This window comes from Mesoplodon densirostris, chromosome 13, assembly GCF_025265405.1.
Source record: "Mesoplodon densirostris isolate mMesDen1 chromosome 13, mMesDen1 primary haplotype, whole genome shotgun sequence".
Taxonomy (NCBI): Eukaryota; Metazoa; Chordata; class Mammalia; order Artiodactyla; family Ziphiidae; genus Mesoplodon; species Mesoplodon densirostris.
In genome coordinates, this window is record NC_082673.1 from 66,137,093 (window position 1) to 66,360,935 (window position 223,843).

The window sequence follows — 223,843 nt, forward strand, 5'->3', positions numbered from 1 at the left end:
CTACCCCAAAGAATTTTTTGTTTCACTTCATCTCTTGTAAAGCAATGATCCAAAGTAATGATAGTTATATTCACCATTCTGCTACCGATTATCAAAAAGGAAACAATCTTAAATGGTATGTAAATGTTAAAAATGAGTATTTTATTTCATAGTACTGTATATGAAAGCAAATCAAAAATTGCTCATAGAAATAACTTTTAATAGCTCAAAAGCAAATATGAGAAAATGGAAAGCAAGTTATTATGAAAATATTTTGAAATGGAACAAAAATAGCTGAATCGAAAATATGTAATAGCAATTCAAGATACTGAAGAGTCTAGATTTAAAATAATAATGCTGAGAACTCCCCCACCACCTCTAGGGTTTTTTTGACATTTTAGAAATTATCTTATAGTTTGCATCTAGAACACTGATACCTTTCAAATAAACCAACTTTGTGTATATTTTGACTCACATCATTGATTTATGCAAACTAGGAACACATTCTTTAAAAATCTTGCACCCTTTCGTGCTCAATGTTGGAAATTCAATAGAAGATTACTGTTACATGACTGCTGGGTGAGTAAAGTACTAATTAGGATTACCATAAGCTTCTCTTGTATAGGATTAAAGAAGACCGAAGTAAATTATTTATGTAATCGCTTTGCTCTGGCATCACAAGTGTATCATTTGGTTGTGCAGTGCAAAGCCAGGGCCTGGGTTTTCTGGGGATTGGTAATTGGATATGGGACATTTCATAACTTGAAAAAAGACTCCATCCAACTCAAGAGAATTGTGACAGCTGCTCAGTAGCTGATGTTGGAAATGATCCAATGAGTGTGTGTGTGTTTTAACCCTTCTTGTAAATGGCTATCTCATGTTACTCAGTGACTCCATAAAAACCCCTCATATTTACCATTAGAAACCACACAAAAGTCATTGGATGAATCTTCCAAGAAAACTAAGAGGTGCAATCAGGCAATTTGAACTGTGGTCTCATCTATTATACTGAATTATCAGGTAAGGCTGACTCTTCTGCCTCAGTTTCCTCATCTGCTCAGTAGATCTGATAATGCTGACCTGGAAAGAATGAAAATAATTTTTAAAACTAAATATTATTAGTAGGATAATTATAAAAAGCAATCTGTGTAATCAGAAAAAGCAATATGGATTCACGTTACTCCTAGGAAAAACTAAAAATATGTAATTATTTACTATTTGTCTTCTAGATTTATTTAGATACATGAATTACACTTGTGTGGAAAATAGCTGCTTTTATTTTTCAGGAATTTTTAAATAATATTAATTGCCTTGAGAATACCTACAAAAATAAAGACCAGCATAACTTGATCAGAATAGAAAAAAAATCACTATAATGGAACTTAGCAGGGTGAGTTGAAATTATCGTTTTACCCTCGTTTTACTATGACACAAACTGTATCCCACTTACCCTTTGATCTTCGGTGTGAAACAGTAAATTCTTGACATGTTCTTTTAAATGAATTAATAAATAAACAGCAATAGGGAAAACCTGTTTATTCCAGACTTCGAATTTATTTGGTTATTCTGATTATCAGCCACCAGGGGGCATTTGAAGCCTGTATGTTGATCCTCTCTGGGGCTCACTGAAATGTGTTCTCATTTCAACAGGCCCAAAAGCAGGCCAGTCAGCTTTTTCAAGATGAAAGTGTAATTGAATTAAAGCTTAATATGAGACCTCAGAATGTGCTTCTGGTATAAATTAAAATGAAGCTACACTGAGATAATATTTTACTGGGATAAGAATAATAATAATGTAGATATTATTTTACTGGGATCATTTTCTGAAGCCAATTTAGTAATTCAGGCAGCAAATTGATTTAAATAGCATACACCAAAACTGAAATGATTCTATTTCAGCTATTTTATTAAAAAAGAAGCACAGTATGTACATTAATAAATAAAATAATTTCCAGTATATTTTCCGTCATGCTCCTCTCTCAGAAAGCCCTTTTAAAAGGTAATAATATTCATATTTTCCTTTTTCTTACTATGTAACTTTGTTTAAAAATATACATATGTGCATAAATAGAGCATTATATAGTTCCAAACCCTGTGGACATTCAATGAACGTTGGCATATGATGACAGTGGTGAAGAAAGCCAACAAATGAAGGCAGGCAGAATCTGCACTCATGGTGCAATGTTGCTCATAAAATAGTTTTGAGTACAGCAGCTGGTACTTACCACATCTATAAATGCTTTGGCTTTGTGCCTGGGATCACCAGAATTAAGTGATAATAAATGCCTTTCATTTACTTTATACCTTCGTATTCTAAAATTATTTGTGGAGGGCACAGCTTTGAGAATTTATCCTTCCTAGGCAGCTAGTTATATCAAAGTTGGGCTTTGGCAGAGTAAGAGGCACTAAATAGAGTAATTGAAATAGAGATGTCCATTAAACCACAGCCTGTGTGACTGGGTGATTTAGGTAGTGATACACATCGTGTGATTTAGGGAGTGTTCAGTGTGGCTCGTACAGTATGTAAGTGAGTGCTCTGGTCTTCTCAGTTCTACCACTATTGTGCTTAAAGACTTCATTAGTCACTTAAATGTTCTACGTGCAGTTGCCTATCAATAACACATCTCCTTTCCGCTAGGGATGCTGGGAGTATAATAAAGTATGGGAATTATGGGCACTCCTCTTCGGAGGTGTGACATAAAGTCAAAGTTATGGTAAAGGACTTTACAAGTCCTTATATATATGCTGTACTTTTCTCTGTGTAATGGTGCTCATAAAACAGTTTTGTGTATGGAATCTCTCTCATATTTTACCCCATCCATAAACATCAGGCTTTCAGCAGACGTATTTCATGAAAAAGCACTGAGGCTTTCACTGATCAGCTGCATTTCCTATGTTCCTGATACAATTCTTTCACTCTACAGAGACTTTGTAGAGACCCCGTCAGTTAATGACCCCGTTATCATTATTATCCATCACTCCCTTCATGTTCACTCTTCCCTCCCTACCCGCTTAAATTTGATGGTTTATCATTAGAACTCCTATACAATTACCCTGAACTTCTCTCTTCTTTTTTTCTAATCTCACACACAGTCGTGCTTAAACCTAGTTACCCTGAGTGCTTCCTGGCTGCGTGCACCTGATCACCTGAACTCTGTTGAGGAAAATCACACAATCCTTCTTACAAGTTCCACTCTAAAATAACAACATTCTCAAAAACAACTGGCATGAACTTTTCACAAATGTTAATGTCAAGAAAGAATGAAAGACTAAAAAAAAAAAAAAAAAAAGACACAACGGTCAGGAACCATTCTATGTTAAAAGAGAATGAAGATCCATTAGTATTTAAAGTAATGTGTAAATAAAACTATTAAGAACATTATTAGGGTAATTGGAGAATTTTAAACATGAACTGTGGCACTGTTAAAATTCCTGAATGTTACATGTGTATTCAAGTAGAATGACCTTGTTCCATGGTGAAGCATTTAGGGGTGAAGTGTCACATTGTAACTAACTTTCCAATGGTTCAACAACAGAAATGTATATATACTTAATATGGAGAGAGAGAAAGAACGTGTGAATCTAACAGGAGGATGTAAATGCTAATTTTAGATAGGTTTGGAATTTTTCAAAGTAAAATTTTGAAAAGAAGAAATGATCACAAATCTCAATGAACACTTTTCACTGCTTAAGAACTCTCCTACGCTTTTCTAGTATTGAATATATACACTTTCCACTCCCCTGAAATGCTTATTTCACACTCCTCCCCTGTACTAACAACACTGCCTTATGCTTTATCAAGGGACAGCTGCAATCAGACGAGAACCCAGCATTACCAAAACTACCAGCCTTCCCGAATCTGTACCCACACATCCAGCCTTTCCTCTGCCTGTGCTCTGTGCTTCTCTCTCTTTCTCAGTGATTGCCCTCCTGTGGTTGTCCCCCTCTTCCGTCAGAAGTTTCTCTCTAGCAGCACAGTCACTTAGCGCAGTAGTGTCCCTCTTTTATAAAAACCATGTCTTGATCACAGATCTCCCTCAAGGAACCGCCCCATTTCTCTGCTCCCATTCAAAGCAAGGAAGGCGGCATCACTGAATTGTCTCTAGGTACTGTCTCCACTTCTTCACCTGCCACTCATTTACTCATGGAAATTACATTCCTGTGAAACTATTCATGTCAAGGTCAAGAGAGACTTACTACCTTAATCAACCTCTTGGCAGCACCGTAACAAGTGACCACTCTCCTTCCTTAGACACATTCTTTCCTTGATTTCTGGGCTACAAAACTGACTTTCCGCCTAACTCACAGCTGCTTTGTCTTGTTGGCTGACTTCAGCTAGACCTCTAATTGTTAGAGTTCTTCAAAACCTAATCACGTGATTTCGTTTTTTCTCTATCTGCACTCTCTCCCTAAATCAAGTGTTCTTAGCTGTTTTTGTGTTACTTTAGCAGTAAAGTGAAGCCTATGAATTCTCTCCCAGAATAATATATTTAAATGCACAAAATAAAATTCTTAGAATTATGCAGGAAAACTATACTAAAATATAATTATAAGATATTTCCAAATAAATGCATGATATTCTTCTTTATTAATGCAAAAATAAGGCAATGTATTTCAAACACAAGTAAGCTTCATGTCTTATTATTTTAAAATATCAGTGTAAAGGCTTATTCAAGTTATTTATTACCTTGTATAAGAACATTAAATTGTGAGATGGTATTCAACAGGACAACATATATACATCATCTATACATGGTATGTTGGACATTCCATCAATTTCAATTTTTTGTTTTAATGGTTGCAAGTATTGAAACTCTTGATTGGTTAAGATATATATATTTTTGCAAATGGAGTTAAAGCTTCTTTACCTTACTTTGCAAGGTCAAAACTCTTGTCTCAAAGAACACCAGAATTCTCAAAGGCTTTTTGTGTTTAATAAGATTTGGTTCTAAGATCAAAGGTCATAAGCTAGGACAAAATCTTTTTTTTTTTAATTAATTAATTAATTAATTATTGGCTGTGCTGGGTCTTCGTTTCTGTGCAAGGGCTTTCTCTAGTTGCGGCGAGCGAGGGGCACTCTTCATCGCGGTACGCGGGCCTCTCACCGTCACGGCCTCTCCTGTTGCAGAGCACAGGCTCCAGACGCGCAGGCTCAGTAGTTGTGGCTCACGGGCCTAGTTGCTCCGTGGCATGTGGGATCTTCCCAGACCAGGGCTCGAACCCGTGTCCCCTGCATTGGCAGGCAGATCCTCAACCACTGTGCCACCAGGGAAGCCCCAAAATCTTTGATAGAGTTTATATCAGGAAGAAAAGTGTTATAGATCTGTGGTTCAGCTTTAATACCATCAAGATAGAAGTAACTTCTGAAGGAGTCCTCAGTAGTTCCTAGGTGTCCATAGATTTCTTTTTTTAGAAAAATTGATAGCCATCTCAGGGTAAAGCACCTTCTCCAGCATTTCAGTTTGGAAAGATGTCAGTCTCTGTTCTGGTCTTCCCAATCAGCTGCTAATCCTGGAGAGCTTACAATTTTTTTTTTTTTTGCGGTACGCGGGCTTCTCACTGTTGTGGCCTCTCCCGTTGCGGAGCACAGGCTCCGGACGCGCAGGCTCAGCGGCCATGGCTCACGGGCCTAACTGCTCTGCGGCACGTGGGATCTTCCCGGACCGGGGCACGAACCCGTGTCCCCTGCATCGGCAGGCGGACTCTGAACCACTGCACCACCAGGGAAGCCCCTACAATTTTTTATTTTAAAGTAGAAACCATAGTGGGCTTGAAATGAATGCTTTATCTCATTCATATGATTAAAAAATAACTGCCAGGTGAGTCAGCACAAGGATAAATCATTCTTTTTGAGGTATTGAGTGTGGAATTTCTTTTCTTTCAGAAAAACTAAAGCAACTGTCTTTAATTCAAACAAGCACTTAGGTATCGTTCTCTGGGAAAGCCAGTGAACTATTTGGTAATAGTCCTCTTATTGACACTTTTAAAAATGCAATGATTCAGAGGAATTATCAGAGGATAATGTTGATGACTTTTCTGAAGGTTGGCAAAGCTTCTCCCAAGATTAGAAGAAAAGTTTTAATTCCTGGTGAATGTCTGTGTAAAAAAACAAGAAGTGATGACATCATGAGGTGTTTCCTATTCCATTAAGGTAACAATACCAGATATATTACCAAGCATTGCTGGGACCAGTCATGTAAGGAGTATAATGCTTTTTTTCCAGTTGAAGTTTTGTTTGAAAAAATAATTTTAAAAAAATAGAGCAATAAAATAACTTTTCACCATTTCCAACATGTCAACAGCCTTGATAGTTTCCAAAGAAACTCACAAAATAAGAACTCTTCCAGGTGCATACTCAAGGGGAATGGTGAGGCTGTTAATGCCTCCATTGCTTGTTTCAAAATGTTAAGATATTTCCATAATTCTACAACGTATCAAAACATTTGACATTAGAACCTTTCCTAGATTTCTGTTGGTTTGAAAGCTTGGGAGCTAACCAGGTGTAATTTGAAACTGGCCCCCATACATGGAGGGCAAGGAGAGACTGAAAAAAGAGGCAGATGACTCCAGATTGGTAGGTGGAAGGTTTAATAAATAAGGGAACTTACATGTGAGGCTTATCTTGGGTGGCTTCAGGACAAGTAGATTTCTGCACCTGCCTCCCCTCACCCCACTTTTTTTTTTGTTGTTGTTGTTGTTGTTTTTTGTTGTTGTTGTTGTTTTTTGGTGCGGAGCATAGGCTCCGGACGCGCAGGCTCAGCAGCCATGGCTCATGGGCCCAGCCGCTCCGCGGCATGTGGGATCTTCCCGGGCCAGGGCACGAACCCGTGTCCCCTGCATCGGCAGGCGGACTCTCAACCACTGCGCCACCAGGGAAGCCCCCTCACCCCACTTTTTTGGGGTTTTTTTTGCATTACACAGACCTCTCACTGCTGCGGCCCCTCCTGTTGCGGAGCACAGGCTCCGGATGCGCAGGCCCAGCCGCCACGGCCCACAGGCCCAGCCACTCCGCGGCATGCAGGATCCTCCTGGACCGGGGCACGAACCCGCATCCCCTGCATTGGCAGGCGGACCCTCAACCACTGCGCCACCAGGGAAGCCCCCACCCCCATTTTTTACAGTGTATATGGAGGCCTTAACGGGGTTCAGTCACATATTCAGTCCAGATGGTCTCAACAACACCTTACTTTTCAAGGCTACATCCTTGAAAACGGCTCCCACTGTGGGAACAGTGGGCAGAATATATATTCCAAGGACAGGGGTGGGGGTGAGGAGCCTCTGATTGCTTGGGTCCATCTTGAGGGTCAACCAATGGTCATATTCTTGATTCATTGACCTCTTCCAACAATTTCTCTTCTGTTCCAGTCCAAAAACCAACTTGAACATTTTCAGTGCACATGGTTGAACTAAAGTCTCTCTTTAGTTAATAGGATGTTAAAGAAAAGAATTTTGTTAAATGGCAAGTCCAAGTTTGGGGAGTATCCTAGCTCTTTGTCTTTAGATTTTCTTGCATGAAAAAGCCTGCTGTTTGCAAGAATTTTTAAAAATAAAAACACTGTGTTGGCACAAACCATAAAAGAACTAATCGATAAACTGGACTTCATTCAAATTTAAAATTTCTGCCCTGCAAAAGACACTGTCAAGAGAATGAAAAGTTAAGCCACAGACTGGGAGAAAATATTTGCAAAAAAATATTTCCAGTAAAGGATTATAATCCAAAATATACAGGGAACCCCTAAAATTCCACAATAAGAAAACAAACAACCTGATTTTAAAATGGGCCAAAAACCTTAACAGACACCCCACCAGAGATCTATAGATGGCAAATAACACATGAAAAGATGATCTACATCATGTGTCATCAGGGAAATGCAGATGAAGACAATAATGACATACCATTACATACCTGTTAGAATGGCCAAAATCCAGAACACTGACAATCCCAAATGCTGGCGAAGGTGTGGAGCAACAACAGGAGCCCTCACTCCCTGCTGGTAGGAATGCAAAATGGTACAGACACTGTGGAAGATAGTTTGATGGTTTCTTACAAAACTAAACATACTCTTACCACATGATCCAGCAATCACACTCCTTGGTATTTAGCCAAGGAGAAGAAAATTATATTCTTATAAAAATCTGCACACAAGGGCTTCCCTGGTGGTGCAGTGGCTAAGAATCCGCCTGCCAATGCAGGGGACACGGGTTCAAGCCCTGGTCCGGGAAGATCCCACATGCTGCGGAACAACTAAGCCCGTGAGCCACAACTACTGAGCCTGTGCTCTAGAGCCCGTGAGCCACAACTACTGAAACCCACATGCCTAGAGCCCGAGCTCCGCAACAAGAGAAGCCACCGCAATGAGAAGCCCGCGCACCACAACAAAGAGTAGCCCCCACTCGCCGCAACTAGAGAAAGCCTGTGCACAGCAATGAAGACCCAACACAGCCAAAAATAAATAAATAAATTAATTAATTAATTTTAAAAACTTGCACCCAATATTTACAGCAACTTTATTCATAACTGTCAAAACTTGGAAGCAACCATGATGTCCTTCAGTAGGTGAATGGATAAATAAACCATGGTACATCCAGACAACAGAAGATTATTCGGTGCTCAAAAGAAATGAGCTATCAAGCCATGAAAAGACATAGAAGAAACTTAAATCCATATTACTAAGTGAGAGAAACCAATCTGAAAAGACTGAATACTGTATGGTTCAAACTAAATGATACTCTGGAAACGGCAAAACTATAGAGACAGTAAAATGATCAGTGGTTGTCACGGATTTGGGGGAGGGAGGGATGAATAGGAGTGCAGAGGATTTTGAGGGCAGTGAAACTACTCTGTATGAAACTTTAGTGGTGGATACATGTCATTATAAATGTGTCCAAACCCATAGAATGTACAAGGGTGAACCCTGAACTGTGGACTTCAGGTGATAATGTATCAATGTAGATTCATCAGTTGTAACAAATGTACCACTCTGATGGGGAATGTTGATAACCGGGCGGGGGAGGTTTTGCATATGGAGGGACAGTGGGTATATGGGAAACTTCTGTAACTTCCATTCTATTTTATGAACATGGGAAACTTCTGTACCTTCCATTCTATTTTGTGAACTTAAAACTACTCTAAAAATAGTCTATTAAAAAATAACACCACTGTAGCCTTTGTGTACCATCACATTAACTAATGCACAAGTGTCTGAGACAGGAAGAGTGTAGTCATGTGTGGTCTTATTGTGGGTCTAATAATTCCCTTAAGTAGCGATGAGCGTAAATGATGTTTTAAGATACCTCCAACAACTGTAATATCATATGAAAATATCTATGCTTTCCTTGGGTGATACTGATGTTGCAGATACTGAATAACAATACTGTGGTTTGTTGTCTACATTAATAATTAAAGGGAATGGAAATTTTCACTTAGAGGAAAGTGAAAATAAAGCTGTAGTTTTTTCCCATCTAAGTTCATGAACATCTGCCCTCAGGGATCTCAGCCATTTTTGTGCTTTTAAATTCTATCTATATGCTGATGAATAACTCCCACATTTGTTCATTTACTCAACATTTACACTTGGTTTGTAAGAATAGTTAGCATTTGTTGAGAGCTTACGATATGCTAGGAACTATTCTAAACATTTTACACTTACTAAGTCATTTACTTCTCAAAACAACACTATCAGGTAAGTTCTGTTATTCTCATTTTACATAAAAATGTTCAATAGCTTGTCCAAGGTTTCCCAGCTACTGAGTGGCAGAGTGAAGAATGGAGCCCAGGCACTCTGCCTCCCAAACCCGTACTCTTAGCCTCTAAGCAACCCTTCTCCTCATTGGCACCTTGTGCTTAAGTTGGGCAAATCAGGAGTATGGACCTTCTACCCCAGAACAGAACCTCCTCCAGCCTTACCACATCATAGTAAGTGGCACCACCATCCACCAGGCATTAACACCCAAAACCTAGAGCATCCCAGGCTTCCCTTACCCCATGAATCCATTCCAAAAGTTAATAGCAGTGCTATCTCCAACCCATATCCAGGAATCTGCCCATTTTTTAACAATTCCAGTACTGCCGTTCTAGTTCCATCTTCACTATCTCTAGTCCAGACCACCACAATAGCATCCTAAACTGATCTTATTTCCATTCTTGTCTCCAATTTAAGCCCTTAACATGTAGCAGCAACAGTGCATTTTCTGAAACATGAATCTGTCAAGTCACCCACCTCCACTTAAAGTTGGACAACTCCTTACTTGAGTCCTAAAAGCTTTTCTGATTTGCCCCTGCCTCTCTCTCCAAACTCATCTCGTGCTACCTTCCCCCCAATTTGCTATCACCAATTACACTGGATTTTTGTTCCTTCCCAGTGTTTTTTTTCTCACTCAACCTTATTTGCCATTTATTTTAAAAGGGAGGAAATAGGACAAATTACAAACCATCAGCACTTACTTGATCAGGAAATACTGTGGAATGTTTCATAATATAAAGTCAAGATTAACAGCTTTTTGTCTACTTTGAAGCATTTGTTTATTACCCTTTGGCAAAAGCTCAAAGGAGGCTGACTTGTTCTCAATTCTGTACTAGAAAAAGTTTTCTCAGCTAGGATTACCCTGCCATGTAGATAGTTATTTGAGGAAGCGAGGCTTAATAACTTTGTGTCTAAAAAAACCTGGGGGTCAATATAGCTTCCATATGTAAATTTATGTAGGGTTTTGGAAAAAAGAAGAATTACCAAGTGATTCAGCCCTCTGAGAACATTGCTACCTTATTAAATCATTTTACCCAGTGCTGCGTTCCTGAAAATGGTCTGTCTCATTTTCCAGGGCTTTTAAACAAGTTATACTTGTAAAAAGTTTATTTGTTTCTTTCAACTCATATATAATAGAAAAAAAAAAAAAGCATGCACAAGAAACTTTTGAGCCACGATACAGGGCTAATTTCTACTATCAGTCCATGTAGCTAGGTACCAATGTGGCTCATTCACTATTACTAATGCTATATTTTTCCAAAATTTGTTCAAGAAAAAGGTACTTGTACTGCTTGCTACAACTATCTAGAGTTCTTCTTTTACATGCCTTTTAATCAAATATCGCATAGTGGTTACAATGTCAGATCTTTTCCATCCTGCCAAGTAACGAAATATGAAAATAAGAGAAATAAAGAGAAGAGAATACAAAACCTCCCCTCTCTCCCTCTAAAAGCATGATTTACTGATAAAAATGTTTTCTTAATTAGAATTTTTCGGGGTTGCAAACAACCATAACTGACTGGCAAACTACAGAACTATGGAAATTTATAGGAAGAATATCTAAACCTTACATTATCACTGGGAAACCTGGCAAATCAAAATGTGGAAAACAGGCAGGAACTAAGGCATTTTCTAGGACTGCAAGGAAAGAACCTCTGAAAGAGTGCTTGTGTGAACAATCTGGTCAGGTCACTTCCAAGGAAATAAACAAACTCCAGCATTCACGCTCTCTCTGTTCCTCTGCTTGAGATTCAAGTTCCAGGGAGAATCTGATTGGCCTACTCTAGGTCACCTCCCCCAACACCACACACACACACTCCTTGACTCAATAGACTATATCTAGTGGGGAAGAGATCACTCCACAAAGGAGAAATTGGGATGATCTAAAAAAGGGAGAAATAAGAGTGTCCCCCCCACAAATAACAACTGCCTACTTCAAACAATGGACACAAAAATTCCCAAGGCAGCAATAACCAAAACCAAACCCACAGGCTTGCTCGAGAACAGAGGTTTATTCTATCAGTAGGTTTTAGAGCCTCTTTACCCCTTAACATCTTTCTAGTTTCCTGACTTTTTATCTGAGAATGCTGCTGCTGACAGTGTCATCTTAGTATAGGAAAGCAATTTTAAAGTCTAGTGAGTAAAGCCGCTAGCTTTCCCAAAGCTGCCTACTCACTTGCTGGTACCTGCACATTTCAAGTAGCTGGAGAAAAAAATGCTACCATTCTCATTGATTGCACTTCAATTCAAGACCACCACCCTTGGCTCCCTGTAGTGACTTTATTTTTCCCTGGGCTATTGATTTTCCAACTCTTCTAGCTTATCTTGGCAGGCAGCCTCTAAAATGATCCCCAGTTATCCCTATTCTTTCAGGAATCCACTCCAATCAGGATTTCACCCCCACCACTTTACTAAAACCACTCTTATCAGTTTCTAATAAGCTCCACATTGTTCAATCCAAAGGTGATTCTCCGTGCTCTTCTTGCTTGACATGGCAGGAACAATTGATGGTTATTACTTCTTCCTCCTTAAAATACTTCTCTACTTGGCTTCCCACAATGCTCTCAAGTGATTTTTCTGCTGCCTCTATGATCACTCCTCCCCAGTCAGCTTTGCTTGTTTTTCCTCATCTTTCCCATTACTAAATATTGGAGTTTCCCAAGGCTCAGGCTTCTGATGTTTTCATGTTTCCATCTATGTTCTACTCTCTAGGTGATTGCATTTGGTCTCACTGTTTTTAAAATGTATGCTCATCATTCTCAGATTGATATCTCCAACCTGGATTTCCCCCCGAACTTCAGATTCAAAACCAAACTTGCTATTTTCCATCTCACTTGATGTCTAATAGGTCTTAAACTTGATATGTCCAACATGAGCTCTTGATACACTCACCCAAACCCACCCCTTCAACATTCTTCCCCTGCAGTTAACGGCCCCCGTACTTCTGGGTGTTGAGGCCCAAACCCTTGCAGTCATGTTAGACTCCTTTTTTTCCTCTTACCCTCCATACTCCTTGTCAGCAAATCCTGTTAACTCAGCTGTCAAATATATCCATAATCTGACCACTTCCCACTACCAACACTGTTCCCCCCATCCTGGTCCAAGTGACCAATATTCTTGCCTAGATCATTTGCACTAGCCATTTAATTGATCTTGCTGCGTTAGCCCTTGCCCCAGTGCAACAAAATAGCAGTGGTGTTTCTTTGAAACCATAAGTTAAAGCATGTCACATTTCAGCTCAATATTCTACAGTGAATTCCCATCTCACTCAGAGTCAAATCCGTGATCCTCCATGACCTGCCCCTCTTCTCAGTACTTCTCTGACCTCACATCTTATAGCGGCTAGCTTGTTCTGGCCACTCCGCCACTCTGGTTTTCCTGCCCCTTACACACCAGACGCACTCCCTCCTCACTCATTGGCATTTGTTCTCCCAGTTGCCTAGAATGCTCTTCTCCCAGATGTCCACGTGGCTAAGCTACTCACTTCAGACCTTCAGAACTTTACTGAAAATTCACTTTCTCCATGACAACTTCCTGTTCATCCTATCTAAAACTCCATCACACCCTACACACACACATACACACACTATTCTTCCCTGCTTTATTTTTTTCTCTCTAGCATGTATTACTTCCTAACATGCTGTATATTTTACTCATTTATTTTGTTTATTGTCTGCTTCCACTAAAAATATAATTTCCATGAGAACAGAGATTTTTTTTAAATTACTGCCATATTCTTAATGCCTAGTATACTGAATAATTGTTGAAGGCAAACTATTGTTTTGTAGGTACTTCATTTTGTTCACCATCTCTCACAATTAGGTGCAGATTCAAAATCAGGCTCCAGCACACAGCTCATTGTCTAAGTCAGTGAATTCCTTATTCTTTCTAGTTCTGCAAGAGTTATCACTTTTTCTTATTATGTTTAAATTGAAGGATCAACAAGTTAAAAACCTGTGTTTTTTTCATCATAAGGGCAGGCAGGACCATCTATATAATTGTGAGATCCCAAACAAAATGAAAATAGAGATTCCCCCTCATTCAAAAAGTATTAAGGATTTCAGGATGGTGACAGCAGAGAACTAAACCAAACATGCGGCCCTATGAGACTGCACAAGTCATATTCCCATGATGCTGGCCCTATAGGCAGGTTTTTGTTAGAGCTAGATTTTTTTCAAACTTACAAAAGAAGCACACAGTTTGGTAGTTAGGATTCTCTTTTCATGTTTCCCCATGTCCATGTTCCATGACAAGTCTGTATTACAAAGGTTTAAAGATTCTAAAGATGAATACAATTTCAATCATTAGTCATGTAAGCTACGTAACCACTTTTTGTGGTTCCAAGTTGATGTTTTAGTTATACAGATTTCCAACTAGTTATAATTATTTATTGTCACTTATGTTAATTTAAGATTAAAAAATCTCACTGCTGTATTTTTCAGGACATTGATTTATCATATAAATACACACTATTTATAATAGAAATGTTAAAGATCCTCATTCATTCAAGAAGAATTGAGTAAAAATCTATAAATGTAAATTACAGTGCTTGGCTCTTTAAGAAATTTATGTATTACATGACAGAAAAGCAGGCTATTTGTTGAAATATCAGTTTTCCTAAAGCCAATTAGCCAAACGATCAATTTCTTGAATGACTAATTTGCAAAGTTTGCTAAATTAAATGAATGCAGTTTAACATAAATATTTAGCAGCTTGAACAAGACTATTTGATTTTGGTTACTGATAGTGAAATATATAGAAAAACTATACACACATTTTTTATATTACAATATGTGATGTTCATAATGTCATATTATATATGGATATGTATATATATTATGTGCATATATAAACGTATGTTTGTATATATATTTGTACATACGTACATATATAGCTAACTTGTTACAAGACTAGATGTACAGGAAGTAAAACTATCTGGAAGGGACCATTTTAATCTAGAAGGGACCGTGTGGTTAGTACAAGTTAAGTAGAAAAATGAAATAAAACACAATAGGAATAACCACTTTATATATTATGCCATTTGCTGGTGGATGCCATTTGCTGGTGGATATACTTGAAGAATTTTGTGAAACAATCTTAAAAATATTAAAAGTTTGGCAAAACAGAAATCAACATAAAAAGGTCCCTAATTGGGCTTCCTTGGTGGCGCAGTGGTTGAGAGTCCGCCTGCCGATGCAGGGGACATGGGGTCGTGCCCCGGTCTGGGAAGATTCCACATGCCGCGGAGCGGCTGGGCCCGTGAGCCATGGCCGCTTAGCCTGCGCGTCCGGAGCCTGTGCTCCGCAACGGGAGAGGCCACAACAGTGAGAGGCCCACGTACCGCAAAAAAAAAAAAAAAAGCTCCCTAATCACTTTATTGATATATCCAAAACTTAAGAAAAGTTTTCCTTTTTGTTATAAACAATACAGATCCTTTCTTTAAAGAAAGTCTACCTATTTCAATGATTCCTGATTAGAAATCACAACTTCAGTATATGTCTGTGACAAGATTTTTCACCTACTTATTTCATAATACTTTTGAATGACATTTTCTACTTTTTTAATACTAAAAGAATCGTAAATATTCTTTTTAGTATCATTTAGCTTATGTCTTATATTCTATTTAAATTTATAAATTTAAAAGCATGTGCAAAAATCAGGATTTTGAATAAAATTGCATTCACTTTTTAGTGAAGTCATCTAAAATTTAATTTAGATTAATTTAATTTTAATTTGAAAGCCCCAGAAATAAATCAAAATTAACCAAACAATTCCATATAGAAATTCCCACATTAATTTTTTTTGGTTACTGATATTGAAATATATACTTCTACATATTTCACAGCTAATAACCTAAAGTGAATATTTTTGTTAAAGCTGCTTATTATTGCTCTACAACATTGCCATCTTTAAATTTAGTAAATTTGGCAAATAATTAGCAAATTGGCATTCAATTAGCTGATTTTCTGCTAATTGGTCTGCTTCTAGATAGCAGAGTTTGGGAAGCATGAAAAAAATCCCTGCAGGTATACCAATTTCCAAAAGAAGATGGAAGAGAAAAATATTAGAAGTGACTGGAGAAGCAGGAAGAAACCCAAGGCTATTAGGAGGAATGGAATTTCAAGAAAGATGTCGACAGTGTCACATGCTACAGAGAGTTCCAAAAGAAGTAAGAAAGGTCAGGGTACCTTTGCTGGCACTGCTTTCAGTAGAGTGGTGACAGTCCGTTTGCACAAAATTATAAGACGACTATAATTAACTAAATCTAACAAAAAAAATTTAACCCCAATGAGGTAGATAAAACTTCTGAAGAGCAAGGACTTTATTTCACTGATTTTAAGTTCTCTCTTCTATTTCTTCTCTCTTCCCGCCCAACTAGAGTTGTCAGACTTAGTAAATAAAAATACAGAATGCCGAATTAAATACGAATTTCAGATAAATAATGAATAGTTTTTAGTATAAGGATGTCCTAAGCATTGCAAGCCTTCGCCAGAAGTCTGCCGAGTAGGGGCCAGTGGCGGGCATAAGAGCCCTGGCTCTAGAGTCACTCTGCTTGAGCCCTCGCTGTACACTTAGGTATACGGCCTCGGGCAAGTTCCTTAACCTTCGGCTCAGTCTACGGCTTGTAACGATGGCGATCATAATAATAGTAATAGTCCTTTTGGAACTATTGTGGGTTGAAGTCTCTAAGGCGCGTGTTTGGGGACGTGCCCAGAGACCAATAAACCTTAGTATGATTGTCAATAAAAGGGAGAGCACGAACTTAAATGAATGGGAAGGGGGAAACTGTGTGGGGTTTGCGTATTAGGTGGACTTTGAGGCTCACCTGGGGATGATTAATAACCAAGGCAGACCGGCAGAGGAAAGTGTACAGGTCCAGAAATGGCCGGGGGCGGGGGGGGGGAGGGAAGAAGACGAGAGAATGGAAGGCCGGGAGGAAGGAAGGGGGTGAGAGGAGGGGAAGGACGGGAGGGAGGGCAGAAAAGGCGAGACTGTCGGCAAACTTGCCTGTTGACCTCTCTTGCCAAGAAAAAGTGGGGCTCTTACACCTGCGGAGGCAGCCGTGGGGCGTTAGCAACCAACTCTGAGTGTGGAGGTTCGATGGTTACTGACGGGCCGGGGCCGGCTGCGTTCCCGGGTGAAGGGGGCGTGCGTCTGCGCGTAAAGCCCGGGGGCGCCTGGGCGGGCGGGGGCGGGGCGGCCCTGGGGCGGCCGAGTCCGCCTGCGCGCGTGGGACGCGGCGGGCGCGCTAGCCAGCAGAGCCGGGGCGCTGGCGGCGGCTGCGAGCGAGCGGCGGGCGTAGGCTCTGCGGAACTGGCGCGGCGATGGGACACCTGTGGCTCTGGGGGACGTGGGGCCTCTGGGGGCTGCTCCTGTGCGTCGCAGACCCCCGCACAGGTAACCCAGTTGGGGTGCCAGGGAGGCAAGCCGGAGAGGTCCCTGTAGACACAACCCCCGCTGCCGGGGTCGCGGGAGAGGCGGCACCGTCTGGCACTGGCCCTGGGACGAGGCTGAGCGTGCGGCGATCTTGCCATTCATCTCTTGCCACGAGGGTTGCTGCTTGAATTATGGAACCTCAGCCCCTCCATCCCTGGTGACTCAGTTGAAAAAGAGAAGGGAATTTGGCTGGGGCTTGGGGACGCAACCCAACTGCTCCCTTTTCTCACTCTTCTTGGGTCCCTTCCCCACTGAAAGGAGGACAGGGTCTCCCAGTAAGATAGGAATGGGTCTTTGTGGCGGGTGTCAGTCATTTCCAAGGGCAGCTGCCCAGGGCCTTCAAAGTAATACCCAAGAGAGGGCTGGGAAGAGACTGATAAGATAAGAAATTGGAGTTGTGCGTGGAGATAACGGGGAGGATGAACCTGAGATAGGAGAGGAACAGCGCTTCTACGAGATAGGATCCAGCTCCCGCGCTGGAGTTTCCTACTCTTGGCTGTGGGCTGCTCGAAGTTACAAATGTGCCTGGAGCATGAGCAGCCTTGGAGCTCTTGGCAAAGACAGACCCAAAGCGCAGAGTCGTTGGGTCTGGGGGGTAGTCATCTTTATGCTGGAGAGCTTCTGCTCTTGTAGGTGAAGTCCACACTAAACTTTTCTCAGGCAGAAATGAACTCAATCATAATTTCTTTACCTTTTTCTCATTCATCCGTTTCAAACAAGTTAGGTGGCTTTTCTTTGTGTTCCCACTTAAATTTTTCCACCTATCCTGAGAATTTGTTACTGGATCTAGTAATTACCAGATCTGTACAGTTTAAGCAGAAAATAAATCCTTTTAGCCATGATGTAACTTTGAGTTATTTTGAAGCTTTAATTTCAGTTCCCCAAAGAAGCTGCTCACTCACCCCTGTGTTTGCAGAGGCGCCTCTTTGTCTAGGAGTCTGTCTTTCCCATAGTTGGTCCAGTCTAGCTAACTCACGTTTGCTCTCCCAGATGCAGCAGGAACACCCTTCTTTCAAGAAGCAGTGTGGATGAAATGCCCCTTCTTAGTCACGTGGCCCCTGTGCTCTCTTCTGTCACTCTGGGCTGCCTAAGCTGAGCCTTTGGAAAGTTGGGACTGTCACACATTTTTAAATGCCCAGGAACCTAACACTGTTTGTTGAATGAATTAGTGACCTTTACATTAAGAACTCACTATCATCAGAAGGCTAAAAAGGTCCCAGAAGTGATCTTCCCTGAAGTCTTACTCTGTCACAGAAAACAATTACTTCTTAAAACACAACATTCCTTTTTTGTACCTAGACTATTCTTTCAATTTACCTGGCTTTGCATTTCTTATGGGCTTTCATAATGACCTATTTCTCCACAGAGCTATTTCTGCAGCGTTGTCTGCTGCTGTGTGGGCTGATAGCTGTAGTTACGGAACTGCAGCTAGCAGAGCACTACATGAAATTAAGGGTCTAATAAATGTTTTATAATATGATAGGTAAGAGTGATGAAAATGATCATGTATTATTCCTCTTCTTTGTAGCATGTGAGACAGTGCTTTGCATAAAGCCAATGAGTATTAACTAAGTTAATGACTGAACTCCCTGTCAAGTCACTGGTTAGTAATAGAACCAAAAATAAAACCTAGGTGTATTTACTTTCTGTCCTATAATCTCCATGATGTTTTTCTTACACCATTGTTATTTGTGGTATACAATTTGATGCTTGAAATGAAGTACTTGATGCTTTTACTTCTATTGTACTTTAATATCTTTCAGATGGCTCTAAAATAATTCCCAAAGTCACAGAAATAATACCTAAATATGGCAGCATAAATGGAGCAACAAGGCTGACTATCAAAGGAGAAGGTATTGTTGCCTTTTTTTTTCATCAAGGTTGAGGTGTTTCAAAGGCTGTTTCACATTTAGAGATTTACGGTTTTTTTTAAAAATCCACTAGAGTTGCTTCTCCATTTGGCCACAGTAGTGAAACTCTATCCTCTTTGACACCTAACAAAACCCCCGAAAGTCTCTATCAACCTGACCATCTGAATTTGTATCATAATTACTTGCTGAACTCCAAGGTCTGGACTATAATGATTGAATTGAAAGAAACATCTTTAACCCAACTCTGCAGTTACTTACTTTGTTCTTCATGGGTCTAATAACATTTATCTTTATATTAAATATAACATTTTGGGGGGTTCTGGGAGTAGGATGTTAGTAGGAGGGTATGATAGAGAAGTAGAATGGTAATGAACGGAGAAAGACAATTGAAAGCAAAGCTTTGGATCCCTTCTTTTGCCGCCCAATCCTTATCATATGCTTCTTCAAAACATGGGTTATGTATAACTCTCCTTCCCTCATCTTAGGATGAAAACAAAGTAGGCAATTAGGGAATATATTTAATAAGCAACTGTTCCTAGGATTAAATAAAAATATGTGGTTCTTTTAGCCATTAGGCCTTTACGATCTAAATGATAATAGAATTCAGATGCTTACAAATTTTTGAAGGATGGGAAAGAAAAATTTTTTAAGAATATTAATAAAAACTATTATTTAGTCTTTAAAATAAGAAGAAGAGTAAGAAGTTTTTGGAATCAGAAAATTGACAAAGCAAGATATTTAATAATTCTGTCATATGTATTGAAATGTCTTTCAATACTTCTAAGTAAAATTTCTGTAGAATTTAATCTCGATGATATACTTGAAATGGTTTGTGCCTCTAAATTGTGAACAATATATTTTGGATTAAAGTGTGTTTTTGTTTTTTTAGAGTTAGACACCTGGAGACAATGTGTTTGTCAAAGACTTTTTTAAATGTTTTTATCCATAACTCCCTTATATTGTATATTGCTGTTAACATTTGGTTAGATAGTGTGTTTGAAAGCTACTGTGTTTCTAACAGCGATTTAAATGCCATGAGACAAATGCCCAAAACAAACAAACAAACAAACAAAAACAATAAAATTGCTCAGCTATTTCCTTCTGCCTCAAGACCTGCACTTTTTCTGATCCAGAAACCATGGCTTGAGTTTAGGTACATAAACTCAGAGCATCCCTAGTTAGAAATAGGAAAAAACAAAACAAACCATTCCATTCTTAAGGAATTTTGGAAGAACATCCTTATTAACCTAGCTATAACCTTTGCTCTTTGGTAGACTTTCTGAGGCTCAGGAGTAATCCTCTTACTTAGGAAGCACAAAGTGTCACAGTGAATTTCTAGTTTTCCCATCAGTTTGTATTTCTGGATGCTTTTGGCAAAGAACTATAGAATAGTTAAATCCTATTTGAATTGCAGATACCTGCACCCCACCCTGATGTGTCTTCCCTTTCCTTGCTTTAACCACACACTATAGGGGACTGAAATTGTGATACCTTATGTCTTTCTAAGAGGCTGAGTCTAAATACTGTTTGGGGGGCCCATGATATATACAGAATGTGTGTAAAGTAATGATAATGAATTTACAAAACACACCAGACCTCTAAAGCTACATGAATGTGGTACTTGAACAAAGTTTATTTGCAGGAACTACATTCACATCATCCATCAGTGCTGTGTCTGACCCATACCCATGTTTAGAATTGAATACAGAGATAATTTATTAATCACAGAAGAACACTTTCTAAATGGAATTGTAAATGCTAGATCACCTAAATGGTGGTCCCCTATGACTTTAAAATTTTTTATTTTTGTAAAGGCCACAATGAAAAAGTAAAATAAATATTTGACACGAGTTCTCTGAAATTCCACCCTCTGAAAGATCTATTGTTAATGTTTTCGTGTATTCAAAGGACTTTTGTCTATTTTCACATCTAATGAAACTTCACAGGCAAAAATTTGCTACTGCATTACTTTGTTCTAAAGGCTATCTTCAGGAGCCAAAGGTAAAACTTTACAATTATGTAAATATTATGTATTATGTATAATTTTACAATTATGCTGCCCAAGTAAAAGCGTTTTGAGGGCTTCCCTGGTGGCGCAGTGGTTGAGAGTCCACCTGCCGATGCAGGGGACACGGGTTCGTGCCCCGGTCTGGGAAGATCTCACATGCCGCGGAGCGGCTGGGCCCGTGAGCCATGGCCACTGAGCCTGCGCGTCCGGAGCCTGTGCTCCGCAACGGGAGAGGCCACAACAGTGAGAGGCCCGCGTACCGCAAAAAAAAAAAAAAAAAAAAAAGCGTTTTGAGCAGTGGCATGACCGTGGAAATCATTGTATTTCCTTCTAAGATGACTGATTGGATGAAGAGTGTTATCATTTTGATAAGTTCTGGAGTGTTTCTAACTTTATTGTGTTTATTACTTTATATTCATACCTTGTATTTCTCAATTGTCTTCTTTGATATTTATCTTTGTTAAAAAAATCTGTGAGCCAGAAGGAATAACTTTTTACTTTTGGTTCTTTTTTTCTAGCTATTTCCCTACTGCAATGTCTAGCACATATATTGTTGTTTAACTGAAGTGGTGAGTTATGTAATTTTTGGAATATTATGGAAAGCATATAGACTTTAGTTGGGTCCAACTGGCTTTCAGCTCCAACTTTGCCACTCCCACTAGGGGACTGGGACAAGTTTCTTCTCTAAGCCTTAGCTTCCTCATCAGTGAAATGGGATATTAATTCCTACCTGTTGGGTCTATTGTGAATATTGAAAAGGATGATATATCTAAGGCACCTATACATAATATCTGCTCCATAATTTAGAGCTATTTTATATTTATTATTCTTTTGCATTTATCTTATATGGATGGTTTCATTCTTTAGAAGTTATGCTCCGTCACACTGCACCATTTTTTCCCATTGTTTTGAATGTTACAGCTTTTAAGTAGGTTTATACACTCTCAACCCTGCTTTTTTTTTTTTTTTTTTTTTTTTTTTTTTTTTTTTTTTAACCAGAGAAACCCAAAACAGCCTGCATTGTACATGGCAACTGCTGGCTTTGACAACACATGCATTTTTTGTGATAGCAGCACAGGCTGCTATCAGGAGACCCAGGTTTGGGTGCCTGGCGTATTCTGTCTCCAGTTGTTCTGCAAAAGGAAAAAAATACATCAACATGTCAGGAATTTCCATTTGAAGCCTCAACCTTTTCTGTTTCCAGGGTACACCCACCCCTTCCTGTAATCTTCGTGCTTTGGAGTACTTCCAGAGTTATCTTCTTTATACCCAATTATTTATTTAGAATTATACTTTTAAATTAAAATTATTTTTTAAAGGTGATTCCTTTCTATTGCTTTTTAACTCTTTGGAGCTAGCTACAAAATTAGAAATATTTCTGTAGTTTTTTTTTCACTAAAATTTATAATGAGAATATTTACAAATCTTATTGATTTGGTTCATATTTTCCTATATATTTTACTCCCAGGAAATATATATATATGGCATATATGTCACATATACATGAGACACATATATGTGTGTGTATATATACATACATACACATATAATATTAAAACAACTCCTAAGCTAAAAACAATATATATCATCTTTTTTTTTTTTTTTTTTCTGTACGCGGGCGTCTCACTGCTGTGGCCTCTCCCGCCGCGGAGCACAGGCAACGGACGTGCAGGCCCAGCGGCCATGGCTCACGGGCCCAGCCGCTCCGCGGCATGTGGGATCTTCCCGGACCGGAGCACGAACCTGCGTCCCCTGCATCGGCAGGCGGACTCTCAACCACTGCACCACCAGGGAAGCCTGGTGTTATTATTATTATTATTTTTCTTAGGAATGCTGAAGAACAGATCTGCGTTACCATATCACTGATGTTACATATGCCTAATAGGAAAACACATGTATCACTTCCTGAGCCACGCTACAAGTAAAACTTTCTATTCTTTAGTTAGTTGCCAGCAGCCCTTCTGTGTATTCCAAACTCAACGTGAACGCCAAAGATAAGCAGAAATTGGCAAAAGGAAAGAGTGGTTTTACAAATAGCTTGCTTTTCTGTGTTTTCATGTATCTTTTCACAATTCCATTTCAGCAGTAACTGCCTTCCTATATTCAAAACTGCAAACTCAATGCAAATATGTTTCACGTGTTAAATTGATATGTTTGTACTTTAGCCTATGCTGGATGAGTCCTGTTCCGTTAAGTTTTAAGCTAGAATAAGAGAGCAGTGTTTATTAAAATCCCTATCTTTTGTTGAGTTTCTGCTTACTTCTTCTATGTATAAAGAATAGGAGAGGAGCTAAGAACATAGGGTCTGGAGGAAGTTATGTTGGATAACTGGAAATAGCTTTGTAATGTGCATTTTTAAATATTATTTTTCTCTGAGTATCACAAGGGTGCCAAGCTGGCATCTACAACCTGGGTTTGAATCCTGGCCACCCACTTATTTGTTCAGTGTTATTTTTTAAAAACGGTATTAATACTGACTAATAATAACTATTTTGTGACTTATTATATTTTAAGGATATATATTAATTGAGCTCTTAACCTGTGAGCCAGGTACCACTTTAAGTACTATATATAAATTCTCATTTAGTCTTCCTGATAATTCCTGCTAAGTAGATTATTATGGTTATTTTCCTGGTGAGCAGACTAAGACTGAAAGAGTTTATGTCTAAAACTAATGCTCAAGTTCATACAGCAAGGAATTCACTGGAGCTGGGATTCCAACCCAGGATGTCAGGGTCCAAATGCCCTTTCTTATAAACAACACTGTCACCTAACATGCAGTGTTAACCAGAGCTGTGGCACAGGGCTATGGCATTTGATGAACATTTGGCATAGCAAAGCCCTACTTCCAGTCCTGTGTTAAACCAGGCAGTATTCATGTTGTCTCATAGACCTTTGTAAAACACTGAAAATGTTCAGTAATTTAAAAAGCCACACCACAAACCTTTGGCAACCCCAATTCAGCCACTTTAACTAGTAAAGGTTAATGTGAGTACATATTGTAGTGGTGATTGTTTTGTTGAAACATACTTGAAAACTACTGACAATTTAAGGTAAATACCTAATATTTATTTTTTCCTAACATTAATAATATAAATACGTAGGATTTAAAGAGTTTAGTGTACCTCTCTGGGTTAACCTGTTTTTCCTACTGATTTTATTATTGTACTGTGGGACAATGTGATCTGTAGCTAATTAAGTTATGACAGTTACATAGCTTATACATTTACACTAATGACATAGATGCAGATCTTTTAGTGTAAAAGAAAATGTTTCATAATTTCAAAAATATTTTAGTCATCAATACGGCTATACTGGTTTCTTAATCTTAAGGATTTGTGATATTGAGAGAAAAATAATATGTAAAAATGCACATATATTTAGAACTCAGAATTTAGGAATTTTAGATTTTGAAGTAATCTGGGCAAAACATGTTTATTTACTAATTTGACTTTATTTAAAAAATATGTTATAACTTAGACAACTTTGTAGATTCACTGTGCACACTAGAATAGTATTAAGTACCTTTTAAACATTTTTATTAGAATACTTAATTTTAGATTTAATCAATAGAACATTATCCGATTATCTTACTCATAGGTTTTATTTCTTGGATTTATTTCAGAATTGAATGTGGTTTCAGCAATATAAAATACTTTAAAAATTATTTTATTGAAGTATAGCTGATTTACAATGTTGTGTTAATTTCTGCTGTGCAGCAGAGTGATGCAGTTATACATATATATGTATATATACATTGTTTTTCATATTCTTTTCCATTATGGTTTATCACAGCATATTGAATATAGTTCCCTGTGTTGTATGGTAGGAACTTGTTGTTAAAATACTTTTTTTTTTTTTTTTCGGTACGCGGGCCTCTCACTGTTGGGGCCTCTCCCGTTGCGGAGCACGGGCTCCGGACGCGCAGGCTCAGCGGCCATGGCTCACGGGCCCAGCCGCTCCGCGGCATGTGGGATCTTCCCAGACCGGGGCACGAACCCGTGTCCCCTGCATCGGCAGGCGGACTCTCAACCACTGCGCCACCAGGGAAGCCCTAAAATACTTTTATGTGGCATAAAAATAATTGATGTTTACTTCCAAATCTAGTTTGAATTTTCATATATTTATAGTAAGATTAAAATAATCTTCTCTGTTTCACATCATCCATTTCTCAGTTTCTGTTGGATCATACCCATCAGCATGCAAACATACCTTTTCATCCATCTGGAAAAAAAACAAAAGCAAAATCAACTGTCCCCTTGGTCCACACCCCCCCCCCACTTCAGCTACCCCATTTCTCTGCTTCCCTTTACAGTAAAACTCTTTTAAAGGTTACCAGTATTTGTACTCTTTACTTATTATCCTCCATCTTCTCTTGAACCCATGCCAAGCAGTCATTTATACATTGCTCACTGAAACAGCATCTTCACCCCTGCCCCCAGTCTATTCTCACCCTGCCCCATTCTGTTTTTGGAGCAGCAGCTTGTGAATCTTGAAAAGTATATGTTAGATAATACCACTTCTCTGTTTTAAAGCCTCCAATGTTTCCACACACATAAAAACAATCTAAACGCCTCCATTTCTAATCTCATCTCCTACTGTTTCTCCTGACTCATACTAATGCAACCACACTTGTTAAGTCTTGAATCCACAAACATGCTCCCACCACCGGGACTTGGGACACCCTGTTCTAACTAAAATGTACTTCCCATAGATAGTCTCATGGCTTACTCCTTCTGAAAAGCTTCCATGACCATCTATGACAAGTGCCTTCTTGGCCTCACCTCTGATATCATAAATGTTGCAAAGTATTCCCTGGGCTCTTAATTTACTTTCAATGTCAGCCTCCCTGGTAGGCAGAGCTGTGAGGAGTATACATGGTCAGTAACTTTATAAGGAGGAAAAGGTGGTCCAAGGTAAAGATATACATCAGCTCCTGGGCTGTGGCAGATCACTTGACTAGTACAAGATTGAAAAATCAGAAATAAGTAAGTCTTGGAAAGAGACCGGTGAATGCACTCACAGGAGAGTATCCCCAACAGAGGAAATGGAACAACTAGGTCGATTGGATAACTTGTTCAGGAGCTTCTCTCCTTGGCTGCCTGAGTGCTTGTGCAATGGGCCTCTGAACAGAGGGCCATTGGTGAAGGCTGTGCATGGACCAACACCAGGGACTCCCTTTCACCAACACTAAGCTACCTACCGCTGTTTCTGAATACCTGTTCTGTCAGTAGCAGAGACCAACACTGAGCTCTCAATGGGGACTATCCCTCAAGAAGTACACCCAGCCACTCAGTGACAAGTCGACTGCATCACTCTCCTTTCCTCATTGACAAGCAGAGATTCACTGTTTCTGGAACTGACACTATTCCAGATGTGGGTTTTGCCTTCTCTTTCCACCATGCCTCTGCCAGCCTCATCTTCTGAGAGCATATAGAGTCTGAATTACCACCATGAGATGACATAAAACAGGGCCTCAGAACAAGGAACATATTTTATAGTGAAAAAGTAGTGATAATGGGCACATGACCATGAACCCTGCATCACCCTGAAACATGGCCTCATAGAATGATGGAACAGCCTACGAAAGGCAAGACTAAGAACCCAGCTTGGGAACAACATCCTGTGGAGTGGGATGCTGTGCTCCATCACGTGCCATATGCACTGAGCCAATGGCAGATCCACACTTGTTTCCCAACAGATGGAATACATGGAGCTGGGAGTGAAGGGTTACTCCCTGTCATTATCACTCCCAATGATCCAAAAATTGAATCTGTGCTTTCTGTCCTTGCAATTTTAGGTTCTGCTGGATTCTGGGTCTGAGTTTCCAGATCGAGAATGCTTCTGCCAGGGGTCCCAATATGTGTTCCACTGAACTGAAACTACCACTTGACCGATCAGTTTGAATTGAGCAAACATAAGTAGTAGACTGGTAGAGATCGTCCATTCTGATGGTTGTGAAGAGGGAGGGTTGCTTTCACCTAATGCAGATGAGGAGCAGTATGTCTGGAATTCACGGTATTCCTGGAGCATCTCTTGGCCTCCATGTGCAGTGATAACTGTGAATAGGCATAGGTGGCAACCACAACCAGACATGGGCAAGGCAACTTTGGGCTCAGATCCTCAGGACCAAGGTTAGCAACACTCCATTAGCTGAAGTGCTGGCTAATGGTTAGGGAAATTACAATGGGTGATAGAGAGGGGACATGCATATTAATTATAGCCTCAAGACCAGTTGTATTAACTGTGGCCTGTTGCATGTCCCACTAACCCTCTTGTATTAAATCTTTAGCAGAGCTCTTAGGTGGCCACTGCCTGTAGACCTGACAATGGATTGTACTTAAAAGTAGGGCCTGAGCATATCTGTATGGTACAAGGAATCAAGTGTATCAGATGCCTTTCCTACTCAGCCTCACATCCTGGTTCCCACCTCTTATTCTAGCCACAGAAGTGGCAGAAAGTTCCCCATGTACTTTGACTCAATCTGTGCTTCCAGCTCTAGCCTCCAGGTCCCACAGCATGTCTTTGTCCCAGGGCTTCTTTGATGCGGTGACTTGAGACGTTGGAACCCAGATGGCATATACCTATGTGCAGCCTGAAAGTGCAGGAAAAGCCATTTCCCCCATGGGGAACTGTCACCTAATGGGACAGGATTTGATGAATAAATGCTTCTTCCCATTGATTCTTTGCTTCTGAGAGGCAGTCTATATTTTCCTTAAAAGTCTTTTCCAGCAAGATTGAACCCTAGCTGTTTTCAGTGGTGTCCAAGTTTTGTTCTTCAGGTTTTCTTCTCTCTTGTCCCTAAGGGATCACCACCCAAATAAACTATCTACTTGCAAGTCCTTACCTCAGATTTTGCTTTATAGGTACTCAAGGTAAGGACCCCATGTCTTATAAAATCGTGTTCCCTTTGTCTCCTCTTTCTGTGCCCTTTAGCCTGCTGTTTGCATAGTAGTTATCTCCACTAGACATAGCATCTGGTGGTATATATTTGTATATTGTCTGTTTCTCCACCCCTCCCCACCCTGTTACTGGGATATAAGCCATTTGATTACAATGCAGTTAACAACCTGACAAATAATAGGTTCTCAAGCATTGCTTTTATGAATAAATTAATTAAAGGCTAATTTTCATGTTTCCAAAGAGGATTACAATCATAGGGGTGAATATGAAATAGATTAACTGCTTATTTAACAGTACTATTTCTTATTATTTATTAAATAATTCAATACGAAATAAGTGTTGGATCTTTGGAAACAGAGTTCCATTAATAATAATTGTGTGCTTTCATTCTTACAGGTTTTGCTCAAGCAAACCAGTTTAACTATGGAGTTGATAATGCTGAGTTGGGAAACTGTGTGCAATTAGTTTCTTCTTTCCGATCAATTTCTTGTGATGTAGAAAAAGATTCAAGTCATTCAACTCAAATTACATGCTATACTAGGTATGTTTTAAAGTATCTTTAATAAAATCATTTTCATCATATCAGAACCACAGTTATGCATATCAGTATTATAATAGTTTTATCACTCTGGCTATTACAATAATGTTTTTCTGATTATCAGCTATATTTTTTCAGCTATTATTTTTGATTTCATGATGTTTAGACTATTTTATACCTTTATTATATTCACATATTGGCATGATCAAAATATATTCTATATCCTTTCCCAGGTTATTAGAGCTATTATCATTATTGATCTTTTTTAGAAGATAAATGGCCACTATTAAATTGTGATGATGCTCTTCAAAATATCAAATTTATGCCTTACTGTCCAGTTTGATTAATTTTGTTCAGAATCTTGACATAGTCATTAAGATTAAAGATGATCATTTTGTAGACTGACATTTCAAGTTCTTTACTATCAGCTCAAATTGATGTTTGTTATTAGCAACTTAGGAGAAAAAATTAATCATTTTAAATGCCAACTTTCAATACTGAGACAGGTAGCCCATATTTCAGAGGATTCCATCCACATTAGGCTGTTTTTCAGCTTACTTAGAGAGAAACATTATTAAAACTTTTTAAAAAGTAAAGCATAAAATAATTGCACCAAGATGATATGTTACTATTTTAAATTATTATTATTACATTTGTTTTCCTTTTCAATAAGCACCAATGCATTAGTCAGAATAAGCATTTGCTTGAGGTCTATAATGTTAGAATTTGCAGTACAGAGTTCAGGATGGAGATCATCTTCTTTCCATAATATAAAATTGAATTTAATTGTACAACAATTAGAATTTAAGGCACTTTTTTTTCAAAAATGACATGTACATTAATGCTATACATTAAATAACAGAGTTTTGCATTCCTTATGTGTTCTTCATTTGCTTTCCAGAGCAATGCCAGAAGGTTCCTACACTATTAGAGTCAGTGTGGATGGGGTTCCTATTGCAGAAAATAATATCTGCAAAGGTCACATCAACAGCTGGGCCTGCAGCTTCCATGTACGTGGCATCTCCTCTCTAACTTACGTATAATTGATCGTACGCTTTCTTTCTTGCGGAACTGGGTTTTTATTTTTTAATTTTACAGATTGTTATCTATTTCCACATTAAATAATTTACTAGCATGTAGCTAAGTTTAATTTCACCCACTGTTAATTATCTTCTATAGTAATGGAAGCTCTTTTATCATTTCATGTTTACCTTTTTAAATTAATTTTATTAATGAATTAAACTTGTATACTTCCAAACTATTTTCTTATTCATACTATTTTTTCTCTTTCTCCATTTCTGCTCTTAGTTTGAGTTTCCTTTTTCTGTTTTCATCAGACTCACCTTCATTTTAAATAGAGACATAACTCTTTTCCCTTTCTTTGTACTTTCTAATGCAATGAGATAAGATGTGACTGCATGTAGCACAGAGCCATTCAAAATTTAGTTACCCTAAATATAGGTGTTCACTATAATATATTTTCTTCTAAGGACCATCCCATATATTTTAAAAAATTGTATTTATGCTTTAAGTTGTCAATTACCGAGTGCTGTAATGTTCCAATATAAGAGGAAATGCTGAGGAAATTAGTTACGACTTCTGTCCTCAAGAAGCGTCTACGATTCCCAAATATATTGCCAAATATGAATCCCAAATATCTCTGGCTCCCTTCTCTCTCCTTAAATGTGGAACCATCTTTTGTTTCCTAGAATAAAATGCCAAAATGTCTCCAAAGCAACCTAAATTCAACAAATCTCAAACTGGACTTCTCGTATTCCTCCTTAACCCTACTTTTTGTCTGGTATTTCTCACACATCTCAAGCTAGAAACCTGTTACATCCTTGGTTTCTCCCTTTCCTTCATCTTCAGCCCCAAACCATGATGATCCTACCCTGCAGATTAGCTCTAAAGTTCATCGTCCCCTTATCTTCTTTCCTGACATGGCCTTGGTTTTGATTCTGGCCTTGTCATTTCTCAGCCATTATCGCTGTAGCCTGTTGGTCTCTCTGTCCTTCTTCATTATACTGTTCACATACAACATTCAAGGCCATGCACGTTATTATTCCTTTCCCATGTTCTAAAGAAGAAACATATTATTTCTAATGTATGATCAAATAATGTTTTATATGATTTGTTGTGATATTTCTAATAATAGGCTTCTTAATTAGAAATATATTTATTGCTATTTCTGAATAGTTAAACTATCAATATTATCTATTTATTGATAATTCTTACAATGGAAGATGAGAATTTAGCACCTATATTCTTATATCTATTAACTTGTACTGTGTAACACAACTCGCAAGCTTAGCTTCAAGCAGCAGTCATTTATATTGCTTATGTAGCCACGGGTCAGCTGTGTGGTTCTTCTGTTCTGGGCAGAGGTAGACTGATCTCTGTTGGGCTTGCTTGTGTGTCTGTGGTGCATTAGGTAGGAGGCTTTGCTGCTCTTGGCTAGGTGCTTTCACATTTGGGAGGCCTCAGCTGGAACAACTGAGCTGATTAGGCTTTGTTCTGTATAGTGTCTGTACCCTCCAAAAGTAGCCCAGAGTTATTCATATGATGGAGGCAGGGATCCCTCAGGAGAGCAGAAGTATGCAGGGAGCCTTTAGCCCTAGGCTCAGAAATGTCACGCTCTTTGAACCACATTCTAATGGCTGAAACAAGTTCCAAGGCCAGTCCATATTCAAGCCTCCATCTCTTGATGGGAAGAGCTGCAAAGACATTGCAGGTGAGGATACAGGGAGAGGAAAATTATAGCCATGTTTGAGATGAAAATGCTACCCCTTCCCACCTCCAACACACACAGATATCCTCCCACTCCTTCTCTCAATTAGATTTGCCCCAGTTTTGGTTAGATCAATATTCATAACATGATTATGTCTGTATAAGTAATATTCATAGCTGAAACAAGTATTGTGCTGTGACTACATTTCTCTCTTACACAGTATTTTGTTTTGCTTGGAGTTAATAACTGGGTTTTTATGTGTGTGTAGGTATTTGCCTAGTTTTCTGTGTATCAAACTCTGCACCAGAAATATGATATTTTTTCAAGGTATTTAAATCATTAGGTAATTTATCAAATCATCTTTGCCTAAAAGACATCACTCCTGAATTCTGTGCTCCTGCTCCAGTCTGGGCAGCCTGTTCTCTAGATGTGCTGCACAGCAGTCAATCATCATGGGGTCTCCCTTCACCAGCTTTCTGGGGACTTTCTGCCTCTCTCCCTCATGTCACTACTTGCTCCCTAAATCTTATGTCTTCCTTTTTCTTGATTTACTATTCCCTCATATTAGTGGAGAAAAGTGTACTTAGAAAATAAACTCCTTCTACTAATAGGTTAAAATAAAATCCTTCCAATACTAAAACTTCCATGCTACTCTCACATTTGGTTGACAGTTTAGTTGGGTATAGAACTCTAGTTTGGAATTTTGAAATCATATCTCCATTGTTTCTTGGTCCTGTGTCTTAAACAACCCATGGTGAAGGATCATCTTTTTAAAAATTTCCAGTCTGTTGTGGCTAAATATTATGTAAAATACAATAAAAATGTCACAGCAATGTCCAGTTGTTTTAAACGTCTCTAAGTGCTTATGCTTACTTTTTGTTCTTATCAGGACCAATAACTTTTGCACACGTTTATTGGGTTGTTTAAAACCCTTTACAAAATTGCATACTTGTAGCATCTAATTCTCATACTATTTTCTGATTTTATCTTTAATACTTTTTATCATTATCCTTGACTGCTATTATTCAGACTAATTATTCTTAATTTTCAGAACCTTCTCCCTCATTTTCTATTTTCTATAAAATAACTTGCTCTGCCATCTTCATTGATTCTTTTCTTTGTAGATGGTGTATTAAATTGAAAATCTGTTTCTAATCTAGCTCCTCAAATAATAATAGTAACTAATATGTTGTTTAATATGCACTCTTCAATTATTTTTTGCCACAGATGTAATTTATATGAGTACATTGTGGCGTAGAGAGATTGATTTACACACAACTTGGTAGTTCCTCTAGCTTTTCCCTTACTACCTCTAAAAATGATATTTTGCCCAAAGTCCATTTGACTAGGTATTATATTACTTATTAGTTTTACATAGATTCTCCATTAACCATTTCTGAAGTGTGAAAGAATGAGTCTGAAGTCATTCTTAGCCTCAAATTTCAAAATTTATCTCTTCTTGGAAGTCTGAAAGAAATCTGTCCTTTTACTTTAAGTATCTGGGCATCTTTCTTTTAGGTTATTCCTGAATAAGAATGGGGGGGTAGACAGCTGACATTTAGTGAGAGTCTACTTTGTGTTAGGTTATTTTGCTTATATAATTTTTGTATTCATGTAGAGGCCATCTTTTTCGCCACCAGCAACCTTCCTCCTCCAAAAAACTTCAGTTATTCTTTAAAAATACAGCCCATGTTTCTGTCCTCTTCTGTTTTTCTGAGGTACCCTTATGTTTGTGCAGATGGACTATTCTTGATCTATTTCTAGCTTGTTTTTCTCCTACATTATTTGTTTTTAGGCATAGATGTTGGTCTGCTTGTATCCCAGTTATTGAGGAAACTTAGTCTATCAGCTCTGCTTTTTGCCTGTTCAGAATTAATTTTGTTTTTCAAATTTCCCTTTTGTGGTAATTATTTCTCATTTTGTCTTTTAAAAAGAAGTTGGCATATGTTTACTTGAATAATAATAACCAATGTGTCAGGTGGTGTTCTAAGTATTTTTTGTATAATAACTCTAGAAAATTATCGTTAGCTTAGTTACTAAAGCTTACTCTGATGAACTCTTTCCAAGTTTTGCTTCTATGTTTTTGAAAAATGCTTTGTTATTTTTTCTTTATAATCTTAACCCAAAGTAGGCTTTCTTTAATTCTATTCCACCAAATTCTTAAAAATCTTTACCAGAGAGCCTTATTACTGTGGTTTGACTTACACTGATAACAAAAGGATGATTGAATTTTAAAATTCCAAGTAGAAACACTTTGAAATGAAAGAGGATTTTTAGGGGGTAAGGAAAAGATTTTGAATAATCAGAGTAATATTCTGAACTTTATTTCTCATATATAAAAGGAATATTTTGACAGTCATATTATGGATATTGTTCAAATATAAATAATGTAATAAGCAGAGATATTTCATAAAACTAGGAACAAAATAGAGATGACTGCTTATCAACAATATTATTTTACAGGCAAAAAGTTTCAGAACCCCAACAATAAGGAGCATCACACCTTTATCTGGAACTCCAGGTCTGTTATATGACGGCTGAAATATCTTGTTTGTTTATAATAGTTAATTAATTTTTAGTACATAAAATTATTATGATACCTAAAAATTTATAAATAGCATTTTCTGATTATAAAACAACTAAAAAAAATTTTAATGCTTTTTAATAGCTGCATCTGAATCTATTATAATGTATTAAACTTTCCCTCTTATTGAACATTAGTTTGCTTCCAGTGTTTATTATAATAGCTATAGTTATACCAGTTTATAATTCCAACAGGAATATATGAAAATGCCTTTTTCTATAACCTTAACAATTCTAGGCACTCATTTTATTTCAAGAATTTATGTGAAAAATTCTACTCCTATACCTTCTCCTAGGGCACTGGCCCTGGCTCCACCTGCTCCAAGCCCAGTGGACACTGGGTGCTGGAAGGCAGGCCTTTTCTCCTTTTCTTTTTTTTTTTTAAAAAGAATTTATGTGAAGAATATAGTTGTTTTTTTAAAAATTTTTCCAGTTCTTTGATTTATGTAATTAATTTTGTATTTATTAACCATGTGTATTTCTTCTTTTTATAAATTATTGGTTCATCTCCCTTTTTAAGGCTAGTCATTTTTTTCATATTAAGTTGCAGGAATTCTTTGCATTTTAAGAATATTAACCATATATACATCATATAGATAGGAAATATTTTTTGAATTTATTATTTGCTTTTAAAATTTATTAGTGATGTTTCTGTCATTCAGACACTTAATTTTTATTATCAAATCTATAGATCTTAACCTTTGTTATTTCTCCCTTTATTTTTATGCTGTAGAAGATCCCACCATCCCGATTATACAAATATTATATAAATTTTCACTTATTTTTCAAGAGTTTGTATGGTTTTATTGTTTATATTTAATTTTTATTTCACGTAGAATTTATTTCATTTTTTGGCATAAGGTAGGGATCTTATTTACATTTTTTCAAATCACCCATGACCCAAGCAATATTTATTGAATAATTCATCCTATCTTCCACGAAACACCTCTTTAAGCTATAAATACTTATAGATATCTCTTTAATACTATAATTATTTGTTCATGGTTTATTGTATTAGAACTTTTAGAACGATGCTAAACAATAGTAGTGAACACAAGATGTAAGCGTCTGGATGCTTGCTTTATTGGGAAAACCTCTAAAGTTTTAATATTAAGTGTATGGGTATATGGATAGATAATCTTACACAGAGCTTTTTCTTTGGTTTGTTTTTAGGTACACTAATAACAATTCAAGGCAGAATTTTCACTGATGTCTATGGAAGTAATATAGCACTAAGCTCAAATGGGAGAAATGTTAGGATTTTAAGGTAAGTTTTTGATGTGGAAACATATTCTTATAATTCATAAATGAGACATGATATCCCATGAATAATGGGTCCAATGATATTAAAAACCACTACAATGTGATGGGATTAACTAGTGTTTTTCAGCCATATTAGAGGAAGAAAAATAAGACTGTTGCCATGATTCATTGACATAGAAGCAATGGCCAGTATACCTTTCTCTTTTAGTATGACATAATTGCTTATTTTTCTATGATGGATTTTATTTATAGAAGGTACGTGGAAGCAAGTCCAATAGTAATTAAGCTAAAGTCACAGAACTTCATCACTGGAGAATTTTGTTACTTAATCTAACTGCCTCATTTTGTACATATTAAACAAATGCCTTGGAAGCCTGGAAGTCCATCACCTAGTCAAGGTCAGGAGGAGAACACAAGTCTCCTAACAGGCAATTTGGCACTTTTTCTACTACATGTCATGTATGGGACAGTGCTGAAACTAAAAACTGTCAATAATTTATTAACAGGCTAGGATTTGAATCCTGGTTCCTCCATATACTAACTGTGGACCAGATGGTAACATTGGCTGGTTACCTGACATCAAAAAATACTAGTTTCCACCTTTTGGGTAGGAAACTAGCACTGTCACTAGAGTTATCTTCCTCTAGCATAGGTGGGGTTATCTCAGTCCTGCCTTGAAAGACTGAAAGTCCTGTTCATTTCCTACAGAATCAGTATCAGAGCTTTCAAGATGCTTCATGCTTACTGAATACATATGTAAAATGAATAAATGGATAAATAATAACTCAGCACACATACACGTACATATGAATATATAATTTTGTAAAACATGCAATTTGAAAGGTTTTACTAAATGAAATAAAGATAATTTATCTGGCATTCTGTGGGGTAGAACTCTCAGTTAAATCACATTTGCATGAATCTATAATCTAGAAATATTCATGTTGATCTTAAAAGAACTACTAAAATAGAGAAACAAATATTTAACATTTTATATGGACAGTTTAGTATAAATAAAGATTTTGTCTATTTCCATATAGTTGAGTGTTATGAATGTCTTTTTTTTGAGTTTTTATTTATTTATTTTTTTATTAGTTTCTGCTTTATAACAAAGTGAATCAGTCATACATATATATCTGTTCCCCCATCCCTTCCCTCTTGCATCTCCCTCCCTCCCACCCTCCCTATCCCACCCCTCCAGGCGGTCACAAAGCACCAATCTGATCTCCCTGTGCTATGCGGCTGCTTCCCACTATCTATCTACCTTACATTTGGTACTGTATATATGTCCATGCCTCTCTTTCGCTTTGTCACAGCTTACCCTTCCCCCTCCCCATATCCTCAAGTCCATATGAATGTCTTTTTTTAAAATTGAAGTATAGTTGATTGACAATGTGTTAATTTCTGCTATACAGCAAAGTGACTCAGTTATACATATATATACATTCTTTTTTTATATTCTTTTCATTATGGTTTATCCCAGGACATTGAATATAGTTCCCTGTTACACAGTAGGACCTTGTTGTTCATCCATTCTATATGTAGTAGTTTGCATCTACTAACCCCGAACTCCCAGTGCATCCCTTCCCCACACCCCCTAGTGTTATGAATGTCTTATATTCCAATTCTTAATTTGGGTTCTCTAAGTCATCCTTTCCCTAATGATGGCAGAAAATAGAAAGTTTAACTTTCAAAGTGATTCCTTTTCTTTCTCCACTGTAGTTGAAATTTACTTCTGTTTAATACAAAGGAATGGATAAAAATTATTTCATGACATCACAGCATCACAGTCAGAAGAGACCTCAGAGGGCAGGCTACCCAGCCCCTATACTCTGGTAACCCTGAGATAGTATAGATAAATAGAAAAAAATTCACACACCTATTAATAGGAGGCACAAAGGTTTTAGAGCTGCATTTACCTCATTTCTACCACATTCATTGTGACACTGGGGCCCTCAAGGCATTTCACTGTGCCTGAATTCTGTTACCAGGAAACAATGGGCTGAGTCCTGGGCAGGACGTCGGGAGACCCAAGTGCTCAAGCTGCTTTTGCTTCTCACAAGTCTTGTCAGTTTGGCCCAATCTCCAAATTCAGACCAGGTACAAATGATCGAGGACATGCAAATGACTGAAGGACCTAGTGCCTATTAAGGCACTTTTGGTCTAAAAGATCAGATGAGAAAAATAGTTAAATATATGTATTTAAGGCCAAATAGGTTAGTATTACCATAGAAAGGCAAACCCAGACCACTTTGGGAATTATGGGGTGCGGTTCAGAGCACACATTGGAGCAGGACTGTCTGGGTTTGAATTCCTGTTCTGTCCCTTACTGGCTGCAGGCTTGGGCAAACTACTTAACTTCCCTGCCTCAGTCTCTTCATCTGTGAAATGGAAGGGTAATAGTTACTAACCCATAAGGTCGTTGCAAGGACTAAATGTGGTAAGTGCCTATAAATGTTTGCTGCTAAATTTATTATTTAGTTGCAGTGAGGCAAGAAGTTAGAAAGAGAATATGAATTCATAAATCTCTAAAATGGTTACAGTAATTCAGTTTACTTCTTTACAACCTAATGTAATGATCAAATGAAAGAATTTGTGTGTATATTAAAAAGTTCAAAGTTCTCTGCAAATAGAAGTCTCTATTTTTTATAGTTGAGGTTTGTATCTGGCCTTATTTTGAGTATGGGATTTGCTGTCCCAGAAGCTGGGGGTTTGTTCTGATGGTGCAAAGAATGTGATAGCAGTCAGTTACCTGCAAGCCTCCGATCTCCTTGGGTTCTATCAGCCTTAAAGCAATGGGTCGACCTAGTCAGCTGGGGAAATGTGAAGGCAGATTTTCCTCTCAGCTTCTAATCCTTCTCAGCTTCTTGTTCCCATTTCATTGACACTGATGCTGTTAGACATCCTCTTCATCCAGTTACTTTGTGGGACCTCTGTTGTGGGCCTTGTTTAATTCTTATAGTATGAAACTTAACTAGAAAATTATATTTTGTATTTGAATTAATTGAACTTCAGGTGGAAGAGTCCCCATTATCTACATTTTCTATTCCCATAGTATTTATCACTTCCTAACACACCAAATATATTATTATTATCATGTTTATTGTCATTTTCCCCAAGTTAGAATGTCAGTTCTATAAGGGCAGGGATCTTTGTTCTGTTCACTGATGTGTTCCAGTACCTAGAGCAAAAACTGTAACATAATAAGTGGTCAATAGATGTTTGTTGAGTGAATGAATGATGGATAATAATAAGTGATTGGGAAAAAAATATAAGGTAACAGTAAACTTGGTGGGAGGAGAGCATTTTGAAATGATGTATTAAAGACAACTTGATCATTTCCAATAAAATATTTATACAGAGTTTATATTGGAGGAATGCCCTGTGAACTTCTCATACCACAATCTGATAATTTGTAAGTAATTCAAATAATTTTCTTTAGAAAAATAAATAGTAGATACAAACATACTAGATTTAAATAATTTCTAGCAGTATTGCATAGCTGAATGCTTTATAACAGTATAGATTGTAATATTTTTATAGTAAATTAGCAATCATTTATATAGTTAGATGTAACCTGATATCTACTATCTCCAGTATGGTATGATATGAACTGCTTTTAGATTATTTTGAGAAAGATGTTTTGAGAAATACCTTTATCAAATAATTGTTTCATTTGGTAATGTTTTAAATTCTTTAAAAAGAGTATCAATGGGGATAACCAAATTAATTACAAAATATTTAATTTTCACATGAAGTTTTATTCAAATAACTTCAACCAAGACTGGGAAGTATTTTCATTTTACAAAAATTTCTGTTGTAGCAACAGTTTCTATCCTGATATATATTCTGAAATTCATAAGATGTTTTTAAGGGAAACACAATATTTTAAAACTTCAGTGTCAATATAAACTTTGAAATTAACATATGTATTTTATTAGGTATGGTCTAAAACTAGATCACCCAAATGGAGACGTGGGTTCTATGATTTGTAAGATGACTGGAACTTACATTGGTAAGTGTCAGTCATCATTCTTCATTGTTCTCAGAAATGCCTGACTATTTCCTTGTTTTGTATTCTCTTAGACCTCTCCTGTGGCCTCATCCCTTTTTTTTTAAATTAACATTTCCTCTTTACCTTGGCTTCTTTTCAGTGTCATGTAAGCATGTATGAATTACCTTTTTCTAAGGTTGACATTGAAGTAAGCTTCTTCAAGTTTCTTTTTTCTTTTCTTCTGTCATCCAGATGATTCCATTACTAATTTACCTGTAGCTTTACTTTTACTCTGTTTTTTTCTCCTTGCTCTATGTACTTCAGACTCATAAACCTTTTAGTTATTGGATGAGCTTTACTCCTTCTGTCTCAGGACCTTTGCAAACTTCCCATCCTGAGAGTTTCAGATGAAATGTCACGTCTTCAAAAAAGCCTGATCCCCAGCCTTACATTATCAAAGTTCGTTCTCCTTTTGCTTGATAGCTTTATCACAGTTTTTAGTTCTCTGTGTCATTGCTTTGGACTGACTGTATCCTCCACTTGGCAGTGTGCTCTTTGAGACGAGCAAACTGTGTGCCCACCCTGCATCTCTCAACCTGTAGCTGAGTGTCTGACCCAATTAAATAGCTGTTAAATGAATGAAAGAAAATTAAGGGCAATATGGTTACATATATATTCTTTTCTTTCATTCATTATTGTATTTTGTCAGGTTTTCCTGGTTATAACCTTGAGACATACTATTTTGTATATCTTAAAGCACTAGGTACTTTAAGATATTTCAGTTTTCATTTCTTTGAGGATTAGTAGACAGTTGCATAATTACACTGCTAATTTTATATTTCTTTTCTTTGTTTTAAATCGGCCTTATAATACATAGTTATTGTTCTCCTGTGATTGAGAATTTAATTGATTGCGTATATTAATTAATTCCAGGTCATCACAATGTCAGCTTCATCTTGGATAGTGATTATGGAAGGTAAGTCATTTTGTAAATAACAATTTTCATAATTAATTCAACTGGGTAAATAAAATAAAAGTGTACATTTACTTTGTGCTATATAGATCCCTAGATCCTAAAAATTAATCACTTTCTTCCCCCAAATTAACATTTAAGGGATCTGTAACTCCTGTTCACTCATAATTTGTGCCTCAGACATGGCCTTCCAATTGTTGGGAAATCTAGCATTACCTAAAACAATAAATAAAAAAATCTTTGATTATGATATTATAAAGTGTTATTTTATATTTTATAGTCCTTCGTATTTAATTAAAATTGTTTTGATAGCTAAGTAATTAAATTTTGATTTGAACTAATGTAAGAATAAATAAAACCTCATGGTTAATATTACCTGATAATGGTTTTCTCTTAAAGTATCAGGACAAACGGAGTTGTGAAAGATGGTAGTTGTAGCTTTTAATTGTTCATTTTAACACCAATGTTAATAACTTACATTTATGATTTTTAGTAAAACTAGAACTTATTTCCAGATATCCTACATCCTAATTTCAGTCAGAAAGACCATCACACGCTTACAGAAATATCAGAATATGCAAGTCTCAACACATGTTGCAAATGTCATATTATAGATAATAATAATGAATATTTAGTAGCAGGCATGGTGTTAAGCACTTTACATATATTATCTAGTTTAATACTCCCAAAGAACCTATAAACTGAATGTTATAATCCACCCCGTATTGCACACTGGGAAAATGAGGCTTAGGAACATTAAATAATTTGCCCACGGATATTCAGCCGGTAGGAAGCAGAGCTAGAATGTGAACCCATGCAGTCTGACTCCAGGGCCTAAGCCTTTTATTCCAGTGCTCTGCCATGACTGATGGAGGGTTTCAGTCACAGAACCACATCTCATCAGTATTTCACATCCTGACTCAGGATTCTCTAACATGGTGGGATCACCCCACTCCTGGAGTATTTGCAAATGTGGGGGGGTAGCATTTGTTGGCTGTCCCACTAACTATAGCATGCTAATGGCCTTTTATGGGCAGGACCATGATGTGCCAAACCTAAATGAATTGTTCTTCCCAAAATGTCATAGCATCTCCCACTGGGAAAATGAGCTGGTTGATAGAAATCCAAATAAGTCACAAGATTTAGCCATCCAGTACTAATATGTCAGTATTAGACCAATGATAAAATAGGTCTATTGATTTCTTTTTGGTCTCTGAAGAGAGACTCAGTGCTTAGAAGTTTGGAAAGAGTGGCAATATTGTAATCAGAGTAGATGTTATTCCTGTTCATTGTTTACAGACTGCAAGAGAAGGGTGAGATTTGGTCCCTGCATGTATGGAAATGCAGTTGAGTCGGTGAAACCAAATCCATTATCACTGTATTTAGACATGAGCTAGTTCTAGACACCTAGAGGCAATATGTTTATTACCAAGTTATAAACCTGGGCTGGACACTGTTTTTTTTAAATTGTGGATCCCCAAAGCACAGGGACTGTATTTTCTTTTTAAAAAACATTTTTATTATTATTTTTTGGGCTGTGCCACGCAGCTTGCAGGATCTTAGTTCCCCGACCAGGGATCGACCCCAGGCCCTGGCAGTGAAAGCACCAAGTCCTAACCACTGGACCGCCAGAGAATTCCCACTGGACACTTCATTATAGAATAATATATACTGCACTAAAACCATGAAGAATATTATAATTCAAGATAAGCCAGAGTGGATGATATATAAATGGTGCTAAGATTTACCTTTATGATTTACATGGGGCAAATGACACAGTCCCATGACTTAACTGTGATTTGCTGCAAGGACATGGCCTACTTACATATAATTTGATAAGATATGACAATAAGATTTTATTGAAAATACTAGAAAAATATGTCAGAAGCAACAATTACTCAGTTTTAAATTATTTCATGAACTATATATGGTTCTTTTATGCTCTCAATGTCATTCTTCCTAAGGTGAAAAAGTGAATTCTTAGTCCTGAGTCTGTATGGAAGGTACTAATTGCCAAATCCATCATATGTCTCTCAGAGAAATAATTACCCAAAAATAGAACATTTGAGTGATCAAGCTTGAATGTGATTAATAAGTATACATAAGTCAATATGTGGCATTAACATGCCCTCAATTTTCAATTTTAAAAAGTCAGAAAATTTGCACATATATAGGCAAAAATATTGCATAAAATTGTTAATTCTGTGATCTTGACTTATAATCATTTTTTTCTTTTTTAAGCCAATGGATTTCCTTTTGTATTAGTGTCTCAGAATTTAAGAAATTGTGTTCTTATATAAAACAATCTTATGAATTTAAGATAACTGTTAAAAATATGACATTTACTACTTAAGAGCCTAGTTTTAAGATTACATGGCATTTAAAAAATTGTCATTTTATAAGTTATAAAATCCATATTTTACAAATTTCAGGAGTATTCCTGAATATCAGACGAACCAATTAGACACTATTGTGGCACCCATTCTGTATTTCTTTTTTTTTTTTTTGAAGTTTAGTTGATTTACAATGTTGTGTGCATTCTGTATTTCCTTTAATAACCAACCTTCTCTCTTCTATTACCCCAAGTTCAAACAACAGCTGTTCCAAACTGATAAGGTTTAGATGAGGCTCGCTTAATTGAGAAATGACTAGTCATTATCAATGAATTAGTGAAAGTCACCGCAGTGTCATACCAAATAATTTACATTCAAATTTTATTTCAGGAGGCAATTTTCCCACCAACTTAAAAAGCAGAGTTAATTTTTCAGATGCAGGATCTGACCACAGACAACATTGTCGGAACTGGCATCGTTTCAGATCTTTGAGAAATCAACTGAAAAGCTTATAACATAAAAATATAAAATCTAGTATGAACTTCTTAAATAACTAATTTAGCATTAAATATTTTCAGGGACTCTTTAGCTTTGCCAATGCAAATTATAATGCCTGTGTTAGACTTATAGGGTGTTAACTCTTGGTCTCCACCACAAGATTTGCATTATCCTTTTAGATTCCAGTTCATTGTGTTATAATTATGATGAATGGGTTTAGGGTCTAATATTAGAATTTCTTAACTTTTCTAATTATGAATTTAATTGAGGTAATTAAGAGAACAGCATTTAATTTTACGATCAGATTCCTTCCTTTCCTAACCCTCTAGACTATGGAAGTGCAAGTATGTATCTATCAAAAATATGAATAGGTTCTGTGTTTATTAAGGGTGACTTAGCTCTGGTGGACTGTTGTGAACTTGCTTTCATCCGTTTGTATTCTCATGTAAGTTAGTGGCAAGAGAGGAGAACTGTGTAATACCCAGGGCTCTGGACTCAAGCTGCCTGGGTTCAAATTCTATTTCTGCTACTTACTGTCTTCGTGATCTTGACTAAGATAAAAATTCTCTGAGTTTTACCTACCTCATGGGATATAAAATTAAAAATTTAATAGCATAATACATTAAAAGCTTAAAAAATCTTAGCTTAAAAGCTTAAAAATCTTAGCATACCTGATAAGTGTTCAATAATGTTAGTTATTCTGACAGTAGATGGGTTATAAGAGCATAGAGCACGCTGGGGTGGTCATCAGTAGAGCCCAGCTTTTATGAAAGGCAGTCCTCCTGTCTGTTTATTTTTTATGTTAATATAAATTCTTACTTTATTGAAGTATAATTTGCATATAATAAAATGTACGTATTTTAAGTGTGCAGTTCAGTGAGTTCTGACAAATGTGTCTTCATGTATTTGTATATTTGTGTAATCAATAACTAAATCAGGATGTAGAACATTTTTATCCTCCTGAAAAGTTCTTTCCTGCTCCTTTGTAAATTATGATATGATTTCTATCACTAAAGTTAAAAAAAAAAAAAAAAGAAACAGTTTCCTAAAATAAAGGTCATTTTTAAAGCAAGGATTTTTACTTTTTTTAAACAGGAGTTTACCACAAAAAATGGCATATTTTGTTTCTTCTCTCAATAAAATTTCAATGTTTCAAACATATGCAGGTATGTGACCTTTCTGTATGTGGGGTGGGGGGCGGGAGAAGAGATATTTCATCAAATCAAATACAACAGTGACTGTAAAGTGTACTATATTATGTTATGTAATTCTAAGAAAGGAAACACACCTAAGATGAGGAGTGAAATAGGAAGTCCTGACATTAAGCTACGATCCCGAAAACTACATTTCTGGTGTAAGGTTGATTGAGAAAGACACTTATCACGCTAAAAGAGACAGCAGGGAAACTTGTGCATCTCAACTTGGGCTGTTGATCAAGGGAGGAAAAAAAAATCTCTGCTGTCAATTTAAACCACAAACCAGCACTCTCTGAGATTTATGCTGTCAGTGTGGTCCAGAAGAATCCTCAAGCAGATCCTAATTTATTTTAATTTAAAGAGGTCTCAGGTTGGTAATGCCCCTAGGAGAGTGTCAGAAGCAAACACAAACCCTTCTGGAAGAATTGTACTTCCTTCCAGGTCTGGGATGATTCAGATTTCAATGTTCAAATGTGAAAAAAATGTATGTCTTGGAATCAATCAAATGTGATCTATCCTGGCTTTTTCTAGAAACTTATTTAATGTGAAACTCCTATGTAAAAATACATAGAACGTTGATAGATTGAACTAATAAGGATAAATTTTAATAAGAACCTACCATATGTCATGCACTGGGCTATTTTACCAATATACCTAAGACTTTTGTATATAAAGCCACAAGAATTCCAATCATAGTTAATATATTAGTATATGAAAAAAATATAAATATAAGAGGTTGGCCCATAAATATAAGGAAGATTCATTCTTCAAGAGCATAGAGAAGAGGCTGTTCTCTATGCCTTCCTGTTTTCTTTTGGAACCAAACATCTATGCTCAGCCCAGGTTTTCCTTGTTCTCTAGATCCTTCTGTTACAGTGTCTCTTTAGTACTAGTTACCACTAACACCTGGTCCCCAGAAGGTGTAGGTCTCTGTGAAAGCCATGTTTATAGTCCTCTTTGCAGGATTGCATCAGAGACAAAATAATGAAACACCTGATACTTTCATTTGGTAATCCAGTACCTTCACTGTGTTATGCACTATGGCTAGGTAATTTGGAAAATTGGTAAAAATCAAACATTTGTGTTTATGTGCAATATTCATGATATTGTATTTCTTGTCCTTCCCCTCCCCCTCCCAGAGGTCACTACGATTTCACCTTCACAAGGAAGCATTCAAGGTGGCACCATGCTAACAATAAGTGGACGGTTCTTTGATGAGACAGATTTCCCAGTCAGAGTTTTTGTTGGAGGTAATTTTCATGATTTTTAATAAAAGAACCAGTCCTTCCTTTTCTTTAATAAAATCTAAGAAGAATAACAGTCTTTTCTTAATTAATGCTTAATGTAAAAGCTGTGTATTTTCAGATGGGCATTTGGTTCTGGGACTTGATGCTTTTCCCACTGCAATTCTCCAGTGAGGACCACTCCTTGTAGCCTTATTTGACCAGGATTTGGGCTTTGAGGTCAGCACCGAAGGGCACTGCATGGCAGCATCATGGCTGCCATCAACAAATTCCTCACCACACTTAGCGACACACGTACCCTCTATTTAATAGACTCTTAAATTACCTTTTTGAACTGTTATTATTTCTTAATGGGTTAGGTAATTATGGGAAAATTTAAAGTGGTATTTAGGGATACTCTCCTCATCCCCTTGTCATATACGGTGCCTTATCTGGACATCAGTAATTATAGATGATATTGGCCTTAGAAAGAGCATCAATTAATGTGTTATATGTTCACAGCTGCACATCAGGCTTGATTCTCTGGCTATGCATCACTTTTATATGTCTGGTCCAAATCTGTTCAGAGGTAGGGTGCTAGGCAGCTCAAATAGGAAGTTGGGGATGAATGTAATAGTGGGGGTCTTCCCACTCAGTTATAATGACCTTACCTACCTTGAGGCGCAGGAGACAGGATATCTGCCCACGCACCTGGCACGTAATTTTTCTGATAGAGCCCGCTGCTTAGGTACTTTCTACTTTTAAGGAATCTGCTAATGAGCCAGCCAAAATGTGATTTCAAGAAAAGAAATTCATAGAAAGCAACCTCATGTAACATTCATATAATGTCTTTCCTATCTCCATGAATCCTCGCTGGCCACCTGCATAGGCCAAAAGCTTTTAAACTTTCATATAATATGTTATTCTGATCAGATACTATATTTTAAATATTAGAAGCAGGGACATAAAATATTTTTAATATATTAATATGTTTTACGATCTGATATAATGATACAGCTGATATGCAAAGATAACATGTTAAATTTTTTAATATTTCATTGCCATTAATGTTACAGCCAGATTTGAGCTTTTGAATCCTCAATAATTTCTTGAAAATAATGATTGGTTTTTGTATCTTTCCTTTGCTCCAAACAAAATGGGTTAAGTTAGTTTAATATACTGTTAAAATGTACTGTTTTCTAGGTCAATGATCTTGCATTCACAAAGCATTCAAAATAGTGAAAGGTTGTGCTGAAGTATACATTTTCCAGGCCACCAAACAAAATGTGGCAAAGATACTTTCTTCCATTTCCCTTGCTTCACTGTTCATGGGTTATTTCCATTTCAGTAAATAGTTAATGAGGGCTGACCTTACATGAGGCACTGTGCGGAATACATGGGGGTCTAAAATGTACACTCTTACTGAAGTCTAATTGTGCTTATGTATAACAACTGTTATTTAGAACCTTGTCTGTTTTGGTTTCCATCTGTCTGTGAAAACACCACTTACAAGTTATTATTCCTTTTGTTTTCATTTGAAAAAGTTGGACAAAACCACCATTAACCACCACAAAACCACCATTAAAGATTTCATGGAGAATACGTAAAGGAAATTAAGACCCTTCAACTTTGCCTCTTGCTTTTGCAACTTAGCTTTAATTGAGAAGGCACTCCGAGATAGGCTGATGTGATTTGCATTCAGAAGCTCTGTAGTAATAGTTCTGCCCTTGCTTCTCTGTAGGTCAAGCCTGTGATATTTTGAATGTCACAGAAAATAGCATATGTTGCAAGACACCCCCTAAACCTGATATTCTCAGAGCTGTATATCCAGGTAAGTCAACAAAAGGGAGAAGGACCATTTCTATATTTGCATAGGAGGAATATTATTATTGACAGATATCTTTCGTGTCTTAGTCCGTTTAGGCTGTTATAACAGAATACCATAGACTGGGTAGCTTATAAACAACATTGATTTCTCACAGTTCTGGAGGATAGGAGTCAAAGGTCAGAGCACTGGCAGATTGGGGATCTGGTGAGGACCTGCAATCTCACAGATGAGGCCTTCTCAGGGCTAGGGAGAAGAGACCTCTGTGGGGTCTCTTTCATAAGGGCACTTATCCTATTTATTAGACCCTACCTCCTAATACCATCACATTGGGCATTAGGTTTCAACATCTGAGTTTTGAGGGGACCCAAACATTCAGCCTGTAACACAGTAACAAAAAATATTATTTGAATTTTTTAGAATTTGTAGTGAGAATTATAATAAATTTCCTTCTAGTTTTTTTCTTTATACTTTCTGGATTAGGAAATTTTTCTATTAATATAGCTGCATCAAGGCTGCACCAGTGGAGGTAAACCTGGCCTAAATTACTCAGATACCCTGTGAAAACTCTATTGATAGAGTATGAGGGTGCCTTTATTTCAGATCAAATGATTATTACTAAATTTTGGTACAGGCTACATGGAAAATTTTAAAATGCTTTATTCCTGGTTAAAAAATAAATGTCAGAGGTTAAATCCTTATTTGTCTAGAATGATTTAGGCATGATCACAACGATGAGAGAAACGGAACACAAAATTCTTTTCAGATTTTCACCTGTGACCAGTGAAAGTGCACCTGATGGCCTTGATATCTGCAACTAGACCACCTTGATGCTGTGCTTGTGTGTGCGTGGATTCTGTATCTCATCCTGTGCACTCAGTGAAATCAGTTTATAATTGTGTCATTGATTGGTATTTGAAGCCAAATAAATTCATTTGATTAACCTCTTAAATGTCCTTGTTTTGAATGATATTTAAAAATTGACCAGTTTAAGAGGAGAATTTTGATATTTATAATTGATTACTTTAAAGAAAGTTGTATATACCAGAGCATGCTGCTGCTATAAAACGTTGAAGTGCTCAAGCTTTTCTCTCACCAGACTCAGGGGAAGAGTAGTAGCCATTATTTTCCAGATTCAGGCACTCCAGACAAGCCTAAGGCTGCTGAACCAAGGCCTGAGCCTGATTGTTGTTGTATTTTAAAGAAGCAAAATAAAAAGTGAGACTGCTCATTATGATTAGGAAAAAATTACACTGGCAAGTGTAAGTTCACTTTAATGAGAATGTTCTCTCTCTGATTCTGTCCAAGAAGGAGGAGAAATCCTAGAGCAAAAGTAATGTTAAAAAGAAGAAAAACAAATACTGACAGAAATGTTAAGGCCAACAGTGTCTGTTCTTTGAGGCATTAATTGAGTAACTTTTATTAGAGAGAATGATCAGGGTGAAGATTTTGTAATCAAATGGTCTGAATCTTGAAGTTTTGAGTCTTGACTATATAAAGCAACATCAGTCATATCAAAAATCATAATTATTATATTATTACTATCTTATGTAAAGCATTCTCTAAGTACCAGGTATTTTACATATGTATGATATCTAATCCCCATAGTAGGCATGCCGATCATAATATTACTCTCATTTTACATATGTAGAATCTGAGGGACAGATATGTGAAATAATAAATTGCAGACTGTCTTAACAGCAGTCTATCCTCTGGGTACAGATACACGTAGAGATACGTGTAATTGTTTTGTTTACACACATGCTGTAAAAATGTGAATAGAAATAGAATACCTATAATCACTACCCAAGTAAAAGACATTGAGATACCACATGAAAATTCTGATGAAAGCCTTCTTTTATTTTGTTATGTTCAGGTGGGAGAGGCCTAAAGCTTGAGGTATGGAATAGTAGCCGTCCAGTACATCTTGAAGAGATACTCGAATACAATGAAAAAACTCCAGGGTACATGGGTGCCAGTTGGGTAGATTCAGCTTCCTATCTTTGGCCTATGGGACAAGATACATTTGTTGCACGCTTCAGTGGATTTTTGGTGGCTCCAGATTCTGATGTTTATAGATTCTACATCAGAGGTGATGACCGTTATGCTATTTATTTCAGCCAGACTGGACTTCCTGAAGATAAGGTAGGGAAGCCACAGAATACTACTTGATATTATAGAAACAATATGATAACCTTTATACATATCCCATTTATTCTACACAAAAACCAATGAATATATTAACGAATTTATGTGGTGGGTTCTTGGCTATTTTAACACATGTGGTATGAACCATAAAGTTGTTAGAAAACCCATTGCCTGAAAGAAACTGCTTTACCATACCTAAATTTTCTCTAACAACAACAACAAAAAACATACGTTTGCTTTAAAACTGAAGATTATTTTTATTGTGAAAGAATTACGGTCACACATAGGAAATTTGGAGAAGAGTACAAGTATTTCACTATCCTGCTAGATCTGTTTCACTATTACTTGGTCATGAGATTAAAGTCTACTATCTCCTTTTGTCTGTATTTTGTTTCTTACATAAATAGGATCATACATCCAATTTTATAGTCATTTTTGTCATGTATTAGTATTTTCACATATTATTAAATAATTTATATAACACCATTTTTGATGACTGAATAGTATGCTATTGCATGAGTTTACTACCTTTCCCCATACTGATAAGTTTTTAACTTACTTCTGATTTTTTATGACCACAAATCGTACTCAATTGAACATTTGTGTTCAATAAATTATTCTGTATTTTATGTTATTTCTTTAGGTCAGTTTCACAAATGTGAAACTAATGAATCAAATCATAAGAACATTTTATGAATCACTATATATACGGCAAGGTTGTCTCCCAAACTGGATGAACAAGTTTAAATTCCTGCCTATAACACATGAATTCCAATTTTACTGTAGCTTTTCAGCATGTTTCCTTTAAAGACAGTATAGTCATTTCTAATGGGAAGCCCAAAGTCTTCTCTTTCTAGTATGCAGACCCAATTAGTAATCTTTGGCATCTTTCAGACCTCCTTTTAATGATCTCATTTGGATTAAGTCCCTCAAAGTTCTCAGCAGAACAAAAGAATATTTTATTTAACAGTAACAGCCTCCTCCCTGTATGGATCTTTAAATTTCCCATTTGCAGTTCTAATTGTGGAAAAGCTATGTTCTGTGTGAGTTCATGGAATAGTGGAGTTGATGTTAGTTAAGGATGGAAGGGGTGAAGTGAGGTTTAATAATTTTTTAAAATCCATTTCATCATGAAAAACAGATATTAGAAGAAAAATGTGAAATATTTTCACATTTTTCTGTTCATAAAAGTTCTAAGACTGACAGAAAAAATAAATGATAAATAAATGCTGAAAAGGCTTATTAATAAGTCCTTTTCTCCCTCTCTCTCTCTCTCTCTCTGTCTCTCTCTGTCTTTTTGGGATAAGGTGAGGATTGCCTATCATTCTTCCAATGCCAACAGTTATTTTTCCAGCCCAACACAAAGATCAGATGACATTCATCTTCAAAAAGGAAAAGAGTAAGGTTTTTTTCTTTTCTTTAAATTATTGTGTAATATTTAAAAACTATAATTTTATATATAAAAATATTTTCAATTTTATTGGTAGAAGTGATACTAGTTTATTGGTTTAATTTATAATTGGTCATTCTCTATAATTTGTTAAGCTTTGTTTCTGTATTTTCAAGCATACTGGCATTCAGCTAATCAGGAAAATTTGAAATCTAAATTATTCCTGTTGCAGAAATTACAATTTTGTGAAATTTACTTAATCCTGCTTTAGTTTCTTATTAGGACCTTTCAGTCAATCCAGCCATCTAATTTCTCTTCTCCTATTTTCTCTATTGCTAGAGAAAAATCACAAAAACCACATGGATTTGTACCATAATTAATATATATTTAATATTTTCTTGATTTATTCCAGACCCTGGACCAGGTACTAGAAGTTTAATACAAAGGATATTAAAATATATTCCCTGCCCTTAAGGAGTACTTATTTAGTGCTAAAAGGTCAATTCCAGGGAGAAAATGAGGATATTATTCAAATAGCTAATAATCCCATTCAAAAAGTCAATTCAGGATTCCTAGAAAACAGGAAGGTAAAAGATGATATATGCAAAATAGCTAAGTTACATGGAGAACATCAAAAGTTTCATTGAAATTTTCTTCCATTTACCATTTGTATCTGTTAGGTTTTGCTACGTAAGAAACCATTCCCCCAAATTTAGTAGCTTAAAGCAACCCAGTTTTGTGATTAGCTAGGTAGTTCTTTTGATCCTGACTATTTAGTTGGAGGTTAATGGTCCAGGATGGCCTCATTCACATATCAGGAGCCTCAGCTGTCCTGATGGGAACTGAGATATCTGGGATGTCTCACTCCACATGGTCCCTCATTTTCAAGGCTAGCCCAGGCTTGTCACAGTGTCCCAGCAGTTAAGAGGGCAATTCCTAATGCACAGGTACTTTTTAAATTCTGCATGTGTCATATTTGCTAATATCCAATTGGCCAAAGCAAATGGCCAAACTTAGATTCAGTGGGTGAAGAAATACACTTCACTTCTTGATGGGAGGAGTTGGTTTTTTTTTTTTCCATTTACCATGTCACCTTTCCAGATATTGATTAGATTATGCTCATAGGCAGCACCATGAAGATGTGATGGAGCTGGACAGAGAGGGTTGAGATCAATGGTACCTGAGAGAAATCACACTAAGTGTTCTCACTAAAATCTTAGGAATAATAAGCTTTCCATTCTTTTTCTCCTCCTCCTTCTACTATCACTTCTTTCTAAACTTAACCATTTTCCTTTTTAACCAAGTTCACTGGGCCAATTCAGAGTAAATGGAGTATCTCGTTAATACCTATTGCTATTAAGTGTCAATACACCTTCAGGCTTTGCCTTGACCTTGGAAAATGAGTTCAATTTACCTGCTTGGCAAGAGCACAGAGCTTGCATGAAGGTGACTTGTAATACATCTTGCCCCTGGTATCTGTGCTTCTTCAAACTACCTTGAAATTTACACTGGCACTTATAATGATGGTTGTGTATTCTGAAATGAGGCCACGCAGCCTGGTTTGCACAGTGGTCCCTGGGACCTTTCCAAAGGTAGCTTGTCTTGCCAGTTCATTTTACTCAAATAATATAGCCTTATCTCTAAGTGCATATCACTTTGGTCACCCCCTTTCTACTTTGAATCCTACCTCAGTGACTAACTTTTAAATAAATTTTCAGTCTTTAAGTTCTCTTAGTCTCTGTTATTCATATGATCAAACAGAACAATAATATATATTTTATAGGATTTTGTGAATATTAAATATAATAATGTCTGTGAAGTGCTTAGTGTCTAGCACATAGAAAGTGCCTTAAAATATCTTTAAGCTGCCAGTAAGGATACAGAATTTAATGGTTCTTCTCCGAATCCTGCTCCCTAATTAGTATTGCCCACATTGATTTGACAGAGCTGGCAAACAGGTTCTCAGGGCAGCCAAAAGCGTGAGGTAATCCTCCAGTATCAGTTCTATGGGGGAAATGACCTAGAGCCCCAGCATCCTTGCCAGATGGGAGGTAATAAATACCCCTCATTTACAGTCTTACATGAACTGTGGATACTTATTCTCCATTTACAAGAGTATCTGTTGAATGATGTGAGGCAATTTAAAGGAACTCCTAGCTGGCCTCTCCAACGATGGGAGCAGTGGTTACACTGACAGAGGTTTAGGTAGGGAAGCAGTAGCTTTTCACTCACCTGTAACAGCTGATTAGTGAACACCTTATCCTGGATAGGCATTTGGATGATGGGCACGGGGCCTCAGGAATCAAGAATTCCAAACTTAAGGTGTGAATCTCATCCAGCTTATTAGAGGGCCATCATCAATCTAATCAGTAAAAGTTTCCTGCGGCAGTGTGTTGTTTCCCAAGTTACAAGTGGAGGCAATATTTAAGGAACTTAGAGTAAGAACTTTCATCGGTGACACATACAACCACTCAGATACAAGTCTAAGTCTGCCTGACATTTCCTTACACACGTTTAAGTATTTAACCTCTGTGCGTCCTCTGTTTTATGTCAGGAAGTTTATGTTATAACCTACAATGTAATTTTGTTTTAAGATCCTTGAAGATAGGGGATAGGATCTTTTTCAATAAATATTTATTGACAAAACTGAATGAATTCATCGTTCTCTTTATCTCTAATGCAGATATCTTACATAATTCATTTTCTTTTAGCAAACTGCTATGAAACTTAATATTTTAATAGTTAAAATCAGGGATACTACAATATAAATCATTTAACAAGCAGGTGTTTTATATCATATTGAAATTTTATTCATTGAAAGAAAAATTCATGACAAGTGCTCTGGAGAAAAAGTTACATTCTTTAGTTACACTATTTTCCAGATATTACATTGAAATCTTGCTGCAGGAGTACAGACTAAGTGCTTTTGTGGATGTTGGACTGTACCAGTATAGAAATGTCTATACTGAACAACAAACAGAAGATGCAGTGAATGAAGAACAAGTGATCAAATCCCAGTCGACAATTGTCCAGGAAGTACAGGTTTGCTATGATTATAGATCCACTTTGTAAAAAGTAAATGCTCAAATATAGGAGCTCTATTTGGTTATTAATTTTACTAGGTAATACTGTTTTGGGGGAAAACAGTCATGGAAAATTACTGAATTGTCCCTTGGAATATCTGTAATTATAAACCAAAGAGTCTGTTATTTGATGACTTACACATTAAAATAGTTTATCATTTGCAACAAGATAGGGCAATGTAGAGGCATTGAATAGCTGACTTATGATGCTTTTAAAATGTATTTTTCCATATAGTAAGTATATGCTTTTTAAAATTGGGAAATAGGTTATAACATTGGAAAATTGGGAAACAACTAATGCAACCAATGAAGTGCAGAAGATCATGGTAACCGGCCCATGTGTGGAAGCTAATTTCTGTTCACTTTACCAATATAGATTAATCTATAACATGGAAAAAACTGGTAAGTTGTAAATAATAAGGGAGATTTTATTACTCTTCATGTATAGACAAAATTATAAAAAGGTATTTGCTCTAGTCAAATTCTACTGTCTGGAAAATATAGTTTTAATAGTATGCTAGACAAAGAAGCAAAAAAATATATTATGAAGAAAAAACTCTTCAGACTGGGATAGAAAATGATATCAGTAAAAACAGCTTTCAGATATATACTATTATTTTCTTCTATAAGGATCATGATAAATGTATATCTAAACACACATAAGGAGTTTATGTATCTGTGACTCACAGGTGTAAGTTAATAGGTATTAAGTTCATCATTATAGAGATAGACATTTCAGTTTCTCAAAGACCTATGAGACACTAATTTATCTGTTAATGAAGATATTGCATTTCTATATTTTATTAAAAACCCTGAAAAAATAATTTTGCTATTTCTGTTAATTGTTTCAATGAGTAAATATTGAAGAGTGCTTGCTGTTTGCCAAATACAATGCTTATTACTCTGGGAATATTAAAACAATAAAATATGAGCCCTATCCTCAATAGATCACAATCCAATTAAGTAGTCAATATTATTGAACTTGAATCAATTTCAAAATGTAATTTCATTAAGTGATAACTGATGGTACAGACTATAGGTACTTTAAAAAATTCAAATATGAGACATCAGTGCTGGCTGTAATAGTGCAGAGATTTCAACTCTTTTTTTTTAATTAAAACCCCTAATCATTTGACTTTAATTTTTTGTTAATTCATTGAAAAGTCTGGCTACCTGCTGATGCTTCTGACTTCATACTGCAATCAGCCTTGAATGACCTCTGGTCTATAAAACCGGATACAGTTCAAGTAATAAGAACACAAAATCCTCAGAGCTATGTTTACATGGTAACCTTTATATCAACTAGAGGTAAGCATGTATTTCATTTTGCAATTCTGTAAAGTTTTTTGTAGGAAACAAGTTTGTATCCTGCACAACTCCACTGAAAAAGGTAAAAGCTCCATAAAATGACAGGGGAAAGTAAATACATTCATAGCCTTGATCACCTTCAGGAGAAACAGAAATAAATGGTTAATTTTTTTCTATTGTAATTTAAACTTTAGTTGTACTTCAAGGAGTGTACAACTCCAATGCATGAGATATACACGCTATATACTACAAATACACTATCAGTGTAGTAGCCTACTTTACATTTAGCAAAAATTAGTGAAGGTATTATTTCTGGAAATGAAATTTAAGTGAATCAGTATTTCTCAGGAGACACTAGTCTGGCTAGATCTTGTTTGATAAAAGGATTCTCTGGTCAAATCCCCATGGGAAACACTGTATACCACAGCTTCTCCTTGAAGGTTGATAGAGCTCATTATAGAATATTAAAATCCCCAAGGACTCCGGCAATGAGCAACAAACAAAAACAACAATAAAAACAAAAAACAAAAAAACAAAAAAAGCAGTGCACCTGTATTTAATACAGCATTTTCCAAAATTATTTGACCTCTTTATCCTTTTCAAGTAATGGCTATTAACTTCTTATTACATTTTCAAGTCTTACAATTTTTTTCTTTTAATTTTTTCCTATTTTTCTTCTGCAAGTTTTATAGTTTAAAAAAATTTTTTTTTAATTTTATTTATTTTTGGCTGCGTTGGGTCTTTGTTGCTGCGCGTGGGCTTTCTCTAGTTGCGATGAGTGGGGGCTACTCTTCGTTGCGGTGCATGGGCTTCTCATTGCGGTGGCTTCTCCTGTTGCAGAGCACAGGCTCCAGGTGCATGGGCTTCAGCGGTTGTGGCTCGCGGGCTCCACAGCTCAGGCTCAATAGATGGCACATTGGCTCAGTTGCTCTGCAGCATGTGGGATCTTCCCGGACCAGGGCTCAAACCCGTGTCCCCTGCGTTGGCAGGCGGATTCTTAACCACTGCACCACCAGGGAAGCCCTCAAGTCTTACAATTTCAAGTGTCACATTTTCAAGTCTTAAAGCCAAGTTTAGCAACCGATTTGGGTATTTGGGATATTTAGCTTATGAAATAGGTCCCTGAATATGTGTTTCCTTTCTTTGCACAGTCACTATTTTCCAATTCATATAAGTAAACTTTTACTTCAGTGTTTATGTCTCATTTTATGAAGTTGTTAATTTGATTGTTGCGGGCCTCCCTGGTGGCGCAAGTGGTTGAGAGTCCGCCTGCCGATGCAGGGGATACGGGTTCGTGCCCCGGTCTGGGAGGATCCCATATGCCGCGGAGCGGCTGGGCCCGTGAGCCATGGCCGCTGAGCCTGCGCGTCCGGAGCCTGCGCGTCCGGAGCCTGTGCTCCGCAACGGGGGAGGCCACAACAGTGAGAGGCCCGCATACCGCAAAAAAAAAAAAAAAAAAAAAAATTAAAAAAAAAAAAAAAAAGAATTCTGTTTAACATGAATTGAAGTTCTAAAAATTTCCCAAAGGTTAGATTGTCAAAATGCTCTCTAAATGAAGATATGGTTATCTTTGTTCTCTCAGAAGCATATTTTTAGATCAGAGAAAAATTTTAAGACTTCAACAGAAACCTTAAGAAATATGGTAACAGAATCATGACTGGGCAAATTCTAGGACTTTACCCAACAGAGAAAGTCAGCAGGATTCCACTGTTAAAGCATCCTCCCAAAGAAGAGAGACATGTGAGGACAAGGCCTTATTCCTTTCAGTGAGATTGTATAAACAATGTTTGCAGGCATGGGGCTATTTCCTGGAATTCATCTTTGTACTCCATTTGTAACTAAAGAAAATAGCAATTTCCCAGGCTAGCCCTTTATACTAAGATGATGGTACTGGAACAAAACTTAAAGAACTTTTGGAATATTTTATTGCCCATTGATTTTTACCTCATGATCCCAATGCCAACTTTTGTTTATCTTACAAAACTTCCTTTTACGCTACAAAAACAGAACCTTAAATATATAGCACTTTATCTGCTGTTTTGCTGTTTCTACTATGGCTAAATCTCAGATTTAAGGATCTGCATCTTCTCCATTTATCCTTTTTTTGTGATAATACAATTCTAAATAAAAGCAGTTTTGTTACATCTGAGTTTCTATTATGGATGTATTGGTATTTAATTAATTAACTTCTTCAAATTCTGTTTGGTACTTCATTGCAGGAGACTTCGATCTGCTCAGTTATGAAGTATTTGAAGGGAACAATGTCACACTGGCTATTACAGAACAAACCAAAGGAAAACCCAGTTTGGACACATTCACGCTGAATTGGGATGGGATCACTTCTACGCCTCTTATGCCGCAGTCATCAGAAGCTGAAGTATGCTCTGTGTTAGTTTTTTAAACAGAAAGCCACTTAAGCATCAGCCTTCTATAAAAGCACATTTTAAGGAGTAGTAATACATCTCCTCCTTGGCATGGTGGGTTGGAGCCAACTCATAGTGAGTGGAGAAGGGAGGAAATATCACAATGACAGAGGGAGTGAAAGGGGAGTTCTTGGATCTGTGCCAGCAGGATCCAGGTATCTGCATATGGGGCAGCTGCTCATGAGGAATGTTTGCTTGTGAGTTACTGCATTTCTGTACAGTAATGCAGTAATTACTGCATTACCTGTACAATGAGTTTGAGTTAATATTTGTTTGATGACTGAAGATTGTGAACTATTTCAAGTCCTTAATTCTAAATATCTGTGCTTTATCAGAGAAATATGGTATGGGAATTATAGACCTCATACATGTGTGCCAGTTCCTATATAATCCAGAATTATTATTTCTTAAATAATAGTAAAAGATTACACTATATGTATCTCTTCTTTTGAGAAACAATGCATTGGAGTATATATTTTTTCCAGTTAATTTTGCATTAATTGGGAAAACTATTTATTTGGAATCTGTTTAATTAGGTGCTAATTCATTTAGGTTTGCCTCATTGCTGTCTTTAAAAAACTACTAAACCAATATGCCTGCCTTATGTAATAACTAAATACGCTAAGATCAGCCAGTTGGATATAACTATTGTCATTCTAAAATAAAAGTCTTGAAACAGTCATTGGATACTGAAATTATCACATATTAACTTGAAATTATTTAGGAAATGACCTCATAATTATGGCTAACATGGGAATTATGAAATTATTTTTTAATTAATTAGTAGAATTAGTAGTTAAATTAGTAATGTTCTAACTCTTCATAAAGAAGTTACTAAAGCCCATATTGTTAATTTAGTTTCAGGCAGCAGTGGAAGAAATGGTTAGCGCTAAGTGTCCACCGCAAATTGCAAATTTTGAAGAAGGATTTGTTGTGAAATACTTCAGAGGTTATGAAACTGATTTTAACCTGGTATGGAATATTTAATGAACTGTGAAATGGACCAGATAAGAAATCATATAAATGTTTGGAATTTTGTCATTTTTTGAATTAGCATTAATTCCTTTCACATTTAAAGTCAAGTTGCAAGTATAATTTTCTCGTACATTTATTGGTAAGGTCTGTTCTAGCATCTTCCTGCATTATAAAATGACTCATTTGTAAAAACACACATGAATTTTCTTAATCAAGAGAAAGTAGGCAAGATGGGTAAATGTGAGATCTATAGGGTTTTTTGTTTGTTTTCTTCATTTAGATGCAGAGTATATTCTTTTTCCTCATTGGCTTCAGAGAATACCATTTGTAATAGAGCGTTATATAGTAAATTGCTTCCCTTGCTTCTGGTCAGTTAGTACAATGCCTAGTCATTATTTACTTCTTGATGAAATACAAAGATTTTTCTTTGATGTACAATAAATTTAAAATATAATTAACTTCCTAATTCTTATTTTGAAGACTTGAGGAAGCCAGATATTCACCATTTCCAAATGAATACCATAGGAATAAGAAATATATAGGCTAGTTATTCAATTCAGATCAATACCCCAGAAATGAGTCCTTAAAAATATATATCATGTCATGCTTTATGCAAACAGATTTATTATTGAAGAAAAGGGAAAATCATTTAATGGGCTACGTTTTCAACCTGTTTCAATAAATATACATGTATTTGGGTTCTCCTATCCTGAATGTAGTACTTGCAGCCAAGACAATTGAACAAGTAGTTTACATCATACTCCTTTCGTACTTCATCTCCCATCATCATCATCATCACAACGCACATTCTTGGCTACACTTTACCTTGACTCTTTGAGTTTCCCAGCACCACTCTCTCATGTCCCCACTTCTCTGCACATACTTTACACTCTCTCTGATGCCCCTTGGCTCCCTTTCCCTTTTAAATTACTCCTGTTTATTCTTAAAGGCAATTCATTTGTTACTTCTCCGAGTCATCTTTTTTGATGCTTTTATGTGAGTTAGATGCCTCCTTTCAGCCTTGGTTTTATAATCCTGGGTTCCTTTGTCCCAAACTGGTAGGCTCCTGTGTGTAGGGATAGGGTTCTTCAATATTTGAACCCTGAAGATTAAACAAAAAAACAAGCAAATGAACAAACAAGTAAAAATGTGGCATGGAATGAACACAAAAAATCATTTGTGGAAGGAGTTAATAAATATCCTTAAGGAGTTCATAATATAAGGGGAAAGAGAGGACTTGGGAAATAGTCAAATACAGGTACAAGGGATTATATGAGTATGTATCTAAATGAGTGTTATAGGATGAGAGCCTTAGACTTTCAAAGAAGAGAGAAAACATTTCAAGTTAAAGCAGTTTGGGAAGCAGTGGGATCTGAGTTGAAACTTGAATGACTTAGGTGAGGATGTTGGGGAGTAAAGCAGGGCAATAAATCATGTTTTCATTTGAAATATTATTGTTTCTGTAGGAGCATATTAAAAGAGGGCAAAAGACAGCTGAAACTGATGCTTACTGTGGTCGTTATTCCCTGAAAAACCCAGCTGTTCTTTTTGACTCAGCAGATGTTAAACCAAACAGACTACCATATGGAGACATTTTATTATTTCCTTATAATCAGGTAAGCTCAACAAAATGATATGCTAATTAAATTTGTAAAATACCTTGGTAATAAAATTTCATGAGATTTTAAGACAAGGAAAATTGCTTGTCATGTGAAGTCACATCACGTTGGACAGGCACCATGCTTCAATTCTGTGCTTGTGATTTCCTCGTCTGTTGATTCTCAAAAAAAGAAATTTAAAAAATACATAGTACCGTGCACCTGTATTCTGCTTTATCTTATAATTTCAGAAAAAAATTATTTGCACACAAATGTAAATGCTAAAACAATTTAAAATATATAATCTCCTCATTATTCCTTCATTAATTAAGAAGAAACAAAAATAGATAACTGTCATAGAGTGATCTTGGGTATCCAGTCATGGAAAAGTAAAGGAAGATCACGAGCAGAGGAGATGGCAGTTTTAGGATAGGTATCTAAGACTAGCAATATAGTAGATTTACCCTTTCTCTTGTTTTAAAATTCTCAACTTGTAACACATGTTCTAAAGTTCTAAATATTTCTGGCATTTTTAAGGAGTTGTAGACCATTAAAATTAGTATTTAATAACTATTGTATGGTGACATCTCTAAATGTTCAGCTGCATTCACATCCTAGTTAATCTACCTGAATGTTTCTCTGTCTTCTCTATGTGTAATGGAGTTTTAAATTCATTGAAGAGTTTAGTTAGAACTGGCCTTAATCCTTATATAGCTCTATGACTAGAGGGAGTTTTTAAGGAAATCATATCTAAGAAAACAATAAAAGAATTAATTATTAATTGTAAGGTCACATCAACTCCTTCCTCTTCTATAAAATCTTCCCCAATTCTTCTGCATCTCATTGTCTGAAATTAATCATTCCTTCCTCTGTGTTCTGATACATTTTGTATAAAAAATGCTCAATAGATATTTATTGGATTGGATTGACTTCATTTGAATTGCTACAAAACAATTTAATGGTAAGATATTGTTACTGATTTTTTTTAATATTTTCTGTTTAGTTATGTTTAGCATACAAAGGATTCTTGGCAAATTATATTGGTCTAAAATTTCAATACCAAGACACAAGCAAGATTACTAGAAGCACTGATACACAATTTACATATAACTTTGCATATGGAAACAAGTAAGTTACACTATGAATCTGAAAATTTTTAATTATAGTATGTAAACTATGAAGGTAAATCTGTTTGTTTGTTTGTTTGTTTTTGAGAAATCATGTGCACCATGGATCTAACTGCAATTTTTTCTGCCTTCTACATAAGCTTCCTAACAGAGACAGTTGTGCCAAAAATAAATCTATAGATTATGAAAATAAAAGTTGGTCTAGTGTCATCATCACCCATGACCATTTAAAAGACAAAACAGTGGTAAACTTTAGAATTTAAATTATATATTATTAAATCTATAATGTTTCTAGTTACTGAAGGAAGGTAGAAAGAAACTGCCTTAGCGCAAGATTATCATTAGACTTTGATCACTGAAAAACAAAATGAATGTGTAAATGGAGAAAATAAAATATTTTGATGAACATACCAAAGTTAAGGGAGAAAAGATATTCTTAAATACTTGGTTTGGTTGCCAAAAGTTAGACACATAAAAATGCAGATAGAGGGGCCTCCCTGGTGGCGCAAGTGGTTGAGAGTCCGCCTGCCGATGCAGGGGATACGGGTTCGTGCCCCGGTCTGGGAGGATCCCATATGCCGCGGAGCGGCTGGGCCCGTGAGCCATGGCCGCTGAGCCTGCGCGTCCGGAGCCTGTGCTCCGCAATGGGGGAGGCCACAACAGTGAGAGGCCCGCATACCGCAAAAAAAAAAAAATGCAGATAGAGAAATATAATGCGAGAAACTACATGAGTCTAGAGAAAGCTGTTTAATGACTGTGATTGTCATAACCTCAAGCCAATTTAGTTCTGCAAAATGATTTTTGGTTTTCATTAATTATTATATCTTCTGAAATTTGTCAATCTTGACTTTGAATTTTCATATACAATACACACAAAAATTTTACTTACAATAAAACAATGACGACACATGCACACACATACAACTTTTCTATTTTAAAAAGTATTCCTCATAAATTTTAAAGTCATGCTTACTGAAGTGTAATTTACATAATGTCATAATTTACTCTAAGTGCATAATTCAGTAAGCATGACAAATGTATACAGTTATGTAATCATTACCCCAGTAAAAGATATAGAACATTTCCTCTCCACAATTTTAGAAAGTTTTTTTTCATGTAAAGTTTATGTCATAAAATACCCATGGTATGATTTCCATGTCTTCAAAAATATTTCCAATACATTTCTTTTGTGTTTTTTTTCTGTCATAGCCACGTAAAAAATCTTCTCTATCCTGTATCAATCTATATAGTTTTCATTGTACTTTAATACATATCATTTAAGTTGCTGCCATTCTGTAATATATAGAGAGGACTTTTCTATTCTCATCATAGGAGTGGGATTATGAACACTCAGAACTGCCATGTATGGAGCAAGTGTGAGGCAGAGTCAGTGCCTCGGCTTAACTATTCAGACAGAAGGGAAGAGAAAATGATCCAAAGTTAGAAATAGAACCAAATGATAACCATAAACAAAACAAAACAAAGACAAGAAATAACAGGTAAGATGATGAGGGAGATTAGAATAACTAGATAGAAAGAAAAGGCAGTTTTTTTCTTTTCTGGCTGCACTGCACGGCTTGTGGGATGTTAGTTCCCCAACCAGGGATCGAACCCATGCTCTCTGCAGTGGAAGTACGAGTCCTAACCACTAGACCACCAGGGAATTCCTGAAAAGGTGGTGTTGATGGGGGAGTTCGCTTCTGGATGAAAATTCTGGATGAAGAAACTACTTCCAACTCTGCAATTTCAAGCTTCCTGCTTTCTTGATCATCCCAACACTATTTTCAAAATGCAGGGACCAGCTTTCATTCCATACCTTTAGAAATGTGTATACTCCAAAACTCATAGAAATATGTTGGACTATAAGGGGAATCTTATTTGTTAAAGGTTTAAAAAACTTTTCAGATGGATCCCTCATGAGTTGGGGGAAAGGGGTAAAGTGGGGAGACAACCAGAGTTGGGGCCTGTAGATGCTCCCTCGGAGCTAGGTCCCTGAATTCCATCAGGAGAAAACAAGATGTGCCCACTGGGTCAGTGACAGAAGCAGTGACAGGCGATGGAACAGACAGGTGGGTGGGAGCACACAGAGCCTGTTGGAACTGTGGGACCTGGACGTGGGTATCCTTAGATACATCCCCCTCCTGTGCCCCCAGCCCAGCTTTTTAACCTGAAATTTTTAAAGAAGTTTTGCCAGTGCTTATGGCTTTCTCCCTGAAGAAGTGTAATGACCTTTTGTTAAGGGAAGAAGGGAAGTTAGAGTCTTCAGCTTTCAAAATAAAATATTGTATTTGATGCATATCCCTCTGGCATCATATCCTGAGCATGTGTCCCTAATGCCCTTCAGATTTTCTGATCAGTTGATAAAGTGAGGGCAACTGGGAGCCGATGTTAAATATAGGTGTAGAATCTCTAACCACGAGGTAGGTAGCCATAGTTAAAATGTAGATACCCAAGAGATGTTTGTCAAAGAGAATATATTTAAGAAGAGTCTTTCAAAGAATTCTTCAGGACACATGAAAATTCTCCCACTGAATATTCCTTAGATTGTTGGAATAAGCATTAAAAGATACTTATTTGTGTTTTACCCCACGAATAAGATCTAGCCATGCTTCCATAGGATATAAAGAAAAAATTTTTTTACATACAGAGACAGAAAATTCATCAGATACTGAAGTTTGGTAAACTTGCAGTGGACTTCAAAGGACAGAGAGCTGAGTGAGCTCTGTGTATGAAGTGGACAGTGTTTGCACGAACTATAAGAAGCTGCTCTCTGAGAAAGTTGCAGGACACTCTTGGGTTTTGTTTTCTAACAAAAACTTAAGAAGTCAAAACCGATTCCCCACCCACCGCCAATGAAAGAAAAGTAATCTTCCTGAATGAATGCTTTAAAAAAATGTCCTTTTCCTGACAGTTCAGATTTCACCCTCCAGTGGCATCTGATTAAACAGTGTATGGCTCCTGTGTTTGCACTTTTGGCATGTTTTATACATTTGATCCATCTTTGTTTTCCACAGAAGATGAAGAGGAAGATAGGCAGAAAGAGAGAGAAGCAGAGACAGAGAAAGAGACAGAGGAGTATTGAAGAAAGTGTTGATTCCCCCTCCCCATGCATAAATAGATCTTTTGAGGCTATTGCACAGTTTAATCCAATATATAAAATGGGATCGAAGTTAGCTCCTGGAATGAATGAAGTGAGTGGGAACAATTCTGCAATTCCCTAGGGTAATTGTTGACTCAGAAGAGGCCACAACTACTCTCTGTTGACCATCACATAAGAAGAAACAATGCCAGGGGTTAAGACAGTCCTCTCCATGTTAATAGGCAAGGAGCATGGAAAGTCTATGCACAGAATGAACATATCCCACTGCCCCATACCCAGTTTGATTCAAATCGGGTAATCCCGTGATGGATCATTATGAAGTGAAAGTCCTTCTTGAAGGGACATCCCTACATGCCCAAATTGAACAATGGAATCACAATTTTAATTTTGATCACCACCACCTGTATGCATTTCATTCTTCTACTGCAACAGGATTTTGGAAGATTTTACAGATCTCAATTCTTCCATGTTAGTCAAACCATCACTTACCATATCACTAAGTAGGTCCTTCCTTTAGTCTGCAGTTTTTCTGCTGTGCTGTAATTTGAAGATGCTCTACATTTGATGGAGTTAATGGGCTTCCGTTACCCTAAATGCTACAAGATCTTTCAACAAGAATATCATGATTTTTAAAAGAGGGTGATTCTCTGATTAAAGACTATTACCAATCAACACAGCATAAGCTCTCCTAGCTGGTATTTCTAGACCTGCTTTTATGTAGGTCAGACAGTCTACTTAGATCAATTAGGTGTGTTAGCATTAGTTTATTTTCAGTACATTGTTAGTGTCAAAAAGCATTGTTCTATAACCCTCCAGAACCAGTGATGTTTGTAGTTGTAAATCAAGCTTCAAAATCCCAGAAGTAAAATCTGGTTTTCCTTTGGAAAATGGAATTATCTAGCCACAAAAGCACTATGTGCTTTTTAAGTTTTGATATCATTTGTAGTCTCCATTTCTCTTAAAAAGGGTCCTGCTCAGTGTACCATTTTTTCTAAGTAGTTTTAGAACTTTGGAATCATATAATTAGTAGTAGAAGTCTACTTAGAGGCCCCCAATACTTTTTAATTTAAGGAGCACTTTAACTTAATGTACTTATGCATATAATTTTCTAAAATGATGTCAGTCTAAGCTTTGGTGCACTAGAGGTGGATCCCATGATGAGTTTGTAAACCATGAAGTTTCAAAATGAGAATAGAATGTGCCCAAACTCGTCAGTTAATCAGTACAGTGGTAGCTGATGCAAAGATTATTGTTGAACTGTATTTAGTTATTTGAATGGCAGTATTTATCTCTTTATTGCAAACTCCTGTAACCAAATTGCTTATGTAATTTATGAGATTCCAATGCAGTTAATATTTAATGGAAACTCTGAATCTAAAGTATACGTTTAGAAGGCACTCTGCAACCATTTGAATCTATAAATAACTTTAGCACCTTTTGTCCCTTAGTTATAGGGGACAATGCAACTCCCCTGAGCTCTTCCAGAAGTATTATCAAGCTCCAGTTTTGCTTCTTAGTATTGGACTGAAATTGCTGCTCTGTCCCTGGCACCACTAAAATGGTTTGCTTCATTCTTGTGTCTTGTTTCTATATGCTTTCCACCAAGGTGCATGCTCCTTAGTTTACTTACCTGTCACTACAGAATGTTATTTTACATTCCTATGTCTACTGCCAAGGTTACAAATAAAAGGAAACCTATCTTTTGGATACAACATTAAATCTTTCACTGCTAATGTAAAGTTTCTGCTTGCTGTCCCTTGTGGCTGTTTTTTTTGTGCTAATAAAGCTTGCTTATGGTCTTCATGTGGGAAAAGAAAAACTGTTACTGTTTAAGATTTTAATGCTTTTTATAATGTATTTGTTTACATTGAACATTATAACTGATCTATACACCTAATTAAACAACCGTATTTCAGCTGGACCTACACTTGTATAGACCTTCTGGATCTCATACAAACCAAATACACTGGGACCAGTTTTTCTCTTCAGAGGATTAGTTTGCAGAAAGCATCAGAATCACAGTCTTTCTATGTGGATATTGTATACATTGGACAGACATCTACAATTGAAGCATTGGATGGTATATTGTATTATTTCATATCTAAAATCTAAACCTTATAAACCTACTTTGTACTAAAATCTTATTGTGGACGTTATTTATATTCTGTAGGTTAGGTAGAAACATTAATCTCTAAATATTGTTATTCTTTCATCTCAGTAATGCTATGGTTTAAATCATATATTTTTTTAATGAATAAGACCAAGTGATTATTCTAAAGATAAATGCATCCATAATGTAAACTTTGTCATTAAAGCAGGAATTAGTTTTATAGTCCTGGATTCTGTTTACAGGTAAACTGTGGCAAACATTCTAATTTTGCCTTGTTTGATTTTTGAGAAATCATCTACCAAGATAGAGATCTGTTCCTGAAAGGCAACTATTGTCGTTGACGTCTGTCTAGTAAGAATGAGCTGAAACTTTCCATGGACTTTATTGTGATAATTAGTAAAACTGTAAATGAAAACTTTATTTCTCAGAGTTTTAGTATTTTTTCTAGTTATGTTAATAGACTCATATATGTGAGATATGCTAATAAAATAATAAAAATTAAACTGCAGTCTTTTTAAAAATCAGCCTAACTCCAAACAGTCTCCTTAATAAGTGACTGTTACCATATTTCAGAGGAGTTTTGGAATCCTTTCCTTTGGAACAGCTTTCAAGTGCAAGGTCATGATTCACCTGGCTAAAAACTAAATGTTACTGTACTTTGAGTCACTCTTTTTGAATCCACTGTCACCAGACTTACATTGTGATTGGTGGGGCACATAAGACAGCTGATTTGTGCTGAGATAAAGGTTGTAGTTCCTTAAGCAACATTCATTTAGCACTTACCATGTGGCAGGCAATGTGTCTAGTACCAAAGAAAGAGCAGAGGACCAGGCAGTCCTGGTCCTGCCCTCATGGAGCACACATCGTAGTGAGCACCACGTTTAGGGACCTACAACAGAGCAACACTAACTGGCCCACAGAAGGCTGCATAGAACCCAGAGCTTGGTGGCTTTTCAGTATTTTGTTTTACCCACTGAGGCTCATATATCAAAAGACTTTAAAGCTTTATATTCTAGAAGTGAAGGTTTGCCAAGTTTCACAAACTACTTTCCTTAAGGTCTTCTTTCTAAAATTTGATTTTAAACAGCTTATTCCATGATACATGGATATTATTTGATGCTTTTCTTTTTAGCAGCACAAGCTATGCAATTTTATCTCCCATTTACTTTGTTTATTTATGTTCTCTAGAAATGCCAGAGAGAAGACTTCCAGCATTAGCAAATAAAGGAATATTTTTAAAGCACTTTCAGGTGAATCAGACCAAAATTAATGGATCAAGTATGACCAACCAATATTCTGTCACCATGACATCATGTAATTGCAGTTATAATATACCCATGATGGCTGTGAGCTTTGGGCAGGTAAGCTTAGAATTTTATGAGCAGCTATTTTCAACTTATGAAACATTAGCCTTGACCTAGTAAACTTAAAACATCTTTTTTTTATGAAGAACTAACACACAGATTAGACATCTTTTCATAGAAGAAGACAGTTATTCTAAGGATAAAAGGAAGATTTAGAGGCTTGTTGAACTTGAGCATGAAAATTCACTTTAAACATTAAAAATTTTTTAATGAAATATATTGATGGGGAAAAAAGCAGGAGGAAATAGCCTTAAGAATCAGCTAGTCAGATTTAAGTAGTTTTCTCTGTTGAGGTAAAAGAAAAATTTGTGGGCTCTCTCAATAAAGATCTTTGAACAGAGGTTACTGAAAGAAAATTTGAGATTCTGCATATGTTTTAAAATTGTTTCTGTTATAAACACCATTTATTTTTATTTGTATCAAAATTGATACAAGGGGAAAGAGATGGTTTTCCATAATTCCAAAAGGATCTGGACAGTATTTTGTACTGTTTGGGTATAAGATCTGTATTAAATGTTACAATTATGAGGAGTATTCTTACATTTAATTTTTTACAAAAATATACAATTAGTTAATATAATTTCCTACAACAAACCAAAACCAAATATAATAAGTTCAAGATTAAAAGTTAAATAATAATTAAATATTATAATTTGAGTCTCACAGAGAACTTTGTGTTAACAGTTTTATGATTAAAAAGACTGAAAAACTGTAAGTGTTCCACAAAAATTGCTTTTACCCTATCCAGGCCCAATGTTTTAGTCTTAGTATATTCAAGATAAATGTCTTGCAAATGTTTTTCAGTCTCTTAGCTCTCTAACAAAATATAATAACAAAATTTAATAACGTATGTGCACATATGTTAAATGTCCAGATTCATGAATTGTTTTAAAAACTGTAACTTTGAGATAATTGTAGATTTATGTGCAGTTGTAAGAAATAATACATAAATATTCCCATACCCTTCACCCACTGTCCCCCAATGGTAACATTTATAACTATAGCATAATAGCACAGCCAGAAAATTGACATTGATACAATTTACCAAACTTATTCAGATGTTACCAGTTCTACATGCTTTCATTTGTGTGTGCCTGAGTATGTGTAGTTCTGTACAATTTTTATTGCACGTGTAGATTCAGCTGACCACCACAGAACAGTTCCATCACAAGGATCCCTCATGATACCCTTTTATGTAGCCACACCCTCCTCCCTCCCTTCTGCACAGTCTTATGTCTGGCAACCACTAATGTCTCTATAATTTTGGTATTTGACAATGTTGTGGAAAAGGAATCAGACTTTATATAATCATACTAGCATTTAGCCTTTTGAGATTGGCTTTTTTCACTCAGCATAATTCCCTTGAGACCCCTCCAAGTTGTTGTATGTATCAATAGTTTGTTCATTTTTGTTACTGAGTAACATTTAATGGGATGGATGCACCATAGTCTATTAACCACTTACCCCTTGAAGGACATCTGAGTTGTTTCCAGGTTTTGGGTGTTATGAATAAAGCTGCTATGAACATTTATCTATAGGTTTCCATGTGATGTAAGTTTTCAGTTTCTGGGTTAATTGCCCATCAGTGTAATTATGGGTTCATATGGTAAGCACATGTACAGTTTTGTAAGAAACTATCATACTCTTTACCAAAGTGGCTGCACCATTTTATATTCCCACCAGCAATGTATGAGTGATCCAGTGTCTGCACAAATTTGCCAGCATTTGGCATTATCACTATTTTTTATTCCAACCATTCTGATGGGTTATATACTGTTAGCTGATTTTGGTGTTAATTTGCATTTCCTAGTGGCTAATAATGTTGAACACCCATATATCCTCTTCTGTGATATCTGTTCATGCCTTTTGCCCATTTTCTAATTGGACTATTTTCCTATTATTGAGTTTTTAAAGCTCTTTATATATCCTAGGTATAAGTCCTTTGTCAGGTATGTGGTTTGCATATATTTTCTCCCAGTCTGTACCTTGCCTTTTCATCATCTTCATAAGGTCTCTCATAGAACAACACTCTTAATGAGATCCAGTTTATCAAGTTTTTCCTTTTATGAATGGTGCTTTTGGTTTCAAGTCAAAGAACTCTACTCTTATCCCTAAATCCTGAATATTTTTCTATTTTTGTCCTGAAAGTTTTATAGTTATACATTTTACATTTAAGGCCATGGTCCATTCTGAGTTAACTTTTGTATAAGACATGAAGTTTTAGGTCCAGGTTCATTTGTTTGCCTATCCCTCCGGTTGCTCTGGCACCATTTATTGAAAAAATTATCCTTCCTCTGTTGAATTACTTTTGTGTCTTTATCAAAAGTCAGTTGGGCATATTTGTGTGGATATATTTCTGGATTCTCTATTCTGTCCCATTGCTCTATGTGTCCATCCTTCCACCAATACCACACCCTTCTGATCACAGTAGCTATGTAGTGAGCCTTAACATTGGGAAGAGTGATTCCTTTCACTTTACTCTTCTTGTGAAAAATTGTTTTAGCTATTCTAGGTCCTGTGTCTTTCCATATAAAATTTGAAATAGGCTTGTTTATGTCTACAAAAATCTTGCTGGTAATTCGATAAGAATTGCATTTAAACCTATAGATTGCATATAAACCTATAGAGAGAATTGATACCTTTACCATGTTGAGTCTTCCAATCTATGAACACAGTATGTCTCTCCATTTATTTAGGTCTTCTTTGCTTTTTTTTTTGTCCAATGTATTTTGGTCTTCTTTGATTACATCTTGCATTTTGCAATTTTGAAATTTCAGGTCAGATTCAGTACATTTTGTTAGATTTGTATGTAAGTATTTCATTTTCTTTGAAGCCGTTGTAATGGGTCTTGTATTAATTTCAGTTTCCGCATGCTTGTTATTTATACATAAAAATGTGATTGGTTTTTGTGTATTGATCTTGTATCCTGCAATCTTGCTAAAGTCCATGAATTTTTACAAAGTAAATGCACTCATGTAATCACTACCCAGATCAAGATAAAGACAATCATTAGACTACCCCCCCAAAGCTTTCTTTATGCCTTTTCCTTGTCATGAGATTACTTACCCCATAACCTTAGATAACCACTATTTTGACTTCTACTACCATTAATTAGTTTTGCTTGTTTTTACTTTTTTAAAAAATAAATATTAAAAAATATTTATTAAATAGGAAAATATTTATTTATTTATTTATTTATTTCCCTTATTTTTTTGGCTGCATTGGGTCTTAGTTGCAGCACGCTGGATCTTTGTTGAGGCAAGCAGGATCTTTTGTTACAGCACGAGGTCTCTTCATTGTGGCACTCAGGCTTCTCTCTAGTTTCGGTGCGTGGATTTCTCTCTAGTTGTGGCGCGAGGGCTCCAGGGCACGTGAGCTCTGTAGCTTGTGGCTCGCAGGCTTTCTCTTTGAAGCACATGAGCTCAATGGTTGTGGCGTGTGGGTTTAGTTGCCCCGTGTCATGTGGGATCCTAGTTCCCCGACTGAGATGCAACCTGCATCCCCTGCATTGGAAGGCGGATTCTTTACCACTGGACCACCAGGGAAGTCCCTGTTTTTACTCTTCATATCAATGGATAATACAGTGTGTACTCTTTTGCATCTTCTTTTATTTGATAATGTGAGATTCATGTTGTTGCGTATAGCTAGCTATGGTTCGTTCTTTTTCATTGCTATACAATATTCCATGGTATTAATATACAACAATTTATCCTTTCTATTGATGGGCTTTTGCACTATTTCCAGTTTGGGGTTATTATAAATAAAGCTGCTCTGAACATTCTCGCGTATGTCTTTTGGCACTTACGTTCACTCCTTTATGCGGGCAATAGAGCTTATAATTTTATTTTATTTATTTATTTTATTTATTTAAAAAAAATACTTACTTATTTGCTGCACCTGGTCTTAGTTGCTGCACATGGGATCTTTGTTGCCGGGTGCAGGATCTTTCATTGGGCATGTGGTATCTAGTCTCCTGACTAGGGATCGAACCCAGGCCCCCTGCATTGAGAGCGCAGAGTCTTAACTGCTGGACCACCAGGGAAGTCCCCTAGAGCTTATAATTTTAAATTCCACAAAATTAGCAGGGATCAGAAGCAGGAGAATATCATCTTCACTCTTAGAGTTACAATCTATGAATTTTTATTGCACGTTTCTTCTGTCAGTTGACTGACACTCAACATTAGACAGGTATTTCCTGAGTCTGGATCAGTCACTGTATTGATCATATACTTCCTTTTATTGTTAGTTAAGTTTTCAAGCTTCCATATGTTATTTCTCCAAAAAGGTGTTTAACTTTTTGATAGCCAAGACCGTATCTCATGTTTCTTTGCTTCCCATTGTGATTAGCATTGTACCTTGAACAGAATGCCTGCTCAATAAATATTTGTTCCTTGAGCGATGGTAGGTGCACTCTGAATTAATGAGGTATTACTGTGGTTCCAGCTGATTGCTGCACAGATGACAGAGTTGACTTGGGCCTCATTATCGCAGCTATATAGATATGGCCTGTGTTGATTTATGTGACTCTCCTTAACGTTCTGAGGAGTCCTGAATACCTGAGGCTCATTTATGTCATGTCACAGGATTGTATGCCGGTGAAATAGAAATCTGGTTAGCCATTGTTATGTTTAATCATTTTATCAATATTTATTTTGGAAACTAGAAAATCACAAATGAGACAGAGAATGAGTCTGTTTACAGAGGAAATAATTGGCCGGGGGAGTCAAAGATTCGTATTCAAAGAGTTCAAGCAGCATCTCCACCTCTAAGTGGCAGCTTTGACATTCACGCTTACGGACATGTTCTCAAAGGTATATGAAAAAAGTTCATAACTTTGGTCTATGTATCAGTTGGACTGTACTGATCTAGACAACCGTCATAAACATTTTGGTGTATTTCTTTTTAATATTATTTCTCTATGTAATTTATAGAGCTGAGATTATGTCAGTAATGTAAAACTAAATTGTTCAGAAAAATGACATTTTCTTCGTCACCTCACCAGATATACCAGGTTAAATTCCCAAAAGTTAGTTTCTCTTTTCCATCCATAGCTTACTGGTTATCTATAAAGTTAACTGATTTTTTTTTAAAAAGTATTTGAGCCAAGGCTCAATGTCTGAGCTACATTATTCATGTAATTTTTGTTTCTCAGAAATATATAAATGTGTTGCCTAAGTAATATGCAGATTTCATTTTTTCTGTATTTGGAGGAGGACAGTTGGTTTACAAGTGATAAAACACATTTCACGTATGTTAAGGGTGGCCATAGGTTTGTGGATTTTTCACTCCCGCTGTTTGCCATCCTTCCGCGAGTGCAGGTATTCCCACTGCTGTGTCAGCTGCAGATCTGCAGTTTGCTCTCCAGAGTCTAGAAGAAGTGGGACAAGTCTCAGTTACACGAGAGGGAAGCTGTGCTGGATACTCATGGCACGTCAAGTGGAGAAGCCCATGTGGAAAGCAGAATCTGCTGCAGGTTCCCTTACTTCGCCTGGTTTCTGTTTTCTTCTATGTGTTCGTTGCTTATTTGCACCCTGCCTCATTCCAAAAAGAACTGGAGACTGTGTGTATTTTAAAAATGCAAGCTATAGCCTAAACAGTAATAAAAGGAAACTGAGAAGAAGGTTGTTGTAAATTAAGTTGACCAGGCATTCTCTTTCGTGGAGAATAGTTGTTGGTGCTTTATTCCTGATCCCCTGTGGGGGAATATACCGGTTAGAAGACCTTTGACAGGGGCATGAGGGGCACAGGCAGGGGCAGTCTCAGAACTAAATCTGGGTATACGTAAGAGGGGCCAAGCATAACCAGCGTCACTGTCATTTAATTCTACCACTGTGCACTAGAGTTGTGTTCTAGGACCTTGGATACTTTTCTGGTTTCAAAGATGACCTTTTCAAGTTCATAACAGAGCCACACCTTAAGAGCTCATCTAATTACTTTTGCTTAGAGTGTGGTTGGGGGCAGGGAGGGAAGTCAGGCTCAGAATATGTGACAGAGAAGGGTCTAGAAGAGACTGGGGGCTCAGATATCAAACATCAAAAATATGATGCTTTGTAGTGATGATGAGAGTGTGAGATGCACTCTCATCCTCATGCACTGTTGGTGAGACAGTAAATTAGTATGAGCTTTTGGAAGGATAATTTAATTGTATCTGAATATAGATACCTTATGATTCAGCAGTCTCAGCTGTGTTACTCGCTTCTACTGAAATAATAATACAAACATGAAATGAAATAGGCACAAAGTTAGTCACTGCAGCATTATTTGTAATAGTAAAAAACCTAGAAATCTAAATTCCCATCAATAGAAAAATGGTTGTTAAAATTATGCAAACGGTGGAAATAAATACAGAACTCTACTTATAAAACCATTTTGGAAAAAACAGAGGCGCTGGGGGACAGGAGATTCAAAAAAATGTATATAAACAATAAACATAGAATATAATGTACCATACATAGATTGTATGGATGTCATAAAGATATGGGGGTTATTTTAAGAAAACACGTGGCCAGAAACTAGAATAAGAAAATCCTGCAACTGAGACAGCTCTAGTGACTGATCTCCTCTTGGTCCTCTGCTGGTGCCTGAACACCTACTCCCTTCATTCTTTCCTGACCAGTCTCCTCTGCTTTATTCATCATTTCTGCTCCTGGTTACTTTGGTTCCCACAGGCCCAGCATGGAGACTCCTGTCTCTTTGCTGGACCCTGTATGCATCTGAAGGCTACCATATTGGCAGCACGATTTTGAAATGACCAAATTATACGTATTGATCTGATTTGGTTTCATTTTTACCACTGGCAGAAAATATAACTCCATGAGTGGATGAAAAACCAAGAGTAGTTTTAGTAGAGGCCAAAAATGCTAAAGGGGAAAAGTTGACTCGGGTGGAAAGAGGACTACAGTTTTCAATTATTTAAGAATCATTTATCAAAATGGTCATATTCAGAAAGAGCATAGAATATTTTGAAAAAATCAAATTAAGTAAATTCATGTTCCTTACACATATTTTATCCTAAATATTCAAGTTAATATCAATATCAAGTTAATTTTAGTCATTTAATTCAAGTTGTAATTGATGCAATATATGATACTGCAATGATGTTATCAGTTTTTTTCTTGGGTAGATTATCATTTTTGAAGAGGCTTCTTTTTCAAAAATGTGATTAAATGGCTTTGAATTGTTTTCATCCTTTGGCTTTTCACTTTTAGCCATGCTTAAACTTAAAAAGAAAAACTACTGTGATCATATTTATTATAACCTTTCTAGTAAAATAATCTCGTCTAAAAATAGATCAATGATTCCAACATTTTTGGAGAAAAGGCTAACATGATGGTTACAAGGATAAAGGAAGGTGGCTTATTCAGACAGCGCATGCTGGGAGACCTACTTCGTACACCCAACAAACAGCCACAGGTATTTTTGAAAGTTTCCTCGTGATGTAATTTTAAATGTATAACTATTTTGTAATACATTAAAGACCTGGTAAAACAGAAGAGATGACATCTTTATTTTTCATGTGACTATTTGTTAACAGATGATCAACTCAATGATATTATTTTGTGACTTTGGGGAAAATTATCTTCCTTATGATAAAAGATTTTAAGCTCTACTGTTAGTATTTGAAAATATATTCTTTCATTTAATCTTTATAGTAACTCTGTAAAGTAATTATTAATGTTACCACTCACTGATGAGGAAATTAAATTGTATGGAGTTTAGGTGACTTTCCCAAGAGCAACCTTTATTTTTCTTCATAGCACTTATCACCCCCAGGGCATAATGTGCATTTTCTTTTTTTGGTAAGTTTATAGCCTTATGCAAGGCTCTCTGTCCTACCTCCACTAGAATATAAGTTCAGTAACAGCAGGGTTGTCATCTGTTTTGTTAAATGTGCTTGATACATTTACAACTGTGCCTGACGAATAATGGACACACTCACTGAATGAATCAATGAAGTGTCAAAACAGAAAAAGTATAGATAGAATAGACTAATTTTTGGAAACCAACAAACCAGCAAACAAGCAAATTTCCATTACTTTTTCTAAATCCTATGCATAGTCTATTTCACCATGCTACCCTTGTTACCTCTGTGTTTCTTTATTTGAAGGTTGAAGTCTATGTTAATGAAATCCCAGCTAAATGTTCAGGTGACTGTGGGTTTACATGGGATCCCACAACTACTCCTCAAGTCTGGGCCATAAGCCCTTCCCAAGGTAATCTCTTGCTTTTGAACTTGGAGTATGGGGTGGAAGACAATTGGCAAAAATGTAAACTGATAATGATTTTTTTATATTCTAACTAAGGCAAGCAGACAGTCCTACATAGTGAAAAAAAATCTATCAGATCAGAAAGCTATGGAAAGATCATTAATTATCTTTGCAAAAAATATCACTGTTGAAATTGGACTCACTAGTATTCTGCTTCTCCAGTTTCACCAACTTCTAGGAGATATAGTACTAAAAGGCCAATAACAAGAGAGCTGCTATTTAGTAAAAGAAAATAATTAGGTCCTAGATTTGAGAATAAGAGATAGAAAAATTATTGCCGAGAACTCAGTCTAGGGGGACACATTGTAAAATACCTTCATAGTATGTGATTGCTTTAAAAAAAAAAAACACCAGATTATATTATGTCTGAACTCCCAAGGATTGAAATAAACAGCATGACCAAGGATTGTAAGGTGTGGCTTTTTTCCAGTCAGAAAGGTAAGCTCAGATACTATAATCATATATTTAGTCTTGTTGACTAGTAGGAAAATTCACCTGCTAATTATAAATCAGCAAACAAAAAGAAAAAACCCATTGAAATCTTTAAAATAAGACAACTTTGTGTTGAAAGAATATATTCTTCAGACTTTTTTATAATTATAGTTCTCTCTAAGCACCATGCTCAGTGTTAGGCCCCTACGAACTTCCCCAGAGGCAATCACAATAATTAATTTTGTGTGTATTTTTCCATGCCATTTTAAATACCTTTTGTGTATAACACACATATGGTAATTTTGCCAGTTCTTTTTTTTTTTTTTTTTCTTTTTGCGGTATGCGGGCCTCTCACTGTTGTGGCCTCTCCCGCTGCGGAGCACAGGCTCCGGATGCACAGGCCCAGCGGCCATGGCTCACGGGCCCAGCCGCTCCGCGGCATATGGGATCCTCCCAGATCGGGGCACGAACCCGTATCCCCCGCATCGGCAGGCGGACTCTCAACCACTGCGCCACCAGGGAGGCCCTGCCAGTTCTTTAAGTTTACAAATGAGCTATTACATTGTAAATATCATTTGCATCTTTTGTCATTCAGCATTCATTTTGAGAAATATTTATATGGTTTTATGTATATCTAATTCATCACTAAAATACTTCATGGATACACCAATTTATTTGTTCTTCTATTGATGGACATTTACATCATTTACAAGTTTTTTGTTTTCACACATGACTGTATTGAGCTTTCTTGTACAAATCTACTATAACATACATGCTAGAGCTTCTTTAGGGTTTATACCTACATGTGGATTAATGGGTATATGTGTATTCAGTTCATTAGGTGACCAAATTGCTCCCCAAAGTGGCTGTGCCTCCAGTGGGTATGAGAGCACCATATTCCCCACATCTTTGCCAACACTTCATATTATGAGTTTCTAATTTTGGTCAATCTGATGAGTGTAAGAAGTTATCTCATCATTGCTTTAATGTTGTCTATTCCCTGATTAGTAATGCACAGGAATATCTTCTTGTATGTTTCTTGGACATTTAAATTATTTCTTCTTCTGCAAATTGCTTGTTAACATCTTTTATCCACTTATCAGATTGTCTTTTTTCTATCAACTTGCACTGTATATTGTATGTTATGTTTGCTGATTCTTTGCACACATCTTCTCCCAGTATTTCACTTATGATTTTTTTTAGTATCTTGTTCATGGAAAAGTTTAAATCACTGATTTATTTTAATTTATATATCTTTTCCTTTATGGATAACCATGGCTTTTTGTATCTTATTTAAGAAATCCATCTCTACATTAACGTCATTAAGGTATTCGGTTATGTTTCTTCTAAAATTTTGAAGTTTTGTTTTTCATCCTTAGCTATTTAAATCCATTTATAATCTGTGTTGTGTGTGATGTTATATGAGTCGGGTGACCGTGTCATTTATTGATCAAATCTGGATACCTTTAAGAGTGAATGGAGAACATTCAGTATAGGATGCTGGGCCAGCAAGTATAAACCTGGAATAGCCCAGGCATTTTAGGATGGGTATCATCCCAGATAAAGTAATCATATCCTATTTCAAATGGAAAGTGTCTACTACCCTTATTGTACAGTTTATTCTTTTCTCAGGAGTTTGTGATGGCGGTTCTGTCCTAGTCTAAGTTACTATATGGAAATGTCTGTTTAATTTCTTTGTCATAAGAATCATTTTCCTTTCCTTACAACATTCTATACTTAGTCAGATAATTCTTTCCACTAATCTCTATAAACACACAGATTCAAAACACGAAGCACTGTGCAGTAATTCAATGGAAAAAAAGTACCATTGCTAAATAAATGTCTTTTTTCCCTGCTTGCTTATAGGCTTATTGTTTATATCTTTTAGAAGATAGTCTCACTTTTCTCTGAGAAATACCTGATTTCATAACAACAGATTCTATGTTTTTTCATTTTAATATTGTTATTTAAATTTATCCTTTTCAGGGTCCTATGAAGAAAGCACAATTCTAACCGTATCAGGCTCTGGATTTTCTCCTAGTTCAACTGTATCGGTCTCAGTTGGACCAGCAGGTTGCTCTCTTCTTTCTGTGAATGGTAGATTCTTTTAAAATCATTATTTTTGAGTCTAATTGTTTTTCTCTAAGAGAACGTAGAATCAAAGAGCAGTGTTATAATACTGATTTTCCTATAGAGTACCTTTGGGGTTATGAAATTGGCAAACTGCTCTGGATAAATACCTTATCTTTTTAATCTTTGATTATGACTACAGACTAATTCTTTCACTGTGGTACAGTGTCTTTATCCCATAACAGTTGATTTTTGTTCTTTTCCCTCATAAAGTGATTACATGAAATCTTTCCTTCTTTGGTATGTCTCTGGGACACAAAAATACATGAATTGCAGCTCTGATATTGCATGGTCCCCTCTGCCCATGCTTTGAAAATGCCTCATTAGTCATAGCAAGAGGACATAGCCATCTTCCTGGACTTCTAGTCCAAACTTCATAGTCCTCTATGTATTAATGTAGAATTTAAGGATCATATTTTCTATTTATGGAAAAGTGAGGACCATAATTATCTGTCTCCCTAAAAATTCTCTTTCACAATCCTAGGTATTTTTATTAATTTTAATAAGTTGGAATTACATAAGCAAATTCACCTTCCATATCATTTTAGTTGTTTTTTTTTTGCGGTACGTGGGCCTGTCACTGTTGTGGCCTCTCCCGTTGCAGAGCACAGGCTCCGGACGCGCAGGCTCAGGGGCCATGGCTCATGGCCCCAGCCGCTCCACGGCATGTGGGATCTTCCCGGACCGGGGCACGAACCCGTGTCCCCTGCATTGGCAGGCGGACTCTCAACCACTGTGCCACCAGGGAAGCACTAAGTTGTTTTAAATTTACATCTTCTATGCATTCTTGAGATCTAATAGTCAGTATTGCACCTGTATTATAAGTGCACCTATGTTGTTCTAAATGAAGTGAAGAATGTTTTTCACTTAGTTTTTATCAGTTTTCTTGTTGAAACCTAATATTTTACTCAGTTTGGGACATAAACAATATATTGGACCAAAGTTTTTAGAATTATTCATATAAATGATCGTATAGGTTATGATTTAAAATTCTTCTTATAGTAACTTTTTTCCCACAGTGTAGTACTCAGGAGCAAATTGTTTACTCCACTTTCATTATTATTTTACCTTACTCTTTTCTAGCCCTGTCTGATTCGTAATATGAGGTAGTTCGTAAAGGTTGTCCTCCCATTAATATATGAGTAGTATTCCTTAGATATATTTCTTGGAATATAAAAATGAATGCCACTGTTTATATTTGCAAATATAAAATTTCAGTAATTTTATCTAACAAAAGCATTTCTTGACCATTTTCTTCTTCTTTTATCACAAGAAAATGAGATCAACTGCCAGATTCTGAATGGAAGTGCTGGACATTTCCCAGTTGCTGTGTCCATAGCTGATGTTGGACTAGCACAGAATACAGAGGAGGAGGAATTACATTTCATTTATCAGAGTCAGATCTCACACATCTGGCCTGCTTCTGGAAGCCTAGCAGGTAATAGTTAATTGTTCCAAACAAAGAAAATTGCATATATTTCCATCATTTCATTGAACTGTTTCTAGAACAGGGTGAAGGGAGAGGACTCCAAAGCTTCCTCATATAGAACAAAGGAGACTCCTCTTTTAGAAGGCACAGTGGCTCAGTGGATGACTAATTCTTTTCTTATGCAGCATAAGTCAGGGTGACTGCTTCTACTTACATCTTAGGTTATTGAATTAATATCATCAATTATTACATGTGTCTATAACAAGCTCATTAATTATGTCAAGATAAGATTTATTAGTTATTATTCTGCTTACCAGCTGCTCCATTTATAATCACAGTCCCAGTGGAGCTACTAGACCCAGAAAAAGTTCCAGAAACAAATCAGGGAAAGGGATGCTGACGCAGAAGATGGAAAGAAAATAACACGTTTTTCCTGTCCTGCTTCATTTCCTTTGTGTTTTGTTTGTTTGTTTGTTTGACCATGCTTAATTGTGGATTTTGTGCTTTGGCCTTGATCTTTTTGGTGTGTTCTGTTTTTATACTTTATGTTATTTTTATTTTGTTGGGATTTTTTCTTAGTTTTTCTTTTACTTAAAGGTATTAAAATTTGGGATTTTGTATAAGTCTTAATTCACTCTCATTTCCCACTGTTTGAGTAAATAGAAATAGCATAATTTCTCTTTAGGATGAAGACACAAAAACAAATATTAGTTGCAAATCTGTGTTATTTCATTAAATCACTTAGCCCAGCCCCTTTACGGCTCCAGACTCCAGAGCTCAGACTCGGGTATATGGTGATGATTCTATATATCTCGAGGCTTGTCCTTGATCTATTTGCCAACCTGTCTCTTGGATGATTAGATAATTCTTGAATGATGTTAGATGACTGCCAAAGTGTCTTTTTGTTATAGTTAATCTAATGTGTTTTTGTTGTCTGATTTTGTGTTTTTACTTATGAAGGTGGTACTCTTCTGACTCTATCTGGATTTGGCTTTAATGAAAATTCAAAGGTATTAGTCGGAAATGAAACCTGCAATGTAATTGAAGGGAATTTGAATAAGATAACCTGCAGAACACCAAAAGTAAGGCATCTGATTTCAGTCATTTTTCTTCTATGTCTGAAATTGTATGAATTAAGGAACATCTCAGTAAAGGGTTAAACAAATGCCTTATTTACCCAGCAAGCGCAGAGTTTCAGTTATGCTCTTTAACAGTTATTTCTTCAACATTTTTTGCTGAGATCCAAATACCAAATATTATCTTCCACATTCTAGATACTTAACATCATTAAGGAAGACATACATATAAACCAATGTTAAATAGTGTGTTCCATTTGAAACGATAGAAGTAAACACAAAATGAAGATAAAATACAGCGGGGAGAGGGTGTCAGGAAGAGTTTCATGGACAAGTTGATGTCCTTTCAGAAGTGGAAGGATGATGAATGGGAGTTGACAAGGTAAATCCAAGGATGAAAAAAATATAGCAGTAATAAATAGTCTAAAAAATTCAGGGAAGCCATTCTAGACATTTTGGGGGTTTTTAAAGGAATATATATTTTAAATATGTTAACGTTTCAGTTTGTTGGCAAAACACACACAGTGTAAAGTTTCCCATGGAATATTACATCTCAGGACCAGTCATTGTTCTTTATTTTTTAAAATAGTGTTTAAATTTAAGCCAAGACTCTGTTTTACTTACTATGTGCAAAAGGAGTGAATTCCGTCACTAATATTTAAAAATGTAGTAGATTAAGGGTGGGAATTATTATGTAGTTGATGTAGGAAAAGTGAATTTGAGCATGTGTTGGACTGAATGGTGGAGAAGAGAATCTGGGGGATATAGTAAATTAAATCTTTGTTTAAATTATGTCATTCAATTAAACACTGAGTGTGCACTAAGTACTAGATGCTAGGAAAACGATTTTTCCTAATTGGGAATTGTATAGGTGCTGTATTGGTGAAAGCACTAAATATTTTTCTTAGGTTTTAGTCTTGGATTCTGGAGCTATGTCAGCAAAGTTTATAATAATGTCATTTGTCCATGAAGAGGAACAAAAATTACATTCAAGCCTATTTTAAGAGCAAAAGGCTCAAAACTTTAAGTATTGTATGCTTTATTAATTAGAGAATCACTTGTCCAGGGACTTACCTGGTGGCGCAGTGGTTAAGAATCCACCTGCGAATGTAGGGGACACGGGTTCAAGCCCTGGTCTGCGAAGAACCCACATGCTGTGGAGCAACTAAGCCCACGTGCCACAACTACTGAGCCTGTGCTCTAGAGCCTGCAAGCCACAACTACTGAAGCCTGTACTCCTAGAACCCGTGCTCCACAACAAGAGAAGCCACCGCAATGAGAAGCCCGTGCACCGCAACAGAGAGTAGCCCCCCCCCTTGCTGCAACTAGAGAAAGCCTGCACGCAGCAAGGAAGACCCAATGCAGCCATAAGTAGATAAATAAATAAATAAATTTATTAAAAAGAGAGAGAGAGAGAGAGAGACTCACTTGTTCAGAACATCTGAACTATATTGCAGAACCCTGGGAAATCCGATACTATAGATGCATTTGAATTGATCATAAATACCCACAAAACCACTATATCATATAGCTTTATCTAAAGAATTCAAACATGCAACCTACATTTGACACCACAACTTTCTAAATATCTGATAGTTAACTCTGATTCATGACTTTGAAAGAAAAACATCTTTGGAAGTTTATTTTGAATAATTCTGTTTGTTTTTAGCCATTTAATCTCAACATTTAATATTTTCTAATTGTTTTATTTTTTTCCTCTTATTTCAGAGAATTGAGGGTACAGTTGATATATCAGTTATTACCAGTGGATTTCAAGCCATGGCAAAGAATGCTTATAGCTATAATTGTTTACAGACTCCAGTTATAACTGATTTTAGTCCCAAAGTACGGACAATACTGGGTAAGAAATTCTTCAATAAGATTAATCATTTGATATATATGTATGTGTATACCATTTCTAAAAAAGCTTTTGAAGCAGTTTCTCTGCGGTTGTGTTTCTTAAAGCAAAACCTGTCACAGGTTTTCTTTTCTAACCATAAATTGGTCTGTTTATTATATCACTTTGAACATGTGCAATAATAAGAAAAATATAATTTTTAAAGTTCTTTGCCATATTTTTCCCTGTTAAACAATTAAACATGAATTTTATCTCCATGTGGCAGCTATCAACTCTTTCATTGATTTTCTTTTACCTCTGAAAGTGTTAGGATTTCCTAAATCCATTGAAACGTAAGAGATGAGTTGGTTGACTTAATATTCAAATTTTGTACTAGATAATACATTGACTCTTTTTGTAAAACTTTTCTTTTAAAATAATAGGAGAAGTTAATTTAACAATTAAGGGTTATAACTTTGGAAATGAACTCACACAAAATGTGGAGGTCTACGTTGGAGGAAAATCCTGCCAGGTCCTTCACTGGAACTTCACAGATATTAGATGCCTTTTGCCCAAGCTGTCTCCTGGAAAACATGATATCTGTGTAGAAGTCAGAAACTGGGGTTTTGCATCAACAAGGTATGGTAATGACCATAAACTTTGACAGAGTTGTGGAACACATGGTACTAATATATTGAGATAGGAAGAGAAATAGTCATTAACCTTATAATTTTCAGTTGCTCTCTTCACCTTTCTACAATTCCTTTTGCAAAAGATTCTGAAAATATCTCATAACATGCAGTATGATACTTAGGTTTGAGACCAATACCATTCAGATTAGGTTGTAAGATTTCTCTGCAGAACTAGGTTTATGTATATGTCACATGACTTTCATTCATTCTGGAAATACTTATCAAGAAGTTACTGGGGGGAAGGCACTTTCTCAGTGCTGGATTTATAGTGGGGAATAAGAGGGATGTGTCCCCCACCTTAATGATGCCCAAACTTTTGTTGGGGAGGCAGATTTCAAACAGATGATTTCATCAATAAGTGGATTATAAATGAGAAAAAGGCTATGGATAAGAGGTCCCAGGTGCTACAAGAACATATAATAGAGCTAATTTTTCCTGAGGGACTGGGGACTGGAAAGAGTTCTCTGAGAAGGTGACAAGTAAGCCAAGAAACGGGTGGGAGCTGCCAGGTGAAGGAGAGGGTGGAGAGAATCCTCCTCCAGCTCTAACTTTCCTTTAAATAGGTGTTTAGTATTTTCTTCCCTGAAGCTGCTTGTCAACTGGTAAAATTTTAGTTCTGGCATAAGGAGGTTACTGGTTCAGAGTACTTAGAAAAAGAGAAAACTGGAATTTAGGGATTTAAAAAAAGGCAAGTAAAACTGATGTCAGAGTAGAAGGAGAGATCATTGTAGAAGAGTCTTGTGGGAGGTGAAGAAAGAAGAGCAACAGTAAACATAAACCTCAGCACTACATCCCCTCTTAGATTCACAGGGCAGAGCTCACATGGTTCTAGAAGAGCTGTTGACTTGTGCTTTGGCTTGATGATATAATGGGCAGAATTGACAGCATACAAAACTGGGTACTTGGGTGGTGGTTCAGAAACTACCAATTCAGTTATGATGAGGAAGTTAGATAAAAATTAACACAAAGACTCATTTGAGGGCTTCCCTGGTGGCACAGTGGTTGGGAGTCCGCCTGCCGATGCAGGGGGCGCGGGTTCGTGCCCCAGTCCGGGAGGATCCCACATGCCACGGAGCGGCTGGGCCCATGAGCCATGGCCGCTGAGCCTGTGCGTCCGGAGCCTGTGCTCCACAACAGGAGAGGCCACGACAGTGAGAGGCCCGTGTACAGCAAAAAAAAAAAAAAAAAGACTCATTTGAGTTATGGTGGGAGCTGGGATGTGGAAGTCAACTCTATATGTCAGGTCAGAAAAGCACTGCACATTTTGATGGCCTCCTAGCAGATACATTGTAATGAAGCAAAATAAATTTAAAACCCTCTCATTGAAATAGTGGGAAGGGAGATCATGACAAGTTTTCAACAAATATAGAATGATAAATTCAAATTAATTGCACAAAACTTTACTTATATTAAATGTATGGAGTTTCATTACTATTCTTTTTTATAGATAATGCTGCCTGTATGGGTTTTTTGGGGGGGTTGGTTTTTTTATGCCTTTATGTTTTATTCTAATAACTAGATAAAATATTTTAAAGGATTTCATGTATTTCTTGTGACCTCAGTTCTCATAACCATATTTTTCCCATAGTATTTTAAGTTCTTCCATCTCAAATTCTCCTGCCATGGGATTTTCAGAAATGTTATTTTCATATTTAGGGAAACAACTGTTATATATATATATGATCCAACCAAATTGAGGTTATGATAATTATCAGATTATCTAGTTTGAGAAAGTAATGTTTTATTAAATATTCAAGTACTTCCTCTTAAATGAATCAGGTCCTAAGAAGAGTTTAACAACATGACCCCATGGAATGCTCATTGAAATACCTCTTAATTTTTCTTTTACAGAGACAAATTAAATGCTTCTATACAGTATATTTTGCAAGTGACCAACATGTTTCCACAGAAGGGCTCCTTATATGGTGGAACTGAAATCACTATAATGGGTTTGGGATTCAGCACAATACTAGCTGAGAACACTGTGCTTTTGGGTAAGAGTTTCATCCTCACAAGAGGGCTGTTATCATTTTTCTCATCTTAAATGATGTGCTGTAGGTGCTGTGTTATTACACAAATACTCTCAGTCATGGAAGCTTTGTTTTTCTATTAGCATGTAAAAGGTTAAGTGTATTTGGCTAGGCGGTAAAAATAAACTAAACAACAGCTTCTGATTTCAATAAATAATTACCAAATATTTAATGTGTATAGAACACTTTAAAAAAGGAGAGGTCTCTGTTCTAAAACTAGTCAGTACTCAAACATGATTACTATCAGAAAAAAGTACCAAAGATCTTACTATGTAATGGGGAGCTTTTGTAGGGCCTTGACTATTGACTAATTATACTTCGTCTCTGTATTTCACAAAAACTATTTGAGAAAATGTTTTTTCCCCCATCTTTTTTCTTTCTAGGGTCCTTCCCTTGCAATGTGACAGCATCATCAGAAAATGTCATAAAATGTATTGTTCATTCAACAGGGAAAGTATTCAGGATTACCAACAGTGGGGAAGATTCAGGTATCAGACAACATTTATCTGCTGTAAATAATGGAGACATGTTACCTTGGAATTAATTTGATTTTTACTTATAATACTTCAAAGTATTCAGAGAATAATTATTGTTATTTCTTTGTATAAGTTGTTAATAGTTTGTCTAGAATTTATCCACTTGACAGAGGGGGCCACATATAGAATGAATCAGCAAGCAGTAGACTTGAGTCTAGAAGGCTAGGCTTAAGGTTTCCAAGTTCAGGAATTGCCACTTGGTTTTACTGCAGTATAGAACCCCCTGAATTACTATAGTTTGTTTTCCATTATGGGTTTCTAAATAAATATTCAGATAGAAATTATATAGATTTTTGCGTGCCTCAATGCCTGAGAAAATTTTTGTGTTTAAAGAGTTGATCAGAGGGCTTCCCTGGTGGAGCAGTGGTTGAGAGTCCACCTGCCGATGCAGGGGACACGGGTTTGTGCCCCGGTCCGGGAACATCCCACATGCCGCGGAGCGGCTGGGCCCGTGAGCCATGGCCTCTGAGCCTGCGCGTCCGGAGCCTGTGCTCCGCAGCAGGAGAGGCCACAACAGTGAGAGGCCCGCGTACCGCAAAAAAAAAAAAAAAAAAAAGAATTGATCAGAGCTTTTAAAAATATTCCATGTGACATTTCTGAACAACTTGTTTATTGACTCTGATTTTTTTCAAATTGCCTCTCGGTCATCAGTTTTGGAGTTGTGTGGTTTATCTTTTCCTTAGCTTCTCATTATGTTACTTTCCATTATTTCTGTTTATTTTTATTATGTGTTTAAAGAAGACATGTAAAAGTTTTACAGTGTTAATTAAAAAGTTTTTTCACTCGTGGCTGTATAAAAGGGCAATATTTTCAAAGATAATTATTAAGAATTATTACTCCTTTTCCTTTTTTCTTTAAAAATACGACTCAATTCTTGCTCCCAGTACACGGATTAGGTTATGCCTGGTCACCATCAGTCTTAAATGTGTCTGTGGGAGACACAGTGACATGGCATTGGCAAGCACATCCATATCTCAGGGGAATAGGATATAGAGTTTTCTCTGTCTCCAGTCCTGGAAGTGTAATTTATGATGGCAAAGGATTTACCAATAGAAGAGAAAAATCTGCATCAGGTATGTTTCTGCTTCATTGCATTTTGCATCATGCTTCTTTTTCCCAGATATAATAAAAAGAAATTTGTTTAGATTTAAAATACTTTTGCATAAATAATATATACAAATACACAAAATGATTTAGCTGGCATTTTATTGCTATAGTAAAAATATTACAAATTTATAAAATATTCTAAATGAATGTCAGCAAGGTATTTTATACATCAGAGATGAGTTCTGATATCAGAAATATCTCTATTCATTCTGCAATAATCAACCAGAAAAATATATTGAAACAAGCAAAATACAAAGAAAATTGAAGTACGTGTTTTAATCATACCAATCTGATAGCAAGTATGAACTTCTGTTGATTGGAATCAGCTTTAAAATCAGTCTTTCTTCTAGGACAGCTTAGCGTACAGTGTGCCTTTTAGACTGCCTGTTTTGTTCTACACATGTAGCAGTTTGAACTTTTTACTCATGAACACAAACTGTTTTTCATTGCATGTTGAGTTTTTCTTTAAGATTCTGTGAATTATGCCAGATTTAACATGGTTTCTCTAGAAAAATTAATGCTGGATCTTGCCTTCCTAGAATGTAATTTCATTATACAGGACAGCTCTTTTATAGACATTTTATAGTTGTTTTATAGTCATTTCCTTACTACTTCCTGTTGAAATATCACATGCATGAAAAATAAGAAACCTGTCATCTGCATGCACGTTTGAATGATTATTTCAAGTTTCTTTTCAAAGATGCATTAATTGCTTGTATTTATTATGTACCATCTCATTTTATGGTAGGTTCATTTTCTTACCAATTTACTTCACCTGGAATCCATTATTATAGCAGCGGGTATGTTGATGAGGCCCACTCCATTTTTCTCCAAGGAGTCATTCAAGTTTTACCAGCTGAAACCAGGCACATTCCCCTGCACCTGTTTGTGGGTGGCACTGAAGCCACATATGCTCAGGGTAAGAAGGTTAAAGGTAGAAACCCTGTCACTTCGGTGATCTAGGGTACATGCACCCTTTCTGGAGTAGGAGGCAGATGACTGGGGCTAACTGTCTCTCACTAGCCGCATGACCCTGAATAAGTTGGGACTGCTCTGAGGCTAGAATTTATTCTATAAAATAAGGGGATCATGTTAATGTTGTCCTGTCAGTCTCCCAGAATCCTTATGTGCCTCAAATGAGATGTTAATGTGAAAAGTTCTGATACTCTTTAAGTGCCTGAAAATATATTAAAATGTGAGATGATGTTGTTTTATTTTCCCTATAGGGTCTGGCCTTAGACAAATTGAAAAATAAATTAATTTCATATTCACTCTTTACTGTATCATCTTTGTCCAGGTCTTTCTTTTAACTTTGTACTGCCTGGGTCTCCTCTTGTCATTTGGGAAAAAAAGACTTACCAGAATATAAACCACCATCATCAAAATTAGAGTAATGCAGTCTGAAAACAATTCTTGTTTTAGAATTTTATCCGTGACTTACAGGCAATTCTTTTGTCTGAAGGAGGACCTGTGAATTTGCGCTTGGGAAGCTCTGTGACAGGCTGCCTAGCAACGGAACCCCTGTGTGGCCTGAACAGTACCGGGTTTGCACATTCAGATAGATTGCTCTTTGAGCTTTCAAGTTGTTTTTCACCATCTATAAGCAACATTAGTCCATCCATTGGAACACTAAATGAATTGATAACAATTACTGGACGTGGCTTCAGTAATCGCACATGTGCTAATAAGGTAAGAATATAAAGATCTCCTTTTTACTTCTGTATACACAATAAAAGGAAGATGTTTCATCCATAACCTCATAGTTTAATTTATGACAGCTTAATTGTGATATAATTCACACACCATACAACTCACCCATTTAATGTGCACAATTCAGAAGCTTTTGGTATGTTCGTAGACTTATGCATCCATCACCACAGTCAATTTTAGAACATTTTCTTTACCCCCAAAAGGAACCCCACAGTCCTTAGATATTACCCCCAACCCCTCCGTACTTCCTGGCCCTAAACAACCACTAATTTTTCTGTCTCTGTGGATTTGCCTATTGTGAATATTCTTATAAATAGAATCACACAATATGTGGTCATTTGTGACTAGCTGTATTCACTAAGCATAATGTTTTCAAGGTTCATCCATGATGTACCATGTAGCAGTACTTCATTTCCTTTTATGACTGAATAATATTCCACTGCATAGTGTATACATTTTATTTATCCATTCGTTAGTTCATGGACATTTAGGTTGTTTTCACCTTTTTGGCTATTATCAATAATGTAACTATGAACATTTGTGAATGATCATAATTTAGTTTAAGATTAATCCAAGATATGCCTTAATCAGCCCCCAAATTAATTTCATGAAAAAAAAGTTTGCACATGATCAATTTTTAAAAATTGATTGATTGATTGATTTTTTGGCTGCATTGGGTCTTTGTTGCTGTGCACGGGCTTTCTCTAGTTGAGGAGAGCAGGGGCTACTCTTCGTTGTGGTGCACGGGCTTCTCATTGCGGTGGCCTCCCTTGTTGTGGAGCATGGGCTCTAGGCGTGCGGGCTTCAGTAGTTGTGGCTCAAGGGCTCTAGAGCTCAGGCTCAGTAGTTGTGGCACGCGGGCTTAGTTGCTCCGCGGCATGTGGGATCTTCCTGGACCAGGGCTCGAACCCATGTCCCTTGCATTGGCAGGCAGATTCTTAACCACTGCGCCACCAGGGAAGTCCCCACTTTTTTAAATTTAGTTGTTGCTAATACAAAATTTAAGTTCACACTAGAGTAATGTATTGACTTGTTTTTCATATTCATTTTATTTTCAGGTTACAATTGGTAGCTATCCCTGTGTTGTAGAAGAAAGTAGTAATGATTCCATTGTGTGTCATATTGACCCTCAAAACTCAATGGATGTTGGCATCAGGGAAATTGTCACAGTAACTGTCTACAATCTGGGCACTGCTATCAACACACTGTCCAGTGAATTTGATAGGCGATTTGTACTTTTGCCAAACATCGACATGGTATTACCAAATGCAGGGTCAACTACAGGAATGACAAAAGTGACCATAAAAGGCTCTGGATTTGCAGTTTCTTCTGCTGATGTACAAGTCCTTATGGGTCATTTTCCATGCGAAGTTCTGTCAGTGAATTATACAGCCATTGAATGTGAAACATCTCCTGCTCCCCAGCAGCTTGTGAAGGTAAATCTTCTGATCCACGGAGTGCCTGCCCTGTGTCAAGGGAACTGCAGCTTTTCATACTTAGAAAGCGTCACTGCTTTTGTAACAGGAATCTCCCCAAGCACCATCAAAGGACCTGTAGAAGTTCTTATTGAAGGAGAAGGCTTTGGCACTATCTTGGAGGACATTTCTGTTTTCATTGGAAACCAACAGTTCAGAGCAATCGATGTTAATGAAAATAACATCACTGTTCTTGTGACTCCTCTTCCGGCTGGAATTTATTCTCTTAGTGTTGTGGTGGGAACGAAAGGCTTAGCTCTGGGAAACCTTACTGTCAGCAGCCCCCCAGTAGCATCTGTCACACCAACTTCTGGAAGCATTGGTGGTGGCACTACTTTGATGATCACTGGAAATGGCTTCTATCCAGGCAACACCACAGTCACTGTTGGGGATGAACCTTGCCAAATTATTTCTGTCAATTCCAGTGAAGTCTACTGCCGTACCCCAGCAGGGACAGCTGGAAGGGTCAGTGTAAAGATCTCTGTGAATGCAGTCGCTTATCCACCTCTGTCATTTACGTATGCCTTGGAAGATACTCCACTTCTCAGAGGAGTTATCCCAAGTACAGGTACGCCAATACCTGCTTTTTTGGTGTCTTGGTATAATATGATCAGTAATATTTACTAGCATAGAATTGGAATAATGTTTACAAATGATTTTTAGGATATGTTTTTAGACAAACCCTCTTAATCAATACATGGGATTTGAGTTCTGTGTAGTCTCTATTGTGAGATTATTTTTTGCACATTCTTGGGATAAAATTTTTGGCCAAATTCCCATTTCTGTTTTAAAACAAAATCTCCATTAACTTCACGTAAATTTCAAAACGAGGAAGAAATAGATGGATACCTGTAGACTAAAATTGGTCATTAATTTATGTCATTAATGTTAATATGACAGGAAATACCTGTTAAAATTCATAAGTAGTTCATCTTATTAACACTGAGAATTTTTTAGGTATCTTGTTTCCAGGAAACTACAATTGATTATTAACACAACAGAATTCTTTTTAAGGGAGTAATTGGCCCATTCAGGTGGAAAAAATATTATAAAATAGGATTTACTTAATTATTTAGTATGACTTGTTCTTCTGAGCTAAGAATAGATTGAGATGTCTTCCTGATCCTTTGTCATTATGTTATGCTGTTTCTGATCATCTTCAAGCTATTGGAATGCTTATCATCCATGTAATGATTTCTGAAGAGGCAGCTATAGTCTAATGGAGGAGAACATGGCCTTAATACCTGGATTCACACCTTGGTTCTTCTACTTTCCAGTGGTGAAACTTTGGACGAGTTTCTTAAAATATCAGCTTCCTTACACATGCAGATACCTTCCTCATAAGGTTAAAAAAATCTCATTCATATAATGCAACTTAAAAGTTTCCTTTAATAAAGAACTTATTAAATGTTGGCCTTTTAAAAAAAAGTCTTTGTTAATTTACAGTGCCAGGAAATGTATCAGGTTTGGGTAAGATATATTCTGTGCCTTCAAGAAGTTTGCTATTGAAATTTTCTTTTAGACATCAAGTTTTCTCATTTAGAATTTTAAAAAGCAAATATTAACAGTAGCAATGGCATACTTCCTCCCATATATTTGTAATCATTACAAATGAAGAGCTAGATATTGGCATATGTTCCTTATTTCCATGAACCATTTATGTCTCATCTCTCTTTGAATGTATCTTTCAAAACAATGTATCTGAAGATAAATGAGACTTGTAGACAAGTGAGAACTGAGCTATTGGGTTGGCCAAAAAGTGCCTTCGGTTTTTAAGTAAAAATAAAAAGCACGTTTTTCATTTTCACCAAGAACTTTATTGAACAACGTATTCACCCTTTTGTTCCAACTACTTTTGCCATTTTTCAGGCAACTCGTAATTCCATCTTCCCAAAACTTTTTATCTTTTTGAGCAAAGAACTGGTCCAGGTGCCTTTTACAGTCTTTCAGGGAATTGAAATTTTTTCCATTAAGAGAATTTTGTAAAGATAGAAATAAATGGAAATCCAAAGGTGCAATGTCTGGTGAATATGGCAGATGAATCAGAACTTCCCAGCCAAGCTTTAAGTTTTTGCCTGGTCATCAAAGAAACATTCGGCCTTGCGTTATCCTGATGGAAAATTATGTTTTCTGTTGACTAACTCTGGATGCTTTACATTGAGTGCTGCTTTCACTTGGGCTAATTGGGAGCAGTACTTGTTGGAATTAATCATTTGGTTTTCCAGAAGGAGCTCATAATAGAGGACTCCCTTCCATTCCAACCATATACACAACATCACCTTCTTTGGATGAAGACCGGCCTTTGGTGTGGTTGGTGTTGGTACATTTCGCTTGCCCCACGATCTCTTCTGTTTCACATTATTATACAGTATCCACTTTTCATTGCCCATCACAATTTGTTTTAAAAACAGAACATTTTTGTGACGTTTCAGTAGACAACTGCATGCGCAAATATGGTCAAAAAGGTTTTCTTCGCTTAAGTGGAACCCAAACATCAAAGCAATGAACATAACCAAGCTGGTGCAAATGATTTTCAACACTTGATTTGGATATTTTGAGTATGTCGGCTGTCTCCTGGATGGTATAATGTTGATCTCAATTAGTTTCTCAATTTGATCGCTATCAACTTCAACTGGTCTCCCCCACCGTGGAGCGTAGTCCAGCGAGAAATCTCCAACACAAAACTTCGCAAACCACTTTTGACATGTTTTATCAGTCACAGCACCTTCTCCATGTAGTGCACAAATCTTTTTCTTGCGTTTCAGTTGGCATTTTTACCTTTCTTGAAATAATAAAGCATAATATGCCAAAAATGTTGCTTTTTTCTTCCATCTTCAATATTAAAATGGCTACACAAAAATTCACCAATTTTGATGTCTTTTTTTAAATGCACGCTGATATGACAGCTGTCACATACAGTCTAACAAAATTGTTTCAAATGAAGTTAAAGACAACTAAGTGCTACTAGAGCCATCTTATGGAAAAAAACGAACGAACCTTTTGGCCAACCCAATATTTTATTTACTGAAGAGGCAAGGTATACATTCACACTTAGAACACTTCCATATGAAAGGTGAAAATACCAGAGAAGATTAAAAACTTAAGACTTGAAAACATTTTTAAATCTTGTATCTTAAAACTATTCCTAACATGAAAGATCTCATTAATATCTATGGTCTTTAAAATGGCAACTTACATTTCAGTGACACTTACTATGGTCAATTATGTGGTTATTTTTACTGTTACTACTTGAATTAAAAGCAAACTACTACGTGGTGACCCTGCATTTGTAACAAGTTATGTTGATTAATAACTATTCACTTATTATTTAGGTACATAGGTCTGCGTTTGGATGCCCTGTGAAAAATTCCATGTGTGTAATGCCCTCAGTGCTTTTTGTCAAAAGAAGGGAGGAAGGGAACAGAAGGATTGAAATACTTTATTCTATGTACATTTATTCAAGGCATTAACATCAACATTCATCTATAAGTCTTTAATTCCTTGTTTCTGTATTTACTATCTTATACCTAATTATTTATATATCATAATTTGTTTATCAAGTCATATATATTGAAAATATTTGAATTAAGAAAAATAGTCCATTCATCAGAAGAGTTGCAAATATCAGGAAAGTACCAAAAGTTTTAAAAAGTAAACCTCATCCCTAAATATGCTCTAACCCACCACCCACTGCTCAGGCATTCATTCATTCCTCAGACATTCTAGATCTCTCTTTTCCATTAGCTTGAATTATTAGTAACTTACAACTTTCATCTGTAGAATGGACAGATGTGCTGGAAAATAATGAACATTGAGAGAAATATCTTATAATCAAGATACCATAGACTGCAATGAAATTATAGCCAAAATGTATATGACATGACATGTACTGTTGGAATTTATATTAGTTTTAAAATACTGGATATTATTTTGTTTATGTAAGTAAATGGGTATATCTTTAAATGCATGTGCAAGTATTGGAATTTAGATATATATTTGTATTTATATGGTTTGCTTTTTGTTTTTAAGGTCCTCCAGGGACTGAAATTCAGATCAATGGGTCAAATTTTGGTATTGATATCTTGGAAATTTCAGTGACGATAAATAACATTCAGTGTAATGTGACCATGGTCAATGATACTGTCTTGCAATGCATTGCTGGAGATCATGCTGGTGGCACTTTTCCTGTTATGATGCATCATAAGACAAAAGGCTCTGCTGTGTCCACAGTCGTATTTGAGTACCCACTTACTATTCACAATATTCATCCAAGCCAAGGTAGGCATGAATGTACCAGAACCTAGAAATATTTATATTGTTTCAGTAAACACTTATTTAGAAAGAAACATATTCTTCAAACCCTGCTAAAATGTGTAGTTCCTATAACACACTAAAATATTTTTGTTTATGCATCAAATTAATAAGCATGCAAGGGTATCAATCATTTCAAAATATTTGTTTAATGCCTGTATTTCTCTTGTGCTATATAATTTATTTAAAATTTAATACTATTGAAAATGTCCAGGTTATATTTGGAAATTGTTTTTAAATCATGTTTAGATATCACTGGCCTATAATTATGTCTATCTAAATAAGTTTTTTTTTTCTGTTTGAAAATTATTTTAGTGGTGAAAAACCTTAAGCATAACCAATGTGCTTTTAACTAAAATGGTAACTTTACATTTGTGTTTTGACTACTCAAATTCTTTGTGACATTTCTTTTAAATAAAATTTTAGTTCCTAGACGTAGTTTAAATAAATGACCAGATGTGACATTTACTCAGTGAAGGTTTTAAAAAACTACAATCAAAAGAGATTCTGTTGCACTAATATAATATAATATAAATAATTTCAGTTCTACGAATCTTTTCATTTAATGAAACTTGCTTCCATTTCAGGTGTTAAAATGAAGTTAAATATATGTACAGAGGAGGTTTTCTTTTCATTAACTTTGTCTTTCCCTTTTATATGTCTTCACTAGGGAGCTTCGGTGGTGGTCAAACCATGACTGTGACAGGCACTGGGTTTAATCCACAGAATTCAGTTGTATTAGTGTGTGGCTCCAAATGTGCAGTCGACAGACTGAAATCTAATTACACAACATTATTATGTGAAATTCCACCTAATAATGGTAAGTAGTCAGAAAAAAGAATGGAAGTCTTTGAGAACTGTTTAATTTTATGGAGATCAGTCTGAATTTCTTTTTTCAATTTTTTGTGTTCATTTGGGGCAATTGAATCACCTTTATGAATTTCCTGATTTTAAGCAATTTCTGCAGAATTTTGTTTTCTAGGCTTATAATATTTTCCAAGATTCATGACATTTGGGTTAGACTGAATTGTTTTTAGTAAATTTCCGTTTTTCAGCTTATCACATAAAGAGCATGCCAAATGGAGAACATGTTTTTAGTCCCTATTGGAGTATTAACTTTTCCTTAAAGTGGGGATAGTATAATGGTTATGAGGGTGAACTCCGGTAATTCGTTGCCAAGATTCAAATGCAAGCTGTGTCTTTGGGCAAGTTATTCAAGCTTTCTGTGTCTTAGTTTCCTCTTCTGTAAAATGAAAATGATCACATTAGCCTACTTATTGTGAGGCTTGATAAGTTAATGTATGTGAAGTGGATAGAATGGTATCTGAAACATGATATGTGATTTGCTATTATTATTACTCTTATTTATTTTTACTTAGTGGTTAAAAGCCTGGGCTCTAAGGAGCCCCTGAATTTGTTTTGCCACTAACTGTCACCTCAGCTAAGTAACTTAACTCTTCTCTGTTTCAGTTTGTCCATCTATTGAATGGAGACATTAACCCTAGTTCAGTGGGTTACTGTGTAGTTCAAGTATCTGGTATTTTAAGTACACAACAGATTTTAATTATCTAACAAAATTTAAGAAGAACTAAAGAGAATAATATAGATGAATAAAGGATATGGTTTATGTACAAACATTTTTTAAAACATTAACAAAATTTGATGAAGCTTTTCTAAACATTTTTGCTTCTTCTGACTTAAAGAATACTGAAGAAAATGTAACATTTTTGTGACTGGGCTTACTTATCATTTCAACATCAGAGTTTGTATTCTGATTTTTTTTAAAGCAGTAATGCTATAAAGATTTGTCAAGGTTTGTTTACCTTAACAATAGCTCTGCTTCTTTTTTCAGCGTTTCTGTATTGAGTTTTTGTAGCTTTTCTGTCTGTTACCTAGCTTTCAGCTGTCAGCATGCTTGCTATTAGCGGTTCTTCCTTCCTTCCTCTCTAATTTGCAGTGTTGAATCCTCTAGCACTGGAAAACCAAACAGGCAGGTTTGTAGAATTGTCTACAATAAGAGGCTCTGAGGGAGGGTCTAAGGGTTTTCCCCTGTTGATAACGTGCATGAATTTTGTGATGTGTTTGACTATTGCTAGAGATCTTTATTGCTTCACATAGAAAGTGACTTGGGGAAAAAGAAGATGTTATTAAAAATATTTGGGGCTTTTGGACATGAATAAGGGCCTGATGGCAGAATCGAACTCAGTTTGATTCCTCTTATCATAGGCAGGGGACCCAAGCAAGCCTGTGAAGTGAGTGTGGTCAATGGGAAGAATTCATCTCAGTCCACGACTCCTTTTATATACAACATGTCAATGACTCCACTCATCACTGAAATAGCTCCCAGGAGAGGCAGTACAGCAGGGGGCACCAGACTTACAGTCCTGGGATCAGGCTTCAGGTATTGTCTTCACATGCATATACATCAGTGCATCTTTCCGGACTCCAGCCGTTAGGCCTGCTTTCTCGTGCGCCAGGACAGTGTTTGAATATAGTCATGTAAAGTCTACCCACCTGCTCAAAAGCCACACTACATTTACTGACTACATACTCTGTGTCAGGAACCTTTCTACCCCATAGAAACTTCCTGCCTTACCTTCTTAGGTATTGTTTAATACCATTTTATGGCTAAAAGACTAAACTTAGAGAGGCTAAATAACTTTCCCCAGATCTTAGTAAGTAACATCCCAAGTATAAATCACCTTCCTATTATGCTTTCCCCAGAATCTCATCTCCAACCATCATCTGCTTCATTGGCTCAATGAAACATCTCTTCATCCATTTCACTGTAACTGTTTAGGTTCCTTCTTCATAAACATATTCATTATTTTGGCTCAAATTTTATGTACTGCCCTATCATCATCCTTCAAGTACAGAAGTTTGACTTCAAAACCCCAGATCATTTAAATCATAGCGGGCAATGTTAATTCCTCAAGTACCTGTAACTACCTTGGACTTGCATTTTTACATGGAGATTAAATTCCAAAGTCTGTGAATGTGACAAAAAATGTCACATAGGCAAGATAATCTCTGGAAGTGTCTTACATAAGTGCCTGCTTGGAGACCAATGAAGAATTTCTCAATAATTTGAATCCAAGCAGTTTTTCTCCAGCACTGCAATACTTGCTAGTTTGTAGTTTTATTTCCTGATCTCTTAATCTCTTTGTTTACTTTTTTCTCAACAAATATTTTGAAGTTTTACTACTGAAAAAAAGTGTCAGTCTGCACTTTGATAGCTCATAGGTAAGATCATTATTTTTACAATAATGCATATGAATAATAGGGTTTGACAATGTGACCTAGAAATTTGAGAAAAATGTCAATGTTTTGTTTTCTTTTTTTTACTTTACAGTGAAAATATACAGGATATTCTTGTTACCATAGCTGAAGCCAAATGTGATGTTGAGTATTCCAACAAGACATATATCATCTGCATGACAAATGCCCACACTCCTTCAGGGTGGGCTCCAGTGCATGTCAACATCAGAAGCATCGGCATGGCCAAACTGGTAACAGTGCTGTTGGATAGAGTAGTCTCAGCAATAGAAAAACTAGCCTAACGGGAGGTGAAGTAATTGGTAACGGAGTTGTTGGGGTTTTTTCTGGCTGTGTTGGGTCTTTGTTGCTGTGCATGGGCTTTCTCTAGTTGTGGCAAGCGGGGGCTACTCTCCTTTGTGGCACGCAGGCTTCTCACTGTGGTGGCTTCTCTTGTTGTGGAGCACAGGCTCTAGGCACGCAGGCTTCAGTAGTTGTGGCACGTGGGCTCAGTAGTTGTGGCTCGCGGGCTCTAGAGCTCAGGCTCAGTAGTTGTGGTGCACGGGTTCAGTTGCTCCACGCCTTGTGGGATCTTCCTGGTTCAGAGATTGAACCCCTGTCCCCTGCATTGGCAGGCGGATCCTTAACCACTGCACCACCAGAGAAGTCCCATTCATGGACTTTTTACTTTGTTAATGTCTCCAAAAAATAACTAAGATGTGACTATAATAAATTTAAAGTAGGTTATTTTTTTTTTTGCTTGTTACTAAAATTTTATTATTTCATATTTCTAAGTATTCTGGATTGCAGGGTAATTGGTAAAAGCTTTTTTTAGTTTTTTATTATTGTGAAATTAATCAACAGGCAGCTCTAACATATTTAAAGTAGGTTATACTTAATGAAAATGTTCATTGTTTTAGATTTCTTCATTTTGAGGAATTAAATGAAGAATTGTGATAAAACCTCTAAATTTAAAAGTCTCTCATTTCTATTACAGGATAACGTGGACTTCCTATATGTTGATGCTTGGTCCTCCAACTTCTCGTGGGGGGGAGCATCGCCCCCAGAGGAAGGCTCACTAGTTGTTATTACAAAAGGACAGACAATTTTGCTGGATCAAAATACCCCTATCCTGAAAATGTTGCTTATTCAGGGTAAATTTCTGAAAATCTGTTTATTAGACTCTGCCTGTGAAATGGTTCTGTGAAGTTAATTTAATCAGAATTCATGATTATGAACATCCATAGTTGTATCATGTCTTGAATACAGAGTGTAGTACTGAGTTCTTTAAATTGAGTATTATAATCCATTTGTGGTTATGAAATTTTTTATTGCATTGCAACCAGAATCTTTTAATGAAATAGAATAGAAAATATCTGAGTGTACTGCATCTTTTATATGGGTAAGCATCTTTTTTTTTTTTAATTTTTTTAATTAACAAATTTAATCAGTTATACATATACATATGTTCCCATATCCCCTCCCTTTGGCGTCTCCCTCCCACCCTCCCTATCCCACCCCTCCAGGCGGTCACAAAGCACCGAGCTGATCTCCCTGTGCTATGCGGCTGCTTCCCACTAGCTATCTACCTTACGTTTGGTAGTGTATATATGTCCATGCCGCTCTTTCGCTTTGTCACAGCTTACCCTTCCCCCTCCCCATATCCTCAAGTCCATTCTCTAGTGGATCTGTGTCTTTATTCCTGTCTTACCCCTATGTTCTTCATGACATTTTTTTTTTTGTGCTTTAAATTTTTTTATTGTCATCATGCTTTTTTTTTGGTAATGGTTTATTGAGATATAATTCACATACCATACATTTCACCCATTTAAAATAAAATTCAACGGCTTTAGTATGTTTACAGAGTTGTGCAACCATCACCCACCAGTTTTAGAACACGTTCATCACCCCCAAAAGAAACCCCATACCCTTTGGCTATCGCCCCCAATTGCCCTGTCCCCCCAGTCCCTGAGAACCACTAATCTACCTTCTGACTCTATAGACTTGCTTATACTGAACTCTCCGTATAAGTGGAATCACACAATATTTATCCTTTTGTTTTCAAGGTTCTTTCATGTTGTAGCATGTGTCAGAACTTCCTTAATTTTATTTTTTTTATTTTTTTTTATTTTACAAATTTAATCAGTTATACATATACATATGTTCCCATATCCCCTCCCTTTTGTGTCTCCCTCCCACCCTCCCTATCCCACCCCTCCAGGCGGTCACAAAGCACCGAGCTGATCTCCCTGTGCTATGCGGCTGCTTCCCACTATCTATCTACCTTACGTTTGGTAGTGTATATATGTCCATGCCGCTCTTTCGCTTTGTCACAGCTTACCCTTCCCCCTCCCCATATCCTCAAGTCCATTCTCTAGTGGATCTGTGTCTTTATTCCTGTCTTACCCCTATGTTCTTCATGACATTTTTTTCCCTTAAATTCCATATATATGTGTCAGCATACAGTATTTGTCTTTCTCTTTCTGACTTACTTCACTCTGTATGACAGACTCTAGGTCCATCCACCTCATTACAAATAGCTCAATTTCGTTTCTTTTTATGGCTGAGTAATATTCCATTGTATATATGTGCCACATCTTCTTTATCCATTCATCCGATGATGGACACTTAGGTTGTTTCCATCTCCGGGCTATTGGAAATAGGGCTGCTATGAACATTTTGGTACATGACTCTTTTTGAATTATGGTTTTCTCAGGGTATATGCCCAGTAGTGGGATTGCTGGGTCATATGGTAGTTCTATTTGTAGTTTTTTAAGGAACCTCCATACCGTTCTCCATAGTGGCTGTACCAATTCACATTCCCACCAACAGTGCAAGAGTGTTCCCTTTTTTCCACACCCTCTCCAGCATTTATTGTTTCTAGATTTTTTGATGATGGCCATTCTGACTGGTGTGAGATGATATCTCATTGTAGTTTTGATTTGCATTTCTCTAATGAGTAAAGATGTTGAGCATCCTTTCATGTGTTTGTTGGCAGTCTGTATATCTTCTGTGGAGAAATGTCTATTTAGGTCTTATGCCCATTTTTGGATTGGGTTGTTTGTTTTTTTGTTATTGAGCTGCATGAGCTGCTTATAAATTTTGGAGATTAATCCTTTGTCAGTTGCTTCATTGGCAAATATTTTCTCCCATTCTGAGGGTTGTCTTTTGGTCTTGTTTATGGTTTCCTTTGCTGTGCAAAAGCTTTGAAGTTTCATTAGGTCCCATGTGTTTATTTTTGTCTTTATTTCCATTTCTCTGGGAGGTGGGTCAAAAAGGATCTTGCTGTGATTTATGTCATAGAGTGTTCTGCCTATGTTTTCCTCTAAGAGTTTGATAGTGTCTGGCCTTACATTTAGGTCTTTAATCCATTTTGAGCTTATTTTTGTGTATGGTGTTAGGGAGTGATCTAATCTCATACGTTTACATGTCCCTGTCCAGTTTTCCCAGCACCACTTATTGAAGGGACTGTCCTTTCTCCACTGTACATTCCTGCCTCCTTTATCAAAGATAAGGTGACCATATGTGCGTGGGTTTATCTCTGGGCTTTCTATCCTGTTCCATTGATCTATCTTTCTGTTTTTGTGCCACTACCACTTTTAAAATCAAGTGTTTCATGAAACTTTTGGTTCAATAACTGTGTGTGTGTGTGTGTGTGTGTGTGTGTATGCCAGTGCACATGGAGTGGATTACAACAGTAAAAAGGTATTTCCCATTTATAAAAACACTAGTATAGTGGGTCCTAGGGGTTATAAAAATCATAGAGATTTGTTAAATTCTATACTAAATGACCCCCCTGACTCCTCTTGGATGCCAGGTTGTGATTTAACCTTTGCCTGTGAACCTGTTTTCAACTGTTACCCGAAGTTCTCTCTGCTTCTTAATATCCTAATTTTAATACAGCAAGCTAAATAACCAGAACTGTGACAATTGTGTGTAAAAGAAACAATAATTGGAGAGAGTAAAACACTTGAGGCTTTAGTATATAAGCTTTGCCATAATGGTTTTAGCTGTTCATAGGGCTTTGCATTTTGTTTTTTTTAACTTCTGGGACAACAGCAGTGTTTCAGTTACTTGAAGTTATTAACTATTGAACCTTTGGACAGGTAAAGTTTCACTGTCCACAAATTTACATCAGTCTCTTAAAAAATGTATCTCAGCACATTCTTTAATAATGCTAATCAGGCTATAGCTGTTGCTAGTGCAAATTAGTGGATAAAAGTTCAGACCTAATGTTGGCATTACAATAGTGTATAAAAAGTGTTTTACTTTTATTTTAATTTTTTGTTCTTAATTTATATTTTGAGATCCTGTGTTTGTAGAACTAGAATTCATGTAGCTGCACTATTTAATAGCATTTAAAATAACAAATGATCAAGGGGGAATAATCTGCCCTGGGGTTTGATTTTCTAGCAGCTCCTTAGGTCTTGTTTGAAGTTTTTTTTTTTTTTTTTGCGATATGTGGGCCTCTCACTGTTGTGGCCTCTCCCATTGCGGAGCACAGGCTCCGGATGCACAGGCTCAGCGGCCATGGCTCACGGGCCCAGCCACTCCACGTCATGTGGGATCTTCCCGGACTGGGGCACGAACCCGTGTCCCCTGCATCGACAGGCGGACTCTCAACCACTGCGCCACCAGGGAAGCCCTTGTAATAATCTGCTCTGGGGTTTGATTTTCTAGCAGCTCCCTGGGTCTTGTCTGAAGTTTTTATACTTCATGTTGCCAAAGAGCTGAAGTAAAGTGACATGCATAGTGACAGCAGATAGGAATAAGAAATTAAATTTTAGTGTATAATTTAATAAATAGCTTTTAATAAGACTATTCCTTGTGATATATTTCAAAATTGTATGGTTTTTAGGTGGAACTCTAATGTTTGATGAAGCTGACATTGAACTTCAGGCAGAAAATATTCTAATTACAGATGGAGGCGTTCTTCAGGTATACGAGAGAACTTGATCTGTATTCATTGCTAACCTCTCTCTTTTTAAAATATTATGTGTAAAAAATATATATATTATGTGTAAAATGGACAGTTAATTATGCTAAACTCTCACTAGTTTATCTTTGTGTAGGTCTCTGTTCTTAGCATAAAATCTTTTTTCTGGATTTTAAAAGTTCCCTAGAATATTTTTGTGCTTTTAATGGGAAGATAAAGCATATTTTCATAGAGCAGAATTTTAAATAGAGCAGAAAAAAAAATTAGCTCTGAGATGTGGCTAAAGTCAATCAGTATACTTTCCAAAGGTCTGGCATAGTATATTTGGCTGACTGGAAAATGTAAGGTTTATCTTTTGGAGGAAAGATACTGAGAATGGAACAGTTGATTCTCAAAAGAGAGGGAAGAAAAGAAAAGAATTTCCTTTTGAATGATTAGAGTTGTGGATAATGAGTTTTACTTTCTGAATGATGCTTGTGAAATCCCTTGCAGATTGGGACGGAAGCCTCCCCATTTCAACACAAGGCGGTCATTACCTTGCATGGGCACCTGCGATCTCCTGAGCTCCCGGTATATGGGGCCAAGACACTGGCTGTGCGGGAGGGAATCCTGGATCTGCATGGTACGGGCCTAAAGGATTCAAGGAACTGGTCCAGGAGAGACTAGCCAGGAAGCCAGAGATAATCCACCTGATAACTCTCTTTAAATGAAGCCTTGCCAAACTTCTCCTGTCTTTACGTGTTCCCTCTTTACCCCTCTTTATCTCTTCCCTCCTTTATCCAGGTTAGGTCAACTCCTACAGACCACCAAGACTCACAACCAAGGTCACTCCTAGGAAGCCCGTCCATCACATCCTTTGCCTAATTTAGCACTTGAAACAGTTCATACTGATTGTTTTCTTTATTCATCTATCTAAACAAAAAGGCATTAAGTCTAGAAGCATAAATTATAACTTCTTATATTTGTATTTTAAAATGGGCTCTTTCTAAAATATAACTATAAATTTATATTTGCACTGTTCTATAACTATATATACTGTGGAAAATTATCAGCAAATAAAAATGATTATGATCATGTTTGAGGTATCAATGTAGCATTATTTAAAGGAAGCATGGTGTGAATCCTTTTTATATGAAGTCTTCTATATTGCAATAATCTACCTCTTTTATAAGTTTAGAATATATAAGCATGATACCCTATTACGATCATAAATGTCCTACATTATGCTAAATATATACACTAATAGAATTTTCAGAAATTTATACATTTCACTTGTCTCCAGATTATCAATTTAAGCAATTCCTATCAACAATGACAAAGATAATAGGCCTCTGCCCATTTTATCAGTAGTATCACACAATTTATATTGAGTTCATATAAAGAAGATTATCATAAATGGGATATGTCATTGCAGAAGGATTTTTAAAAAACTTATAGACCTATACATGTTATTACAAACTTGATTATTACTTTTATAAAGCAAGCACTCTAAATGTTTCTTTTTTGAGAAAGGTATAAGATGCTAAGGTAAAACGAGCTTTCTCAAAATTGATTCAATCCAGGAAAAGATTAAAATGCATGAAACTCTTAATATCCAAGAAAACACATCTAGGGAAATTCTCGGTTTGTATGTTGGCTCCAGGTCTGCCTGTTCCTGTGATTTGGACTCGTTTGGCTCATACTGCAAAGGCAGGGGAAAGGACTTTGATTTTACACGAAGCAGTAACGTGGAAACCAGGAGATGAGATTGTAATTGCAAGCACAGGACACAGGTATGATGTCTTCTGAACATGCTAATTTTGATTTAGAATAGGGATTTTTAAAAACTATGTAAACAAGGGATGATTCAGAAGGTCCACAACTATTTAATTTAAATTTGAAACCTAGAATAAAGAAGCATGAACAGCCAAATATGTATTTGACAAATATTAACATTGGGTTGACCCCCAGTGTGTTGAGTTTCCATTGACTGAATTTACCATGAGAAAAAGTATAAATATGTACTAATAAAAGATTTTAGTCATTTTCATGGTTAGGTTCCCATGTAAGATTTCATTTGACAAAAGCATTCTGCTATTAATAGTCAGTTGAAAACCTCTGAGTGAGAGCTTTAGCTAAGTACATCAATGCATGCAAAAATGTAAATGAGCTTCTTTGTTTGGGGCCACCAAATGATACATTTGAAAGAAGCTAGTGAACTCTTTCTTATCTTACAGTCTTGGCAGTGGCTCCCATGGAGCAAAATTGTTAGTAATGATTGAATAAAAGGGAGGAAATTATAGTATGAGTGATGATTAACGTGACCTTTTACATGTGTGACATTTTACAATCGAGGCTGCTTATGACCCTTAATTTGTTTAATTATATATTTTAGCAAATAAGAAATAAAAAGAACAAAACTAATACAGCTACACCAAGAATACTGGTGGGGAGAGGAAGCAAGAGGAGCCTTATTTTTGCTTTGTTCAAATGATAAGTAGTAGCAAAATTGGATATAGTTGATGCTGATCAGGGAACAAATAGTAATTTATGACAAGAAACAGCTAAATTATGTTAAGGTCGTGACTCAGTATAGAATTAGAATTCAAGGTAGCATTTTGGGTTTGTCATTTCCCAAGTTAAAAATAGACTTGCAGACGTTAGGAAGAGTTAAATATATACTTAGCTTTATAAGTGCCCTTTTTTTCTCTGCCCTTGGAATTGCATAATGGCAAAATTAAAAAGCAGCAAAGTGACAGGGCTTACAAATAGAAAGTCCTCATTTATAGCTTTTCTGGATGAAATAAAAGAGTAAGTTTAGAATTTAGTTTAGGGATATTTCATTTTAAGAAACAAGAATTAAGGAGTTTCCCACCAAATCTAACTCATTGTTCACTATTTAATTCATAAATCCTATTTCAGAGTTTGTAATGCAGGTGGTTAAGAATACTACTTCTAGGGGTTTCCCTGGTGGTACAGTGGTTGAGAGTCCTCCTGCCGATGCAGGGGACATGGGTTCGTGCTCCGGTCCGGGAAGATCCCACATGCCGCAGAGCGGCTGGGCCCGTGAGCCATGGCTGCTGAGCCTGTGCATCCGGAGCCTGTGCTCCGCAACGGGAGAGGCCACAGCAGTGAGAGGCCCGCGTACCGCAAAAAAAAAAGACTACTACTAAAGTCAGTCTGCCTGGGTCCAACCCCTGGCAATACCACTTACTAGGCCTGAGGTCATGTTATTTCACCTCTCTGTGCTTCTCTAAAATTGGAATGCTGTTAGTATGTATCTCAGAATTACTGTAAGGACTAAGTGTGTTAATATGTGTAAAACAGAGCAGAACTTGACTCAAAGTTAGTGCTAGATAAGTTTTAGATATTATTACAAAGGAAGAAAAGGTGCATTTAGGTGCATATAACATATAAAAATGCTTTTTAGAACCTCCTTTTTTTTTGTTTTGTTTTTGTTTTTTTGGCTGCATTGGGTCTTTATTGCTGCATGCGGGCTTTCTCTGGTTGCAGCGAGGGGGGCTACTCTTCATTGCGGTGCACAGGCTTCTCATTGTGGTGGCTTCTCTTGTTGTGGAGCACAGGCTCTAGGCACGCAGGCTTCAGTAGTTGTGGCACGTGGGCTCAGTAGTTGCGGCTCGCGGGCTCTAGAGCTCAGGCTCAGTAGTTGAGGTGCATGGGCTTAGTTGCTCCACACCACGTGGGATCTTCCTGGACCAGGGATTGAACCCATGTCCCCTGCATTGGCAGGCAGATTCTAAACCACTGCACCATGAGGGAAGTCCCTGGAACCTTCTTTTCTAAAGAAACCTCTGTTCATCTGATTTCAAGAGAATTCAGGAGAGGCCAGTCCAAATCACCTGAGGGATCCTGTACTATTGATACACCCTATCTCAAGCATCCTTAATCTTCACCTCCCCCCGCCCTCTCCCCCTATAATTCCTTCCCTGGGTCTTTTGGAATTATGGGTTTCCCCATCCACCCACCATCTTGGAAAAAAAAAAAAAAAAACTTTGGTCTCCTGTCTCTTCTAGCTTCTCTCTCTCTCTCTCACTTTCTCTCTGTAAATTATTGAACTGCTTAACTATTATGCCCATTTCTTCCATTTCATTCTCACTATCCATGTTTTCCCTTTAAATCCTACAGTCTAATTTGATCCTCATAAAAACTTTCCCAGTGACCCTCTGACTATCATCATTCTTCGCTTCCTGCACATCACCAGGTTCGTTTAGTCCTTCCCTTGAAATGCCTCTTCCACCAGCTTTCCATGCACTCAGTTTAATTTAGACTCTCAGCCCCTCACCCTGGAATATTCCATCATCTTCCTATTTGGGCTCCATTCCTCTACCTTCTTACCTCAGGAATTCATTCTGCATTGATTTATTCAGTCAGTGAAAAACTGTGATTGAATTGTGACACGTACTGGACCAAGTGCTCAGCATACAGAATGATTTACCGGGTGTCTTACCTAGAGGAGCAGACAGGTATGGGAAGGACAGAGAAGTAAATGGGTGGTAGGACTGCAGTGTGGTGACTGTGAGTGCTGATGGGGCATCACGCAGAGCTTACTGGGAATCCAGAAGAAGAGTTGGGAAAGGTGAGAGAGGTGCCTTTCAACGTGTTTCATATTGTTATTTAAACTGGTAGTTAAAGGAGAAAAAGTTTTACCAAGGGAGAGAGGAATCAAAAAGGAATGTCAGGAAGATACAGAGGTATCTCCTCTAAGGGCACCTCTGTCAACAGCACCAATCACGCTTTAGTAGATAATACACAATCAGCCATAGAAACACATGTCTATCTGAAGTCAGGGGCACTTTCTGCTTGGTATCCCCAGTACTTAGCTCTGTGCCTAGAAAACAGGATGGACACTCAATAAGTCTTTGTTGGAAGGACTCACATGAATGTGTATATTATAGATTTGGCCAGTCCTTTTGCTGGAACTTGGTATGTACTGAAGGAATGGGTAGAAATGAGAACTCCTGAGCTCACCTCAGTCGTTTCTTTTCCCTGCTCAGGAACCTCCAATGGATTCCCTCTGTAAGGGTTTCTCAGTCTCAGCACTATTGACATTTTGGACCAGATAATTCTTTATTGTGTATCATAGGATGTTTGGGTACATCCTCGGCCACTACCTTCTAGTAGCAACATAGCACCCCCAACAAGTTGCGACAACCAAAAATGTGTCCAGGCATTACCAAATGTCCCCTGGAGGGATGAAAGCATCCCTGATTGAGAACCACTGAGTGTGATCCTCAAAGTTATAAATGAATAGTTCTTTTGAATACTTTATAGAATTAGTCCAGTTCTGTGAACAAGTATAGCACTTGGAAAAAATTTATTTAATTGAAATGCATCTGAAAAATTTATTCAGCTACTCTAAGAAACAGTAAAATACCGTCTTGGAATTCCTCTTCAGAATATTGTATGACATAAAAAGTTTTCCTGTTTTACAGATGACTGTTCAGAATAGCATAAAACAAATACAGCAAAACACTGTTATGTTAATTTATATTAATTTTGAGAGTTTTTGGTTCAAATTTTTACAGACACAGCCAACAAGAGAATGAAAAAAGGACCATTGCATCTGTATCTGCTGGTGGCAGGAACATAACACTAACTAATCCGCTGAATTACACACACTTAGGAATCACTGTCACCCTCCCTGATGGAACTCTGTTTGAAGCAAGGGCAGAAATTGGAATTCTTACAAGAAATATTTTAATAAGAGGATCTGACAATGTGGAGTGGAATAACAAAATTCCAGCATGCCCTGATGGATTTGACACAGGTAGCTTTAGCAGCCTTAGTGTGTCGCCTAAAATGTTTATAGACACTGCAAAAATATTCCCTGTGTACAAAATCAGCCCCTGTTGAGAACTAATGGACTTGGTTATGCTCTAGCAATAAATAAGCCCCAAATTTTAGTGATTAAAAATGATAAAGGTTTATTTCTCATTGATGCTACACGTGTCCAATATGGGTAAACAGGGGGGCTCTGCTCATTGTTATTTTCCAGGGTCTAGGCTGATGGAGACTTAATCTCAACATGGGTTTCCACAATCTCTGAGACAGGAGATGAGAAGGCTGGAGAGTTAAGCATCAGCAGTTTGTTACTTTGGTCCTGAAGTGACATGTGTCCCTTCTTCTCAGGTGTCAATAGTTGGAACTGGTTCCGTGGCTATAATTAACTTACCACAGTTCTCATATATATATTATATATATATATATATGTATTTATAAAACTGTGTATAACCATATAAATGTATGTGTGTAGTTAAGAAGCACAGTGCATTTCACAAGTCTCTTTTAAATATTTTATGTAATCACTACTACCATTACAATCCCATAAGTACTTGAATAATAGCTGATACAGCTTAGATACAGCCTTTTCTTCGATGGGAAGCATAAGACCTTACTGATCAATGTCAAAAGACCTGCGTTCTGATTCCATTTCATCTGCGTGGTCTCACAATGTCCATTGTGAAACCTAGTTTCATCCTGTTTAAAATAAAAATACTTCCTGTTCTGCCAAGCTACTATAGTTGTAAGAATTAAGTGAGATAATGCATGTTCTAATCTTGTACCAGTGTAAGATCGTATTAGCTATGTTAATCCCAAATCTTGGGGAAAATAAATTCAGCAATCATAAAACAAAATACCTGAGTACTTTAGGGGTTGCAAAGGTGAACAAGACAAGGCACTTACCTTCCTTACTATGCAGAGGAGGAGATAATGTGAACGCAAATAATTATGTTCCAGGGTGAGATTAAAATTGTATGTGAATAAAAAGATATAATTAGGTATGAGAAACAGTCTTTATATAATTAGAGGATTTTGACACGGTGTTTCTTTATGATATCTTAAAAAATATTTTTAAAGGTGAATTTGCTACACAGACATGTGTCCAAGGAAGGTTTGGAGAAGAAATAGGAAGTGACCAGTTTGGTGGATGCATTATGTTTCATGCTCCGATACCCGGTGCTAACATGGTGACTGGAAGAATAGAATACGTAGAGGTAAGAGGCGTTATTGTTCGCGCTTTGTCCAAAGTTTTCCATACAATGAATGTGAATTGAGCACCTGCTTTTTGCCAGATGCTACTTATAATCTGGTAGAGGAGACATAAACAGATGATTTTAATACATCCAATTATTCACTCACATAATCATGCCAAATTTTTGTTTCTCTGTTTTTATCACATCCCACATCAAATTCATTAACAAGGTCTATCCACTCTGCCCACAAAATACTGTATCCTGAATGTACTGTTTTTCTACCTTTTCCACCTAACCCAAGCCACCATCACCTCTCACCTGGTCTACTGTGCTTTTCTCCTAACTGGTCTTCCTGCTTTCACCCTTTCTGCAATGAAGTCTCCACACCACAGCCAAAGTACAATTTTTAAAATGTGAATCAGATCTTGCTACACACTGTTCAGAGCTCTTCAATGGCTTCCTATTACACCTAAAACAAAAAGTCCAAGCCTTTTCCAAAGGATCCACGTGATCTGACCCCCTGCTGGCCTCTATCTTGTGTGATCTACCCTTGGCACCTGCCATGCCAGCCACATAGACCTCCCTGTGTCCCTTGCCCACGTCAGGCACACTCCTGTCTCAGGTTCTTTGCACTTGCTCTCCATTCTGCTTGGAATGCTCCTCCACCAGGTACTTAAATGGTTCACACTCATTTCAGTCAGGTCTCTTCTCAAATGTTATCTCTTCAGAGAAGCTATTCCTCACCACTTTTATTTGAAATAGCTGCCCAAACACCTGTTTTTCTTTATTAACTCATAACTCCTGATATATTTTTAATTTGTTTTTTATCTCTTCCTCTAGAACATAAACTCAGTTAGTTCAGATATTTTTGTCCTTCTGGTTTTCTGCTGATTCCTCTGTAGCTGGAACAGTACTTAGCCTACAGCAGATTCTCAATTGACTATTAATTGAACAAATATATAAATAAAAGAATAAATATGCAAGTTATGTCCAAGAGATCAGGAGTTCCTCTGTATCTTATTCATATTCAGCCTATATAATCTGGGTTTAGCACATTTCTATCAAATATTCAGTAAAAGGAAGGAACAGAGGAAGGGTGGGAAGGAAGGATAGTAAAATCCATAAATCCATTAAATTTGGAACACCTCACTCAACTGCAGTGAGGGTGGCAGAGTCAATGACTGCACACTGTAAAAAGAAAACCTTCTCCTAGGTTATGTTACACACATGTAACATCTGGATATGGAGTGAGTGAGGTTGTCAGTGTCGATCTGTATAGTAAATATTATTAATAGTTAATTTTTATTTTTAGATGAAGAATGAAAATAAATAGTTGCCCTTCCATTTATTTCCAAACCTTATGAGATTGTATTACACACACACACACACACACAGAGGCATCTTCTATATTAGCTTATTAGATCGTAGACCTATTGAAAATATAGCAGAGTGGTTAATAAGAGCACCAACTCTATAATTAGACCAGTGAGTTTAAATGAAACTTTGTGACCATGAACAAGATACTCTAAATTTCACTTTCTTCATCTGTAAAATGAAGCTTATAATAAGTGGCTACTTCCTAAGATTGTGGTAAAGACTGTGACCATGCATATACGACATTTAACAGAATATCTGGCACATGGTAAACATTCAAGAAATGTTTCTTCTTATTAAAAAATAATCAAAGTGAAGGAGAAAAGGAAGTCTTTTACTAGGTATTTTGCTGAACACGAAAGTTTCATAACAGCAAGGTGAAAAAGCAGAAGAGTCGAAGATGGTTTTTGTTCATTCATTCATTTGATAACAAGTATGGGCTGTTATAGATTGAATAAAACAAGGTGGGTTGGGGGTCAGATAACATTTTAAAATGATAAGCAGGAATAATATGGGAGTTATAAATGCATTAATAATAATTAATGTAAAAGTGGATATTATTTTGAAACAAGAAAGTATAAGCCAGGCAAACTCTGAGTCTGTGTGTATCACTAAATAGCTGTGATTTCTGGGCTTGACAGATATTCCATGCTGGCCAGGCATTCCGGTTGGGGCGATATCCAATACATTGGCACCTGCTTGGAGATTTACAGTTTAAATCTTATGTAAGAGGCTGTGCAATTCACCAGACCTATAACAGAGCTGTTACTATCCATAACACACATCACCTTCTGGTTGAGAGGAATATTATATATGATATCAGGGGGGGAGCATTTTTTATAGAAGATGGTATTGAACATGGCAATATCCTGCAATATAACTTGGCAGTATTTGTACAGCAAAGTACTAGTCTTCTGAATGACGACGTGACTCCAGCTGCATTCTGGGTAACCAATCCAAACAACACTATACGACACAATGCAGTTGCTGGTGGCACTCACTTTGGCTTTTGGTACCGAATGAACAACCACCCTGATGGGCCATCCTATGACCGAAACATCTGCCAAAAAAGAGTTCCTCTTGGAGAATTCTTTAATAACACTGTTCATTCTCAAGGTTGGTTTGGATTGTGGATATTTGAAGAATATTTCCCCATGCAGACAGGATCTTGTACTTCTACAGTGCCAGAGCCTGCAAGATTTAATTCACTCACTACTTGGAATTGTCAAAAAGGAGCTGAATGGGTCAATGGAGGTGCACTTCAGTTTCATAACTTCGTGATGGTCAATAATTATGAGGCTGGAATTGAAACGAAGAGGATCCTGGCTCCTTATGTTGGAGGATGGGGTGAAACCATTGGAGCAGTGATTAAAAATGCCAAAATAGTTGGTCATGTCGATGAACTGGGAATGGGGTCTGTATTTTGCACAATGAAAGGCCTGGTTCTCCCATTTAGTGAAGGGTTGACTGTATCTTCTGTACACTTCATGAACTTTGACCGTCCCAGCTGTGCAGCTTTGGGAGTGACGTCCATCACTGGCGTTTGTAATGAAAGATGTGGAGGCTGGAGTGCAAAATTCATTGACATCCAATATTCTCACACAACAAACAAGGCTGGCTTTCGATGGGAACATGAAGTGGTACTGATTGATGTTGATGGTTCACTTACAGGTAATGTGATGTTTTAATTTCTGATAAAATACTTTGGAAATATATTTTTTGTTTGTGTTAACACAGAGAGTTGAACTGTCAAAGCAGACTCAGATGAATCACAGATCTTAACTGGTGCCAAACTTTCCTAATGACTTAAGGATATAGGTCAACACTAGGCATAGATGAGATATCCTTTTCTAGCAAAGTCTCAAACTATCAGATGCAGCCTCCAAATATGTCCCTTTTCTCCTGCATTTGCACTTTGGTTTTGAATTAACAGCAAATTTTGAACAATACTTATGGAATATTGATCACAGAAGGAAGCCATTTCATTTGAGAATGCCTCCATTCTGTACTCAGTTAATTATGCAGAGGAAACTGCTTACATGACTACCCAGATTCTCCAGCCAGTCATGCCCAATAAATGTATAAATTCCAGGTTTATTTACATAAGCAACAGACTGGATGTATCCTGCTCAAGTACCTTAGAGGGAAGTAATAAGTCACAGGCTTGCTGTTAGCCTTTTTCTTTCCAATCTAAATTCTGAATTTGGAATTGATTCAAAGAATATGTGAACTCTAGTACAAAATTCAACATTCTTTGTAGGTTAAATCTTTTCTACCATTTTAAGTTCAGAGTAAGTCAAATCCTTTTGTAAATAATCATGGTTTCTACGATTTAGCATTTTTATAAAATTTTAATGATAATGACTTGGCAAAATCAGATAGGAAGTGTGTCTGTGTGTGTGTGTATGATTCTGCATAATACTTTATAAGGGAGAGACAATTGACAAGTAAAGCTACAGATATTAACAGATATTTATTTTTGAAAGCCTTTGAAAGATGGAAGGTTCATCTCAATATTCAAACAGACTGAATTCTCAACTACAGTTGTTGACTTGTCTCCTGTTCTAATTGTGGCTTTAAGAGGGAGAACATTTAGGTGGTTCTAATATTCAGAGCTTTGTGTGATCTTTATTCATTTACTTAATTCAGCTTAGATTCTTAAGTTCGTTGACAGTCCATTGGTTGAGAGCACAAGCTCTGTGGTCAAACTGCCTGGATTTGCATCCTTCCGTGTGTCCTTGACCAAGTTACTTATCCCACATTCCATCCCGTACTTTGGCTCTCATGGGTGCTTCAGATCCCATGTTTCAGCTGCATCCATGATAAGCTCCCTGACAGAAGAGTCCACTGCAAAGCCTTTGTAGAGGTCCCCTTACCCCATGTAAAAAAAAAAGAAAACCCAGGAACCTAGACTTTTAGATTGTACTCGTGGCACTATGGGTTATAGTAAATGTATGTTTTAGACAGTTTAGCTTTTTCGTTTTCTAACATGAAATAGGAAGTCGGCTGTTTGTGTTCATTTCCTAGGTCACAAAGGACACACCGTCATTCCACACAGCTCATTGCTGGACCCTTCTCACTGCAGTCAAGAAGCCGAGTGGAGCACAGGATTCCCTGGGTCTGTCTGTGACGCCTCCGTCAGCTTTCACCGGCTGGCATTCAACAAGCCTTCTCCAGTGTCTCTGCTTGAAAAGGATGTGGTTCTCTCAGACTCCTTCGGTAAGTAGAACACAATCATTTAAACCACTCATCTAAATATGTTTTCCTCAATTTTCATCATCATCTTCTTGAGAACACTGGGAAAAGCATAATATTTATATCAGTCAGAAACCAGGCAGGAAACAAATATCACACCCCAAAATGGGCTCGTGAGGAGTATTGAAGAAACGCCTGGACCAGCATGACATTCTGCTGATGAAGGAACCTCCAGCCAATATTATGACAGATAGCAGGAAAGTTGACATAGTTTTAGGATCAAGACAGTAAAAATATACCATTTTTTCTGCTACTGAAAGCAAATTATTTTGATTATCTTTGCTGATTGAAATAGGATGGGGGGAGCATCTGCTAGGTCAATAGCTGCACAGAGACTGTTGATTTACTGATTTGTTTCAGTAAAGCTAATGCACCTGGAACACCAGATGCGCTTGATATCATTGCCTGACTAGATTGCATTAATTTGCTGTCATTATTCATGATGCATCTGGCATATGCGCCAGCCAGACAAGCAAGTTAAATGGGGATATAGTAGTAGCCCTGATTCTCACGTTTCAGGTTTTTCACTGTGGCGTTAATATCTGCATTTTCCCCCCTCAAGGTTTTAGAATTGCTTTTCTTTTATCTTGGTAACAGGGCAGGGGAGCCTGGTTCCTAGAGTGTTCACTCAGTCCTTCCTGCGTGATTTTCCCTCCCTCCATTAGGAATTCTTCCAGTTACTAAGTATATCTATTCTCATCACATCTGACCTGGCCTGCCCTGATTGGCTCGGATCTTTATATCATTCCATCCATCCATTCATCCACACATCCATCATCTGTCTATGAATTATTAGTTAAAATATCTATCTACAATTAATCCACTCTCATATCACTGTTCTGATAGACTGCAGATTTTGGAAAATAGGAAAGGCATTGATGAATCAAACATTTGCTATCAGATGATTCTCAAATACAGTTTTCTACATTTTCTGCATAAATCTAAATGATGTAGCTTCTTGATGACAGCGTACCCAAATTTCCACATTTAATCATATTTACAAGGTAGAAACTTGCAATTTCAAACTAAAATTATGTATCTCAATATAGGCCAAGTGAATTTTGAAAACGTGTAGCATAATTATACCAGCCATACTATAACTGCTAAAATTATAGCTGGGTCAACTCCATCAGGACATGCTGGGGTTTTGGTATTCCACTCCATGTTATCAGATCCTCTTGGAAGGATATTTCTTGTGAGAATTTTAACTTCTGCCCTTCTTCCAAACAAAGTTCTATGCCTATTTCCACTATTCATTTTGGAACTGGAGGAATAACCATAGATGAGCCAGTGGCCTCAGTGGACCAGGCATGAGACTGAGCAAAGACTCATTCTAGGGCCTGGCCTTCATAAGCTGCCACTCCAGCTGGTAGACCATGGTGCCATTAGGGTGTCTGAGGGTTAGTATCAGTTCAGAGCCAGAAGCTAACAACTCTTGGAAGGTCTGGATATTTCCTCTCCTTAGTATGCAGTAGCCTGATAAATGGCCACAGATTTCTCCCACTCAGTGGAGCTGCTTCCAGTCTGTGAATTGGCTTGGATCTAGGAAATAGGTAAGAGGTAGCAAATTTCCACTTGGGTAACTTGAATTAGATTTCTGTCCCCCAAGATCTATATAATTTTTCTGTCTGCATATGCCAATGGTCACCTTAGTATGCTACCCACTATTCTCCTGGGGGAGCCTCTTTGCATTGCAGTGACAGAGGCTCAAGAGGGCATGTTTCACCCAGCAAGCACTTTTAAGTCTTTGCAGTGTCAGTTCTGCTAATAGCCGATGGACCAAAGAAGTCACCCAGTACCCACAGAGCAGGGAAGTCTATTCTGCCCTCAAGGAGGGGAGAGGAGTGGATATTTGCTGAATAATCCAAATTATCATGGTTCTTCTCATACTCTGCAGGTCTTCTTAAACTGTGACTTTTTAGTGCCTCTGGTCATGGGCTTTTCAAAACTTAATGCTAATTCATAAGCCAAAGAATTTGTTCCTCCTTGATATTGGAATTTGCTTTGCCTTATCCCCAAAGGAAAAGAATGACAGTTTATTTTGTAATCTTGCTCCTAGCTTCTTCCACCTAACTTTGTAAGGGAAGAGGTTGCAATTTAACATAAAATTCAATCAGAGATGAAAAGAAAGAGAGAAGGGAGAGGAAAAAATAGAATTAATTCATTAATCACAGATGTTTTCCTTTATATTGTGAGAGATCTTTTCAGATCTTCAAGTGAAGTTGTCAGGCATTCTCTCAAATTAAACTTTTTTCCCATAACAGGTAGTTCAGGTTCCAAGTTCATCATTCACAAAATTTAGGGTATCATGGCCAGTGTTAGAGGTAGGTCTACTTTAGTCTAGTTCCTTAAGGGCTCTGAATCAAAGCTTCCCATTCATACTTGCTAGGCTGATTTTGATTAACACAACCCATATAGAAGAATCTAATAAAGTTCAGGACTTATATTTGCATACTTTGCAGATCAAGGATTCTGAAGAATTAAGTTCTTAAAAGAATAGAAATGGAATTATATTTTAGATCAATGTATTTTAAAAATTGTATTGATAGGGGCTTCCCTGGTGGCACAGTGGTTGAGAGTCTGCCTGCCGATGCAGGGGATGCGGGTTCGTGCCCCGGTTCGGGAAGATCCCACATGCCACGGAGCGGCTAGGCCCGTGAGCCATGGCCGCTGAGCCTGCGCATCCGGAGCCTGTGCTCCGCAACGGGAGAGGCCACAGCAGTGAGAGGCCCGCGTACCGCAAAAAAAAAAAAAAAATTGTATTGATATATTTAAGCACTTTTGTCTTAGTGGTCATTATTGTCATCATAGTTCAATTTTATTTTTCCCTAAGGAATAAAGGCTCCATCTCAATTCATAATTCCAAGTGAGAAAGCATTTTATGTTTCAGTTAAGTGTGATATGGAACAGTGGGGCCTTCAGGTAAACAAAGACATTTAGAACATAAGTAATGAAATACTATACTGACCTCTTTAGAGACTTCCGTAGACTAGAGTAATATTTACCTTTGCACTTGTTCATAAGAGAAGGAATTTTCTAGATGTAGAGATTACTGTGATTTGTTTTATGTTCTATAGGCACAAGCATTGTTCCCTTTCAGAAGAAACGACTGACTCATATGTCTGGATGGATGGCTCTGATTCCAAATGCAAAGCACATTAACTGGTATTTTAAAAGTGTAGATCACATAACCAACATTTCGTATACGTCAACATTCTATGGATTTAAGGTAAACAAAGAGTTGCGTAATCCATCTTCTAATAATTTTGATTGCATATTACTCAAAAGCAGCCCACACACTCATCCTTACACCAACTGTGAGGCCCAGAATGCCCTTGCCTCACATACTGACCTGGTAAAGTCTGCACACTTTTCATGACCCATCCTAAATCTCAGAAGCAAGCCAAAAAAACCCCCCTCCTTTAAGAATCAGAAGTAAGCCATCTTTCTGCCACATTCCTGTAGTACTAAGCTTGTGCCCTGTTATTATTACCATGATAATAACTAACATTTATTCAGTGCTTATGATGTTTTGGGCACCAGTTAAGGGCTTTATTATTTGTATTATGAAATATAGCAAATACAGAAAATAACAGGCCGAGTCCTATATTCCCACCACCCAGCTCTATCTGAATCTAACATTCTGTGACTATGTACTTCAGATTTTTTTAAAGAAATAGACATTTTTAGGTGAAGTGGAAGTCCTCTGTATGGCTTACTCTGAAATCAGTCCCCACTCTTCACTGCTAATGGTCACCAGTATCCTGAATTGGGTGTTTTCATCCCTGTTCACTTTCTTCTACTCGTACTACATATGGGCAGCAAAAAAAAACAATACCTAGCACTGTTTCAAATGTTTTGAAACATTATAGAAATTAAATATTCTCTGAATGTATACATATATATGTATATGTGTGTGTGTGTATATATATATATATATATATATAGAGAGAGAGAGAGAGAGAGAGAGAGAGAGAGAGAGAAAGAAAGAAAGACTTTCATTACCTTAGTGATAGAGTTAGCGTTATTACCATAGACAGGTAAAATGTTAATAAACAAAATATAAATGCAAGATGAAAACCAAACTAAAACCAAAAGTTAAGTTTTAATATGGGCTTAATTAATTAATGTCATCAAAATTCGTGTATGTTACACAGGATATTAGCATATAAAACAAGTCACTTTTTTGCAAACTTTTATAGGAACAAGACTATGTAATCATATCTCATAACTTCACTCAAAATGCTGATATGTTTAATATCATTGATATGAGGAACGGCTCTTCAAATCCATTGAATTGGAATACTAGCAAGAATGGAGACTGGCACCTTGAAGCAAACACTAGTACTCTATATTACCTGGGTAGGTATCCAATAGGCAAAAGTGATTGTTTTATCTATTGCTTCATCTAAAGGAGGAGAAAAATTGCTTAATGGGCAAATGTGTTATATAGTGCCTTGTATATAGCAGGATTCAATAAATGTTTGTTGAATTAAAGAATGGAGACTAAATTTACCCTGGAAGAGGCTTGAGTTGAATTAAGAGCTTACATTTTATGTTTGGAGGTAGCACCAACACTCATAATCGGCCCCAACATTTATTTCACAAAATTAGAGGAAATGAGTACAATGAACTATCATATATTTTGTTTCCATTTTTATTATTTAATTGTTTTTGGAAAATAAAAATATTTAAGAGTACAGTTTAATCGAGTTCTAAAATATTTGTTTTTGTCAAGGTATTTTGACTCTGCTTCTTAATCAGACATGTGCGTTTTGTCAGAATTTTTTCATACCTATTCCATACATTTGAATTATACCAAGTTACTATCTAAAGAATGTTTTCAAATTGCCATATTTTGTTTACAATCAAGTACTTTGATCATGATGTTAGTTCAAACTGCTTTTACTTCACTTTCAGTGTCAGGAAAAAATGACCTTCATCAGAGCCAGTCCATTTCTGGGACCCTGGATCCTGATGTGAAGGATGTTGTTATTAATTTCCAAGCTTACTGCTGTGTTCTCCAGGATTGCTTTCCTATACATCCTCCATCAAGAAAACCAATTCCCAGGAAGCGACCAGCCACATATAAGTATACAGGCCTTTTGTTCGTTAATATACTTCAATAGTTCTTGACAGCATCCTTTTCATATGTCATCCTGGCTGAGACACTGTTGCCCTCCTCCTGCACAGTAGGTCCCAAAGCACTTCCACACTCATTGCTTCACTTGAGCCTTACAACCACCCTGATGACAAAATGGAAAAAAATCTCACAAAAATTATGTGTGAAAGTTACTGGGAATCTCATACTTGCAGAACGTTAGATCTGGATTTTTAGACCAACTCCCTTATTATATAGGTGAGAGCCGAAGCCTGAAGACCTTAAGTGAATTCCCTGAGATCACAAACTTCCAACAGCACCAGAAACTATGTCCTCATTGATCCAATGCTTTCTTAGCAGGTGGCATCTCTTTCTCTAGAATAACTGTCTTTTTGTGTCTGTGTATTTGAGTGTTTTTATTTTTATTATTTTTTTAAATAGATTTATTTATTTATGTTATTTATTTTTGGCTGTTTTGGGTCTTCGTTGCTGCATGGCAGGCTTTCTCTAGTTGCAGTGAGTGGGGGCTACTCTTCTTTGTGGTGTGCGGGCTTTTCATTGTGGTGGCTTCTCTTGTGGAGCACAGGTTCTAGGCGCGTGGGCTCAGTAGTTGTGGTGCACAGGCTTAGTTGCTTCGCGGCATGTGGGATCTTCCCGGACCAGGGATCAAACCCGGGCCCACTGCGTTGGCAGGCGGATTCTTAACCACTGCGCCACCAGGGAAGTCCCTATTTTTTTATTGAAGGATAGGTGATTTACAGTGTTGTGTTAGTTTCTGGTGTACAGCAAAGTGATTCAGTTATATATATATATATTTTTTTCAGATTCTTTTCCATTATAGATTATTACAAGATATTGACTGTAGTGCCCTGTGCATACTTGTTTTTCTATTTTATATATGGTAGCTTGTATGTGACAATCCCAAACTCTTCATTTATCCCTCCCCACCCCCTTTCCCCTTTGGTAACCATAAGTTTGTTTTCTATGCCTGTGAGTCTGCTTCTGTTTTTTTGTTTTCTTTTAATTTTAAAAAATTTTTGGCTGTGTTGTGTCTTCGTTGCTGCGCACAGGCTTTCCCTAGTTGCAGCAAGCGGGGGGCCACTCTTCACTGCGGTGTGCGGGCTTCTCATTGCTGTGGCTTCTCTTGTTGCAGAGCACGGGATTTAGGTGCACAGGCCTCAGCAGTTGTGGCACACGGGCTCAGTAGCTGTGGCTCGTGGGCTCTAGAGTGCAGACTCAGCAGCTGTGGCACATGGGCCCAGCCACTCCATGGCATGTGGGATCCTCCCAGACCAGGGCTCGAACCCGTGTCTCCTGCATTGGCAGGCAGATTCTCAACCACTGCACCACCAGGGAAGCCCTGCTTCTGTTTTATAAATAAGTTCATTGGTATCATATTTTAAATAGAATAACAGTCTTGGTCAAGTCTCGTAATACAACTTATTTAATTTTATTTCAAATATTCAATTTCCTAAATATATATTAAGTCTTGTAGTTAAAAATAATTTTTCTGTCTTTGAAACTTATAAAGTCCTTTACCTTTATTTCTCATATGAAACATAACTTTCTACTTTATATTATAGTAATTACCATACGTGATGGTACTAGTACACAACGGTACTAGTCTTTAAGACCATTAAAGGCATGATCCTGATTTGATGTATATTTGTGTCCCTTATGGGCAAATAATAACCATAAAAGTAACGATGGTGATGATAAAAGTTAACAATTGTGGGCATGTAAGAGCCCACTACTGTGCATCAAGTACAAATCAATATTATTTATTAAGTGAATTACGATTTCAGAATATACAGATTCTGCGATAACATTGCACAAAATAATTGAATTTGTTTATATATTCATTCAACCATTAAAAAATAGCACCTGTTATGTGCCAGGCACTGTGCTGAGCTCTGAGATTCAGTTGTGAACAACATAGATGTGGTCCCTGCCCCCATAACACTCACATTCTGTCTGAAGAGACAGATGCCAACACAAGCAAACAAACAAAAAGGTAAACAGAAAATAAAGCACATGAGTTTGAGTTGTGATAAAGGTTGTAAAGGGAATGGATAAGGGGCTGGGACAGAAGACAACATGGCAGGGGCCTCCTTTGGGTGGATGGTTAGGAACAGCCTCTCAAAGGAGAGGATATTCTAGCTGAGACCCAAAGGATGAGGAAGAGCTGGCTGTGTGAAGGTTGGGTTCGAGGCCAAGGGGACAACTTGGGCAGAGGCCCTGATGTGGGGAAGAGTGCGGCATATCCAAGAACTGAGAGGAAATCTGCATGGCTGGACCCTTGTGAGCAGGGGAGAGTGGCCTGGACATAGCATCGGAAATAGGTGGAAATCAGAACATTCAGGTCATGCAGGCAGTTAGTGTTAGGAAATATGAGAAGGCTTTAAATGTTTCAGCTGATAAGTGACATTACATTTTGAAAAGGCCACTTTTACTACTCTGTGTAACAGAGGGACAGTAGAGAAAGCAAGGAGGCTCATAAAAAGAGTCTAGAGAACTTCAGAAGAAATATGGGCCATAAAGGTTATTGGCCAAAAAGCCCTAGATAGCCTAAGGTAGATAAAATTATTCAATATTTACTTAATATTTATTATGACTCATTAATAGATTTAGATTGGTATACACCAGGATGTGATAGAGGTGTGTGTTGATATACTACATGTATATGTCATAGGATAGGTGTTTTTCCTCTCACAATATGAGTTCTGCTCACTGGAAATAGCTATAATTGGAATTATTAATTGGTATTTTGCAAATAGCTATCAGTGAAAACAAACAGAATCTTGATCCAAAACTGGTACCTCAGGACTAGAATATATAGGTCTAGCTACACAACACACAAATGCTTAGTTTAAGAAGTACTGGGCCTTTTTGATCGTAACAGTGGGCAATTAGAAGAAGAATGTATAACATATAGTATAGTGCTGCTGGGGATAAGAATGAAAGGCTTGAGAAAAGCTAGATGAACTCAACTATTGAATCTGCACAATCCTGATCAATTTATTTAGTTAGAGAGATACAACCTTTAAACAAACCTTCATTGAGATTGTGTCATGAAAAATGTATTACTGTGAATCTAAATAATCCTAAATGATCGTTTAATTGCTAACCTCTCTTTTAAATCCATGAAGACAAAATTTTTATGACAGGATTTTTTTTTTTTTTTTGCGGTATGTGGGCCTCTCACTGTTGTGGCCTCTCCCGTTGCGGAGCACAGGCTCCGGACGCGCAGGCCCAGCGGCCATGGCTCACGGGCCCAGCCGCTCCGCGGCATATGGGATCCTCCCAGACCAGGGCACGAACCCGTATCCCCTGCATCAGCAGGCGGACTCTCAACCACTTGCGCCACCAGGGAGGCCCATGACAGGATTTTTGATCAACAGATTTTTTAGTAATATTGCTTAGTAATTCAAATGTGTGATAAAAACATACTTTTAATGAAATAAACTGTATTGGTTATTTGTAAAATTCCTACATTAGTATCATAGAATTTTTAAACATTTTTACTAGGTCAGGAGAGCACCCCCTGTGAACATTTTTAAATGGGAAAATGCAGTCAACTTTATAGTAACATTCTTTGTAACAATTTGCACTGAGATAGTTTCAAGCAAGCATAGTGATGGAAAGTGGAGACCGTCTCTCTTCCAACTGTGCTTTCCATATTTATTTCAATGTAACGTAACCTTCACTCTGGTTATAGACCTGCCGTCCTGCCCCCAGCCCAGCGGCTCACCCTCATTAACCCATCCTTGCCTATTCACAGACCATTCTTCCAGCCTTCCCTTCATAGAATCTAGCCAACTGTATACCCTCCTGTCCCTTTCCCTATGAAATAACACCATATGTAAGGGTCTTTAAATGGACAAAGGATGCATTTCTTTTCAGTCTTCCACCATGTGAAATCTTATAAGGAAGTTAAGTTATTTACATTTTAGACAAAATTAGGGTATCACAATAAGGATTTAGGAGAAAATGTGATTTGGATTGTGGGTGGAAAGGAAGTTTTCTTCAATGGAGAAAAAACTATATATGTAATTGTGTGTGTTGAGTACCTTACTAATAGCGTACATTAGCTTGTCTATTTACTGAAATTACAAACTATCCAATTTGCATTCTGTTATCCCTAAAACATCTAGAATAGTGCTACACTCTAAGGAGATGCTCATTAAATATACAGAGATAAAACTTAATGGAAATACTTCTTTTCTCTTTTCAGCTTATGGTCAAATGATTCTTTTTGGCAGTCATCTCGAGAAAATAATTATACCATACCTCACCCAGGAGCAAATGTTGTTATTCCTGAAGGTAAATGCATAAATGTAAATAAATAAAATGCTGTGTTTATACCACAATAGTTAGCAGTTAGGGTAGATACCTTTATGCAGCACACCTTGGAGAAAGAGAAAATGTGAAGAGATGGACTCAATTGTTGTGTCCTGGATGTCAGACGTCGCTTCTGGATTTTATGTGGATTTAAACCTGAATATTAAGAATAATGGATTTTCTGAGAGAAACAAGAATTAGTCATTGTGTGGAAAAAGGCTCACGAACATCAAAATTAGGACCCACTGATAGGGCTGTCAGTGTTTTATCTATAGGCTATAGTCTATGGATTATGTTATATTCCTTATATTAAAGTCTTGTTTTATAGGAACATGGATTGTGGCAGACACAGATATTCCACCAATGGAAAGACTCATTATTTGGGGGGTTCTAGAATTGGAAGATAAACATAATGTGGGAGCTGCAGAGTCTTCTTATAGAAAAGTTGTTCTGAATGCTACCTACATATCACTGCAGGTAAGAGCGACAGTCTTATAATTTATACGCTTATTAGCCAAATGCTAAAATGTTGGAGATTTACTAAGCAAATTATAAGAAAGCATATGCACCTGATGTGATTAAAACACAACTGGCTCTACCCCAGGAAATGCAAGCCTAAGTTCAATATATTTCTGCTCTCCTTTAAATAGTAATGACACATTCCTAAAGCAGTAATTATCATGCTACTTTTTAGTGTGAGGTTTGCTCATTTTCAATCCTTTAGAATATCTGTATTATTATTAGGTAAAGCTAAACTCACAGCTTGCTGCAACTAACGGAGAATCCACTGGAGTTCTGAGGAAAAAATTAAAAGATTTCAAGCCTTTTTTTTTAAGAAAGCAAACAGTATTTCTTAAAATGAATGGATGTAGATGGGATTATGAAAACCAGGAGCAGACTAATACAAATATTTCAGTTGTTTGGAATAATCATCTCATTCTCTCATAAACCTCAGATGGTCTTGAACATGTAATAGTTTAATCAGTTTAATTGTTGTCAGCCTTTTATTGGTGTTCATTTAAAAGAATAGTTTAACCAAAAAGCTATTAAGCACCACTAAAAAATAAGTGGGAGCCTTTCTTTCATAAAACTAGGCCTTTAATGCTTTAAAGGTGTGTGGTATTTTGGTTAGATACAGAGCTTAGAGGTAAATTAATGCTACAATTGAATCCTTACCTCACTGTTTAATAGTTTGGTAACAGGTTACGTTATTTGACTTCTTTCAGCATCAGTTTTCTCACCTATGAAATGAGAATAGTAATTCCAATTCATGGGTTTAGTGTAAAGGTTAAATGATATAAAATATGTAAAGCCTTGCATGTTATGCCTGGCATAGAATCAGCAAGCATTTAGTAATAGCAATTTTTTTTTAACAGTGATGGCTCATGAATAACATAGCTTAGATATAAATAGAAGAGTATATTTTATATATGCTGCATTATTTTAAAGTACAGTGTGATCTGTTCAAACAGCACTAGTTTAGGTTTTAGGAGGTCTCAGTTTCAGGTCCAGTTCTGACAGTAGTAGATGTTGAATTTGACCTTGGAAAAATCATTTAAACTGCCCATCCCAAAGTGGATGGGTTAAATTAAGGTCACTTCTAGTTACAGTACGGTTCTTTGTAAAACAAAAATTCATTCATTTTTACTAGGGGAGGCTACCAGTCTTCCTAATTCCTTTTTTATGGGGAAATTTTTCCTGCTCAGTTTTGAAGTATTAACAATTTTCTGCTTCACTGCAGGGAGGTAGATTAATTGGTGGCTGGGAAGATAACCCTTTTAAAGGAGAATTACAGATTGTTCTTAGAGGGAATCATTCTACTCCAGAGTGGGCTCTTCCAGGAGGACCAAATCAAGGATCAAAGGTCCTAGGTATGTGTTTCCAGATACCAAGAGTCATATTAGTTTTTCAAATCTACTTTAGAACGTGTAGCACTAAAAGATTTGTTATGAGTTCATGATGTTATGGTTTCAGAAGTTTTTACAGACACTGATTTGTAGTAACAGGTTATAAAAGTTGCTGAGATTTTAAAAAATTAAATCATGTCACATTAAAATAGATACAGATGTGCATATTTCCAAAATGTAATTTATTGCAACACTAACATTAATGAATCACTCCATATGTATATTGTTTCTCTAATCTGGTTTTCTTTGTAATCTTTCTTTTATATAAGCAATAATATTGTTCAGTCGCTTATTAAAATATATCTACTAACTGTTTCATTTTATACTAGCACGTAACTCAGTTCTATGCAGTGAATAAATAGGAGTGTGTTTTTCTCCTGTAGGGGTGTTTGGTGAGCTGGATCTTCATGGAATTCCACGTTCTATATATAAAACTAAGCTCTCAGAAACTGCAGAGGCAGGTTCCAAAGTCCTCTCTCTGATGGATGCTGTGGATTGGCAGGTAGAGGAATTACTATGTGGTGGAAAGTGAAAACACGCCACGGGTCAACTTAAGGTTTCTTCTTTATTCCAATGGACATTTATTTTGTCACATGATTAACCAGAAGAGAAATGTATGTTTTGCAATTAGCTTGCACTCAAAAAGCTGACTTGATAGCAGGCATTTAAAAATTGTGGTGTCAAAGGTTCTTCAGAACATATAAAGAACATTATGTATCTATTAGTTATGAAAGGAAAATACGAAAGTTTGGGGGTAAAAAATATTTATTTACAAATTCTTGCAAAACAGAAAAAAGAATTATTTTAAATACATTTTATTGTTAAGCGTTTGGGAAGAAAACAACTCCTGATGCCCAGTGATATTCAAAATATGCCTGAGTTAAATAAGAGATTTTGGTAAAATATGAATGGTGGCAATTCCGATCTCTATTACACTCCCAGGCTTGCATAGGCCACAGACTCACATGTTTTACAAATATTCTTTTTAATGCTAAAGGGTCAAGGAAATGGATGGATTACTTTTCCGGGCTCTCAGATTTCAGCCAGTTCCTTTCTGCTGAGAATAAGCTATAAGGTCACAGAACAAAGCGAGGCTTAGTCTGAGTAAATGAATACAAATCATCAAAACATATGGGGTTGGCTTTCTTAATGTAGTGTAAAATCAGTAAATAGAAGGAGGATTTATTGAGTTATTATAAGCTACTTACAATATATTCGTATTTGTGATAGTTGAGGTGTGATTTTTAAAAGGTGATTAAATGATTTAAATATCCCTATAGTTTATTCAATTATCATTTATTAGTATTTATCCAGTTAATATTTTCTGCATATTATTTATATAATTAATATTTAGCCTAATGTCAGACATTTTCTAGGCATAGAGGATTCATTTGTGAAGAAATTGGTCAAACTATAGGGGAAATTGCATTGAAGTGGGAGAGGCAGGCACTAAATGAACAGATACATGTGTGTTATTTCAGATTATAATCTTTGTGATGAAGGAAATAAAACAGGTATGATAGAGACTGCCATGCTAGAGGGTGGCAGATAACATTAAATAGAGTGGCCAGAGAAAGCCTCTCTCAAGGGTATGACAGGGTTCAGGACATGCCACCCCAAAATATGAATACTTTAAGGGAAGAAATTTCTGCACATGCAGGAAGGACTTTCTGGCTTTCCCCTGAAGCAGGTCACAAAACCTTCATGTGAGAGTTGCCCTCCTTATACCCAGAGGAAAGAGACATCCTCAGCTCTGAAGACAAAGTGACACAGAGAAGAATCTGAATGGCCAACCCTTGCTGTTTCTCCCAGTTTCCTACACTTAGCTCATACCCTATCACAATTTTCCTCTACTCTCCACTCTTCCATAAAAATGCTCAGGTTTAACCATTTCTTCAGGGCTTCATTTCCCATGTCATGTAAAACTTACATTGAATAAATCTATATGCTTTTCTCTTGTTAATGACTTTTGTTACAGGGGTCCCAGCTGAGAACTTGGAAGGGTAGAGGAAAAAGTTCTTTTTCGTCCTCTGCAAGTACTTTTGAGCAGAGACTTGGTTGACAAAGAGGAGCTTGTCATATATGATATACAGAGATTCTAAGACTTGACCTTGCGCTGTCACTTATCTCTGCGTTTCTTACCTTTCAGGAATATCCAGTGATAGTTAACTGTGTAAAAAAAAAAAATCTGGGGGAAATTTTTTAAGTCTTAAGAATATTATCCTGACCAGTTTTTAATAAAAATATGAATATATTTGCTTTGATATATCTAATTTTAAAAATGTATATCACCTGTGATTTTATTAAGTGACTGAATTCAACTTAAGGAAATGTTGAGATAATTCAAAATATAGAATTCTTGCTATCAAACAAAAGCATATTTATTTTAGAGACCTAAATGTATGATTTGTTCTCTCTGATAATACCATGGTTGTAACCAATGTAAGTTAAATTAGAATTATTTAATAGTTATTAAGAAATATAAACCTATTTTTTAAATTGTTCTTGAATTTGGCACTTGAATTTTTCTAAGGAAGGAGAAGAGATTGTGATAACAACCACAAGCTATGATTTCCACCAGACTGAAATTAGAAGTATTGTTAAAATCCTGCATGATCACAAAATTCTCATTCTCAACGATACCCTTTCCTATACTCACTTTGGTAAGTCGCTGTTCTTTAACCAAATAGATATATAATTAAAATATCTCGAAATATTCACAGTTTAGTGCTCTCCTCTGTAATTACAATCATTTGATAAAACATCTCAGATTTTTAGAGGAGCATTTCACTTAGATTGGCAGTGGTACCCAAAGGATGCTACTGTTTGTGTGTTGGCTGCAAAGAGTCCCTGCTGTGTGTATTAATTCATTCAGTAACTATTCAGCAGTGACCATTACATTCTATGGGATAAGGCTGACACTTTCTGTTTTAGGCAAGCTTCTAGAGATTCTTACGCACACTGAAATTTGAGAACCCTTGATCCAAGAGCATCTTTGTCCTGATTTGTTTCATTGACACATTCCTCAGCGGTAACTGCACTTAGACAAGCTGCAGCAAAATGGTAAAACTCTAATTCTCAAGGAAAGAAGGAATTAATCAGAATCAACTGAAGATGATCTTTCAACTTGTAGGATCAGGGCTTTCCCAGCACCCCAGCCTTTCCCCATTTCACATGCTACCTTCATCTGAATCCCAGGAAGTGGAAGCAGACAGGAGTGTAACGTTAGAAAAGCCATTCAGATACTTCTGATGCTCCTGAGAACTACAGCTAAGGCGGCATTATGCACTGGTGGATATCAGACCTGCATGACAAAGAAACTTAAAAGAACTTTTTAGAGCAGTATTTTGATAGAAGCACGTGTCTATCATTCTATATCACATATCTTTTTCTTTAAGTCAAAAGAAAAAGGTTTCTTTGGAGAACATTTTAATTGTAAAATAGTGTTTGAAGTTCAACAGTATAGATTCTTTCATTTAAAGTACCAAACACTTCTCTCTGTTTGAAATGTACTTGCTTGTCTTAAAGTTTTGGGTAAGACTTCTAGAAATGTAGAATGTAATTTAGGTTCTGTTTTCTTATTTATTTATTTGTTTGTTTGTTTGTTTATTTATTTATTTATTTTTGGCTGTGTTGGGTCTTTGCTGCTGCACGCTGGCTTTCTCCAGCTGCAGCAAGCAGGGGCCACTCTTCATTGCGGCATGCGGGCCTCTCACTACAGTGGCCTCTTCTGCTGCAGAGCATGGGCTCCAGGCGCGTGGGCTTCAGTAGTTGTGGCACGTGGGCTCAGCAGCTGTGGCTCGCGGGCTCCAGAGCCCAGGCTCAGCCGCCATGGCGCACTGGCCTAGTTGCTCCGCGGCATGTGAGATCTTCCCGGGGCAGGGCTCGAACCCGCGTCCCCTGAATTGGCAGGCGGACTCCCAACCACTGCGGCACCAGGGAAGCCCCTAGGTTCTGTTTTAAAATTATTAAGATGTAAATGTACAGACTATGTTTGATATACTACTACATATTTATAAAGAATTGTAGTTGATATAAAATATGTCACAGGAAAAGAGGAACAAACCAAGGTTTAGGCATCAGGAGAGGTAATACCTATGTATTGCTTTGCTGACTGTCTACATGGCCCTGGGCAAGTTCATTTACTTCTCTATCTCATTTCCTCATCTGTTAAAATTACAGTAAGCTTCCCAACTTGTCTCACAAGAGTGTTTTTGTGTATAATTTGAAGTGTTTGCAAAATACCTATGAAGCAGTGACTTTGTAAGTGCTGATTATAATAACCTTTTTGCTGTAAATAGGAGAAATACTTTTGATTATATTTATTTTATAAATAAAAAGGTATAATTTCCGACTGCCATTTGTGTACATTTAAGCGTGTAACTCTATAATCAATTCATGTATTTGTGTTGACTTTTGGTATATTGGAAAGTTACATGGTCTGTGAGCTGCAAAGAAACTAATAAAGACAGGTATTTCTTAGTGTTGGTAATAATCTAACTGTCCTTCCGCTGCAGCTGAAAGATACCTTGTTCCTGAAACCGGCCAGAGCTACACGTTAGCAGCTGATGTTGGGATACTGAATAGGAACATCAAAATACTTGGTGAGGATTATCCAGGTTGGCTGAAGGAATCTTTTGGTGCACGCGTCCTAGTCAGCTCATTCACTGAAAATACGGTGACATTTAAAGGTTAGTACAAATTCAGTTTATTTTTCTAAATGAAATATAGCAGGGTCTCTTCTGTGTTTAGTTCTTAAATAATCCTCACTCCTTTATAGGATCATTGTGTTAAAAAACAAAATCCAACTGAGGAAATTTTAAAGATCTTCCTGGCTTTATTCAAGGATTCATGAATCAGGCAGCATCCAGTCTAGCTGATACAAAGGAGCGTCAAAGAGCTGTGCAAAATAAAAGACTTTTATAGGCAGAAGGGAGCAGGAACAAAGTAGTTTTACTAGGCAAAAAGAGGATTGGGGCTTCCCTGGTGGCACAGTGGTTGAGAGTCTGCCTGCCAATGCAGGGGACACGGGTTCGTGCCCCGGTCCGGGAGGATCCCACATGCCGCGGAGCATCCAGAGCCTGTGCTCCGCAACGGGAGGGGCCACAACAGTGAGAGGCCCGCATACCGCAAAAAAAAGAGGATTGGTTATTGCAAGGTTACTTCCCGTGTAGGGGGCAGAGGTTTATCAGGCAGATTACCTAACCAATGCTGATCGGGCAATTCGTGATGGACTGGTTTAAGGTTCCATTTCAGGAGAACTGAAACTGTAATTAAGTCTGTTTAATGATGGAGGGCTTAGCAAGAGTGACTCCATTTTGGGCCTGATGTCTTGTTTTTAACACATGGAAAAATAAAGGCTTGAGAGGGATTATGCAGTCAGGTGCCACCCTCCAGAACCAAATTCCTAACATTATTCTACTAATTTTATCTTTATAGACAAAATAATTATCAAATTAACAATGACCTTAGGTAACAGCTAGCCCAGCCTTGCCCTCAAACAGAAATCGTTTCATAACAAGCACACTGATCTGTTATTTTTGTTTGAAGGAAAATTTCAAATATATTTCAAAGATAGAGAAATGTATAATATAATGCTTATCATTACCAATTACCACAAGTATCAACTTTGGCCAGTCTTGTTTGATCTATGAGCTCACCCACTTTCTTTAAGACCACCGATTATTTTGAAGCAGCAAGCACATATTTTTTAAGATATAATTGACATGTAACATTGTGTAAGTTTAAGGTCTACAATGTGTTGATTTGATACACTTATATATCAATATGATTACCACAGTAGCGTTAGCTAACATCTCTATCATGTCATATAGTTATTATTTTTTTGTGTGTGTGGTGAAAACAATTAAGAGCTAGTCTCTTAGCAACTTTGAAGTTTATAATATGGTATTTTTACTGTATCCCTAAGCTGTACATTATATCTCCAGGACTACTTATCTACTAGTTACAAGTTTATACCCTTAAACAGCTCCCTATTTCTCCCACCCCACAGGTCCTGGTAACCACCTTTCTACTCTCTATTTTTATGAGTTCAGCTTTTTTAGATTCCACATATAAACGAGATCATACAGCATTTATCTTTCTATCTCTGACTTATCTCACTTAGCATAATTCCTTCAAAGTCCATCCATGTTGTCCCAAATGACAGGATTTCCTTCTTTCTCACTCATGGCTGAATGATATATGTATACACACAGTGGAATGTTTTCGATAGATAGATAGATAGGGAGGTATCTCACGTCTTTATCCATTCATCCATTAATGGACATTTAGGTTGTTTCTATATCTTGGCTATTATGAATGAAGCAACCATGTATTACTTCATCTAGAAATATTTCAGTGTGTAAATCTAAAAGACTTCTTTAAAAACAGCTCTAAGAATCAGATTTTAAAATGTTAGTAATAATTTCTAAACATCAAATGATTGTTCAGAATCCTCCAGTTCATTCCTTCTTTCCCTTCCTTCCTCCCTCCTTCCCTCCTCCCCTTTCCCCTCCCCCTCCTCTTTCCTTCTTTCTTTTCTTTCCTTCTTTCTCTTTCACTGTCTTTGTTCAAATCGGGGTCTAAATAAGATCCATGTTTCAACTGGTTATGAATCTTAAATCTCTAATTCATTTCTCTTTCCTTACAATTCATTTATAAAAGAAGTTAGGTCATCTGCCCTGTAGTGTTTCCAATAGTCTGAATTTAGTGATGCATCCCTAGAATTTAACTAGTCCCTGCCTCCCTTGTATTTTCTATGCATAAGTAGCAAATTTAGAACTAGCAAATTGACCAGACCGGGACTCAATTTTTAGGCAATAACTCCTCATAGTTGGTTGTTATTTTTCCATTAATAGGCACATAATGTACGTTGTTTTTCCTTTTGTGATGTTAGCAGTTATTAATTATCATTGCCTGGATCTATTGAATCACTGAGGTTTAAAATGGTGATATTTTAATTCTACTATTCGCTCCTCATTTATAATCTCAAATATTTCTCTAAAGAGAAGCTTCCCCAGACCACTGTTTGACTACCCTGAAGGATAGTTTAGATAGAAAAAATGTTTGATTCTTTCCTCTTATTAACTAGTTTTCAAAACAATGAGTTGGTTGCCAAGCATCCTCCAAAGGTAACAAGGAGTTTTTGTTTTGTTTTGTTATTAGTATCATTATTAGTTCCATGGATTTAAACATATTTGATATGTTCTAATCCATTGTGAACGTTAACCTTATTGATACTGAAAATGCCCTCTTGTTGACCTTCAGAACCTTTTCATGTTGGTGCCTAAGTCCTCCTCCTTATGACTGTTTTTTTTTTTTTTTTTTTTTTTTTTTTTTTTTGCGGTATGCGGGCCTCTCACTGTTGTGGCCTCCCCCGTTGCGGAGCGCAGGCTCCGGACGCGCAGGCTCCGGACGCGCAGGCTCAGCGGCCATGGCTCACGGGCCATGGCTCACGGGCCCAGCCGCTCCGCGGCATATGGGATCCTCCCAGACCGGGGCACGAACCCGTATCCCCTGCATCGGCAGGCGGACTCTCAACCACTTGCGCCACCAGGGAGGCCCCTGTTTTTTTTTTTTTAATTACAAATTTATTTATTTATTTATGGCTGTGTTGGGTCTTCGTTGCTGTGCACAGGCTTTCTCTAGTTGTGGCGAGCGGCGGCTACTCTTCGTTGCAGTGCGCGGGCTTCTCATTGTGGTGGCTTCTCTTGTGGAGCATGGGCTCTAGGCACGTGGACTTCAGTAGTTGTGTTGCATGGGCTCAGTAGTTGTGGCACAGGGGCTTAGTTGCTCTACAGCATGTGGGATCTTCCCAGACCAGTGACTGAACCCATGTCCCCTGCACTGGCAGGTGGAACCCATGTCCCCTGCACTAGCAGGTGGATTCTTAACCACTGCGCCACCAGGGAAGTCCCTGACTGTTTTTGGTTTGTTTTTTTTTTAGCTTCTTCACTTTCTGATATGACAAGCACATGTAGTAATTTTTTTTTCTTGCTGAGACTGGGAGTAAGTTCTTCCTCCAAGTAACCCTGGTTCTTTTTATTGGAAGCTGGTGTTTCAATCTCACAATCTGGGTACCAGGAGTAATCCTCTATTCTTGACTTGAACTGTTTCAGCAGGAGCTCACTTGGTTACAATACTGCCTATTCCATTTTGCAACAGCTCTCATTTTAGAAAATCTTTATATTGAGCAAGCAGCTACCCCACTATAACTTCTACCTATTGGTCATAATCTGCCAACAGAAGCTTAACTGATGAGGAGAATAGTAATGATGATCATAAAGTAATACAAGATTCCAGACACTGTGCTAAGCATTTAACACATATTATGTCACTCAGTCCTCATAGTATTATGGCATAAATATTGTCCTCTTTTTAAAGATAAAGAATTAGATGATTAGAGGGATGAAATTATTCTGATCTTGGATACTAGTCCATGTTGTTTCACTTAAAGTCCCATGATGGACCCTTTCACATGTCAACCTTTCCTTGCTCCAATAAATTATTTTGTGATGTAAGTAAAGAAAATGCATCTTTGGCTTTTGTAGGCCCAGGGTCTATAGTAATCATTTCTTCTCTTTATCTATCTTATTAATCTTATGTTCTCCACCATACATCTAATTGCTGGCTCATGGATTTCCAGACAGGCTTTTCCCTTCTAGTATAAAATAACTCTTCTCCAATGTATTTTATTAGATATCAGTTTTTGAAACAAGGAATACCCTCTACTGTATTTTTACCAGCCATGAATCTCTGTGCCTCAGTTTCCTTGTATAGAAGACAGGAATAATAAAAGTTCCTAAGTCACAGATGTTGTGTGAGAATTAAACCACACATTGCCTGTTAAGCACTTAGTACAGAGCTTGGCACAGAGTCATGGCTCATGGATTGTTATTGCTATTCGTAATAATCTATGAAATTGCCTTTTGTCACTTCAGTGGCACTTATAACAAACTCGATCAGCAGATACTTGGCAATGCATATTCTGGAAAAAATTATGTAAACATTATGTCCTTAACAGCTCTTTAGAGCATCAAAATTGAAATGTCAGGTAAATTATAACTTGTGCCTCATGCCATGCATTCTCAACAGGGACTGTATCACTACCAACAGGTGAAAATTGACTCTTGGGGGAAAAAAAAAAACGTAACCAGTTTGTGGTCCTCCAAAGGGCCTCCATACCTTGACAGATATGTAGTATATCTGTGGTATTAAAATGTCATGGAGAGGGAACGCTATTCAGAAAGAGAAATGTCTAAAAAGGTTCTTGTGAGGGGCAGTAAAAAAACAAATTCAGAAACATTGCCTTATTTGGATTAAAAGGGCAAAGAAAAATGAATACAATTTTCATGAAAAAGTTGAAAACAAATTTGTAATTTGGAAAATTACAAAAACTTTAGTAGTTTTTCAAAAATTTTTATTCAGCTTCAAGGAAAAAAAATGTGTAACTCTTTTCCCCACTAGGAAATGCAAGAATAAGTAATGTGGAATTTTATCACAGTGGTCAAGAGGGCTTCAGGGATAGCACGGATCCAAGATATGCTGTAACATTTCTTAACCTGGGACAGGTTTGTACTTTGTTTTTAATTTTTGCATATACCCAAAATTAAGTATTTTCATTTTGATTTGATTTTCATTTAACTTTACTAAATACCCATATCTTGGAATTGCTAAGACTATAATCTAATATAATAAAACTTTCTTAGATGTATTTCCCATTAACATTTTTAGACTGCAACAGTATTTGATTCCAACCACTTTATGCATTATTTAAGGTCAGTAAAAAAAAAACAAAACAGAAAATGGAGCACAAAGGTGAAAGAACTGAAGATCTATAATAGTATTTCACATCTCTACTTTACTTTACAATGATCAAAATATTTCCAAACAATTACTATTAAACAAAGTGAGTGTTGCTTAAATTTCTCAAATGAAAAGCATGTCTGTATATCCATGCCTCTGTCAAAAGTGGGAAAATAAATATGCTTAGAGGGCTGCTGATTTAAGAAAAAATGAGAAAGAGCATATTTCTTATATAGAATTTGAAAAAGAATAGATAGATGTATAACTGAATCACTTGGCTGTATACCTGAAACTAACACATTGTTAATCAACTATGCTCCAATATAAAATAAAAATATGAAAAGTAAATAAAATAAGATTAAAAATATATATATTATGGAGGGGAGATAAATTGGGAGTCTGGGATTAATATATACACACTACTATACATAAAATAACAAGGACCTACTGTATAGCTCAGGGAACTATACTCAATATTCTTATAATAACCTATAATGGAAAAGAATCTGGAAAAGAATAGATATATATGTATAACTTAATCACTTTGCTTACACTTGAAACTGACACAACATGGTAAATCAACTATATGTCAATAAAGATAAATAAATAAAAATTTTAAATCATGTAGGTTTGGAATTGAAACCCCTAATCTACTCATTGACTGTTTCCTACAGACATTTGAATTGTAACCCCTGCCTTGAGTATCAACTTCCGTGGTTAAAAAAAAAAAATCCCTGCTCATCATATAATAAACTGTTCTGAAAAATAATTTTTAGTTCCTTAGCATTTTATAGGTAATTATAGAAATATAAATGCATAGAAAAGCACTTGAGAATTTTTAATTCACATTTAAAATAAGCATTTATTTTTTGCTCTTTTTAATCATAAACCAAAGATATATGGAAATTCCCCAGGATTAAAAGGTCTGCTGGGAAGTCATCTTCTTTCATGGAATGTAAATTGAGTATTTTGTTTATCAAGATTTGTTTTCCTACTTCACCTTCCTAAATCACCTACTTCAAATTTTTTTCTTTAAATATCCTTTAAGTTTGTTTCTAAAATGTTCACTGAACCCTGATGTTTTATAGATTCAAGAACGTGGCTCATCTTATATTCAAGGCTGTGCTTTTCACAGTGGCTTTTCCCCCGCAGTTGGTGTATTTGGGACAGATGGATTGGACATAGATGATAACGTGATTCACTTTACAGTGGGGGAAGGTAATATGATAATATTTCGGTCCAATAACATGTCTTCTGAGACAGCCTTATCTGCAAACTCTAGAGCCAGGGTGTCCCATTGATCTTTCTTCAAGAATGGAAATAAAGGGTCTATGTTTGTGCTAACGTGGTAATTACTAAACTGCATGTGGCCATTCAACACTTGAAATGTGGCTAATGTGACTGAGAAACTGGATTTTTAATTTTAATTGTACTTAATTATATCACTTTACATTTAAGTAGTCACATGTGGCTATGGCTATCATATTGGACAGTACAGCTCTAGAAGAATTATTTACCAGACCATGATCTTGTGTGAGTTATTTAATCACCAATAGTTTAAATTACTGACATTTAACATACTTCTCACATATAAAACAAAAAGGTTATTCACAAATATAGATATTTAAAAAAACATTTGATTTGATTTAGGGGGTTGTCCTTTCTTGAATATCAGTCTAAAGCATAATACAAATTCATTTAAGGTGTATAAAATTTGTGTGTATATTTGTTAAAATCTAAGGTGGAGCCTGTGAACCCACATATTTAACAAAAGATTTTAATTCAGGTAGTCTATTAAAGAGGTAGAGTATCAAAGAGTTCAGAGGGTTCACTCTAAAATCAAAAGGGTTCGTTTGTCAGGTTCAAATGAGAAAACTAATTTCATGGAAGAAATGAAAGACATTCCCTATAGTACTCATTTGGGGGAATTTTCTTTTTTTCCAGGCATGAGAATATGGGGGGATGCCAACAGAGTCCGAGGAAACTTGGTTACACTTTCAGTTTGGCCAGGAACCTATCAGAACAGAAAAGACTTGAGCTCAACTCTCTGGCATGCAGCAATTGAGGTAGTGTGAACAAATTTAAAATTATAAGTAGACAAAATTATAATTTGTAATTCCCTTATTGAAGATTATAGTTTCTGTAGAATTTGTAAATCTCAAAATGTCACTGAAAATGATTTCTTCCTTAGATAAAGATTGTGGATAAAGTGAGCTGATTAAAGGAGTAAATGAACTTTCTTTAAAGATGTTGTGAGCTCCAGTAGCCATTGGGTTTTTCTCTGTGTTGATGTCCATTGTTTTAAATAGTTCTCTTATTTACTTGCTTCTCCAACATTAATTATTGCTTTCAAGTTCCATTACAGGGTCTCTCTGCTTCTAATTGACTGAATGCCTTACACATTTTACTATTTAACTCTGAATTTAAATGCAAAATTATAATGATAGACTATAAAATCTCTAAAATCCATTTCTCATCTAAAATTCTTATGATTCTATATGCAAGGTTATTTACTCTTATCGGATATTACTAATTGGGCCCTTCTTGTTGCCCGTGAAGTTTCTTCAATTACTATAGGTATTTATTTAGATGTAGAGTGAGATTGTAAGCAAGAAAATGGAAAGTACAGAGAGGATTTAAAGGAAAGATAGCTTCCTCTTGTTTTTATCTTACTTATACCATAGGAAAGAAAAGGAATTTAAAAAGCTCTCTTTGAAAGTTAGGGTAAGGATTGAATTTTGTTTTTGTACAACTATTAATAATCACCTTAAAGCAAAATCTGAAAGCCTGGAACTTAGTATACATTTATAAGGTAATAATGTTCTCTTTTTGTCTATTTATAGATGTTAGAATGTAATCAAATGTCAATTCCAAATCTTTAAAGTTATCTATATCTTTTGAAAGGCATTTTTTTTAGTTTTATGAATTCCATTTGACTCTATTTTTATCATAATCTTTAAAAATAAGGCTGTTTAACATGCTTTAAATAAGTGAGATTTGGACTGTTTTGCTGATTCTATGTAGGCAAGAACTAAACCTTCTGTGCTCCATATTTTTCATTTTCTACCACTCTGATTTGGCTCATAAAATAAATTTGTTTAGTAATTACCTACTTGTTCTAACACAGTTTTTTATTATAGCAGATTTTCTTTAATGAATGCCTCTACTGAATTTTATGGTCCACTGTAATTGTCTTAGTTGTCTTTTTCTTAATAAATCAAATTTGGTAACAGAATATAACCAAAAAAGAGTGATAAAAATTTTGTAGCCTTGTTATAATACTGGAATTGTCTATGGCTTGTTAATATTCAACCACGTCCAGTGGATTTTGTGACTGAAATGAAAAGTAATCTCTTTAATGTACTTTTATAATGAAGTCTAAAGTATAGTATCTAGTGGTAGGTTTACACCAAGAACCTAAGGTAATTTCAGTACTTCATTGGTATTATAAATTTGAATGGGGTGAATGTGAATTAAAGTTTTACTCCTGGAAGTATCGTCATAATTAGTTTCCAGTGTATATTGCATACCTGCTCTCATTGCATAATTGTGTAAGAGCCTGACCCAAAGCATTTTCTTTATCGTTATACTAGATAAATAGAGGGACCAATACAGTCTTACAAAATAACGTAGTGGCTGGATTTGGAAGGGCAGGATATCGCATCAATGGTGAATCTTGCTCAAGTAAGTCTTTGGCATAGAGTCACTAAAATTAGGAAATAACTTGTCCAAATTTGTTCGAAATAAATAATTATTGTGAGTTGAAAAGTATTATTGTTTCTTCCTGGGCACTGAAAGAACTCAACAAACTAAATTATTTCCATATAATATTGGGTTTAAAGAAAAAATTAAAACCAATTTTCTTCTCATCCTTCACCCCTATCACCCTTCTCCGGCAGCCCCAGGATGCCACGCTCTTCCCTGGCCCTAGGACACTGCAGCCCCAGGTCCTCTCTTGAGACCCCGTCCCCATCCTCATCCTCCTGAGACCGGGCCTTGCTGCTCGCCAGGCCTCCCCTTCACAGTCACTGCCTCAGGGAGGTCCCTGAGCCCCAGGCTGAGGAAGGTGACCAGGCCTGTCCTTGTGATACCCTCATGTCCTTCTGTCCAATCCCATGCCATTAGCTGTGCCTGCCACAGCGTGTTTCCATTCCTGATCCCACTGGACATGAGCTCTTCCTTGACAAGCGTATCTTTATTCTATCCCTGTGACTGTAGAGGAGATGAGAAGGAAAGAGAAAATCAGAGGGATAACCAGGGAGATAGAGTGAGCCAGAGAGTGTAAGGGAGAAAAAGAGGGGGTAAAGTAGAGAATGGTGGACAGTTGGGTCTGATGGACTTGGGAAGACACAACAAGAGTGAAAGAGAGTAATCTAGGCGAGAAGCAGGGGGATGAAAATAAACAAAGGGGATCAGCAGAGAGATGGGGGAGGACAGAACAGGATTAGGTGTGTTGACTAATAGTATCAAGGGAATAAAAGCAGGATAGATCCTTTAAAAATAGGCTTTTAAGATAACTATTTTCCACGTTTATGATCCAAAAACTCTTAACAACAGCTTCAGTGCTTGATTTGATGGTACTGAACAGTGATTATCTTATCCCACCATCACTTTCCCAAAAGCAACTTGTAAGCATAGAGATACATGCCTATAGGGATATGTCACTATTTCATGCTTCCGTTTTAAAGGAATACATGCTCACTATTCATATGTTAAAGCCTGCAAGCATGAAAAAAATCAAAAGACATGAACAGAGGGTTCTCAGATACATTTCTATCAGATTAGTAAAAATCAAGAATTAATTGAACAACTGCTCTCCTGGCAAGGCTGTAGGGAAATAGTAACGTTTACACTTTGCTGGTTGAAAGACAAAATGATATAACCCCTACAAAGGGGAATCTGGCAATAGCTACCAAAATTATAGAGGCATTTACCTTTGACTCAGCACTTCTACTTCCTGTAATCTAACAGTTGCCTCTACAGCAGTTAGAAAAAGAGTTGTGAACAAGGTTATTCAGCACAGCGTTGCCTGTACTGGCAGAAAATGGAAAGCTACCCTGTGTCCAGTTACTGTGGGCTAGTTATATAAAGCCAAACACTGGAACACTGGGCCCCTCAAAAAAAAAGAAGGAAAAAAGATGCATACTAAGTATTAATATGGAGAAATCACCAGAATATTCTAAAATGATAAGTGGAGGTTACTTAGAAAGGGAACAAAAGAATATGTATGGTATATGCATTTACATAAAGAAACACTGAAAGTGTAAAAGCAAAAAGTCATTGAAGGTGAGTAGGAACAGGGTGACTGGTCACTTATTACTGTATAACTTTCTATAAACTCTTGACTTTTAAACCAGATAAATTAATTACTGAATCAAAAAAGTAAAAGAATGCTAGACCTGCTGGCTTTACCTCTTGGGAAACTTAGCTAAAGGAAATGGAATTTTCTCTGAAAACTGTATAGCCCTTCTATAATAGATTTTTAAAATCTCTATAGGTATTTTTGAAATTCTTTGAATAAGCATTTTTTTCTGTAAATTAAAAAATTATTGGACTTCAGCTAATTTTTTTCCTGTGCAAAGTACATTTTGAAGGAATAAAACAACTTCGCCACAGATATAACTGATTCCTTGATGTATGTTCTTTTTAACTATTTTAGTTCCCAACAGCTTAAAGTAGCTTTTTTTTTTTTTTTTTTTTTTTTTTTTTTTTGCGGTACGCGGGCCTCTCACTGTTGTGGCCTCTCCCTCTGCGGAGCACAGGCTCCGGACACGCAGGCTCAGCGGCCATGGCTCACGCGCCCAGCCGCTCCGTGGCATGTGGGATCCTCCCGGACCAGGGCACGAACCCGTGTCCCCTGCATTGGCAGGCGGACTCTCAACCACTGCGCCACCAGGGAAGCCCTAAAGTAGCTTTTCTTTGACTTAAAATTTTAAAATACGTAATTTGTCTACAACTTATTTGAAGTATTGTTGTGTTTTTTAATCAAAATATGACCTGTGAATGTGAATATTTACTAATATGTATCATGCCACGTAATGCATTTTTCACTGAATATATTGATCTTCCTAAATAATCGGGAGTGTTTATAAGGAGCAACTGAAATATGAGACATCACAGAGGAACTGAGGGTTTAAGTTCCCGGAATGGGACATCAATTTACACAATTCATCTCCCGAACAAGTGACGGGCTGGGATGCTGGGAAGGGATCTCTGCCACACGTGGGTCCAAAGGTGGAGTCATCCTTGTCCATGGGGCTACATTGTGCAGAACCAAGGTGTAGCCATGCAGACAGCTTCTTAGGGAGGAAACAATACAAACCAGGCTGACGACCATAGGTGAAATGTCAATCTCAAAGGACTAGGAAGAAGGGAAAAGCAATCGAAGATGGAGGAAGTCAGATCCTGGGGAACTTGGACAAGAGAGCTGGTACAAAGTACAATTTAGGAGGCAGTGTTGCTCTTTATGGGGAATCCTCAAATTTATGCATGGTTGGGACGAGTTTTTAAGGTCACTGATCTGATTTGTACATAAGTAAAACTTTCATGAAAATCCACTTTAATTATCCTGTATATTAATAATGGGTATAGCTTCCATTTATTGAGGTACTTTATGTGGGTTATTTCATTTCATTTTGAAACAACCTTGAATTAGACATTATAATTTTTTATATATGAGGAAACTTAAGTTATAGAATGCTAAGCAACTTTCCCAAGATCATGCATACATTAATTCAAGAAGTATTTGATGAGCACCTACCTCTGCATTACCTTCTAGGCTCCAGGAATCTGGCAGTGAAGGAGCTAGACACAGTTTCTTCTTTCATGAAGCTTACGTTCTTATAGGAGAGATGAGATGAATAATTCACAAATAAGTAGTAATTGAATGTCAAAGTGGGGCCTCCCTGGTGGCGCAGTGGTTGGGAGTCCGCCTGCCGATGCAGGGGATACGGGTTCGTGCCCCGGTCTGGGAGGATCCCATATGCCGCGGAGCGGCTGGGCCCGTGAGCCATGGCCGCTGGGCCTGCGCATCCGGAGCCTGTGCTCCGCAACGGGAGAGGCCACAACAGTGAGAGGCCCGCATACCGCAAAAAAAGAAAAAAAAAAAAATGTCAAAGTGAAAAAAATTTTAATTGCCATGTTAAGTGACTGAGGTGCTAACTATGAATCCGGTAGTCAGAGAAGGCCTTCTAAGGAAGTGACACTTAACTTGAAAATGGGATGACCAGAAGGAACCAGTAACATTTATAGACAGCAAGTGGTATCATTGTGTTTTTCAAGTTTAGCCTTGTTTGAATTCAAACTTCATAATCTTTCTAAAGAAATTCACGTTTAATCAGATATAATAAGTTAAGGGTGGTAGCACTGAAGTAAACTTTTGCAAATGAATATACAATTATTCTGAGTAACACTGAAGAGACAAATTAGATAAGAGAAATACTAAATAGAATAATCCATAAGTAGCTGAACCATACAAATATTTGATCATGTTGCTAAAATTTACATCAGAATCATATACTTAACTTTTAAAAGAATTTCAACTTTAACTGATACTGCTTATAACTCTATGACTTGATTCATAATGTTAATTTACTGGTTCCATATTTCCTTCAAAGGTCAGTCTTATTCTCTGGAAAAGTGGTTTGACAATGAAGCCCATGGAGGTTTATTTGGTATCTATATGAACCAAGATGGCCTTCCTGGATGTTCTCTTATACAGGGATTTACCATTTGGGCATGCTGGGATTACGGAATTTATTTTCAGGTAAATGGATCCAAAAAAAGTGACTGTTTATTTTCTTTTATGATTATATTTCATACTATGTAACCTCCAAGTTCTATTACAGACCACAGAGAGTGTGCGTATCTATAACGTGACCCTGGTTGACAATGGAATGGCCATTTCTTCAATGATTTACACACCACCTGCTATATCTCACAGAATTTCCAGTAAAACAGTGCAGATTAAGGTAAGAATTGAACGCAGCCACACAAAGCAGAAAGAGCAACTCTGAGAAGGGTAAAATTATTGAATACAAATGATTTTCTTGACTTCTTTGCCCTGCTAGCCACACCTCCTGCCTTTGTGCTCACTGCCTTCTGCCAAGAAGCTCTCCATCCTTCCCTCTCCCCCCTCCTTCCCTCAGCTCTTCTTGCTTATCACCTGCTAATCTTGCCACAATTAGTTAAATTTTCGCTACCTCTATGAAGTCTTTCCTGAACCAGCTTAGGTAGTTTTGACACTCCCTCCTCTTTTTGTTCCTGCTTTCCCTGCACATATTCCTATCATGGAAACACAACATGTCTTTAAATATAATTATTTACATGCCTGTCTCCCCCCTCTGACTTTGATTGTCATCCACTTGGGGCAGAAATCACATCTTTTTTAACTTGGTTTAATGAATGATCCACTTCTCAAAGTTATACAGGTTGTGTTTTGCTACAGTGGAATTCATTATTATTCATTATTATGTTTTCTTTTAAGAAAAGTTATTAAAGCTTACTGTTTGAACTTTTTTTAAAAATAGAACTCATTAATTGTTGGAAGTAGCCCTGGATTTAATTGCTCTGATGTCCTAACTAATGACGATCCCAATATTGAACTTTCTGCCGCCCATCGAAGTTCTAGACCTCCCTCAGGTAAAGATTTTAGAACTTTTAATTTTGGGGTTCATATGAGTGCATATTCAAATTTCATTAATTTTCTTCTTTTTATGAAAGGTGGGAGAAGTGGGATTTGCTGGCCTACCTTTGCTTCAGCACATAACATGGCACCGCGGAAACCCCATGCAGGGATCATGAGTTACAATGCCATCAGTGGTCTTTTGGACATCTCAGGCAAGTTTAAACATAGCCTTTGAAAGTCTACTCAGTTAAGTTCTGTAAAGAATATGTAGAATATAACTAGTAATGTTTCATTGTTAGTTAAAAAAAATAATGATTAAATTAATCTGCTCAATACGCCAAGCAAAGAAACCAGACATCAGAGTCAATTTCAAGAATAGTTCCCTGGCAACATTCCTACATAGAAAAGAACTGACATTTCATTTTCTTTTTAAAACAACAGAAAAAGCACTGGTATAGTGATTTAATATTAATTAGTTTCTCTAAATTGTAAAGCCCTTTTATATAATTAGGGTTATATTTTATTAGAAGCTTTTATGACTGCAGAAATTTTAGTTCATAGAACTTAAATGTTTTGCCAAACTCCCACACCTGCTGGCAGAACTAGGATTAGAATCAAGATCTCTTGACTGAAAATCTGCTGCTTTTTCACTGAACCAGGCTGCATCCTTAAAAATGTAAAATAATTAAAATAGATGTAGTAAACATACCAAGTATTTTCGCTTTGCGCATTAAATACACTGAGCCATTCTCTATTTCAGTTTAGCAAATCTCCCTTTCATGATCACTTTAACCAGTGTCACCTGAAAGAAAGCAGTTCAATAAATTAGACATCTAAGTTTTGACATATTATTTCTCATAACTTAATTCCCAGAAATGCAAAACAAATTATCATTTTTTAGTGTTACTTGTAATGATACCCCTGCCAAAAATTATTTAACATGCTACATAGGTTTAGGACCAATAAAGGAGATCTACACAGGGAACAAACAGCATCTATTACTATAGTATTTTACTGATACTCATCTACAGACTTATAATCATGCATATACAATATTTTCTTAGGAGAAAATGCAGTCAAGCAGGGTAGTATATAGCACATAACTAATTTAAGAATATTTTTGAGTCACTTTTTGCTGTTTTCAGTTTTGAGTTACTGGATTTTAAGTGCAAAGAAGATCGTTTTTTGATCTAATCAGTTTTATCTTTTGGCCACATAATATATGCAATAAGACCAAGAGAGCAATAGTATTTCAGTTAGCCTTTGCTGCATAACAAACCATCCCCCAAATTCAAAGCCTTTAAACAACGATTTATGAGCTCATGATTCTGTGGATTGGCAATTTGGGCTTTGTTCAGCTTGGTGGTTCTTCTGCTAATTTTACCTGGGATTATTCACTGTGCTGCCATCACTTTACAAGATGTATAGGGGCTGGTTAGTCTGGGATAGTCTTACTTCTATGTCTGGTGGCTGGTGCTGGCCCCTGATGGGGTAATGAGAGTGACTGAGCCAAATGTCTCCTAGGCTTATTCACATGCTGGTAATCACAGAATTCCCCAAGAACACCAAGAGGGAGTGAGCCCTAATATGCAAGCACTTTTCAGATCTGTTTATACTACAGTTGCTCTTGTCCCATTGTCCAATGCAAATCACAGAGAAAATATGCCAAGCTCAGAGAAAATATGGTAGAAGACTACTCAGTGGTGTGGATACAGTCCACAAATAGTGGTGGACTTATCTGCCACATAACGTAAGAGTTCCATGTTCAAGGTAATGTTAAATGATGTGTTTGGTGGAATATACATGAAATGAAACTGATTTTACCCTTTCTCTATAGGAAATAATTGTTTTTCTATTATTTATGTTTTAGGTTCCACATTTGTTGGATTTAAGAATGTTTGTTCAGGTGAAACTAATGTGATATTCATTACTAACCCTTTAAATGAGGATTTACAGCATCCAATCCATGTGAAGAACATACAGCTGGTTGACACTACTGAGCAATCAAAAATATTTATACATAGACCCGATATAAGGTAAAGTATATGATAACTCAGTTTCTTCTTTTCTGTCATCACAGTTTTCCATTGTTTTCTTCCCCTGCCATAGATCTGAGAAAGTTGCTAAATTTAAAGTAACTGTTCATGTCTATGAAATTTCAATCAGCATTATGAAAATTAAGAGTATTTAATATATCTGTGTCTTCAGGTAAGCTGAAGAAGCTAGGCCTTAATATATATACTTTCTCATACTTTTTTCCCCCATGTATCATACATAGCACCATCATTAAACATAAAAGATAGAGAATGGGTCAGAAGTCTATTTGTACATTAATATCTCTCCATTAATAGTCATTAGGAATGAAAGTCACATCTATCATTTCTTCCCTTTCCCTTACCTCTTTTGTTTCCTTTTGCTTTACAAATATCTTATTATATGCACCCCACCATGTACTTGGAAATTCAATGGGAATCATTATAATCATTGTGACTAAAAATATGCAGAAACTTTGAACAGTGATTTGTTTTTCAATCACAGAGGTTAATTGGTGTCAGAATATTTCTAGAAGCTGAACCACGTAGATTCTAAGTCTTGAAAGAATATAGCCAATAACTGCTACTCTTCAAAAGACATGCAGACCAGGAATTTAGATATAAGACAATATTGGAGGAAAGAAAGTTTCCATTAGAGCTCTTGGACCATTTTCAGTATAGAGAGAAGACAAGAAATAATGCTAATTAGATATGCATCTCTTCAGAGAAATGCAGTGTTTCATAAATAGTTTGACTTCATCTGATCTTATTTTGATGACAACCCCATACCTCCTCATTTAATAATTGTTGAACTGCAGTGTTTTTTTGGCTCAGTAGAGCTTCTCCCCACTAGAAAGCTGTTACTTTCTATTTAGTTATCATTGAATCTTTCAGATTTAATATATAATTTTAACATCTAGGTCATGAAGAAATATTACATTTAAAAATATGTCTTTGAGTCCTGTGCTTTTATTGGGATACTGTTGGCACAATCCCAGATCCCTTTTACTGAGGAGCTCACCCAGTCCCCAGATGCTCTAAATGTTGGCCAATAATGACCTACATTTGCCTGCTTTTCCAGAAGATTGCTCTTAGCCAAACAGGAATAGCTGTGAGAGGCTAAAGCTCTGCCTACTACTGCCTTCTTGTAGTCCACAAAAAATAACAAATTTATACAGGAGGACGAAAGGCCGGCCCCCTTGTCTCAAAGTGGAACAGCTCTGGGTGTAGTTCGTGATCAAGAGATTCTCCTGGAATCAGATTGAAGCTAGTCTATAGACCATAGTCATCTTCCTTTTCTTTCCCTTGCCCTATATGGCTTCTCTCCTTCCCTTTTCTCTCCTTCCCTTATTGAGGACTCCCTTAATAACTCACTTGAACAAAAGTCCACATCTCAGGCTCTGTTTCTTTGGAACCTGAAGTAAGACAGAGCCCTAAACCATAATGTAAGAGTGCCACTGGGCAGTGTGTTCACAGACTTGCTCACAAAACCACTCTGCACACACTTGAACACAAAGAACACATGACCCACAGAAATATTTACTCAAATCATCTCCAAAACTAATACAGTAGAGTAAGGGATAATTTATAGCTTCATGTCTTTCTTTGCAAAAAGCTCAGTTCTATTAGATAGTATTTTGCTGCTATAACTGTAGAATGAATTTATATTTCCCCATGGTATATATCATATAGTGTAAGTATGCTGTATACTATATATAATATAAAATGTATAGTACATTGCAAATTAAGCAGCCATTTTATTATTATAACCAGTAACAGTCAACACTCCAGGTAGTTCAGAATGAAGGCAGAATACCATCTACGATTGAACTGCTTGATGAGTTTATAGTATTTCATTTCTTACAGTTCAGGTATCTACAGAATGGTTATTAAAATATATAGCATAAAAATCATAATTTAAGTATATATGTTTGTATATATATAGGCAAAGTCTACAAGAATATATACTAATCTGTAGTTGGTGATGAGCCTAAGAGCTTAGGATAGAAAGGTGAAGGGGACTGAACTTATATTAAGTATTTAGATTATTTTATAAAAAGCATATGATACATTTATAATTCTTTTTTTTTTTTTTTTGCGGTACGCGGGCCTCTCACTGTTGTGGCCTCTCCCGTTGCGGAGCACAGGCTCCGGACGCGCAGGTTCAGCGGGCATGGCTCACGGGCCCAGCAGCTCCGTGGCGTGTGGGATCTTCCCAGACGGGGGCACGAACCCACGTCCCCTGCATCGGCAGGCGGACTCTCAACCACTGTGCCACCAGGGAAGCCCTATAATTCTTTAAAACCCATTAAAAAAAGAGAAAGAAGGGAAAAATATAAAGACTTCCCTGCTAACACAAGGATTTTGTATGCCTGCACAACTGAGTAATTTACCTGCTCTTTGGGCAATGTTAGTATATTTTGAGCAATGCATAAATATGAAATCTATCATTCGACAAAATATGGAATAGCAAAATGGAATTCTAATTTTATTTCCCACAGGTACAATCTGTCCTTTTGAAATGTTAATGAAATCATAATAATAGACCAAATCAACACAATGGAAAAACAGGCCTCATTACAATGCTAATTACATATGCTACTTGGTCCCACTTTGAATCCTTTCTGAAATAAGATTCAATCAATTAATTTTTTTGACACTCTTATCAAATACGCAAGTATATTCAAATGCTGTCTAGAAACAGGGAGGTATACCAAATCTAAGTATTCATGCATTTCACCTTTTCTTCACAGTAAGGTGAATCCATCTGATTGTGTAGACATGGTTTGTGATGCCAAAAGGAAATCTTTTCTTAGAGATATGGATGGCTCCTTTCTGGGGAATTCTGGTTCAGTGATACCTGAAGCAGAATATGAATGGAATGGAAATAGCCAATTTGGAATTGGAGACTATAGAATTCCTAATGTGATGCTCACATTCCCAAATGGAAGTAGAATTCCTGTCACTGAGAAAGCACCTTATAAAGGTTTGTTGGATCTTATTCTGTTAGTCCTCTGGTTCATGAAACAAGATATATCTTTTATTTTTAATGATTGATGTACTAAGCTAATTTATATTTTCTACTTATTAATGTTATGTAACAAGCAAAAGATAGTATGTGGAAGCTTTTGTAAGGAGATTCTGTTTCATTTCTAAATGTGTATTCCTATGTTTCTAGGAATCATTAGAGATTCAACCTGTAAGTACATTCCAGAATGGCAGAGCTATCGGTGCTTTGGGATGGAATATGCAATGATGGTTATTGAAAGCCTGGATTCCGACACAGAAACTCGCAGACTCTCACCAGTAGCTATAGTGAGCAATGGTTATGTTGATCTCATTAATGGTAGGTATTCAATGTAAACAAACTAGAGTTACTCAAGGCATTCACTATTTACTACATTCATGGACATGTCTCATAAATTATCTATCACATAAAACTAGTAAACATAGGGATTTCCTTGCCTTCTGTTTGTAAGATCTATGTGCAGGAGAGAGACTTGACTCTTCAACAGTCCCCCACATTAGAAAGCCAGGACAATTACTCCAAATTGACCATTAGAAAAAGAAGAGGACATATTTATATGTATAACTGATTCACTTTGTTATAAAGCAGAAACTAACACACCATTGTAAAGCAATTATACTCCAATAAAGATGTTAAAAAATAAATAAGAAATAAAATAAAATGCATTAATATCAAAAAAAAAAAAGAAAAAGAAGAGGAGGAAAGTTATTCCTTGAGTAATCTTTATAGGTATGAAGGTGGCATAAATATATTTAAGAAAAAATTGATCCGAGTGTCTGCAAAAAAAACAATTTTCTTTACATAAATTTAAAAAATGATAATATATTTGGAATACTTGAGAATGAATATTCTCAGCCTACGTGTTTTTCATTTTCATGAATACTTGGAAGAATTAATCTTGAATCAGTGTGTTGTGGGGTTTTTTTGTTTGGTTGGATTTGGTCTTTCTCATTCCTAATTCCTTTGACTGTCAAGACTATCTTGTCAAGCTCCACAGTCTAGGTCTCTTCCATTCTGGTCCTTGGTGGCTGTAGCCCAAGGGGAGGCAATGGTCTCCATGAGTCTTGTCATCCAAGACTTTTTGAATAAATAGGTGAACTTCTAAAAGTTACTGAAAACAGAGGGCAGGGACTCACTGTCTATTCCTGAAGTGCCACTGGGGGCTCAAAGATTAGTCCCTAATCAGGCTTAGAGTCTTTGAAGTGCTGAAGAGGCACATAACCTGGATTGGAAAGGTCTCTCTGTCCTGACGATGTCACAACATGTACTAAAATATTCTAAGATTCCCAAAATAGTCAATACCCTACAAGTTCATTTTTTTAAAACTTGTTGAAGAGACTAGAATGAGCTAAATCAGAAGTGTCTCAAAGTTACATGATTTTAAGTCACTCCCCACTTCTGCCCCAACATGCAGTCTCCCTGGTTTCTATGACCTACGATCAACCCAATTTCAAATGCTGCCTTTCATATCTTATAAAGCAGAGACTGTGGGAAGAATTTTAGACCAGTCAGTGAATAATGAAGATGTTTTCAAATTGCTCTGTTTTATATGGTGGAGAAAGGTTTCATTCTATTTGTTTTTACATTTTCCTTTTCTGAAAGGCAATATGAGTTTTCCATTTACAATAGTGATATGACATTTCTCTTTTAAATAAATTTAAATTTTAAAAATGTCTCAATTTAATGAGAATGTAATTTAATGATAACGTAAACGATAGAAGCATGGCAAAAGTTATGTAGGTGTTAGAAGGATTATTGAAGCTTGGGATGCACTATACTAGGTGGAAAGAAAAATTCCCAAGATAAAATTTGTACATACCACTAAAGTTTCCCTTTAAATTTTAGTACTCAATTTTATTTTTAAAATATGGCTTTTATCACTCTAAATTTTTCATTTTATACATAGACATTTCTATTTGCAAAACCCACAATGAAGGTTTCTTCAAAAGTGGGATTTATATTTTGGATAATAAAGGATAGGTTATGCTCTACTTAAGCTTCAGAAGTTTATATTGGTTTAAAATTCAATCAAACTTCATTTATAAATATTGATAATAATTCCAAGCAAGCTAGGAAATTAAGCAAAGCTTATGAATAAATACATCAAGAAAATTCATCATTCCATGTCTCACTCACTGTTTTATACTTTAAAACTGAGTGAAATAGAGAAGTTTTCTACAGCAGTCATGTTACATGTGTTCTGGAAATGTCTGGATTCAGGTGCAAAGCATCCACTTTCTTTTGGTTTTCTAGAAGGTTTAATGGAGTGTTATTTCTCAGGTTGCTTCGGTTATTTAATGACATTGACCCTCCAATAGTACCTATAATCACAGTCTTTAACAAAAATTTATTAAAATAACAGTGGAGGAAGGTTAAAGGCAATAAAAAAAACACAAAAGAGTTTGTCAAATTTACAAATTAATGAACAAATGAGTGAAAGAAATAATTAATAAATCAGTGGTTCAGACATACAAATGTCCCTGTTTTCTATGTACAGGCTTTATTTTTAACAAATTATCTCTGTTATAGCATAGTTCTCAGCAAAGAGTCTGAGAAAGTTGGTTCCCCACCCAAAGTCACATTTGATAAATAGGAGAAAGCATCAAGCATTTTCTTCCTCGCCATGGGGCCTGGACTTAAATGATTATTAAAGTAGAGATACAAGTAAATCTACTTCCTTCCATGACCTTCCAGCACAAATCCTCAACATATACCCTTCTGACCCTGGGTAGTCTAAAAGTAAGCATAGTAGAGAGGGAGTTGCTTCCCTGCCTTCCTTTTTAAGGCAAGGTTTGAGAAATAGCTTAGATCACTGAATGGATGGGTGGATGGATAATGGCTATAAATGCTGAACTTGACCACTGCAATTTATTTTTAATACAATTACTCTTCGGGCTTTGCACTAATAATATTCATAGCACAGAACATGAACTTTCATTTGTTTGGATGTAGGCCCACAGGATCATGGCTGGTGTGCCGGGTACACATGCCAGAGAAGACTGTCCCTGTTTCATAGCATCGTGGCTCTGGGCAAATCTTATGAGGTCTACTTCACTGGCACTAGTCCCCAGAATCTTCGACTGATGTTGCTTAATGTTGACCATGACAAGGTAAGGCAAGATAGAAATTATATCTTAAGAGTTACTGGTTTCAGGTGCACAGGCAAGTGATTGATTCAGTTATACTAATACGTGTATCTATCTGAAACTAACACAACATTGTTAACTACACTCCAATATAAAATCAATTTTTTTAAATAAATAATTATTGATAGCTATGTAAAAAAATAAAAATTATCTATTTCATTTATTGACTGTCAAGAAATGCACTCTGTCATTCAGTAATTCTATGAAGATTATTTCTGTTCAATTATTTGAAGTAATAAGATTTTTAAAATCTAAAAAAGAAAAAGAGTTATTGGTGTTATGTGCATATATTTCTATCTGCTAAGGACTTTATCTCCTTCCCTGTCCTCTGGAACATCATCAGCCTTACAGCTCATTTTCAAGGACCAGTAGGGTACCACTAAAAATACTGTGAGTCCAGACAGTTTTCATCAGCCTGAGAGCACATATGAGTTCCAAACACCTCTCCCCATATGCACTTGTTTGTGCTTCTACATTTGAGGGGTAACAGTGACTTCTGACTTATGTGATTAACAAGCACACCTGAACTTTTACATTAAAAATAGCATGCATCTAAAACTGGTCACTCGGGATTATATTTTCATTCTTCCATGCTGCTATTATTTATATATGTCAGAAATACACCTTTGGAATTTACTTCAGAGATCACAGCACATTATCTAAAGTATCTTCAATAATGTCAACTCTGCTATAAATGGAATTCAGCTGGGATGATTAACTTTATATACGCTATGTCAGTGGAAAAAGAGTATGAAGTCAAGCAGAAGTCTCATAATATAGATTTTCTTTTCTAAGAGTATGAGATTTGCAAGTCCCAGAGTAGAACGTGAAGAAAGGACACTGATAAGAGGAAGCAGAGAGAGGAGTAAGGAAAGGAGATACCTGAGAACGGCGATAGCAGTTCCGTCCTTTCAGCTGCTCAAGATAAAACCTTGGAATCACTCTTTTTTTTTTTTTTTTTTTTTTTTTTTGCGGTATGTGGGCGTCTCACTGTTGTGGCCTCTCCCATTGTGAAGCACAGGCTCAGTGGCCATGGCTCACAAGCCTAGCCGCTCCACGGCATGTGGGATCTTCCCGGACCGGGGCACGAACCCGTGTCCCCTGCATTGGCAGGCGGACTCTCAACCACTGCGCCACCAGGGAAGCCCTGAACATTATCTTTTAAAGGAACCCTCTCTTTAATTTAGAGATTGTCCTCTCATATTTTTTTCTTACATTACATTCTTTTCTATGAATGGTTGAATGTAAATCTGTTTAAAATCTTTAACTCAATATGTATCCTGAATCCATAAAAGTTAGTTTTAATATTCTACAGAAGGCATGTATAAAGGATATTTTTAAAATTTATTTATTTATTTATTTTTGGCTGCGTTGGGTCTTTGTTGCTGCACGGGCTTTCTCTAGTTGCAGCGAGTGGGGCCTACTCTTTGCTGTGGTACGCGGGCTCCTTCTCATTGTGGTGACTTCTCTTGTTGCGGAGCACCTGCTCTAGGCGTGCACACAGGCTCAGTAGTTGTGGCGCACGGGCCCAGCTGCTCCACGGTATGTGGGATCTTCCCGGACCAGGGCGCGAACCCGTGTCCCCTGCGTTGACAGGCGGATTCCTAACCACTGCGCCACCAGGGAAGCTGCCCAAAGATATTTTCAAAGTGCTAAATTCTAAATATTCTGTTTCATTGTTCTCTTAAGACGCAAAAATGTTGTTTATTTTTAACAGGCTGTTCAGGTGGGAATTTTTTTCCCCACACGTCAACGTCTGGATGTCTATGTGAACAATTCATTGGTCTGCCCCCAGAATACAGTGTGGAACTCCCAACAGAAACACTGTGAACTTAATCGACATGTGTATACAGGTATTTCCTCAGAAAAATACAGCATACATTGTATATGTATACTTAATTATGTATAAAATTATTTATAATGATTCATTATTAATATTTTTAGTTCCTTAGCCCTTGACAAATACAAGAGAAAATAAATTTTTACCCGTGGTCCACCAAACACTAAAATATGTTCATTTATAACATGTGTGTCCTGAAAGATCACTCCTGATGGAATTCTTATCTGCACACATGCAGATAAAAATTTGTGCGTGTGATGGATATTCCTTTGCCTCCTGAAAACATTTACATTCTACACATTTAGTTCACTTATTCCTGCGTACAGAAGAGATTTTTTGCTTAAAATTTTCACCCTATCTCTGCTTTACTTCTATTTCGTAGAGGTCAGAACCTAAGTTCATTGGCAGTCACCAGAAGTATTGCCAAGAAAGCTAGCATAACGTTAGTTGAGCACCATGAGGTAAATACGATGAAGTAAACTCTGGATTTAAAGGAAATATATGGAAGAAGCTAATTTACCCATTTACCAGTGTTGCAAGACCAGGATTTATCTCTATTCATTGACTTTTTTTATTAAACAGGTACTAATAAGGCCAATCCACTCCTTTCCACATGTGCTACTTATCATTTTTTAGCTGTGCCCCATAATCTTGGCTAACGATTACATAAATGTGTGCTGTAGATCATAATATAAGCTAGACAGGAGAGTGTGAATGGATACCTATATTCATTACCGTCTGTGAAGCAACTCCTACTTCTACTAATAATATGAACATCTGATATTTCCAGAGACATTCCTATGTGTCAGGCACTGTTCTAAGTGCTTTGTATATAATAACTAACGGTTACTATATCCTAATAATAACACTTTGAGGTAGGCGCAGATGAGTAAACTGAGACACAAGGGGGTGAAGTAGTTTGCCAAGCTTTCTGTCTTAGCTCGGGCTGCCATAACAAAATGCCGTAAACTAGATGGCTTAAAGACAAATTTATTTTCTCATGGTTCTGGAGGCTGCTAGTACGAGATCAGGGTACCAGTATGGTCTGGTTTCAGTGAGAGCACCCCTCCTGACTTGCAGATGGCTGCCTTCTCACTGTGTTCTCAGGTGGCAGAGATAGAAAGCGAGGGAGAGAGAGAGAGAGCGCACGCTCTGGTGTCTCTTCTTATAAGGGCATTAATTCATCATGAAGTCCCCTCCCCACCCTCATGACTTCATCTAAACCTAATTGTTTCGCCAAGGCCCTCATCTCCAAATACTGTGACATTGGGGGTTATGGCTACAGCACATGAATTTGGGGGGACACAGTTCAGTCCAGAGCGGTATCAAAGGTGGTAAGGGGCAGAGCAAGGTACCAATCACAGAGAGTCTAGCTCTAGAACCCACGCACTTAACTATTATGCTACATTGCCTCTTTAGAAGCTAAGGGAGTGTGTTATTTTTACATACAAATGATTGCACATATTCACAGCTTAATTTTCATAAATTTTAACTCTTTTTTTAAAACGGTGCTTTTGGTACAAAGTACTCTATCGTTCAAGTCAAGAAAATAAAAATTATCTCAACAGGCAGAATTTAATACAAGGACCTGGTTACACAAGGCTGCAAAACCATACCACCACTGCCCTTTTAGAATTTTTTTTTTCTGAAATAGCATTGCTTTTAGATAAACATTTTGCTTTGATACTTGGAATGGAAAATAATATCCCTGTATTATGAATCTATACATATCTTTTTAGATTACCCAAAATGTTTATTATTATCTATATCTCTGATTCCTTCCATTACTGTGAAGACATGAGAAAGTTAGCTTGGATAAGTGGTGTATGCACCTGTAACAGTAGCTTGAGAGCAGCTTCAATTTATAATACAAAAGCACATTTTTCAGTTTCACAGAATGTTTAAGCCAAATTGCATCTAGAACTTAAACTAGTAGATATTTTTTTTAAATATAGTAATAATGAAATGGCTTCTTAATGCCATTGCTATGAATGTCTATTACATTAATAAGAAATTACCTCTTTTTTCTAAGATTCTAATTTCTTTTTCTTAGTAAGCCTCACCATGAAATGTGATAAGAAGCTACATGTCACATTCCAGTATTACTATACAGTCAGACTTTGGGCTCAATATGTGTTTGTGGATTTATTACTTCTTGGACATTGTTTGTACTCTGCCCTGAAATCATATATATATTTTTTCATTACATACATATATATGTATATATAATCTCAATCACTTTTACAAAATTCAGTGCCCTAGTAGAATTTGTTTTGTGTTGACTAAAGAGTTTTCAGGCTGAAATGTAAACTTCTTTTATTGATGTAAGAGCCTTCTGAGATGTTTTAGTATATACTTCATTTGTATTACATACTTTTGTCCTTAGTAAAAATAGAAGCACTGAATCATCATTTTTCCTAAAGAGATGGTATATAGCATAAACTAGATGGCTGTTAAAGTTAAACTTACATTTTTAAATTACCAAATGTCTTTGGTCAAGGCTTTAAAATTCTGAAAATGTAAATAGTGTTACAACATAGGCTCCTGGTTCATAATTAGATTTTATTTCTCATTTGTACGTGTCTATAGCTAATTGTTTTTTTAAAATAAATTTCATGTATAATGATTATTAATGGTATTATTTTTTAAATTGACTTTAATTTTGCATGTCAGTTCTATAAGTGTTTTTGTGTTTAATATGCACATTTTCCTATGAAAGAATGATAATGTTGAACTTCTTCAAAATTTCCTAGATTTAAACAAATATTAAATACTGCATGGTAATTATGATAATGTAAATAAATTTAACTGTGCTATTTTGGCTTTTTTCATTCATAGAACAATTCCTTCCTAACCTGAATTCCACTGTCCTTGGTGAAAACTACTTTGATAGAACCTACCAGATGCTTTACCTTTTGGTTAAAGGAACTATACCTGTTGAAATCCACACCACCTCAGTCATATATGTCTCTTTCCAATTACCTGCTGTAACAGAAGATGACTTTTATAGTTCTCATAATCTGGTTAGAAATCTTGCCTTGTTCCTAAAGATATCAAGTGACAAAATCCGTGTCAGCAAAGTAATACGAGGGGAGAGTCTGCGAAGGAAGAGATCCACGGGACTCACAGTTGAACTGGAGATTGGAGATTCTCCCCCTCAGTTCATAACCAATGACACTACAGGTATGAAAAGTAGACATTTGAGACAGAGTAATGCAATTCAAAACCACATCCATAAATAACCCTATCAAGGCTTGGTAAACCGGGCCTCAGGAAATCCCACCAACCCCACATCCTGAACCCTATAAGGGCCTAGAGACCCTTCTCCCTGCTCTACTCCCAAACTATTTTGAATTACGAAGGAACTTCAACCTCTGTTTTGTTATTGTAGCAGTTAATTACTTCAACAAAAGGATTTGACCTAACATAAAAGATCCTAGAGGTGACCTAAGGAAGTGACCTTATAGCTGAGAGATTAAGGGTGAAAAGAGCTGGTCACTGAAAAGTGGGAGGTAAGAGTGCTGGAGGCTGAGGAAGTAGTTGGTGAGTTTGGTACATTTGAAAAACTGGAGTGGGTCCAATAGGTCTGCAGCAAAGGCATCAGGAAGGACAAGCTGCCAGAGACAAGGCTGAGAAGGAGGCAGATGCTAGATTGTGGGAAACCACAAGAAGTTCTCCCCTTTGTAAGCCAAGAGAAGGACAGTGGATGTTTTCCTAAGGGACATAATAGACGATTCTGAGAGGTGGAGTGGTGGGTTAGATTTCCAGAGTAAAGTCACATATTTATACTAACAAGTGCAAATGTGCCAGAATATGTTCTGTCTTTAATTTCTATGATTGACCTAATCAGCCTTACCAGCCATCACCCCTTTCTCTGTCCCTCACTCCTCATACCCTATTTCCTTTCTAAAAATTTTTATTTATTTATTTATTTTTGGCTGCATTGGGTCTTCGTTGCTGTGTGCAGGCTTTCTCTAGTTGCGACGAGCAGGGGCTACTCTTCGTTGCGGTGCGCGGGCTTCTCATTGCAGTGGCTTCTCTTGTTGCAGAGCACGGGCCCTAGGCGCATGGGCTTCAGTAGTTGTGGCATGCGGGCTCAGTAGTTGTGGCTCATTGGCTCTAGAGCACAGGCTCAGTATTTGTGGTGCACAGGCTTAGTTCCTCCACGGCATGTGGGATCTTCCCAGATCAGGGATTGAACCCGTGTCCCCTGCATTGGCAGGCGGATTCTTAACCACTGCACCACCAGGGAAGTCCCTCATACCCTATTTTCTAGGTATCAGAGATAAAAATAAGCTCAGCTATCCCATCAGAGGAAATTTTGCTGGCTTAAATTATGATTTCCTTCAGGTGGCTCAGTTTGGTTGGGCATTTGGGTAAATGTTCAACCCTTCAGATTTTCTTCCTCTCCATCTGTTCAAGTTGGTATCTGAATACCAAGGGGCTTTCCTGACCTCAGGCCCTCTTGTTGCCCTCTTGTCTTCATAGTCTTTGTGACAGCATGGGTGGTCTTCTCTGCTCTGTATCAGCCACTCTTGTGGTGCAACTGAACTTTCCTGGCCTCTTGACATGCAATCGCATCCTCAGCTGCTAACTCCCAACTGTACCACTGTCTCTAGTGGTCAAGCACAAGTAGTACACTCACCTAGGCATACCCCTCTCTAAGAAGATGAGATCTGGGTCTCTGTCAGAGGAATATTACCATCCAGCTAATGAAGCTTAAGCTAAAAGACCCTTCACTTGTACAAGTCCTGGGAGGGGCTTTAAATTTCAAGGCCCTGGGAGAAGGGTCCACTTAATAATGTGGTCAAATAATTGACTATTACTGTAAAAGTTGCACAAATAAGACTTGTTCATAAAGAGAGCCTCCCTGCTGTATAAATTTCAGACTCAGAAAATCCTGATCTACCCTATTCCTGTCCAGCATCTTTTTCATTAAACTTCCAGGCTCTCTTATGTGTAAACTTAGGTACTGGGTGAAGTTCTCATCTTCTGCCACTGGGGGTCATCACTCATTTCTCCAGGAGGTTTGCTTGTGAGCTTTAACCCCATGCGTCTGCCACATTTCTGTTCTGGAATTCTACCAGTTAGGCAGGCAGAAAGTTCTTTCCTTGTGGGGATAAGCCTGTGAAAAGGCTTGCATGAATGGAATGAGGTGCAGATCAACTCCCTTTGTTGAAGGAAACAGGAAGCATAGGCTTGTGCTGCAACCAGATCTTACAGTGATGTTCTCTGCCCAGACATGGGTTACTTTCCTTCAGCAAACTTGTATTTTCTTGTAGCTACAGAATCAGGGCTTTGGGCTTAACACAGTCTGTTAATTTAGTCTAGGAGTTGTAGCAGGTCCATGCCACATATATAGGTTGCTCACTGACTCTTAGAAATCCCTGGTAAACTCTTATTCAAGATAGTTTTGGAAGTTTTAGCCACAGCAATCAGAGAAGAAAAAGAAATAAAAGGAATCCAAATTGGAAAAGAAGAAGTAAAGTTGTCACTGTTTGCAGATGGCATGATACTATACATAGAGAATCCTAAAGATGCTACCAGAAAACTACTAGAGCTAATCAATGAATTTGGTAAAGTAGCAGGATACAAAATTAATGCACAGAAATCTCTGGCATTCTTATACACTAGTGATGAAAAATCTGAAAGTGAAATTAAGAAAACACTCCCATTTACCATTGCATCAAAAAGAATAAAATATCTAGGAATAAACCTACCTAAGGAGACAAAAGACCTGTATGCAGAAAATTATAAGACACTAATGAAGGAAATTAAAGATGATACAAATAGATGGAGAGATATACCATGTTCTTGGATTGGAAGAATCAACATTGTGAAAATGACTCTACTACCCAAAGCAATCTACAGATTCAATGCAATCCCTATCAAACTACCACTGGCATTTTTCACAGAACTAGAACAAGAAATTTCACAATTTGTATGGAAACACAAAAGACCCCAAATAGCCAAAGCAATCTTGAGAACTAAAAATGGAGCTGGAAGAATCAGGCTCCCTGACTTCAGACTATACTACAAAGCTACAGTAATCAAGACAGTATGGTACTGGCACAAAAACAGAAATATAGATCAATGGAACAAAATAGAAAGCCCAGAGATAAACCCACGCACATATGGTCACCTTATCTTTGATAAAGGTGGCAAGAATATACAGTGGAGAAAAGACAGCCTCTTCAATAAGCGGTGCTGGGAAAACTGGACAGGGACATGTAAAAGTATGAAATTAGAACACTCCCGAACACCATACACAAAAATAAGCTCAAAATGGATTAAAGACCTAAATGTAAGGCCAGACACTATCAAACTCTTAGAGGAAAACATAGGCAGAACACTCTTTGACATAAATCACAGCAAGATCCTTTTTGACCCACCTCCCAGAGAAATGGAAATAAAAACAAAAATAAACAAATGGGACCTAATGAAACTTCAAAGCTTTTGCATAGCAAAGGAAACCATAAACAAGACCAAAAGACAACCCTCAGAATGGGAGAAAATATTTGAAAATGAAGCAACTGACAAAGGATTAATCTCCAAAATTTACAAGCAGCTCATGCAGCTCAATACAAAAAAACAAACAACCCAATCCAAAAATGGGCAGAAGGCCTAAATAGACATTTCTCCACAGAAGATATACAGACTGCCAACAAACACATGAAAGAATGCTCAACATCATTAATCATTAGAGAAATGCAAATCAAAACTACAATGAGATATCATCTCACACCAGTCAGAATGGCCATCATCAAAAAATCTACGAACGATAAATGCTGGAGAAGGTGTGGAGAAAAGGGAACACTCTTGTACTGTTGGTGGGAATGTAAATTGATACAGTCACTATGGAGAACAGTATGGAGGTTCCTTAAAAAACTAAAAATAGAACTACCATACGACCCAGCAATCCCACTACTGGGCATATACCCTGAGAAAACCATAATCCAAAAAGAGTCATGTACCAAAATGTTCATTGCAGCGCTATTTACAATAGCCAGGACATGGAAGCAACCTAAGTGTCCATCAACAGATGAATGGATAAAGAAGACGTGGCACATATATACAATGGAATATTACTCAGCCATAAAAAGAAACAAAATTGAGCTATTTGTAGTGAGGTGGATGGACCTAGAGTCTGTCATACAGAGTGAAGTAAGTCAGAAAGAGAAAAACAAATACTGTATGCTAACACATATATATGGAATCTAAGAAAAAAAAAAAAGGTCATGAAGAACCTAGGGGTAAGACAGGAATAAAGACACAGACCTACTAGAGCATGGACTTGAGGATACGGGGAGTGGGAAGGGTAAGCTGTGACAAAGTGAGAGAGTGGCATGGACATATATTCACTACCAAACATAAAATAGATAGCTAGTGGGAAGTAGCCGCATAGCACAGGGAGGTCAGCTAGGTGGTTTGTGACCACCTAGACGGGTGGGATAGGGAGGGTAGGAGGGAGGCAGACGCAAGAGGGAAGAGATATGGGAACATATGTATATGTATCACTGATTCACTTTGTTATAAAACAGAAACTAACACACCATTGTAAAGCAATTATACTCCAATAAAGATGTTAAAAAAAAAAAAAAAAGAAGTCCCTGGTAAGCCCTTAACATGTATTGGGGTCCAGTATTTACCACACTAACCACTCAGATATCCAAAGAAACTGTGATTTATTTCCTATATGTGATCTAAACTGCTTCACATACAACTTCTCCCACCCTCTACTCCCTTGAAGCAGTTTTATCTTGTTAGATTTATCCAGATATAGGCATAATACAGTCTAAGAACATGGAAATAGGGGCAGGAGGAAGGACAGATCAATGGTCTGTTTCCCAGACTTAGACTGGGGTAGGGTTTGAGGTCTTGAGGAAAGCCCTACAACCTGGCAAGGAGTGACATCACAGCAAAATATTGGGAAGTGGCAATAAAGATGTGCATGTATTCATAGTAATACTCCTAAGTCCCCATAGCCTTCACATAGTGTCAGGAGATCCAGAAGTTCCCAGATGTCCTAGAAAGCAGTTACTTAAGTACTGAGGGGACCTCTGGATAAAGAGTCATGTCAGGAATAAGAGCTCTTCAAGTTAAGGTCTTTGGTTTCTAGAAGGCAGTCGGCAGAAATGGATGCCTTCACACATCAAATGGTCAGAGAGAACCTGTTAACAGTGCAGCCTGGTCAGACTGGCCACCCTGCACTGAAAACCAGTGAGGAGAAGTGGTTGTAGTAGTGTATGGACGTGAAGCTCCTTTGTACTGCTGCCACGTGAGCCCTCCTACCTGGGAAGCCATCTTGCAGGAGAGTGTGTGCAGGGAGTGGCGGTGGGGGGCCCGCTAGACTGCCATTTACCCCAAAGAGCCTGAGTCGAGCAAAAAGACCCTTCCAATGGACAGGGACTGAAATTCAAATTCCCCAAGAGTGTGATTTTCAAAGTGTCGCGTGAGACCTGCTGCCCGAGAGCGTTGCCTCCTTCTTCCCGAGCACACTAAGCTTCAGGGCTTAGCCTTCATGGAAGAAACTCAATGATTGAAGTCCGTAAGGCATGACTCTGGATGTGGAAGGTGCTAGAATCGTAGGAAGAGTACACCAAAACATCCTGGCTGCGGTTCCTTAAACAATCACTCTGACTACAGTGTATGGAACGGAGTGCAAGAGGGAGAGAATGGATACAAGAAAGCCAGTCTAAAAGCTGTTTTAGTATCTCTGCTGCTGATGGGTTAACTAGGATTTGGGCAGTGGAGGCAGATTTAGAAATTGAGAACTGATTAAATGGTGTGGGGGAGAGGTGAAGTCGAAGAAGGGTTCAAGCAAGAGTTCCAGGCTTCTGACAAAAGGAGTACAGCGTGTAGAAGTGTCCCTTCATAATGTAAGGAGTGTTAGGTGGGCAGTAGGTTGAAGAGGAACTGCCAAGCTAGAAAAAGGGAACAGAAACTACCTACAATGTTAGAATTAACCTTGAAAATTGTCAACGTCCAGAGCAAATAACAATTTTTTGTTAGTAATTTAATGCTAACGTTAGCAACTGATTAATTCATACTATAAATTCTATGATGTTAATTATCCTTCCATTCCACAATTAACATTCTATTTTTAAAAAGTGATATGCGATGATAGACATACATGATAGTGCTTCACTTAGACAAAAGATGACAGAGGAAAGTAGTTTTCTCAGCATGCTCTCACTCATTTTTCTTGAATTTATTTTATCTACCTTTGTTTTTTCTTTAATTCCAGCTTAAGAAACATATTCTACTGAGTTTTTTATTTTCCTGACCTCCTTAGTATGACTTAGTCATGTTTAGCTCATGTAGTTAGAGAGCTGTAGAATTGTATAATTTGGATGCAGCAAGCAGCACAAACAAAAATGAAAGTGAGATATTCTCACATGTTCTCACTATTCCATATTCTTATAATCCACATGTCATAACACTGTTTCCTCATAGATCAGATGCAGTTATCTGAACTCCAAGAAATTGCTGGTTCTCTTGGACAAGCTGTAATTTTAGGAAAAACCAGTAGTATCCTTGGATTTAATATCTCTTCCATGTCTATTACCAGTCCTATCCCCAGCCCAAGTGATTCTGGCTGGATTAAGGTAAGAAAATGTGACTAGAAAAATGCATTTTAGCTATTTAAAACGTTGCTTATTTCTTATTTTAACTATTTTTCTATTTCAATACAATAATTTAGAGGGCATGTCTTTCTAATCTATTGTTGGTTATTTTTTTACAGTATTACTAAAATGCTAAAGTAGTTGAAAAAGGAGCATATCTTCTAAAAATTATGTATTGGCATAAAATGTGCTTTGCTTTGACTATTTATGACAATGCTTCATACATTTGCTCTAGAGGAAATATTATAATAATATTGACTTAACGTATTAAACATACTTTTAAATAAACAATGATATAACATTTAGCCTGGCTAAGATGAGTTTGCTACTGAATGTACTTTATCATGTGAAAACCACTTCATCACCCATGACCATTTACAGGTGACTGCCCAACCAGTTGAAAGGTTTGCATTTCCTGTTCATCATGTGGCCCTTTTGTCCTCGCTGTCAGTGATCACTCAGCCGGTGGCTACACAGCTGGGACAGCCATTTTCTCAGCAACCTTCCATAAAGGCAGTAGATTCTGATGTAAGTTATGACTCAAAGATATATTTAAGTGGAAGAATTAAGCTATAAATTCTGGAGGGTGAACCGACTTCACTAATCCTGGTAGACTGGCAACCTAAGGATTGCACTGCCTCTTCAAAGTTGGACTAATATCTATGACTATCACCTTTTACTGTTTTAAAAATGTTTCTTTTCAGTGAATTTGCTCCACTGCCCAAACTCTTTGTGCAGGAAAAGGAGCTTCTATAGATTTAAAATTTGAAATGAGGCATTAAAAAAAATAAAGTTCCAAATATCTTTCTTAAAAAAAGCATGGGAACAGGACAATTGTTATAATTCTCTACTATTTTTTTCTTTAGGGTAATTGTGTATCAGTTGGGATTACTTCACTGACTTTGAAGGCCGTACTAAAGGACTCCAGTAATAACCAAATCAGTGGTCTTAGTGGAAATACAACAATTCCATTTAGCAGCTGTTGGGCCAACTACACAGACCTTACTCTTCTTAGAACAGGTGAGTGTACTATTTTGGATCCTCACATATATACCCATAAATAGGGACAATTATAATTTCCTTTTAATGAACAAAGCAGTCTATACTACACTGGTCAATAAATTATAGAAATCAGAATGTCTGGCTTACAAAAATATATTTAATATGCAAAACAAAGTGAAAAATAAAATAAGCAATTAAGTGAATTACAACAGGTAACTTGGGCTTCCCTGGTGGCACAATGGTTAAGAATCCGCCTGCCAATGCAGGGAACACGGGTTTGAGCCTTGGTTCAGGAAGATCCCACATGCCGCGGAGCAACTAAGCCTGTGTGCCACAGCTACTGAGCCTGTGCTCTAGAGCCCGTGAGCCACAACTACTGAGCCCGTGTGCCACAACTACTGAAGCCCGCGTGCCTAGAGCCTGTCCTCTGCAACAAGAGAAGCCACCGCAATGACAAGCCCGCGCACCACAACGAAGAGTAGTCCCCGCTCGCTGCAACTAGAGAAAGCCCGTGCGCAGCAACAAAGACCCACCGTGGCCAAAGATAAATAAATAAAATAAATAAATTTTTAAAAAAAGCAGGTAACTTGAGGACATACATCAAAATTATATCATGATTCGTATTTTCTTCTTTATCCATGTGTGTATTTTTCTAAATTTTCTTACTATGTATATATTACATTTATAAGAAGAAAACTTAATATATAGATTTTTCAAATTCAAGAAAAGAAAGGATAATATAGTGTCATATAATTTTAATGGCCCATGCAGGAGTTCAAAGTTGGGCTGGAATGTGGGTTCTAGTCTTTCTGAAAGCCAATGCAAAGGAGAAAACATGAGCATTACCATGATTCACAGTCCTCTGCAGACAGACCAGTTGCTGTGGAGAATCACAACTTGCTCTGAGGTCAGAACAGATGTCTCGTATGAGTTCTCATGAAGTATACTCATGATATCATCAACACATAAATACATGATATCTTCAACAGTAAATACAGTCATAACTTCCACAGTGAGGTTTCTTATATTATCTTCGTGTGGATTGATGGCATAACTCCAACTGGTGAAAGCCTTTCTACCAAGGCAAAAATATGTCCAAAAAACAGGTCTCTATTGATGATAGATTATTCAGTATCAAAAGAATGAAATACACCATGAGAGAAAACAGCCTTATGATGATGCTTACCCATGGAAGGCAGAAAAATCAGGTCATCAAGGACAACACAGAGCCACTGGATCAACCTCCTCTGAAGTCCAAACAATCCCCAGATTTAACAAATTTGACCTCATCATTAAATAGCTACAAACTGAAAAAAAAAGAAAAAAAAGAAAAGAATGAAATAGACTCCTTGTACTGGAGACAGGCCTCCATTAATCTGTTTACCTCAACCTTTATAGGCCCTAACTCCTGAAAAAGTTTTATTGTGGTCCTCACTCTTCTAACCACTGTTATTTCAAATACACACACACACTAAAGGTCAGAATAAAAGCCAAAGTAAAGAGTAAGAGAAGTTAAAGAATATCTAACAATAATCTGTTTTTTTTCCATAAGAACTAAATATCAAAAGCTAAAATCATTCCAAGAGAATTTTTTCCTTATTTGTTGTTTCCTCGTGCTTTGATGATGCCCTACACCGGATAAGTTTGATCTGCCTACTGGGCAACAATATCTCAACCTAGAGTTTGATGGGAATCCAGTGGCAATGAGTCCAACATTGTGTTCTGGGACAAGTACCTGGAGTGTCCAGTAAGCCTGGTGACCAAGGATAGAGCCTAATTCGTTAACAGTCAGCCTAAATGGCGGTAGGACTGGGACCCTTTTATGGGAAATGAGGAACTTGACAAGAACCCTCCCCAGGAAGGTGGACTCAAGAGGTGCACAGTGACAAAGACCCAACCTGATGATCGAGGTCTCCAAACTACCACTTCCAAAGGCAACGTTCCAAAGTGACCAGGGTCACTGGAGTGCTGAAGCAGTAATGTAGGTTTTGACGTTTTTATGATAACAAAATAGTGCTCTCCTTTTATCCAGTATATTTTCTTTAAGAGTTCAAAGCTTCCCTTGGAGTGTCTATCTTATTTGCTATGGAAAACAGTCATTGTTTCTAATTCCCTTCCTTCCTGCCTTCCTTCCTTCCTTCCTTCCTTATTTCTTGCTTTCTGTCTTGCTTTTTTTCCATCAAGTGTAGGGTTTCAGTTCTCTGGTCGTGTATAGTAAGGAAGGTCAAATATAGTCATCTCTTTATTATTTTTAAATCAGTTAGCCAGTTTTTAGATTAACTGTAAAACTGCAGTAACAACAAAGCATATGCAAGAAAATGAATAAAGCGTCTTGTAACACTGTCTTGTAGGTATCCCACTTAATTACTGCACTGTGGGAAATCCCCTTGCAGATTAGGCTAGCCTGACCGTGTGGCACCACACCCTCTTCTGCATAGCTCCGTAAAGAGCAAGGCAGTGGCCACCGGGTAGAGAAGGCATGGGTTGTAGTTTCTCACACAGAAAATAAAAATGTGAGAATTAGGTAAGAAAAAAGTGGAAGAAGAAAATAAACAGCTGAGACTGCATCTTTTGAGCAATCTGGATTAAAATAATATTACTAAAGGATAATAACATTTGGGACACGATTATTTAGCAACCTATGTGATACACAGCGCTTGTTTCAGTTTCTAATGCTACTTAACAAACCAGCCCTAAATCTGATGGCTCAAAACAACAATGATTTCATTTGCTCACAATAATGTGGGTCAGGAATTTGGGATGGTTCGTCTCTGTTTGATGATGTCTGGGCCTTCAGCTGGGATGGCTTGATTAGAGTCGTGTCACTGAGGTTTTGATCTTGGATTTTGGCTGAGTTCTTCACTTCTCCTCCATGGAATGGCCTCTCCACTAGCCTAGCTTGGCATTCCTCACAATTCTGCAGGAGAAAAAAACATAAAAACAAAGCAAAAATGTCTAAATTCTTCACACACCAAAATCTTTAAGAAAAAATATACCTGCCACAAAAATTCAGTTTTTTCAAACTGAAAAAAAAGGAAAGACTTAAAAACACCGTTGTCATGAATTGTAACAGTGGCAGAATATTCTACGGAACAATGTCTATCCACTTTGAAAGTTATAGAATGCATTGCTATAGAAAGCACAATGTGGTCAATACAGTCTCTCCTGAAAAAGAAAAGATGAATGAAAACAGAAATTATTTTTTTTTAAGATAATAGAAAAAAAACAGAAGAATGAAAACTTTGGAATTATGCCAAGTATTGCACATTCTGCTCTGTATGGTAACTACTGTTTTGTTTTTTTTTTAGTTTGGCAGTTCACTTTATTTTTATTTATTTATTTTTTACATCTTTATTGGAGTATAATTGCTTTACAATGTTGTGTTAGTTTCTGCTGTATAACAAAGTGAATCAGCTATATATATACATATGTCCCATATCCCCTCCCTCTTGCGTCTCCCTCCCTCCCACCCTCTCTATCCCATCCCTCTAGGTGGTCACAAAGCACGGAGCTGATCTCCCTGTGCTATGCGGCTGCTTCCCACTAGCTATCTATTTTATGGTAACCACTATTAATGATAGCAGTAGTCCAAGAAGAAATTATGTCATGGAAAAATCTATTGGTTAACTGATATTCAAAACTATGGGAAGATTTAACATATGGATTAAGAAATATTTAGATGAGTGTTTCACACTCTAAATATATCTAACATGTGTTTCCTCAAGCTTGTCTACCTTGGGTAAAAGGAAAGGGATCATGATCTTGCAACACGAAAATAGCATCTGACTTAAAACAAATGTGGAAAACAGTTAAAAATGGTTGAGTCTAAGTCGAGGGCATATGGGTGTTTGTGGTACTATGCTTTCAACTCTTATGTCTGAAATTTTTCAAAATAAAAAGTTCAGTATCCATCCCCACCTCCCCCAACTAAGGCTGCAGCTTCTTCACTCCTCGGTCAAGTGTATGGGGATCAGACAGAGGTTCAGCACCCTCACCTCCCTTCCCTACTGTCCTTCATTTCAAACAGCCTCTGGGCACTAGGAAAGAACCCCGAAGAAGTAGGTACTGATGCTGCAGAAAGAAAATCTACCCAGAGTCCTCCTGCCCATAGTTGTTGGGCAGATAGAACTCTTCTGACTCTGAGACCCTCTCTACACTTGTTTATACTTTAATTTATTTGACTCAATTTCCAAAAATACTTCGTTAGGGGTTATACAGTATTTGAAAGTCAATGAAAATCCAATTGGAAGTGTATGAAAACAAACAAATAATAAAAGGAAGTCAGACACTGTGATGATTTTTTTTTGCCCTAGGAAAAAACTTTAAGATTGAATTTATCCTGGATGACGTCGTTCAGGTGGAGTCCAGGACTTTCAGCCTAGCCGCGCAGTCTGTCCCTAGCAGTGGCAGTAGTGGCAGCGGCGGTGGCAGCAGCAGCAGTAGCAGCAGCAACAGCAACGTGTCTACTGTGGGCACCGCTGCCCAGATAGTGACTACAGTAGTTAGCTGTCTGGTGGGAAGAGTGTTGCTCTTGGAAATATTTACGACTGCAGTTTTGATTTTGAACTGAATTCTCGGTAAGCACAGTTCACTTTTTCTATGTTTGTCTCCACATACTGAGGTACCAGAAAATGTTTACTAAATAAAGACTGAGTGCAGTATAGCACCACAGACAGAAAGACACGATCTCAGCCATTGAGAAAGTTAGAGTTTCAATGGTAGAGACAAGACCACCCTACGGAAATGTTATTCACACTGCAGGATGGCGTATAAGAGTGCGGGGAATGAGAAATGCAGGTTACATCAGGACTCTTTCAGTTGCAAAGGGCAGAAGCTCAGCTCCAATTGGTTTAGGCAGTAAAGTGAACTCACTTAACTGAGAAGTCCAGAAGTAGTCTGATTTCTGCCACAGTGAGAACCAAGGGCTCAAATGACATCATCTAGAACCTGTGTCTCTCCGTCTCTCAGCTTCATTCTTCTTGGTGGCAGATTCACTCCCAGGCAGACTCTTCATCAGGCACCCCAACCCTCATGGTACAGGTACCACCAGCATCTTCATGTTTACAGTCTACTGGCCCAACAGCTAATCCAGAAAGAGCAAACCTCTTTCCCATCACTTCCAGCAAAAGTCCCAAAGCTATGTCATTGACCTGGCTTGGGCCACATACCCATTCCTGAGCCATTCGCTGTGGCCACGAGTTGCCGTGAATTTGAGATGGGGTAATAATTTAGAAGAATACTGAAGTACTTCAGTAGTAGAAGCCAAGACTAGATTTTAAATTTAAAAATAAATAAGGTCAGGATGAAAGGAAACAATAAGGCCGGTTCTGGGAGTAGCAGAACAACTGGAGGCTGGGACTTCAGGAAGAAATAATCCGTTCTTCCCTCCTCATGGTAGAAACTAATTAGAAACCAGCTGTCAAGGGAGAAGGACGGTTTGAAGAGACCCAGCCCTGGCCTTTTAAAGCTAATATAGCAGGGTGGGTTTGGAGCCGAGGGACAAAAGGTAAAGACCAACACACAGGTTATTGTATTTTAATGCCTGTTTTCCTGTCTCCAGAATTCTAATAAAAGTAAAACTTGTTGTCTATTTTATAATAGCATGATAGGTATTGCTTAAGTTCATTTGTTTCTTCCCAGAAGCATTAAAATATAAGGTATAAGTACTCCTTATTATATATTTGTTCATTTTGTGTTTCCTCACTAAATGCATTTTTTTCCTAATTATCTTCACTGACTTTCTTCCTACTTGTACTTGACAACTTTGGGATTTTACAAAATTCAATTTTCAAGTCATTAGTAAATGATATTCTTCTTGGTGTTTTTTAGGACATTTTTTCCAGATAAAAAGTTAATCAACAGCTTCCCCTTTGCTACTAAATAATCTATCATTCTTCAGTTAAGACATAAGAAGACTTAAACACTATTGTCTTAGTCCTTTCAGGCTGCTATAACAAAATACCAAAGACTGAGTGGCTTAAAAACAACAGGAATTTATTTCTCACAATTCTGGAGGCCAAAGTCTGAGGTCAGGATGCCAGCATGGTCAAATGAGGCCCCTCTTCTGGGTTGCAGACTTGTCACTGTATCTTTACATAGTTAAGGGGGGGTTCTGTGGGGTCGCTTATAAAAATACTAATCCCATTCATGAGGGCTCCACCCTCAAGACCTAAGCACCTGTCAAAGGCTCTACCTCCTAATACCGTCACATTGGACATTAGGCTTTAAAATATATGAATTTGGGGGTGGGGCACGTTCAAATCATAGCCCATTGATGAAATGAAATTATGGGTTTTTTATAACTTTGAATTCTGAATTAACAGTATTTTACTTTTAAGAGCGTTATGAAATTACACTAAATAAAATGACAAAACTTGAATGTGAAAAATACAATATATAAGCACCACTATTCTCTCTCCATGGTTCCACACAAAGGCACATTAAATTGGTAAACTCTGAAATACTAAGTTTTGCCTTATTAACCATACCATGAAATATTAGAAAAAGTTAAAATTAATAAAACATATTTTAATATCACACTATATTTTCTTAAAAATATTTGTATTGTTTTCGCTTTTCAGGAAGTAACTGAAGTGCTATTCTGAAGAACAGGTTGAAAACACAAATACAAGAACTGCTTATTTAAGAACTATTTTGTTGCACAACAAGAAAAAGTCTGTAGCATTTTCAAGAAAATATACTAAAAATATTTTTGTAATATATAAAATGTATTACTTAGTTTTAATCACAAAAAATCAAATTTCTTCAAAATACAAATTTCTTTTGATTCCTTATGTTTGTATGTACTTATTTCATCAAAAAATAATAAAACTTTTAGAAATTTTTGATTTGTAAGCAGATATACCACCTCCAAGTTGCTGTACCAACAAATCATGAAATACTTTAAAGAGTTGAAAGAGCTTTCTAGTTTTGACTTAACTTCTTTAGATCAGATTGGAAGCATTCTGAATTTTTGTATGTACTGGGGGATCTGTTTTTCTCTATCCATTCATAAGATTCTAATTTTCAAAGATCTAAGCCATTTTAATTTCTAAGGATTTTGGAGAAATGAGATTGTTTTAGACGATCTCATTTCAGATTGTCTAAGGTGCTGTTTTTCAGATCCACAAGAATCCCAGGAATTCTAGATTATCCTTGATTTCTGGGCCTGCCAACCCTGGCCAGTCGTCTAGGAAGAGTTTCATTGGTGTCGCTTGTTTGAACAAGTCCAGACTCCTCTGCTTACCCCTCCTTCCCACTCAAAACTGTCACTATTAAGAGTGTGACCTGGGCTTCCCTGGTGGCGCAGTGGTTGCGAGTCCGCCTGCCGATGCGGGGGACACGGGTTCGTGCCCCGGTCCAGGAAGATCCCACATGCCGCGGAGCGGCTGGGCCCGTGAGCCATGGCCGCTGAGCCTGCGCGTCCGGAGCCCGTGCTCCGCAACGGGAGAGGCCACAACAGTGAGAGGCCCGCGTAATGCAAAAAAAAAAAAAAAAAAAAAAAGAGTGTGACCTCCTGCAACCCAAGGCTACACCAGAAGAAATACTTATTTTCAAGAGGATAAAATTAGGGAATGCAAAAAAAAAAAGCCACAAATTAATGTAGCTAAACTAACCAAAAGCTCTCATACTATAAAAATTGCACTTTTTACTCAGAAAAGTCTAAAGGAAATGCTATATTTAGAGGAATAACCCCAATCGAGGCTTTGTGGCCATGTCCTGAGCAAGTAGACTTGGTATTCACAAAAGTTACCTTCCAGCAAGTGACACTCAGGAAGCATTTGGAACAGCTGAGAGAATTCAAGGAAACCCAGAGCTTTTTCTACTGTGAACCATTTCCTAAAATGCTCGCCCCAGGTCATTGTTAACCTTGCTTAACAAAAAATTATTAACATTTACCATGTAGTAAATCCAAATATCTTTGTATATATTTGGCATTTTGTTCAGTCAAACAAACATCTACTTAACATTTGCTAGATACCAGGCATTCTAGCGAGAAGACTACAAGGAATAAGATGCTGTCTTCACCTTCCAAGAGTCTACAAGGTAGTTGAGGAAATAGTGGTGGAAAAGGTGATACACAAAACACAGAGATACAGTATCATATGTGAGAGAAAGAGACATAGGGTGCTGTAGGGGCACAGAGGAGGGGCACTTGGCTGGGGGTAGGAGCATCCTGTGAGGATGGAGATGGATGAGGGACAGATTGCAGAAGAATATGATGCCTGAGACGAGTGGTGAGGAATAAAGCATGAGATTAGCCAAGGAAGAGTGTCCTGACAGAAGGTGTGGTGGTGAGAACAAAGGCTGAAATACCATTAGATAGTGAGTTCCTTGAAGGCAGTAAGGCTCTTCCTTAGTAAGCATTTAGTAAGCATTAGTATTAGGCTATTCCTTAGTAAGCATTTCTCTTGCCCTCTTACGAAACGTCTGGCACTAGTAGATGCAGACTCACTGTTTAGTGGATGAATGAAGCATGGAGCACGGGGAAATCAAGAAGCGGTCTCACGTTACTCGAGCACCAGTACACTCCCTTCAGTAGGAACAGCTTTCATGTCCAGAGAGCACGAATTAGACCACACCACTGGTTAATTGAGGACTCTCATACTTCCCTCAGTTCCAACCTCAGAGGGATGAGAAAGCTCTACCACTAAAATGGGGAGGAGGAGAGAGAGACCCAACAAGAAAGACTTAAAAATCAAGTTTTCTAATGCAAATTCAGTTTACTCTCCATTTCAGGACATTTCCTTTCACTGAGAAAACTAAATTCCAAGAACTACAATTGTAGCATCTATGGAACAAATTCCTGCATTCGGTTTCTGGGAGATACAAAAATATTCTTCACATGTGAACACTGTGAAAGCCACAAAATTGGCCACTATCTGTAGTCCTTCCTTACCTCAAGTTTTAATTCAGTCCACTGGAAACTTTTTGTCAAAAAATTTCCATAGATGTTTAATAAAGAACTTTTCTAACGTAACAGAGCAAGAGCTTGTGGGACTGCAGCACAAAAAGCCAAACTCTGACGGGATGTTTGCTGCAAAGTAAGGATTTATTTGCAGGATGCCAGGCAAAGAGAAAGGGCAGCTCATGTTCAAAAGACTCCCAAACTCCCCGATGGTTTTAAGCCAAGTGTTAGGGGAGAGGGTCTTAGGATGCCTGATCAGCTCCTGGACATTCTGGCTCATTGGTTGGTGGTGAGGTGATGTTTCCGGAATCTCATTGGTTGGTGGCTCCAGTCAGTCTGGGGTCTATGTGCTTGTGGTCAGCATGTAGTTACCATCCTCCACTGGGTGGGTGGGTGGGGATCTTAGTTTTTACTAAACAACTCATAGATATGCATCTGATTGTTATTTATATTCCTTCAGCAGGAACTAGGTGTGGAGTCCTGTGACTCTGTTGTTCTAATCATTAACTGCTCCAGTCTGCTCTTTGGAACTTAGTGAAGGCCTAGGAGCCTAAAGCCTTTTTTCTGCAAATAAGAAATGGGGGACATGGAGGGGCTTTTGTACCTGGGAAGGCCCCACAGGGTTCTGCTTGGTTTCACTCCCCCTTTTTCTTTGATACTCCTCCATCCTGAGGGGAACAGGGGTGGGACAAGAAAGGGAATAAAGTTTTAGATAGATTAACCATAAACTTCGCAGGGGAGCTCGGTTTAAAGGGGACTGGGTTTCACTAATACAAGTCATTGGAGAATAAAAGGAATTTCTAAATTTTTGCTTCTTAGCCACAGACTTTGTTTAAAAGTTCCTGATTTAACTTCTTTAGGTTTCTGGCTGTCTGCTTTTAAAATTTTTCTAAAGTTATTATAGTACATACCCATAATTATTTATGCCAGATAAATTACAATTTTAACTACTAGTTTTTAAAATGCCTAATTGTTAAAAATCCATGGGCAATATGGCTTCACATAGCCTTCATTCACAAGCTGGACACTTTTTTTTTTTTTAAATAATGTTTTCTGAATAATCCTGTCTTAGAAATTTGTGTTTAAATTTTTAAAAATACTTCTAAACGTAACAAGTGGGTATTTCGCTGTTGAGCAAGTCATTTAAAAATACTTTGTGTGTTAGTACTGTTTCTCCAGGATCTGAAAGATTCATAAAGTAAATATGATGTTCCCATTTTGGTCAATATAAGGAAGAGAGAATAAAGAGGTAGTAAGAATATCTTCCTGTATTTCTGATAATAAGCAAAACATTTATATCTTGTACTATTGTCTCTACTCTTTTCTCAGCTGTATCACCTTCTGATCATTGCAATGATTTCTAGGTGGTCTACCTACTTTTACCTCTTCTCCATTTTATCCTGAAGAGTGCTAGCTAAAATACTACTAGTACTTCTACTACTAGTAGTAACAATAATTAAAGATTTACCACATCTTTACTACACTGAGTGTTCTACGTGGACTCTTTCCTTACACTTATGCTATGAAGATATTATACCCTTTTCCAGATGAGGAAACAATACGTAAAAAGATTAAATTAAATGCCCCAGTTCACAGAGCTTTTAATGGTAAAGCTGGGATTCGAATCTAACTCCAGATCTCAGCTCCAACATTTAATTGCCTCCCACTTTTCCCCAAGCAGGAGAAAGTGTTTCACTGTGTAGAGAGTTTTTAGAAAAACATATTTAGGTCCCAATTCATGTTCAAACTCTAGTTTAAATTTTACCACCTCTATGCCCTCAGGCAAGTTCTTAGTCTCCTTTATTTTCAGTATCTTCACCTATAAAATGTGGCAAATATCTACCTTGCAGTGTGGTATTTGAGGACCGATTATCATATATAAGGCACCTAACCCAGTGCCCAACAGGTGGTAAGCTCTCAGTAAAAGGTAGCCACTCCTGTTATTGTTATACCCTAATGTTGCCTATATTATGTCATTCGCTGGCCCATAAACCATTAGGCTCCTTATTGTTCCAGAACAGTACCTAGCATGTAATGAACACAATGTGAGTGTTAATTATTAGAATCACTGGCCAGGTACAGGGCCACGAAGAACAAAGACTTTCTCAGCAGTGAGTGCAGTGAGGAATGACCAATTTGTGTACAGTGAGGTGTTTTTTGTTTTTTTTTTCCCCGGTACGCCGGCCTCTCACTGCTATGGCCTCTCCCATAGCGGAGCACAGGCTCCGGACGTGCAGGCTCAGCGGCCATGGATCACGGGCGCAGCCGCTCCGTGGCATGTGGGATCCTCCCAGACCGGGGCACAAACCCGTGTCCCCTGCATCGGCAGGCGGACTCTCAACCACTGCGCCACCAGGGAAGCCCTGTACAGTGAGTTTTTATAAACAATCTTGTGGCATATTCTAGGAACTTTCCTTAAAAGATGGCTATTATGCATCCCTTTGCCCTTCCTCATCCTCTCCTGTTTTTCCCGCCTAATGGACCAAGACGTCTCCTTGCACCAGGAAAACAAATGCCAGCCCCTTTTGGGAGGGTATAGAGAACTCAGGTAAAAACAGTTTGGGCCCCTGACCATACCAGCCTTTTCTTTTTCAGGGTTTCATTGCTACTCGGCCAGAGTCCTAATCCTAACTGATACATCTTCGGGTTTCATCAGATTCCTGAGGTGGCAAAACATGAAAGGAACAAGAGAATAGAGAATTCATCCTTTCTACAGGGGGAGGTGGGCAGAGGCAATGCCAGGGCAAGGAAATTGTTTCAAATAGCTCATACATTTTTTATTTTTTAATTTTTTTGGCTGTGTTGGGTCTTGGTTGCTGCGCGCGGGCTTTCTCTAGTTGCGGTGAGCAGGGGCTACTCTTCGTTGCGGTGTGTGGGCTTCTCACTGAGGTGGCTTCTCTTGTGGAGCACAGGTCCTAGGCGTGTGGGCTTCAGTATTTGCAGCTCGTGGGCTCTAGAGCGTAGGCTCAGTAGTTGTGGTGCACGGGCTTAGTTGCTCTGTATCATGTGGGATCTTCCCGGACCAGGGCTCGAACCCGTGTTCCCTGTATTGGCAGGCAGATTCTTAACCACTACACCACCAGGGAAGTCCCAGCTCATACACTTTTGAAGTTATTATCTGTATCCTCCAAAACAGAGATGCTTAAACCTTGATCTGAATCCATGTGTATTTGGTTTGGGAAACCCATCAGAAACCATTGGAGGGGAACTTCCCAGGTGGCCCAGTGGTTAAGAATCCGCCTGCCAAGGCAGGGGACACGGGTTTGATCCCTGGTCCGGGAAGATCCCACATGCCGTGGAGCAACTAAGCCCATGTGCCACAACTACTGAGCCTGTGCTCTAGAGCCCGCAAGCCACAACTACTGAGCCCACGTGTTGCAACTACTGAAGCCCGCGTGCCTAGAGCCTGTGCTCTGCAACAAGAGAAGCCACCGCGATAAGAAGCCCGTGCACTGCAACAAAGAGTAGCCCCGGCTCGCCGCAACTAGAGAAAGCCCGCGCGCAGAAACAAAGACCAAACACAGCCAAAAATAAATAAATAAATTTAAAAACATTAAAAAAAAAAAAAAGAAACCATTGGAGGGTCACACCCTTCTTGCATTCTCATCAGTGGGCATTTTCAGCTTCCTCAGGTTGGCACCAGCTGACAAGAAGTGTGCAATCTCTAGTGAAAGAAACATAAAGATTTATCCCCGCCAACTTTGCCTCCCCAGAGAGTAGCTACACACACAATGTGTAAGACCCAAAAAGAAGGGGCCTGCTGTCAGTGTTATAGTAGGTATTGATACTCGAATACTTGTGGGCAGTCTGCCCAGCTACAAACCTCTTACCACACTAGTTGCAGGCTTTGATACACTACTCTAGTTATTATGATCAGATCATGCTAAAATTAGAAAGCTCTTTAGGAAAAACTGTTCTTCCAGGAATTCTGTTTACCCTTGACAAGCTGATTTTATTAGGAAAATTCCTTTCAGTTAAGGGCTGTGTGTTCTATTGATTCCTCTAACATGCTTAGCACACATTGTGCCCATGGTAAGTGTTGAGTAAACTGTTTAATCAAGCAAGTGAATAGACAGCATGATGAAACTTTTCCTCTATGAGATTTTTGAGATAAAGAAATCCTACCAAAATATAACAGGAATTGCACTTTACCTTGACTTACTGCCTTAACACTTCAAATAACAGTGTATAAAATCCACACCCAGTTAGAGACCACTAGTTACGATTGCCATGGTAATGGGCTCTGTGCCTATGAGCAGAAAAAAATAATTCCTTTTGGGCAGGATACTTATGAGTGTGTCTGGCTATGTGGCAAGATATTTTCCTTTGGTTTTTCTTGAGAGTAGTGTATGTATTTAAGCAAATGATCCTTCATACATGTAAATTCTCCCTAGGAAGAGAGAAAATAAATAAGTTCTTTATACTGAAAACTTCTAGGATGATTATAATATGGATTTAATTCTCACTTATAAAGGGTTTAATTTCAAATAAAAATTAGGGCAAGGAATACATATTTCACTGTGAGGAGGTAATTTTCACTGTATGAAATGTACATCTTATACAGACAAATGCCTTTAACAAGAATTGCTGATATGTCTAATATTTTAAAGGGCCAGAGGTGGTCAGAGAAGGATCCAAGAGCAGCACTTTGAAATTAAGAGATTAAAAAGCAACAGTCAAGGGACTTCCCTGGCGGTCCAGTGGGTAAGACTCCTTGCTTCCACTGCAGGGGCTGCGGGATCGATCCCTGGTCGAGGAACTAAGATCCCACACACTGCGCAGCCAAAAAAAAAAAAAAAAAAAACCAAAAGCAACAATCGAGACACGTGTCCTCCTAAGTGAATTTGCATTAATGGACAACAACAAATCTCTATTTTGAACAGGAGCGTTAGCATGAAGAAGTATGTGCTTGAAAAATATTTCTATTAATCATGCGGTGATGTACTGAGCTGAACTAGAGGATCAAAGATCATTATGATAATCCTGGTGTGCTAAAATAATAGACACTGAGAAGAAGAAATGGACAAAATTTGGCAACAGATACTATTTTGAAAAAAATATCCAGTGAGTAGTGAGAAACAGCATGGAGAGGGAAGGGTAGGTCTGTAGGTGCTTTTGTTCTAATAGCTGCTCTTTGACTCTATATCCTTTTTTTTTTTTACAACTTTATTGGAGTATAATTGCTTCACAATGGTGTGTTAGTTTCTGCTTTATAACAAAGTGAATCAGTTATACATATACATCTTTAAAGCAAAGAGGCAAAGGAGGCGGGGGGTGAAATCAGAGCGCAGCTTCAAAGTTGAGTGTTCCTTCCTCTTTTCCCCTTTTTAACGTGTTACTAATAAATATGTCTATTTCTGCTTGCTGATGACACAAAATTCACCTCTGTTTTCCTTAGAAGCACTGCTCCTTGTTGTGAGCTAAAAGAAGATTCAGGGACTTGAAGAGGATAAACCTGTACGCCTAAGAGCTTTCACTGATTTTATTGCTTTGTTTCCAACACATTTCCATGTACATTATGCCACTTACTTTGCCAAATAAATCCATAAGGCAGGAATTATTAGCCTGATTTTGCAGGTGAGAAAAGGCTCAAACTTGTTCAAGATCAAAGCCGTAATGTCCATCATGCTGTAGCTGAATGGAGTAGGCTTTCATTGTTGATTCAGTGTTGCTTTGAGTTTTCAATTCACATGTTATAAACTGTTATGTTATATTGGTTGAATGAATCATATTTACTGTTAGAAATAATAAATGGCATTAGATTGCCAGGCCCGCTCAGATCAAGTCTACTTAACTCATAATATAGCTGAATTATATTATAGCTCTGATAACAATATGGACAGTTCCAAGAGGTATTACATTGCTGAAACTCACTACTGAAACACAATAATGAAGAGTTCACCCCATTTTTTCATATGAATCCATTTCTAAAAAAAGACATGGATTATTTTTCTCCATTCCTATCCAGGCATCTTCTGAAGGGACTTGGTTAACTCTTAATTATTCTTAAACCTTGGGTCTTCCTGTATTTAGCAATAAAAATTACTAATTGAAGATATGCTATAGAAACAATGATGAAACATATTTATTTAAATGCTTCACAGAATGTTAATTTTCTTTTAATAGAAAAGAAATTAAAAAGCTGCTTCAGGGTTTTTGGTTTCTCTATTAAGCAATTGATCCTAACAATTAAATGGTGATTATGGATATTAAAAAATAAATTATGGTTTTCCATAATATTAAAATGTACTATTTTGAAAGCAAGCAAAATTCTCTAGAAGAGAAAGATCAATAAATCAATCCATTAAAATTATCACCAGATAATCCTTTGCTTTCAAATGTGTCTGTTCAAAACTGTCACTCTATAAGCTACAAGGCTTTGTTTTGCTTGATCAAGAAATGAATGTGACTTTATGATCCGTATTCAACCATGAACAGCTGCTCATCAATAAAAAGCCATTAATGTCCAAGTCAGAACAGCAGGTCTAAGATTGTGCTTAAAGAAAAAAACCATCCCTTTACTGAAAAGCCAGGGAACTGAGTTGGGGAAGACCTGGAAGCCCTGGGCTGTGTTTGCAAGGTCTGCCCTACCTCCCAGGCAGGGATGGGAGGTCAGTTGACAAGACACTACTCAGAGCCAGCTGGAGAATTCAGAACAAGGAAGCCTATCCAGGCTTTGAACTGGGAGAGTAAGTGGTGTGTTGGAAGCTGATAGAATGAAAATAATCAAGCTGGTGATTGGGCAGGCCAATCAAAAGACTTAAAGTGGGCAAAATGGTCCTGACACAGAGCAGGTATAATTAACTGTACCCCATGAAAAAGAGGCAATCCAAAAATATTTCATATATCAAGTTCTATCCCTTATGCTCCTCCCACTTGACATTTGGTGGTCCTCCTCCCCACTCCACCCAAGCCTTGGGCAGAGAACAGGACTTCAAATTGCACACTGCCAAGAGTGGTTCCCAAGCAAGACCCCAAATTATGGCACTTATGATCCCCAATTATGGGATTACTACTCAACAACTGAAGATGATTTTTAAATATTCTTTGATAGGTTTTGTTTTTTTGTTGTTTTTTTTTTGTTTTTTTTTGCGGTACGCAGGCCTCTCCTGTTGTGGCCTCTCCCGTTGCGGAGCACAGGCTCCGGACGCACAGGCTCAATGGCCATGGCTCACGGGCCCAGCCGCTCCGCAGCATGTGGGATCTTCCCGGACCGGGGCACGAACCCGCATCCCCTGCAGCTGCAGGCGGACTCTCAACCACTGTGCCACCAGGGAAGCCCTACAGGTATTTTTAAAGTAAATTTTAAGTTTGTAGTCTTTAGCAAGCTTTCTGTTTGTTTTGTTGTTGCGCTGGAAAACAAGTATTCACTATTTGTTTCTAGAAAAATATGTACCTTTCGTTTCATTTGCAAATGGAAAATTTAATAAAGAAAACTGAGGAATAATTTTTAAAGAAAGGAAGAAAAGACCATAGGGATATAATAAATAACTTGAAGCAAAGATACACGTCACTAAGGAAAAGCATTTTGAAAACATGTTCATATCAAGATGTAAACTAGCCTGGATTTTTGATTTTGGGAATCAAAAAAAAAATTCTAGAAATTTTGAATTATTGGAATTTAGGCATTTGAAGAGTTTAAGGGCTAGAACAGGTGTTTAAGGGACTGTGGAGGGTCAAGTGGACTTAGGGAGCTGTAGTTACTGGGAATGATTTAGTAGTAATGCAGTACTAGTAGCAGGCAGTAAGAGCTCTTATTTAAGAACGCTTGCTATGCACCAGGCTCTGCCCTAAGAGCTTTGTAAGCATTAGCCATGAAGTAGGCACTATTATGGCCATTTTACTGATGAGGAAACTGAAGTTTAGGGATATAATAACTTATCCAAGGTTACACAGAATAATTCCAGATCAAAGTAATAAACATTCTTTTCTTCCCCTCCTGAGGATAAACAAGTTAAATTATTAATAGAAATGTGGTATAGACTGGGGTGGGGGGAGGGAGTGGAGGTACTGGAAAGTTAAGTGGGTAGGTAAGCGCTGGTCAGGGTGACAGAACAAAGGTAGTTGTAGCCAAAAAAGAGGTTAAAAAAAAAAAAAAAAAAAAAAGGCTGGTTGAGGAACAATTTGCATGAACAGCTTTCGGTCTTTGACCAGTATAAACTTCTAACCTCCCTCACCAGTCACGTTACAACAGTGGAGCAGATACTTTTCTGAGGGCCCCTTACCCACAATAGCAAAGGATCCTAGTCTTTTAACAGCATACAGGATGAAAAGAAACAAAAAACAATCAGGTTTCAAAGAGAGAACCATAGAAAAAGAACACCTTAATTTGGAAGAGTGGCTAGCTCGGTAAGTAAGCCAGGAACAAATGCAGGGACACGGTGAAGTGCCACTTTTTAACTTCCAGTTAAAGGAAATTCAATCAAAAATTACCAGCAAGAGCCTAAATTCTGAATTAAACTCAGCGCTTCGCACCCCTAAAGTTGTGGAATGATTGAGATCTGGCCAGATCCATCATCTTGAGACAGCTACGACTCCCTCATTTTTTGCAATCTAAACACGTATTTCTCTTGGTCCCATCTGGTAGAGGGATTCTGGGGGTTTAAGGAAAGGGGGCATGGTTGGAGCGGAGGCACTGTGTATAGAAACTAGAGCAACACGAGACGAGCCCAGACACTCACCAAAAAAACAGCCCGTATAGCCAGCGACGGTCACAAAAATCCTACTCCTGACGAAGCCCAGGAAGCTGCCACGCCGGCCTCCGCCACTCACCCCGCCCCCAACGCTCATTGGCTCTCAGCCCCGACGCCGGACCCGCAGCCTCTCGCCTATTGGGCAAGACAGGACTTGGGGCGGGGTGCGGAAACAAGAGTTTGGGACTACTGAGAGCCGCCTTCGAGGGCTAAGGAGAGGCAGGAGGTGGGGCTGGGGGAGGGTTTCCCGAAGACGGGGCGACTATGGCAGCTGCGCGGCGGCAGCGGCGGCTGAGACGGAGCGCGCGCCCGGCTTTGAATGAGCGGGGCTGGGACTGAACCGGCGGAGCGCAAGCTCGAGGAAGCGACCGGCAGCGCGCGTGCGCGCGCCTTGTGTGCGCGCGCAGCCCGCGGCAACTCGGAGCCTCCGCCGGGCGGGCGGGGAGGGGGAGGGGCAGGTGAGTGTGTGCGGCTCGCGCGCCGAGGGGCTTCCCTCCCCAACCCCCATCCCGATCCGGACCCGGGTCTTGGCGCGGGGGTGTCCTCTGCCCTTCCCCAGTTAGCCCTCGTCTCTGCCCCGCACTTCCCGCTCTCCCACCTTCCTTTTCACCCCTCCACCCGGTTTCCCCCCACCGAGGCCGACTGCCACTCTATGGTACTGTTTCCGGGTCAGGGTGACCTCTGGGGTGAGGGTACCGCGACCCGGAGCGGGCCCCGGGCGTGCAGCCCTGACCATGCGGGCTCACGCGTGGGAGACCGTGCTGCGGGGCTGCAACCGGAATTCCCGAGTCCCCAGATTCGCCCCCCACAGGGAAATTTGCCCGTTCTTCCTGCCCTTCCTCTACAGGCCTTGCTCCTTCCCAAGCAGATTTTTCTAAAATCCAAATCCCAGTCCACTCGGCACCCACTTGGAGCAATTGAGAGCGTTTTCACCAAACGCCGTACATATGGCGTCGGATTGTGCAACCTGAAAACGCTCCTGTTGTTTTTCGCATCTGTACAGTGGGTATGATTTTTTTTTTATCAGACAATTTCAAGTGGATAATCTGAAGTTAAAACATTTTAGTTATGGAACTCGTTCCTTTTGAGCCTTTCAGGAGACTTTACTCTGCCTTTGTAAGAGCCTCAGTGGTATTTGAGGGCCTGATTTTGAGTTGCCTTAGATGGTCCAGTGTTCGCTTGCTCTCACGTTCTACTTCTAGTTCCCCTTCTCTTGCCGCTACCGAACTTTGGTTTTTCAAATTTAAGTGAGGTCAGGTGGTTTTATTTTTGGAGCCTTGTGATATACCTTAACCTACTTCAGAGATTTACAAACTTAATTTGAGGATATTCTGTACTAGACTATATGGTGTTTCAAATTTTGGTATTAAAAAATTCAAAAATATAGTTTTAGAAATACAGCAATTAGTGACTTGTTTAGTGTGTACCAACATAGATTTTGGCTTGGCTTATTTAACAATTTGTGATATAGTGACTACTGAAAAGATCTCGCCAGCAGTTTACATGGAATTACAGGGAGGAAGGATACATTTAATCTTTCAGTTCCTAATGCAGCATTCTTTTTTAAAATTGTAGGTGAATCTTTTTCACTTGACACAGCCAAACTGTCATTCCTGTTGATTTCCTAGAGATGTCATTTGTCCAAAAGCGCTGAGGGTAGGTTGCTTTATGGTTCTGAACTTTATTTCGGCTATATCTCAAGTTTTTGTATTTTTGTAGTAATTTTTAAGGAAACTTTAGTTTTAAAATTAGATTATATTAGCATTTCTCAGTTCTAGAAAATATTTCGACGGAGTAAAAATGCAAGTAGCTTAAGATGTATACTTCTCAGATTGGTGATCTAGAGAGCGTTTCAAAAATCAACTGAGGCAATGAGTGTAAAATTTAAGAAGAGTTTTCTTAAATGGGATGTATGGTGTGGGAAGAGCCTGGGCTTTGGAGTCAGTCTCTTTAACTTCTGGGTGAGTGAATGTGAACTTCACAAGCAGTTGAGCCTCATCTGTTAAATGGGAATAGTGAAACTCACCTCCTTTGTCTTTAGGATTCCAGTGAGGCCATAGAAGGTACATTGTCTAGAACTATATTGAGTGCTCAAGGAATGATAATTTCCCTTCGTTCAACAAATATTTCAGTACCTACAATGTGCTTAGCATTGGCTAAGATCTAGAAATACCAACTGAGCAAGACTGATGGGGCCCTGCCTCCCTAGTCCCTTGCATTGTCACTAGCTTGTGACAGTTGAGCAGCATACACAGGGTTTCTGTGTACTGGGTCAGTAGTGTTTCCCATCACCCGGGGTAGTATCTGTTACATAGTAGGTGCTAAATATACATGTGTGTGATACACACACACACACACACACACACACACGCTGAAATGGATTGGAACATTAAGTAAGTATGGGTCCCAAAGAACTGATTCCTGCCTTCAAATCAGTGTAATTGATAAAATCAAAAGTGTTGCTTGATGGTTAACATGATTGCATTTTCCCCCATTTCAGCTGCAATTGGTTGGAAAATTTATCTTTGAACTTATAATACCATCACTGAATTACTAAGAATGTTTATTGTTAGTGAGGTATTCTTGGCTTTTGAATTAAATAGACCTAGATTTGAATCTAGATCATTGGGTGTGGGAACATGGAAACATGAGCTTACTCTCTGCTTCAATTCTATGAAAAGAGAACAATAATATCTATCTCATAAGATGGTTTTATGGTGAGATAATACTTAAGTAGTGCTTGGCACATAGTAGCTAGTCAGTGAATATTAGTTTTTCTCTTATTAATCACAAAAGCAACTTTTCCACAGAATGAGGATATTCTTAATTGCTAGGGAGAGAATTCTATTCTGGTGTCAATAATAGTCCCACTTTCTGATTTACTGTTGGAACAAAACTTTAAATTTTATTTTTAGTTACCATTAAAGTCATTCAAGTTGACAAATACTTATTGAACAATGACACATAACAATATTTGTGGCAGGGTGATGACCGTTGTTACCAAGCCTTTATATGAAACTTATTCTCAACTCTTCACTGATGTAAATCCCGAGACCGACTCTTTTCCCCAGTCCTTAAATATTAAATGTCTTCTCCCTTCAAAACATCCTGATAGAGTATCTCCTCACCTCTTTCCCCTTTTCTCCCTAATGCCACATGCTCTACGGTCTCTTTTCTAGCTCTCTTTTTTTGTTTATAATTTTTCTGAAAATTTAGGCTAAATCTTCATTTAGGGAAGTTTGCTTTCTTTTGGTTGAGAGTTTTATTCTTTACAAATTAGCTTTAAAATGAAGCTTTTGTTCATTATCTTAATTGTTCACATCATTCTGCCCATACTGAAGCAATCAAACCTTTCTTTCACGTCTTATTTTGCAAATAGTAACTGGAGGTAACAGATGAATAGGATCCTCACGGGAAGGATTGTACAGGATGAGTACAGTATATAGAAATAACTATGGTACAAAATAGAAAATATAGGTGCAGTAAGAGAAAAATACTGCAATTAAAAAGACTTTGCAATAGTTCAGCAAGAAGTAATAAACGCTTATGCTAGGGAGATTGCAGTGGAAATAGGGAAGAATGTGGATAGTATTGGGAAATGGAATTAGGTCTTTTTGGCAGTTTGCATGTAAGGGGATAAGAGAAAGGAGGAGTCAAAGACGTTGCATTTTTTGAATCCTGTTAAATTGCTGTTTGGGGATGTTTTTGACAGAAGTATTTTAGTTACTTGAACAGTGAAATTCTTAATATTTTCTTCGTTCAGTTTATTTTAGAGTCACGTTCTTTTCATCCTCTCAAGTTAGTAGGCCAACTCCAGGCATAGGCATTCAGAAAATCATTCAACGCATATGGCGATACAACCTGCACATGTGCAAAATGCATGAACATTGCTAAGGGAGCCTTTTGGAACTCTTCTTACTGAAAAGAGTCTACTTGCCCTTTATACCCTTCTAACCCTAGAAGTAGACAGTGTTTTGCCTTTCTTTAGAAGGGATTGGCAATAGTGGCTCTACAGAGCAGTTTAGGATCAGGTACTGCAAGAGTTAACTGCATTTTCCTTGCTTTCTGGTTTTGTTTCACTTTTATTATTTTTGTTTTGTTTTGAACTTTCATATTAAGGTATAGTACACAAGCAGTGTATACAGTAAAATAAACTGGTGTTGCCACCACTCAAATTGAGATACAGACCTTAGTTCCTTCATGCTTCTGTACCATCCCCCCAATCAGAGGTGAACACCATCTTTTATTATGTAATTTTTAACCGGTCAGTGTAATATCTTACTAGTTGAGAACATTATTACATGCTCTTTTCAAGACTTTAGGAGGTTATTGCTCATATCTAGTAATTGAGAACAAAGCAGTGCTCTCTCCTTTAATCCACATGAAATACTTTTAAAAATAGCATATTAGTACAGTGATGGTATATTTATCCAGGGAGATTTAAATATTTATGTTATATTTTAAATTTCATTGCTTATACCCATTTAAGATAATTTTAAAATAAAAGTCAGCATCTCAGTTTTACGTAGATGGAACATACAGCTATCCTTTTAATTTGGCTCCGTGATCATTATTACTTAAGTTACATTTTATTCCCTTTTAAGTAAATATGTATAGAACTGAAGTCCAAATATACTGTTTATGTTTTTTTATTTTGAAAAAAATATTAAATTATGTTTTCTTTTTTTGTTTTATGGAATCACTCTACTCCAAATATTGGTGTTAACCAACTATAATGATTGCTTGGAAACTTTTTACTGATGGACTAGGAGTAAGATAAGTTTTAGTTGTGACTTGGTTATTAGTTTTTGCCTCACCTTGAACAGAAAAGTTAACTTCAGTGTATCTTAAGTTTGCTGGTTGAGAAAGCTAAGAAGTTGGATGATACATTGATATATTCAAATTACCCCGACCTAAAAATCATGATTCTAAATGTTTACTCAGTACTTTTCCTCCGTTGACAGATGAAAGGCAAGGAAAAGCTAAAACATAAAATTCCATTGTCAGAAACATCATTCCTCTGTGTGTATGTGTGTGTGTGTGTGTGTGTGTGTGTGTGTGTGTGTGTGTGTACATACCTGTAATTTCTTGTGACTTGATTTAACATGGGATCTACTCTACCTCTGTACTGGAAAAATAACCATCTCTCAAGAATTAACAAATTTTAGTTTCCTTTTACCTCTTGTGTATTTATTTTGAGTCTCTGAATGAGGAAACTTATGGTTACTTAATATATTTAACTCTAACTTATGCCAAAACTCATTTTAAGAAATATTTATATTAGTGATTGTTAGGATAATATATGTAGTACATATATGGTGTAGGTGACTAAAATGTGTAAAGAAATATTTGGAAATAATGACTGTGTTTAAAAGGCTGCAAAATAATACCTGTTTTGCCATTTTTGAGAATTTTTTTTATCCTGTGGTTGCCACGGCTTTAACTAGTTCCCAGTTCCTTAGCATTTCTTTTATATAAATCATATCTTTTGATTTAATCATAGGGAGGCACTATGAGTGTGATCTTTTAGGACTCAATCATTAGACTACCTGAGTTCAGATTCCACTTTTGTAACTTAACAGCTCTGTGTCTTCGGGCAGCTTACTTAACCACTCTGTGCCTTGGTTTCCCTATCTAAAATAGGAATAAAATAATACTTACCTCCAGTCCTTCATAGGGTTGTTCTGAGCATTAAACGAGTTATTACATGTAAAGCACTAAGAAAGCTTGTATTAGAGTAAGAGTTAGCTATTATGGTGTGTTGAAATGCTGCTGTGAAGTCAGTTCCATTCCTAGAGAAATTCTGTAATATGTTTCTTGTCAAACTAATTGACTTAGTTTCCTACTGAAAATTGGCTCTCCATAGTTACAAATAATCAATGTAAAATAATGGTATTAATGAATTCTTTTAAGATTCTAATCAGAATCTGAAAACTCGTGACATAATACTGTTTTTTTAATGTCTTATTAGATGGTTTTTACTAGATTTTTGAGCTACAGTTGACACAAAATGAACTGTACATTTTTTAAATGTAAAATTTTATCAGTTTTGATTAATATATACATTCCTGTGAAACCATCACCACAATCAAAATAGTAAGTATATCCAGTACCTCCAAAAGTGTTTACTCGTGCTCCTTTGTACTCCATCCTTCCCACCCCTTCCTGCCCCATCTCAAGGCACCACTGATCTATTTTCTGTCACTAGAGATTTGTTTGTATTTTCTAGAGTTTTTTTTTAATAAATGGTATCATATAGTATATATTCTTTTTTGGTCTGGCTTCTTTCATTCAGCTTAATTATTTTTAGATATATCCATGCTATTGCTTGTAGTAGTAGTTCATTCTTTTTTACTGTTGAGTAGTGTTCTACTATATGTATATACCACAATTTGTTTATCCATTCACCTGTGAATGTACATTTGGGTTGTTTCCAGTTTGGAGCTATTAAAAATAAAGCTGCTATTCAAAAACAACACATTTTTGAATGGGTGTATGGTTTCACTTATCTTGGGTAAATTCCTAAGAGTAGAATGGTTGGGTCATATGCTACATGTTGGTTTAACTTTGTAAGAAACTGCCAACTGTTTTCCAAAATGGCTGTATCATTTTACCTTCCCACTACCAATGTATGAGAGTTATGGTTGCTTCACATCCTTGACAGTACTTGGTATTTTTAATTTGAGCCATTTTAACATGTGTGTAATGGTTTTTAAGTTTCTTTTTTTTAACATCTTTATTGGAGTATAATTGTTTTACAATGTTGTGTTAGTTTCTGCTGTATAACAAAGTGAAAAAAAAAATGGAACGCTTCACGAATTTGTGTGTCACCCTTGCACAGGGACCATGCTAATCTTCTTTGTATTGTTCCAATTTTACTATATGTGCTGCCAAAGCGAGCACTAAGTGTTGTTTTAATTTACATTTCTCTGATGATTAATGATGTTGACCATTATTTCAATGTACTTATTTACCATTGTATATATCTTCTTTGGTGAAGTGTCTATTCACACCTTTTGCCCATTTTTAAAAAATTAAGTTGTTTTCTTACCGAGTTTTGAGAGGTTCTTACGTATTCCAGATACAAGTTCTTTATCAGATACATGCTTTGCAAAGATTTTCTTGCAGTCTGTGGCTTGTCTTTTTATTGTTTTTGAATTGTAGAAGTTTTAAATTTTGATGAAGCCCTGTTTATCCATTTTTTTTTTATGGATTGCGCTTTTGGTGTCATATCTAAAAAAATCTTTGCCTAACCCAGGTCACAAAGATTTTGTCCAGTTTTATTTTTCTAGAAGTTTTGTAGTTTTAGTTTTAGTTTTTGGGTTTTTTTGTCTGCGTTGGGTCTTCATTGCTGCTTGTGGCTTTCTCTAAGTGCAGCAAGCGAGGGCTACTCTTCCTTGCGGTGCTCAAGCTTCTCATTGTGGTGTCTTCTCTTGTTGCAGAGCACAGGCTCTAGGTGCGTGGACTTCAGTAGTTGTGGCATACAGGCTCTGTAGTTGTGGCTTTCAGGATCTAGAGCAGTCTCAGTAGTTGTGGCGCATGGGCTTAAGTTGCTCTGTGGCATGTGGGAGCTTCCCGGACCAGGGCTCGAACCCATGTCCCCTGCATTGGCAGGCAGATTCTTAACCACTGCGCCACCAGGGAAGTCCTAGTTTTAGGTTTTATATTTACGTCTGTGGTCCATTTTGAGTACTTTTTGTAAATGGTGTGAAATATGGATTGAAGTTTTTTGGGTTTTGGTGGCTTTTTTTTTGGCATATGGGTATCCAGTTTTTCCAGCACTATTAGTCAGAAAGACTGTCCCTTCTCCACTGAATGGCCTTCACATGTTCATAAATTTCAGTTGTTCATATTTTGTGGGTCTATTTCTATACCTTCCATTCTATTCCATTGATCTATTTATCAGTCTTGACTCCAGTACTACATCACTTTGGTTACTGTAGCTTTATAATGAATCTTGAAATCAGGTAGTATTAGCCCTTCTGCTTTGATTTTTTTCAACCTTGTTTTGACCGTTATAGGTCCTTTACGTTTCTATATGAATTTTAGAATTAGCTTATCAAATTTTAGAGAAAAAAGCTTGCTGAGATTTTGATTGGGATTTCACTGAATCTGTAGTTCAGTTTAGGGAGATTTGATATCTTAACAGTATCAAGTCTTTGAGCCATGAAAGATCTTTAAGTGAATAAGGGTCTTTTAATTTCTCTCAGCAGTATTTTATAGTTTCCAATACATAAGTCTTTCATTAGATTTGTCCCTAAGTACTTTATATTTTCTGTACTCTTATAATTTTTAAAAATTTTAGTTTGTGATCATTTGTTGCTAACATAAAAATACAGTTGATTATAATAGAGTCCATTGAATTTTCAACATAGACTATAGATACAGTTTTACTTCTTCCTTTCCAATCTGAATGCCTTTTATTTCCTTTTCATGCTTGATTGCACTGGCCAGAACCTCTGCTACGGTGTTAAGCAGAAGTGACAAAAGCAGATGTGCTTATGTTGTTCATAATCTTAGGTGGGAAGTGTCCAGTTTTTCACCATTAAGTCTCATGTTACTATGGGTTTTTCATAGATGTCCTTGGTCAGGTTGAGAAAGTTCCCTTCTATTTCTAGTTGGTTGTTTTTAAGGAGTTTTGTGTCTGTTCATAAGATACCGGTCTCTAGTTTTCTTTTCTGCTAATGTCTTTGGTTTAGATTAGTATCAGTGTAATGGTAGCCTCAAAGAGTGAGTTGATAAAAAATCCCTCTCCTTCAGTTTTCTGGCAGTGTGTGTAGAATTGGTATTACTTCTTAAGTATTTGATAGAATTCACTCATGAAGCCATCTGGGCTTGGGGGATTTTTAACTACAAATTCAATTTCTTTAATAAATACAGAGATTTTCAGGTTATCTGTTTTTTCTTGCTGTGCTTTCATAACTTGTTTCTTTCAAGGAATTTGTCCATTTCATCTTGTCAAATATAGGCATAAAGTTATAATACTTTCTCAATATACTCTTCATATTTGCAGACTCTCTAGTAATGTCACCTCTCTTTTATGATATTGGCATAATTTGTTATTAGGGACATGTGTTTCAGGTTCTTATGTACTTTTGATTAACTGACCCCTTTATCATTATGAAATGAACATTTTTATGCCTGCTAATATTATTTTCCCTAAAAATCTACTCTCTGACATTGAAATAGTCAATTTAACTTTCTTTCGATTACTGTTAGCATGGTATATTTTTCCCTCATCCTTTTGCTTTTAACCTATTTGTGTTTTTATACTTAAAGTACATTTTTTGCAGGCAGCATGTAATGATATAATTCCTTTTTTTAATCCTATCTAACAATCTCTGGCTTTAAATTTGCATTTAATGAGATTATTGCTCCAGTTGGGTTTAATTCTATCCTCTTGCTATTCGTTGTCCCATCTAATATTTGTTCTCCTTTACCTTGTTTTCTGCTACCTTTTCTATTGAGTATTTTCTATCTTCTCTGTTGGCTTATTAGCTATAACTGGACTTTACCCCTCAGAGAATATGATTTAATTGATTTACTAGGGGTGGGCCCAGTTATCATTATTTCTTTAAATATGTGTGAACCACTGGACTAGATGATCTCTATAGTTCACTTCCAGTTTATTAGCTATGTGCCCATAAGTTATTTGACCTGTCTTAATTTCCTCATCTACAAAATGGGTATGATAAAATGTATCTGTTTAGAAGTTAAAAGTTTTAAATATTTTGAATAGTATTAATATGTTCATATGATTCAAATTTCAAAAGGTACAGAAGACTCAGTATATACTGTTTTATACTTTTTTGATTTTTCATTTTTTAATAGAAAACAAATTATAAATAAATTGTAAATAGATAATTTAAGTACAATTTAAAAAACCATTCTGAGAATAGTTCAAAAAGGTTTTTTTCCTCCCAACTATTCAAAACTCTTCAAAACTTTCTTGTCAATATGATTTACATTTTAATTTTTTAATTTACTGTGTTATATTTGTACTTTCTAAAGGAGAGTAAAAAATATGTCTGATTTTTACAGTTCATAGTAGGACTTTTCAGGTTGACTTCAGAACACGAGTATAGCTTACAAAATCACCTTAATGCATTTATTTTTGTGCTTTTTTCCACAGGTTTTGATTCCCACCATGGCTATCACACAGTTTCGGTTATTTAAAGTTTGTACCTGCCTAGCAACAGTATTCTCATTCCTAAAGAGATTAATATGCAGGTAAAGAAATTTGATGTTCAAATTGACCTGGTTATCTTCTTGCTGATTTTAGATACCTTCATAACTACAAAAAGGCAGGACATACTACATTTAAGCTAAATATCTTGATTGCAATATTCATTTATTAATCTCTAGTATTTTTTATATTTTTTTCAGATTTTTATATATTTTTTCAGATCTAGAAAGTAGAGGTTCAGTTCTTTTCTTACAAATTCTTACATCTTCCATTAAAATAATATTCTTAGTACTACAGAATTTCAGAGATAAACTAACTTTCATTGTTCTAATAATCATCAGAAAGTTTTTATATATGTAATTGTTTTATTATCAGGATGTTTTAAGATGGTTAGGTGGAATTAGGCATAGGTATTTCTTTTTATTTGTTTATTTATTTATTTATTTATTTATTTTTGGCTGCATTGGGTCTTTGTTGCTGTGTGCGGGCTTTCTCCAGTTGTGGCGAGTGGGGACTACTCTTCTTTGTGGTGCATGGGCCGCTCATTGCAGTGGCCTCTCCCATTGCAGAGCACGGGCTCTAGGCACGCGAGCTTCAGTAGTTGTGACTTGCAGGGTCTAGAGCGCAGGCTCAGTAGTTGTGACACACGGGCTTAGTTGCTCTGCGGCATGTGGGATCCTCTGGAACCAGGGCTCAAACCCCTGTCCCCTGCATTGGCAGGCAGATTCTTAACCACTGTGCCACCAGGGGAGCCCCCATAGGTATTTCTTTACATACTACATTATGAGTGTTATTTTTATGTTAAAAAAAAAAAAACTTTTAACAGAGAAACCCCAAACAGAATCGATTTTTTTTTTTGTCTCTTAAATAATATTCCAGAATGTACAAGTAGTCCAGGGTAGATAAGTCCTTCTGCTTCAGTAAGTCATTCAAAGACTCACATTCCTTCTATTTTGTCATACTACCGGACCCTAGAGCTATAGTTCCTAAACCATATGCCAAGGTACTTCAGGGCTTGCATTACACTCATGGGGTACTATAGGATACTTTAAATTTTCCAACAAAACACAATGAATGTGATAGTGTCTTTTAAGCACCAAACAATCTGTTGGCCCTAGGTAGTTCACATTTGCAACATTAGATCCTGCAGTATGTTTTGATGATGTTCTTGAATATTTGAGATAAGTTTTTGTTTACTTGTATTTTGGGTGACTTATCTTTGCAAAGCTAGGTTGTAATTAAAAGCAAGTACTAAACCAAAATTAATTTGGAACAGAAAATAAGGGTGAGTCCAAGGCTTGAGAAGCTGTGCAGTATCCAACAGGCACACACATTCCATTAATAAGTAATTGTGGTTATTAAAGAGTGAAATCAACATATTATTTTTTCTTTAAATTCATATGTATTTTTTTCTTATGGCTACTAAGCAGATAGGACATACATAAGTATTAAATTGTTTGGGCCTAACTATTTAATCAGTGGAATTGTTAGGTATTTCTTTTGGCCTAGGAGTACTGTGAAAAAAGTACCACCACAGTAAGAGTAGGATAGAATAAAAGAGGAAATGGAGAGCAATCAGCTCTTTTTTTTAGTGGATATGATTTAGAAGTTACACGCAATTCTGTTCACAGCCTATTATCCAGAGCTTAGCCACCTAGCTGCAAGGGAGGCTAGGAAATGTAATCTCAAGCTAAATGGCCATTTTATAACTACTAAAACTCTGAAGATTAAGTGGCATTGAATTTATTGTTAGAAGTAGCATAGCCAGAAAAAACTAGGTTAAAGCAGGATGAGTATGGGTATTAATGCCAGGAGGCTGGAGGTTAAAAAGTAGTTGTGTTAACAGTGGTGATAAATTATAGGTGGTTTTCTCTTTGCATCTGTTATTTTCTAAAACTTTTGTTGAATATAGATTACTTTTAGTATAAGATACTGCATTTGATTTAAAACTATTAAGGACATTTTTGTTGTCACTATGAACTTCTCTTGTCAACGTAAATATGTTAAGGATTGATTGTATGTTCAGTTTAAAGAAAACTGACCGTTTGTTAGAATAAGCTTTTCTTGTCAGAAAGAACCTAGATCATGTGTTCTAAAATACCAGGTTTACATCATAAATTTAGTAGTAGACTGTATTACTTTTTTTATTCATCCTTTAAACAAAGTATGATTTCTAAACTTAGCTGACTTTACCAACTAGTTCTAAGCAGATGCTTCATAGATTATTTGAAATGAAGCAAGTGACTAATCATTTATAATAGCTACCATTTTTTAATGTCTTATTAAAAAGCAGGCACAGTCTAGTGTCTAGCTACTTTAAATGTCAGTTAAATCCTCACAACAACCTTGCAAAGGTAGGTTTGAATACCTGCCTTTTACAAATGAGGATACTCAGGCTGAGAGATAGGTAATTCTAACTAGATTCATAGTTAATAGAAGTAACATTGAAAACCATGGTTTACACACATTCCATAGCCCATGCTCTTAACAACTCTATGACAATACTTATCTTCTTTAATATAGTACTTTTCCCACTAATCCTTAAAACTTGTTGGGTACAGTTTATAGTTCAAGCCAGTGATTTTCAAACTTCTTAATAGTTTAATAGTAATCTTAATAAGAAACCAACTATGTAAGACAAAAGCCAGGCCACCTTGGTTAAAACAGCATAGGTATCCGAGAGCTTCACTTACAGAATTCACAGTACTCTTAGGAGCATGGTTTGAAATCAGTTTGTGTTTTTGTTTTTGGCTTTATATTCCTCCTGAGTTTGACTATAATTCTGAATCCTAAGCCAAAAAGCCGTTGTGTTATCCTGTCCAGTATTTTTAAAATATTTAAAAGATATTTGATATATGCCTTTTCTTTTCATATCTTAACAAATTTTTCTTTTCATATCTTAACAATTGTTAATTATTAAAATAAATAATTCAAAAATTGAAAAAGACCTTCTCTTATAAGCCTTAAGTTACTGTCCGTAGTGCTTTTGCCCATGCTTGTTTTGGTAGTTTCTTGAAATAAATTATTTCATTTTTGTTTTAGATCTGGCAGAGGACGGAAATTAAGTGGAGACCAAATAACTTTGCCAACTACAGTTGATTATTCATCAGTTCCTAAGCAGGTAATTTTTTTTTTTGAATGTTGAATAAGTGTTCCAGAACCATATTTTTCAAACTGGATTGCTGACCATTAGTATGTCATGAAATTAATTTAGTAGTCAGGGTCAGGATTTTTATTGTTGTTATTAAATTTTTTTATTCTAAAATTTTTATTTTGTTCTTTATTTTCTGTTTTTTTGCTGAGGTTTTCTTTTTTAAATTGGTTTTAAGAGTGTTTGCTATTGCTTATTAGAGCATTTTTATAATAACTATTTTAAAGTCTTATCTTTTTTTTTTTTTTTTTTTTTTGTGGTACGCGGGCCTCTCACTGTTGTGGCCTCTCCCGCTATGGAGCACCGGCTCCAGATGCACAGGCTCAGTGGCCATGGCTCACGGGCTCAGCTGCTCCGCGGAATGTGGGATCTTCCCGGAACGGGGCACGAACCAGTGTCCCCTGCATCGGCAGGCAGACTCTCAATCACTGTGCCACCAGGGAAGCCCTAAAGTCTTAGATAATTCCAACATTTATATCATCTTGGGGTTTGTGTCTGTTGATTGACTTTTTCCATTCAAGTTGAGATTTCTTCATTGTTCATTTGCAGGTTACTTCATGGATATGTTGACTATTATGTTTGGGACTCTATCTTATTTAAATACTATAAAGAATGTTATTATTTATTATTTTATCAGGCAATAAACCTGGTTAAGGTTATATTGCAAGTTCCAAGTCTCCTTCTGTGGGTTGTAGTTTTAATGTCAGTTCAATTTTTAAAGCAAAAAAAATTTGTTTTGTTGTTTGTCTGTTTTTAATGGGTAGAACAGAATTCCCAACTCATAGAATATTTCTTTTAAACTTTTCATCTAGTTTTGGTATGTGGTATAAAATTTGTATTTTCCCATTGGTCAAAAAAGTTTGAATAACCAATGTTTTAGAAAGCTCATTTTTCTAATAAATGATGAATTTTGTGGCTGACAATATTGATCATTTAAATTTAGACAGATGTTGAAGAGTGGACGTCCTGGGATGAAGATGCACCCACAAGTGTAAAGATTGAAGGAGGGAATGGGAATGTGGCAACACAGCAAAATGCTTTAGAACAACTGGAACCTGACTATTTTAAGGACATGACACCAACTATAAGGAAAACCCAGAAAGTATGTTAAAGATTTGTGCTTTTGGAGATTAAACTATTAAACCGCTCTTCAGATTCCTATAATTAAAATTAGTATAATTGGTATTTCTAATTAGCAATTAATTGTGTTTTCTGTCATGTTAAAGAAGCTTATATATTCAAGTGACCTGGACACAGATCTAGTAAATTGTACCCCCAAGTCTTTTAAAATTGTGTCTAAGCATTTATAGGAATCCAACTGTATGTCAGATTCTAGACTCCAGTCTCTGCTATGGAGACTAAGCTGAATAAGATACAGTTCTAACCTTAAAAGATTAGTTCACAGTTTAGTGATGTCTACAAACTGATAAGTAGTTTCCATTGTTTATAACCATTATCAAACTGATGCAAGGCTCTGAGAACTTAGTGTAATTGTGGGTTTGTGTAGTCATCCACACTTTATTTTATCCCTTTTGAGTTATATGTTATATATGGACAATCACTTAAAGAGGCAGGGAATTATTAGAAAAAGAGCAATGGCTGAGTATTTTCCTTTTTATCAAAATAGTATGTGTACATTTGAAAGTTGTTTTAAAATTTATTTATTTATTTATTTATTTATTTATTTATTTATTTTTGGCTGTGTTGGGTCTTCGTTGCTGCGCGCGGGCTTTCTTAGTTGCGGCGAGCCGGAACTACTCTTCATTGCGGTGCACGGGCTTCTCATTGTGGTGGCTTCTCTTGTTGCGTAGCACGGGCTCTAAGGCACGGGCTTCAGTAGTTGTGGCACACAGGCTCAGTAGTTGTGGCACACGGGCTTAGTTGCTCTGTGGCATGTGGGATCTTCCTGGACCAGGGCTCGAACCCATGTCCCCTGCATTGGCAGGCGGATTCCTAAGCACTGTGCCACCAGGGAAGTCCCTGAAAATTGTTTTTAAAAAAAAGACTATAGAAGAGCTTATAATGAAAAGCAATAGACTTCTGCCCCATCATCCTTCATACCAGTTCTACTTTCTAAAAGCAGCCACCCATAACTTTTTCTGTTGGGCTTCTAGCATTTTTCATCATATCTGTATATAGTATTCTTATATTGCTATGTCTTGATTTACCAATCACAGATATTGTCCACTGACTGCATACTATGGTAAATGGGGGTTTATTTCATACCACCTTACCCCTCTTACCCCCTTTTCAAATACTGTAATGTTTTTATTCCAATCTACCTCATCAGTCATCCTGCTGTTTTCAAAAGAAAAAAACACTTAAAGTTCTATTGTTCAATCAAGCACAGAAAATATTTTTTCTAAATATACTTATAAAATGAGGACATTGTTTATTCCACAATTCTCTAATAGGGTTTTTCACCCTCTTCTACCTTCCAGCCAGTTTCATCTGTATGTTTATTCTTAGATTTTCAAGGCTGATAACATTTACATGCTGTAATCATAGTTGTTTTTGTTGAGTTGTCCAAATGCATTAAGTTGTATATTTTTCAAGGAGTTTTAAGTGAATTTCTTAGCAGATGAGTACCTTTTATTTTGAAAGTCTATTTTGCTGCTCTTAATAGGAACTCAGCATATTACAATAGTACCTTAGTTAGAATGAAAATGCTTTTAAGCTACAAAACTAATACTACTGGCCTGAAAAAGTTAATGTATTCATAGATACCCACATGCTTAGAGAACTGGTTATACTTCTGGTAGGATATGATACATGTTCTTGTTTAATACAGTGACTAAAAATGCCTAAGTATATTTTGGGGGGTCCAGGGAAAGTAGGGAAAGAGGAAGAGGAAAATTTATTGTTTTAGAAAAAAGTGAAATGTAATTTTTCTTAGTATGCAACTGATTTGTGTGACAATTGCCTAAGAATTTTGTTGCTCTATATAGACTTAAAAAAATTTTTTTTACATTGTAAATTTTAAAAGAAGAAAGGTAGAACATATTTTAAATAATTATAAAATGCTTTGGTCAGTTAATTTGTCTGTGTTTATATAGTGATGTGTAAAATGTTCCTATAATTCTCTTTCGATTAATCTTTCAGATCATTATTAAGAAGAGAGAACCATTAAATTTTGGCATTCCAGATGGTAGCACAGGTTTCTCTAGTAGACTAGCAGCTACACAAGATATGCCTTTTATTCATCAATCTGTAAGTATGCTAATGGTATCTAGGCAAGAGCTTTGTTTTCATTTCTATTTTCTTAAAAGAAGAAAAAAGTTAAAATGAATTGAACATAGTATTTGTATTTGTATGACTTTGAAACAGGTGTAGCAGATCAAGAGAGGTTACCAATCCTGTCCTTTTAGGAGATTATAAATTACGTCAGATATTAAGATCAGGGTCCATTGTACACATAAAAGATAGAGACAAAAATGTTATTGAAAAAAATATGACCTTTACATTTTTAAGTCTTTTGTCATTTATAGACAGTTCTGGGTGTACTCTGATGCTTTTGCAAAAATGTTTCTGTAAAAGGGTTTCATCTTCAAGGAATTCATGGAAAAGACTCTGACAAGTACAGGTGTCTGGTAACTGACTATACTGCTGAACTGAATGAATAAGCATTTTCAGAACTCTAATGGAAAACTGATGAATTCATAAAAGTGCTAACAAAAGATCAAGATGAAAAAAAATTAACTACATGGGACTGAGTGAACTGATGAGGATGATTATAATTTTTGTGACTTTCTGTTTGAATAAAAAAAAAATCCCACAAGGACTCAGAGGCAAAAAATATACAAATCAGTTTTCACTGCAAAGTGAAATTTCACTGCAAAAATATACAAATCAATTTTCACTGCAAAGTAAAGGACCTGTTAGGACCTATATTCATACTACTCATATATTCATACTATGTCAATATTATGACATAGTATGAATGTGTTTCGTGTTTGGTAATTGCAGTCGTTGCTTTTGTTGTGGTCATCCATTTACAATGCTTGGTGTCAGTTTATTTATCTCTTGTAAAAATAAAATACAGTGTGTGTGTGTGAAAAAAAATATGACCTTTAAAGAGATTACCACTAAAATTTAACCTTAATAGCAGGTTATTTTTAAGTAAGTTATGAATTGTTTCCCTAGTAGAGTATATTTACATTTAAAATGTGGTTTATCTTAAAATAGATTTGACTTAAATACAACACTTCTATGGACAAAAGTAGTGAGGAAAGTATATAACTGTGATTTTCAACCTTGGAGGCTATCAGAATCAGCTTTGAACTTTTTTATTCTTTTTTGTTGATATAGAGATGTCACATTTAATTTATTTGAAACAAATTTAAGGGAAAAATCATTGTGGAAACTCCTATAAATGACTGAAATTCTTATATCAAACTAAGTCATTTTTTTATCTAGTGTTGATATGAGAAAACTCTTTTCTCAGTAGAAGTGCTCTATTTCTTAAATTAGCTCCATAAATCTCTACATTCTTTCCAACTGATTAAGACAAGTTCACATTTGAAATATGAGGAGTCTGAAATTGAAGTTGAAGGTACTCAAAAGTGTATAAAGTACTTTCTAGACTAAAAGCTTTCCTTAGAGCAGTGACTAAATATATAAAATGATAGCCAGATTACCAATAAGTGTACATCTCAAACACAAACCATTACTTTGCACTTAGGGAAGAAAAATATTAAATATTTGCATCTTGCTTAATGTTCAACCTGCTTATCTAAGTAGATTTTTTTTTATTCAAACAAAGTCACAAAACTTAAAATCATCCTCATCAGTTCACTCAGTCCCATGTAATTAATTTTTTTTCATCTTGATCTTTTGTTAGCACTTCTATGAATTCATCAGTTTTCCATTAGAGTTCTGAAAATGCCTATTCATTCAGTTCAGCAGTATAGTCAGCTACCAGAAACCTGTGCTTGTCAGTCTCTTCCATGAATTCCTTGCAGATGAAACCCTTTTATAGGAACATCTTTGCAAAAGCATCAGAGTACACCCAGAACTGTCTGTAAATGACAAAAGACTTAAAAATGACCACGGTTAAAGATTTGATGGAAGTTCATGATAATTCAGTTGACAAGGAAATTTAGTTATTTAGTTATTTAGTTATTTCTGAGATATACATTTTAAAGTAATAACTAGAATTATGACATAACAGTCTACCAGTACCTATAGGATTTTTAGGAATTTCATGTAATGTCTGAAACATTTATATTAATATAATTCATACAAGAAATCCAAAGAAAGTTTAGTATTAGTTTTTGGTTTTTTGTTTTTATAAATTTATTATTTGTTTGTTTGTTTGTTTGTTTTTGGCTGTGTTGGGTCTTCGTTGCTGTGTGCAGGCTCTCTGGTTGTGGCGAGCAGGGGCTACTCTTCGTTGCGGTGCGCGGGCTTCTCTTGTTAACGGAGCACAGGCTCTAGGTGCGCACGCTTCAGTAGTTGTGACATGTGGGCTTTGTAGTTGTGGCTTGTGGACTCTAGAGCGCAGGCTCAGTAGTTGTGGCGCACAGGCTTAGTTGCTCCGCGGCATGTGGGATCTTCCCGGACCAGGGCACAAACCCCTGTCCCCTGCATTGGCAGGCAGATTCCTAACCACTGTACCACCAGGGAAGCCCTTTTTTTTTTTTAATTTTTTAATTTAATTTTATTTATTTTTTTATACAGCAGGTTCTTATTAGTCATCAATTTTATACACATCAGTGTGTACATGTTAATCACAATCACCCAATTCAGCACACCACCATCCCCACCCCGCCATGGCTTTCCCACCTTGGTGTCCATACGTTTGTTCTCTATATCTGTGTCTCAACTTCTGCCCTGCAAACTGGTTCATCTGTACCATTTGTCTAGGTTCCACATGTATGCATTAATATATGATATTTGTTTTTCTCGTTCTGACATACTTCACTCTGTGTGACAGTCTCTGGTTCCATCCACGTCTCAACAAATGACTCAATTTTGTTCCTTTTTATGGCTCAGTAATATTCCATTGTATATATGTACCACTACTTCTTTATCCATTCGTCTGTCGATGGGCATTTAGGTTGCTTCCATGACCTGGCTATTGTAAATAGTACTGCAGTGAACACTGGGGTGCATGTGTCCTTTTGAATTATGGTTTTCTCTGGGTATGTGCCCGGTAGTGGGATTGCTGGATCATATGGTAATTCTATTTTTAGTTTTTTAAGGAACCTCCATACTGTTCTCCGTAGTGGCTGTATCGATTTACATTCCCACCAACAGTGCAAGAGGGTTCCCTTTTCTCCACATCCTCTCCAGCATTTCAGCATTTGTTGTTTGTAGATTTTCTGATGATGCCCATTCTAACTGGTATGAGGTGATACCTCATTGTAGCTTTGATTTGCATTTCTCTAATAATTAGTGATGTTGAGCAGCTTTTCATGTGTTTCTTGCCCATCTGTATGTCTTCTTTGGAGAAATGTCTATTTAGGTCTTCTGCCCATTTTTGGATTGGGTTGTTTGTTTCTTTAATATTGAGCTGCATGAGCCGTTTATATATTTTGGAGATTAATCCTTTGTCCATTGATTCATTTGCAAATATTTTCTCCCATTCTGAGGGTTGTCTTTTCATGTTGTTTATGGTTTCCTTTGCTGTGCAAAAGCTTTGAAGTTTCATTAGGTCCCATTTGTTTATTTTTGTTTCTATTTCCATTATTCTAGGAGCTGGATCAAAAAAGATCTTGCTGTGATTTATGTCAAAGAGTGTTCTTCCTGTGTTTTCCTCTAAGAGTTTTATAGTGTCTGGTCTTACATTTAGGTCTCAAATCCATTTTCAGTTTATTTTTGTGTATGGTGTTAGGGAGTGTTCTAATTTCATTCTTTTACATGTAGCTGTCCAGTTTTCCCCGTCCAGCTGTCCAGCACCACTTATTGAAGAGACTGTCTTTTCTCCATTGTATATCCTTTCCTCCTTTGTCATAGATTAGTTGACCATAGGTGCATGGGTTTATCTCTGAGCTTTCTATCTTGTTCCATTGATCTATGTTTCTATTTTTGTGCCAGTACCATATTGTCTTGATTACTGTAGCTTTGTAGTATTACAAGTTGGGGAGTCTGACTCCTCCAGGGAGTCAGGGAGTCTGATTCCTCCAGCTCCGTTTTTTTCCCTCAAGACTGCTTTGGCTATTCGGGGTCTTTTGTGTCTCCATACAAATTTTAAGATGTTTTGTTCTAGTTCTGTAAAAAATGCCATTGGTAATTTGACAGGGTTTGCATTGAATCTGTAGATTGCTTTGGGTAGTATAGTCATTTTCACAATATTGATTCTTCCAATCCAAGAACATGGTATATCTCTCCATGTTTTTGTCATCTTTGATTTCTTTCATCAGTGTCTTATAGTTTTCTGCATACAGGTCTTTTGTCTCCCTAGGTAAGTTTATTCCTAGGTATTTTATTCTTTTTGTTGCAATGGTAAATAGGAGTGTTTCCTTAATTTCTCTTTCAGATTTTTCATCATTAGTGTATAGGAATGCCAGAGATTTCTGTGCATTAATTTTGTATCCTGCAACTTTACCAAATTCATTGATCAGCTCTAGTAGTTTTCTGGTGGCATTTTTAGGATTCTCTATGTATAGTATCATGTCATCTGCAGACAGTGACAGTTTTACTTCTTTTCCAATTTGTATTCCTTTTATTTCTTTTTCTTCTCTGATTGCCATGGTAGGACTTCCATAACTATGTTGAATAATAGTGGTGAGAGTGGACATCCTTGTGTTGTTCCTGATCTTAGAGGAAATGCTTTCAGTTTTTCACCATTGAGAATGTTGTTTGCTGTGGGTTTGTTATATATGGCCTTTATTATGTTGAGGTAGGTTCCCTCTATGCCCACTTTCTGGAGAGTTTTAATCATAAATGGGTGTTGCATTTTGTCAAAAGCTTTTTCTGCCTCTATTGAGAGGATCATATGGTTTTTATTCTTCAGTTTGTTAGTATGGTGTATCACATTGATTGATTTGCATATATTGAAGAATCCTTGCATCCCTGGGATAAATCACACTTGTTCATGGTGTATGATCCTTTTAATGTGTTGTTGGATTCTGTTTGCTAGTATTTTGTTGAGGATTGTTGCATCTATATTCATCAGTGATACTGGTCTGTAATTTTCTTTTTTTGTAGTATCTTTGTCTGGTTTTGGTATCAGGGTGATGGTGGCCTCATAGAATGAGTTTGGAAGTGTCCTTCCTCTGCAATTTTTTGGAAGAGTTTGAGAAAGATGGGTATTAGCTCTTCTCTAAATGTTTGATAGAATTCACCTGTGAAGCCATTTGGTCCTGGACTTTTGTTTGTTGGAAGATTTTTAATCACAGTTTCAATTTCATTACTTGTGACTGGTCTGTTCATATTTTCTATTTCTTCCTGGTTCAGTCTTGGAAGGTTATACCTTTCTAAGAATTTGTCCATTTCTTCCAGGTTGTCCATTTTATTGGCATAGAATTGCTTGTAGTAGTCTTTTAGGATGCTTTGTATTTCTGCGGAGTCTGTTGTACCTTCTCCTTTTTCATTTCTAATTTTATTGATTTGAGTCCTCTCCCTCTTTTTCTTGATGAGTCTGGCTAATGGCTTATCAATTTTGTTTATCTTCTCAAAGAACCAGCTTTTAGTTTTATTGATCTTTGCTATTGTTTTCTTTGTTTCTATTTCATTTATTTCTGCTCTGATCTTGATGATTTCTTTCCTTCTTCTAACTTTGGGTTTTGTTTGTTCTTCTTTCTCTAGTTCCTTTAGATGTAAGGTTAGATTGTTTATTTGAGATTTTTCTTGTTTTTTGAGGTAGGCTTGTATAGGTATAAACTTCCCTCTTAGAACTACTTTTGCTGCATCCCATAGGTTTGGGATTGTCGTGTTTTCATTGTCATTTGTCTCTAGGCGTTTTTTGATTTTCTCTTTGATTTCTTCAGTGATCTCTTGGTTATTTAGTAACGTATTTTTATAGCCTCCATGTGTTTGTGTTTTTTACGTTTTTTTCCCTGTAATTCATTTCTAATCTCATAGTGTTGTGGTCAGAAACGATGCTTGATATGATTTCAATTTTCTTAAATTTACTGAGGCTTGATTTGTGACCCAAGACGTGATCTATCCTGGAGAATGTTCCGTGCACACTTGAGAAGAAAGTGTAATCTGCTATTTGTGGGTGGAGTGTCCTATAAATATCATTTAATTCTATGTGGTCTATTGTGTCATTTAAAGCTTCTGTTTCATTATTTATTTTCATTTTGGATGATCTGTCCATTGGTGTAAGTGAGGTTTAAAGTCCCCCACTATTATTGTGTTACTGTCGATTTCCTCTTTTATAGCTGTTAGCAGTTGCCTTATGTATCGAGGTGCTCCTATGTTGGGTGCATATATATTTATAATTGTTATATCTTCTTCTTGGATTGATCCCTCGATCATTATGTAGTGTCCTTCCTTGTTTCTTGTAACATTCTTTATTTTAAAGTCTATTTTATCTGATATGAGAATTGCTACTCCAGCTTTCTTTTGATTTCCATTTGCATGGAATATCTTTTTGCATCCCCTCACTTTCAGTCTGTATGTGTCCCTAGGTCTGAAGTGGGTCTCTTGTAGACAGCATATATATGGGTCTTGTTTTTGTATCCATTCAGCAAGCCTGTGTCTTGATGAAGCCTGTGTCTTGGTTGGAGCATTTAATCCATTCACATTTAAGGTAATTATCAATATGTATGTTCCTATGACCATTTTCTTAATTGTTTTGGGTTTGTTTTTGTAGGTCCTTTTCTTGTCTTGTGTTTCCCACTTAGAGAAGTTCCTTTATCATTTGTTGTAGAGCTGGTTTGGTGGTGCTGAATTCTCTTTGCTTTTGCTTGTCTGTAAAGCTTTTGATTTTTCCATCGAATCTGAATGAGATCCTTGCCAGGTAGACTAATCTTGGATGTAGGTTCTTCCCTTTCATCACTTTAAGTATATTATGCCACTCCCTTCTGGCTTGTAGAGTTTCTGCTGAGAAATCAGCTGTTAACCTTATGGGAGTTCCCTTGTACGTTGTCATTATTCCCTTGCTGCTTGCAATAATTTTTGTCTTTAATTTTTGCCAATTTGATTACTGTGTGTCTCGGTGTGTTTTTCCTTGGGTTTATCCTGTATGGGACTCTCTGTGCTTTCTGGACTTGGGTGTCTATTTCCTTTCCCATGTTAGGGAAGTTTTCGACTATAATCTCTTGAGATATTTTCTCTGGTCCTTTCTCTCTCTCTTCTCCTTCTGGGACCCCTATAATGAGAATGTTTTTGCGTTTAATGTTGTCCCAGAGGTCTCTTAGGCTGTCTTCATTTTTTTTCATTCTTTTTTCTTTATTCTGTTCTGCAGCAGTGTATTCCACCCTTCTGTCTTCCAGGTCACTTATCTGTTCTTCTGCCTCAGTTACTCTGCTATTGCTTCCTTCTCCTGTAGTTTTCATTTCGGGTATTGTATTGTTCACCTGTTTGTTTGTTCTTTAATTTTTCTAGGTCCTTGTTAAACATTTCTTGCATCTTCTCCATCTTTGCCTCCATTCTTTTTCCGAGGTCCTGGATCATCTTCACTCTCATTATTCTGAATTCTTTTTCTGGAAGGTTGCCTATCTCCACTTCATTTAGTCGTTTTTCTGGGGGTTTATCTTGTTCCTTCAAGTGGTACGTAGCACTCTGCCTTTTCATCTTGTCTATCTTTCTGTGAATGTGGTTTTTGTTCCACAGTCTGCAGGATTGTAGTTCTTTTTGCTTCTGCTGTCTGCCTTCTGGTGGATGAGGCTATCTTAGAGGCTTGTGTAAGTTTTTTGACAGGAGGGACCCATGGTAGGTAGAGCTGACTGTTGCTCTGGTGGGAAGAGCTCAGTAAAACTTTAATCAGCTTGACTGCTGATGGGTGTGGCTGGGTTCCCTCCCTGTTGGTTGTTTGGCCTGAGGCAACCCAACACTGGCGCCTACCTGTGCTCTTTGGTGGGGCTAATGACAGATTCTTGGAGGGCTCACGCCAAGGAGTACTTCCCTCTGCAGGAGACCCTCCAACACTAGCAGGTAGGTCTGGTTCAGTCTCTATGGGCTCACTGCTCATTCCCCTGGGTCCCGATTTGCACACTACTTTGTGTGTGCCCTCCAAGAGTGGAGCCTCTTTTTCCACCAGTCCTGTCGAAGTCCTGCAATCAAATCCCGCTAGCCTTCGAAGTCTGATTCTCTGGAATTCGTACTCCCGTTGCCGGACTCCCAGGTTGGGAAGCCTGACGTGGGGCTTAGAACCTTCACTCCAGTGGGTGGACTTCTGTGGTATAAGTGTTCTCCAGTCTGTGAGTCACCCACCCAGCAGTTATGGGATTTGATTTTACTGTGATTATGCCCCTCCTACCATCTCATTGTTTCTCCTTTGTCTTTGGATGTGGGGTATCTTTTTTGGTGAGTTCCAGTGTCTTCCTGTCAATGATTGTCCCTTTGAACTTTTTAAAACACATCACTGTCCAAACCTCTCCCCAGACCCTAGCTTTTAAGTATGTTTTGATTGATTAATTATTGATTAGTAATTATTGACTGCTTGATTACATTAGTCATCCATTGTTGTATAACAACCCCACACTTAGTGGCTTGAACAACAATAAATATTTTTTTTATCTCATAGTTTCTGTGGATTAGGAATCCAGGGGTGGCTAAACTGGGTGGTTCTGGCTCAGGGTTTCTCATGAGTTTCCAGGCAAGTCATGAGCTGAGGCTGTGGTTATCTGAAGGCTCCGCTGGGAGTAGAAGATTCATTTCAAAGTTGGTCACTTACTTGCCTGGCAGATTAATGCTGGTTGGTTGTACAAAGCCTCAGTTCCTTGCCATGGACTTCTCCATAGGGCTGCTTGAGTTTCCTTATGATGTAATAACCACTGACTTTCCCAGAACAAATGATCACTGAGAAAAAGAGTGGAGCACATGCAGGGGTAAAGCCACAATGCCTGTTTATGACTTAGTCTTATAAGGGAAACACTGTCTCCTCCACATTATTTTATTCATTGGAAGCTAGTCACTAAATCCAGCTGACATACAAGGGAAGAGGAATTAAGCTCCACCTCTTAAAGGAGTGTCAAAGAATTTGCAGATATCGTTTTAAACCACCACTTCTATCTTTTCATCTTTCTTTCTTCTTTTTTTTTTTTTTTTTTTGCTTAACTTCACAGGTACTTCTTAGACCCCTCTCCCAGAGGGTCCCATGTTTATATATGTTTTTAATTTATTGATCAGAAACTATTCCTACCAATGCCAGATGCTGTGCTGTGTGCTGGTAATAGAATAGAAAGTTAGCAAAACAGGCAGGGTCCTTGCCTCAGAAGAATGCATTCTAATGGGGGAAGCACAATGTTAAATACATGATCATATACATAAATATTAAAAATTTTGATAACTCTTATGCAGTTACATAATGTTATGAGAGCATTATAATACCACAGATATTTCTCTAAAAGAGCATAGCATCATAATGTTTAGTTTTTTATATTTATGAATTTAAAACTTTATGTTTGTTCCATATTGGTAAAGTGGTTCAGACCCCCTCAGTGAATTAGTACATTTGCCACCTAGCTGTAATAATGTTATTATAACACTAATATAGCTTATTATAAAGTTATACACACGTCACAGCTTAAAGAGTTTGGAAGAGGTAAATATGGTAGAAGGAGAATGTTTCCAATGCTGTTTCCAGATATTTCCCCACCAACCAGACAAAATAAAGGGGCATTACCTAGGAGAGAATGGTAATCTACTGCACTTTGTTCTCTACAACAAAATATCTTATTACCCATTCCACAAATTAGATTTTTCTTTTAAATTGCACATTCTTTTTGGAATTTATCATTTGTACTGTTGTGATAGGTCTTTTTATACTAAGGATATTAACTCTTTTCTGTTATCTTTTACAATTTTCACTTTATTATCGGCTTTATAATTTAGTTTGGATGTTTTTGATGGGCAGATGTATTTAGTTTTTAATGCAGCAAATCTGTTAATTAAAACTTTTTCTTTTTTACTTAGAAGACCATCTCTACTAAAGGATCAGATACTCTTTTTTTTATAGTCTTAATCATTTCACCTTTTTTGTATCTAACTGTTTTATACACTAAAAGTCAAACACCTCAGTGGAAAAATGGATAAAGTTACAAATAAGAAATAGACATAACCTGATAACATGAAGAAAAGTTTGATCTTATTAGTTCTCACAGAAATTCAAAGTAAATTAACAAGACACCATTTTAAATCTTAACATATAGAAAAGAAGACAATTACCTACTTGTATTGACAAAAATACAAGGAAACAAGACTTCCACCTACTGTTGTCAGGAGAATAAGTTGGTTTAACTTTTCAAGAGAGTCATTCAGTGACTTTGAAAATCCTTTTCTTTGATTTAGCTAGTTTACTTTTAGAAATTTACATTAAACATACAATCAGAAATGGTTTTTTTAAATTTTTTAACAGAGGATTGTATCTCATTTATGGTTAAGAGCAGAAAATTCAACACATTTTATTTCGGTTTTAGGTCTAAGTACTCAGAAGAGAATATAATAAGTCTGTTCACAGCTTGGTGCCAGTTATTTTATGCATGTAATTATTTCCCCACCAACTAAACTTTCCAGAATGAGCATTTTCATTGTTTGTGGAAGGAAAAAGTGAACTTTTAGAGGTCTTGCCTGGCGAATAGTCGAAGGTAGTGTGGCCAGCCCGCTGGTATCAAGTAAGTAAGGCAGGCAAAAGGAAGCACAGTATAGAAGAAGTACTCCAATAAAGAGTAAATTTTGCCTGACGTGTCATTTTTGCCTGGGATCCAGGCAATAACTGCCACTGAAAAATCTAGAAAATTACTTGTGCTTAAATAGAGATGACTATGCTAGTTTGGAAACTTTGGTTCTTCCAGTTCATCTCCCCAGCACAGAGTAGTCCAGTCAAGCATCTCTAATCCAGCCTGGGATCAGTCTGTCTCTTCTCTTTCCTCCACCCCCCATTCCTTCTTCTTACTGAAAAGAGAGATAACAGAGAGAACAAATGTTCTATTCTTGTCTATTCCAAACTAAAGTAGGCAAAAAAAGAAAAGTTAATATAAAAGGAGTATCCTTTAAAACATAAAATAGGAAGAAAGCTGGACTTGCCAGGACTGTTGAGTATGGAAGGTCATACGTCTCAGGAAATCCCTCAGTTCCAGGCAAACCGGGGGCAATCATTTGAGCCTATATAGGATGTGGTAAGAAAGTAGAGAAGATACAGGGCAATGACAAGGTCTGAGTTATGCTTTAAAAGATATTCTTCTTGGGCTTCCCTGGTTGTGCAGTGGTTAAGAATCTGCCTCCCAATGCAGGGGACATGGGTTCGAGCCCTGGTATGGGAAGATCTCACGTGCCACAGAGCAGCTAAGCCTGTGCACCACAACTGCTGAGCCTGTGCTCTAGAGCCCACGAGCCACAACTACTGAAGCCCATGCACCTAGAGCCCGTGCTTTGCAACAGGAGAAGCCACCACAATGAGAAGCCCATGCATTGCAACAAAGAGTGGCCCCCGCTCACTAAGAAAGCCGTGCGTGCAGCAGTGAAGACCCAACACAGCCAAAAATTAAATAAATAAATAATAAATTCTTTAAAAAAAAAATACTGTCTTGACCACTGAGTGGAAAAAGGATGGCTCTTGACCATTGTAATTTTGCTTTGTTTTGTCTTATTGTAGCCTGAATTAGGTGACTTGGATACCTGGCAGGAAAATACCAATGCATGGGAAGAAGAAGAAGATGCAGCCTGGCAAGCTGAAGAAGTTCTGAGGTATTTGAGTAACATTTACACTGCAACCTGAGTAGAAGAACTGGTTTTATTCATGTCGCATTTAAGGTCAAGAAAGCTTATTCTGTCAAATGTTGTATTTTTCGTCATTCTCACTTGAACCTTGATAATATGGGATAGTTTTTTTGTATTTCAGACTACATATGCTATTTTATATGATTAAAACCTCACAGAAACCAACAATTTAAAGCAATATAGATACAAAAGAATAATTTATTAATGGAGAATGAGATCTTTTACATATATACACCATATTGAACTATATGCTTTATACTTCATTCCCTATAAAATATATTTATCTCTTGAAACGTTCTACTGTGAAATGTGAGTCATGACAATGTATTTTCTCTAGGTCAGAAGTTATACCTTTAGTTTTGTTTCCCCATGGTCTAGCATAGTGCCAGCACTGCTCATTTGAATATAGCAGTGAATAGCACTGCTATTTGAAAATAACTTGTATTTCACTCTACATTTGTATGTGTATTTCAATTTATGTACTTGAAAGCCCTGAGGTAGATAACATAAGTCATATACTTACTGCCTACTCTACAGAAAATATTATTTTGGAGGTTTTCAAGTTTGTTTTTGTTGGTTATGTTCTTATTTCTTTGTTTTTGTGAGCAGTAAACTTAATTCTTGCTACTACCGCATTAGGTCAAAGAGTAAAAAAAAAAATTTACCTTGAGAGAGTCTGTGACTGTCATCACTGTTGAAAACTCAGATATGTAAATGTATCTAAATTACTTTTGCATTTTTCAAGATGATAAAGTAAAATATAGCAGTGTGTTTTTTTCAAATATGGTTTTTATAATTGGGATAGAAAATGAATTACTCTTTATTTGACTATCTTAACGAAACAACTGATTTCATTTTTGTATTGTCCTTTCCTGTCTTTACCAATAAATTATAATTACCTTGAACAACCAGCAGAGGGTGTAGTTAAATAACTGGGAGTTAAGGCTGAACTTTTTTTGATCTTGTCCTTACTGTTTACAGCATTTTTTTTTTAGACAGGAAGGGGTCACATTACAAAAGTCAGTAAAGTTGTGAGAGTTTTAAATATTTAGTTCCTGCTTGATAATTATTCAGTATAAAGGAAATAGTTTTAAAATTGTAAACATTTATGTTGCATGGATTGTCAAAAAAGGTGTCACTTATTTTTTTATTTTTTACTCTGTTTCTTTTGGATAAATCATAGATACAGAAGTCTGGGTATTTTAGAACATTTTGGGGATTCTAGTGGTGATTGGTGTCATCAACCACAAGGTTAAAAGAAGGAGCTATTCATTTTGAATCCAGTCATCTTAATGCCAACACTGTAGAGTTTATGAGTTCACAAGTAGCTGAACATTCACTGTACAAAAACCTTTTCTTTTTCACCCTATCTTCTTGCACCCTGAACAAAACAAGACCAAAAAACTCAAAGTTAGTGCTTTTGATATGACAGCTTGGGAGAGGGAGCCTATTAGTCAGTAATAGACATGTTTCTTGCTTCAAGTTGCATAGGTAGAGCCAAAAACACCTGGAGGCTCCATATGTTGTTACCGCCCCCAGGGTAACACTGAGAATTTTAAAAGTGTATCCATAATCCATAACCTCTAACCTAGCCTGTTCCCCATTGCCACTTTAAATACTACCAGTACTATGATCAGTATCATTAAGGAAAAAGATTCTGGTACCTTAGTGATTCCAGACATGTATCTGGACAGGAAAAATATATTTTGTCTGCATTAATGTCTAAGTTGCCTCTTGTACCAGAAATATTAATTGTTGATGTTTCTGTATCAGCTAGTATCTAGGTCAAAGCTCGATTATCTTATTTGTTTATAACCTAGCCAGCCCTTTTTAATTCTTTTTCTCTTTCTTCTTTTGCCACAGACATTTTGATGTTTTTTTTTTTTTTTTTTTTTTTTTTTTTTTTCTTTTTGCGGTATGCGGGCCTCTCACTGTTGTGGCCTCTCCCGTTGCGGAGCACAGGCTCCGGACGCGCAGGCCCAGCGGCCATGGCTCACGGGCCCAGCCGCTCCGCGGCACATGGGATCCTCCCAGACCGGGGCACGAACCCGTATCCCCTGCATCGGCAGGCGGACTCTCAACCACTGCGCCACCAGGGAGGCCCACATTTTGATGTTTTTAGTGCAGATATCAGTTTTGCTTGAAAGTGAGCAGAGCTAGTGAAAAGTAGATTTTTTGAAACTATTCTTTTGAAATTTTAGAAAATTGATGGTGACGGTCAAAATGTTGCCTAAAATAAGTCTCTCTACTTTCTTGAATTTTGGTCATCCATACCTCTGCTTACTCCCATTTGTAAGTATGATTGAGAAATGTATATACATTTCACTCACTATAACCAGCTTTGAGCTGTCCCATATATGGGTAATCCACACTAGATTTTTCTATATATAATCCAGAGTTGCCTATCTGCTGCCCAGCTGTGCCCTACAGCTTCCTTCCTCAGCCTTGTATGCTTCTTGACTTATTTTCTCATATCCTAAACCTTCAAACCCGGGACCAACTTCTGTTCTTCTTTCTCCTATTTCATTACCACACTCCTACTCCCACTTCCCATACAAATCAATAAGATAGAGCACTTAGATGTGGAATCTAAAATATGACACAAATGAACCTATGTACGAAACAGAAACAGACTCACAGACATAGAGAACAGACTTGTGGTTGCCGTGCGGGGGTGGGGGTGGATTGGGACTTGGAGGTTAGCAGATGCAAACTATATATAGAATGGATAAATGACAAGGTCCGACTGTATAGTACACAGACTATATTCAATATCCTGTGATAAACCACAATTGAAAAGAATATTTTAAAAAATGTATATATATGCATAACTGAATCACTTAGCCATACAGTTGAAATTATCAGAACATTGTAAATCAACTCTACCTCAATTTAAAAAGATCAATAAATATAGAGGGGTTTAGTGATTCTAGATCAGTGGAGTTAGGGAGGGACTGGGGGGAAGGTATTTCATAATGTGTAATTAGTAAATACCCACATTCTGCCCCGTCATTAGTAGAGCTAGTCAAATCTTTAAGTAGATTTCTAGCTTCTAGTTGGAAGTCATGTCTTAAGTTTCCATTTTCTCTTTGCTTTGTGCTCTGTATATCTGTGTTCTTGACATCCTTTAGCTGTTTTTAACTATTATAATAACAGAATATTTAATCCTAAATATCAGCCTTTTCTGAATGGTACCAAAAAGAAGGTGTGGTCCAATGGAAGTAGTGTTTTAGTGAAAATAATCTGAAGAAGCGGGATCAAGAGATGTGGGTTCTTAACCTTAATCTTATTATTTTGGACATTTCACTTAACCTGAATGCCCCATTTTACTTATTTTTAAAACAGAGATAATACCTTTTTTATTTTGCAAGTCATGTTCTAAAGATTAAAAAAAATACTGTTTTTGAAAATCTTTGAAATTTCAAAGCAGTGAGAAGAATGAAGACTTCTTAAACTTAAATTTGATGATAGTAAAAGGGCAGTGCTGTTTCTTTCTGGAATTTATTCACCATTTTACCTGTGTAGTGTTTTCTAAAAGTAAAAATACGAATATGTTTCTTTTCAGGCAGCAGAAGATAGCAGACAGAGAAAAGAGAGCAGCAGAACAACAAAGGAAGAAAATGGAAAAGGAAGCACAGCGGCTAATGAAGAAGGAGCAAAACAAAATTGGTGTGAAACTTTCATAACAAAATGTCCTTCAGATGCATAGTACCAGTGGGAGAAATGTGAGCTCCACAACCCAAGCAACATTTGTATGGAGCTAAGAGTAGTTTCAGAATACAAATACACTGCTTGATTTTGATGCATTCATCAGGCCATACAGGACACCAGGATTCTCTCAAAGTCCCTTGAACTCTTGGTGATTGAAACTCAAAGAACAAAAAAGACTTGTGAGACGATATTTTCTTCAACATGTTCCAACTGTAAGACAATTGTTTGCTGTAGAGAAATTATTACAAATGGAATATATCAGTACCTCTTCAAGCTAGTGTTTCTAGCTAATTAAATGGGTGTAAATTTTATGGTGGGAAAGAACTCTGCTGTCTATAATGCTTTCCTTCAATGTGCATAATGATAAAATAAATAATTTTAAATATTCTTTTGTTTCCATGATTACCTGACCTAAATCAGACAAACTTGCAGAGCTTTAACTTCTTATTTTTGTTGTCAGAAGCTGGTATTGGCACACATTTCCTTTAACTTGAACTGGTATTCATTAGGGATCTGGTAATTTCAGTTTTCAAGAAAATGACATTAAATGCAATAATTTTATTTATTACAAACATTTTGTACATCATTGTTTTCTTTTAGATGTTGTTATACATATTTGTCATTTATATTACATGTATAAACATTGAAAAGCAGCTAAAATGGCAGATTTGTTTTACATTATTATAACTTGTGAGTTTTAAAAGCCTAGTATTAGTAGTTTTTCCCTGTCATTGTAGATTTTAAGATGTTATGGTATCTTTAAGTACCTTAGCTCCTCCCCACCAAAAGGTATTAATTTACAAATGCATATAGCCTTCAGTTTTACTATTTCAAAGCTTTTAGATAATTTTTGTATCAGTTTTATATATCTGACATAATGCAGGTTACCTATGTTGTTGACTAAGGTAACGTTATTGATTTATTAAAACAAGATAGGAATAATAATACTTCTATTTTCAGATGTTGACTAGCTCCAAAATAGTTTTTAGGAAATAGATATAGACTGTGTTCATAGGGAAAAATGTAGATTTGATAGTTTAAAATCTCATTAATTTTGTCTCCACAATTAAAATACATCCAGCCTGACCTTCTATGGCTTTAGAATTTAATATTTTTACTTTCTTAAAAGCTGTTGCCCAAATGAACAATTTGTGGATTTTGAAAATGTCATAAATATTCTACAAGCCAAATACTGCTAATTTATTTGAATTAAAGTGATATTTCGGGCCTCCCTGGTGGCGCAGTGGTTGAGAGTCCGCCTGCCGATGCAGGGGATACGGGTTCGTGCCCCGGTCTGGGAGGATCCCATATGCCGCGGAGCGGCTGGGCCCGTGAGCCATGGCCGCTGGGCCTGCGCATCCGGAGCCTGTGCTCCGCAACGGGAGAGGCCACAACAGTGAGAGGCCCGCATACCGCAAAAAGAAAAAAAAAAAAAAAAAGAAAAAAAAAAGTGATATTTCATGGTAAAATCACAAACTATACAATGAACTAAGTTCTTACCCTAAGCTTCCAGACTAAATGCAATTTATTTTTTATTTTTAAAAAATTTTTATTGGAGTACAGTTGATTTACAGTGTGTTAGTTTCAGGTGTACAGCAAAGTGGAATCGGTTGAAATTTAACTTTGATAAAAAAACTTCCTGGGCCTCCCTGGTGGCGCAGTGGTTGAGAGTCCGCCTGCCGATGCAGGGGACACGGGTTCGTGCCCCGATCCCGGAGGATCCCACATGCCGCGGAGTGGCTGGGCCCGCGAGCCATGGCCGCGGAGCCTGTGTTTCCGGAGCCTGTGCTCCGCAACGGGAGAGGCCACGGCAGTGAGAGGCCCGCGTACAGAAAAAAAAAAAAAAAAAAACTTCCTGTTATAGCCCCAAGCTATATTTTCAGTTATGTTTATTAGAGAGTTTTTGCCAGTAAACTCCCAATTAAATAGAATTAGACTCAAATTTTTAATAATAAATGAATTATCTTATGTCATTTGTATTTATTTTAGTTATTTTAGGAATGCTACATGCTTTCTCTAAGTTGGGGGTTCGAAAGGATAATTTCTCCTTTAGTACAATCAGTCTTACTGTTTTTCCCCCATAGTTACTTAAGTCTGCTTTGGTCATGATTTTCATGTATGAGATTTTGTTTTTTGTTTGATTTTTTATTTTTGTTTATTTAGAAATAAAGACTGGATAGAAATTATAGTCTGTATGATTAATTAGGAAGAAAGAGATTTTTCTCATGGAAAGAATAGATAGGAATTCTTGAATTTTTTGACCTCTGTTGGTATGTAAACTAAACTCCTGTTAAATTGCGCATATTGTTCCAAAAGAAGTTATGGAGTTAAATACATGTGATAAATCCTTTAGTAGCAAACTGACTCCTTTAGCTTCTAAATTTATGGTTTCTGTTTTCGTTTTCTTAATTTTAGCAAAGGATTATCAGTTTTAGAAGCTTATTAGTAGAAGTAAAAAGTATGGATAGGCATAGACAGAATTAGTGAAGTGCTACCCACCATCTGACTTGTGCATTTCATGTACTGAGATAACAAATAATCAAAAACATGTGCAACTTTTGCTGTGTTTTTTATATATATATTTCATGGTTTCTAGCCATCTCCTTTTATTAAGCTTTAGCTAGGGATATCCTCTAATTGAATCCTGGCTCTTTTTTAGTAACATCTTTAATTGAGTCAATATTCAGCATCTGAATTCCTCAGTTTCAACATGTACTTGCCTCTGGCCAGGGCAGTGACTGTTCCCGGATGAAGATTGGTGGTTGGAAAGAAGGTGGTAGCTATAGAAACTGACATCTGGATTGATCTTCAACACCACTCTACAAGCTTACCACTAGAGTATAAATTTAACCACGGCCAATGTTCCAAAAAGCCTAAACTTTGTCAATACAGGTATACCTTGTTTTATCGCACTTTGCTTTGTTGTGCTCTGCAGATACTGTATTTTTAACAAATTGAAGGTTTGTGGCAACCCTGTGTTGAGCAACTTTATCAGCACCAATTTTCCAACAGCCTTTGCTCACTTCATTACGTTTTGGTATTTTCACAGTATTTCAAACTTTTTCATTATTTTATTTGTTACGGTGATCAGTGATTTTTAATTTACTCTTGTAATTGTTTTGGGGGTGTGAACCATACCCATATAAGATACGACAGTGAACTTAATCGATAAATGTTGTATGTGTTCTGCCTGCTTCACCAACTAGCCCTTCCCCCGTCTTTGTCCCTCTCCTCCCACCTCCCTATTCCCTGAGACACAGCAATATTGAAACTAGGCAAATTTAAAACCCTGCGATGGCCACTAAGTGTTCAAAAGAAAGGAAGAGTCATACATCTCTTACTTTAAATCAAAAAGCTAGAAATGATTAAGTCATGAGGAATGCATGTTGAAAGCTGAGAGAGGCCCAAGCTAGGCCTCTTGTGCCTAACAGCCAAGTTGTGAATGTAAAGGAAAAGTTCTTGGAAATTTAAAGTGCTACTCCAGGGAACATACAGGTAAGAAAGCTTTATTGCTAACGTGGAGAAAGTTTTAGTGGTCTGGATAGACGATCAAACTACCCACAACATTCTTTTAATCCAGAAGCCTTATCCAGAGCAAGGCCCTAACTCTCTTCAATTCTGTGAGGGCTGAGAGGTGTGGCAGCCGTAGAAGAAAAGTTTGAAGCTAGCAGAGATTTGTCCATGAGGTTTAAGGAAGAAGAAGTCATTTCCCTAACAAATGTGCAAGGTTAAGCAGCAAGTGCTAATGTAGAAGTTGCAGAATGTCATCCAGAAGATCTAGCTAAGATTATTAATGAAGATGGCTGCAGTAAACAACAGATTTTCAATGTAGGTGAAACAGGTTTACATTGGAAGTACTTGCCATCTAGAACAACTAGTTGCCATCTAGGAGAAATCAATGCCTGGCTTCAAATCTTCAAGAGACAGGCTGACTCTCTTGTTAGGGGCTAATGCAGCTGGTGACTTTAAGTTGAAGCCAATGCTTATTTACCATTCCCCAAATCCTAGGATCTTCAAGAATTATGCTAAATCTACTCTGCCTGTGCTCTACAAATGGAACAACAAAGCATAGGTAACAGCACGTCGGTTTACAATATGGTTTACTGAATATTTTAAGCCAACTGTTGAGACCTACTGCTCAAAAAAAAAAAAAAAAAAAGATTCCTTTCAAAATATTCCTGCTTATGGACAATGCCCCAGCTCTGGTGGGGAGGTACAATGAGATTCATATTGTTTTCTAGCCTGCTAACACAGCATCCATTCTGCAGCTCATGCATCAAGGAGTAATTTCGATTTTCAAGTCTTATTATTTAAGAAATACATTTTGTAAGGCCATAGCTGCCATTGATAGTGATTCTTCAGATGGATCTGGGCAAAGTCAATTAAAAACTGTATGGAAAGGATTCACCATTCTAGATACCATTAGGAGCATTTATGATTCATGGGGAAAGGTCAAAATATCAACATAAAAGCATTTGGGAGAAGTTGCTTAAAACCCTCATGAATGACTTTAAGGTCTTCAAGACTTCAGTGGAGGAAGTCACTGCAGATGTGGAAATAGCAAGAGAAGTAGAATTCGAAGTGGAGCCTGAAGATGTGACTGAATTGCTGCAATCTCATGATAAAGCTAAATGGATCTGGAGTTACTTCTTATGGAAGAGCCAAAGAAAGTGGTTTCTTGGGATGGAATCTGCTCCTGGTGAAGATGCTGTGAAGATTGTTGAAGTGGCAGCAAAGGATGTAGAATATTACATAAACTTAATTGATAAAGCAGCACCAGGGTTTGGGAGGAGTGACTCCAATTTTGAAAAAAGTTCTACTGTGGGTGAAATGCTATCAAACAGCGCTGCATGCTACAGAGAAATAATTCCTAGAAAGGAAGAGTCAATCAATGCATCAAACTTCATTGTTATCTTCAAGAAATTTTCACAGTCACTCCAGCCTTCAGCAACCACCACCCTAATCAGTCAGCAGCCATCAATATTGAGGCAAGACCCTCCACCAGAAAAAGATTATGGCTCACTGAAGGCTCAGATGATGGTTAGCATATTTAGCAATAAAATATTTTTAAGTTTAGTTATGTACATTTTTTTGACATAATGCTATTGCACACTTAATAGCCTACAGTATAGTATAAACGTAACTTTTCTATGCACTGGGAAACCAAAAAATTCCTGTGACTTGGTTTGTTGCAATATTTGCTTTATTGTGCTCATCTGGATGATGTATTTACTAAAGGCATGCTCTGGGCCACATAGAGCTAACATTTACATTTTCTTCAATCCTTTGTAGTTCAGCTTTGAGATAACTTACTGAAACGATTTTCACACTCCTTAGCCCCTTGTTCAAAGGAAGTCTTTCATAAGTGTGTTGGCGAATACAGCAGTTACCAAGGTGGGTGCTTCTGGCTGAAGTCAAATTGGGAGGTTGGGGTGCTCTAGGGCCTGCAGATGGTTGCAGGGGAAGGAGCTTCTCCCCTCTCTTACAGGTGAATGGAGGGCTGAAGAAGATGGTGGATCCATTAAGAGCTTATTTTAGTAGCTAATAACTTAATCAACTTGTTTTTCCCATTATACAGATTTTTAAAATTGAAGTTGTTCTCTCCTAATATCAAAGACAGCTTTTCTTTTCTTTGCGTAATTTACTTCCATTTTCTTTAATACAACCAAGGCTGTTTCAAGGTTACATCAACAGCTAGTAACTTTCTTTCACTTTGCTTTCTTTTTTAAAAAGTATTATTTATTTATTTTTTATTTTGGCTGCTCCAGGTCTTAGTTGCGGCACGCGGAATCTTCCTTGCAGCCTGTGGGATCTTTAGTTTCGGCATGCGGACTTCCTAGTTGCGGCATATGGACTTCTTCAGTTGCAGCATGCATGCAAGATCTAGTTCTGTGACCAGGGATCGAACCCAGGCCCCCTGCATTGGGAGCATGGAGTCTTACCCACTGGACCTCCAGGGAAGTCCCTCTTTTACTTTGCTTTCCTTTTTTTTTTTTTCCTTAAATTTATGTATTCATTTATTTTATTTTTGGCTGCGTTGGGTCTTCGTTGCTGTGCACAGGCTTCTCACTGCTGTGGCTTCTCTTGTTGCGGAGCACGGGCTGTAGGCGCATGGGCTTCAGTAGTTGTGGCTCGCTGGCTCTAGAGTGCCGGCTTAGTAGTTGTGGTGCACGGGCTTAGTTGCTCCGCGGCATGTGGGATCTTCCCAGACCAGGGCTCGAACCCGTGTCCCCTGCACTGGCAGGCAGATTCTTAACCACTGCACCACCAGGGAAGTCCCTACTTTGCTTTCTATCTTTTATTTTCAGTGTTCCTTAGTCATGGCCACTGGACTGCTCAGTAACCAGAGTAAGTTTTGAGAGTAGTAATATGCTTTTTCACCAGAAGCCTCAATTTCCTAAACTGGAAAGAGACACTATTCTAGAAGACCCCTCGTCCTCCACCCCATATGACAGATCTCTACCCTTGCATAACTGCTGTTGCAACTGCTAATCCACAATCAGGAGTGTTACAGAGAAACTCACCAGAAGTCTTCGGCCACCCAAGACAATCTCAGCCTTTCCCTTCAGGGAACTTCCATGGCTATTTTTGCAGGGACCTTGCCTATATACTGCTCTGATCACATCAATTTTGAGAGCTTCTCAAGAGTTCTCCAGCTGCTGCAGAGATGGGGCAGTATTAAACAAATCGCCTGTGATTGCAAATCTTTTTAATGGTGGTGGCGGTTTTAAGGGTTAACCGAGACTGAGTATTATTCAGTGTAGTGCCTGGCAACATATATAAGCGCTCAGCAACGGTAGTTGTGAGCCCCTGCACACACTTCCTGATGAGCCCCTGCACGCACTTTCTCATGGGATCCTGTGCACACCTCCCACCTCTCACCACACACTGATGTTGCAGCCCCTTCCCTGAGGAGAGTGGGAGAAGTTGACTGATCTTACAAAATTAATTTTTACACACCTTTAAGTTGAACTGCAAGTTTAATAAGAAAGAGAATCAACATTGACTCTGTGGCTCGGCCCCATCTGAGAATTTTAACTATCAGAGACTCCTCACAATCCATTGAGGTGGACATTATCCCCACTTGACATGTAAGGAAACCAAAGCTCAGAAAGACAATTGTGTGCCAGCTTAATGGAAAGGAAAATAGCAAGCTTTGAGAGCAGCTCTATTAGTGTTCAATCAGCATTCTAAGTGGACTATGGTTTCCAAGGCCTATCTTCACTTGATGAAACTATGAGCTGCCAAAAAGTGAGCTTTTAGTCATTCCTCTCTGGTTCTTAAAGAGCTCAGTGACGTTACAAATGATAGTAGGTAATACCCATTTGTGTTTCTAAGAATTTATTTAATAAACATGAAAGAAATTAGCTTGGCTTTTATTTTCATATAAATAACAACTATGGGGCTTCCCTGGTGGCGCAGTGGTTGAGAGTCTGCCTGCCGATGCAGGGGACATGGGTTCGTGCCCCAGTCCGGGAAGATCCCACATGCCGCGGAGCGGCTAGGCCCGTGAGCCATGGCCGCTGAGCCTGCGCGTCCGGAGCCTGTGCTCCACAACGGGAGAGGCCACAACAGTGAGAGGCTCGCGTACCGCAAAAAAAAAAAAAAAAAAAAATAACAACTGTGGTTGAATGTCAATGCCATATAATTATATATTCCCAGGTTATTTGGGTCAGATGTTATAATCAAGGCAAAATAAAGTGTGGTTTATATTTACACATTTGCATAGGCCAATTAGCTCACTTGATTGGGTCACATTTCAAATGAGGCCAAGGTCACAGGTTTCATACATGTGCAGACCATTACTGCACCCAGAGACCTTCCTGCTACAAATTGTGTCCCTGACCTTGTCCAGGTATCTTCTTAACACGAGTCTTCAGGATCTGGTTCAGAGAGTGATTGGAACAAAAAAAATCATCCCCATGAACGGGAAATTCAAAGGACATAGTCTGAGTTGGTGGTGTGTTGAGAGAAATTGCTATGGTTTCTTATTCTTGGGTCAATTTTGGCTCATTATAAGATATTAATATCTTCTGGTAATTGGTTTCATTTGTTAAAATATTCAGACCTTGGGCCTCCCTGGTGGCGCAAGTGGTTGAGAGTCCGCCTGCCGATGCAGGGGATACGGGTTCGTGCCCCGGTCTGGGAGGATCCCGTGTGCCGCGGAGCGGCTGGGCCCGTGAGCCATGGCCGCTGAGCCTGCGCGTCCGGAGCCTGCGCGTCCGGAGCCTGTGCTCCGCAACGGGGGAGGCCACAGCAGTGAGAGGCCCGCATACCGCAAAAAAAAAAAAAAAAAAAAAAAAAAAAAAAAAAAAAAAAAAAAAAATATTCAGACCTTGATTTGAATCCTTAATTTATACTGCAATGCAGTTTCCAAGCCTGTTGACTATTCCTGGGTAAAATGAGCAGTTACCTATCTTATGGAGAAAAATGACATCATCATTAGATATACTGGCCCTTGAAATAAATTAAAAAAATTTTTTACTCGGTATTTTATTGTAGTGGTCAATAAAGTAAGCTGTGCGTAAGAATAGAGATATGAAGTGTGCCCTATTTAAGTTTAAAGCACACAAGTGATTTTGATTCCTTTTTGAAGCTCTGCAGTGCATCCAGACCTCTTAATTGCCTATGTCTTGATTTGAAGGAGCCCTTGTGGAGTAAGGTGGTACATGGGTGATCATCTTTAAAACTTTTTTCCATGTACTGCTTTCAGTGTGAAAATTATTAAGACTGCTTTCAAGTGTTTCATTTTCTCCATACAAGCCAGAAATAATGTGCTGGTTCAGAAGAATTAAAGGTCCATTTAAAATGCCAGCACCTATTGTTTACTGTAGAAAGTGAGGCTGGCAAACCATTTCAAACACAGTGAGCTATTTGATTGCAAGGAAGGATCTTACTGCACCATCAAATTAGAGAAATATTGCAGTTGTTAATAGTTTTCATATTCCAGTCCATTAAAGGTACAGTCTAGCAAAAATTTAATTTTTCAGTTATTCAAATAGCTTTGATCAGAAATGCTACTTTCAAGGAACAAGGGTGAAAATATCTCTGAAGGTGGGCCAGATAAGATTACCATGGGGAGGAACTCTAGGATCCACGAGGAGGAAAGCTCTGATGCCTGCCTTTAACAGCATTCACTAGAAAGCCTGGACTGTGGGTTTTACATCATCATTTCACATCCATAATCCCAGATGCTTCCATTGCCTCTGGAGATGGAGTGAGAGACCCTCTTCCCACTCACATGAACAGAGCAGTGGCAAACAAAGTTTTGTGAGAAAAGGTTAGAAAACATCTCTATTAAGCATTAATTTGGTTAGGACAGTAGAAGATCGAGTCCTTCAGCATTATCCAGAGTACT

The 223,843-nt window shown here is 37.1% G+C and overlaps 2 protein-coding genes, 1 non-coding gene and 1 pseudogene across 5 annotated transcripts; 3 read left to right on the forward strand and 1 right to left on the reverse strand.

Annotated features, from left to right (window-relative positions):
• The first annotated feature begins 17,047 nt into the window (after positions 1-17,047).
• Positions 17,048-169,574, forward strand: PKHD1L1 (PKHD1 like 1). The gene is made up of 77 exons (XM_060115730.1): positions 17,048-17,120; positions 18,923-19,012; positions 28,338-28,482; positions 29,381-29,489; positions 33,671-33,728; positions 34,964-35,057; positions 38,415-38,468; positions 38,995-39,068; positions 39,981-40,023; positions 43,947-44,017; positions 45,187-45,297; positions 47,012-47,101; positions 48,972-49,240; positions 50,551-50,642; positions 53,516-53,675; positions 53,983-54,118; positions 54,881-55,024; positions 57,244-57,401; positions 58,306-58,419; positions 59,889-60,038; positions 61,024-61,148; positions 66,164-66,327; positions 67,546-67,718; positions 72,385-72,532; positions 73,040-73,194; positions 75,012-75,134; positions 75,829-75,934; positions 78,407-78,517; positions 79,824-79,988; positions 80,940-81,061; positions 82,784-82,916; positions 83,336-83,531; positions 85,436-85,578; positions 85,998-86,102; positions 87,035-87,223; positions 88,006-88,176; positions 88,720-88,946; positions 90,026-91,010; positions 94,472-94,720; positions 95,424-95,573; positions 96,980-97,154; positions 98,106-98,262; positions 99,006-99,162; positions 102,867-102,946; positions 103,437-103,566; positions 104,587-104,716; positions 108,470-108,711; positions 109,803-109,939; positions 111,934-112,963; positions 114,320-114,511; positions 117,625-117,776; positions 118,750-118,909; positions 119,468-119,639; positions 123,883-123,971; positions 124,318-124,466; positions 125,731-125,860; positions 126,280-126,398; positions 128,430-128,559; positions 130,414-130,587; positions 135,365-135,468; positions 136,792-136,921; positions 137,648-137,769; positions 139,297-139,387; positions 143,320-143,468; positions 143,551-143,673; positions 144,232-144,343; positions 144,425-144,541; positions 146,200-146,365; positions 149,116-149,348; positions 149,541-149,708; positions 152,343-152,500; positions 154,254-154,389; positions 157,215-157,559; positions 163,833-163,984; positions 164,384-164,530; positions 164,869-165,022; positions 169,318-169,574. Exons 1-77 carry the CDS (start codon positions 17,048-17,050, stop codon positions 169,572-169,574), a joined length of 12,744 nt encoding a protein of 4,247 aa, XP_059971713.1.
• LOC132501070 (suppressor of cytokine signaling 5-like) lies at positions 63,533-64,873 on the forward strand (annotated as a pseudogene).
• Positions 169,575-182,832: 13,258 nt separating the features above from the next.
• EBAG9 (estrogen receptor binding site associated antigen 9) lies at positions 182,833-214,873 on the forward strand. 3 transcript variants are annotated; one of them, XM_060115994.1, is made up of 8 exons: positions 182,833-183,063; positions 184,181-184,261; positions 192,738-192,835; positions 195,834-195,912; positions 196,886-197,044; positions 199,045-199,152; positions 210,650-210,741; positions 214,340-214,873. In XM_060115994.1, exons 3-8 carry the CDS (start codon positions 192,753-192,755, stop codon positions 214,458-214,460), a joined length of 642 nt encoding a protein of 213 aa, XP_059971977.1. In that variant the 5' UTR covers positions 182,833-183,063; positions 184,181-184,261; positions 192,738-192,752; the 3' UTR covers positions 214,461-214,873. The 3 variants fall into 3 exon arrangements, with proteins under 3 accessions (XP_059971977.1, XP_059971978.1, XP_059971976.1); XM_060115993.1 differs by lacking the exon at positions 182,833-183,063 and adding an exon at positions 183,549-183,611; XM_060115995.1 differs by lacking the exons at positions 182,833-183,063; positions 184,181-184,261 and adding an exon at positions 183,096-183,611.
• On the reverse strand, positions 189,402-189,508 carry LOC132501104 (U6 spliceosomal RNA). The gene has a single exon (XR_009534144.1). It is a non-coding gene; the product is annotated as a U6 spliceosomal RNA (small nuclear RNA).
• Positions 214,874-223,843: the final 8,970 nt, after the last annotated feature.

Bases quoted from the DNA above. Each gene is read 5' to 3' on its own strand.
- PKHD1L1 (XM_060115730.1), top strand. From the start codon at position 17,048: ATGGGACACCTGTGGCTCTGGGGGACGTGGGGCCTCTGGGGGCTGCTC. The intron at 98,263-99,005 runs GTAACAGTGCTG...TTTCTATTACAG, and splicing joins GCATCGGCATGGCCAAACTG to GATAACGTGGACTTCCTATA. The intron at 102,947-103,436 runs GTATACGAGAGA...AATCCCTTGCAG, and splicing joins CAGATGGAGGCGTTCTTCAG to ATTGGGACGGAAGCCTCCCC.
- EBAG9 (XM_060115995.1), top strand. From the start codon at position 183,258: ATGGTACTGTTTCCGGGTCAGGGTGACCTCTGGGGTGAGGGTACCGCG. The intron at 183,612-192,737 runs GTATGATTTTTT...TTTTTTCCACAG, and splicing joins TTTTCGCATCTGTACAGTGG to GTTTTGATTCCCACCATGGC. The intron at 199,153-210,649 runs GTAAGTATGCTA...GTCTTATTGTAG, and splicing joins TGCCTTTTATTCATCAATCT to CCTGAATTAGGTGACTTGGA.